This window comes from Leptosomus discolor, chromosome 16, assembly GCF_034619465.1.
Source record: "Leptosomus discolor isolate bLepDis1 chromosome 16, bLepDis1.hap2, whole genome shotgun sequence".
Classification (NCBI taxonomy): domain Eukaryota; kingdom Metazoa; phylum Chordata; class Aves; order Leptosomiformes; family Leptosomidae; genus Leptosomus; species Leptosomus discolor.
The window spans coordinates 5,713,815-5,998,242 of record NC_141406.1 but is presented as its reverse complement, the minus strand read 5'-3'; the positions used below and the strand labels follow the sequence as shown (position 1 = coordinate 5,998,242).

The following is a 284,428-nucleotide window of genomic DNA, read 5'->3' as shown; positions in this document are numbered from 1 at the left end:
AAAACAGGACCTGGGAAACCAGGGAAGAATAGGCATTTTGAGGAAGACAGAGAAAATAGTGGCAATGAAAAAGACAAAACAGAAAAAATCCTCCCACTCTACTGCCCTGCACTCTAAAGAATACTTGAGGATACTCATCTGTTTAGAGTGTGACCTGACTAAATGCCTGAAAACGTATGTGCTCGTGAAGAGTGCTCTAAAATCCAGCGTACATCATGGAAACACAGCATTTCAAATAGGAGTCATTCAAGTAGGGACTCTAAAAATGCAGTTTCCTATCGAGATAATAAAGTCTCTGAGGAGGCAAAGTTGAAGGAAAAAAGGGATTCAAGAAAGCTGTAGCTTCTTACTAGTACAAAACCAAACACAAACTATCTGAACAAGGCTTTTATGATTACTTTTTTTTTATTTCTGTGGCTAGCATAAATAACAGAGTTAAAGATTGCATCTTTTCAGCCTGCTAATGACCAGGAGAGGAACATAAAGGAATGTGCAGATTTGCAACTTAACAATTTCCCAGCAATTTTGCTTGATTATTGAAAAATTTGAAATGAGTTTCTGTGTTTTAAAGGCTTCTTAATCAGAGAAATGTGAAGATAGATAGAAGATATATAGTCTGAAAGCCATGCTGGTATCAGGAATTTAGGATGTGTTTCATCATCTTTGGCAGGTTCAATACCGGAAGCTATTGCTGATGATTGTGGTGCTAGGAATTGGTGGGACCCACCTATCTGGTTTTCAAATGTCTGTGATCAATTATACTTCTCCGGTAAGCAAAGCCTTCATAAAAATCACATCTGTAACTGCTCTTCACAGGACTAGGCCTTGCATTTTGAAGATGTTCTAAAAAATCTGATAGGTCTTGCTATGTGAGTTTATTCCCAACCCTTTCCAATGCCATACTGTCCACTGTCAAAGGACAAAATGAGTTCGCATGGTTGTTAGGAGCTTCACACAACTTCCCACAGAACTGTAGGAAGACAACATATTGAAGCATTAATCCTTAAAGATTATGCCATGGAGAAAAAAAGATTAAAAACTAGCTGACTGAGTTTCAACCTTCAGTTCAGGTCTTTTCTCTTTATACCCACGACTTGCAACAAGAACACTTGCACTTCACTAGAATCAATAAAGGGTCCCAATATTTTGGTGTAGGAGAGGCAGGATTCAACAGACTAAAGAATAGAATTAATTTTTGAAAGATTCTCTTACATTAGTAGGGTGTATGAGAGAAAATAGCAATACTAATTTGCAAACAAGTGTCCCATAGCTGTGCTTTTAGTAATGACTATTAGTCTAATTTTTCTAAGTTGTAAACATTATGAAGAACTATTGTGATTAGTGCCTCAGTGGAATGAAAATCTTTTTTTCTGTCCCAGTACATTCAGAATTTTATCAACGAAACTTGGCTGGAGCGATACGGTTCTGTGCTGCATCAGAAGACGCTCATGTTATTGTGGTCCTTCGTCGTGTCTGTGTACTGTGTAGGTGGAATGATAGGGTGTCTGTGTAGTGGATATCTGACTGCAAAATATGGAAAGTAAGTATATTTCCCAACAGCTTGCTAATCAAGGCTGCAACAAGGGAAGCAATTAAATACTACTCACCTAATATAACGGATGTCAGAATTCTCACTGCCCCCTCTTCATGCAGAATTTGCTCAGCATCTATAACTACACCTAGGTACATTAGAGAGACAAGAATATGCAACTGTTTCTGATGTCCTTGTCACAGTTTTTGGTGCCATACAGTTCCTGTATTTTCGCTTCTTTTTTTGGGCAATAATGCCCTAGGGATCCCAACAACACTGCAGCAGTGCAGAAGGGGATAGATACTCTGTAGGCAAAAGCTTTTTTTTTAATTGATCACAGCCTTTAAAAAAATTGTGCATGTTCATTCTTCCGTAGGAATAATCAGAGTTTCAGGAAAGATAAGCAGAAGTACCTTAGGCCACAATCAGAACCCTCCTTCTGAGGGTGGCCATAAAGGACAAAGCCAGAACATTCTCGCTTAGGGTGGTCAGTGAAGCAAGTTCTGAGTGAAGCTGGATTTCCCTTGTTCTGGGGAGACGTGCAGTGTTTGAGATGGGAGCCTTGCCCACAGGAAAGAAGTGAAAAAGACTGTTCCTTATCAGTATTTATCCTGCAGAAATTTCCTTCAGCCTCATGGTGTGCTTACATAGCATTAGCGTAGAAAAGAGGAATCTAGCTTCTCCCTTTCCACTCCCCTGCAAAGACATCAAGCCTTTTCATAATCAGATATGGTTGTTCTATAAGCAATGATTTAAACATGGCCACAGCTTGGTCTGTAAATCCAGAGAACAGGCAGACATTAGTCAAAGACGAAAAAGTAAAACATGGATCATACCCACACGTTGTTTGCTGTTGCAGGAAGAAATGTCTGCTGTTCAACGACATGGTCCTAATAATAGCCACACTGCATACTGGCTTCAGTAGAAGAGCCAAGTCTTTTGAGATGATCCTGATTGGGCGCTTCCTCGAGGGCATCGGTGCTGGTAGGAGTCCCCACTACTCCATGTTAATGTGACTTCTTTGGGGTGGATACAGAAATCTTCCTGCTGGGAGTACCCAGGCATGCACTGTAACCCCAGGGGAACAAGGAACAGACCAGGAAGAGGTAAGATGAGGTGTCCCTTGCCTTCAAGAGGTCTTGTTGAGAGAGATCTGATGGATTAGTTAAACATCTTGCTTAAAGTAAAAGGCACATGTTCAGCCTATTATTGTGGAGGATATACACCAAACAGTTCAGAAGAGAGGAGAGATAGCTACCTTTATCTGAAGGTGAAATGATGCTTTTTATAACTTTTTATAACTTTAGCTCTCGTGTTTTCTTCACTTTAGGGATAAATATGAATGCCCATGTTCAGTATGTTGGAGAGATCTCACCTAAGAAGTTGCGTGGATTTGTAAATGTGACCTCCTCTCTGTTTCTTGCACTAGGAAAAACTGTAGCAAGAATTCTTGGATTACGGTACTTGTGCTACTCTTCTCATCCTATTCTCTATTTATTTGTCTTCTGTATGGCAGGGAAATGTTGTTCTCCCAGCCCTAGAAACACCCATACTCTAAGGGTGGGGTTTTACTTTGCTTAACTACAGCTGTCAAAAAGGATGCATCTGCCCCACACCAGTCACTGAGGTTTCCATGTCATTCACTAGGGAGAGAAAGGCCTTTCTCTGGAGGTGCGGTCTCTCTGCTGAAGTTAATAAGAAAAGATTATATGTAAACACTCTTAATAAATCTCTGCTAATTTTTTGATAACCTCATGCAGAATTGCAGTTTTGGTTCAGAGGGCTGTTGTGGGAATATTCAAAATTCACTGACCTTTAGAAAATACTCAAATTGTAACAAAAATCTCAGTCTTGCAGTAGAAATACAGTATTAGTCTATTTTCCTTTCCCTAGCCTAAACACCTTCTATTTCAATTTGTCTTTTCAAGGTCTGTATGTATATGGTGTTTCTTAAGGTAGTCTAGGATCCAGAAAATACCAACCTAGCTATAGACTGTAATTGTACTGGACTATAAACACACTCTAACGTGCTTTCATAGAGATCTCTTAGGAACTGACGACATGTGGAATGTGCTATTGTCCTTCTCTGGGTTGGTGGCATTGATTCAACTGCTCTTTTTGCCGTTCTTTCCTGAGTCTCCTCCCTATCTCTTGCTGCAAAAAGGAGACAAGGCTGGTTGCTTGAAAGGTAAATAAACTTTAGATCCTTAACTTGTTAAACTATAACTCTTGGGAAAGTGAAGCTAATGGAGGGAATCGGCTTTTCTATTAGCCAACCACAGTTTTCTTGATAATTACGTGATTAAAGTCCTCCAGACTAACTGGAGTCATCAGAAATATTTAAGGCCTACCCTTAAACACTACAGCAAGTTGAAAGCTATTTTCCAGGGAAGTCTCAGCATGTTCCAGTAAGCTATATCCTAGTTCTTTGCTCAATTACTGATGAATCAAAGCATGAACTGAACTGCAAGTGTTTAATGTCATTAAAAGTTGAAAAACACAGAATCCTGAGTAGATCAGATGACGAAGGAGTACACCTCATTCTGTCTCTTCTGTAGCCATGAAGCAACTCTGGGGAGAAGGGAATTGTCACACAGAATTTGATGACATGATGAAGGAAAAGGCTGTAACAAAAGGCACCAAAATCATGAATGTCCTAGAGGTGCTGAAAGAACCATCCGTGTATCCGCAGCTGAGTATCATGCTCCTCCTTTTACTGAGTCTACAGCTCTGTGGCCTGAGTGCAGTTGAGTATACCCTATTTCCATGCTTAGATCTACTATTAAGTACCACAGTTCCACCTTGTCGCTTTCCTCTGGATCTACATTGTTCCTCCTCACACAGAACCCACTGCCTGTAAAGATCTGTAGTATCATTACTAGTATTCTTCATACCTTTAAGGGAGCTTCTCAGGTGGGAATAGAAGAGATCCAACTCAGCATAAGTTCCTGCAAGGGTACTGTTGTGCTCATTCCCCTGGCTGTATTACCAAAGACTCTGCAGGAGAAAGGATTATAAATACCCTAAGGCTTGGTACAATCCAGAGATCTGTTTATCTAGACTTCCAGTTCCATCTTCTTTGACTTTTGCAATAGCAGACGGCCAGATATTGCCACCCAATTTTCATTCCATTCGATAAAGGAGATCTATCCATTAAATAATTTCCTTTCAGTTGTTTCCTCATTCAGGTGGCTGAGCCTAATACAGCCCAAGGTAATAGTCATTCCCCTGGATGTCATTTTTATCACTTGCCTATAGGTCTCTCTCTGTGAGCCTTGCTTAAGCGTGTGCACTCTGCTGGACCTTGTTTACTACAGTTGCCAGCAATGTGGGCAGAGGAGGCACCTCCGTGCTCTGCTGACAGGGAAACGGTGCCTGGTCCATTGGGGACTTTGCAGATGACCAGCTTCTGCTTAGCAACTGGAAAAGGGTGACAGAGTCAACTGTTTGTATGACAATGTATGGTCTGCTAAGACTGAGATCTGCTTTTCTTTGTCTTCACTCCCTGTCTTGTCCCTTTCCTTTTCCTCTTTGCCAAAAACTACATCTTTTTCCCATGTCTTACAGGCAGTATGATCCTTTCAGCTCCTTTTTTTCCTGGACTTTCAAATCCCTTTTCTTCATCTCCATTAACCTGTTGATTTTTCACATCTCAAGTAGGTATGTCACCTCCACTAAGTAGCAATAATGTACTGCTGCTTTTGCAGTGATGACAAATCTAGTTCTAAGTGATGGTGGATAAGCACATATCACATCTATTGGCTATGCTTAATTTTGAAAATGTTTCTTATTTCCCAGATCACCTTTTACACCTCAGAAATTTTTCAGACAGCCAACCTGCAGGAAAGCATAATCCCATACGTATCTCTAGGAGTTGCAATTTCTGAGCTCATCTCTATCATCTTCTGTGTAAGTCAGACGTTTCTGGGGCTTTCAGAGATAAAGTACATGTGAGTTGAGTCTAATATCTCCCTTAAAGAAAATTAATCTTCTCCTTACGAACTAAAGAATTTTTCTGTGATACTGCATAAATCTGTAAAGTTGTTGTTACCATCTGCTCCAAATTTTGTCCCACCTTTTACATTTTTCTTCCCATATTCTCCATAGTTTCTTATAAGAATCCATCTCTTATTCATACATATACAAATGAAATGTCATCCAAACATAAATACGTATATTTATTTCCATATATTTGTGTATATCTGTATATTCAAATGGGGTCATAACATCCTTTCCCTGATTAGAGTGTTTATGAAAAAGTAGCTGCAATGCTGGGCAGCGATGGTAATTCATAGTGTTAGACAGGCAAGAAGGAATTCAATAAAATAACAAACTTGGTACCATAAGATTTGTGTTCTCTAAAGTAAAAAGAACTCAAGAAGAATGCTTGATTTGTTGGACAGCTGACAGCTGGATTTTGCCATGCTTCCAGTGATACACATTTTTTTTCTACTCTTCAGAGCTCCATTATCGATCGTTTTGGACGCCGGATTCTCCTGTGGGGTGGTTATTTGCTGATGGCACTCATACTGGCATTGCTTGAAACAAGCCTTCTACTGAGCGTAAGCGAATGTCTCTCTCAGAACATCTTCTGAATACAAACTCGTAGCACCTCTGCAAGGCTTTTTTTTTTCCTGCCTTGTAGCTCTATTTTATTCAGGCTTTCAAACAGTCAGTGAAAAGCATTTTGTAAAACCATTGTCCTGGCATAGCTTTCCTCCAGCTCTCTGCCTGCCTGACTTCTCCAAACCTCACCTATGTCTTGTTCTGCTGTCCTTTAAATCCCTAGATGAGCATCCTTGCTGTCACCTTTCCCATTTGCTATCCCATGCCTCCTGCAGCAGAAGCAGTGTGTACTGACCCTTCCAACAGCCACCAGTTTCCACCCTTGGTACAAGTGATCCAGCTACACAGTGCAGCTCTCTAGCTACTTCCAGTCGGTGTGGTGGAAAGTAGTGAGGAACCCTGTGTCATGGTTTCAGTAGCACCAGTGTTTTGCACTGCATGGCAATCTTGGTCTCAGCCCATAAACTTTCAGCTCTTTTCTGTTTCACAGGTATTTTCTTGTTCACAAGACATTTAGACATTCCTCTGAAGTTGTCTAATTCAATAAGATAATTAAGTTAAATCAGTAACAGTTTTCCCAATGCTATAATCAGCTTGGAATTTGTTACTTGTTTTTCAGACCAGGGTGCAGTTCAGCTCATCTCTGTCGATATGACCCTACAGGCTACTTTTGGCCTTCCACTCTATTCAGTACGGAAAGAGAAGTAACTCTAGTGAGCATCTGCTACAGAGATCAGCGTCATGGGCTTTTTCATAAATATTGCTTCTCCTATATGTTTGGATCAGCCATGCTACAGCTATAAAATTAATTTTCATTCTCTTCTCTCCTTTTGCCTTTGTCTAGCATCAGTTCTTCTGGATGCGTTACTGCAGTGTTACTCTTGTCTTTTTATTCATCATTGCCTATGGAATAGGACCAGGTGAGTACAATGGTAAAAGCAACAACAGGAGACCTTGGACCGCATGGATAAGCACAGGCCATGAATGTATGGAAGTAGAACTAGACTGTGGGAATAGATCTTTGAAAATCAACAGCTTAGTTTGGACTGAAATTGGGGGAGTCCCAATTTTTAATTAATTAATGACCCAAGAAACAATTCCTTTAACAAATTATTTGAAGTTATTCAGACCCTGATGAAACAGGACCCTGTTTCCTCTCACTGGATTACAGGTTCAAGCCAAAAAAACACTTGGTAATCAATTCACTAAGACTTGTTTTGGAGGGTGTGAATGCTGTTCAGTGCACACAGGCTCAATTGGCCCATTTCTGTCTTTGCCTAAGGGCAGAGGTAGCCTCTTCTAAAAGATCAGAGTTTTCTCAACTCACTCGTGAAAGCCTACTCTGTTAAAGAATGGTACCTGATAGCACGCATGGTCCTGTCTCTTAGCATTGGTCTGTCCTTTCTCATCCTCTCATAACGTCACTCTGAATCATCTACATCAGAACCAAACTTACAGCTCTCTATTAGGACCTCGCTCACCTAAGACCAATATTTACTCTGAAAGTTCCCTGACTAAACACTACTTTTAGTTATTACAGTTTCCAAATTCAAATGGCAGTTTTATTATTGTAAGGGCTGTATATGAGGATCATGAATGTCTTGAAAACCTAACAGAATTCCCACCATGGTGTCTCCTATGGGCAATGAAGAGTGATATCCACCTATCTCAAGTGGATAGAAACTGCACTTCAGGGGTGTCCATCTCTCTCCATGGACCATAAGAGAAGTCTGTGAGGGAATTCAGATAGAGATGGTTGTGCTGCTCAAGTTTAGATAATCTCACAGAAACCTGACTTAGTGGCGCTATGTTTGACCAGTGACATCAGTTCACTCACTTTAAGGAAAATGGTTAACTACAACAACGTTTCCATTGCTTTTTATGTTTTTTCCTCAGCTGGAGCCGTTGCATCTGTCATGAATGAAATCTTCACCCTCTCAACAAGGTCCTCCGCTTTTGTAATTGGTGGAATCATCGTTTGGCTGGGCCTCGCTTTCACTGGAATGATTTTCCCCTTTGCTGTCGTATGTAATTTGATTCAAATCTTCTCTGACTCTACCAATTTAAACTGGTTTTCTAGGCTGGTCTGGCCAGCGAGTAGGATGAAATGCCTCGGAGATGACCAAAGCTGTGAATCCCTTATTGCTACTGGCACATGGAGGCCATTTATGTAAAACACTTCCCTAGACTTCAGACATCATCTGCTGCCTCAAGAACAGATTGAAAAGACAAATAAATACTCCTGTAAAATCAACTTATTCCTCATTCCACAGGGACAAATTAACAATTTTCAAGAATCTATAGGGGCAAGTGTTATCAGGGAAATCACTCATCTTATTCTATTTTTGTCTCCAGATGCTTCTTGGTCCTTTTTGCTTCCTCATCTTTATTGCTGTCCTGATCATTTCAGCGGTTCTCATCTACCTGTTCCTCCCAGAAACAAAAGGGAAGTCAACTTCCGAAATCACAGAAGAATTCAAAACACGGCAATTTAAGAAGAAACACCATCAGGCCGTGGAGAAGAATGCTACCGAAGAAAAGACATTCTGCACCAAGCTCTGATAGGCCGCCATAAGCAACTTCCACTGACAAAAAGCCCTGTCTCAAAAACAAACCGAAAGCTAAACCTTAACATGGACTTTTCTCAATAAAATATAACCCAAAAAGTAATCAACAGAGAGCTTGTCATTAATCCAAGTAGTCCTATTTTATATTCATCTTTGCTTTTCATGGTGAGAGACAATGGCTCCTTCCTAGAACAGCTCTGCAGCAGGAAGATATTAGTAACTACAGACACCTCTCAGAACTGGCACATGAAAACCACTTTCAGGCATAACACATCAATTTTATTTCAAATCATTCTCCTTTGCTATCATTTTAAAGAAGCCGGATTCGTTTCTATGTTTGTTACTTTGTAAGCTCAGGATTAAGAGCAGGATGAAGAGAGGGTGAAACATAAACATCTTGCAAACAATTTTCATGTCATCTCTTTACAATATCACACTGTAAAGGACCTAGTATTGATCATGAACGCTGCACATGAACAAATACCTGGTAGAATAACAGAGAGGACTCGATTTTGTTCTATTTTATTGAGCTGAAATCAAGTAACTGTATATCCTGATTGCCTGTATAATGACTGTCAGGGATTAGCCCGAGTCCTTGGACATTTTATACAGAGGAACTCTCGCCTGCATCTTGGAGCAAACTGACTGCACCTTCCGTGCATATCAGTTGTAGCAAAATCTGGAGCAAGATTTGTAGTGTAAGCGGTGCTCTCAGCCTTATTCTGGGTACCTCATGGATGGCACAAGGGTTAACAAATATACAGGCAGTGCAGAGAGCTAGAGGTCCAGAGCCCTGGACTGAGACAGGGGTTAAGGCTATTTGAGAGAGTATTGAGAGAGTAGACACCTGGAAAATTCACCCCATTTTATAAATGATTAACTGCTCAAAAAAAAAAAAAAAAAAAGCAGAAGCTGTGCTAGCCAACGTCTGCCATCCGCGTACAGGTCTAGGACACGTTGCACTCTACCAGTGCACATCAGGATACAATACTACACCTTAGCGCTCCTATGCTCCACAGCACACATGTACTGCTGCTGTTCAAGAGCTGTTAATACTGCTGGCCACTGCAGCATTTAATTACTTCCCTCCCCAAACTCTTCTGCCTTCATACAGGACAATCAATTATTCTTCCATTTTCTGTCACAGCTACAAATGGTGTATCATGCCTCCTTTTTAGTAGGACCATAAGTCCTATCTTTCTGCAGTTTAACCATTCATATTGATTATCATTGTGCTGGAGCACTGAATCAGTGTTGAGGTTTAGGGAGTTTTCTATTTAAAAATTTCAAATAATGTGCTTACTACTTCTAAAGGAATAGCCACAGAAGAAGCTCTGATATTAAAGCACTTGTGTCTGTCCCAACAACTGAAACCTGGGTTAGATTTTATATTCCATCTGGTTTCACTCACTCTACAAAAATAGGGAGCACCCGTGCTGCAAAATGTTCTCATTCAGAAGGACCTCTCCAGTCAAGTCACTGAAATATTTAATCCACCCATTCTAAGCACTGTCCAATTGCTGCAAAAACATCAGTCAATAGAAATCATACAAAACAAACATTAACCTCAGTCTCAGAGTCAGATGATTACTTAAGCAGAAGGTGCAGAAAAGGCATGACAGAAAACACTTCCTTCGTCTAACGGAGTTCTGTCTGCCTGGGACCAGTTACCCTTTCGATATAAGATGGAAAATCTCCTTTCAGAAGTGGTGAGTCCTACAGCTGGCAGTACCAGCTGTTAATATTAAGCGTTCAGAAGAATTGAGAGGTTGTCTGATGCAATTGCCATTCCTAAAGAAAATAAAATACATATGTACCAAACTATTTTCAAAACAGGGTGGACAGTGGATAATTCTTCCAATTTTGTTACTGTAAAAATTAAAGCTAACATTTAAAATAAAAAATCAACAGACACAAAATTAACTTTCTGGATTAAATCATCACAGAAACTTTGAAGTAAGTTCCAGCTGGGTAGAGAAACTGATTTAAGAAAAAACTTTAAAAGTCCTCGAGTACCTAAATGGTGAGGCATTTTCCATACTGTTTTCACCTGCTCCTACACCTTCCCATGTACAACTGTGATACTACTAAGCTTTCCTAGCTGGTAGCCTGATAGTGATACAAAATTGTGCATTTGAAAATAAAGTTTTTGTGGCCCGGTTAATTAATTAACGTGAAGAAGAATAACAAAACTCTAATCCAGAACCTTTATCTAGCTGATCTTTTTTTGCATTGATGCTTTGTGTGTTCTGCTAAGTTTATTTGAGCATCATCAAACAAGATGGTATCCTGGAAATTCAGGGACTATGATATCACCAGTTTCTTTTGTGATGGTCTTGTACTATTCATTGCAGGTTCAGTACCAGTGGTTGTTTGTAATGCTCTTTGTGTTGTGAGCTGGTGGATCCCTCAGAATCAGCTTCAAATCTCTATGAAAAACTCCCCAGCCATGGTAAGAAAATTTTAAGCAGATGCAGCATCTTCAGGAGTCATTGATAGTGGGGTCAAAATGAAAGGCTGCTTCCCAAAGAAAGCTGCAAATTGTTTCCTTTGACTTTCCATTCCCAGCTCTTTCTACTCCCCCTTCTCTGCAGAAGAAAAAAACAAGAGCTGGACTACAGCGGCCTCTGAGTGGGCACGCCCATGTAACAAACATCAGTTTCTCCACTTAACAGACATTAACATGGGCAGTAAAAATTTTCAAAAGATATGACGTAAGGTAATTTTAAATGAGGTATTTTGGGTACCACAACCACTAACTGAAATAGCAGATAGCCTACTGGGCTATCTCATCTTGTCAGTAAACTGCATAAATTACCTCATCAATTTACTACAAATTCTTTACAACAAATCTGTCCAGATACAGCATGTCTTTGTAATTCTACCTGAAAACACACATGCACACAAACACAAAGCCCTTTAATTAATGAATATGCTACGTTGTCATTGCAAAGAGCTGACCACAATCACTCTGTTCAGGTTCAAGGCAGGCATTTCCAAGGCACTTTAGCCAGAGCCATGTGATCAGACAGGGAGAGAGATCAGAGACTATATTCAGGTTTTGACAACTGTATAGTGTTAATTAAGGTTTATATACTAACAACTGTAAGACAGGATCTCATTTTCTGCAAGGCTGTGAACACGGGATATAAACATATGTCACTGGTGTTCTCATACCATGCTTGTTAATATCATGATGTCTGAAACCTTAGGGGAATAACTAATAAATAATCTAAATAAATCTGCATGTACAAATATTATGGTGCATGATTTGTACAGTTGTATCAAGCTTTCCTCTTTGTTCTGCACAGCTCTGAAGAAACGGGGGTGAGGGAGAGCACCAGGCAGAAGTGGACTATATGCAAAAAAAATAAAGGCAGCAACGGAAAACAGCAAAATCCTGAGGGTGCTGGAAGTGATTGAAGACCAAGCTCAGCACTGGCAGCTGTACATTTTGATTATTGTGATCATAATTCTGCAATTCTCTGGCATTAATGCAGTTTGTATCTTCCCCTCTCCACACACTAAAACAACTCTTAGGTGTCCATAAGAAAATTCTGCAGTTCAAGCTTGCAGACACTATAAAAGAAGTTGTAGCTGGGTGGGAGTCAATAGTCATGAGATTTACTCCTGGCCATCAACTGGCTGCTGATTTGGCTTTGGATGTTTTTGCCCATCCATCTACCACTCTTTATATGGAAAACTGGCATTCACTATCTATCTATCTAATGGAAAAGGAGAGAAAGCGTCACTGAGCTGGCAAAGGGCTATATAAATGCACCATGTTATTTAAGAAGAGATGTTTTGAATTATTTATTCTGCAATAACACTGGGGGAAGACTGGCTTGTGTATCTTAACTTGCCCACAACAGCTCCTGTGCCCTCATACCTCCAAAAAGACTAACAAGGTGGTACGGGCATCCAGGATGAAATCTTATCCTTCTTTTTGCCACCATGCCTTCTTCCCTCATCCCCTCTTGTGGCAGTGCTTCTATACAGCTTGCAACTTCCCTAACGATGTTGTAAAGGGAAATTTCTAATGCCTGAGTTGCCTGTTTGAAAATAAGAACAGCATGAGACCAAACGGAACACAAATATGACATTTATCTTCTTCCATGCTATTCTTTTCCCAGTTTGCACAGATTTCACAATGTGGTGCAATTGCAAGTGGTAGTGCTTCTCAATTGCACTGAACCACGGAGTAGCTAACTAAATAAACATGGAAAAATACATGTTAGGATCCGTGTTCACTATTGGCACTGTACCAGATCCATAGTGTATTCTGCTGTGGTAACTTCCACTTTCATTTGTCAGTTCCTTCTCTCTGATTTCACTTGTCTCTTTCTCTTTTTCCTATCTTCTTTTCAGGACCCCAGCCTTTCTGCACACACAGAAGAGAGAATTTTCTGTCATAATCTTGGTCAGTGTTACTTTGTCTTTGCTGGTCCTTTGGCAGGAACTGGTCTCAGCAGAAGCACAGCTGGAACATTGCAGAGGGACTGTTCATCCCTATCACATAGCACCATGTCAGGTCTAAAAGCATGAGCCTTGGATCCCGCTGACCCTCTCTTATGAAGTCCAGCCATGCTGACTCTGATATAGCTCCAGTGCCTCCTGCAAGAAGTCAGTCCTTCATGGGGTAGGCTTGCTGGGCACCTTCACTACTTTATGCCTTAAGGAACCTTTCCATCTCAAGCATTCATCCTCCCAGGCTGCACAAATCCAATATGCCGAACTTCTGGAGGCCCAAATGCTTACTATTGCTGCATCTCTCGCAGTTACTGATAAACCAGGCAGTATACGATTAACTGCCAATATTAATGTTTGTGTGTTGGTTTAATCCCACACCAAGGCCTCTCTTTCTCATACTTCTGAAGGCAACATCTCACATTATTTCGACTATTCAACCTGCCTATCTTTTACTCAAAAGGAGGGATAAAACAAGTAAACTAGGCTTTTTTCTTTTAGCTTACTCATCTTTGTACTACTGTTTCAGTGTCATTGCTGTGACTGATACGTTCAAGAAGTCAGAAATTTAGGTGTCATCCAGCCCTACTTATTTCAGTACAAGTCCATGCATCAGGGCCAAAATCACTGTTATGAGGCTGCAACTGACATCCAACAGAACTTAATACAAGCAGTGGCGTCACAGTTAGCATGTCAGGGTTATGTTTGCATCTGTTCAAAGGAGGTTATGTTCTGTAAATATTATGGCTTTGGTAGCTGTTGCTGGTGTTGTCAGGAGAGCTAATAAAACTGGCTAGAAGGCAGAGCACAGCCTCCTTGAGCTACTGCCTGCTACAGCCTTCTCATCCCATATTTTTGTCTCTCTTCTTGGGCCTTCCTGGATGCAGTGGGGCTAGAATAGTTGTACCAATAGTGAAAAGAGAAAGGAAAAATCTTGACGTCAATTCCCTCATCTTCCTCAGGAAATTCACCCATCATCAGCATCTCTATTTTCACTTCTGTAGGTCCAAACTAAATGATGATGATGGCTGTATCTCTTGTTTTTCTGGACCACAGCTGACTTGCATCAGATAATGACTAGGACTGAAACTAAAATGATATCAGTTTCTTTCAGTTAAAATCATGTCAAACGCTTTTAAAAAGACACTTTCTACTTCTAACCCCTTCTTGTAAAGAAGTATCAGCAAAAAGGACAGGTCATGGTTGGAAATGTAGCCCATTTGCTTGCTTACCACTCCTGACTTTAGAGGTGATATCACACATGCAATCCACTGTTTCCGGTGCAAGTTTTTTCTTCCTTTGTGTTTTCTAGGTCTATTTCTGCACTTTTGAGGTGCTGTGCACAGCTGGGTTTGAAGAAGGCCTTACTCTGTATGTATCACTAGGGCTTGGTCCCTGTGTGCTCCTTCCCACTCTGCTGTGTGTAAGGGGCACTGTATCAGGGGTTACACAGGCTTTAGCTGTGCTTGCAGTGAATTGAGTGCTTTTCCTGCCCTTCCGGACCTTTACCATTGAGCAGTTTGGCAGGAAGACACTGCTGTGCAAGGGCTATGCTGTCATGGCCTTGGCACTGTCTGTCCTCACAGTTACTCTCTCCCTTCAGGTAAGAAGAAATTTTAAGCTATTTTATTCCCATTGCTGTTTCACACCTGAAGACTGGCATGTTTCATGTCACAGCGACAAACTGGATGTAAACAGCTGTAAAGTGAAACTTTGCCACCATTGTCATCATTTTGTCATGATGTTCAAAGTGCTGTAAAAGGAGAAGCAAGAAAAAAAATTATCTTTCTCTGGTTGATTTCCAGGAAAACCTCATCTCTTTCTTCTTCCTTATCTTTACTGGGATCCTCATCAGCTCAGGCATCTTCATCTACCTTTTCCTTACAGAGACAAAGGGGAACTTGGTTATGGAAATAACCAAAGAACTTGGTGCCTTACATTTTAGGAAGAGACCTCATTCCTTTACAGGAAATGCTTCTCTTGAGGAACATATCACCTACACTACCTTCTAGATGGTCAGCAGAAGGACCATATATTAAGGTCATAAAGGACCTTGATGCTTGCAGACTGCAAAACAAAACAAAAACATATTATTTGTTTTCCATTATTGGAAAATATATGAATATTCCTTCATAGACATAAGTGGAATCTTCATGAATGAAAGTCAATCTCATATCGCCTTAAAAACCTCACAGCAGTCAATAATCAATAAATCATCATAACATAAAATATGTGTAAAGCTAAACTTACAGAATTCACTTAGGAAATGTTTTGTGCCTAAATGTCTTCTTTAGTTCCAGTCTCTGTGATTTTGCTATTCAGAATCTAATTTGGAGTTTTGGATTATAACAAACCCAAAGTCTCAAATCAAACCTAGAAGAAACAACTGAATTCCTCTCAGTGTGAAATTAAACTGCAGATGGATTCAGTCATCCACAATGTGCAATACTCTGTAATATTACTCTGTAATAATTCCTTAAACATGAAACTATGAACAACTTTCATAGTGTAACAGAGCTTTTTCTAGAATATAGGTGAAATTTTTAACACAAATGGTCAATTCCATTGACTTGACAAAAGATGAGAGGTAAACTCCTAGGATAAAATCCTCCTAAAATTGCTGATAAGGTGAAACAGAACCATGCTATGCAGTCACGTGCATCTCAAAATCACCAGAAATCCCCAAAAATGTAAGAGAAATTTTGCTGTGAGCTGGTAGAATTTTCTGCTCTTTGAGATTCTCAGTAATTATTTTCAAGGAGTGTAAGAATCCTTATGACATAACCCTACACTTTGATACAATTTGAGAAAAAATATGTAATAAAAAGGAAATATTAACATTTTGAAACAACAAATAGTCAATAGCTATGCAACTTGAATGTACAATCAAAATGTTACAACTGTTGGTGTTAAAGATAAAATACTTGCAAAAATGCCAAATCCTTCTAAACGCTATTGCAATCCAGAATAAACAGCATTTGCTATGCAGTTGTATGGACAATAGTTGGAATTACACAAGTAACCGAGGTTTTATTATTAACAGATATTTTTTCTCATTTCTTTAGACTCACAGTATTCGCAGTAAACCCCTCTGTAAATAATTGCATACTGTGTTTTATGAACTGAAAGTACAAGTCCCGAGGGTGAGCTTGGGCAGTTACTGAGGGCTTCAGTACAACTCCATTGCCCCATCTGCCCCCAACCCAGGCCTCCGGGGCTGCAGAAAGTCCCCTGGCATGAGTAAGCACAAACAGAAGACTCTGAGAGCAGGAACAGCACAGGGCATCAACCACACATGAAAGCCCCAGGCAAACCTCTTTCTTCCAAGTGCTGTCTCTAGCAGAAGCCACTTAGAGCTACAGTTCAAGCTTCACCTCACAAGAGAGGAGCCTCCGGGAACCAAAGGTGACTTTTCAATGGCTGCAACACTGTTTTTGGAGTTCTTCTGTGTCAAAGCTGAAACCTGAGCGATTAAGATCCCAGTTGTCCCCTCCAAACTCATTGGGGAATATTTACCTTCTTTGATTACACTCATGAGTAAGTGGGTCTTAGCTACTGGCTATTTCAAGCGGAGCCTTCAGGACCAGATGCTCTATTCCAAAAGCCTCTGCCAGGGCACAATATTTCTTACTGCCTTTCCACCACCCCTGACCAACAAATGTCCCCATAAACACCAGACAAGGATTACCCTTCCTCAATACAGTCTAACTGATACATAAAGCCAGAGCAGCAGAATTAGGCTTGAAATTTGCCTATTTTTCATCTAATAAACAATATTTACTATACCAATGAATCTGAAACAGAACACCACATACTTTACTTAATAACAAATAACAGTACCTAAACCTTGTACCAGCTGCTTTTTGCTTTGTGCAGATTATGGCAGACATACTCATCGGTCTGCATCGTAGAAGTAAAGTATTTTACTGCTCCTGGAAAACTGGTTAGATTTTTTTGCCTGAACTCTTCTCCTTTCTCTTTCCAAAGCCCTTGCTACCCCGCAGGTGCAAACTTCCTCTGCTTTGAAACTTTCCCCCTGTGGACTCGACTAGATGCAATTATTTCCTAAAATATTTAATCCAGCAGTGTTAACCTTAGCCAGCTGAAGTAAATATAAGTGAGTGAAGAGGAAATAGTAAAAGTTTAACTCTGGTCTCTGAAGCCAAATGCCCACTGCCATACCAGCAGGCAGGAGACAGAGACACAGAAGCCTGTGATGACAAAGACACACCACACACTGGACAACCAGCCCCTACCCAGAGATGACTGGCTTCCTATCAGACCTGGTAAGTGCTTGGTGGGGTATTTACATCTGTGGCATTTTTGTACACTATAGTGTTTCAGAGAAAACAAAATCAGTATCTCAGTGAAAACAACAAGGCTGTTATTCACGAAAAGCATCTCAGAAGTGGTTCTGCTCACCATTTTGAGATATTACAGATGTTTGCACTTCATATGCTCTGCCACCCATCTTCGTCATCTTTTTATCAATACATTAACATTTCTTAAATGTTTTAATTTACTGGAAAATATTTGATTACCCTTAAACATAATTTGCTTTGCTTACCTGCTGAAAAAAGAGTTTTGTTAAATATATCACTAATTATTTAGCACAAGAGAGGTCAGGCAGTGGTTTTGAAAGGCAAGAAACAGGACTGGATGTTGTCAGCTGTGGCATCTTGACAGGGATGTTTGTGGGAGCCTGCAGCATTTATATCCTGGCTATGGCTAAGTCTTCAGCCCTCACACATCATTGAGGCACTTCCAATCAGGACAGTGTCTCTGAGAAAAAGCTCCTGGCTCCTGCTGGGCACACTTAACCTCCCACCCAGGAAAGAGGAATATGGCAGGGCATCTCTGAAAGGCTGGCAAATTTTCATTCATTCAAGGCATCTTCACTATGTCCTGCTGCAAAGGCTGCTGTAGCGTAAACCTAAGTGCCGTGCTGGTTGTGTATTTTTGGATCTGTAACCAACTAGAAAAAAATCAAAGTGGGATGCCTGTTTGCAAACCTCCCAAGAGATTAAGATGACCATGCTCCTTGAGACAGGCAGGAGGGACAAGAGTTCAGAACTGAGGATGGCAATAAGAGCTAGAAAAGACACTTTCCTCCTACAGAACAGCTTGTTCAGAAGCAGTGCAGAAGGGAAATTCTGTCCCAAGACTTTCTTTGCTGTTGACCAGTCTCTATCTAGGAAAAAAACATGGATTTCCAAAGGCTGCCACACTGACAGAAACCTAGTGGAAAAACATGCTACAAGCAACATCAGTCTTTTCTTTTGCCCATTTCAGACTTCTTTTTTAATTTTTAGCTGCTGTGGGCAATTTCAGGAGGCTTTGCCATAAAACTTGAGTTGAAGGATCGCTGCCCGCTATTCAAGCGCCTGAAGGGTAGCTAGCACAGCAGCTGCTTTCTCACATAAGATAGGAAAGGTCTGGCTACAGAGGGCCTGGTCACTACTGTGGGCACAGGTTTGAGCTGCAGATATCCTGGCCACTGTCCAGAGAGCAGAGAGGAGAGTAAGACCTCCCTCCTCAAAACCACTCTTGCATGTGTTACCCCTTGAGTGTGGGATGACCCTCACCTTGCTACTCTGTTGACTAATTATCAAGGAGGGCAGGGAAACTGAGTGGTTTTCATAGACAAAGGCTGCATCTCCTTGAGTTGGATGTAGGGAAATCACAGGAGGATGTACACTTCACACCAGGGCAATCAAAGGGATCAAGCCTATCTGCAAATCCCTTGAACAAATGAGATGTTTCTGGAGAAAGAAAGACACATTCCAAGAACAGCCTGATGTGCCTACAAGCTTAAGAAGATTTTGTTCTACCTCTGCAGGTACAGTACCGTGGGCTCTTTCAAATGACCATTGTCCTGGGGATTGGTGGAACATTCCAAATTGGCTTTCAAATTTCTAGCATCACCTACATGTCTCAGGTAGGCAAAGATGCACACAGCACACTGGTTAACGGTGGCACAGAGTCTGCATTCCTTCCATCCTTCAGCAAGGGTTTAATCACAGTATTCTCCTCTCATGATTCTTTCCCATTACCATGCTGTCATGTAAAGCAGAAAATGTCAGTGTTGAAAATAGAAGAAAAGAGAGAGACCTGCAAGTTGCTGTTTATAGAACTGTTCCTCAGGAGACACACACACTGACTGGGGTGGCATCTGTCTCCCTGATAAACCTACAGCACATGTGTCTACTTCAGTGGTCTCATTTGACGCTATTCTTCACTACATGTCTGTGACTCAGTTCCTCAGATTTCAAGGACAAAAAACCCCAAAGAATAAACTCCTTTTAATGGTAAAATGAACATACCATACCCTATTACACTATTACATACTCTATTAATGTCTATTAGCTAATGCACACTTTTAGAGTCTATATGAAATAGTGACTTTTGCTGAAGCAACAAAACTATGTTCTAAATACAATAAAATGCCTGCACTTGAGTCACGGTTATTGTTAATGAAAATTATTTTTTTCTGTCTCAGCATGTTAAGGCTTTCTTTAATGAAACTTGGCTGGAGCGGTATGGCTACCCCATCCATCAAGATAACCTCTTGTTCCTATGGTCTATCACTGTCTCCATCTTTGGTATAGGAGGTCTCTTGGGTTCCTCAGGAAGTAGATACCTGACTGTCAAGTATGGCAAGTATGTATGTTTAAAGACAATTTGTCAATCGCATCTTAGCTTAAGGAACTGACAGTTGAGGTTTTACATGTGAGACAGACTTTGAGGCTTACTCATGGCTGTAATATAGCCAGCCTTGCAGTGGTGTCAACAGATTTTGCTGCTTCTTGCCCTTGTCCTGTAGCACAGACTAATCATCTGTGCTGCCAGCCTGTCATGCTAGACTCAGTTACTCAAGTTGGGTTAGTCTCAGCAAGGAGGAGAGGCAGCCCCCCCGATGAAGACAGAATGGGTTTCTTGGAGGTGCTACTCAAAATACAGCAGCATTGAGATGCTCCTAAGTGCTATATCAATGGGTTTCATTATGGTTTTTCAAGTGCAAAAAAGCTTTAAGACTTTTGTTCACTACAAAACCCAGAAATGTTCCCAAACTCCCAGGTCTAGCCATGTGCCAAGGCACACTGTGAGTCTGGAATATCCAGTGCCAACAGTGTGGAAGGGCTTATTTGTCCTGGACCACATATATATGATTTCACAAAACTAGCAAGACAAATTCACCCAAGACATTCTACATGCCAGGAGCTTAAGTGCCATTTCCCTTCTGATTTACAAAAATTCTTTTTACTTTCTTGCACTTACAGGAAGAAATGTCTCCTGTGCAACAATCTGCTCATGATAGTGGCAGCGTCCATGATGGGCTGCAGTAAAATAACCCAGTCCTTTGAGATGATTCTAATTGGACGCTTCATGTGTGGAGTAAGTGCAGGTAAGTCATTTCTTCCACAGGTCAGCAAACTCTCCCAAAATTTTACATCTTTATTCAAAGTAAATAAGAACCCTCCACTAAGAAAAGAAAATGCTAAAGTCAGTGATCCCTTGCCAGAAGATCTTCTATAACAACCAGCAATAAAGAGCATAATTACTACTAATTTCACTGATAACAAACAAAATTCAGTTTTCCCGAGTGCATAAATATTCAAAGCTGTCAGGAGTGTTTTGATACAATATGAAACAAAGTTTTTTTCTGACAGAAAAATATTATCTTCATTTTGGTTAACACTGTTGGAAATTGTATGGTATATGGTTTAAAGCTGGTCTTCTCATAAGGCTCCAGAGAGCCATGCTGTTCAAGGCCATGGCCATTTAATTTTGACACTGAACATATTTCAGGTATGTTCTACAGGAGTATTCAACCTGTTTCAAAGTAGTAAGTCCTTGAGGTTAGTACAAAGAGCTGAACATAATCAAACAAAATCACTCCTGGCAGGTAGACCAACCACATGCAGCAAAACCATCCTGTGCTGATATCACTACACCTTGTATTTGTCTCCTACACAAGAAGCTGCTGTTCCATTCAGTTTGGATATTCACAGGGATGCCCATTTTAACTTACTTCATTAGAAATTAACATCTATTTTTCAAATAACCATATTCTGTATATTGTTTCTCTGACATGCAGTTGTATTGAACAACAGTTGTATTTTGAGAACCACCCAAGCACTTAACCCGCTATGATCTAAAACCTGTATCATGCCTCATGCAAAGACCTGATTTTTGTTAAAAAGTATTGGATGTCCCCATTGCTTTGCCATCACATAAAGCCAGGAGAACATGTTGCTTTCAAAACAGATAAAAGGGGCTGTGACCACCGTATCAGGAAAAAGCTCTTGTTCCCGGACTAGTTTTCAGAATATCCAAGTTATTAAGTACTTCACTAACATCTGGAAACATCAATTCTGCCTGAAATCATCAAAATTATTGCTGGACAGTTGAAAATAAATACTTGTGTCTGCCCCAAATCACGTACAAATCAACACTGAATATAGCACTGTATATTTTAATCTGCTATGGACATACCATACAGCTCTTCTATAGCATCGTGTCACAAAAGGTTGAGATTATTTGGGTTAACTACAAGCAAATTAAATATTACTACAGGGTGTTTAGTTATTCAGCAGTTGCATACTCTGTCTCGTTTAAAATATGCTAAGAGATACTTCAAGGAGGCTACACCTACAGCCCAAAGCAAAACCTGTACATTTCTTAAGATCAGGAAACAGCATTGTGCAAAAAGGACAGGAACCAAATACTCTTGTAGAAAGGGTTAGAAAATCTAGTACTGAAAAATTTCATACATGAGTTGAGGAATGAGAAACAATTTGGCGCACGAGGCAGCTATATTCTGTAATGCTTAATTATTTACATGCAATTTTATTTCCAATGGTTATGAATGTCTTCTTTTTTCTCTCCCATAATTCTCTCCTTACCTCAAGGTCTTTGTGTTCCTCTACATCATCAATACGTTGGGGAAATTTCCCCTAGGAGGCTCCGTGGATTTGCAAACTCTACTTCCTCTTTCTTTTGGTCACTGGGAAAAGCCGTAGGGCAAATTTCAGGACAAAGGTACAATACAATTGATTTCCCACCCAATTCATTTCTGGATCCTCTCTATCTTTCGCTTCTTCCTCTGCTTTTCCATCCATTCCTTTCTCTCCTCAAAACCAACACAATGAACTTTTTTTCTACACACGTGTTTTATCCCTGCCAGGGAGCTGCTGGGCAGCCAGTCCCTGTGGCCTGTGCTGATGGCCTCCTGTGGACTTCCAGCTCTGGTCCAGCTGGTCACTCTACCGTTCTTCCCAGAGTCCCCACCATATCTCTTCATGCATAAAGGAGACCAGGAAGGCTGCAAAAAAGGTAACCAAGGGCTCCAGGTTCCTGTTCCTCACCTGGCTTTCAATTGGTTTGTGATGTTTGTGCTCCCCATACAAAAAAAAATAAACAGGACAAAGTTTCTCCTTGCTTATTTCTAAGATGACTCTGTGAATACCTACTAAGTGTATTTTTGTTGTAGTTCTCACACAGAATATGAAACTACTTCTCTCTACAGTTCTGTATTACAAAACCTTTCGCATTCAGCTGACATCACCTGAGCAGTCAGTCTGGTGATGAATGACAAATGACAAATGATAAATGTCAAATGATAAATGATAAATGGCTCTTTGCACTGCAGGACTCCACAGGGCACTCCTCATCTCTGGTGTACCCTGGTTGTATATCTTGCTCATACCCTGAGAGAAGGAGGGAGAAAAGTGAATCCATGGGCAGGGAGGGAGTCATGCACCTCACTAAGCCCCTTTGTCAGAACAGGTCCCTCTGAGCAGCAGGGGACCAGGGCTCTGGAACACCCTATAGGACATCTTTGCCTCACGCCACAGCCCATGCACGCTGTGCTGCCAGACTCTTGCATCACCTACTCAACAAACTCCTTAAGCAACAAACAACACAGACGAATTAACATGGCAGGTCTTGCTCTCCTTCTCCTCCACAGCCATAAGGCAGCTTTGGGGTGAAGGCCATCACCAAGCAGAGATTGATGACATCAAGAAAGAGAAGGCAACAATGAAAAACACCAAGATCTTAAGTGTCCTGGAGCTGATGAAAGAACCAGCTTTCCGTTGGCAGCTGTATATGATAGTTATTCTGACCGCCACAGTTCAGCTATGTGGCAACAATGCAGTTGAGTGTATTTCCCCCTTAAAGTCTCAAAACACTTAGTGACAACCTTAAAGGAGACATCATGGCTCCCAGGAGCTCCATCCATTTTTCTCAGGCTTCTCGGGCCACAACTTGCTGTCTGCCAGCCCTTCTACAGAAGCAGCAGCAGCAGTCTGCAAAGCTTGGCCAGGCTCTTCATGGGACATGCCTTTGCCCAGCTCTTGGTCCTTGCTGGAGTTACCTTCCTCAGTAGTTAGGCTTATTTAACAGCCACTTTTGGAAGCCATTACAAGGCCTCAGAACTCTTACAAATGAGTCCACCCTATATTCACAAAATCCACAATGTAGTTTTACATTACTGCTCTCTGCAACTGCTGCTGTTTGGCCCCTGGCTGTTATCATCACAAATGTTGGGATGGCAGTACACTCACTCTACCATTAAAGCTAATCAATGAGCATTCATACCGTTCTGGCAGCTTCTGCAGTTCTCCGCCTCTTCCTCAAGCAGCGCTTTTCTGGGACCGTTTTGAAGCCACAGCTTTGCAATTGCTTGCATGATTTTTCTACCTGCATCACGATGCGGCAACATCTGTAAAGGAAATACACAGCTGAGCCTAAGACAGCTTAAACTGGAATCTTTATCATTTCAGCATATTTCCATATAGTAGCAGAGATACTTGAAAAGAAAAGATGCTTGTTTTACCCTCTCAAGACTCTGTAACTCATGCTCTTCTTTCTTGAGAAAGAAGAGTGTATCCTACAATGATGCTTTTGGATGGGCTCCGAAGTGATGATATACCTGGTTGTTTCTGAAAGCACCTAAATCAGGACTCTGGAAAACTAATTACATTGCAGCAGCTGGAAGTCCTTTTATCCCAGCATTTTATCTTTTATCAAATTAATTAATAAATTACATTTTACAATGTTTTTGTCTGCCACTAAAGTGAATACTAGCAAAAAGAATGCAGAATTCTAGCTCACTCCAAAGCTAAGCTGCATGCTCCTTTGTTAGCAGCTCCTATCCAGGGCAGTGTCACACAGGTACGGGTAAGAAATCAGTTATTTTCTTCTCTTACTCTTTTATGGGGTTTTTTTCCAGATTTATTTTTATACTTTTGAAGTCCTTCAGGCAGCCGGCTTTGACGAAAGAATGATCTCCTATATGACTCTTTCTCTTGGGCTCTCTGAACTTGCAGCTGCCATAGTCTGTGTAAGTCACATTACTATGGGAATGGGTCACAATTTGCTCTTCTGGCACTGATACCAATGTGATTTCTGTCCTTCAGAGCTCCATCATTGAGAGACTGGGCAGGAAAGTGCTCCTAAGAGGAGGCTATTGGATCATGGGTTCACTGCTAGTTGGTATCACTGTGACTCTCACCCTACAGGTAAGGAAACTATTCTCACGGCAGAATTCTGCATCTGTTCTGTTGATAACCTCTGCTCACAGGCAGGAGCATGATGCTGAGAATGGAAAGTGAGGCTTAGAAGTGACAAAACAACTTCTCTGCTAACAGCTTACCCTCTGGGAGGGGAACATCCTAAAGATCCAACTTGTCTAGACATAGGATTAAATCCTCTCTCAGCAAGTACTCTCTTACACTCTTAGCTTCCTTTCAATGTGATCCCATGAGCTCACCTAGGAGCACATAAAACTCTGGGAGACTAGCACTGATTCCTGATTTCACTGGACTGCAAGCACCAAGCACTGACTAGCATAGATCAAAAGACAGTCCTAGATAACTTGTCCTTCCTACTAGTGCAGTTTTTAACAAAACCCCAGACTCTATGCATTAGTTATTTTGAAATTTAACCTTGCTGCAGAAGACACTGGGAATGCACATATCTGTTCGCAGACTGGAGACCAGTTCACCTCTATGTCATTGCTGTAGCTTCTTCAGAAGCAAGTCTCCTGGGTTACCATCATTAATCCAAGACCTCTATAGACACTACTGTAAAATTCGCCTTGAAGCAAGGTGGCAGCAGACTTCCATTTTTGTTTCATTCACGAAGGATCTCAAACATAGGAGGGAAAAAATCTTTTTTCAAGCATCGAGTCTTGTATCTTCTTGACTAAGATCTAGGAAAGTTCCTTTTCAGTACCAGTTATTGAACCTATCACTTAATAAAAGTGAAGAAAGATTTGATTTGGCCTTCCCATATGTCTAAGGGCCAAGGGAAGCACCATGGGGTCAAGAAGAAAGGAGGACATGGTGGAAAAGTACTGTTCAAACTTCCTTTAATTGAAGGCTTCCAAGCTTGACAGCTGCTCTGCACTAGAAAACATGCTTCTCTGCTCACCTAACAAAAACCTCACTGCTGCATCCACAGGAAAAAGCACTCGCATTTCTCTGCCAGTTCCCACACATGGTATATTTTTTCTTGAGGTGACAGTGTCAGAAAACAAGCAGCATTTCTCACCTATGGTTATCAGCAGATTTCAACTAGAAGTTCATTATGTTTTTTTTCCCAGGACTGGTATTTCTGGATGCCATACTGCAGCCTTTGTCTGATTATCTTGTTTGTAGTTGTCTTTGGAGTGGGGCCAGGTGAGTGCTTCATTCAAAAGAAATAAAGGAATCAAGTCATGTGAGTTTATTAATATGGCTAGGAAAATACTGCATAATTTTGCATAGCATTTAGCATAAGTAAATTCATTTAACCTAATCTTGTAGTGATTTAAATATTGTGGGTCCAATCATTGGCTAGAAACTTCAATGCCATCAGGTTTGGGTTTTGCTAACAAGAGGAAAGGAAGAGAGCAAAAAGTACTCACTGGAAAAATACAGCAAAAATAGAGCAAAAGCAGATGGGTAAAAGAATTTTTTAAAAATACTAAGAAAAAAGGAAAGAAAAAGAAAGAAGAATTCTTCTAAGTTCAGTGTTATATAATATTACATCTTATCCCACACAGACACCAGTGCAGACCACCTACTTTGGAGTAATTCTTTTCCTAGCATACACTACTGCTTGTTTTCAAATTTGTTTTTTAAAGCCTATTCATTTTTAAAATATTTGCCTTCCCATGTGGCAGGGCTGAATTATTTTCCTAACTCAAAGCTGTTGAAGTCCTGTGACCTCAAAACATAACTGAAGTGCCCAGGAAGTGAATCCAGGAAGATCACTCACTGGTGATCTAGCAGTATCATGCTGGGAATTCTTGTTAGTAATAGTAATTGTTACTCCATCCTTACACAGCCTCTTTCATGAGATGTCAGACTTTCTCAAGCATTAACTACTTAATTCTTGAATCTCTCAAATAAATGCATTTGAATAATTTGCCATTTTAATTGGCTGATGTCTAGAAGTTTATAAGATGCCATGAACATTTTCTTTTCTAAACAGCAGTGACATACTCAAGACTTTTGAATGCCAGTCCATGATAGTAGCATCTGTTTGTTGACTGTGTAACGGTAACGCTCAAGCCAAATATTCAAACCAAACACATCAACAAGTAATAATTCTTATTCTTCTTTCCTTTCAGCTGGTGCTACAGTTGCCATTAGGGCTGAAATTTTCAAGCTCTCCTGCAGACCACCCGCCTTTGTGATCAGCGCAATTGTCAACTGGCTGGGCGTCTTTGTGATTGGAACAACCTTCCCGTTCATTGTGGTGAGTGACTCTCCCTGGGACACTCCCCAGAGGCCCTAAGCTCCAGTCGGCCATGGGAGCAGGAAGGAGAGCAGCAGGAGATGACAATGCCATGTCAGTCTAGAGTGGCCTTGGCACCTGTTGTCCCCAGTCTACTTTTGCAACTGAAGGGCCCTGATTTGCCCAAGATGCTTATTCAGACTGAAATATTTGTCAAAGGTCAAAATGCAAAGAACTCTTTATCAAATTCAAATTACTTTTGAACCCAAATACAAAAACTGTGCCAAGGAAGTGACAAGAGGAAAGATATGCTCATCTTGCTCTCTTTCTCATTTTGCTTTTCCCTGCAGGAAAGACTCAAGCACTTCTGCTTCCTCATCTTTATGGGAGTACTTTTCACTTCAGGGATAATTATCCACCTGTTCCTTCCAGAAACAAAAGGGAAATCAATTGTGGAAATCACAGAAGAATTCAATAAACTGAACTTTAAAAAGAAGCATACTCCAACCACTCCAAATTATGTCACAGAGGATTACACCTTCTGCACCAGGCTTTGACCAGCCGTTAGGGGGAGCCAGGCTTTCTTTAAAAGGAGGGAAAAAAAGACTGTTGTTTTCTGACTAGCAGCTCGGTCCAAATGGATTGTCAGCTTTCATATCTGTCACTTGCAAGGTTCCCATTTTGCCAAACCAGCACCTTTCTCAGGCACTCCACTCTGGGAAGCTTAGAAAAGGGATGATGGCTGATGTTAACAAGACAGACTTGTGTGAATCATGAGCATTTTGGCTTAACTTGCTGATGTGTAAATCTCTTCTTAACAGAGCAACTAATACACACTGAAACTACATGTAGAATTTATAAACACTCTGCTGACCACAGAGAAAGGGAAGACCTGTGATCCCCTCTCTCTATGACTTCTGAGTGTGTTTTTACAACCCTGAAATGGGAATAGTGAAGTTCTTGGCTTGCTATCTCTGGCTAGGGTTCAATCCATAACAGATTAAAGAAAAAATTTAGTGGAATAGGAGAGTAATTCTTTGTTTCTCTAGACTCAACCGAATAATCAAACCTTGCCAGGTTCCCATGCATAATGCCATGTTGTCCTTGTGTTGCATCTAGTTCGACAGACTTCAATCCTTTTGGATTTAAGTTTTCCATGTCAGCAGCCATACTTTCTTTGACTTAAATTTATTATTTTGATAAAAAATTCAGCCATTTGATTCTAAGATCAGACTTGTTCATGAAAAAGTAAGGGGGAAAAGTTCCTATACATCTCTTCTCAAGAAACAGCATTGATTACTTTGTTAAAATGCTAGACTTGCACAGTAAAATATGTGGTTTTCTCTCTGATACTGCTTTGACTGGTATATTTACTTCAACTCAAATAAGGTTATTCAAAATACTAATTCAATTGTTCATCTTAACCGCTGCTTATTTTTAATTGGAAATGTTAAATGTAACAAAATTGGCAAATTGCCTTGTAATAAAACTTCTGGCCTCCACAAATATTTCTGTCCCAACATCAGGATCTCCCTTAGCGACAGCTGACTAGGAAAACAGTTATTGGTGTGCATACCCTTCCATGACTGAGGTTTTTCATTACTCCTGTCTTTAGTACCGAGGAACACTTAAGACTTCCCACTAAAAGATAACCTACGAAACATGAAGTGTCCTTAAAGTCAGAAAAGCTCAATAATTTTGTAGCGTTCCATATACATAAAACATGATTAAAAACTACCAGTCATTTGGAGAGAACTACCAATATAGAAAGGAAATCTCAGAAACAGAATTCTCTTTTCCTAACCAATCATTCTGAAAACATCCTTCATTCCATTACAACAATACCTGAAGTCTTTGGAAATGCAAGCAGAGTGGAATCACGTAGCATTGCTGGAGAGACTCTCTAGTGAGCCACTTCTCTGATCTCAGTTATTCATTAGATGTTATTAGGAACCTTCCCCATAAGATCTTCACCAGGAAGCAGCAGATGCCCTATGGAACATTAATGTGACAACAATGCGGAACAGCTATTTGGAACACAGGTCAACCTTTGCCTGTGCTCAGTGGAGCAAGAGCTGTATTCTGGTACATCCCATCAAGGGATGAAACAGCAAAAAGGTATGGTTCAGATATACATGGGAGGTGACACAGACAAAGAGAACAGTCATTCAGAAGTTTTAGGAACACTACATGTACATTTTCTTCCAGAGACATCAGCTGACAGGTAAGGTATGTCTCAAATACCGACTCTAACTGAGGCAGATATAAACACTTAAAAACTGAATCAGTGAACTGCTGTCAGCCAGACACAAAAAACATAGATCTGGTCCAGCTGACCTGTATTAAGGAAGGCTCAGCACAGCTTTGCATATGTGCATCACGTGTGACTGTAAAATTGCAAGATAAATGACTAAATGACCTCATGATGGGAGATTCACTGTCATAATCACAACTATGACTAAAGGATATCTGTAAGGTATCTGCTAACTACTTGTTAGCACTAATTATTAAACTACACATCTAATAAAGGGGGCTTCAGCACAGTGTAATAAGAGCACAGAAGCGGTACAGTAACTAACCAAAATAAACACGAAAGACATTATGCATTATGGGCATTATGGGAGGAAGACCGTCCCAAAAAGTTTCATTTCCAAATGTAGGAATCCTAAATGGAAGTACAAGAGCAAAGACTAAAAGTTAAAACATGTGATAAGCATACTAAGTAGAAGCAGGTGAAGCAGAACCTAAGAAAATATGTGCAATGGGCTGCATTTGGGAAGGAATTGCCCCACGCTGGTAGCTACATATTATTACCTTCCCCCAATATTATCTTCCCCCAATATCACCTAAGCAAGCCAGATACTAGGAGCTAACATGGCTTTTCTTTCCTTTGTCAGATGCACATTAGGTTGCTTCAGCTTTGTATGACTTTACAGAAAGGGAAATCCTTGGCATCAAAGGGACAGCCTCATTTGTGCTCTAACAACAGCTTATCTGCTGGAGGACTTAATTTGGAAAAAATCTCCCATGAACTCTCAGCACACATCAACAACAACATCAGTTTCATGATGAGGGCTGCATAATGATGGGAGAAATGGCCGAGTCGTGCTACATGCTACATTTCAGACACTACCTAGAACAGCTAGTGAATATTCTTTGCATGTGATGTATTTTCTAGCAAATATGAGTCCTTGCATCCCATAAGCTCTTTATGATTTCTTCATCCTCTTTTTCTTTAACTCAAGAATAAATGGCAAATGATAGCTAAGCCATTTACCAACTTAATACATACAAAGCAGAGGGTTTTGTGAAATAAATTAAATTAAAGCCTGCGAATTCGCTATCTGAAGGAAGAGACATCAATCCAGCTATGGAGTTTACGTGACAGTTTCAAAGCAATCCTTTTTTCATCACAGACACATAAATAAATATACTGACTAATAGAAATGCCAGACAAAACTGTGTATGACATTGAATCTTTCTTTCCTAGCAAAGGAAAATCAGCTACTACTAAATGTTTAGCTGGTCAGCCCTGGTGCACCACTGTAGAATCGTTAAGTTTGCACCCCATTCTAAAATGGTGGCGCATTTCAGTCCCTTTAAGTAATGATTAAGTTATGATGTGCTCCAGTTGCCATCACATGAAGAGAGAATAGCTCTTCCTTAATATATGTCAAAGTCCTGTAGTTCACTGTCCAAGCTCTGTCTAAAATTCCCAATGGATAACTTTGTCTTTATGTTTCTCAGCTTACACTGAAAACTAAGCTAGTTATGATTATTGGAATCCTGTTTAAAACTGGTCTTAGTTCCCTATTCCCCTAGAACAAGACAGAGGTCATGAAGTATACAGCTTCCCCGCAAGGGAGACCATCCTGTTACTTGGGCTAGATAGAACCATCGGTTGAAATATTTAATCCAACAATTCTAAACTTTGTACAACAGCTGAAATATGTATAATTAACTCAAAAACCTTTGAAGTAAAATTTAACTTCAATAACATGGGACTAGTTCACTGACAGTACTATTGCATAACATGAGCATTTGGTTCTTTTGGCAGGTACTAGCCAGTAAGCAACAGGAATCGTCTCTTTCATAGGAGATGGCTACCTTCTTCTCTGATCTGGTGAGTATCTGATCACTTTTTCTCAGGGCTCTGACTTATAAAAAACAAAGCTAACATGATACTAAAGATCCGGATTCCCTGAAGATTTTAAGTTATTTTGGTACAGAGACCATTTTTCTCTTCTGTGTTTAAACATCACCAAGACCAATGGGGCTTGGGGCCGTGAAAATCATATTGCATAGTCTTTTCCATGCAACAAGATAGAATAAAATAGAATAAAATAGAATAAAATAAAATAAAATAAAATAAATCAAATCTAACAAAAGTCCTGGCAGTTCCACCACAGACAATGCTACTTTACTTTTGTCTTCTGAATTACTGAAAATGCTACTAATTATTAAGCACTCTGATTACTTCCCCAGGTAATGAATAGATTAACTGTACTGCAAAAGTCTAATAAATAAGCTTTAAAATAAATTACTTTCCTTATTTCACCCAAAGATAATTAATATTATCCATCAAGAGTTTCCATAGCCTTAAACAGGGAAAAAGTGGTATTTCTTGCTCTATTTTTCAGCTGCCAGCAAGAAGCTATTTTGCTTTCCTTTTTAAGTATTAAAAATGTTAATTTGTAAGTCTATTGCAAAAAAAAAAAAAAAAAAAAAAAAAAAAAAAGGAATAGAGGGTGAGTTCTTAATTTGATTGAGTGCTTTTGCCAGTTAGCAAATCCACTGAATTTGAGACGGGATTTTTAAGGAAATTTAGTCTTCTCGTCCATAGCTTCTTGCTTCTTGTCATGTGACAACTTGGGAAATCCAGCTGTGGACCAATTAAGCAACAAGCTCTTGAAAGATGGACTTAAGAACCGCAAAGAGGAGTGTTCTAAGTATCTCCCAGCACTACTCACATTTGCATTACTTTGTTCCTGCCTGATTGCATTTTCTATCAGCTTCTCTTCCTCCAGTACTGATCTCCAAAAAGCTGTGAGCTCACAAAGTTCATATGAGACACGAAAAGAACACAGACCACAGTGTCCTCTAGGCAGAGATGATGTTACTGTCCTGGTCTGTGATGTGTTGAATAAAAAGGGAGAGGTAGTTAAACCCCAAAGGACCCCGCACAGGTCCTGATGGGGCTAAAATCACAATTGTCCTAGGTTTGGTTTGCTAGGTACAGCCTAAGATGTTTGAAGTGCCTTCCAGACACATGGAAACAGGATGGATGACCAGTGGTATAACACACCTCAAAAAGATCTAAGCAGTTACATGTTATGTTTCTCCCTTATTTACAGTTAAAATTATTTCATTCATCAAAGCAGCCAGTTTATCTCAGTCCCTAATCCTTGGCCAAGGAAATCATAGACGGACAGTATTTCCCTAGCCTGGAAGATGCCAAGCCCTTCAATATGCAAGCACATACTTTCATGGTTAAACAAGTAGAAATAATAAAATATTGAGAAAGGAGAAATGAAATCCCAAATTGAAAGAAGACTTTAATCTGAACGGAATTACAGGGGCTATTCCAAATTATTATTTTATCTTCGTAATCCGTGCCTTTCTGAAAAAGCTGAATATTAAAAGCATCTTTTCTTTATTATGTTTAAAGTTGCAACACAGGCAGAAATGAAAGCAGAGAGTGCACTAAAATGTTGATTTTTAATGCTGTACTTTTGTGGCATAACATTACAGTCTGATGTACATAGGTTATTGCAGACTGCAGACAAGGAAGATGACTCCCTCTTCCCTGCACCCAGGACTAACACCTTCATGCAGCCAACCTGTCAGACATGGCAGGCACCCAGTGAGATCTTTACTGTCGGGATCATCTTTTAAATCTCCTTTTCGTTCTTGCAGGCAACTGGTGGATTATCATTCTTACACTAGCATGTAGCCTTGCTATGGCACTGTGGCTGATGAATGCACTTTGGGAGTAGGTTAGAGAGATTTTGGAAAAATGTTTAGATTCAGGAGGATTTGAAGTGCACAAAGGGGAAGGACAAGGGTAGCTACAAAGACTCCAGCCCCGCACAAATCTAGACTAATGAGAAGCTGATGGAGCATTTTATTTTTGCTTTGCAGGTTCAGTTCCGGGGACTATTTCAAATGATCTTAGTACTGGGAATTGGTGGTAGTTTCCCATATGGATTTCACATTTCTGTCATCAACTACCCTTCTGTGGTAAGTAGCTGTCTCCCTGAGGTTGACAACACAAAACTGAGAGCCTGAGCTCTCCATTCTCCCAAAAATCTCAAATTTAATGAGCATTCAGACGATACATCTACGGCTTTGCTTTGGCTAACAGTAACATTACATGTGTAGAGAACCTTTTCTCCTTTAAAGAACAGGATGACATTTTCTGTTTTAAAAAAGTTCTTACCACGTCATATACAAGCCTCCAAAGGAAGGCAGAAAACATTCTTTTAGCATGCTTCCCAGGAAGCTTACCTACTGATACAAACGAAGATTTTGCAATGTGATCTCAGCTAACTTGTTTTACTAATAAAGTTAGTCTCAAAATAAGTCTAATATCAGAACCACAGGCTAGATCTGAAGTACAACAGCCAAATAATCTGAAGGGATTTTACACCCATTATCCAGTCAAATCTCATTTTATTTTCCAGCACATCAGGAAGTTTATTAATGAAACCTGGATAGAGCGACATGGCTCTCCCCTCCATCCTGAGACAATCATGCTGTTGTGGTCCTTCATTGTGTCTGTGTATGGGATAGGAGGATTCCTGGGGAGCCTCTGCTGTGGCTACCTGACTACAAAATACAGGAAGTAAGTGTTTCTTGTAACAGCTCAACAGTCAGAAAGTACAGGGAAATACCAAGGTGAACAAATAAACCTCTTCTTTTTGGTTGAAGCACTATGATTGAAGACAACTGATCTGGTTTGCTAGCACATCCACCTGTTTCAAGTAGCAAGCAATCTTCTATTTTGTTTATCTGCCCTTCCCGGTGAACTGTGTTTCTGTAAAATCTGCATTCATCATCACATCACTGAATCAGTGCCTCTGGGGGTAGCAGGATAGCGTACCTGCCCCATGTTCTCTTCAAGATCCCCTATGACTCCCATAAAGATCTCCCAGGCTTGTGTGGAAGATATCCTTAAGTGTCAAAAAAGAGCCAGATTTCCATTTAAATACAATCATTTTAAGGTGATGACATTTTATTAAATATTCAGATCTAATCTAATGAAAATGTGAAGTTAATAGAAAAAAATAAATTGCCTGTAACCACACTGTAAAGATACAATCAGCACCAAAACAAATTCTCCAACAGACACCTCTGTTCTTGGCAATCCATTTCACTGAAAGTCAGTTCCAAACTATCTTTCCTACTGGATGGAGAAAAGATTCCTCACCAGTCTGGTCTGTTCTCAGTGCCTTGTGTAACACCACTAATTTCATTTGCAGAGAAATTGGCAAACATATCTACTTGGTGTGACCCACTTAAAGATCTGCTCCACAACCCACTGATCCAGAGGCCCCTCATATGGGTCTCAACAAACCATCTTAGCCTGCCTGCAATTGTGTTCTTTCCTATCAGGTAAGTGCCCCCAAGAAATTTCTTGTGGGACACTGCCTCATCCCACACTCAGAGGGTCTCCCAAGAGTGGAAACAAGATCATGCACTTCTCCCATGGGTTATTTAACACGTGACAACCTAATTGCTGAACCACGGTCTTCTAAACACAGGACCTCTGTGAATCCTCAATGTGTGCAAGAGGACTCTTGTCTAGCAAGCGTCACAGCAAAACAACTGAGTGCAAAAGACTTTGATTTGAGCCTGAGACATTAGGGTTGTGAACGTACCAGCCCACGATTCACACTGAGTGTTTTTTGAAATATGCCTCTAAAAACTCTTTCTGCCGTCTCAGATCATGTCCATTTAGCCAAGAGTGTCTTTAAAATGAACAATTCTAGAATGGGAGCGATGGACTCAGACTTTTTCGGGGGAGCAACCTGACATTTTATGAGGAGTTCCACCCATTTAAAGATCTTGGTGACAAGCTGGGCCAGTTCTTTGATCCCTTTCCCCACTTATATTGTGGAAATGCTGATGAAGTGTTCCAACTATTTAAATTCTAAGCTAAAAAATATTAATGAACTCAAATCTAAAGGATCCTGAAATTTTAGATAATCACTTTGACCACTCCAAAGTCAAATTCCAGCCATTTCTCAAATCAGCAGGAATGGCTGTACCATGCTTCCTGTCACAGCAAGATTACTCAAAAGAGTACAAGACGTTCTCATTTCACAGTAAATTCTCATGAGCTTTTTTTTTCTTTTCAGAAAAAAGTGCCAAATGTGCACCAACCTGATCATGCTGGTAGCGGCACTTTTCATGGCCTTCAGTAAAACAGCCAAATCCTTCGAGATGATTCTGGTCGGACGTTTTCTCTACGGCATTGGTACAGGTACGTGCTCACACCACTGTGGAGTGCAAGCATCCTTGCTGTCCCAGGATTGTCTCTACAAGGTACTGCCGTTCTTGGAGAATGGTTTTTAAAGTACATGTATCAGGCACTTAATAAAAGTGAAAGTCATCATCCCTTTTGCAAGAAATTGTAATCCAAATACCAGAGTGAATGGAAACAAAGTAAGAGAGAATGGACTCAGAAAATGAAGCTTTTCTAAATATTTTAACAGTCATTTATCCTCTTCTATGTTAAAGGTTTTTCTCTCAATATACATCCTCAATATGTAGGAGAGATTTCACCCAAGAAGCTGCGTGGATTTACAAACTCCACAGTTGCTGTTTTTCTGACACTGGGAAAACTCACAGGACAGGTCATTGGCCTACGGTAAATAATTTTTCTAACAGGTTACACTAAAAGTAGAAGAAATCTTTCTACAACCTGACCCTCCCACCTAGTCAGCGACAGAGAAACCCTCTCATCTTCCCCAAGACAGGCCTTAGCTTATGCCAGAAGAATGTCTTTATCATATTTGAGGCAAACATAAAGTTTTAAATATAGGAGACAGAAAACTAATTACTGATAATCTGATTTCTTCCTATTTCCATAACCTTTCTACTAGGGGACTTCCTCTTAAAAATTTACTATACTTACATGAAAAGTCTTAAGAAAGATGTTTTGATCCTGTGGTCAAATGAGTCTCATCAGCTCTCTAGACATTTTATTGGATCCTAATGATATTTAGTAGGTTTTTTCAAAATGCCAAATAATTCCTTTAAAATTGTCAGAAATAAAAATACACAAGTTTGTGAAATTTAGCAAATTATCAATTCAGGTTTTTGCTCCACTGCACCCTTGAATGGAATCTGAGCAATCTTCATCACTCAGAAACACTTCCTGAACATTCATTTCATTATTTCAGCATAATTTTGTTTCACATACACTTTCCAGGGAGATTTTAGGAAGCGAAGCTTTGTGGCCATGGTTGTTAGCATCTAGTGGACTTTCAGCATTGGTTCAACTGGTTACCCTCCCATTTTTACCTGATTCACCATCCTACCTCCTGATACAGAAGGGTAATGAGGAAGCCTGCAGGAAAGGTAGAGTGTCGACTTTCCTCACTTACTTCACTTCATTTGATATGTTAGAGTGACAGCCCCTGTGGAAGACAAGAAAGCGGGGCAGAGCTGTGCAGCACGGTGCAGTGCCATGGAGTAATAGCACAGGCAGATCTAAAGAAAACAGCTGAGGTACCTACAGCAATACATCTGTATTAACATGGGGCCTCACTCAGTCTAATTTAATCAGTTAAGAAAGATAGATGTTAACATTTCCCACTTTAGTGAGCACTACTTCATTTCTTTAAAGCAAACGGTCCAGGCAGTTCGTTTTTTATTAAGTAAAATATACTTAAATGTTTACTTTGTTTACAATTAAGTCGACTCAACATTAGGAAGTTATGCTATACCAACAATCAGAGAGACAAAATTCTTCCATTTGCGTACTGCCCCAGGCCCAACCAGACGGCAGAATCATACAGCACCAACACCAACACCAACAGACAGGTGGACTAAAGGGTTTAAAGTAGCCACTCGTGATGGAGCTATACTGGTAGAATAATCCCCTCCCTTCTTTCTCACCAACAGCCATCAGGAAGCTCTGGGGGGAAGGAGACCATCAAGCAGAAATTGATGACATTATGAAGGAGAAGGTTGCAATGACGAGCACAAAAACTTTACGTGTCCTCGAAGTAATAAAAGAGCGATCTTTGCGCTGGCAACTTTACATTTTGATGACTGTCATGACCACCCTGCAGCTCTGTGGAATCAATGCAGTTGAGTGCTCTCTTTATCCCCAGAACAAGAGACAACTCTAGGCAGCATTACAAACCTCTCTAAGTTAATGTTATTACACCAACTTAGAACTGCATCACAATCACAACGCTCTTTTCACAGGTGCATTTCCTCTCTGCGTTTTTCAGATATACTTCTATTCTTTTGAAGTATTCCACACAGCCAAGTTTGAAGAATACCTTATCCCATACATGTCCCTAGGAGTTGGGCTGTGTGAATGCTTATCCTCTATACTGTGTGTAAGTGTCTTCAGACTTGAGTTTGAAGGAAAAATTTTAAGTGGTCAACAATTGTACTTTTCCTTACTTAGAACTGAGCACAGGGAAAATTTGCATAACTTCAGACACATGTTCCTGATTCTGCCAAATGATATGCAGGATAAAAGGCAGCTCTTTTCCAAATTACTTGTATGACTGTATGTCTTTAGACTAATTTTTATTCTGTAAAATAATTTTCTGATGTTCTGGATTAGATGTGTGTATGTATGTGTGCACAATTCCGTATATGCCAGCATGCAAGAAAGGGAACTGTCTAACAACAGCCTAGGGTTGACTGATAAACACAGCTTAATTAATAATGAATTAGCTTTGAAGAAGATAATCAAATTCATTAGGAATTAAGAGACTCTCAAATGACATTGATTTCCAGCTATTATTCAGATAAGTCTTCTGTAAAGAACTCATGGAGAGGGCAGGAGTTATTTCATTTGAGAACTAGGATTTATGACCTGTGTTTTCTGCTTTTCAGAGCACCCTTATAGACCGATTTGGGAGGAAGGTGCTGCTGTGGGGAGGATACACACTGATGTGTTCTGTGCTAGCACTGCTTACCATGACCCTGTCACTGCAGGTAAAGAGGCAGCAGCCTTCTGGCTGCTTGCACACCATCGGCCCGGTCTTGCCTCACAGGATATGTACAAAAACTTGAGTTGGGGGCAGAAAATACAGAGCTCTGCTATTCTGTCATGTATCTAACAGTTTGATATCACTGGTTTCTCTCTTTTAGCATCAGTTTTTCTGGATGCACTACTTCAGTGTTATCTTGATCTTCCTATTTGTTATCTTCTATGGAATTGGACCATGTGAGTACATCAGTGGCAATGTTGGGAGGAAATTTTGTATATTGGTTTGTGACACAACTGGCAAAGGAAGAACAGTCTAGTCCCACGGTAAAAATTTCTGGAAATCAAGGAGGGAAGGGCAGACACATACAAGTAGGAGAGGAAAAGGATATGAACGCCTCAAATTTTATTGCTGATCACAGTATCTAAATAATTTAAAACACAGTATCATCTTCTCCAGAGGGTTTGAGACAGAGATTTCAGAACAATTTTTAAAATACTCAGCTAAAACCAGGATTCTAGGCATTGCCAGGTACAGCATAGTAATCATACCCTTCATGAACTTAGCAAGCTAAGCTTTGTGCCTACCAACATGCTTCAGGTGGAACTGACCACAGGAGTCAAAAGGGGAGTCAGCTTCATAAGTTACTGAGCTAGTAATGGCTACCAGTGCACGGAACTGCGCAGATCCACTGGCACCATAAAAAAGATTCCAGTATGTAAGAGAAAAAACATAAATTAACAGCTGAAATCCAAAATTAACAGCTGTAGTCCCTTTCTGGAATCAAGGTCTTTCACCCACATAGCACAGGCCACCTATTCTGCCTGTCTGCTGTATTCTAGCACTGCCGTTGTAAGGATCTTCAGCAGAAGGAAGGTGTACTGAGGAACTAAGGAAACATGTATACCTCACTTGTGTTCTGCTTTTCTTTTTCAGCTGGAGCCACTATATCTATCATGGTTGAAATCTTCAGCCAGTCATTCAGACCATCGGCCTTTCTGATTGTTGGCTGCATCAACTGGATGGGACTGTTTGTACTTGGGATGATTTTTCCACTGATTGTTGTAAGTGACTCTAACTGGATCCCTCCCTCCAGGTTAACCCACATCTGAATGCTACAGAGAGCAAAATAATAGTAGTGAATTGCAATGACATGCAAAGCTTAGAGCTCTGTCCAAATACCAAACCTGCTCAGGAATCCCCCAGGCCTGTCAGAGGAGCAGCAATTGGACTCAGGTCAAACATGGCCAGGTTTTATACCCATCCTGGTTTGTGTATGGAGCACATTTTTGAATTTTAATTACCAAGATACAGGCTTGTACCCAAGGGCAGGGAAATAGAAATGAGATTCTTATTTTCCTTACAGTGTCTCCCATTTCTGCTTGCAGGATAACCTTGGACCCTTCTGCTTCCTTATCTTTTTGGGGATCCTTGCTTTATCAGCCATTTTCATCTACCTGTATCTCCCTGAGACCAAGGGAAAGTCAATCATGGAAATAAAAGCAGAGTTCAACAAGCTGAATTTTGGAAAAAAAGAAACCTCCGTCACTGAAACTAACTTTCCCAAGGAACAGTTGTTCTGCACCAAACTCTGAATGTCCAGAGGAGAAATGTGCATCTCTTAGAAAAGACAGGAAACAGTGTTGCAATAGAACTAAACAGGAAACATTAAAAACAGACTGCAAGCTCTTATGTCTCTTACTCCTTTTTTCTCTTTAAATACAGACACAAAATTCATCATGCTAGAGTTTTATTTCTTGCTGTTATCCAAATATTTTCACAGGAAATTTCATCACTCAGTTTTAAGATCTACTGGCTATAATGAGAATTTTTTCTAAAACAAGCAAACAAACAAAACCTCAAAAAAAACCTGCAGTTTTATGCTAGTCTATCTTATGAAGTTTTAAAACATTTTGTTAGCTGTCCATAGAGCCCAAATTCTGCTACAAGAACTTACATACAGGCTCTGCTCACAGCCCTGGACCCACAACCGTGGGCCTCAGTTGATCTCTCTTGTTCCCAGGAGTCCTACCCAATGCCACAGATACCTGACACGTCTGTTATTGAGCTTTCCTAAATGAAACCTCACTAGCTGTAAGCACTTCAGAATCAGGAAACTGCTGACAAATAGTTCAGAGAAAAGTATCAGAAATATGAAGCAACACGTGAAATAATTTAAGAAGGGAAACCAAGGGAAGGAAGAATTACCAAGGCTAAATGACCATCAGTCATGAGGCTGGGGAAACACAGAAGTCTAAAATATTTGAATAGCTGGCTGATAGAGGAAAAGCTAGATATACGGTTTAGGGTGAGCCAAGCAGATACGGATTCAAAACTTGGCACAGTAAATTAGGTAAAAATGTTCCAACCAAGGTAACAGAAAAAAATTTTGAAAGTGAAATTGTACTGTGCAACAATTCTTCTGGAGATGTAACGGAAATCTCAGTGGGGAACATCCTAGGAACTGCAGGCAGGGAGAAGAACCTACCAAACAGAGATATTACTGTATGCAAAAGAAGTAAAATGGTCCCTATAAGATAAAACACATTCCCAAGAGCATCTGTGGTGTCTAAGGTTCTGGTTTCCAACCTGGTACATCAGCTTCTGGGAATTACATCAGATGTTTTCAGAGAAGAGTTTGTTTTGGAAATGTTTTTCTTGTTATGTAAGCAAGCTGCGAATAACGAGTGATTATTGTACCCAGCAGAAAAAATAGGTTGTGAAGTTCATTGGAAACACAGTCTAAGTTTTTCCAAGTGACCACTAAACTATAGTATGATTTGTGACTAAATGCTTTCGATCATGCCACCTGCTTTCAACTAATCACTGAAGAAAAAACTAAATATTACGAACAGTAGTTCCTCTCCTTACAGATGCAGCTGTCACTTGTGTTTGGTTTTAATGTTTTGACATAGGAAACATGAGCTGAAAATTCTGTTTGTACAAACAGACTTTATTTCTGGATTTTTTTTCAGGATTTTCATTATTTTCAGGAAACACAGTCCACTAACATGGGCTGTAGACAAACACTTGCACATAGTAATTCATCTCCTGATTTTTATTTGCTGGCTTTTTACAGCAAGGGTGCCACAGGGAAGGAACTGACTTAACATCAACATACACCACACAATCAACTTAAGCATGTTCATATCGAGGTTATCACCATTTTAAAAGTTTTTGTTTAAATTACACTGTTGCAGTACAAGCATTTAGCGCAAGCTGCAGACAGCTCTCCTCCTTTTCTGCAGGCTGGGGAATGGAGTTTGTAGAAAAGCCCATAAATCACAGAAATTACCAGGCATAAACACACCCATCACCTTTACCATGGAGAGATTACAAACCATTTATTTTATCCCATAAGCATTTTCAGCCTGCTTTCCCCGCACATATCTCACCGCAAACACACCCTACCAAATGCCGTATGACCCCTCCAAATCATTTCTCTCACATAAGACTCTACTAGGCAGCAAAGAGAACTGATTCCAGCTCTGCCACATACTCCACTCTGGATAAAACCTTCTTATTTTAGAAAGCCTGTGGGCTTGCTGTCTCTCAGGAGATCCTGTTGACTGTTACGGGACTACTTGCACAACAAAGCAGCAAGTTGAAAATAAGCCTCCTCTGTGTATGTAGAATCCAGTGCTCACCACAGTGGAAAACCACGACCCTGATTTTAAGGCATCTTTGTCATGACTTAGTTCAAGGAAGGTCTCCACAACATGTGCTACTGGGGTTCTTCTGTTATGGGCTACTCCACAGAAAGAGTCCCAGACCTCACAATTGATGCGTCCATCTAAATTTTTTAGATAATTATGAAACTTGCATAAAGAGGCATATTATAACTCTCTCACTCTCAAACAGTCCCCGAAACACATGCTTTTCCACTGGGTTTCACGGTCAGGCTGATTCCAAATATGATGTGCCATTTTGGATGCTTTGATTTCCAGAGCTCAGAAAGCCGGCGTTCCCCGCTGGAAAGCTGTACGTTGACGGTCTGCACTAGCAGGCAGCAGCCTGCAGATGGCACACTCAGCCTCGGCTCTCCCGGGGCGCTCCCACCCTCCAGGTGCACCTGAGGAAGGGACCACTGACTATTTAAAGGTTCCCGAGGTGCTTACTAGTACAGTGGGGTAAGTCATCTTGCAGGTGAGTTGGAAGCAAAGCTGTAAACAAGGTGAGCTGAAAGAAAACCCTCTCGTGATCTAAAGATGCTTAAGTTCATTGTTAACACAAATATAAGCAAGGATAAAGTTCCAGAGTCTTTCACGGGGGAGCTCACCCAGCAGTTATCAAAAGCAATGGGCAAACCAGCACAGGTAAGTCCAGATGCTCAAATGTTTTCCTTATTTAGGCAGCTGTGCCTATGCAATGAGCTATTTCTCAGTGATAGCCTCTATAAACTAATATACCTACTGACTCAACTGTATTTAGAGTCTTCACTCTGTACAAATACTAACTAGCAGGTTGAGGGAGGTGATTCTCCCACTCTGCTCTGGTGAGACCCCACCTGCAGTACTGCATCCAGCTCTGGGGCCCCCAGCATAGGGGGACGTAGACCTGCTTGAGCAGGTAAAGAGGAGGATCACAAAGATGATCGGGGGCTGGAGCACCTCCCCTGTGAGCACAGGCTGAGAGAGTTGGGGTTGTTCATCCTAGAGAAGAGAAGCTCCAGGGAGACCTTATAGAGGCCTTCCAGTACTCAAAGGGGGCCTGCAGGAAAGGTGGGGCTTTCACAAGGGCATGTAGTGACAGGACAAGGGCTGATGGCTTTAAACTGAAAGAGGGAAGATTTAGATTAGATATAAGGAAGAAGCTCTTCACTGTGAGGCACTGGCACAGGTTGCCCAGAGAAGCTGTGGCTGCCCTCTCCCTGGCAGTGTTCAAGGCCAGGTTGGATGGGGCTTGGAGCAACCCGGTCTAGTGGAAGGTGTCCCTGCCCATGGCAGGAGGTTGGAACTAGATGATCTTTAAGGTCCCTTCCAACCCAAACCATTCTATGATACTTGTTTGCTGTAACTTAGCTCTGTTTTGGTCTCAAAACACTTAAAGTTTTTAAACTAGCTTTGTGTATGACGGCACTCCATGTATAGAATATAGGTCAAGACACTGGATGTGCGTGGGTAAGTACACACGGGTATCTCCATCAATACTTCTCAAGAATCTAGCTGACTCAAAGCAGCCTCATTCTCTAACTTCCTTGCTGCATCCTGCTGAATACATGTTTATCTGTCACCAAATTGCCTGTAGCCTAGTGGTTACAGCTGAAAAAAAAACAGTAAGGTGTTCAGCTTGCTTGGACATCTAGCAAAAATGCCCATGTGACATCCTGCTGCTTGTAGTCAAAGCACCAGAGGAAAATCTGTCTGCTGGTTTCACTACCAAACTGAGGGATTTATACCTGCCAAAACCCATGACAATATGCTACTGAGGTGAAGTACTGAAATGCTGTCATTGAGGGCCTTATAAGGTTTTACAAGGCTTTTATTTTCTTAATTAATCCTAAACGGTCACTAGTCACTGTATCAGTTATTTACAAAATTTTACTTAATTCTTGGAGGAAAACTTTAAAAGCTTCTGTGACTTCCAGTCAGGTTCTGCATTGGACTTGCGCCATGGATTCCACCAGTGGTGAGATGGCTAACAGCACTGGCACTTCTTTGACCAATTAGAAATTCTCAGCTCAGCACTGATAATTAGCCTATTTCTACCTGTATGGCTGTAGATTTTAAGACAGTTGTATGTGGTTGGATGTTCTCATCAAATTGATCTGATGTCATGTTAAAAAAACTGCAGAAGGCTGGTTCTACTGTATCTCTTCCAGGCAGATTGTCTGATAAAGGGGCCCTTCTTTCTCTGGGGACAGTAATGGAGCTCTATGCGATCAACCAGTCTCAAACATGTAGGAAATCAATCTCTGCCAAATCTGACTAAAGCTAGTTATCTCAAGGAATAGTCAGAAGCATGTCTTAGGGTTGTATAAGCCTTGTCTCCACAGAAAGCAGACTTAACTGTAAATGGGAGTAAGATTATATTTTTTTCCCCAACACATGCAGTAATATAATGAAATTCTTATGTAAAACTGATGTATTCTAGCCCTTTTGGAAAAAAAAACACATTTTTTTATCAGTCTAGCAAACAAGTACTTGCTGTTGGGGGGTGGGGGGTGTCAGCTGGTGGTTCTTGCATAACAGCTCCTGAATATAAAGCTAGAGGCCAGGGCTGGGATGCAGCTGGAACAGGTTTGTGCAGCCGTGTGGAAGGGATATGTAATGGAACTTAGAAATATACAGGGAACAACAAAGAGATTTTTTGAAGAGGACATGCAAGCTCTTCGTGACAAAGGAGGCAATAGGAAAGGGAAAGTCTCCCAGTTATAACAGAAAGAAGGAAAGGATTAGGGTGAGCTGGAATGCAGAGCTTTCCTCTCACAGGAAATGGTACCATTTGAAAAAAATACTGACTTTTATTTTTAATCAAATAGGGTTTTTTTTTTCTACTGGAAAAACTGTTTCAAACATTTTCAAACTGCTCTAAGAAGAAAATAATGCTGATGAACACTTCAACTTGATTTCTTTTTTTAAAAAAAATCTGCTTCTGCAGTAGATGTTAAAGGCATATATGTACCCACATTTGGCATGAAGTTGAGAGCACAGGGTGTCCAGCCAGGGAAGAACAGGGCCAAGCAAGTGGTACCTCAGCAGGATCCCCTTGGCTTATCTTGTACTGCTGTGGTCTGATACCCCCTGCACCCAAACAAGCTGTAAATGACAGGCAGGGCTAACTACCCAGACAACTCCTGGTACCCTGGCTAGCTTGTTTTACCAAGAGGGTTAATTGCTGCTGAGTTCTAATGATGCGCTGATAATAAACGTGGGTAAGAACAGAAGCCAGATGAATGCCAAAACAACTGATCCCTAGATTCCCCCATGTGTGGATCTGACACTGTGTATTAGCAGCAGGGAAAATTGCAGGCTGGTCATTAATATTAACATAGATACTTTCTTCTATTTTTCCTGCTATCAAGAACAAAAATAGGATTAGGCTGTATTTTGTTTCATGCGGGGGATGTTGATTTAGGCTTCTGCTGTGTCAGTTCACATTTACCTCAGCAGGGAAGACTGCAGCAGGAACCACTGAGGTGCAAAATCTCTCTGGAACGCGGGGCAGCAGCAATGCAATTGCACACCCCCACCCGTACCCGGCCTTCCCACAGAGACAGGGAGAGCCCAGGGGCTCCAAGGAGGTTCTGGAGGTATTGCAGGTCACTGAGCTCTTGGAGCATCTGAACCCTCTACTCATTCAAAGTCAGTAAAGGTGTTACTGCAGGGTCCTCCTTCCAACAGTGTACCTGGGCCGAGCATCCAGGACCTATCTTTCAGTAGGCAACTGGGCACACTGGGGTTGGTGGTTGCAAGACAGCAGGCAGGGAATGATCTTTGCCCCAGGATAACTTGAGAACAAGAGTGAAACTATTTGCATTTTAGTAAGTGGTGAAAAGCATCTCTGAGTGCCAGGCACTGTTGGGTTTTTTTTTTTTTAATTTTATGTGCTGCTAGTACCTTTAGTTAAGAACACAGCCATTCTGCAATAGATGAAAGAATTATGATGGCAGTGTCTTTTCCCAAATGGTATGTCATGGGAATGTGGTTCTACCTCATACTTTCTGATCTTTGTGACTTGCAGAAAAATACTTAGGAAGTCTGGAAGTGCAATGAAGGCCATGCAGGAGAACTTCAAAAGCGTAACTGATAGGCGTGTATCTACTTTCACTGTGGTTTAGGTATACAAATACCTGCCTGGATTTTCAAAACTTTTCCTAATATAGCAAAAGAAAATAATATTCCTTTCTTCTTCTTCCAACAGTATCTAGCAATACAGATCTCTCCTGACCAGGTGATGTCCTTTGGTGGCTCTGCAGACCCCTGTGCTATGTGCTTTCTCTACAGCATTGGCAAGATAGGGGAGCAGGAGAACAAGGTCTACTCCACATTGCTTTGCGACCTGATGAACAAACAGCTGAAAATACCATCTGACAGGTGAGCCCATATAGCAACTTGTCTGACATGACTCTCCACAGATTGTTAAAACCATTAGTCCCAGACTTGTCCTTTGCTGTTCTTCTGTTAACATTCTGCTTGAAGAGGCTAAATGCCAAGTCAATAGAGCAACTCTCCAATTAAAAACAGGAAAGGAGCAATTGCATGAGCTGCCATGCCAATGCCCAGAAGCTGTAAAATATCTCTTAGTTAAAATGATGGAGGTTCAGGCACTGCACATACCCACAGGTCTCACATGTGCAAAAGCCCAGCTACAGACAGAGTAACCCAATGTTATTAAATTGATAACTTGAGTAACATGGACCAACACTCTTCTACTGCCTGTGGGGTACAAGCGGAGGTTTATCACAAAAGCTTCCACTTACATGAAAGTATTTATAGTCCTTTTCCTGAAGATACACCAACCTGCTCCAGAAATGACTATAAATAGAAGACAGCATCCTGAGATCTCCTTCAAACAAGAAGTAGAAAATCGCTAGGAACTCTGGAATGCACATAGACAAGGCTTTACAAGGGGGGGAGGGAGGGTGTGGAATACACAGCACTCGAACATGCCTGCCAGCATTTGCAAAAAGAAATGTGTAACTTGCTGAGTTCAGGCCTGAGATGTGTAAAGCCCTGGGGGACCATCTGCAGCATGGCTGTGTGTGTCCCGCTGCAGGAACACCCTGGCCAGCCTGCAGCACTCTGCTCTCAGCAGCTAATAGTGTCTGTCTTCCCTTTCAGAATCTATATCAGCTTCTTTGAGATCAGTGCTGGCAATCTAGGCTGGAACAACACCACCTTTGCTTGAGGTGCCCTCGGGTGGCAACAGCTTACTCCTTGAACCCTCACCGTGGGTTTTGAGCACTTCAGCTCTAGCCTTGTTACCAGTATGTGGCACAGACGCAAAAGGCAGTGGTTCTTAGTCACTGCTACCCAATGCTGTTTAACATCTTGTCTGCTGCTTAAATAAAAAGTAAAAATCCAGCAGGAGCCTTATGATTGAGACTGTCTTGTTATTCTGGAAAGGCCTGTGGTTAAGATGGAAAGTGCTTTCTCAAAATACTCTTAACAGATGCTTTTCTGTCTTAAAAACAACTTAGTCTTTTGTGTGAAGATGAACACTGCATTTGGGTATACCTTTGCCCTGTTCATGCTGGACAGCCTGGCCGAATTTAAATATAGCTATCTTGACCTGACTTCAAATTACACTTATATTTAAGTCAGTAGATGTGGCTGTCAATGTGGCATATGGCCCTCCTTTCAAAAGGAGGAAAGACATGATTGCCTCTTAATTAAAAGGGATGGATTGCAGACCAGGGCCTCCTTAGATCTTAACACTGCATGGACCTCTAGCTGTTTAGCAGAAAACTTGTGCTGTGAGAGTCTCCCAGGGCTCAGGACAGGCAGAGGGAGTAAGTGGAAAAACCCACGGTTCGCTGTTGTGCCCTCCCCTTTTCATCCATCGAACAATTTGCAGTGACAGTGAAGATTAGAGCACAGCCCAAAATGAGGCAGAGGCACAGTAAGCCATTCCCAGAGGCCAAAGTAATGAATTACTTACAAAAGCAAGATTTCCATATAAATATTTATTATTCAAGCCCTGGGTCAAATAAGACCATTTGCTTCCAAAGTAAAATAGAACGACTGAGTACAGATCTATTTCCTGAATCTCTAAAATTAGGTGTATTGTGACTTTTTTTTTCTTCTAGAAGAACAAACCCACCTCACCCCTGTTCTGAGCTGTATTGTCAATATCCCATTTTGTCCCTATCACAGCTTTGCTTTGCAGACACACTCTTTAAATACAAGCCTGCACCTCAACCTGAGAAAATGCTTTGTTGAGATAACAAATGAAAGCTGCTTTGAGGAATGAAAGCAGCACAGCCAATGAAGTAACATGTGACTTAGCATCTAAGTATGGTAGATCTTATTAAATGGTTTTCATTCCACTTAATGCCTTGCAGAGCTGCTCAAGGAAGGAAGACATGGCATGAGGTAGGTAGTCTTTTGGCAGAATTGCATGTGGAGAATGGCTACGAAGCCCCTAAACACAGCAGGACTTTCCATGGGGAGGCAGCTCCCTTTTCCAGAAACCAGTCTGCCTTCTTCATAGAGCCACCTGCTCGAAGAACGCTGCCTCTGCCTGTTCTTGGAGCCACAGCACCAGCATTCTCTGATGTGCTCCTGGCTCCTCCTCCCTGGTGCAGCTCCTCCATGCTCAGGTTTTGACTGCGATGCAGCTGGGTATGTACAACCGCAACCCGTGAATGCCCCAGCCCTGCTGTTTGCAATCAGCCTACAGGAAAGGCTTCAACCTGCCCCACATACCTTCTGAAGCCTTTCTACGCTAGATGCCTTCAGAGTTATTCTCAGACCATCCAAATCCTGACATGTGTGTCCCTAAGGTACCTCATGCAACAAGTACAATTAAGACCACCTCTACTTTCTAACAATCCTTATACTCTATAATAGGGAGTGTAAAAGCCTTCTTTGCCTCTCTCTGGCACATCGTCAGAATGCTCCTTGGTATATTTCTGTAAAACATTTTACCTTTCATTTTTTTGCTCTTAGACACATTTATTCATTGTTCATACTGTAATTACAGGCAACTGTGTTTTAAAATGGGTGCTGTTCATCCAGAAAATGTATTATGAATGCATGAGCGTGGAACAATCATTTGAGGGAGGGGTGTGCACCAGACCATTAGTATTCGGTTAACTTCTAAAAATGCGTCTTGAGAAGCTATGAAAATGCACACACTGCTGCTTCCTTAGTCAATGATGCGAAGGACAATGAAATTGTGGATGTCTCTCCCTGTGGCAGCATGGCCAGGGTCGGCCACGTTGGGCCTGGCAGGCCACAGAGCAAGCTCTCCTGTGATGCCAGAATTCCCACCCCACCTTCATGCAACAACTCTGGGAGGCAGAAAAGTGGGAGGAATAAGTGTCACTACACAACGGCAGAGAGCTGACGATATTAGTTCTTAATAGCACTGTTAATCACTAAAAAAATAAATGCTCCAATCCTGCCAGTTCTCAGCCTGTGCCACTCCATAGTGTTCCCATGAAACACCATCTCTTACTGTTCTTCGTTCAGGGCTACGTGTGTTCCCATGTGTAACATGGATGTATGGTCAAGCTGCCTAGCAGCAGCAGTGCTGGGGCTTTGTTGGAAATTAACACATGCTGGATTCCCATGTGGAAAATGTGCGTGGAACAGCTCTGAGCCTGATCATCTTTGGTCTTCCCGTGAGTCATTTCAGCGACAGCAGTGCAAGAGGCAGGGTGGGGACTGTGCCCTCTGCAGCCTACGTGCATCCCATCACACAGCCCAGCATAAGGCTCATCTCTCAGGCTGCCTCTCACCTCCGAATAGACACGCACCATTTCATTGCTAAGTAAAGAAAGATCACTTCTGCCTTTTTCCAGCAGAAAAATACGGTATGCAAATGAGGATGCTGAGGAGTAATAGATCACTTTTAATTTGACTGAAAAGCGTTAGAGAATAATTACCATGCCGACAAGTCAGACGTTTCTGCTTACATCGTGTTAAAGTATGCACACAGTTAAAACAAAAAAACATACAAATATGCCTTTATTTTGCAAAAGCAAAAAACCCCTTGGAGCAGGGCTAGCATCCCTTTTTGCAACTGCCGAGCTAGGGCCTTTAGCCCGTTTTGGCCCCGATCCTGCAAAAGCCCGTGGGAGTGCTACAGCGGTAGCACCACATGCGCTGATACCGGGTTACGTACGAACTGCCCAGCGCGGCAGGACCCAGTTCCAGGGAGGAACCGACACTGTGCCCTCACAAGCTGCTCGGCGGCAGTAACAAAGCAAACGAATATCGGCAGAAAAGGGGGAGAGCTCTGGGCGGCAGCTGCCGCGGGAGAGAAGCCGTACGCCGCTGCAAGGGCAGCAGATTGCGGAGGCAGCCTCCCCCCGCTCCCTCCCCCTCCCCGCCGGGCGCGGCCCCTTTAAGGCCGGCGCGGCCCCGCGCACACTAAAAGCGCCGCTGCCGCCACCCCGCTCCACTCTGCCGCCGCCGCCGGCCTCGCTGCACCGCTCCGCTCCCGCCGTCGGCCCCGCCGCCCCCCACCAACGCCACCATGCCCATGTTCGCCATCCAGACCAACGTCTGCAAGGACGCCGTGCCCGACAGCCTGCTGGGCGACCTCACCCAGCAGCTGGCCAAGGCCACCGGCAAGCCCGCGCAGGTGAGGGCGGGCGGCGAGGCCGGTGCTGCCGCAGGCGGAGGGCCGCGGCTGGGCTGCGAGCGGGGCGAGCACCTGCGCGGCGCCCGGTGGAGGGGCGGCGGGACTGGCGCCCAGGGGAGGCCCCGGCGAGTTTGCGCCCGCTCTCCCGCCCACCCGGGACGGAGGGGCCGCGGCTGCCGAGGGAGCGTCAGCGGGCTCAACGTGACTGCGGGCCCCGCCGCTCTAGGGGAAAGGGCTTGTGCCCGTTCCCCCCGCCCCGGCAGCCCTCCACAGGGCCGAGGGAGAGGGGGCGCGGCGGCAGGCCTCCCGCCGCCTCCGGCGGCGCGGCTGCCCATCCCTAGGCCGTGCGGCTGCCGGCGGCCATCGGCCTGGCCGCCCGGAGCAGCAGCCTGACCTGACCTGCAGGAAATTCGGTGCTTCAGTAGTTGCGGCGCCAGAGATCTGTCTGCGCGGCTGCCCGGCAGCCGTGATTTCAGCCGCGGAGCTGTGCCAGCGGCACGCTGTGGGGAAAGGGCTGGTGTCTGCCAGGCCAGCGAGTCTTTGCCAAAGCGAAGTAACAGATACCGAGCTCTCCTCCGGCCGCCCCCCCCCACCCCCCCGAGCTGCTCTCGGTTACCGCGGGATGGGTTACGGGCCCTCTCTGGCCAGACCTCAGCAGCCTGAGAAGTCAAAGCACGATAAGGCTGAGCTGCAGAGAGGCTCTTACACAGGCCCGGTGGCTCAGCCAGTGATTTGGGGGTGTGAATCCTGGCATGCATATACAGTTTTAAGGCCTTTATCTCCCGCCACGTGCTCTGCGCCCCATGCAGCGGCAGCGCGGTGGCGGGCAGGAGCACCCGCCTCGCCTGGGGCTCTGCACAAACCCAGCCTTGGCTCATAAAGCTGAGGGCCAGGCTGAGGGCATCCCTGCAGCATGTGCTGCTATGCCACCCATGTGGGCTGTAGCGACGGAGCTGCCAGGGCTTCCCCAGAGCCTGGGAAGGGTGCAGAGGGCAGTGCTGGCCCTGGGCCACAACACAGCACACAACTGTGCTGCTTCAGGTTGGTACCCGAAGCACTTTTGCATCAGGCGAGGGAAGGTGAGATACGCTGTAACTGTTTTCTTTTTGCAGTACATCGCTGTGCACATCATACCTGATCAGATGATGTCCTTCGGGGGCTCCACTGATCCCTGCGCGCTCTGCAGCCTTTACAGCATCGGCAAAATAGGAGGGCAGCAGAACAAGAGTTACACCAAGCTCCTGTGTGATCTGATCTCCAAGCACTTGCATGTATCTGCAGACAGGTAAGGCTGGGACATGATTTTAACGTTATTTAGCTGGCTTTCTGAAGCTGCTTTGAAAAGTTTATTTAAAAATACAAAAAGCCAGGAATAAATCCACGTGTTTGAGAAGGTACCAAGTGATCATTTGCAGTGTTTTCATGTCCAGTTAAGAGCTGCTTTCTCTTGAGAGGCCTCTGTTAAATGTCTTCCTGCCCTCAGAGTAGGGAAAGATACCAGAGCTCTGAGAAGTCGTACAGTGTGTTGTGAGGTGTGATGTCTTGTCTTCTGGTGATGGGAGGCTGAAAGCACAGGATGCAGGATTAACAGGCTGGAGCTGAAAGACAGAGTAGAAACCAGCAGGCTGTGAATGGCTCCCTCGCACGCTGTGGAGCCTCGGGAGAGTGTCTGCGCACAGCAGTGAAGGATGGGAGGAACCTGCTGCTGCTGATGATGTGCTGGGGTTGGAAGGGAGAAGCACAGAGCTGGCCTCGAGGGCCTGCTTGGCTTTCGTAAGGCTGACTGTCTGTTTGAAACGTGTGAAGGACTGCAGCACTCAGAAACAAAAGGTTTTGATCTCCAGAAATTCTTGACAGGCTGCTAACAAAAAGCTGTCTGGTGTCCGGACAGTCCCTGCCTGAAGAAGAGTTTGTATTTTAAAACAAACAAAAAAAAAGTACAATGCCAAGGCCTCTGAGGAACATTGGCTGTTTGGAGGCTCTACGGGAGAAGTTACCTAGATTTCAGTAAAAATGAAGCTTGAGAATTTCTTCTGAGGAATGGGAAGCACTGTTCCCTGTCCTGTTGTCCTGTTTCACTCATTACTTGTATAAATGAGTTAATGAGGTCATTGTTTGTGTCTTCCTGTGCTTCTTCTGCAGGGTGTACATCAACTACTTTGACATGAACGCTGCCAATGTGGGCTGGAATGGCTCCACCTTTGCGTAGAGCTCTCCCGTCTGTCTGAAGAGGCTGCTCCTGGACCTACCCTCCTCCTGCCCCTTAGCAGAGACCACCGCACAAATGGCCTTGTGTTGCATTTTGTGCACTCTTCACAGATTGATGGCTCCTTGCTAGTGTGTTTAAATATTGCTGCTTCAACATTCCTCTGTTTTCTCTGTGTAGAAAACAAATAAAAGATTTAGAAGTAAGCTGTCTGGTGTTGGCTTTGGGCAACTGGCAACACATCCGTTTCACTCTGATTGCTAAAGCAAACAAAAGGAACACTTTGGGTTTGGTTCCATTTCTCAGATTTGGTATTTCACAGTACAGTTAGACTGAGTGCCTGAGAGCACTCCAGAGTGATTTTTACCTTGCTGAGCTCCAGAGGCTTTAGGTGCCTTCAGGGCTTCTTGTTGCTCCTAGGTTTTTGTGGGCTTTTTTTGGCTGTGTCCTCTATTGCCACAGTGGAAGCAGTCCTTAAGCCAGCCCTGCGTCTGCTTCTTCAGGGAAGCTTCCCTCTAACAACGTGCCAGTCCTGTGGGGCCAAGCAAGCATGGAAGGAGTGTTTTCGCTCACTGAGTCGAACTGCTGTGCGTTGCTTATGCTAGCTCCCTTGGGGCAGGCAGGGGTGTCAGTGCTGCGGGAGCTGCGCAGAGGCCTGTGGTGCTGCGATAAGCCTCTGGGCTGGCTGCCGGCCTGTCCCCGCAGTGATGCTGCGCTCTCCTGGGCCGCGGGGTCGGGTTCCCTCCATGCGGGGCTTGGGGGGGGGGGGGCACAGCTGCGGTACCCCTCTCCCCTCAGCCGTCCTTCCCGCCTCAGCGCCTCCCCGCTCCCCTCAGCCGCCCTTCCCGCCTCCGCCGCCCTCCCCTCAGGCCGCACGCGGCACCGCCCCTCCCCAGCCGGCAGGCGGCGCGCGCCCGCCCCCGCGCCTTCTGGAGGCTTCCGCCGCGGCCTCGCGCCACGCGGGCTTCGCTGACGTCATCTCCGTGCGCCCCGGCGGCGCGGCGCGGCCCGGCCATGGCGCTCTTCTGCATCAACAGGTACCCTCTGCCCCGGGCTCTGCCGGGCCCCGGCCCCGGGAGCTGCGCCCCGGCGTCCCCCCGCGGCGCGGAGTCGAACGGGGGGTGCCTGGCCGGCCGGGCCTGCGGCGGGCGGGCGCCTTGTGCCTGAGGAGGTTTTGTCCGGGCTGTTGCAGGTACGGCGGGGAGGAGGAGGAGGAGGAGGAGGAGGGGGCGGCGGCGGCGGCTGAGGCGGAGGAGCGGGCTCGGGTCCTGCTGGAGCGGCTGCGCCAGCAGGCGAAGGCCCGGCAGCTGAAGAAGCAGCGGGAGGCGCAGCCCGCGGGAGGGGAAGGCGAGCTGTCCGGGGGTGAGCCCGGGGAAGGAGAGAGAAAGAGGAAGGGGGAGAGCGAAGAGCGGTCCTGTGCGCAAGGACAGAAGAAGCTAAAGAAGAAACAGCAGCCCCGCAGCTCTCCCGAAGAAAGGGCGGATGCTGAGGAGGCAGCAGATGGCAGCACTCCATCGAAGAAGAAAGGAAATAAAAGAAAATCGAAAGTGCCTCAGGAGAGGACCGAAGCAGGTGACGATAAACTGAGGTCGTTTTGGTCCACAGTTCTCAACAGAGAAATAGACACAAGCTGCCCTTCGAGTAATTTGCCGAATTTACCTGATCGTAAATTTTGTTTTTCTCTGCTTAATATGTTCCCAAAGTAATTCCTTTTCTAGGGGAAAGCCCCATATTGCAACCTTTGAGGATCAGTTTAGTGTAAGGGAAGGAGAGAAGCATGTCATCTCAGTCTTCAGTTGCATTCATACCAGCAAATAAATGTTTGGCTCTTGCACTTGGATTTAGGAAGAAAGAGGAGCTTGCAAGTTGTTGCTTAAGTCCGTCGTCATGAAATGTCCCCTGCATCCCTTTTCTGTAGCACATTCTGACCTGTAGCTTTGTATTCCTGTTACCAAAATTCCAGATTCTGAAGAAGACATCAAACAACAGGAAAACAGCAGCAACCTTAGAAGTAAGTCTTCTAAAAGGAAGAAGAGGGATGAGGAAACAGAGGGAGCTGAAACAAGGAAGAAAGAGAACAGCAAAAGAGCTGAAGGAAATCAGAGCACAAAGGAGGAGCTGTCCTTAGCAGCCTCGGAGGAAGAGGCAGATCCTCCAGCCTCCAGTTTGGTGGTTCTTGGAGACTACGAAAGAAAGCCAGTGCAGAAGGTAATGAGCTTGACTGAATTTTGATGATGGTCAGGAAGGAACATGCATCTTACCAGCTTATTTTACTTATGGTATTGTCTGTCTGATGGCAGAAACGCTTTGTTCTCCTTTTCCCCACCTCAGGTTCAGCCCTTCTTACCACAGTGGCTTGCTCAACCCAAAGTAGTGCAAAAACGTATCAAAGATAATCTAGTTCCAATCAGAGATGTCCCAGGAATTCATCCACGGCTGTTGAAGAAGCTGCAAATGAATGGGATAGAGTCCTTTTTTCCAGGTACCTTGATAGTGCTTGTGTTTCTAAACTGACTTATGTAGTTCCTGCAGTCTATTGCTGTGTATTTGATGTAGTCATAAATATATATATAATATAGAACAAAAGAAAGTTCAATGCATTGAAGTGATCATACCAGTTTTAACCCTTCATTTTCAAAGCTTTACCTAGGCTGAGTAGTTGAAATGGGTTATCTAGTCATAATTGTAGCTCCACAAATTGTGATGGCTTGAAGTAATAGCTCACAGCTGCCAAAAAAGGGAGGTCTTGTGTCCTCCCATTTTCCCCCCTTATGCCAGCCTTGTGCTTTAGTTCCTTACCTTCAACTGTCTCTGCTGCTAATCACACCTCTCTGGGAACCCGTTCAACTCATTAAAGCAGCAGAAAACCATTCAAGCAAAAAAAAAGCTGTTGGGTTTCCATTATTTTACCAGTTTTGCAAACAAGTACAATAAGTACCAGCTTCTAGATAAATAGAAAGCACGACCGTAAGCAGGGATAAGGAGGGGAGGCGATGGGAGAGGAGGGAAGAAGGTAGGATCTCTGACCTTCAGTTACTTGGTCCAGCTGAGCCTGGAGGCTTAGACTCTATCAGAGACTTGTCAAGGTTACACTGGAAAGCCAGCACGTCTCGTCTCTTTCTTGAGTATGCTGTTACATAATGTTTTAATGGGAATGCTCTGGCTTATTTTGTCCTGGGAGATCTTAACAGGTTGCTATCAGCAACCTGTTGTGTGTTCTCATAAATCAAGTCCAGCTTATGGCACGTGGTAGTAGATGAATCAAGCAGTGTCGTGCTCTGTCTGGTGGAGATGGTGTCCACTCAACTCATAGGTCATATGTGTCACTGAGTATGGTCTTGTCACGGAGCTAGATCTGGCTGATCTGAGCTTCACAGATAAACCAAAGTTGGCCAGTTTGTGGCATGTCACGGCGCAGGGAAAGGAGAGGGTTCGTGCATGACAGCCAAAGCTGTTGTCTGTACAGGACTGTTCGCTTCAGTCCTTGTATTCTCTCCTGCAGTGAGCTTGAATGACTCCAAAGCCTACAGGAGTTGTGCATTTTGCTCCTTGGCAGGTAAGGCTGCGTTGCAGTGTTGCATATTCTGTGTTTATGTAAGAGCAGTTTGTACTTCAAAGAAAGGATGCTTACAGACAAGTATTTGTAGGTTTTAAATCTGCCCAGTGCCATCCTAACATGAGAACAAGAAGACACATATGAGTTGAAAACAATATTTAAACACAGTAACACCCTACGAGCTGAGCACTACAAATAGCTGAATCCTTGGAGAGGGAAATGGTTCTATTCAGTGTGAAGCTCCCGTGAGTGAACAAGAGCCAGGAGACATCTCTGTTAACAACTGGTTTTGATTTCTTCCTCTCTTACGTCTATAGCAACAACAGCACAGATGTGGAAACAGATTCATCGTAGATAACTGCTTTTCTGGATACACTGGTTTTAGTCCAGTTAACTCCGTAGTTAACGTTCCTTCCCGTTTTTGTTCAGTTCAGGCAGAGGTGATTCCCGCTATTCTGCAGAGCGCGTCCCATGGGTATTTGATGGGGCAGGGAGGATACCGCCCCAAAGACATCTGCGTCTCGGCACCTACTGGCAGTGGTAAAACCCTGTCTTTTGTCATACCCATAGTACAGGTGAGTTAACCCCCAGGGAAATATCTGTAGGGAAAATGCTGGGAGTTGCTTTTGTTCAAGCAAAAGTAGGTCAGAAAGCCAAGGAATTTGTGGATGCAAAGCAGCAGATTTTTAGCTCGGAGCTGTGTGAGCCCCCTCATCTCAGCATCCCACTCCTTTTCTCAGACAACAGGCATAGCATGGAGTTGGGAGGGTGGAGGGGAGCAACATGGAAACATAAAACTCCATAAGGATGTGTCAAGCCCGCCTCTTATCACTGGTTTAGACACAAGAACCCCATTCTCTCCCCACTTGTCACAGAGGAGTGATTTCAATCCCTTGTCGTGGAATCCTGATTTCGGATCCTGCTGACTAGGCCGGTTTGTGGCAGAGATGCGATTTAGGGCTCTGCTCGCTGCGGAATGCATGGAATGCACCTCGTTCAGAATAGGAAAGCAGCAATATGTTTTAGTGAGAGAGAATTTACAGAATTTGATGGAATATAACAAAGTTTAACAGACATGTCAAGGTTCAATTTGATGGCAAGGTTCACCTTGCTGTAATTACTGTATGGAAGAAGTATACAAGGGAGAATTGAATTACACTCAAGTTAGGCTGATTTAGAGAGACTGGAGATGAAGAGGGTAAGGGAGACCTTCCTGCTGAGTCATGAAGTTCAGAATGGACCGCCTTGCTTTCTAAAGTCCTCGAGAGGAGTCTCGGTATGGCTGAATCCAGACATAGCCTCACACTTTCAGCAGTTTATGTCTAAGGGTAGGGGTGCAGGGAATAAGGGGATCCTACACAACAGTAATTGAGGATTTGTTAATATTGTTATGGTAAGTCACAGGATTAAATTGTATGATTTTTAACAACGTTTAACTATTAGTCAGTTATCAGGGTGATTTAACAAAATTTACTGTAAACATAGCAACTTGGTTAAAGATTGGAGAATGGCAAGATTCACACAAGATATATGGTAAAGTTTCCTAAATCAGATTGTACACACAAATACACACAGAGATAGAAATGGAGCTTAAATGATGTACACAAATGTACATATACACACAAATACAAAGGTTAAATCACACACACAGACACAAGACTTTTCTCTGACCGTGCTTGCTGTAGATCGTAGTGAGTTGCTCACTTTTCTCCAGCACTTGCCAGTGGACAATTGTTGGTACCTCCAGACAATTACCCAGAGAAGTGTCCCAGCTCCAGGGGAGATACCAGGCCACAGCCTGCTGCAATCCTGGGGAGCTCAAAAGATCTCCCTTAGGATCAGTACATGTAGGGTTGCAAGATGATTTACTTTGGTCAGTACTTTTCCGTTGTGGCCGTTGTTCTTCTCGGGCAATCTTGGCTCCCTTCAGAATGGCCTGCGATCCAGGCAGGAGGAGTTTCAGGTGCAGTTAGTGAGACCCTTATCATCCTAACCCACTGTACTGTACCTGAGATGAGAAGGTACCAGGTTATCTGAGCTCACTGCTCCGGTATGCAAGATCAGAAGGTACCAGATTGTCCCAGCTCACTGCACTTGTAATCAAACCAAGAACACCGTGTTGACTGGGGCTGACGTTGCAAGGCGGCCGGGGGGTGGTCTGCACCACCACGCCCCTGCTTTCAGGGTCTCATTTGGCCTTCGTTTCGGCAGGTTCTGCTGGACCGAGTAGTTTGCCAAGTACGAGCTCTGGTTGTTCTGCCCACCAAAGAACTGGCGCAACAGGTATGTGGCCCTTCACCTTCTCTCTGAGGGGCACTGGGCCGAGGGAAAGGCTGGTGCAGTCCGTACTTTGCTTGGCCATTCTGTGAAGCAGGTTGAAGACCTGTCAGTGGGTTTGATGTTGTTAGTGTAATGGAAAGTGTTACCTTAACTGGTTTCGTTGTGGCTAACAAAGCCCATCTCTTTGCAGGTGAGTAAAGTGTTCAACATTTACACTGATGGGACAGGGCTGAAGGTCGTTTTGGTTACTGGCCAGAAATCTTTTGCAAAGGAGCAGGAGATGCTTATCCAGAAAAAGTAGGTTAAAAGGTCTTTTGATAAGGTTTATAGAGATTGTAAACTATTTAATCTCAGTAAGCAGAGGTCAAAATGCAGGCTATTGCATCACACCATCGTGCAATAATGATTTTGGATAGTGGGTTTATATGCTAAACAATGGTTCTTCTGTCTTTGTCAAAGTGCCTGCTACTTTTTTATGATTGTTATGTTTTACTAGATTTTGGGGGCTTGTCACCAGCTGAGTAAATGCAAACATTTACCTTATACCCACAGGTACAAATGATTATTACGAGATTTTGCTGCAACTAAGCTTTTTTGAAGAGCAAGAATGGCATTTTTTTGTTTAAAATGAGGGTTTAGTGTCCAGCAGTGCCTTTGCATGCTTTCCAAAGTGCATATCTGAATTTGACTGTTTCTCAGTTAAGTGAATAGTAGAAAAATCTTAAGCTCTGCTGCCCAAGGATCTCTGTTACGTGCTTTATGGTGTAGGAGAAACTTACTGATGGGCTGTCTGTTCTTTCAGAGTCACAGGCTACTGCAGCCTGGCAGATATTGTTGTGGCTACACCAGGGCGGCTCACAGATCACATTAGCCAGACCCCGGGGTTCAACCTGACACAGCTTCGCTTTCTGGTGAGTCAGCTCCCCAGGTCTCCCATCTTAGTGCAAGTCCATCACAGCTGTAATTCCCGACTTGTTCTTGCACGGTACATAAATAAATAAGCTCTATTGGAACTGTTGTATGGGCCTGGTCTGCACTCCAGCTTGGTGAGGCAGCAGTCTCAAGATGAGACCTACCCACCTCCCCCTCCCTCTTAGCCTCTTGCAAACACAAACTCGGAGTAAAGCCTTATTGGTCAAGGTCGGGGTAAATTATTAGACTGTAGTGGCTTGCACCACGTGGGAGTCTGTGCACAGACACAGTTGCAATCTTACTTAGGGTATGGAGATTTCTATCTCTTATTCAGAGGCGTGGATTGGATTTATGGGCAGATGAACATGTATGTAGTTTGAATGTCAGGCTGGCTACCGAGACACTGAAATAAAAGCAAAATTCAGTTTTGGGGTAGAAACTTCTGCGTTCGTTTGATAATGATAATATTACAAAAGGAAAATAAAAGCTGCCTAATGCTAGGCAGTATTTAATGAGTAGTGGGTTTTGTCCTTGTGAATTCAGGTCGTAGATGAAGCTGACCGTATGATCGATGACATGCACCAGAACTGTCTGAACCAAATTGTGAAAGCTGCATTCCAAGTAGAAAATGACTCCGGCTCCAACACACTTTTTCAGAGGACCAAACCAGGGCCTGTAACAGCAGCCGGGTGAGTTGCAGAATGCACCTCTTTAAACTGGTAGCACGGACACCAGCATGAAGATGTCACTGCCCTGCTTCACAGTACTCTCTCACAGGCACTCCCAAAGCTTGCTTACTCTGAGAAATGTCTGCCAAAGTAAGGCAGCCGCTTCCAAGCTTTGAAAAGCAAGGCAGTGAACAGCTGATACTAGAGGATGTCTTTTAGACTGAAGCCCAAGTATTGTTTTCTCCAAGCTTTCCTTAACTAGACTAAAAGCATCAAAAGAACGCACAAAAGTTGCAAGTCTGTGGCTGATTTGCACGGTAACTATAGTAATGCCCTCTGGCAAGCTGAGTGGAAAAGAACCTACAGGAAAGGCCCAGGGCAGGAAAAGAGCATCGAAAGTTAATTGCTTCCCTCATATCATCGCCTGAAGGCACTTGTGGAGGAACTCCTTTGCCCCACGCTCAAAGATCAGTTTCTGTGTGCTATTTATTTCAGCTCCTGCTGTCCTCAGATACCCTTACAGAAACTGCTGTTTTCAGCCACGCTGACCCAGGACCCAGAGAAACTGCAGCAGCTGGACTTATTCCAGCCTCGCCTCTTCACGTCTGTCTATTCTGAGAAAAAAACCCTCGGAGAAGGGACAGAAACTGAACAAGATGCTAAGAAATACATCCTCCCTGAGGGGCTATCGGTATGACCTTAATTCTCTTGAATAAGTTAGACTTGAAGATTTGTTTAACTCTGGAGTATCTGGTTATGATTTTACCCTATGAACAAATACGTCTTCCCTGCGGTTCCTCACGTTACAGAGGTGCTGGGCGAAGGTGGCTTTGGGAGTATTTATGACCCAGAGAGCTCTACCTTTGCACGTTTGTTTTCTCATTACTTTGTGTTCATTTGGTTAAGACTGGATTATTTCTTTTTAATTAAACTCCCTTCATGCAGAATGAAGTTTACCAGCAATGAGGAGTGGAGATACGAAGTAATAGTAATGTAGCAGCACTTATTAACTGTCCGTATGTATAACATGCATTTCAGGGCGTGTAGATACAGGTCACCTCTGACAAGGCAGTGCATGTTGTCACTTGCCAAGGAAAAGTGAGAACATTAGAACAACACAGATCTCCTCTCTCCACCTTATGTTGTATCCTTCCAGCCTGTGTCTGTGACTCACTCTGAAGGGGGTGGCGTTGTGGGGTCTGGTTTTGGTGCTATAGTCAGTTGTAAAACATCCAAGCCCGTGTAGGTCGTGGACAGGTAGTGGGTACCAGAGAAGATAGCCTTGGCAAGAAGTGATTTTTCTCTCTGAACTTCTTCCCTGTCGACTGCAGCAATGTTACGTGCCTTGTGACCTGAATTCCAAGCCTTTGCTCCTCTTGCATTTCATGCTGACAATGAAATTTAGCCGCGTGTTGTGCTTTACCAACTCCAGGGAAGCTTCTCACAGGTGAATATATTAACGAGATCACTGTAGTGGGTATCTGCCAAATAATGTGAGATTCAAATTATGCATTCAAATAATGAAGTGACTGTTTCTATCCCATTTACCTATAGATTGTTCCTGCTGGTTCAAGCCTTTGGTGGAGTCACTGTGGCTGAATTTTCTTCTCGGTTACCTCCAAATGAGAGACAGAGAACCATGAAGGAATTTGAACAAGGAAAGATACAACTGTGAGCATCTTAAACGAGTTTCCTGCATGTCTTCCAACGTAGGCTATTGCCAGTGTGAAAAGCTAGGTAGAACCAAGAACACAGTTAAATGGGGTCCTCTGTGAAACAGAGTGTGCGGGAGCCAGCTTGCAGAATGGGCGTGAGACTTGGCCTTGTGACTTGTTTACCCTGCCTGTAACTTGGCCTGTTCTAATTTAGCTGTAATCTAAATTCCTGTGTGTTATAACAAGCAGTAACTGTAACTGCTTGTTCATACAGTTGCCCAAAACATATACAGTTCTGAGAGAAAAAAAAAAAAAAAAAGTTTAGTGTGTGTGCTTGACATCTGGTGCTTACTGGAAGAAAATGCATGTTGGTATTAGTGTTAGTGCTTCCTACCAAAGAAGTCCCTGATTAGGCTGGCATACAGATTTACTTCTCTCCATGTGTTTGATTTGCTTTGTGATTTCGGTAGCTATATGGGGTTGCATCTGTTGAATGTCTCTGAGAAGAAGGTAAATATTTATTTTCTTTTTATCCAGACTCAGTGTTTAAATTCCTCTTTGACTACTGGAATTTTGCACCTTGCTGTCTGCAGTCAGTACCTTTATGGGGTGTTCAGGTAGCTTACAGCTTTGTACCCTCCAGTGCGGTGGGAGCTGTCTGGCTTAGCGTCGCATGCTTGGACAGCCTGGAAACACCCAGTAGCTTCTCATGCACAGCAGTAGGTGACAAGCCTGTAGTGATTCTTGGAGGTCTGCAGGCAGCTAATAATGCCAGTGACAATAAGGAGTGACTTACAGTGCTGCTGTCGTGCTCAGAGGTCAGAGGCTGGCTGCCCCCTTCGAACAGAGATTAGCAAGAGTTGTGCTGTGTTCACTTGTTTGTGTAGCGTGAGAAACGTTACCTGAAAATGACTATACATACATTTAAAACCAGGTTAATCAGCACAGATGCCACTGCACGAGGGATTGACATTAAAGGAGTGAATTACGTGATAAACTATGATGCGCCGCAGTTCATCAGGACATATATTCACCGGTAAGAAAACCGGGGACGAAAGGAAGATGCCTGAGCTTGGTTTGCTTTGAAATATGTAGCAAAGGTGACATGCCCTTAAAAGGGTTTTTAGCTTTGGATTTTTTTTACTTTAATAGGTAAATAGCTTTCTAATCAAAATTAAGCCCATAGCATCACCAGAGTAATGCAGTACTGAAACAGAGAACTAGCACCCTATTTGGAAACACTGTCCTGGACAGCATCGAGTACTGGGTTTCTCAATCTTCAGAAAACTGCAGCAGCTCAGCAGCTGTGAACAAGCCCTGGTAATGCTCATCCTTTGTAACATATGGCTAGTCCTGCTGTGCTAACCTAAAAAACCTCTGAATCAGACTTTATTAAACCTGGAGAATTTCAGAATCAGACTCTTGGAGCTGATAATGGCAGTGACTGTGGCTAAACTGACTTGACGCTGCTTTTTCCGTTTTCAGAGTTGGAAGAACGGCTCGTGCAGGAGAAGTGGGCATCGCTTTCAGCTTGGTCCTTAGAATTCAGGTATGTTGTTAGTGTGGGATTCATTTGGTAGGGAGGCATGCAGGGGCGTAAGGAAGGTGCAGTTCATACCACTTCCCACCTTCTCCAGTCAGCTGAGCTTTGTGCTTGGAAACTTTGGCTATTTCCTGACTAGGCAGCACGTTCCAAAATGTGCTCCCTTCCTAGCTGGTAGGTGGCGGGGTGTCTCATCTCCTGTGTCTGCTTTGGTACGCAGGAACGCAGGTTTCTGCGGATGTTGAAGGATGCCGGCATCCAAGACATAAAGAAGCACCCAGTGAAGGGCAACTCGTTGAAGCCCTTGGTGCAGCAATACGAGGAAGCTCTGTGTAAGCTTGAGAAGACAGTGAAGGTAATTGAAACAGAAGGAAAAAAAAAATCAAACTACAACTTGCACAGTTTATTGCAGCTCCTGACTAGCACAAGTATTAGTGTCCAGGATCCTTTCCTTTAACTGAGACACTTCCATTTCAGTGTGAAGGCAGCATTTGTGGGTGCATCATTGTGAAATACTCAGAAATGGTGGGATGGGGAGAAAGAGGTTTTCTGTAAAACGAAAGGTAGGCAGCATCCCTGGAGGTACTTAAGACATGTAGACATGGCACTTAAGGACCCGGTTTAGTGGTGGACTTGGCGGTGTTGGGTTTACAGGTGGACTCAATGATCTTAAGGGTCTTTTCCAACCTAAATGATTCTGCGATTCTATTCTATGATTTGTGGTGTTTACTTTTCTATTTTGCCTTTACCTCTGGAGCTTGGATTTTGGCAACTACCCAGAGGAAGGCAAACAAAATGCAGAGATTAAACCTTTTATCATTACAGAGTTTTGAGACTGATTGACAGCTATTCTGACTAGAAGTTGTGTATTCCAAGCCAGGAAAGCATTTTCTGCAGGCCCTCCATTTATACAGCAGTGGGAAAGGTTGAGAGCTTTCAGACAAGAGCGGGGTAGCATTTGACTTGCCAGATGGGTAGACTAGGGATCCATAACAGACTTTGTGCTGTATGATCTGGGCAAGTGTTCTCCTCTCCACTTTGAGGACTCCTCATAAACATCTGTCCTTTAAAAATTATGATTTTGAGTTGTAGACTAGGAATGTTTGAGAACTAGGGCAGAAAGGATTCTTGAATTGTCCTATTGCTCCCTGAAGTCCATTCTGTGCGACTCTGAGACAGAGGGATCTTCAGTCACCTTCTCAACTTTAATTTTGAACAGAACGAGCGAGCACAGAAACGAGCCTGAACGAATGGAAGCAGAGACGGTTGTGTTTTGTGGCACTGAAGCTGCTGAGCAGGATGGGTCATGGACTGCTACCCAGCATGGTAACAATGAGACATGGCCCCTGAATGGACCTGAATGTTGGCTGCTCAGCCTTGTCATGTCTGAAGTCAGCTCTTACAGGCCTCGTCCCCCTTTCAAGGACACTGCAAACAAAGATCAGTTTCTTGCTTAAAAAAAAAAAAAAGGGATACAGTTGTCTGGAAGAGGACTTTGCATCGTATCCTACTGGCCTGTGTAAAACTACCACCAGTGAAGAGCCACTACACAGCCCTTGACCATGGGCGGATGGAAGTGCTGTGCCCTTCTTGCCTTTGACTGGGCCAGCTGCTGGTCTGTCTTGGTGCACAAGCAGCTCTGTCTGCAAATGCTACAGTGCCTATAGCAGAAGTGTGTTTGGAGAGCTGCTCTAGGCTGAGGTGACTGCAACTTTTAAATAAATACTATATATATTTTTAAAACAGCGTCTAATAAAGATTTCTGGGTACAGGGATGGGGAGATAGTTTTGAAGGAATTTTTCATGTCGTTTTCTTGCCTATGTTGTTTCCTTCCACCATTCAGTACTAGTAACAGCAGGTATTATTGGGTTAGTGTTAATGCAGACCAAAACGATGTCTCATATGAGTATACTGCAGTCAGCTAGTATCGCTGCAAGCCATAAATCTGTGTTTGACACATGCCACTGGTATTTTTAGCTGCCCCTGACGGAAGCCTTAGAGCTACCATGTAGCTGCAGCCTGTGACTACCCTCCAAGACCTTTAGCAGGAAGCTCCTCCACTCTGGCTTATTATTTTGTAGCACAAAATAAATGTACACCAGCATTAGCAATACGTTACCGGAGCAAAATTAAGGGCTGGGAATCTCTGAGGGAGAGGTGTCAGGAGGGGTGGTTGCATCTTTTAAAAGACAGGAGCAACGTGGGGTTTTACAGCCGTGAAGCAGCATGTGTTTTTCTACTGTGTGGCTACTTTCTCAAGCCGGTTTTGGTGTCAGTGTAGCAGAAACGGAAAGTCCTGTTATGCAAGAGCTGGGAGCTCCTATGAGCAAAGCAAAGATCTACCTCGGGTGCACCTACATCCCGGCAGCCTGGCTCGCCTCCTTACCGTTGAGCAGCGCAGGGCGGTTACTACGACAAGCCCGAGTTCAAATACGAGGTGGCAGAGCCCGGTTGGAACTTTGCCCTGAAAAACCACCACCCGCCTCTCCTCTGGAGCTCTGCCCGCCCCTGGCCTCCGGGGCCCGAGCCCTGTGGTCATCCCCCCCGGCTGCAGACCCGCTGCCGGGTGGAAGCCGGAGCCCCGGGACCTCCCCGGCCCGGGGCGGTGGCTCCGGCGGGGGCTGCTGCGCTCCGCCCCCCGCGGGAGGGCCCGGCGCTGCCCCGCCCGGCCCGGGGAGCGCGGGGCTGGCGGGCCGGGACCGGGACAGGGCGGCAGCGGTGGCAGGATGGGGCTGGAGCTGTACCTGGACCTGCTCTCGCAGCCCTGCCGCTCCATCTACATCTTCGCCCGGAGCAACAACATCCCCTTCGAGTTCAAGCACGTGGAGCTGATGAAGGGTGAGCGGGGCCGGGGGTCGCCGCGGGGGCTTGTGGTGGGGCTGGGGGGGCTCCTCGCCCGCCGCGGCGTTCCCCAGCCCCTGGGCCGGCGGGGGGCTCCGCTGCCGCCCCCCCCCCCCCCCCTCCCCGCCCCGCGGTGCGCAGAGCCGCGCCGGGACCGCGGGGTGCGGGCGGAGCGCTCGGTGCCAGCCCGGCGCCCCGCAGGGCCGGGTGACTCGGTCAGCCCCGTCGGGGCGGGATGCTGCAGGAGGGTGGGGTGGTCCTGCAGCTGCAGCGGGCTCCTGAGGCCAAGACGCAAGCGGGACCTAATTTGCTAAAGAAATGCTAATCTGTAAGCGGCAGCCTCGCTGCCTGCGCTCCTCTGCAACGAGTGCGGCTCTGCGAAGGTGCGTGATCCCTCTGCAGCCGGCCCTACCCCGGCAGAAAATGGGTCTCTGACAAAAGGACTGCTTTTCTGAGAAGAAACGCTCAGGATGTGCTAGGTCTGAGTCCGTTCCCCAGTTAGATGAGAAACAAAAAGCAACAGAGGTGGGACAGGCACGTATGGGCGAGGACGGCGGAGGTGTGCGGTTCTTGTTCTCTAATTCAACTTCCTTAGAAAACTTTGTGCTCCGGTAAGCAGCAGCAGTTGCTGCAGAGCAGCTTTTCTCCTCCTCTTAGCAGGGCTTAACAGCCCCTTGGGAAGGGTCCTCATGCCCAGAGCTTGCTGATGTCTCCCGTGGGCAGGCGGGGCAGCCCGGCCAGCCCCCGCTTTGGGTGTGCCATCGGGCCAAGCTGTTTGTGGACGGGTTGTTTTGAGAGGGTTGAGGACAGGCTTGCAAAGACAGTGAAGGCAGTGGAGCAAGACAGCGCAGCCACCAGGGATCTGAATGCTGAGAAGACGGGAAGGTGGTTTACTTTGTGGTGAAACCAACTGAAATGGTAGGAGCCTGCCCAAGAGGTATTGTGTATTTTCACCAAAGGATCCTCAAAGATCTGTATCTTTTTTCTTTGTAACTAAAGCTGGTAAAAGCTATCCTTCAGTTTTTCCAGAGCTCTGCTGGATTCGAAATTAAAGTAATGTATTGGGCATTAAAAAGCAATGCTTAAAAACAATGAAAGATGAGAAGGCTCCTGGGGCTGAAATTGATAAAAGAACAAAAGAGGCTCCAGCTTGTGACAAAGAAACCTCAGGCGTGTTGTGGTTTAGTCTCTGGGTGTTCCCGTGCGTACCTTTGCTGTGCATTGATTGCCCTTACTGTGGCTTTCCTCCTATCTGTCTCCTAACAAAAAATTTTGCTGCTATTTGTAGCCTGGGGCTACATCTAGTGTCCTTCCCCTTCTTTCCCAATGACTGGGTGTTGTGAGGCGCTGGTGCAAAGGAAGGGAGACTGGCAGGCAAGCAAGGAGAGCATCAAGGAGAATGGAACAACTGAAATACAGTTTCCTTCCTGAGAGGAAGGGAAAGTGAATTAAATGATAGTTTCCCGGTGATCTGTGGCATCAGCATTTGGTTTTGGTCAGTGGATTTAAGATGGGAAGTTTGGCTTATGGGAATTCTAGAGGTGCGTCCCATTCCTGCAGTGTGTGCACCTCCCACGCACACCCTGGGAAAGCACTCCTGGTACGTGCAGCTGGGTTAGCTCAGGTGTGGGCACACCAGCCCCCGAATGAGCACTTGCTCCGGGATGCCGTGCAGGCGGCCTTGCTGCACTAGTACCCATCACTGCACAGGAACATATATTCAGATTTGAGCTGGTGGATTAAATGTGTCCCCCCAGAAAAGCTCGTGGACCCCTGGTAGGGTAGGTCTCAAGGAAATGGGTAGAAAGAGTGAGAACAGATAGAAATTAGGCAACACTCCAGGGACATCTGAGCACCTGGAATCTCCACACCACGTGTAGGAAATCCCAGTGTCTTTTTGAAAGGGAGTGGGGGAGGCAGGCTGTGAGCCAAGTGACATGGGAATAGTCACAAATCAGGTTTGCCAAGTACTGGGAAAACTAAAACCATTTCCAGAGCATCTCCTCTGGCACAGAGACTCTCAGATGACTCACGTAGCAGGACATGGTGTGGGCTTAGACATTAGAGAAGCCTGAATACAGAGGTACACACCTGTGCCTGAAACCAGGGGCTGGAGAAGGCTGGCACAAACGAGTGACATAAAACAGGGCTTCTGGGACTTGGTTCAAATGTTATGGAGCGTGCTGAGACCTCAGATGAACAGAGCATCTTCTGCCAGGTTCATTCTGCCTACCTTTTGGGGGGGACCTACAAGATAGCTTAAAAGCAAATTCAAATCTGTATTTGCTCTGATAAAAGATATGCAAAACCCACAAAGAGAGACGACTGATAGACCTGTAATAAAGTACCCATGGCTTTATGTGGAATCATAGAAATTTATTTTAATTTGAGGACTAAAAAGAGAGTTGAATATAAATTACATTCTTTTCCAGAAAAAAAAAAAAAAAAAAATGTCAGCTTTCTCACTGTCCTTGTGGTTCCTGTTTCTGATATCGAGATCCTTGGTGTTCACTCTGGGTTTGTACATGACAGGTACCTCCAGGCACAAACCTAGAGCTCACAGAGCCTTGAGTTGACAAGTGCCGTTGGTATGAAAGGACTGCTAATCATTCTGACCTTTGTCGGGAGGTGGTTCTGGTATGCAGGCAATAAGCAAGTAAGCTGACATCATAGGGCAACCCCCCTGTTCATGCTATGGCACTTTTTGATTGCTTGTAAAGTTAAACAAGACTGTATTTGAACAATCAAAACCAGGAACTTGAGGCCAGATGGTCCCCACAGACTCCCCAGGTGTTTGCAGACAGGTCCTGAGCATCACTGCCAAGTAAAACTTCTCATGTCCCTCCTCAGGGCAGCACAGGACGGAGGAGTTCCGGAAGGTGAACCTCCTGATGAAGGTGCCTGCGCTAAGGGATGGCTCTTTCACCTTAGCAGAGAGGTGAGGCTCCAATAAGCTCAACCCCTGCTGCAGTACTGTCTGTCCTAATGCTTGGATTCTACCAGTGCGCTGTTCGGTCTCTAGTGGGACTCCAGCCAGGTAGTTGTTTACCTCCTTCCTATCTGTTCCACTTGTACATAACACAAACCTGCATTTCAAGAGAAGCTTTCTCATGTAAGCAACTCGAACAGCATTGATCGTGGAAAAATCTGTGAGCTGCTGCTCGGAGCTAGCTTGCACGTAGGCAGTGTTTCTGAGCTTAACACCTGTCTGTGTCCTCCTGCTCTCTGCCTTCAGCTGGAGGCTGTAGGTCAATGCAGTAAATCTGACATAAGGCACCTGCTGCTGGATGTCCAGGCGATACAAAGCTCTGATTTGGGATAAACTCATTCTGTGGCTCACATTTGCTCAAAAATGTTGATGGGTAACTGTACCAGCAGGCCATGTCTGTCTCGCTGGGCTGATATATCAGATAATTGCTGTCCACAAGCAGCTGCTCAGGCCAGCATGAACTCTCGCTGGTAATTGTGTGTCCCGCACTTCTGCCTGACTCCGATCAGGTGTGTACAGCTGCTGGTCCAGCAGTGCAGAATTTAGGGGAAGAAGAAAGGATGAGATGCTTTACTCTCAGATGACCAGCTCACCAGTCTGCCTTGCTCTCTGGGCAGCATTGCAATCCTCCTGTACCTGACGCGGAAATTCAAGACTCCTGATCACTGGTACCCATCTGACCTGCAGAAAAGGGCTAGGGTTGATGAGTACCTGTCATGGCAGCACGTCAACATTCGTGGGAAGGGGAGCAAGCTATTCTTAACCAAGGTAAGACCGTTATAGACCACAAATAAAGTGCTAAGAGCTGTGAGTGCAATGACCTCCTGCGTGCAGGGCCTTTCTAATCAATTGTATAAGCCAGGTGACAGATAGGAACAAAACTAGATCTGGAATTGACCTGGCTGCTCGGCCGAGCCTAACTGAAGTGGCCCTTCAGGCTGCAGCCACAGCTCTGTGCATGCACTGAGATCCAGAGCGAATTCGTCCTGAGGGAGCAGCTAACACCAGACACAGCTCACTGCCTTCTGCCCAGCTTCATGGAAAGAATGAACCTCCCATTGGAAAACAAAACGCAGTTGCTTGCCGATGATGCAGCCTTCCCTTGAGAGTAGACTCTTGTGGTTGAAATTTCAGACTTTCTAGGGAGGAGACAAGGACAGGCAGGAATTAATGACTGACATTAACGTTAATTTGCCAGAGGAGGTTAGCAGAACCATTTGTTCTCATGCATGGCTGATGAGGGATCCTCAGAAGGCGGCAGTGGGAGGTTGTGGACTAAGTTTGAAGGGAAATAGGTAAAAAGCAACTTGTTTCTTCTTCCTGCCAGGTGCTGCTGCCTCTCCTCACAGGCCAGCCACTTCCTCCAGAGAAACTGGAAGGTGTTACTGAAGAGCTGAATGTTGTCCTGAAGCAGTTTGAGGAGAAGTTCCTGCAGGACAAGCCCTTCATCGCAGGCAGCGAGATCTCTCTGGCAGACCTTGTAGCACTGGTGGAGCTCATGCAGGTGAACATCAACCCAACACTGTTGGATATGCAGGCTGGGTTGTGGGCAGGCCAGGCCAAGGTGTGGCTGCAGCACCACCCCTCTTTAATGGCAGATCTTTCTCCCTGTAGTTAACTGCTTAGCGGAGTTAAATCTTGTTCCTTTTTGACTTTGACTGTAACTGAGTTTGCCAGGGAACACCTACTTTGAGACAGTTCTCTCTATAGTAGTATGGACAAAATTCCTCAGAAAAAAAAGATAAATTACAAACTAGGCAGAGAAAGTACAGATATTTGGGAGAGATATCTTGGTGTGCATGGACCTCTGATTTCTGCATTAGACAGTTTTTGGGTTAGGCAGCAGCGCTCTTTCACTGCACGTCCCAGGGGACAGCAGCTGCCAAGGATGACAACACTTGCTTCCCACTAGCTAAGAACCAGAGACGAGCTCCACCTAATGTGACAAGACTCTGCTGCCTAGAGCCAAAAGCATATCTGTTCTGGTCCCATCCCTGGTAAACACGTTGTTTGACTCACTCCCGGGTTTTCTTGCTCTCTCTCTGCAGCCTGTAGGCGCTGGCTACGACCTCTTTGAGGAGAGGCCGAAGTTGGCAGAGTGGCGCAGGCGCGTGGAAGAAGCGGTGGGGAAGCAGCTCTTCCAGGAAGCTCACGAAGGGATCTTGAATGCCAAGAACTTGACTGCTGATAAGATTGCGCCCGAACTGCTGGAGCATTTCAAGCACCAGCTCCTAAAGCAGGCCAGCCAGAATTAGGGGGTTGTACTCTAAGTAAAACAGTTTATGTTGTGCAGGCTTATTGTGTATTTCAACATTTCTTCTAAAAATCATACAGAAACACCATTCCACAAAGTGCACTTCAGTCACAGCCTTTCTGCAACGTAGAAGGGAAGAAAACTACATCTTAGACTGCAATGAGGTGCTTTCCCCTCTTGTCCACTACAGGCATGTGAGCTGTAGCCCTATAGGCTTTTCTTTCATGCTCCAGCACCACTGGATCTGCTTGAGGACAGAGGCAATTCTGTCCACGTGGGAACTGGTACCAGTTAGAACTGCCTTCTCCATCCTTGTTCTGAGTTTTCCAGGTCACAGCACTATAGAAGGGGCAAAGGTTTCCTAAGGGTAATAGCAGAGCGAGTCTGGCTGAAACAAGGAAAAATAATTGAAAATGGCTTTCATTTTGCAACACAGTCAGTTGGACGATTTTTGCTCTTTAGTAGAGAGACAGGTCAGGACCCAGCCCTTGGTGGGGACCCTGCCAGGGCTCTCCTGGAGCACCTGGCCACTAGAGGCTGCTGCGTCACCTGTGAGAGCAAAGGGACACAGCGCCTCAGAGCAGGGGGCTGTGCAGTTGCCCAAGCGAGGCCTCCGGCTCCTGGGAAGGACCAGGTTAGTCCTGTGAGTTACCATCCCCAACCACAGACTCAGGCCATGCTTTACAGAGACCAGCCCGCACGGCTGAGAAAAGCTGCTTGTCCAGGTGAAGCTGCTGCCAACCCCAGCGGCGCTCGGTCCTTTCCCCCCGCTCCGTGGAAGCCGTTTGAGCCAGGCTCTCGCCACTGCCGAGTGCTGCCCTGGCTGGGCCGGCGCTGGTGGCAGAGGGAGCGGTGCTGGGCGGCCCGGGGCGAGCAGAGTGCACGGTGTGGGAGCTGAGTAACGCCTCAGATACAGTTAATGTTCCACTGCTCTTCTGTCAGTCAGATTCTCCAGTAAAGTTAATGGTTCCACTTGTCACGTGTTGTAGCTCTGTTTGGATTTGTAATTGGGGTTTGGAAAGAAGCGGCCACTGAGTCATCCTCCACACCTGTGCTTCACCCTTCACAGCCTCTCACCTGTGTCCCTTTGTGCCCCTCCTGTCCCTCTGACCTTCCATTTCCAGGTACAAGCCATGAGGAGGATTCCAGTTTGCAGAACTGTGTTTTCCCCTCCTTGTTAACCTCTGGTTGTATCTGGAAGTCCGTTTGTCCCTGCTGGCTGGTTACACCATCCACAGAGATGGCTGCACAGTACGCTGGGGGTGAGATGTCAGTGATATTAATGCAAGATAAGTTATTACAGTGCTCAGAAAAGGTGAAAGTGGCTGCTCAGACCAGGCTCACATATCCTTTCAGCTGGACCTGTTGGTTTTGGGGAATGAGCCAGCTGTCTCTTCTGTGTTTGTTTCCTGAGTAAACCTGCCCTTTAGTTCAAAAGGGCACCACGAACCACAGCTTGCAACACGCGTCCCTGCAGGCTGAGCTAAAGCAGCCAAGCAGGCCGGTCCCCTTTACGTTCCGTTCTTCCAACCTGCAGGAAATCCTAAATGTCAGCGGTGAAAAAGCAGATTTGCCCCAAAACTTTCGGTTTCAGTGCTGACACAGGTGGGGATATTTGTCTTCTTACTTCTTTTTTTATGGGTAAGTTTGTTGGGCAGAGCCTAATGCACTCCAGTCGGCCAAGTCAGTGACAGCAGCTTGCTTCTCGCCCTGAGAGTGCTTGCAGGGTTGGCGCATGAGCAGCAGCCCCTGTAGGCGCTGCAATGCTGCTCTGCTGCAGCAGCTTGCTGCAGTGCTAAGCTCAAAGAAAAGGGCCTGTTTACATTGTACGCTAACCACTTCCTTTCCTCTAAAAGAGGAATAAAAGAGGGCCTTCTTTACTACCTCACCATAGCTGCCCAACCTTGCTGCAGTCTCTCCTGTTAGCACGTTTGTATTTTGCCTGACTTTCAAATTCCTGAGCCCCAACTCTTCCCTTTCTTGTAGAGAGCAGGCTTCCTACCAGCACAATAAATGCCTCGCACAGCTTCTGTTCAAGTAGAAGCAGAGCAGAGAAACAATCAAAACCAAGAGCCTAATCTACAGTGCTAATCTTGACAAACCTCAAACTGGGCTTGGTAGCAGAGCCTTTCTTGATACACATCTCCCTGCAGAATCTCGAGATAGGGCTGCTGTGCATGCAAACCCATTGCATAAGCCAAAGCAAATAAAGTGTCTTTTTTTTTTTTTCTTATTTACGATACTTGCAGCACAAGAGCTCCATGCAAGAGAGTCTTGAGCCAATTTTCTGCTTGTTTGAACAAGGCACAAGTTCCTTGAACGTCACCTGTTGCGTGCTCTTGCAAGGACAGCTGCCTTCAAAAACAAGTTGGAACTACGTTCAGAGCTCGTTGTCTGCTGCCCCTCCACTGTCAGTGTCAGAAAGGATAAATACACAGATCGGCTACTGCCTCGATCCAGCACGGTCGTGGTGACAGGAGGAGTTTTAAAATTCTTTTCCTGATGCTCTTCTCTGTCTGCTCTAAGCCCCTCGGAACTGTAGGCTCACTCTCCCGATGCAGCCGTGCGCAGTGACCAGTGCCATTTGGGGCCCTTCTGTGCATGCAGCACAAAGCACCTCCCACAGTAACTCCTTGGATGGCGACAGAGCTGTACAACAGATGAATCTGCCTTGCTTGTTTGTGTCGTGGAGATGAGGCATCTCGTCCTCGTACTTTGCCTTTTGCTGTCCCTCCACCTCCCCCATTTGGTTCATTTGTGTCATTTGATCTTGGCTGGTTCCAGCTCCGACATCGAAAGCCCCAAGTAGCTGCCTGCCAAAACCCAACAGGTTGTGCAAGGCTTTTGCCTACCTCAGTGCAAGGTCTGGTCAGTGTCCACTCCGCTTTCACCTGAATATGGAGAGGGGTTACATCTCAGTGACAGTTTAATGTGCTGTTCTGATTCAATTTCCTCAATTCTTGCCAGGGCTATCTGGAAATAGGTGAGAGCCTGTGATTTTTAGAATAAAATGAAGCTGGGATATACAAAAAGGGGAGGAATGTTTAAAAACCAGATACATATCCTGAGACCTTTTCTAAATTATTAAGAAATAAACTGCAAAACTTATTGCATTTTTTAGTATGTTGTTCCTGTTTCCAAAAAGCTGATAGAGAAAGTACAGCAGGAAAAATGGCCTTTGAGGTGATGGAGCCAAATGAAAATAGAGTGCTAGAAGCACTAGCCTAGAGCCAGGAATAATGCAACCAAATGCCACATAACACCACCAGGTAAAAATATATTTTTACTTGTGTGGGCTGTGCAGTGCAGTCAGCAAACTGAAAAAAACTTAAGGAAGGAACGTTTCCAGGAGGCACATGAAAAGATCTTTGAAGTCCAGGTAGGACTAATGGATCAATTGAACCCTAAATCAAGGAGCAAAGCAAATCCACGCTGCTCATCTTGCTACCCACTGCTGAGATCAACAAACTCTTCTCAGTGATATGTCAGAGTAGGGATAGGCAACCATTTCGAAGACTTCTCGGACTGTTACCTGTGTGGAGCCACATTCACACTCCTTTTCCCCACTCCCATAACATTTAAGATTTCTTTGTGCTGAAGGAGTCTGATGTGAACTCAAGCACCTGCCACAATACGAGCCTTCATCGGAGCGTGTTGCTGCTGTGTGCCGGTGCTCTAGAGGGTAAACTGTGCTGCAGGGGAACTGTACACCCCCCCTCTCCCTGTTGTGGCCAAGAAACTGAAAAAACTCCTGTCCTGCAGTTCTACATCTCAACGATGACTCTGAAAATAGTTGTGTGGTGCAGCAGAATCAATACATCATGTGGAGACACAGCTTGTTCACCAGACGCTGGCAGGCTGAACAGTGTAACAGTAAGCCCCGTTCCTAAGCAGTTCTCAGAGCCGAAGTCTTGGCAAAGTGGTATAAAGGGAAACACCTGAAAGTGTTCCAGTTTGTAATATCTCCAGTTAATGAGCTCCCGGCTCAGTATCCGAGCTTTTTCACCACCCTTTGTAATGATCCTTTACATGAGTAAAAGAGCAATGGATCCTCCAGTTCCCTCTCCCTGAGGTTCCTGTGGCTCTTTCCAAGGACTTGTGCGTGATGTTCAAACTCTCTGGCACAGCACTGATAAAAAGGTGTCAGCTGAGCCGAGGCGGGTTTGACTGGGGGTGACTTTGCCCTGAGAGGTTCAGCTGCTCTATCCTCCAGAGTCCCAGAAATCCTTGTACTCAACCAGCATGTCACCTTCCCCAAATCACACAGCTGTGAAACGCTGCGGGCTCCCTGCAAGGGCTTGAATTCAGCCTGAGCTTTTTTTAGTTTTCCTCCGCTTGTGTGGAGATCTGAAGTGACAAACACCAGGGAGAGAGGAAAGTCACTTCGCTGTGAATATGCAGAAGTAATGCCCGCAGAGAAGTCTCCACGTGTCACTGCCATTCAGGCGTCAACTCGCAGTGCTGGGCAGAGACTACGTGACCAAAGAATTACCTTCTGAACTGAAAACCACACTGAGATCTAGCGGTGCGAGATTAATGCCGGTTTAGAGGACGTCGTGCAAGGGCCCTGTCTGCAGCACAACACATCCCTGCAGGACCGCGTTATGAGAACAAGCATTTGCCTTGCGAGAGCCGCGGTGGGATGCTGGGGGTGAGAGCGGGCTCCCGAGCCCCCGTGGCATCAGCCGAGGCTGGGGAGGGCAAGGACAGCCCCTGCCCCCTCAGCGCTTAGTGCCAACCTCTCATTTGGTAATTTACCACTCCTCGTAAGCTACCGTTACGGTGTGTTACCTTCTTCTCCTCAAGCCGGCCTATAGGCACAGTGTGGCCAGGGCTGCCTAACCTGCGGGATGGGGAACCCTGTCCCCCCTCCCCGGCTCCGGCCGTGCCTCCCTGCCGGCGAGAATCTCCCGGGCGCCCTCCGGCATTCTCCCGTCCTCGCCCCGCAGGAGACCCCCCCACCCACCCCGAGGCGCGGCCCCCGCCTGCCCCGCGCACCGGGGGGGGCCGCAGTCCCGCTCCGCGCAGCCGGCGGCCGCCGCCGCTTCCCCTCAGCAGCGCCGCCGCCCGCCGGGAGCGCGCCCCCCGCCCGGCGCAGCCCGGGGGAGGGCTCCTCCCGCCCGCGCACGGCTCGGCCCCCGCCTGCCCACGCGGGGCGGCTCCGGGCGGCCGGCGGCAGAGCCGCGGCAGCCTCCCCGCGGGCGGGGTCGGGCCGGGCGGTGGCAGGATGGGGCTGGAGCTGTACCTGGACCTGCTCTCGCAGCCCTGCCGCTCCATCTACATCTTCGCCCGGAGCAACAACATCCCCTTCGAGTTCAAGCACGTGGAACTCTTCAAAGGTGGGACGGGCACGGCCGCCCGCCCGCCGCCGCCACCGAGCTGCCCCGGAGGCGGTGGTGGGCGGCGGGCGGCGGGGCCGGGGCGGGCCGCACCCCGCCGGGGGCCGCGGGCTCAGCGCCCCTCTCTTCGCTCTTGGCAGACTCGGTGCTGGGGAAGAAGCCGGCGGCGGGGAGCGGCGCGGAGCAGCCCCGCGCAGGTGAGGGTCCCCCCGCGGCGGGCACCGGGTCCCCCGCGGGCCTCTGCCCTGTCGGGCCGGGCCCGTTCCCGGCGGCGGCCCCGCGGGAGGGGAGGGGACAGGCCGCGCTGCGGGGCGCTGGCAGCACCCGGCGCTGTAACGGAATCCCCGGGCAGGGGCTGCGGGGGCCGGGCTGAGCCACCGGGCGCTGGCCGGGCCCCGGCCGCGACCTTCGGGCAGGAGGGCCCGTCGCTCCGGTGCTGGGTGTCGCAGCCCGCAGCGGGGGTTTGCTCTCGCGGGCCCCGGAGGAGCCCCTTCGCCTCCCGACAGCGGAGCGGACGCCCGTCCTTCTGCCTGGCAGCTCCCGCTCCGGCTCGGCTCTCCGCGCGGCTCCCGCCGCCGCTTTTCCCTCTCCCGCCCCGGGCTGCGGCCTCTCTGGGAACGGGCGAGCTGTTGAACCGGCTCAGACTGTGCCCATAGGGAGGCGCGGGCCAGTTCGGTCCGTTCCCATCAGTGGCGATGCCGGGGACCTCTCCACGTTTGGGGAGGCTCAGCCGGAGGAGGAAGCGCCCGAGCCCTGGGAGGCAGCAAAACGCCGGAGGCAGTGGAAGCGGGAGGTCACCCGCTTACGAGAGGGATGCGGAGGCCCCGAGCTCGGAGGACGCTTGTCCGGTGTCCTTCCGCGACAGGGGCCCGTCCTGCCCGGGGGAGGGTGATCAGGTCAGGCCCGGCCGGCCTGGCCCGTCAGAGCTGAGCGGGCTCCCAGCCGCTGGGAGCTCGGCTTGGCCCGTTGGGAGGGGAGGACTCGCTCCTCCGGTGACCCGGGGGGTTTTCAGTGCATGCTTTGCCGAGGGGCCTGAACACAGTGGGTTTGACCATGCAGCTCTCCTTCCCAGAGCGGTCTCGTAGCTGTGCTGCATCTATTTTCGTGGATCCCCAAGGAATGTTCCTCCAGCCATTTCTAGCAAATTAGTCACAGTGACAGCCGAGGAGTGCTCTGGGAACAGCGTGCTTAGTAGAAACACTCAGCTGTTCAGACTTGTCCAACTGTATTAAGATGACTATTGCCTATTTACATATTGCATTTTCCTAGTAAATTGTTATTTTTTTTTTTCCTAAGGCAAAGCAGAGTACTTGGAAATCCTTGGCTGAGGAGATGGTTAGGCAGGGACGTGATTGGCAAATAGACTGATTTTTTTTCTCCTTTCTACTTCTGTGAAAACTTGTCCACTGCTTTTTTTACCCACCAGTAAATCTCCTTCCTTGCACTACAACTTATGCTTAACAATTCCTCCTGTGTGAAGCCTGCCGTGCTTTTTGACGGTGTACACTCCGCTTATTAAAGTTACACCTCAAAGCCCAGCAATACGTATATTGCTTGAGTATTTTTGGTATATCCTTGAGGGACATCATGAACTAATTACACTAAATGCAGCGGGTGTTAAACAGCATGATAAGTCAAGTCAACATCATGGGAATGATAAAGATGGGCCGCTTGATACCACTAAACAAAAAGGCTGGCTCTGCTTGCTGGAAGAGAGCGTAGGCTCTGCTAAACGGCAAATACAAATATTGGTCTCTATTTTAGTACAATAGGCAATCGGTCTCAATGAAGCAGCCTGGAGTTAGTGTTCATACCAAGGCTTTTGTCAGTTTGCAGCTCAGTGGCAGTCTCAGCACAGGTCTTTTATGTCTGTCCGCAAAGACCCTGTAGGAGCCAAAGCAAATAAGGTGCTATCTCTGGGCCACGGTGCAGTCTGTGTAACGGACACTGACCTCCTGTCCAGCCTGCTGTGATGACATGTTGGTTCCATCAGGGGACTAATATGTTCAGTATTCCTGCTAGGACTGCTGCGCCTTGAAAGCAGGCTGAAATCTGATTCAGGCTGCCCTCACCCACTGCTTACTTCTCATATTGTTGTTTCTCAGTCGCCCGTTACCTTGGATAATGAACACAGGCAGCAGAACAACCAAACAGCTAGGTCTTAGAACTGACGGCTCATGAGTTGTAAGCATTATTGACTTGCAACTTTCTGCTGCATTTTTCCGAGGGACCACCTGAACTCTACAGATCTCACCAGAGCTGGGTGTGTGATGACCACTGGCCTTTGGAGCCCTTCTGAAAGCACAGGACCAAGCACCTTCCCAGGGCAGTTTCTTGCATGACAGTAGATTTACACAAATTTGCCTCACTGTTTTTATGGTCTAAATCATGGGCGTAAGGCACCTTGCCCTTGTACTTTGCCTGCTGCCTTGATTTTCAGGGATATATTTTTTTATATTAAAATTTCTCAATTGTTAGGCTCAACTTGAACTTTCTGTCTGGCTCTTATTCTTAAGTCCTTTCTTCCTGCCTCCCCTGACAGTGCTGCCTGGTTCTGCTGTGCACGTGGAACCTCTCGCCCAGCTAAGCTGGAGGCCACCATCACAGCAGGTAGCCAGAGACATTTCTCAGTGATAGGGAAAACATGGGTTTGAATCCCTTCAGGCAGCAGACAGATGTGAACCTTAGTCTCTGATGAACCTGCTTACACTGGAATTTAAAAAAGCACTTCTCAAAGAAGAGACAAAGTAGAGGCTAGTCAGCTAGAAAGGAGAAGATGGTAATGTTTGCCCTGCTCGAGTTGTCTCATCAATACTGGGGAAGTAGTCTGTAATTTGTAATGCAGCAGCTTTCCTTTCTCCCACCCCTTTCCAAAGCCAACTGCAAACTTGATAGTCCAAAGGCTGGTTTTATTTCTTGGAGACTATGTCCTGTTGCACATTTGTCCAATTAAGCAGACACTGCTACTGCCTCCTGAGTGGGAGCAAATAGTTCTTGGGGGTGTTGATCACTGTCTGTTAGTTAATGGCCCTTTTTTTTTTTGAACAAAGGGATTTTTGTACAAGACCTCCTGCTGGTCATGCTGATTCAATCAGGATTTGCACCCTAAATGCCATATCCTGTTCTAGAGAGCACTTAAAACAAGCAAAACAAACTCCTCACACCTTTTCTTACGTAGGTGTTCCTGGACTTTTGTACAATTCCCTGGTGTTTAACTGCTGACTGTTAAGTCCAGTGCCTGCATTAGGAAACTGAAACCTGATTAGATAGTCAGCTGTTAATGCATCCAAACTCCAGGGGACTGTGGAGTTTAAACTCTTATGGGATGATGTCTTCCTCCTGCATTTCCCTGATGGAGGTGTGTTGACATGCAGAGCCAGGAGTAACACAGAGCCGGCTATGTGTAATATATAAATTACACAGAGTAATGCAGGGTAGAGGTGTTTGAGCTTCCCTAGCGAATGTCCACTGTGGCAGAGTGAATTGTGTCAGGAGCTACTGTTGTATTGCTGGCATTCATGTTTTTCCCATCCCACCAAAAACTCTGGAAACATCCTCAGCTGCGTGCCTGCCGAGAAATCAGTTCTATTGACAGCGTTCGCTTTCTTTGTAAATGCTCAATTCCCTCTGCTCTTCAGAGACAAACGAACAGGAGAGTTTTGCTCTGTGTGTGTATAAGCCAGCCGGGTTCTCTTTGATTAAGTAGCCACTGACAGTGATCTCTGTGGGCACAAGGCTTTTCAGTTGCTTTCCATCTTGACTCCGTCCTAGCGAGTCGGCCACATTTACAAACTGCAGGAAAATTAATTTGTTTTGGTGTTGCCTGTGGGAACAGGAGCAGCAGTAGCAACCATCTGCCCACGTTAGGATGCTCTGCATGCAAACTCAACTTTTCCAGACCCTGCTTCTTTGGCAAATATTAAGTATTTTTTAGGTACTCAGTTGTCTTCATCCTAACTCGTGTCTTTTCTGCTCCTATCTCTAAAGCCATAGGGCATGCTGTTCTCAAGTCAAGTCAGCTGTTCCTGGTTATCTGCAATAGTGTTTTCTGTACCAGTCCCCTCATTGTGGTATCCAAATGCCTCTCAGGGAGTGATTTTTGTCAGTAAGTTTTGCAAGTATTACTGGTGCCTGACTCAAGCAACAGAATTCACATACAGAAATGTGAACTGCTTCTGTGCCTGGCCTGAGCCGACTGCCCTCTGCAGATAGCTTTTACACTGACTCTTCAATTTCATTACCTTTTAATTGTGAAGTAGGGAAATTGTGAAATAGGGAAAACCTAACACAGTTCACTGGTTGTCCAGTTGGCTACAGGTATTTAATTTATCATTCAATGGCAGGTACACTTCTAACCTCTGACTTGTCTGTTCGTGTTCTTAGGGCCATCAAATAGTGAAGGAGCTGGCAAAGTCAGCCTCTTGAAGAAAGTACCAGCACTAAAGGACGGAGACTTCACCCTAGCAGAATGGTAAGAACTCATCCTTAGACTTCCTTGGGTACTAGTAATCTGTGCAGCATTTAGGAGATGTCACTCCCACTGAATGATTAAGGATCACAGAATTTATGAAGATGTTGGTTATTTTTAATAGTATAACCTCATTTGCTCTGTTTCTGTTTGAATTATCTTTCGGAATGTAAACAAATCAGCTGACTTAACTTCTTGATCTTACCCTGAATGCCCTTACCTCAAAATGGGTTTGTAAACATTTCTGGGAAATGTTTAAAGCTTGTAAAAATCCCTTTTACCCTAGGAAAAAATTCTGTTTATCCGAACTAGTCCTACAGGCCAAGTGAACACCTACAGAGATAAAATTTAGGTTTTACATTATAAGATTAATATGGAGATTGGTTAATGGTGTCATTATACTGAAATAATTGGACTATAGTAGTATCAGCATAGTAGGAGCGTCTGCGTTTTCTTCCATTTTGCCAGCACAGGATTTTCTGTGTGCCATCTATTTTTGTAGTAACAGCCTACATATTGTTGCAGATGACTAAGATATTTTTCCATCTAGCTTCTCCTGCCAATTAGTGAAAGTATAAACATCAGGACAAACACAAAAAGATTCTGTGGGCTTTCCTTGCTGGGACTTCCACTGACTTCAGTGGAAGCTGCAGGCTAGAGACCGATCTGATGGAAAGGCAACACAACCCATTAGGGAGTTTCATTTAGCACACAAGTGCAGAAACATGCACAGGTCTCAGAGAGACGGGTCAGAACAGTCAGGAACAAGTGGGGTTAACATTGCTGATCGATGACTGTGGAGGTTTATTGTTTGTTTACTCCAGTACTGCCCAGCAGTACTCTGCATCAGAGAACAGTGCTCTGATTTTCCAGCTGGTTAAAGTTCTCGAGGGAGCTAAGGTGATTAAGTGCCATCTCTGATGTCAACATGAATTAGATGCCTATATATGGTCCCTGGACTCCATCAGAAATCCTCATCTGAATGCTTTTTAGTGGAAGCAGCAAGTTCAGAAGGGGTAGGAGAGGGAGCTTAGGCGAAAGCATTCTGCATCATCACTCCCTGACCCCTTTCTTGTCTCGTTAATGCCTGAGCAGCACTGCCATTCTGCTGTATCTGAGTCGAAAGTACAACACTCCCGACCACTGGTACCCATCAGACATACAAAAACGGGCCCAAGTAGATGAATACCTCTCATGGCATCACGCTAACATCCGAGCTAATGCTCCCAAGACCATGTGGATCAAGGTAAGGAGACTGAATATTGAAATGCAAGTGAAGTGATGATTTCCTGGCAGAATACTGAGCAATTGAACAGCTCCAATTCAGAGATCGCTCGTCATGCTGAAGTAACAAACCGTTCCTAGCTGGGAGGAGCTGTCGGAGAGGGAGCTGTTTCTAATTGCTCAATGTCAGGACCTGGCAAAAGCAGCTTTGTTCACTTTGGTTTTTTCCTTTAACTAGGTCTGGTACAGAAAGTCTCAAAGCCCAACAGACTTCAGTTGCCTGGATTTGTGAACGAGTATAGAACAGATTGGATATTGCCTCCAAGGGCCTCCCCCTCACTGCACAGCTGTGCAGGGTGTGCACACAGGCAGAAGTTTTGCTTCATTGATGAGCATGTGCTTTGTTGCTGGAAGCAGAAAGGCTTGCGTTCTTCTTACGAGTCCCTGCAGCCCCATCAGGGTGGAAATCCAGAAGGAGCCTTCTGCTTCCAGCACACTTAGGTACTTCTCTGAAGTGGGCTCAGGGATAGACAGAATAGACACACAGAGAGAATGGCAGAATTTCTTTATTCAGTGTGGTCAGATCAATTTACATTTAGGCAAAATTAACAGAATCACCCTGAGGCAGAAAATCATTTAGTATGAGATGGTTTTGCTGGACACCTATTTCCAGCCAACTCACCAGACAGTTAATGCAACTCTCCTTGGAGAGACCCAGCTGCAAATATAGCCCTGCAAGTATGGCTATGGTATGGAATTTCAGATGAAATCAGGGTTGCCGGTAAACAGGTAAGAACTTCACTGTTCCTCTGTAAAGTTTGCCCTTGTTTGTGCCTAACAAAGCATATCAAGACTCATTTAGCTTTTTGATTTATTGACATTTGAATTTTTGGCTAGGGAGCACAGAGAAGCAATTCAAATATGAGTCAGATCCGCACAAGAAGCAGTTTCTTCCAGTCTCTGCAGGCTGTTATTGCAGTGCTCCAAGGGAAAGAAATCCAACTAATTGCTGCTGATGACTAGATAATGCAGATACAGAAAACATTCTCAGAATAATTGAAAATAGGGAAATGTATAAAGCCACCATGTAACAGAAGGCATGTTAGCAGGACATGGGAGAGGATAGACTGCTCTGAGACACAGAAAAGGAAGAAGGTGCTGTTTCAAGTGATTATACCCAGAGATCCCATCATGCATAATTGGAACCACTGAGGAAGAGAACTGGCCATGAATTTTCTGATTAAATAGATTCCACATGTATTTGGCAAAAACTCCTGGCTCGGATTAAGCAATCCCAACTTGAATTGTTCAATATACTAGCAGTGAGTGGAAATTCAGTCCACTCCCACCGATGGAAATTTGTATCTTTAATTTTGCTTCTCTAAATAAACTGTATTTCTTTAGCTGTGGTAGGTGGAGGCAGCGTAGTTGTGAAACACTGTGGGCTCTGATGGTGCATGCACCTCTGAATGGTCAAAAATCTCATGGAAAGGCAACTACCCCCTGTGCCAGCGAGTTCACGGAGACAAGGACCACAGTTATACGATTGCTCTGGAAAAATTCCTAGTGGTTTTAAGAATGATGTTTAGGAGGCCACAGAAAGGCTGGTGTAAAAATGATGCTTACCCACTCCCAGCCTCACTGGCTGCTGTCATGAAGAGGAAGCTATTTCCTGCCTCTCCAGCCAGTGTTGATGCATTCCAGTCCCTCCTACGCTCCTTGCCACAGCCACCACCATGCCCTCCTTTCCATCACCCTGCAGGACAGGCAGCTGCCTGCCTGCCTCCAGCACCCGGTTATACAACAGGGTGGGTAGCAGGGGTGCCTGGTGGGCAGGCAGCCTGCTCACCCATCTTGGCAGGCTGTTGAAACAGAGGACATAACATGGGTGACGATGGCAGAGATTTGCCTTCCTTGGAGCTGTTGCCTGTTTTTTCTTTTGTCAACCACCAAGGTGGGTTACGAGCTGAGTCCTTGACTGCATTCTGTGCATTGCTGCCCATTAGCGGGAGGTTACTGTCACGGCAGATCAGCCGCTTAGAACTGCTTGTGTGCTCCCTGGCCATGAGCTACTTGGAACTGCAGCAGTCGGTGAAGCTCTAGCGTCATCCCCTGCTGCAGCTTTGCAGCTTTGCTGCAGGATCACTGGTGATCATAAGTAGTTCATGAAGTGTGACTTAAATGACAACCACCAGATCCATGAGGGTATGGACAATCGTACTCTTGTGCCTTCTCTCCTCAGGTGCTGATTCCCCTCTTCACAGGGCAGCCGCTGCCCTCCGAGAAGCTCCAGGAGGTTATGGAGGGGCTGTCCACTTCACTGAAGCAATTTGAGGAGAGGTTTCTGCAAGACAAGGCTTTTATCATCGGGAGTGAGATCTCTCTGGCAGATCTTGTGGCCATTGTGGAGCTGATGCAAGTGAGTGCTGGAGTGTGGTAAGGAAGTCTCATCACAAGGGGAAACAGATGCTGCTGGGCAGGGAGTGGTGCAGCATGTGGTAACACTTCACTAGAAAGAGGAGTGAGGGCATATCAACAGAACTGGCCTAAGACCATGAGGAGAATATGGGAGTAGGTTCAGAAAATCAGTTGAAAAAAAGCTGGCTGGAACAGATCTCTTGTTTCTCTTCTCTAACAATTCATCTTCTCCTTCATTCTTTATCCTCCAGAGAAGGAGGTTAAAACTGAGAGGCAATAGCAGACAGGTCTGATGAAATCATATAGGAATATTTTTATCATACAAGAATATTCATCTTCAAATGGTAGTTGCCCATGCCATGTCTGGAAGATGCAAGACCAAATCTCAGACAGAAGCAATTAAATTGAGTCTGTTACAAACTGGTTGTTCTCTGCCAGACTATCAGGGCCTGGATCCTGCAGCCCAGAAGTCATTCTTTCTCACAGTTCTGTATCCCAGAGACTGAAAAATGGCAGTTCTGCTTCTCTACAGCATTGTGTTCCAGAGAGTGGTACAGGCAGAAAGTACAAGGGGGATAGATTATGTCAACTAAGACATCAGTTCAATTAAACACTCAGTGTTTTGTGCTGTGGTTTTGCTCTGTAATATAGCACTGCGTACTGCGGGCTGTGCAGCTGTCCCTTGAACTGTCAGCCCACCACGTCTTCAATGCTGTAGCTGAAAATCACTCACAATAAGTGGTAGTCATCTCTGCTGCTCGTAACGGCTGTTCCAGCACTCAGGAATTGACTTATAAGTGCCCTTTAAAATACAGGCTAGCTTCTGTGTCCCCCAGATAGATACACCCGACCAGAGGAGATTTCCTTTCCTTGGAAGTCTCCTCTGTGAGCTCTGCTTCATTTTTTTTCCTCTATCAGTACCTGCAGGTACGCTGTCGGTGCCTGTTGTCTTGGTGAAAAAGCGACTGCCCAACGCCTTACTGTTGCTTTCTCCCCCTTTCTGCAGCCTGTTGGAGTTGGTTGTGACATCTTTGAAGACAGACCTAGGCTGATGGAGTGGCGCAGGCGGGTGGAGGATGCTGTGGGGAAAGAGCTTTTCTTCCAAGCCCATGAGATGATCCTTAATATCAAAGAACTGAGCAACATTCAAATTGATCCACAGCTGAAAGAGCATCTGGCACCTCTGTTGATGAAGATGTTGAAATGAATTAACCTATCTTACCATTTTTGCTGCCCTTTTTTTTTAACTTTTTCTTTTAACTCCAGTTCTACATGTAACTGGAAGAGCACTGTAATTCTAACACAGAAATTGCAGAGCGTTTCCCCCCCCAGCCAAGCGGTTCCTGTATCTTTGGGGGTGGAAGATGGGGAAAGTTTAAGACCTGAAACATTAAATTTATACAAAAGGCTGAGGCCCTACAGGTCACTTAACATGTGCATCTGGGTTTTATTTCAGTGTCAGTCTTCTCGGAGATGGTAGAGACACGAATGGTATTTCCTGACAAAATTTGAGCCAGCCTGCAAACTGGGAACGTTAGAGAACTGTATCGGATAAGTGTTGTTTTCATGTGTTTTTAACATTTGCAGCTCCTTCTCAAGCGGCACGCACTGCAAAGCATGCCTGATCCTCACCTTCCCAGCACGAATCTGCACAGACAAGTACAGCACAAAACTACAGGCAGTCACAACAGTGAAAAAAGACATCGATTTTTTTGTTACTATTATTTTAAAGTTTCTTATTGCTGAGGCATCTTGCTTGGCTGTCCATGTACATTCCACACTTCTTCTATTTGCCTTTAGGTTCCTGTGAGAAGTTTCTTCATATTCATCTACAACTGTGAATCTTCGTAATCCTTCGATTTAACCACTACTCTCAGTTTCTGAAAGTGGGGGTTTCGTTGGTGCTCAGTCTGCCACTACCCGTGTGGCAGGGGCTGTTCTTGGACATCTGTGCAGTCAAGACCAAGCACCTTAAAAAGGCTGAGGGTGGCCAGAGCCTTTGAGTAACTGCCTACCTAAGTACTTTATATAGGGAATACACTGAAAGAATGCATTCACAGTCATTTCTTGAAATGTGACAGCAATCAAAACAGGTTTTTTTTCTGCAGTAATACTGTAATAGCAATCCACATTTCTCCTAGAAAATGCAAAGGGGGAATAAATTTAGACGTGCTCTTCTGAGACTGTTTTGGATGGAAGGTCACCAAGTCACCCTGTGCAGCTGAAGTAATAAGAGAGATTTTGTGGCATTGAGCAATGTACGCATCACAATAAAAGGGCAGAGAGTTGTTGGCGCTTTGGGGCTCTTTTTCTCGGCTGTGTTTATTTCTGGTTAGCTGTAGCTCAAATACAAAACCCTTTTGTACTGCAGCACAATTTATGAGGTAAAACTGAGAGAATCCAACCATTTCTAGTTTCTTCAGTTGAAAATAGCAAATTGTGAAGGTTGCAGAAACTGGTGGAATACATATCTCTGCGTATTTCCGTTCATAAGTAGTTGTTGGCCTTGAACCTTACCCTGAAATCCTTGCCCAAGAACACTTCCTGTAAGGACTAAGACAAAATGAGTAAATAATTCAGGAATGGCTTCTCTCACTAATCAAATAGCTTCTTTTCTTTCCATTGCTACCATGTCTTGGCTAGTGACGTTTCTGCTGGCAAGTTCTGTAAAATCTGATGTGTTCTGGTGATGTTTTTCGCTAAGGTTTCAGTTCTAGATACTACTGATTTAGTAGCCTAGGGAGATCTTTAAATTCCCTGTCTGGAAAGAGATTTCCACTGTGTACTTCAGCTTGTATTAGCAGGAAATTTTGTTTTGTGATGATGATCTTTATAAAGAGACGAGACCTGACTGAAGGCCCTTTCTTTTCATGAACCAAAAATATTAGAAAGAGGCACACATTTATTCCCACCCTTCCTTTTCTTCCCAAACAGTAGCTGAATAATAGTTTTTATTGATGTTTTATTCAAGAAATAATGTCCACAACTGAGTTAAATTTTAAATGGGAAGTGGTTGATTTTTTTTTTATAATTTTGAGAGCAGAATTGCTAAGTGGATGATGACATGTGGAAATGTCTGCAGGAGGGAAAAAAAACCTACCATGATTTTCCAAAGGCTGAGCATGTTTGAGAGTACTTGCTGCTGTGCTGTCCTCTCATGGTTGTATGTTCATCCCCCTACAAGCATTTTAATTGCCAGCTCCAAGACAGAAACAATAAAACCTTTAGTTTAAAACCTCTGGGAGGCTGTGAACAATCTGCCATTCACATGGTGAACCATCAAGAGCGAAGGACAACGCCCGTCATTAAAAATGATTGTGACAGCCCCATGTCCTGTTGTAATTGCTGACATCTGATTCTTGAACGTTCTCTTTTCCTCTTGGAGGCCTTCTGATATGCTGGTTTCTTGTCACGTGGGGTTTTTTGGCCTTGGAATTGGAAAAGAGTTTTAGTATTTGAAGGAATAAGAGAGAAATAGGAAAATGGATCCTAAATGGCATCTTACCTGGAGGTGATGACTCCCAGCAATTGGGCAGTGGTGGGCTTGCACCCAGGGTTTGCAAGGTGGCTGAATACCCCCATTGTGTTCGTTTCAGTGACGAACTTGGGATCATGTCTTCTATTCACAAGACTATATCTTTCTGTAAATTTACCCTGGAATCTTAACGATTTTCCTGGGTTATTCTGCTGCTTTCCTGGATTTGAGGATAGCGTCTGTATTACTGCTTACCACCACAAGCAGCCACCCCTGCCAGCCTGCCATGCCCCACCACCTCTCCAGTTGGGTCTCTCCACAATCTCTCCCCTAGAAATCTTTCCAGCCTTATTTCTGGCTGGTTTATACACACTGCTCCTTGTGCCAGTATTGTCTTCATTAGCAGCAGCGAAGGCCAAGCAATTCCCCCAGCAAAAAAATGAGCAATTCCATCAGTTTTCATTAGGACTGTCTAGAATGTAGAAAACCCAAGTGCCGTGTTATATAGGGCCAATTTTCACAACAGTGCTGTGCCTTAAACTAGATGACCTTTTCATCTAGCTGGTTCATAACCTTTTGCTGTAAAGGAGCACATGTAACCCTCACTGGACAGTAGCTCAGCTTCTGAGAAACCTCTAATCTGTAAATTAGACGCTTCTGATCTCTGTATCAGACACCTCTGATCTGTAGATTAGACTGTCCCTGTGAGCCAGCCTGCCGGGGTCACTTTCATCACCTTGGGAACTCAAAGTCCTGATTGCAAAAGCTAGTTTGGTAATTGTATGTATTGGATAAAACAATAAACCTCTCTGCTTGCCTTTTAATTTCTTGTAGTGCTGGTTGTTCTGAGAAATCACTGCTCTTCCATTCTTAACCCTCCCTGCACAGACAGGCGTGGAGGTGTCTGTTGCAGTGACCAGAAACGTCTTCCCACCGGCACTAAGGACCACCACAAAACTCATTTTACCCAGCCGTCAGTGAGATGTGATTTTTTTGCTCTCACGGTCTCTAATACCTATCCCGGCAGTGCACATCTTAAAAAGTAGAAGGCCCGAAAGCCAGGCGGTGCCATTGGGGTAGAACAGAGAAAAGCCAAAGCCAAAGCCCTGCCTGGGGCTGGTGCGAGGCGAGGGGCGGCTGGAAGGGCACGATCTCGCCGCGTTGCTGCAGGCAGCCCCGGGAGCTGCGGGGTTGGTGCCAGGCCCCAGCCGCTGGCTCCCGCCCTCGCCGAGTCTCCGCTGCCCGGGCCGCTGCGGGGGCGGAGCGGGAGCCGGGCCGGGGTGAGGCCGTGCGGGGCCGCGCTGCGCTGGGCCGCGGGGCCATGCCGTTCCTGGAGCTGGACACCAGCCTGCCGGCCGGCCGGCTGCCGCCGGGGCTGGCCCAGGAGCTGTGCGCCGCCGCCGCCGACATCTTGGGCAAGCCGGCGGATGTGAGCGCGGGCCGGGGCGGCGGGGCCGGGGCGGCGGGGCCGGGGCGGCGGGGCCGGGGCGGCGGGGCCGGGGCGGCGGGGCCGGGGCGGCGGGGCCGGGGCGGCGGGGCCGGGGCGGCGGGGCCTGACGGTGCCTCTGCCGGCAGCGGGTGAACGTGACGGTGCGGAGCGGGCTGCCCATGGTGCTGGCGGGCTCGGCCGAGCCCTGCGCCCAGCTGCTCGTCTCCTCCATCGGCGTGGTGGGCTCGGCGGAGCAGAACCAGCGGCACAGCGCCCGCTTCTTCGACGTCCTGACGGCGCAGCTGGGCCTCGGCCCCGAGCGGTGAGTGCGGGCCCGGCCCGGGGGTCTCTGCCGCGGCAGCTCCTCGGCCTGAGGGGCGAGGACAGCGTGCCCAGCCCCGCGGCCGGGAGAGGGAGAAGGAGAGGGAGAAGGAGAGGGAGAAGGAGAGGGAGAAGGAGAGGGAGAAGGAGAGGGAGAAGGAGAGGGAGAAGGAGAGGGAGAAGGAGGGTGCCTTTTCTGCCTGGTCTGCAGTGTGTGAGTGTACCAAACACAGCAAGCAGAGGTGCAGGAAGATGCTCAGAGTGATGACGATGATGGTGTAGGTTCCCATGTCCTCCGTGAGATTAAGGTGTAATATAGAGCCAAGACTGGATTGCAAACATTAAGTGCTCTTGGATACCAAATCCTAGAGATGCAGTTTAAGTCCAGATAAAGCCATGGACTGGTTTGCACTCGTTGAACAATCTGGGAAATACTGTTCTCTAAAGATGAGTAGTTCCAGTTGGTGTAACTGGTGCAAAACCCCCTGGGAATTGGTGGAGCTTTGCAGTGGGGTCGCCACGCCAAATGCCGGAACAAGGCTGTTCCTGAAGGTAAGCCATGTCCCTCTCTGCCCCTCTTCCCCATCATTCCCTGAGGAGAGTAATAGCATTTCCCTGCCTCTTGGGTGCTGTCAGGGTAAATACCGGACAAGATTATGAGCTGCTTGTGTCCTTCTGAAATGGAGAAGTATCTCGTATAAACAGTGTTGAAAGTCAGTCTGCTTATCAGTTTGTGTGGATGAAGTCTGGCACCTGTTTGTACCCTGCCCATACACAGCTTATTTTTGCTTCTATTAAATTAACACCATGAAGTGTGAGCCAGCAAGAGCTTAGTGCAGATTTTCTACCTTGTTGCAAGCCAGGCAGGGATAATATTTAATCATAAAATAACATTTCCTATCCACTTCATTTTTGCTCTTATACGCAAAAAGGATTGTCATCCGCTTTTACCCACTGGAGCCTTGGCAGATTGGCAAGAACAGAACAGTCATGACGTTCCTGTGATCCCTTGAGTGGCCGACTGGAACAAAGCAGTGATGAAGACAACCCGGAGATGACCAGCTCTATCTACTTGTTTCTTCTTATGATCAAATCTGTGTAGCTCTGCACCTTCACCTGTATGATTCACTTTTGTCTTTGCATCCTCTGCACTCAAAGCTCAAGAGTGGGGCAAACATCTGTACTGATTTTACTAAAATAGTTCAAGGTCTTGGTCTCAAGCCTGTCTCACGGCCCAAAGGCTCTCCCAGTGCCTATGGCTAAGCCATTGCAGTCTCATGATGGCCATATATGGGCCTAGACAAAGCTGTCTTGTGGCAGCAAAAAGTTTTAATTCCAGAACGCGTTTAGTTTTATTGAGAACCAGAGAGGTTCTTGGGTTCATCCAGATTTCCTCGTACTTTACAAGGCAAAAAGATCCTTCGTTCTGTTTCTCTGTGGCAGCAGAAGGGTCCCAGGCTGGCTAAGTCAAATTCTCTTTCCAAGCTCCCCAAAAGCCCTTTCTGGAAAGGGATGTGATTATTGGAAGGGAAGTTTATGCATTTATATCACAGCTTATTTAAGGCTCATGTCAGATCTTCTGCTCTGTGCTCTACCGTTGCCACCCCCGGTGGCTGCTCCTACAAGGTGTTATTTGTCCACAAGATTTTCATGGCTGAATGTTTGTGTGCTGATGGCAGCATGTAGAGGAGGGAGTCACTTGTGAAGAATTGTGCTGTGCCACAGGAAAATACTTTGAAGGTTCTGCTACTGCCAGCTTTAATTCCTGTTATTCACCCAGTTGTTCAAAATACTTTTCCTCACTCCGCTGTTACAGGGAGTTTTAGGACGATGCAGCATCTCAGTATGTTCTGTGGCTGGTGTTCTCAGCTCACTGTCCCTGCGGGGAAGTGTTTTGGGTTTTTAGGACCCATATGCTCCCTCACATTGTAACTGGAATACACATGGCATTTTATTAAAACCAAAGCACGGTACTTTTTATGTATAGAGTTTTCTCTGCCTTCCGCTGATAACTAAAGCATTTATCAGTTTCCACTTTGTGACTTGGTCAGGTCCCAGGCGGAGCTCGGAGGAACTGAGAGCACGCCCTTGGGACACGGGGGTCCATGGGAACGCAAGGCTGAAGGTTGCCTCTGCGCTCCTTTGCCATTCTGATTGGAGCTTCGTTTGTTTATGACTTGAGGTCTCAAGATAGTAAAAAGTATTCCTTCTAATTACTGTTTGAAGTTGGTTGTTCCCTATGCAGCATAAACATCTATGTTTGAAAAATCTGTCAGGAATATAATACCAAACACAAATTTATGTACCAGGCAGGCAAGAGTGGGGCTTACACCTTATCTGGTTAATAAAACTTATCAAAGCCTTTTTTGATAAGTGTCAGTTTTTTGGCTTACAACGTTGGGGTTTTGTAGGTCTTAGTGCTTGGAGACAGGTATCATGGCTACCCAGGTCCCTGCACTTTCTCGAGAGGTCTTGTCAACTAAAAGTTTTTGAAACTCAAGTTTCACAACCCGCTCAAGCAGGTCCGTGTCTTTCTTATGTTGGGGGCCCCAGAGCTGGACACAGCTGAAGCAGCATTGCATAGCTCAGGAGGAAGAGGGAAGGAAGGAGAGGGAAAGCTTGGAAAAGAGTATGCCATGGAAAGATGCCTGAATAAAATGAGTCCTCAGTATGACTTTCCCACCCATTTCCATGTTGTGTCTGTGTTCTGGTGTATCTGACAAAATGTCCTAGAATAATGCAAAATCACGGCAAAAGCCTAGGTCAAGGACCATCTTGAGAACTTTATGGTTCATGGACTTTGAGCTTTCTTTTATAAGAGCAGTTAAAATAGTAATCAAAGGATTGATCATTTGGTTATGAGTTGTTTGTGCCTTGGTCTGAGCCAATTGATACTTTTTTAGTGCTGGGGATTGTCAGCACAGAATGAGATTCTGAGGATCCTAGGAGACTGCGGCTGGCTGTTTTCCTTCATAAACTGCTGGTGCTGAATATACTTTTTATGTTCATGTTGATCTGAAGAGATGGCCTGTTTTTCCTCCATGGAGCTAATGTTAGAGTAGGTCCATACAATGTGTTGGTGCTCGAGAAGGATACCCTGCAAAGGCGTTATACAGCCCCCTGAAACCCACCCTAGAGCACACACAGAGAAGCCAACAGAAGCAGGAAACATTTTCTCATACTTGTGTTTCCTAGTTGGAGAAAATCAGGTATACCACCCTTATGTAGGGCTCAGCAATAATGTTATAAAATCCCTTTGACTGGAATGCTATGTGCAGATTGTCCCTCTTCCATGGTAAGAAGCCTGTCTGATACCTGCATTTAGTATCTTCCAGCTACAGTAGGTCTTTTTACCAGCCTCCTAAGATTGATTAGTATTTCTGCTCCCAGGAATGGCCTCTGTTGGTTTGTTTGAGAACTCTGTGTGGGCATGTTTGCAAATTCAAAGGTAATGACCCGATTTGAACACTGTGTAACCATTTCCTAGCTTCAAGCATTTGAAGTGGGGACAATCTGTCTGTGTATTTACACAAGAGAGGAGCAGTGAGGCCCTGAGCACGCTGAAGGGCACTGCTGACAGAAAAATGTTACAGAATCACGATAGGCTTGGCAGATATTCACCAAGCGCAACAGTGAGATGCTGCTGTTAACAGCAAGCCTGTTCTTGGTGTGTCATGATGGAAAGGTGGGCATTATTTCCTCCTGGAAACGGGACCCTTGAGTTCATACATTTGGGACGAAGAGGACTCTTCCTTACAGTGCTAAGTGCCCGTTCAGGGAAACACTTGAGCACAACCTTAACTTCATCCGTGTGACGTGGCCCGCTGTAACAAGAGGTGGCTTTAAACACGTGGTTACATCGCACAGATGGAGCAAGGCCCGAGCACGCCCTTGTCGGTGTCCTCGCAGAGGTGTCCCGACACGGCGCCTGCTCCGGGAGAGCGTGCGTAGGGCTGGGATGGCACAGCTCCTCTTCAAGACTCGCTCAATATGATCCCCTGACATTCAAACATTACTTCCCCCAGGAGCGGCGGCAGTGACCGTTGGCCTCACGCCGTGCTGCCGCCATCGCACAGACCCACCTCCCCCGGGCAGGACAGCGCGTTCCCCCTCCAGCGAGCACCGCCGCAAGCGCTGGGGAAAACCAGCGACTCCGGGGTGACTCCCCATCGCGCTGGAAGGGGCACCCGCGGTTTAGTGAAGCTTTTGCGCGCACACACCCCGCACAGCCAGAGGCCTCGGCCTCCCCCAGCCTCGGCCTCCCCCAGCCTCGGCCTCCCCCAGCCTCGGCCCCGCCCGCCCCTTCCCGCCTCCCTGTGCCCAGCGCTCCCATTGGCTGTCTGAGGAACAACGGCTCGGCCAATGAGCAACCTCCTTATTGGCGCGCGGGGCGCCGGGGGTCCGGAGGAGGTTGCCGTGGAGACTGCCGGTGAGGCCGCGTCCCCGGGGAGTCGCCGCTCGCCCGAGGGAGCTGCGCCGGGAGCCCCGCGGCGGCCGCGCCCCGCCCCGCCCCGCCCCGCCGGCCGGGAGCAGCGCCGGCATCCCGGGGGCGGCCCTGCGAGGTGAGTGTCCCGGCCGCCCCGGCCCTGCGGGGCCTGAGGGGCTGCGGGGCCCGGGCCCTGCCCCTGCCGTGCGCGGCCCGCCGGGGAGCGCTGCGAGAGTCCGGCCCGAGGCGGCGGGGCCTCGCCTGCTCCCCTCCACGGAGCGGCTGGCAGAGGTAGACGTGGGCTCCCTCCCTCCCTCGCCCCCTCCCGGCCCTTTGTGCCGCCCTCGGGGAAGTGGAGCCTGGCGAGCAGCGGGAGAGGTGGCCCCGCTCCTCTTTGCGGAAAGTGACCGTATTTCGGTAAAACCGGCTTTTGCTAAAATATGGCGGAGGTGATCTTTGCAATGTGAAAAAAACAAAAACCCAAACCAAAACCAAAAATCAAGTGGTTTTGTTTTTAAATAAACGTGTATTTGCAGTGTATGGATCCCGAGTGCAGCACTAACAGCAAAAGCCAGGAAAGCCCAAGTCACTCCCTTTGTTTCTTATTTTGAAGTCGAGAATCACAACCTCTGAGAACAAAAGCTGACATTTGAAATTTTTACTGAACTACTACGGTGGAAGGAGGCAAGATTTTGAAGGGAAAAGGCTTTAAAGAAATGTTGTTGCCTGTTGAGGATGTGCTCACCTGTCATAGCCACAGATTTATAGCTAAGGCACATTTGTAACTGAAAAAAAAACAAACTGGTTTGTAATACTTTATATTAAAGACTAATTCTTTTTTTTTTCCTACCTGATTGATATAGCTATAGTCCTCTGAAAGTGCTTGTGGTGACATACCGAATTCCTGGCTGTTATGACACTGTTGTAACTCAGTCCACGGTTAGGTTTGCAGGCACGTACAGTGTCTGGTTTTAAGAAAAATGAAAGAACCCCCCCCACCTGCCTGACAGACCAGTGTAAAAGCTGTGTAGAGGCAGTAGCCTTGTCCTGTTGTTCAACAGAACACTGTTCTGTTCGGTTATGCTCACTCACCTTGTGAACACCAGAGAGGAGAGGTGCTAAATACTTGTTGCAAACTTACTCTATAAATAAAAAGTAGAATGAAAATTGTTTCCCCACCTTTTCTGTGGTTGCAGTTGCACTGGCAGTCTAACCATGGAAGTAAACTATTGACTGGAGCCTCTCTCCTGTTGACGTCCTCTGCCGCCTTGGGCAAGATTGTGTAGATTCAGCAAAAGACTCGAGCATATTTCCGAATATAGGCATATTTGTAAGTGAACTTAAAAACACTCCATTTAAATACTTAATAGATTTGGGATCATACAGTCTTATTTGTTTAGGTGTCATAAACATCTGCATTTTCTGTCAAAACCTGGGGCGTTCAATAGTTCTGTAAGAGATAACCATTAATCTCTATGCAATATATTTTCACTGTATGCAAAGTAGACAAGGAATCCTTGTCTTGAAAGGGATTTGAGGTTTTATTAATATTTGTTTAGTGACTTAAAAATGTTTTATTGCTGTGCAGCTGTCAGTCTGATTTAGCTGCAAGCGAGGAAAGTAAGCGGTGCATGGGCAAGCAAAATGTCATTGCTGAATGGATGAAATTCCTGTCAAAGCATTATTTTCTCTACATGCAGAACTAATCATGATGATGTATGAGTTAATTCAGCTTATAGTTCAAAACTCCCACTGCTTCCTGCTGTGGTTAATTCTGGACTTACTCTTCTATTAATGTGATCTCCAGTATTAAAGACTGTTTTTAGCTTGTCTTGCATGTGTCATCTTTTTGTTTGAATTGGTGGGAAGGTTTTGTCACGTAGCAGTGAAACTTTTCTAGAAAAGCAGCACAGAACTTTTTCATATTTTTTGCCTTTACTAACATAATGTTTCAAGTAGTTAATAGAATATAAATTACGGGTTTAGTTATGAGGAAAAATGCCTTACAGATTATAAATGTGTATTTTCCCCTTTAAACCTTATCAGTGGTAAAAAGACTGGCAATATTTGTATCCTTCCTTCAGAATGAAGAAATGCTACTTAGTAAAAGTTTGGTTTCTTTTGTTTGCCTACATCTAGTAGATCTAAGGGCACATGCAGTAGCTATAACTTGCTTTTGCATTAGAGATGGTCTGTAGAAGTTGGTCAAAATGCTCAGAAAAGGTAACTGTGTTATAAACACTGGTTCTGTTCTATCTACTGTGATAGCAGTAATGAAAACATTTTCAATCAGAGGAACTTCCAGGCACAGACAGTATTTTGAGCAATGGATGGACTAGCCGCTAAGGCCTGCTGCAAAGTCAGTCTGACACAGATAACCTGCCATTTTATTTCCTTTCCTGTTCCATAAATATCCATAAGTGCTGTGATTTCTAGACGTGAGAGAGCACTCTGGTTCGTGCTATAGATAAAAGGTGCAGGAAAACTTTAGAAAAAAATTATGGAACTGAAGATAAACTCATAAGCTATAATGATTCATGCTCGTAAAATGTATGAGTATTCAAGAAGCCTTTTCTGGTTTTAGCTTTTGTCACTAGAGGGATTCTTGTTAATATAATGTATGTTCATTAAATATTATACAGTGACTGACTGACCTTATAGCTGTGATTACATTGCCAGTACTTCCAATCCACCCTCACCACCAGGAATAGAGTCTTGAAAGCCATCCTGAAGTAATGAACCTGCTTAATTGCATATTTTATGCTCTGTCTCTGGTTAAAATTAGCTTTAATGTTATTGTTCCTATGTGGTAGGGCATGGGGTGATTGTGACATGGGACAGTTAATTGGTTATTGATTAAAGTATTCCCAGCCTGTCTTACTTCTGAATACATTCTTTATGGACTAAATACTCTAATCCTGTTTGCTTTCCAGACCTGTTTGTGTTGGGCTCTTCCTCCTAATCCTGGAGAAAGACAGTGTGAAGAGCTGTGAACATGGTAAGGGCATATTGGGATGGTTTTTGAGATGTTTTGGTATAAATAAAACTGAAAATTTTCTGTTTTCCCAGGACTAAGAATAAATTGATATAATGTGAACGTTGGTTTTGGAGCGATTGTGGTTATTTGTAAATTTAAGAATTTGAAAAAACTCAACTTACAGTGAGGAGCTGTTGCTTGCAAGAACACATGTCTGTTCTAGGGAAGGTGTTGCTTGCAAGGCACTTGAAATTTTGGGTTTTTTCAGCTGATTTCAGGGGGAAATTGTTTTGTTATTTTATTATTTACAATTAGTGATGAGTAAATTCATTACAGTACTGTAACTTTATGTAGGGATCGCTCAGAATTTTCCATTTACCAAGTAAAGTAAAAAATGAGAAAAAATTGGTTTGCAGGGGAAACTGGGACACCTGCAGATGTAACATTTCTTGTCGCCATCTCGACTGTCATTCTAGATTCGAATTGCAGCACTGAATGCGAGCTCCACAATCGAGGATGACTACGAAGGTACCTTCAAAAGTCATAAGACACAGACAAAGGAAGCTCAAGTAAGTAAACGCAGTTTTCTTAATGAGGTTTTGTCTTGATGGGTGTTTGTCCTCTCTTGTTGCAGGGATTGTTCAACCACACTTTTTTGTTTTTAAGAGAGTTGTGTTGCTCTTATATCTTGAACCCTCCTTCAGCAAGCTAAAACTTCACTCAAATGAGTTATATGAGGTCAGTAAGGCTGATGTTCTGCTCTACAGTCTGGATGTGGACTGCTGTATAGCAGAAAGTATTAAAAGTGTGAAACCAGCGATATTCATGATAAACATAAATGTACTGTAATAAGCATATTTAATAAAGTTGCCCTACAGAATAGGTTCTGATTTTTAAACCACAGGAAGCAGAAGCTTTTGCTTTGTACCACAAAGCTTTGGATCTTCAGAAACATGACCGATTTGAAGAGTCTGCTAAAGCTTATCATGAGCTGCTTGAGATTCGTCTTCTGCGAGAGGTCAGTGATCTCTAGAGAATGAAACTCTAGAAACTATTTTTATTATATTTTGTATTATTTAATTTCTTATTGGCTAATTTGAAATGTCAGTGTTATCAATTGGCAAGTTTGCTATTCTTTTTACTTGTCTAATTCCTAATGCCCATGTTGCATTTGTTTTATCACTTATAGGCAGTTCTTTCTGGTGATGAGAAAGAAGGGCTGAAACATCCAGGCTTAATGTTAAAATATTCCACCTATAAAAACCTAGCACAACTGGCAGCACAACGGGATGACTTAGAGACAGCCATGGAGTTTTATTTGGAGGTACAGTACAGCTGAAATAAAACACTGAAGCCTTGTTGTTGGCAGTGTTGGCAAAAATTTGCCAAAATATAGACACGTAGACCTTTCAGCATACATCATTTGAATGTATGTCTGAAGTCTGGGTACGTTCTGACATTATGTGTGATATAACTGGTCCGCTGTTCAGTCCCCAAATCAGTAGTGACCCTGCTGAAAACTAAAGCAGTGCAAATCCACGTAGACAAGGGGATATGCATGTCTAAAATGTGAATAATGTTTTTTGTTATGCTTTCTAGGCTGTAATGCTAGACTCTACTGATGTCAACCTATGGTATAAAATTGGTCATGTGGCAATAAAACTAATCCGCCTACCTTTGGCTCGTCATGCTTTTGAAGAAGGTCTCAGGTGTAATCCAGATCACTGGCCGTGTTTAGATAACCTTATCACAATCTTGTACACACTCAGTGACTACACAAGTAAGTACAGTACACCCAAAAAAAAAAATCTCAAGATGTGTAATTTTACACATCAATAAAAAATTGTAATGATGCAGTTGTGTAGGAGAAAAGTGTATCTTGCATAAGCAGTATGTTAGGGTATGACAGAGACTTTCACTTCACGATAGAGGTTTTTTTATTTCACAATAAACTATGATGGTTTGTGTCAGTTCTGGTTGCCCCAAAAATAAATGCTGTCGGTCTTACTTAGATCAGGGCCTCTGCAAGAAGTTTCTCTGTAGACTGTTCTCTTGCCTTTCAATGTGTGCTGGTTTTGTCTTTCTAGTAATTTCCAGCTACATAGTTCCAGGATTTGGGTATAAAACTACAGTCTGGTTCATGGCCTAGGATGGTTCATTGTAGTTACAGCAGTTGATACAACTGACCCTAAGATTGTAAACTTGAGTAATATCCAGTGGTGAAGTGGATGAACCAATTCAAAGGAAGTTTAGGAGAGAAGCTGCAAGACGGCAGAAGTGTTGAATCTGATCTCTTAGGTTTGTCCCACTGGAATGGTCCTAATTATCTTTGCGTTATTGCCCACACAAGCAAAAAGCTGGTGGGATACATTGGTTGTTACACGAGTGGAATCTGCAGTTAAGACGTTGGATAAAATGAAAATGGTAAATGATTGTGATTCTGCTTTATGAATCTCATTTCTTTTGTGCAGGAATGGAGTCTTGAAAGTAAATAAAAGATGTAATACAAACATTGTTTAAACAAAATTAATGATATGCTTTTCCTGGATATAATATTTGGGAAGACGTAATAGGTTGCTTTAACTGTATGCATGTAATTATTTGTCATGTTTCAAAGGTACTGGTCTAATTTATGTAAATGTCATATTTAGTTGGAATTCAGTGGTGTATATGAAGCCCAGAAATGGGAGCTTTTGCATGAAGCGAAGTAGCGATTGACCATTCAATTTCTATTTCTCTGTCAGCGTGTTTGTACTTTATCTGTAAAGCTCTGGAAAAAGACTGTCTGTATAGCAAAGGATTGGTTCTGAAGGAGAAGATCTTTGAGGAGCAGCCTTGCCTCCGGAAGGATTCCTTAAGGATGTTCCTCAAATGGTGAATGTCATCTTGTAGTATATACTGCGTTTGGAGTGTAAATTTTGGGGTCGGGGTAGTTCAGAAAAGCTGGTGAGATACAGTGCTTTAAGCTATAACAGTATCTTGCAGACCTGCCTTCTAAACAACGAATCAACGTTACGTGTTGGTGCAGCTGGCAGAATGTTCTTCAGTAATTGATAGATAGAAATTGAGATAGAAAGAGGCAAAAACCCATTTGCTGCTGCTCACTTATTTTCATTCCTAGATCTCTTGTAGTCCTCTTCCTTTATTTTATTTGTAGCTGTTATCTGCAGCATTCAGTTTAGTTTTCTTTTCCTAATTAACAAAACAAAACAAAACACGCCATCACCACCCCATCCCACCCCCCCAAACCAAACACCCTCCACACATGCATTAGTGCTTTTCCAAGCAGTTACAAATTTGGGACTTGATATAATTTTCCCATATTGGTACATTTTAGGTAGTCTTACTGATTTTTATTGACAAATGAATAGTCAGAAGACTTTGTGTGTTTCATTAGTACCCAAGATACAGAGATTCTTAGTTTATTAAGCTTCTAGACAACTGCAACTCTGAAAATACCATGTTTGAGATTTTAGTCCTTTATTATTACTTCTTTTTTATTGCAGTATGTAAGGCTTTTACTGAAAGTTTGGTGTCATGTAGCTCTGTAAAGTAGACTGTCTCTTCCTGTGTGGATTTTACAGTATGAGTGGGTAGGAGGAAAGTGGGGAAAGAAAGTAAGGGCCTGTAAAATTTACAGGTTCTAAGTTAACTGACCATTCAGTGTCAGAGCTCCTTCTGGTACTGTAATATGTTGCTGTGATGGTCAGCAGAATTCAAGAAAGAAGTTAAGTTTTTAGTTTAATTATAGTTCACTCTCATGGAATACAGTAATTGCTGCATGTGCAGATAACACCAGTACCCTATACAAGCTATATGTGGTAAATGGAAGTGGAACATGCATCCTAGTGTGCATCCTTAAGTTATGCAATAAATCAGTCAAAAATGTGTTTAATGTTTTAGACTACTCTAACATCTAAAGTGTGAAAATATAGAGTACTTAGAAGATGTAGAAGAGAAAGGATAACTTAAATTTTAAGGCTCTGGGATTCTATGTATAGCAGTAGACCTTTAACAGAAAGTCCTGTTCAGTCATAGAGACTCTTGATTTATTAATCTACCATGTCTGGCTCTTAAAATGAGTTACATGCTGAATTAAGCCAGGGCTTTTAGCCACTTGTTTTTTGTTTCTGGATTGTGACATCTCTGAAAAAGTGGATTATTTTTCACTTTCGAAGATTCATTTGTAGACTCAGACTAAGCAAGACAATTTTCAACTGCAAATTTTAATTGTGATGACATGAATTCCTCAAAATAGCACTGTGGAATGAAAGGAATTTCTCAGCCATACAATTTTTTTCTGAATCATAAACTTCTGAACCAGAAAGAAAACAAAACCTCCCGCTTTCCTTTTACTTCTTGGTGTTTGGAAAATAGAACTATCTTCCTTTATCTGTTAATTTTTAAGGCAGAACAAAGATTTTGGATGGTGAACACTTCTATATGCATGCTATAAAGTTTGTAAAATAATGTTATGTGAATGCTTGTTTTAACTTTATTTTTGTTACATTATAGGAAGAGATCAAATGAATCTCCCTAGGTTTTTTTTTAAAAAAAAAAAGCAAAAACCAAAACAAAACCAACCAACAAATGCTTTAACTTGTCTTCATTTCTTACTATTTCTTAGTGACATGTCTATCCATAATGTAAATGTGAGTGCAGCTGAAACAGGAAGAATCATAGATGAGGCAATGGAATTACGTAGGAAAAGACAAGCTTTGCTAGTGCGTGACAGAGAACCAGACCTCAAACTGATCCAGCCAATTCCCTTTTTCACGTACGTCTGTATTTTCTCTTTTAAAAGGTTCCTCTGAAGCCGCTTATACTGACACTCTGTTGCACTTCCAGTTTCTTCAGAACACTTTTTTTACTTGTAGAGACAAACAAAAAACCCCCCAGTGTTTTCATATTTTGTGAGTTTATAGGCTGGTTTGGGGTGCTTATGATTTTTAGCATAAACCTCATATCTATCAGTTTTCAACCTTTGAATTAAAACCAGTGATGTAAAAAAAATAAGTATCTTAACTAAGAATGATTTGGCAGCCATTCCAACTGTGTTATTGGATTTTTCACATAGGACTAGTTTGTATATGATCTTCAAAGTAAGTTTAGCTTTTTAAAAACTGTTTTTACTGTTGGGATAATGGAAACTCAGAAACAAATTACAGTTCTTCATCTGCAGCAAGATATAAGCGTACTAATAAGTTGTTACTAAGCATACTAGTAAGTTGTTACGTATGTCTCTATTAAGGCACAAAGGATTCAGTTTTGGTTTGTTGTTTTAATTGCACATATTTTTCTGGCATAGTAAGGGACTCTGCACATAGATCCTATTGCAGAGAAGTTGCTTGTACTTGTGGATAAGGGTGAGGGGTTTTTTTATTGTTGATTGAATGCAAAACCTGAAAATGGTTCCTTTGACACTATTTTCTTTAGGGCTCAGTGTAGAATAATTTCCTCAGCAACTACTGCCTAGGCCTTTTTTTGTTAGAGACATTTTTTTGAGGTTAGGCACATTATTGACTCCCATTTCCTTCCTACTGCAACCAACTCACCGGTTTCCTCTGAAAACTTATGCCTGCTGCCGCATTTTATTCTTGTTTTTCTAAAAGTGGTGTATTCTAGAAGGAAAGCTCCTAAGGACCTCTGTTCCAGTCCTGAAATTGTCAATGGTCCGTATGACAGGAAATAAGAGATTCTTCAGCTTTTCTAGTTGTGGGACACATTTTGACACTCCAATGTGTATCCCTCTCCCACTGAAAAGCTGCTGCTGTTACCTCTAGGCTACTGGAGAAAAACAATGTTAGGTCTGTAAATATAATTTAGAAAATAATGTGACAAGAATTGATGAAGTTGTGATGCCGTTGTGTTTCCGCATGCAGGTGGAAGTGTTTAGGAGAAGCTTTACTTGCCATGTATCACCACCTCACAACGTGTGATCCTCCTCGACCCAGTCTGGGAAAGAGAATTGATCTCTCGGAATACCGAGACCCAGTTCAGCATTTGGTTCTTTCTCCTACCTCTACTCCTGTCAGTGTTATTCAGCCAACTCCTGTCACCACTAATCCCGTGGTGACAATGCCAGATCCTGTATTACCTTATACTCCAACGACACCCAACTTTCCCAGTCACAGTCAGAATTCCTTGGAACCAGGAGCTGCTGTAGGTGAGCAAGGTACTTCAGTCTAAGATTCAAGATATCTTTCCCTGCTTACCTGGGTGTTAAAAGCAGTACAGAATTCTTTGGGAAATGCTGTCTTTAAACTGTGTGTTGGTGGGTTCAGAACCTTTTCAGCGTATGTATAACATCTGGTAGAAAAAGTGAAGTTGAGCTCTGTGAAATTAAGTTCTATTAGCTCTTCACATCGGAAAAGGAAGGCCACGTAAACTGTTGGAAAATCAATGATTCCTGACTAAGACATAGGACCAGTGGACTTACTTTCCTATCTAACAGAAGTGAGAGTCAGGTCGATTTGTTGTTGATTGTTACTCCAGTGCAGGAGTATCTAACCTCTTCTGGTTTTGTGCTGTTGACTCATACTTCAGTTTTTCAGTCTTTGAGATTGGAAGCCTCATGACTCGGTTCCAGCAGTGATGCTTATCAAGCTTTTAATGTTGTGAAGAGTCTTGAGCTCCTTAGAATGAATGAGCTGTTACAGACAAAGATGACTGGATTATTCTTCTGCTCATGTGTAACTTTAAGAACCTGAGAGAACCAAGTTGTCAGCTATATTTATTTGAAATCTGTAGCAAGAAGTTGAATATTTTATACTGTAGCTGTATTTGCATATCTAAAACTATCAAGGAGTTATCAGTATTTTGTTCATATTCGTGGGAGTTTACAGGTGTTTCTGGAGTTAAAGGCAGACTCTTCTAATTCCCATTTTGGAAACTTATTGAAGACTAAAATAATGAATTCTAATGAATAATGAAATGCAGAGTTTTCAGTAAGTCTGCTTCTTGCCTCAGACCAGTGTTTTCATGCAAAATGCCATAGCCAGTTTATATTAAAGTGATGTTTTTTAAAAATGATTTTTAAATTTTTGGCTTTGCCTTCAGAAGGAAACCAATGAATCTCAAGTGTTGCTGTAGAATAAAAGTGTTAGCCACAAAAAACTTTTTTTTGGTAATTTGTTTGACAATTTAGCCTGACAGTATCTTTTGTTTGTTTGTTTTAAATTCTGTTTCTAGGTGACATATCTGCAGGTGATAAATCTAAGAAAGGTGTGAAGCGAAGAAGAATTACAGAAGATAGTGGTGAAACGGCAAAAAGGAGATCTGCTAGAGTCCGGAACACCAAGTGTAAAAAAGAGGAGAAGGTTGACTTTCAAGAGCTGTTGGTGAAATTTCTTCCTTCCAGGTACTGTACAGCAATAACTTTCAGTATAAGAATATCAAGAGCTAAGTAGAGGAAGTCTTGTTTGATTGATATGTCCCGATCTTAAAACCACTAGACACATCTTATTTTTTGAAGCAGATATGATGCATTGTCTTCTCATAACTCTAATAAAACTGTTCTTAGTGAAAATTACTAAAATCTAATTGAAAAATAAGAAAGCTTTTATTAATGTGAAACTGAATTAGAGGACAATACAGATGTCAAAATGGGTAAAATAAACATGGTAGTCTTGGTTTGGACAAAGTGTGGGAACTGGATGTAAATCTCTGAATTTGCTTCGGTTGATGTACTTTCAGTGTTAAAATATGCACAACATGCCATGTTTGGGTTTCACTTACTAGTGAAAGAATGAATGAGGATTTTGTTGATATCGTGGTTTTTGCCCCCCTTTCACACAGATTAAGGAAATTGGATCCAGAGGAGGAGGAGGACCCTTTCAATAACTATGAGGTGCAGTCAGAGATCAAAGAGGAGAATTTCCAGCATGTTGGACCACATAGAATGTCATTTGATTCTACAACATTTATGGAATCTGGTAAAGATCTCATTATAACCCCTACTCTTTCTCTGTTGTTTCTTCTATTTATAGGCTTTATTTTCTGTGTTTTGTCCTATCTAGAAGATAAGCAGTAGATGTTATTTTTAAAAGTATAATTTATGGCATAGAATATCTCAGTTGGTAACAGGTGTGATTTTTTTTTTTTTTTTTAAAGTCTTGGAACTGCTTAATTACTGTGTGCAAGAGCTCTGTTATGTGGAGTTTTGCATTTAAGCAGATTGGAATACAGTAGCTTAATTCTGTATGTATGCAGCACAGGAGAACTGCTGCAAGATTAGTGCATAAACACTGTTGAAACTTATTTGTTTCAAGTTATGGTCTGCCTTGACCTTAAACACTTATGGCTTGTGTTTATCTGCTTTCTAGAAAAACAGGATGTTCATGAATTTCTGCTGGATAACCTGAACAATGGTGGGATCTTGGAGCTGATGATGAGATACCTGAAAGTCATCAGTCAAAAGTTCCTAGTGAAGTGGCCTCCTGGCTTGTGTGAGGTGGTCCTTAGTATCTATAACAGCTGGAGAAAGCACAGTAGTAGTCTTCCCAATCCATTACTGAGGGACTCAAGTAATCAGCATATCAAGGTAATGAAACGCTTTTCCTTAACCTTCTGTTTGCTGCCGTGTCGCGCTCTGTGTACCAGAAGTAGCCAGCTGGAATCCAGCGGTTAGACGCAGGTTTTGCTTAGCTCTGTCTGGGGAGCCCCTCGTCCTGGCGGCTGCACCTTCCCTAAACTGTGGTGTCCTGCAGCTTGCGGGGCTGTTTGCTCCGGGGCTCCTGAAGACGCTGTCTGCAGGTGCACCTTGTACGTGGTACGTGTGGGTATAGATGCACATGTGCATATAGATGTAATACAAATACTGTAGGCGTAAGTATATTTTACTCCTTTACTCTGTTGTTGCTTTTTCTTCCCTCCCTTTGCTTCTGACGTGACACAAAGTTTTATTTTGTCATCAGGTGAGTAGAGAAGCTTCCTTGTTCACATGGGCTGATTGAGGGTCAGCATTTCTGCTCTAAATAGGGTAAATACAGTTTAGTTAAAATAACCTGCAATTCACAGTTAAAAAAACCCAAGACCAAAAACAACCCCACCCCCCGCAGTGGCACCATTTTATTACCTGTAGATTTCACAAATGCAAATAGAAAAAATGCTAAGTTCATTAAATTAACGATAAACCAGCTTAGTGACACAAGGTGGTACTTCTTGAATTAAAAAACCCAGTACTGATACTTCTTGTCCACTGAGCCTGCCTATGTTATCTTTTCAATGTTAGCAGTGTGCATTCATTTGGAAAGTTATTTGTCTTTATTTTTTTTGGATCAACAGTGTTTCTACTTTTTTGCAAATGAAAAATGAATTCTGAAAACTATGTTCCATTGACTTAGTTTACAAAACAAACAAACACATTGCCATGTAGCAGATTTTTTTATACATCCTGTGACTTCTGTATTTATGTATATTTTTCATGTATGCATATCCTTTTTAAACAAAGGTAAATATATTTATAAATGTATTCCCTTGGTTCTCATTATGACTGCATAACTGCTTGCTTGTATGTAAAATTTAGAAAGTCAAGACTTTGTAGCTATATGATTAAAAGACACTGTCCTTGTGCTTGTCAATTCTTTTTCATCCTTGAATTTATTTTAAACTTGTTCTGCAAGCTGTCCTGAGTGTAACAGATTTTGGTTTTTAAGATTGTAAAGGGCTACTGTGGTGATGTGTATGGAACTTTTGAATCTTTTCACAAGCACTTGTTTTTTACAGCTGGACCTGTAGCCCTTATTCCTATGAGTTTAATTAGAGAATAGTATATTCTTCACTGAACAAAACTACCTGGCAGAGATCCACGGTGATGTGATTTTTTGATATACTCCTGAACTTTATCCAGGAGGCATTAATAAGCTGATAAGGCTAAAGTACATACTCAGTCCCGTGGAGATAAATACTAAAAAAATGATAGGATATAGATAAGACTTTTTATTTCTCAAATATCAGTACTTTACTATATTCTGGAAACATGCTTTTAGCATGATTATGGCAATTAATATAGTTTTATTTCAGCCAGATGAAAAAATAAGGATGTCACTTTTTTCTGACACGAGGCAATGCTGTTCTGGCTACCTTCTTTTATGACATGAGGCAATCTGTAAAGACCTACCTTCTTTTATGAGCTGGGATTTTTATTTCTTTTTAATGCTCCTTCTGAGTATTGTTTTGTTTTATACCTGTTGATTTGTAAATGCTATTACATACCTTTAGACAGAGGAAGGACTAGTTATAGCTTGGGAATAGAAATACCAAGTTGAAGGTTTTCTTTGAAGTAAATTACAAATTTAGTGGTGTTATATTTTATTCTTATTTTAATGTATTTCTTCCTTTATACTCTTTTTTGATATCTCCATACTTTTTCTGAAGGATATGATGTTGATGAGCCTTTCTTGCATGGAACTGCAATTAGATCAGTGGCTACTGACAAAAGGGAAGAGCTCTACAGGTGAGACCTGCATGTTACTTTCTTCAGACTCTAGAAACACTCAAGGTATATGAAGAAATGTTTCCAGGAATTCATTGGATTTTGGAGCTATTTTTTCTTAATGAATATTTTTCAGATCTGTATTTTGTTGGTCTATCATTGTTTGCCTTAAAGTAGATCAGTACTTTTGAAATACTAGTATGTGGGACTCTTTTCATGGGATGCTAGTAACTTTACGATAAAATGTAATTAACTGATTTGCAGTTTCTCCACGAAATTGCCCTGCTGCCTCTGTGAACGGAAAGTTTGGCCCTGACTTCCCAGGAACTCATTTTTTGGGAGACCTGTTGCAGCTCTCATTTGCATCCTCACAGCGAGATTTATTTGAGGAAGGCTGGATGGAGTTTGTCACTCGGGTGTATTGGCTGAAAGCTCGCTTTCTAGCGCTGCAGGTTTGTTTTACTTTTGATTTAGCAAATAAAACTTTTCTGAAATTAAAACCGGTGTTGTTCAGAGACGCTACAGCTGACTTGTGAATCCCAGCTCATTTAAGCGTGTGGATAAAATCAACTCAAAACGTAGTGATTTCATTTTACTTTTTAGTATAATTAACTCTACCTGAGGGTAGAGGTGGAAATGAAGCAGGAGGTCTCACATGCTAAGCTAATATTCAGATATATTTAATATGTAAGTGTTTGTTTAAATCACCTTGTCTTCAGCTTAAAAAAATTAATTTGGACCAAAGTTATTTGGAGTAGTATTGTGGAGCTGCAGAACACGGATTTTTTGGGACCTGGACTAATGGTTACTGTCGAAGTCCCAGACAGTCCAAAATGCGGCTTTCAATTGAAGCAGAGTGTATGTTTAGTTACTCTCCTCTCTGCTTTTTCAAGGTAGCATGGTTCTTCTTTTGGAGATGTTTAATTTAATACGCAGATTTTGAAACACAGGGTTTTAAACCTATCACTGAGGTCACAAAGGGAATAATTTGAAAGAAATGTTATTTGATCCCAGACTCTTCCCTCCCCCCGCCAAGTGTGGCTTCCTAAGGACATGCAGGAGTTTGTTTGTGCATCAGTTATGTTTAAGTGAATTGTCAACTGGTAATGTGAGTCAGTTTCGTAAATGTGAACTAACAGTTCCTTCCATTTTTATTTTTTGCACCTAAGAATTCCTTTCTAATAAACCTGAGGAAAAATTAGAGTTCCTAAAGGGCGATTGCCATTTTTCCTTTGGATATACAGTTATATTTTGCCTGTGCAGCTTGCATTCCTCTTCAGACCACTGAACTTGAGTGTCTACTTCAGTTGAACAGAGAGAGTAGAGTGTTTCTTGACTCAATGGGTTTATTTGCACAAATGGAAGAGTTATTTCTACTGTTTTACTCTTCCGTGTTTTTAAAGGAAAGGGATTTTAGCAATCCAAATTAATCTTTCAGATTTACGCAAGCTGAATTCTATTTCTCTGATTTGTTTTACCTGTTATTAAAGTCACTGGTTATATAGCAGTGTCTGCATTGAATGTAAACATTTTTCTACATGCTTTAGAAACCCTTGCTGCAGAGAGAACTCTAGGTTTTTGTTTGTTTTCTTTGGTTTCTGTAGGGAGACATGGAACAGGCACTTGAGAACTATGACATCTGCACTGAAATGCTACAGAGTTCCACTACGATGCAAGCTAAAGCTGGCAATGAACACAGCATTGTGATACGGTTACCTAATCTACATGTTGATTCTGTTGTTTCTTTAGAAGAGGTAAGAATTCGCTTGCAGGTGTATTCTTCCCATTCTCTTTCTCCCAGTTTCAAAGGTCATCTATGAATTAGCTCTTCTGTGACGGAAGTTTACGATACCTGTCCTAGAATTTTTCTAAGTGTGAAAGAACAGGTTCGTAGTTTAATGATGATATCAAGGCCACCATCCCCTTTACAAAAAGACACCTTTGGATCTGTTGGTCCTGTATAACTTAAGAGCAGCTGCATGTAGAACAGTAGATTATTAGATTAGTGTTTTATTTTCTGTTCTTAAAGATAAATTTCACCTTTGCTTAAATGAGCTCTTTACTTCAGCAGTCTATTTTCCACATAACAATTTGCATACACTTTTGAACAAAGAGATGTCCATCTCGTATTCTTTTTATTGTTGTTTTGGGGGGATGAACTCCGACACAGGAGATGCCGTCTTCACTTTGAAGTCCATCTGATGGATGTATTCTTGCAGTGTAGAAATGTGTGATTTTGGAATTTGAGGCAAAAAAAGTTTAAAATCATTATAGTCATATACTATATAATAATTAAATCTGTGGAATAGCTAAAGTGTTACATAGCAGGTGTTTTCTTCCTAGTTTATATTCTGGATGTATCTGTAGAGTTGACCTAGCTTTACAGCTAAACTGCTAGGAGAAATGTCAGTAGTCAAGTGTGTGTGAAGACAAAATGAAAGTTGGATTGTGCCATCTGTGATGTTTGCAGATTGAAAAGAACCTAAAATCTCTGGAGAGATGCCAGTCTTTGGAAGAGATCCAGCGGCTGTATGAAGCAGGGGATTATAATGCAGTGGTGCATCTGCTTCGTCCAACATTATGCTTTAATGGTTATGGCAGAGCAAAACATCTGGAATTTGTAACATCCATACCAGAGAGACCAGCACAGCTGCTTCTCCTACAGGTTTGTTTTGTTTCTTAAAAAATCTTTAGTAAAGGATTAAGACTTATTCCTGAAAACAGGATGAAAGAATTTCTAGAGTGGGTGTTAGTGGGTAACAAGCCTTATTTACAAAGCAAAACATGGCACCAAATCTGTAAATGGTCTGAACAGCATAGCTTTATCGACATCATTAGCAATATGCCAACTTTTGCTAACTGAGAATGTGGCTAAAGATAGAAGATGTCTGCGACCTACATGAAATGGCCAGAAAAACTGTAAGTTCAAACTTGAATTGTTTGCAGAGACATCTTACGGATAGATTCATGCTATGTGCCTCTGCTGTGAATACTTCCTGCTTTTGCTGATGTTGACTATATGGTGGTTTACAACCATTCTGAAATGTAAAAGTTATCTAGCATATGAATGGTTTTTATGATGTGGTGTATCTGTCCTGTATGAATGACAAACGTTGATAGATACATCTAGTATAATTGCTATAGATTTAGTCCATTTGGCACTCTGAAAATACACGTACAAATTTGCTCAGCTATAGGAACAATTTGAGACTGTCAGGTTCTTTGGTGGGTGGGTGGGGAAGGTTGCACAAAAAACCTGAATGCTGTTTTAACTGGACTGAACCAAATCCTACAGCCTTCATGCAGTCTTGTGAGCCAAACTTGGCAGAGTAGAAAGAAGCAGGAGGGTGTTGCTATAATGCTAGCCTTATAGTTGCTGTTTTGTTATTTATGAAGTAATAAAATGGTAGCACAAGATCATAAAGATCCAGTCCCTGTTTCTGTAGGGCCTCTGTTCAACTGCGTATCAGAATTTTAGACCTACAGCCATCCCTTTCCTGAATATTCTTTTTCATACATTGCTTATTAAAGCAGAAGGGTTCAGTGATGATTTTCTTGAAATTTAGATCCTACTTGCATGTTTGTCATCCAGGGTCCCTGCAACCTCCTATTGTCTTTTTTTAGTGTCCTATTTGAAGGTGTTCTGTTACCATTTCATTAAAGGAACCACATTAACCGTATCTAGTGTATGGCTTTGCCCTGCTGTGTGTTCATGGTTTAAAATAAACCATTCATCCTTATAATAGATCTTTTTCATATTTACATTCCCTAGGACTCCCTGCTCAAACTGAAAGATTACAAGCAATGCTTTGAACACTCGGAAGTTGCCTTGAATGAAGCAATTCAGCAGATGATGAATGTTACATCAGCCTCTGCTAAAGAAGAGTGGGTTGCTACGGTAACACAACTGCTTGTAGGAATAGATACTGCATTATCATCAGTCAACAACATCCTGAACGACCCTTCTGTAACACCAAGCCTCGTTCGATTAACAAACAACCTGATTCAGGTAACCAGTTCACTGGCAGTGGGAAAGACACGGTGTGTGCTACAGACCTTCAGACATGGTACAGCTGCTGTCTGAATTGCCACCCACTCGCAGTGATGCTTTGGGTTACGTTTTTGCTGGGGGAAGGTCGGGGGAAGATGCGCAGTGCCTTCATAGTCTTCATTTTCATTTCAGTATGTTAGAGATGCGCTGAACACACCTGTGCTTGAATCAGTAACAGCAGGTTCCTTCAGACACTAAGCTGCCTAAAATAATTGAAGAATGGTAGTAAGATAACCCAAGGAACAACACTGTTTTCTTATGCTATTTGAAATGGTGGTAATGCGACGACTGACTGAGCTGGTGGGTGCGGTTTGGAAGTTATGGCACTGATCTGGGCTGTATGTGCTTTGGGCTAGAAGACAAGATCCCATAAGCCTTACAAACGTGGTAGAGTTGCTTGCAAGTGCTGGCCAAGCTAACGGTTTTTCCAGTAAAAACAGAGAGAGAGAGAGGTTAGAAGAGGGCAGGAAAAAAGTGATGGGTTAACTGTTTCTAGCATAACAAATACAGCTAATTTTAGCCTTTTGAAGAAGGTACTTTCAAACCTTAAAACTACTGAATGAATATTTTTCAGTCCAGGTAACAAATGGCAGACTCTTAGTTCTGTTAAGAAGCTAGTCTAGTTAATGTCAAAATTCAATGTGCTTGCAACTCTGAAATCTTCATTTCCTTCAGTAAAAGCCAAGGACCTCCAGTACTCACAAAATCATACTCTCATTGTGTACAGTTGTATGTGTGTCACTATGTTACGGAATGTAATGGAATTGTGGGGAACAGAGTATTCATTGTAATATCCTAAATGGTTTCTGTAGTGATAACAAATACAGTTCTCTATCTACATAAATACCAATAGAAAAACTGTTGTTTTGAGAAAGAATGTGAGAAAAGTGTAGGACTTCAGAAATTTGTGGCACCGGGGCAATAAAATGGGCAGTTGTCTATGAGAAATGCTAGGACAATGGTTCCATCACACAGCATTGTGTTGCTCAGAATTTATTCAGTTACATCATTTATATAGCATCTGTTACGATTCTAGTTGGTCTTTAACAGTTATTGAAAGACCTGGCAAAGAATTCGGGAATTCTTTTAACTAAGTTCCTCTTCCTTGCTGGGTTGTAGATAAATTTCTTGTGCAGTAATGAGGCCTACTAACACTAAGAATTTATGCTGTGTATTTGCTTACTTTGGATTGTTTGTATATGATATTAACAGATAAATAACTAGTTGGAAAATGATGATGCAAGAGGAATGTCATGGTAGGGGAAATGGTGTTCTACCCTTCCCCATTACCAGTTCATCTTATTTGTAGGATTTTTACCACCACTCGTTGTGAGAAGCTGAAACTCAACTTTAGATTATTTCCTTAGGATAAAATGTGTTACCAGCCTTGGGTTGTTTGGAAAGGATTCATACCTGACATTTATTTCCTATCGCTTTGTCTGTATAATGTCTGTTTCTTTATTAGATCATAGACTGCAGCATGGCAGTCCAGGAAGAACAAAAAGAACCATACGTTTCTTCAGTGCTTCCCTGGATTATCATGCACAGGATCATCCAGCATGAGGAAGATGCTTTTCGATCCCTTTGCTGCCAACAGCAGCAGCAGCAGAACCAAGGAGAAGAAGGTGGGTTAATGATTCACTTTTACATATTGGAGCTGAGCTCCTTGCCGTCTAGCACTGGAATATAAATAAGAAAATACTTGCTTGTCATCTTCTCTTGCTGGTTGAAGATATTAGAAGGGTATGCAAACGTCACTTTATTATCACAGAAGAAACTTCTTTTTTGCCAGGTGAAGCATTGGCTAGTTGGATTTAAGTCAGTTCTGTGCTACTTAAATATTTACGAACTTTTTTCTTCCAGTGAGTCCCGATACCCCGATGTTGCCTTCTTCGCTCATGCTGCTGAACACTGCTCATGAGTATTTGGGAAGAAGATCCTGGTGTTGCAATTCAGATGGCGCTCTTCTCAAATTCTATGTAAGTGTTAGTATCACAGAATAATTTAGGGTGGAAGGGACCTCTGAAAGTCATCTGGCCAACCACCATCTCAAAGTGGGGAACAACTTGCAAGTTGTATTAGATTGTTTATTGCCTTCTTTGTGTTAAAAATACACTTTTAATTCCACTTTTCTTCTTCTCCCAGACAAAAGAATGAATGTTATTGTTATTGTTATTCTAGACTCCTGTCCGTTGGTATGCTTTCTAAAGAGGACTTTTTGTCAGACAGGAGATGCCTTCGGAATACCTGCTGTGTACTATAAAAACATCTTAAATGGGAATTAGTAAATGATCTATCTTGGCCTGAAACTGAAAGCAGTGGAGTTTATTCTGAGTACTTAAGATAAATGTGGGCCTGTATCAGCCGCTGCTCATGATAAAACTTCAGTTGAATGATGTTATTTTTGTCGCGCTTAGCTATGTGGGGGTGGAGCATGCTTCTTGCTCCAATGTGCCAGCAGTGACGATGGCTTTTGTCCCCCAACCAGGAGGTAAGTTGGGCAGGATAGAAATGGCAAACTTTGGGCAAGAGGTGTGTGCCATCTCAGCACGGTGGGTGCTCAGAGGGTGTGCACTTCAGCCTTTCAGACAGGAAAAAAAGTAGGTGGGCTTAGCAGAGTTTATTGTAGGAGCAGATGACCCTGGTTCCCCACAAGGAGTGTGATGCCAGAAAGTAACCAAATGGTAGCATGGAGAATGAGCCACTTAATTCCCCAGAAATGAGTACCAAATATCTTGAGTGGAAAGATGCTGTTAAAGTGATTGCCGGTAACGTTGCATAGCTTTTCTTCCTGAGAGACCAGTTTTCTTGTATACTATGCCTTTATGTCCTCAGAGTTCAGATATGTGGTAAGGATTTTGCAGTTAAGTAGATTGAACACTCACAAGTGATGGTGTTAGAATTCTACTCATTTATGCATAGGTGAGACAGACATGACATGATGATGCACACTTTTCTCCGTGCTGTTCATCAGCCTCAATTATATTCAGATCTACTTTTCTTTTTTTCTCCCAATCCAATAGCACAAGGATAAAAGGGATTTAAAATAATGGACTGAAGGAGGAAAAGGGAAAGGGAACTACTTAGCATTTTATGTAGCCACTTCAGATGTTTTCTGTTGAACAATGCTGAGTTCATAATAAATTTATTACAATGTATAGTACCTCTGAAGATATGCGAAATTTAGATACTGCTAAAGATAACCATCTTGTGCTGTGAAGGATAATCTAATCATTCAGATGAAGTAAAAATGCAGGAAGCTTTCAAAGCTTTTGTAAAGCGTTGCATAACTTATTTTGTTCATTGTAGGGTTTTTCCTAGGTTTTGATTTTTGTTTTGCTCTTCTCCAGAACAGAAGTGTTGCTAGTTTAAGATATAGAAAGAACTTGGGTGGAAGTCTTATTTGTGCTGAAAGGGGTGGAGTGGTTATCCTTGACATACCTTATCATGTTGTCAAAGATGTAATGCACATAAAAATGGATGCAGCAGAGATGTGAATAGTTGGTAGTAGGGGTGTGGATAGCTGGCAGCAAAGCTGAGCAACTCAATACCTGGACTATTGTTTATTTGTTGGAGGTTTTTTAAATCAAAAATACTGTAACTGTTGCTTTCAGATGAAGCTTGAAGTGTTTTAAATTCATATAAAGCAAAATTAAAATTTTAAGGACATTTTTATGTCATCGCAGAGTGTGAGACCAAGGTTCAAGTACTAGTGACCGTTGTGGAAGAATGGGGATATACATTGAAGGGTGATTTCTTCTCAGAAAGACAAGAAGTCAAGAAACATGCTCATTTATGTTCAATAATCAAAATTATATTCAAAAGTCTTAATTGTGAGAACTCTTACGTTGAAGAAAAATTAAGAGCAGTGAATGTAAGAATGACAGCTTACCTAAGTATTAGAATAAAAAAATGGTGTTCTCTATTTGGAAGTCAGTTTTCTAAAATCTGGCAAATAATAGAAATAGAAATAGAACTCCTGGGTGTTGATGTAAAATTGAAAATAAACCCAAGAACAGTTTACTTGCATTGTTCTGTGGACTTACCTTGCTGAGAAAAATAATTGTTTTCTTCTGATTTTTCTCCTCTGTATTCCTTCTTGCACTAGTATTTTATTTTTTTCTAGAATTTGAAAGAGAAGTAGGAGTCACTAAGCGGTCTGATAGTATGTACAGCATTCACAAGCTGAGAAAAACTGTGGTGTTACTACCTTAAAATTGCTGCTAAAATAACCCAGTGGGATTCCATATTCATCTTGTCTCAGTGATTCTAAATAAGTTGCTCACTTCACAGAACTGAATTTGTCGTGTTATATAAAGTTTGCACATTTTCAATATAGGTAAATACTATCTAACGTGTAAAAACCAGCAAATTTAACTGCCAGCCGGGAAAATTCAGTTTTGAGTTTTGCGGTTAAACTTGGTTATTTGTTTCTTCCAAACCGGAAGAGTAAAGATTTGCAGGCCATCATCTGTCCTCAGTTGTGCATCTGGAATGCTGTTGATCACTCACAGGCTGTGTGGTGTTACCCAGATTTGATCCTGGACCTGTGATGTATTTGTACTGTTCTGCTGTTGATAAATTTGACTTGTTTAGCTGTACCTGCCTTGATTTTTATACCACATACTGAAAAAAACAGTAATTCTGTTGTTTTCGTGTTAATAACTAGATGTAACTTCAGATACACATCTAGAGCCCGTCTATTGCACAACGATTACGAGAATGAAGAATTAGATTAGTCCTTCGCTTCCCTGTGTCTGAAGGCTGTTCTCTGCTCCGTTGTTCAGTTGCTTGTGTTAGAAGGTTTAATATGCTCCAGAAATGTGTGTCTGGGCAGTAATGCTGTAGGATTATTAGGTGAAAGGAGTTGCCCATTCTTGGTTGACCTTTTTAAGATTATTCCTTGACATCTAGTTGTTACACCAGAGGAGAAATTTCCCATGGTTGAAGGAGAATATTTCTATGTGTATTGCTGTTTCCTCACTTTATCCTCAGCCTTTCACTGTGCAGAGTACTGGCAGTCTGGGATAGCCTGGCAGTTGGCAAAACCCAGATGATACAGTACCGTGACAGTCACTGGGCAGTGCTCTACAGGGATATTTCAGTGGCACTTTACAGATTCAGCTTGACTTCATTGAGGTTTATTACCTTCAGCCAAGAGAAAATTGTGTTTAGTTCTGCATAGAGCTGCTCAGGAATCTCTTAATTTCCCTTCCCAGTACTCCCTGGAGCTTATTAGGCACAGCTCAGTGCCAGACCCCATCTACCTCTGCATTTGAGCAGCAGTGTGTCTAGGACAGTAATTTAGACAGCTAGGAAGGATGTCACGGAGAGCCTGAGGGGTTCTGTAGGAGTCTGCTCACACTGGGAGGGCTGGAGCTAATGAACAGTGTTTGAACTGAGGCTGATTCAGTTTAGGACTATTGGATTATCTCTGCATCCTACTTTTCTCATTCTCCTTGGTATTAGGAGCATAATGCTGTTACACCTGAGTGCATGGATCTGCCTCGGATGCAGAGGGCTTATTAGCTCAGGTACTGTGCTTCATGAGAATAGAGAGCCTGTTTCCAGCCTCGAGCTTGCCCTCAGATGCAGTGCTGCTGTGATGAATCTAAATTGTGTCTGTGTAGTGTGCCTGGATCTGCAGCCTGGGGAGTCTGATAGCATGCCCTGTGACCCTGGGTAACGTACAGGTAGTTGAGAGCTGTGAATGTATTTACAGCTACATCTTTGCAAATGTCTTCAGGTACTTCGAACAAAATCTTCAATTTTCAGTCGCAGAATTGCCTACTTCTTGTACTAAAAATCTAGTATGGTAGTATTGAGCACAAGAATTTAGTTTTCAGCGACAAGAGGGTGTTGGAAGGGTAAGGAAAGACCAAGATAAAATGGGAAGAAATATTTGAAGAGATGGCAGCTTCAAGAATATTAAACAAAGGTATGTTTTGTAGACTAGTAGTAAATGATCAACTCTGTAGGTGAACTGTCGGTGTGCTCAAGTATGTTGTATCACTTGTGGCTGAAGCTGGTGTGCCAGAGATGTTAACAGGTAAAGTCCTTTAGCAATAGTCAAAGTCTGAATTGGTAACAACAATTGTTGGTTACTGCCAAGAATTTAAGAGGTGAATGAGAACACAGGAGATTATTTTGAACACTGTTCAAGTAAGAATTCTGCTACTAGTCTTAGATGTGATTTTGTTTACAGCAGTAGGAATATCATGCTTTTGTTGCGGTGTTCTGTGATGCTTACATCTTCCTTTTGACTTATCTGCGCTATCTGTAAATTTTAAATGTTGTTCACAAATTCTTACAGGAAAAGTAGTGAAAATAAGGTGTCTGTGGTGACTCAAAGATCATTGCTGTGTCTCAAAATTTCATTGAAATGCTTCCTAAGAGTGGTCTTTAACTCTTTATTTTTAAGGCTTTTGGCTTAATAAATGATACCTTGTTCTTAGCACAGATCTCTTAAGCAGAAGAGAATGAACATTTTATAGTTAATCCCAGCACTTACAGACAAGCTTCTTACGTGTAGAATGACAGAATCTTGCCTTGTGATGATGTGCAGTGTTTGTAGTGTCAGGAAAGCCAGTCATGATGAGAAGCTTTTTGTAGCATGCGTTGTATTCATAAGTAATTGAGTTTACAGTTCTAGATGTTGAAAAATCATCAATGGCAATTAACAGGCAGCTGAAGTTCTGTAAAAGTAATATAATCAGCTTTTATACGAATTGCAAATACATGAATGTTTCAATTTCAATTTATGACTGCAAAATTTCAGTTGAGGAAACTCCGGTGTGTTGAGGAATGGATGTGGCTGGTTTGGAGAAGTCAGGCCTTACTAAAGTGAATAAATGAAAGTTGATGCTTTTTATCAGTGAAAGAATGTTGAAGAAAATTGTTAAAGGAATTATGTACCAGTTAATAGAACTCTCCTGGTAGAATACAGCTTCGTAAAACTTTAGAGGCAAATCACAGTGGAGAACTTGGTATTTTTCTATACCCTTCGGTCTTCCAAGTGATAATTACAGTAGAAACATTTCTCTTCTACCACCTCAAATGAGTTTTCTTTAGACAGTGATACTGGGGACACACACACATGACACATGTTGGATGTGTAAGATATTATGAATGTAATTTCTCCTTACACATTTCAGTTTTTAATTTGAATTTCATAGTGGAACATGTTGGAATTGATTCTTAAACCTCAATAATTAAGTGTGGGTTTTGTTTTGGTTTTGAAATAAAGATCCAAAATCCCACTACACAGATTATTGTTGTTGAACCTGTTTTTATTGACTTTGAAATATCTTCCTGGAATGTATTCTTTTTTGGTTTGTTTTTTAAGGAAGCTTAGTGAAAATTTTCGAAGAATTACCTTTTGCCTTTTGGCATGCAGTTGCAGTTTCCTTTAGTGAATGTTTTAGAGTAATAGCATCTTCCAAAAAATACTGCTGATGGTACTTTTTCTTGTAATGTTGAAGATAGATAGCAGCTTGCTACAGTGTTTAGTCATTTGGGATCAATCCAGCCACTTTCCTTGGTGTGTAGCCATCTGTATAATACTATTTATACTGTGCAATTCTATATCCCTTTTAGCCAGATTTTCATTAGTTGTCCCTTCTCTTTCTGCAAAGTCCTCTTCATCTCCCTTTTTGCATGCAGAGGAAACTGATGTTTGTGAATTAGGGCAGAAATTCTTCTGTCCCTTTTTCATATTCACAGGGTTGACAAACTGTAGAGTTTATATTCACAGAAGCAACTTGGTGTGTAGTGGAAAACTTTGAATGATCTTAAGTCTGAAACATTAAGCTGATGTCTAATCTCATTGATTGAAGACAAGAGTTAATGAATTAACATAGGAAAAAAAATAAAAGCACTTTTATTGCAGTTACAGTGCCATTGAAATTACGTGTGTGAGGCTAGTTTACAGAAATTGGGTAGTACTTGGTTGTAATTGGGAAAAAGTAGGTATAGTTCATGAATGTAGTTCTCATCACCTGCATTCGGCTAACTAGGTAACTGAATACATTTTTCAGCTTGCAGATGACTTTTTCATTGATATTTGTAGGTTCAGGTACTACAAAAAGAACTTGCAGCTTCCACTTCTGAAGATACTCATCCATACAAAGAAGAGCTGGAAACAGCCTTGGAACAGTGTTTTTATTGTTTGTATGGTTTCCCTAGCAAAAAGAGCAAAGCAAGGTACCTAGAAGAACATTCAGTACAGCAGGTAAGATACGTATTATTTAGTGTTAGTGGAATATGCTGAAGTAGTGAAAGACACACCTTTGTTTGGTTTTAATGCACCTTAATATATGTTGGAGAAAGGTTGTTTTTATTTCCTTGTAAAATTTATGTATTTTGCATGTTGTAGAATATAAACTAATTTTAAAAAATTTGGAAGCCTTTATGAATATAGAGGGTCAGATATTTGAAATCAGATGCTAGTATAGTCTTATTCACAGTAGTCGCCATTTTGAAACTATTGAAAAATTGATTTTGTTGAGCCATGACTTTCTGTTTTCAACAGAGAAGAAGTTCGAGTTGAGGAAAATTAGAGAGGAAAAAAAGTCAGCTTGAGAGAAGAAAACCTTAGCAGCCAACCTTGCAGTTTATGAAAGTGAAAAATGTCACTGTTAAAAATTATGCAAGTAAATTGTATTATAGCTTATTTTGAAATCTATGTTGGTAAATATCTGGTAGCTGTTTATGGGAAATGTGTGAAATGCGGTTGAGTTTGGGAGTAGGACACCTACAGAGTGCCTTGGGAAGAGGGTTGTAGCATTAAGGAAGGGACAGAACAGGCACATCAGCAGTCCTCTGCCTTGAAACGTCACTAATTTGATTCAAAAACCTCAGATGATTTTTGCATTTACCAAATGCATATGATCGTTGAATTATAAATTAAAACCATTTTCATACAAGCAAAACAGTTGTCTGGCTTCTTTGTACAGACCTTTTTAAATACACAAATACTGTTACATTATTACTCATTGGATATTTGTGAATTCTGTCTCTTAAACTTACCTGTTAGAAAATTAAGATTAAGAGAAAATGGGTATAGCTAAGCAGAAGGGAAGTATAAGGAGATTACACCACCCCCCCGCCCCCCCAATCTGTTATATTTGGGCAATTCTGGATGAAAAAGTTCTTATTCAAATCATTGACAAATTGATTTTTAGTAAAGCAACTTTCCTGTTTTCAGTACAGAGCCTAAATTTACTGTAAGATGAGCAATAAAAGGAGAAAAACTTAGTCCAGCAGAAGATAACTAATTTTTTTTTTTTTTTTACTATTTTCAAGAAAGAAAAGTGATGGGAAAATGAGGAATAAATTCTGAAAGTACCTTTCTGTAGAGAATTTGAGGACTTTTGAATCTCAGAATTTTGTCTGATTGCTATTTCATTTATTCTTCTTACCTGAGTTTGAAATTGAAGGTGTAGAGCTTTTCTTCTTCATATCTTGCCCATGATCTCAGTATCACTCAGGATGCTTGCAGTTGAGTCCAGCTTATAAACAATTTTTCTGAGCAATTCTTTCAAGCAAGTAGAATGACTTTATTTTTCAGTGACATACACTAAGTTACAGCCCAATACTTTAATCTTTTAAATCAGTGGGCAGTATGCTATATTTGTGAGCAGCATAAATTAATGGTGCCTTTAGTTGTTGTGTTACTGGGAGGTTTAATTTGTTTCCTGCTGGAGTAATTTGTATATTCTTATGAACTAGACCAGCCATAGAAACTCATCATTCGTAGACTTTTGAATCTTGGAATTTGAGATAATCTTTTTCCTCCCCTCTCATCTACCTCCCTCTAAAGGTTGATCTAACATGGGAAGATGCTTTGTTCATGTTTGAATATTTTAAGCCTAAAACTCTTCCAGAATTTGATAGCTACAAAACCAGTACTGTGTCTGCTGATTTGGCCAACCTTTTGAAGAAGACGGCTACAATTGTTCCTCGGACAGACAAGCCTATGCTGAGCCTAGACACTGTATCTGCCTATATTGAAGGAACGTGCAGCAAGGTATAATTAATTGCTTTAAAAAAAAAAAAAATTGAAAGGACTAAAAATTGTTGGTTTTATGTTGTCTTTGAGGTAGTTATGGGAAGGTTTATTCCATGATGCTGGATTTCCTCAGGTAATTGCATTTAAATGAAGTAAGAATGACACCACCAAAGCTTTTAGTTTTGGAATGGCAAGATGTAATATTGATTAATATGGAGTCAGTACGAGGTGTTCGTTAGCGTTTGTAAGTGCTCTGTGTATCTGTGGAATGCTTTCACTGTTCATATTCAATACCTTCCTATTCCGTGATGAAAAGGCTACTTTCACTGCAAGGAAGAAGCAAGCGTGCAGCTCTTGAACATGAACATTTTATTTAATATGAACGTTTGCTCTTTTTTGTTTTCAGGCACCATCTCTCCCAGATGGTGCAGACTATTCTCCGCCGGTGGTGACTGAGTTGTACTATCTTCTGGCAGACTATCATTTCAAGAATAAAGAACAGTCTAAGGCCATTAAATTTTACATGCACGACATCTGTATTTGTCCAAACAGGTCAGTATTATTGCACATCATTCGTTCTTCTCACTTCTTTCAGTACTGGAAAGCAGATAACAAAAGATATTTATTTTGGTTTCAGGAGTTAAAAAAAAAAAAAAGTACAAAAACCCCCACAAAAAAAAAACCCAAAACCCAAAAAACAGCGATGGAAAAAAAAACAAACCAAAAAAACCTAAACCAAACTAAAACCCCTGCCTCCAGTCCGTTATCGTAGGTTGATTGTGTAATTAAGGACATCTCTAAAACAGCCCAACAAACAAAACAAAAACCAAACCCTAGTGTTAAATATTTACTTGTTTTGAAATTAAAACCAAAAAATGAACGGGGCAGGGGGAAGCTAACTTAAACCCAGCAATAACTGGGAAGGGCAAGCAAGGACCGAATCACTATTTCTCTTTTGCACCTTTTGTTCTTTGCTTTGGCGTGTTCATATGTGACAAGGAATGAAAAATGTCACTGTTTAACAGCATAGCTATAGCACAAGTGGCATTCTTTAGTGGATTAACTGTTTAGGCTGATCACTTTCTGAAAGTGTTGATCTTGCTGCTAGAGAATTACCTAGAGAATACAAGCTCAAGTAAAGTATTTAAGTGATATTTAAACTAAAACATGTTGTTTCTTGATAACTTACAACTTACTGAAACACCACCAAGATTAAGCTCTCTCATCTTAAAAATAAAGCATGTTTTGAATGAGTCTTCTGAAATGAAATTAAATGATCTTTACGTTTACTGATTAAATATAGGGTTTGCCTACTAGATGTTATCTATCATTTTAATTCTCCTTGAAGTTGATAGATCAAGGTCAGTGACAAAAACTCTAGTTTGATAGATTTGAGACATTAAAACTATTTTCTCCATAAAACTATTTCTAAATCCAGTCGCATAGGAGACAAAAGGGAAGGTGAAGGCACAGAGCAATTTTACATATGAAATCTACAGAGGAAATAGCTGTAGTTTAATATTATTAAATCTTCTAATCTGGGAACTGTGATTAGCAGATTGCTAAAACTTTTCATTGAAGCCTGATAAATTACCAACACACACACCCCACCTCCATTTTTCTGTAGTTTTGATACTTTAAAACCAAAATTCATAAATAAATGAGTGGAATGTATATTTACTTTAACGTGCGACATTTTGTTGCTCAGAAGATGCTTTATGTGGTAGCGTAGTATTTTTACTACAGTCATATGAGATGTTACTTCAACTGTATTACAGTTCCCCTTCCATTCCTCTCAGGTATCTGACTGTTGAGGTCACTTAACCCGGAAATGGGTTTTCAGTTGAAGTCAGCAAGAAATTACAGGGAAAAATGTGAGAACATTATGATTATTCCTTTGGTGTTAGAATCGTGGCAAAATTGAGAAATTCCAGACCCGTTGACCCTAGATGTTAATGTGAGATTATGGAATATGGAAACTACTCTTCAGGCTGTATTGTCAATGTACTAATAAACAGAGGCCTAGATCATGAGCAGTCCCTTCAATAAGAAATCTTTATTGTTCACCAGAATTTTCCTACATGAATGCATTTTGGGGTTTGTGATTTTTATGTTGGAAAATTATGATGATGATGATGATAAAGTTCATTTGATGATGATGGTATTAATTCAATATGAATGAATTGAAACGATGACGATGATAAAGACTGTTCACAGTTCAGTCCAACCATACAAAATGTCGTAATGGCTGTGTGCTGGCCTGCAGAAATAAAGGGTGACAACGTTTGGACAGGACAGTGTGGTTACTGAGAAAAGAAATGCTGCCATTAGAAGTATAGATATGCTGTTTTGCATGGCAAATAAACCTTGTTGTTTCGTCTGTTTTTCATGTGTGACAATTACTGGGAACAGTGCTTTATTAGGAAGCAATTTTTAATAAAATCAGTATGATTTAGGCTGTGCAGCTTCTGTTCTGCTATGAGGGGAGGAGGGAATGCAGAAATCTGTTTTGAGAGAGTCTATGATGAAAGGAAGAGAAGGTTGTGGACATAACAAAATGAATCTTGTCTGTGCCTTTCAGTGTAATGTTTAGGGGGGAAATTGTTCATGTGTTATGTTCTTGTTTGCATAGGTTTGATTCATGGGCTGGCATGGCTCTGGCTCGAGCAAGCCGTATTCAGGACAAGTTGAATTCTAATGAACTGAAAAGTGATGGCCCAATCTGGAAGCACTCTACTCCTGTCTTGAATTGCTTCAAGCGAGCCCTAGAGATTGACAGCTCTAATCTCTCCTTGTGGATAGAATACGGCACCATTTCCTATGCCCTGCATTCTTTTGCATCCCGACAGCTTAAGCAGTGGAAATCAGAACTGCCTCCTGAAGTTGTGCAGCAGGTGGGATCTAACTGAGAGCAGTATGAGATTTAGAATATTTTAAATAATCTTTTCTAACACAGTAACTTTTAAAATTAAATATTTACATGCCATATACCACGTATGAGACTGTATGTTTACTTAGTAAAATTGGAAACTCTAATATTCATTCATATAAGCTGCTGGTGTCAAGCAGTATTTAAAGGGTTTTTTACTTTTTTTCCTGTGTAAAATTAGTTTGAGCCCTGATCTTTGAATTATCTTTTGAAAGTGACGCAAAATTATTGTAACTGTCTGGAAAGGGGCATTATATTTACCTTACCTCTCTGTAAATGTCATACAGTGTTTCCAGGAAAAGGTGAAATGTATATGTATTTAAATGGTGAAACGATCAGGAATTACTCTGATATCTGTGTCCATGTGTCATCTCTTGTATCTAAAGACATCCTCCTGCTTTTCTATGTTGCTGTGTTTTGAGGTTATATACTTGAACAAAAGATCAAAATGAGGAGACTGATAGAATTTTCATAGAAAAAGGTTCATAGATTCGTCAGGTCTTTATGCGTGATGGTGATGAAAAAGTTAGTTATTATTAAGTTTATTGCAAAGCCAAAATGAATAATTTTAAATACTTTCTGACAGTGATAAGAGTGGCTAGGTGAAATGTGTTGTCTGTCTTTTTGGACCAGTAAACTCTTATTTCTGATTTAATCATTCTGACTTACAGATATTTAGTCGTCCACAACTGGAAGCAGAATGAAAAAAAGAAATGCTGCTTCTGAGCATCTGCTGTGATTTGTAAAAACTTCTAGTGTTTGAACTATAGAGAACGGTATTGGGAACATTGTTTCCAGGGGAACTTATTAACAGCAAGGTGATGGGTCTTGCATCTGAGCTACCTATATGACTGTATTAACACTGCACTTCCCATGGACCCTTACACAGCATTTGACCCTCTAAGAGGAAAGACGATGTAAACATGCATATTAAAGTAGAACAAATGGTTTCTTAAATAGTATGTTTGAAATGACAGCTATCAACAGAGTTTACTTCCTGAGGGTTATTACCTCCAAGACCTTCAAAACTAACTACTCAGAAAATGAGATTATTATATTTTATGCCTTTGATCTGTCAAAAGTGTGGTCGTACTGTCTTGTAGCCTCTTGAGTATGAGTGACTTGGTGAAGAATTCCAGGGATAATGCTGGGGTTATTTTGTGTTATCAGATAAGAGGTACAAGATTGGGAAGCCATCTTAAGTTGTGAATTAAATCAGAATGTCTGTTTAGGACTAGTTGAATCTTTCTGTTTTCAAGTGAATATATTAAAAATGCATAATTTACTAAGAAAAGCTCTATTATAATAAAAGATAAATGGGGACAATATAATCTCCTTTCTAGAGATGTATCTTTTCAGGAGTGTGTTTCTCATATACATAAAAAACTTATTATTCTCTTCTCACAAAATATTTAGGAAAGGAAAGGCTATGTTACAGTTCTTGAAGTGAAACAAGTGCTTAGGATACTGTTATAGCACAAAAATTTAAGTTCATAAACTTTTTCAAAGAGAGAAAATTATATTAGTATATCTTTTGACCTAGTTTTTTATGTGACTTCCTTGGCAGTTAACTTTAATTTATGCTGCTGGTTTTAATTCTTTGGAGGTGGGTGCGGGGAAGAGTATTCTTGCCATATTCAGCTCAAAATAAGATGCATTGCAAGCAAGATCAAATACATTTCTTCATAAGTGATGGTAGTCCATAGTGGCTCTAGCTGACTTTAGTTGCAGAACAAAACAAATAATGTGTTGTTTGTTTGTGTTTTTTTACTTTGAAGAGTTAAGATAATTACAGCTCTGAAAAAGTGGTAATATTTGTGTAGACATGTATATTGGTTTGTTATTTTTCAGACTTACATTTATATGCATGTTCTTACACTTCTGTCTTACTGTTTCGTTCTGGTTATTTGTGTCAGCAGTTACTGGAATGAACAAAAACCTATCCATAGGCACATTTTGTGGGTCATTGGGATGTATTTGATCACTTGGATGTGTTCTATGTCTTTTAGGTGGAAAGTGTTTTAAATTATGTACCTTGTTTATGCACTTCTCTATGCAGGAGTGTATTTTTAGAATTTTTCATCCCAGCCACAGTGAATTCATGTGTTCTCAATGCTTCGTTCGTTAACAGATGGAAGAGCGTCGAGACAGTATGTTGGAGACAGCCAAGTTGTGTTTTACGTCAGCATCTCGCTGTGAGGGAGATGGCGACGAAGAGGAGTGGCTTATTCACTACATGCTGGGGAAGATTGCAGAGAAGCAGAAACAGCCTCCTGTTGTCTATCTGCTGCATTACAAACAGGCAGGTCATTACTTGCATGAGGAGGCTGCCCGATACCCAAAGAAGATTCACTACCATAATCCACCAGAACTTGCCATGGAAGCATTGGAGGTAAAAGAAAGTTAAAACATGTAGGCTTGAAAACTTTGTTCTCAGCAGATGATGGAATACCAGTTATTATTAGTTCATATTATTAGGCCTATGTACATGGTGCTCTGCATCTGGGAACGTTTACAAGACTAACTTGGGGAATAAAATGGAGCCTGTTAGTCAGGCTGATTTTGTTTTAAAGACAGCTTATGTACAGTCTCCGTATCGGACAGATGGGCAGAAATTCCACTTGGATTTTGCTGCACACGGTTCATTAGTCAGTTTTGATCAAAACCAAATGTGGATAGGTTTCACAAGCATCTCGTACCTGTGAAAGCATAAGTTCATGCATGAGTTGGAATAGTAGTCATAACACCTTTGATTTCACTGTGTTGTCTGGTAAAAACAGAGGATCTAGAATATACCCAGTGGTGACTTGCTTCTGAGGAGACCAGGTCTGCTTTCGTTGTTGTATTCCATGGGTTGCAGTTATAAAATTTTTACAGTGTTTAGATCATGTCATTTACAAGCAGCTTTCAAAGGCAGAAAATGTCCTATTCAGGCAAGTTTAGTATCAGATGACTGTCTTTACTATCTCCTGCAGTTTTTACAGAGAAGAGACTATTGGTCATAGGTTGCAGAGCTATGAATTGTCTGCTGACCAAATGTACTCCTGTGTTTTGTAGGTATACTTTCGACTTCATGCTTCTATTTTGAAACTTGTGGGGAAACCAGATTCTGGAGTAGATGCAGAGATACTAGTTAGTTTCATGAAAGAAGCTTCTGAGGGACCATTTGCCAGGGGTGAGGAGAAGAACACCCCAAAAGTTGCAGAAAAGTGAGTGCTAATTTCCAGGAGTATCCTCTGAAAGCATACTTATAAACTACTGTATAATAAACTATTAAAATGAAGTTGAATGAAACATAAACAACAAAGTGATTAGAAGTAATTCTAATGTTTGCAGTTTTCAAGTGTCATGAGCAGTAAGATTATAAAGTTACTCTGAGATCTTCTCAATATTGGCACAGCGAAGATGGGAAGGGAACAAAATAGAAGAATTTTGATCTTGTCATCTGCTTTGAAGCCACTGTTTTTATTTATTAATAAAATTATTTTTTAAATAAACTACTAACAAATGCAAGAGCAAATGGCCTTTATTTTAAAGGAAAAAGAGATCTTAGTCTTCATAATTTGTCTTATTAACAATTACAAAATAAAGAATGTTTTACTATTGACTAGTGACAAGGGAGGAATATAACCTGTACTAAAAATCCATCATTTAAAATTTGTTAATAAGACTAGATTACTGTATTGGAAATGTCGTAGAAACATGTAGTCACCTTTTGTTCTTTGTATTTGTCCCTAGTGTGTTAACATTTGGTTTTTTTCTTGTCCCTCCTAGGGAAAAAGCTTGCATGATTGATGAAGACTCTCACTCTTCAGCTGGAACAGTGCCAGGCCCTGGGACTTCCCTCCCCTCATCCTCCGGTCCAGGTCTGACATCCCCACCTTACACAGCCACTCCAGTTGACCACGATTACGTCAAATGTAAAAAACCCCGTCAGCAGGCAACGCCGGACGGTACAGTCCCTGTTCTCAATACTGGCAGCACAGGGAGGTGCTCTAATCATGGGGGGTTTGACCAGGAATGATCAAACTGCTCATTTCAAGGAGGGTGATGGGTCTGTGGTAACACGGGCAATATTGAAGCTCATTACCTTTATAAATTCAGTGCTTTAAATAGAATCAATGTACAGTCAGAGCTTTAAATACAAAATTCAAAGTTGTCACCTGCCACCATTGGCACTTGTCACTTAGTCAAAATGGGAATGTTGATAGGAGGAGTAGGTAGCTGACTGAATTTCCAGTGACTTATTTATTTATTTATTTATTTCCACCTCCAGAGCTAAATGTCTGTCTGACCTTATTAGGAAAGATGTGGGTTCAGTCTTCAGAAGACTGGACACTGCTTCACTGCCTGTGTGAAATGACCAGGTAAAAGTTTGAACTGTGGCTTAAACAAGACAATTTGTTAAAAAGGCAAAACAAAACAGTATTATCATTTTTTGAAGGAGGCAGGTGGCAACTGTTTTGAATATATTGTGTATCAGCACGAAGTGATTTGCATGACAGTCCAGTAGACTTCATCTTTTAATTTTTCTTTATCATTTACAGTGACTGGTTAGCAGCTCATCTCTATATAATACACAGTAATAGAATAAATAATTGGCTTATAAATGCAGAAGTTAGGGTGATATCGCAGTGTTACTTAAGATTTTGCAATATACGTATATAGTAGGAATTAAGTTACTAGTTAAGTAACCTGACATCGTTATTTGGCTAGGAATTTTATTCTGATTCTACTCTTTTAGCCATTTGTTTATCCAACTGGATCTGTGAGTATCAGGACTCAAGAAGAAGTAAAATATCTGCAATGAATAGCTTGTTGGTAGAATGTAGCAGGCCCCACAGAAATGCTTTGCTTGATGTGAGTTTATTTCTGGAGGGTGGGCTGCTTCCTGTTGTAATTTTCTTTGTAAATAACTTTGTTGACATAGTTTTGAAACAAGTGTTCATATGCCTGGAAACTCTGCAAGATGAATTTATTCCTTTTCCCCAACAAATAATTCTTGGTGAAACTGACAGAAGATCCTTCATCTCTTTCACTAAACTGAATAGCGAAATATTAATTTTATTCATGTTTACATTTCAATCAGGAGTAATTCATTGAACTGTTTTCTGTTTTCATAACATATGTAGTGTGTTACTATGAATGGGTTATGTAGTGATCAGGCTCTTATATTAGCGTTTTGATGTCTTTTGACACAGCAAACGCAGAAACGAGCAAATATTTAAATATTTCCTAAATAATATTCCTTGTGAGAAGCAGTTCTGCCTAAGACTACATCTGCTTAGGTCCTGAAGACTGTTGAAATGTTCCCAGGAGATACATAAGTGAGATAAATATTCCAATATGTGTTGTTAGTACAGTCACTCAAAGTAAGATATTATGGACTATGGTATGTTAATTGCCCAATGGGAGCAAAGTTGGCTGCTTAGCAAAGCCTGAAGGTGCAAGCTAAGGAACGTCTACCTCTGCCAGGGCTGGAGTGGCAGTGCTTGGATCTGTAGCCTCGCTAGGACTAAGCTTTGCTGCTGTCAAAGCAATTAGAAATGTCAGCCGCTGACAGAAGCAGAGTTAGGGTGATCTTTCAGAAGGCTATGTGCAACCCTGACAAGGAGAATGCAAAGTACTGCATCATTCATAATGTTTTGTAAGTTGCTGGCACAACTGCAGTCTGGATACAGCATATTGAAGATCCCCAGGAAACTGAAATATTTGCCTTGGGGCTGTTACAGATGGAAGGAGAGCTAACAGGCTGAGCAACGCTCGGAAGTCTTCCACTTTTATATTATTGCATATACTGTGCTCCTCTGCGTGCATTTGCATTTTACTTGTATTAAAATATATACATTTGAAGTAAAATGCTCTTGACACCTTACACATAATCACATCACTGAAGAAAACTGGTGCTTGCATTTCCATTATACCATTCCTAAAAATAGCAAGAAAATACCCATCATTTGAGTACTCTTTAGATTATTTTTTTTACCATTCTGACAGCAAACGAAACTGTCTATATTGTTGTTCACAGAACAAATAATTTGGCCTAAATTCAGCCTAGATATTTATTCTTTCTGAGGCCTGACAATACTTTTATTTACTCGTACTCTTGTATCGATATTTTTTATCATGTATGACATAAACAAAATAAGAGCATTATAACAGAGTCTTACCTACAAAGTTCTCTTCATATGTTACCACAAGCAAACATGCTAGTTGGGATCCCTGTCATTGCTGACCTGTGAGACCTCTTTTGACCATTTTTTGTGCTACACTTCAAGAAAATATGACCCATGAGGGAAGAGAGAAGGAATTGGGATGGTTGTGTAGGAAGGAGAAGACTGAGGGGAAACATGACAGCAGTGTAACCTGAAGAGTGTCAAAGGCTGTACAAAGAGTTGGAGACAAAACCCCAGGATTTTCATGTCTGTGGGAGACAGAATAGACAATATTAGACCTAAATTACATTTTAAATCTGGTCATTAGAAAATATTGTTAGAGTAGTATTAGGAAATACTATTTAAAAAACAAAAAAAAGTGAAACAATCTAAGTTCCTGGGGATGGTACAACACTGCAGCACTGGAAGTCTTGAAAAAGTGGTGATACAGCCATCTGCCAGGAATGATGGAGATATAATTTATTCTGATGGAAAAAGGAATGGACTAGATGAACTCTTGCGGTTTCCTTCTGAGCCCTATTTTTTCTATTAATTTTATGTTGTTTGTGGGGTTTTTGGTTTGTTGTGGGTTGTTGGTTTTTATTTGTTTGGTTGGTTTTTTTAGCAAGATATCCAACAATGTGGCTTCTAGTGCAGCAATTGTCTCATTACAAGCAGGAAAGAATTAATGTACAGCCAAACGTCTTTTCTTGAAAATACTGAGACTCTGATCTTCAAGCATTCATCTGAAGATAAGTAAAGTTGTGAGGGCAGACTGACTTCAGATGCATTACATTTAAGTGTGTCATTATACCTCTCCAGCCCATTTTGCTGGTGGAAAAAGAAGACCAGGGTATGCAGAAATCACTGTTAAAGTTGAGAGCATTTGAAAAGCTTTATATCCAGTGATTGCTGGTGATATTAGTTTTTACCCATGTATTTAATGGGAATGGGAGAAAGGAACCAGTAAGTACAGCTTGTAAAGTAACTAAACTTCTTTTATCGTGGCAGCTGCTAGCATATATCTCCTTCAACGAGACAGTATTGCTGAGTGGCAGCTGTTACTTGCTGGCTGACTAGCTGCTGTCATGTGTGTAGAACAGGCAACTTCCTTTCTCTTTTCTTGCCCTTCCATTCAGCAACATTTTTCCTTCCTTCTGTTAATCCTGTCTTTCCTGTCATCACCCCTGCCTGTTGCTGTTTTATAACCCTCCAAAATGAAAACTTGCATCTGATAGTAGAAGCCTGAGGTTTAGACTTTTTTTAGTTTCCAAGAGCAAAGCAGGAAACAAGAAAAAGCAGGGACTCTGCAGGGACCAAGACTATCGTTACCTGAGATGTCACCATATTTCCACTGCTAAATGGCCAGACATGCTCACTATCCTCCTTTATACAGGCTGAATGTATGTAGTCAGACCAGTTGCATTACAGACTTCAAGCAGCTTAAATTTACCTAAATTCTGTGCTAAGCATTGAAGTTAGTTCAGAAAGCAGTAGAAGTGTTAACATTTAAAAAAAATCAGTCTGAATGAGAAATCTGTTTCCTAAAAAGTAGACTTGAAGATTGTTGTGAGGTCTTTTTTGCTGTAATATGCCTTTGTTGTCAACACAACAATAGTCAATCCTATATTATTGTGGTGGTATGCAGATGATGTATTCAGTATCCATTGCTATTGCTATATGCATTGTTTAAAATGTCATAGTGTTTAAGTCTTCATTCATGTCATGTAGTATGTTGTGTGTAGTTAGACATAATTGTCCTGTTTTGTGTTTGTCTTTGCCTGATTGCTTTTGCAACCAATATTGCCCGTGCTGCCTCTAACCTTTATACAAATCTCTGTTCCCCAGGCATTCTCTTCCTGCTTTTACCTGTCACGGCTTGCTTTTAATAATTGGCAGAACCTGCATGATAAACTCACTGGGAAAGGCTACTTGCTTCATGCTGTGGGAGAAGTCTCACTTCAGTTTGTTGGTCTGTAATTCTACAAATGTTATGAAGGTGCACAGTTTCTTTGTAAACAGGGGTTCTCAACATCCTGATGAGACAAAGGTGATCTCTGAGAAACTTTTTGCACCAGGTTGTCACTCATGCCAAACTAAATAAGCTTCTAAGATGGAATGGATATTTCTGTGCCTAAAAAGAACATCCACATTGCATTTTGGAACATTCAAATCCTACCCTTCAAAATTCTCTGTGTCCCGCACTGTAGAATGAGATTTGTCGGTCTGCAGTACGTATTCTTTTGTGGCACATGGTACTGGATGCTCATGGGGACTGCTTACTGGACTATGAGAGTAACGAGTCAGATCCAGTTTATTGCAGTATGCCCCACTTTTACCTTTCCCCAATTTAACCTCTCTCTGATTAGTAAAAGTATCACACTGACATTTAGTGTGAGATGATGTGAACAGGATTTGACTGAATAAATGGAACATTGATGAGGTGATACTCTGTTGCTCTGCACTTGAAGACAGAAGAACAGCAATATAGGGCTGCAAGTTACCGAAAAACATTCAGTGTTTGGTGCAGCCAAACAAAACATAGACTCTCATCTTTGACTCATGTTATGAGAGAACTCCCTTTAAACATTCAGAGGACTTGCTGTCCTCAAGAAATTAATCTGCTCCCATGCAAATCTCTGCAGTTCTTTTGTTTTTAATAACGTGCAAGTGCCTTTTGATACAGAGCTGAATGTTGTCTTCTGTTATGGGTGGAATCTGTTTCGAGAATGAGAATTGTCTGATACATCATGTTTCTGACTACAGACCAGTAAAGAAAAATGCTCATATGTACAGGTAAAGAGAAGAGAGGAGATATGGTGCCAGGCAGGCAGGACAAAGAGAGGGAGTCTGTACATCTACAGCCTGTGAACAACCCACCTTTATTGCATGAGACAAGATTATTTTTTTAAATAATATATAGTTAGTTATTCATAAGCTCTGAACTGTGCAGTAGGATTTTTCTTTACTGTAAATTCATTTAGCATATGTATATAGCTCTCTAGAAAAACTTTCTATGACACTTGTTTCTGATTTTTGACTTGTAGCTGATTGTTTATCACATTTCAGATACCTTCTTGTAATAACTGGGCATACATTTTCCTTCAGCTATTTAAGACAGAAAAAGATATTTTTCAGAAAAAGTGAGTTGTACCCTGTTGGCTTTCCGAGCTTGTTACCTACCCCCACGTACAGGTGTTTCAGAGGTCTCCTCCTCCTCTTCTTTTAATTTCCAAAAAGTTTCAGAGGATGCAGAGCATGATTACTGAGCTGCATAGTAAATAATTGACAAAGGTGGAATCCCTCATTGATGTTGGCACCATGAAGCTGTACTTCAGCCCCCCTGAGAATAAATTATGTAAGCTTGTACCATGAGAGATGTTAACCTGGTCAGCGTGCTTAGCAGTAAGAGCTCTGTTGTTAGGATTGTCTGTCTGCTAGTTCAGGTCACTTACACTTTAACACATCACTGTCTCCTCTTTTCCCTCCTTCAGCCCTGTGAGTGGACACCGTTTAGGTAACGAGGCTTATGGCATATGGGAGAATGCTGGCACAGGGTAATGGCTAGTGAAGCACTGAGGCTTTTTTTTTTTTTTTCCCCGGTTGCATTTTAAAGTAAAATAGTCATTTAGAATCCCCGAAGTTTAACACAGCTTTTTACTGTTAATTGGTAGGCGTGCCGGTGTTGTGCCTGAATGTTAATGGAGCAGTGACAGTGACATGCTAATGGCTTTTTCCGGTATGGAGGAATAGCATGGAATAGGGATTTTTGAAGTCAATCCGGTAAACCTGTTTCATTCAGAATAAGATTAATCTTAAAATGCTCTTAAGCATAGAATTAAGTCAAATGCACTAAAGATCTCTTTCTAATATTCAAGACAGATGTGTTTCAGTAATGGTAGCTACTTAATTATCCAAGTGACTGACAGGATCTCACTGTGATACAATAAAGGTCTTGGCAGTACAGATGAACATAGAAGTTCTTTCTTCCCAATGACATCTTTCCAATAATAATTAATATTTTTTTACTAATATCTTGGAAAATTAACAAGATTCTTCCTTTAGACCTTTTTACATTTGCTGTCCAGAGCTGCTCTTTTTCACCTGTTGACAGAGTAGGTGATATAATCTGACATAGAAATCCCTGAAATGTCACAAGTTCAGTACATTATGAGGAATGAGATAAAAAATTTGCTCTCAAGTGCCGTATCCATAATCTTTAGAAATAAACATGAAATATTTAACTTTACATCAAATAGAGAGTTCAGCTTGTCAGGTTGTTTATAATCTTCCTAAAACTTAGGAGTGATACAGCAAAGTAATGAAACAAAACATAATAATACCAAAGAGAGAACCTGGTATCAGGACATATTTTTAATAGAAATTTTGTTGCAGTTGCTTATGCACAGTTTAGTAGGTGTTTTTCCCTGTTCTCTTCGTTTCCACTACAGATAATAATTTTGGGACATTAATGCCCAGTTGTATTTTTGTCTTAGCTTTTGAAATAATAGGAAACTTTACAGGAAGGGATCTCAGAAGAATATTTAGTCCTTGATTTATCATTTCCTTATAACTGGGGGATCACTTTAGCTTTTTGGAAATTACTATTACTTATTGCTATTGCCAATGGGGCAACTAAGAAAATAGCTTAGGTAAACAAAATATTAAAATCAGTAATTTTTAAACTCTTAAATTACACTGAGTTGCATTAAATTGTCTTTAATTATAGCAGAGATTATTAAAACCACTGATGTTCTCCTTGGATTTGCATCTTTCAAAAGGACAAGTATCAGCAGCAGTTGGGAATTTGGAATTAATTCTCATGTCTCGGACTGCAGTGGTCTTTGGCATGGAGGCTGAGTAACACTAATGACTGCCTCAACTGCAGCCAACTTATCAGATGAAGTAAATGCTTTATAACACAGTGAGTGTAAAAATATATGCTGTGTGTCTGTCTAGTGTATATATATATGATATATTTGTGAGTTAGGCTAGAAGGGCATACTACTTTCATCTATGAAAAATAGGTAGATTTTTAATTTTTTTTTAAATAGCAGAGTTCAGATGTGACTTGGTGCAGTTGCTATGAGTTCTGCATTACATACTGCAGCATTTAGGTATTGACAAAGCTTTTTTGTTATATTAAGATACATCTTGGGTAACTTAACAAATGTTAGCTATTTGTCTACCTGTCATTGAAAACCTCCGGCGATTCTGTAGGTTCTCTATGCAATTTTTTAACGGTATGTAACAGTTAAGCTAGAGATTAGGAAAAAAAAAGGCAATTTTCTTGCTGCAATTAAAATCTATTTGCTCTTGCTCTGTACTTACTGAATATGAAGAGCAATTACTGTATTTTTATTTTGGTTAATTGTATGTATTTGGAAATTCTCCCTCATCTTTTTGAAGATAAATAAGTCCAATTCTCCCCATGTTTTTCTTATATGCCATCTCATTAATCTCTCATCACTTTTTCTCCTCTTCGATGAATTCATTCTGGTTATTCAGTGTATTTTTTAAAATGTGGGTCTCAAATACAGATACCATAATTAGCTTAATTTTCATTAGTGCTCAGTAGAACAGGAAGACTCTTACGTGTTTTTTCTGTGAAGTTACTGATTATACATTCAAGTGTGCTAGTTTGCTGAATTGCTTTTACAATAGCATGACATTTTGTCCGTTTCTGGTTTGATAATCATTAATTCTTTACAGGCATATGTGAATATATGCGCTGGGATACACACACATTTTCTACTACTGATCTTTTTTTAGGTGCTTATAGATGGATTTATTTATTTATGCTCAAATAATTCTGTGGAAGATGAAGGCTGGCTGGCTAATAGTTTTGACCTTGTACCCTTTGTGAAGATAGGTACTACAATTTGTTTTCCATTCCCAGGAACTTTACCCATCATCTGTGACTTCTGAGAAATTAATACTAATAATGATGGCTGCTGCTAATTTCTGAAATACTCCAGTGTTTTTCATCAGGCCCACTTAGTTTGAAAGCATCTACTGCATTCAAGCAGTATCTAAAATAATAGGAAGTTGTCTCAATAGTAGTATTCCTCTGTTTTTCAGTGTTTAAGGAGCCCAATGTTAATATCATTAAGATTTTTTTTTAATGTAGTTAAAGTATTGAAAGAAAAGGAGAATGAACATACATACCTAGACCTACGCTCATTTTAGTAGAAATTACAAGACAAAATAACTAACTAATTCTAAGGAAATACTTACATTTGTTCCTCATAGGAAAAAGCTTCCATGTCATGCATACATTTGAAATTTAACATGCTAAGGCATTGTCTGTCTTTGCGTGCTGAGAAGTTACCATAATTTCCTAGGGATCGGGGATCAGTCTTGCATATTGGTCTAGCAGTTATTGATTTACATTCTAATGCTTCATCTGTCATAACCCACACATCAGAACTGACCCCCAGGGTTATGGCAACATTTGGAAATTTGCAATTTTTTTTTTCTTCCCTAGATGAGTAATTCAGCCTCTTTGCCACAGATGCAGAAACTTCCTTTAAAAAAAATACCAAGGGAGCTACTGTAAATGTTTTTCCTGATGCCAACTGGGAGTTCAATAGTGTCCATTTGTACCACAGAAGATTATTAAAGCTTTATGAGTCATTTAAAGCTTGACTGACCTCTCTTCAGAATCCTTCTCTTCCCATTCTTTACAATTATATTCTTTCTGTATAAAATTTGTCATCATTAACCAACTATAGAACTTCCAATTAGGAAGCAAATGCAGTTCCCTGTTCTTTTACAAGATACAGTTTTATTAAGATCTATTCACTGAAAGGGAAGGTTTTCTTTGTGTGGTAGTGAAAAGCCTACGGACTGTATCAAATTTGGTTTAAATTTGTTGGAATCCTAACAAGCAGAACCTGATCTGCAAGCTGGAGGTTTGCAGAGGGATTTATCTTGATAAAATAAATTCATAGGAGGCCCTTAGCTGTCTCCTGAACAAGTGCAATTCAGATGGAACAGAAGAAATCTCATTAAATTATCAGCTCATCTCAAAGGAAGGGCTTTCGCTTTTTTAATTTTCTTTCTTGATCTTACCAAGAAAATTAATGAATAAGAATGCAGTGGAACTACCCAGACAATGGATGTAACATGCCTCTTGGTTAAGCTATTCCTGTATCTTAAGCAGAAACTGGAAATTAATCTTCTGGGCTACAGATTTAGTGAGAATTGCCTGTATTGGAATTTTGTGTTGGACACTGAATTATGTTGGCACAAAATTAGAGAAAAATGCCAATTTCCCATCTCAGTGGGGATAGGCATGCATCTTTCTGTGGGAGATACTAAGCTCTGTTTTTTAGTCATGCAGGGTTGCCTCTGATAACCCTTGATGTAGAAGAACTTGGGTTATATCAGGCAGGTTTCAGACATGGGTGGAATGTTTTTCACTTGCCTGTCTGTTCTGAGGTGTGAGTTTTATCCCCCATGATAAAATCACGATCCGTACAACTTTTCCTGTGCTGTTACAGCTATCAGCAGATTAACAACTCTGTTGTGACTGTAATGTAGTCAGCAGCCAATGTACATTACTCCATGCTATCGAGGCGAAGTCACTTCTGCTATTCTTCTGTCTGCTGCCTTGAAGTGTAAGAGATTTCCCGTCTATCTTAGACCTAGTTCTTTGATGGATTGTTTGTTTGCTGTATCAAATCACCTTTCAGAACATTTGGTGAACAGCATCTAACACCTGCAGGATAGATGGCATCAGTGATCACTCCTGTAAGTCTTTGCCCCTAATGGTACTGATTTTTCTGTCCTTCATGAGGTAATTTTTACCAGTATTGTTGTTCATGGTTTTCTCTTGTCAATTGAGTTTTGCTTGTGTCAAATTCAAAATTATATTGGATGCGTTTCAAGGTAAATGGCACCGTAAACCCAGGAAATTTTACAGGACCTTACTAGCTGAACTATTGCGTCCTCAGCCTAACTGCTTTTGAAAGTTGAGCATCTGCTTTTGAATCAAATTCCAGGATTATATTCTAGGAGGAAATATGGTGGGACAGGGAGCTCTCTATTACGTTAGTGTTAAATAACACCTAGTGGAAGAAGACTAGGGTGTTAATTCCTTAGCACAAAGAGGTGAGATGAAAATGGTAAGTTGAAGTAGACAACGTGAAGGAAAGTAAGTACCTTTTAGACAACAGCATTGGTGGTTGTTAAGGATCCTGTGTTGCACTTGTAAGAGGTTTGCAGAGTGCTGCAGTTTTATGTTGCTGTTACGAAGATGCAAGTAACAGCTTGATGAGTGTGAAACGATGCATTCCTTCTTTATCTCTTTGCAGAGAGGAGTCAGGATAGCACTGGGGCGGTGCTGTCTGACTCCAGTTCCACACAGGATATGTTTAATGAGCCTGCCAGTTCTCAAGACAGCCTGAAGAAGACGTACACAGAGAAGAGGGTTTCTACTACTTGTGCTGATACACTGATGCCCAGCAAAGAGACCCTGGGAACTACAGAGGAAAAGAGTATGCCTGATTTAATAGATAATGTCAGCTGGTGTATTCTCATTAAAATCTTTTTTCTGGCATGCAGAAGCACTGAAATATGCTGCACTGTGAATGAGAATTTTAACTAGGCTTTATTGCTCCATGTATGTGTGTGGCTTAAAATTGGAACTGTGCTTTGCTTATGTGGCCATCATCGCAATTTGTACTACCTGTTAAACCTTACAAAGAAAAGAATAACGATAAACTGATGTCTGTGGTGGCCCTTTGACTGACTTGCCTTTTTTGAGGTTATTAGTTACTCTTTCTTCAGTGTTTCAAATCTCTAAATGATTTAAGTAGGAGTTACTTGAAGATAATCTCAAAGAAACCATTTTTTCTTTTCCCCAGGTATAGATGCCCTCCTTTTTGTTCTGGCCCACTAGCAGCTTGATATTCAGTGCATGGAAAAGCACAAGTAGTGGAATTAGATGTTTTATTCCATTGCATACTTTATTTCAATGGAGAAGTGGAATTGCTCTTTTTCCATATATAATACTACTAAGTGTTCTGTATTCCACTGGAAAAATTGTTTCAAAATCCATTAGCTGGGGTTTCCCTTTGATGTTTGTACAGTTGGATGTGGTGTAGAGAGGCTGGACTTCAGCTGGGAAAGACAAACATGACCAATGTATGAATTTTGCCTGCCTTTCTGGGTTGTGGCCCTTTGTGGGATGTTAAGTGGTTTTTGCCAGGTCACATTATACTTTAGTCTCTTCCAGTGTCATAGATCCAGAAATGATGGTATGTGGATAGCCCTGATTCACTTCACTGATCTCACCAGGAATAACTGATGCTAGTCACCTTTTTGTTCACAGACTTGGATTAGCTTGGTTTCTTCTTTTTAAGAATATTTTACTTCAGCCTTGCCTAAGTGAGGGAAGTCTGTGATGATGTTTGCATCAATAGAGTGAAATAGATGCCAGTTCCTAGTTTTGTAAAATAATACTCACCTAATTACTAAATCCTGTACTATTTTGGGTACTAGACTAAAACCATGGCTCTTTTGGGCCTGCAGTGAGTTGTGTTATTGTCATCAGTTGTCTGTCAGAAAAACTGTATGGATTGCATTATCACATTACTGACACTTATTAGAACAAAAGTTGTATTCTTCCATACAGCTATCTCTAGAGTAAAATTATAACGGATACATAGAGTGTGCAAGTAAAATTTGAAAAATTTCTGTTCTGGAGAACACGTTTGACTCAAAGTTCGGCCTTATGGGAGAAAAAGTTAAGGAGCAGCTTCGTACTTGAGGATGAAGTATACTGTAGTATATCCCTAGCCTGCTAGGAGATAAGAGGCTCCTTATCTTAGACAAAGACACAGTAAATTTCCATGACTGAAAATCAAAGTTAAAAAACTGAATCTGTGTGTAGCATGAATGTTTTCAGCAATAATGACTAGGTAACAGGAAACATGGAAGCTCCCACTGTCACAGATGCTTTCTGAAGCAAGATTTTGTATCCTTCAAGAAAAGATGGGTCAATTGAACTATGAGTTACTAAGTTAATCGCAAAAATAATTGAATGGAACTGTAGGTCCTACATTATCTAGAAGGCCAGGTTAGTTGCTGCTAATCGTTCTGTCCGAGCTTATTCTGGAATTGTGATGTTATAGGTAGATCGTTAAGAGTAATACATTTCACTTGGCAGGATGGCTTTAGTTTTCTGTTCCTTCTTCCTTTCTTTGCAGTAGAATTTTACTGAATTTACACTTTCATTTTGTTGTTGCCCCCCCTCTTCCCTATCTTCCAACAGTATATAAAATCCTGCATTGTGTAAGGTGTGCTGAGTTCTTACTATTGCTCAGGGAAAAACCCAAATAAAGACAATGGGGAGATAAGTGTGTGGCTCTGTTAATGAGCTGAAGTTTACTTCTTCATTAAACATTAGGAATAGTCATAATTTTTTCAGGAACCACTCAATAATTCTGTCTATGCTTTAATGAAGAAAAGGATTACCATTTGTTATATTTAATTTTTGTCATTTTGTATATTTAATTTGCCATTTTGTAATTTTCATTGTCACTGTTGTCCTCTCTTAATATTCTAGTTGCAGGAAAGTCAGAAGAGCTGCTGGAGAGCTCAGAATCTTACCACCCTGCTGAGCCTACTGGCCAAAAAATTCTGATGGATCCTCAGTCTGCTTCTGGCAATCCCATCAAAGCTGCAATCCCCCCACCCTCACAGTGGGACTGCAAAAAGAAAGCCGAACCTTGTGGAGATGCCTCTGAATTTCCTCATGGTCTTCCGGCAGACCTTGAGGAGCAGCGGAAGTTCCTGACAGAGCAGTGCATTGCCTCCTTCTGCCTGTGTCTCAGCCGCTTTCCCCAGCACTACAAGAGCCTCTACAGATTGGCGTATCTGTACACATACAGCAAAACACACAAGGTGAGCAGACCGCTGATACAAGAGCTGACTAGCTGTGTTTATTGCCTGAGTAAACAAACTGTCTTGTCGCCTGTATTCATTCAGAAGTCTCAGCGGTAAAGTACAGCAGGTATGTTTGTTTAAAGCAGTTTGGATCGGAACTATGCTTTGGTAAGTTTTGAGCTCCTAGATTGTGTGATTCATGTGCGTGAAGCCAGCTGAGTAGAAAATGTCTTTTTTTTTAATTTTTTTTTTTTTTATTACCGAACTAAGTAATTTGTTGTCATTCAGCGGAGAATTACCTTTTAGATATGTCACGTAAATTAAGATGTTCTTGTAAAAATGACAGCAATTATTTGTTTTACTGAATAAGTGGACTGAAAAGTGACTTGGAAGCAGAAATTCATCAGTATTGGTGGAAACGCATCATGTGACACAGACTTTCTGGGTATCTTGGGTCTTTGACTTTAGACTCCTTTGTGAAAGTTTTCCTGCTGTCAGAGCATAAGGGTCATCTTGAGTGAGAGAAAATTATTTGCTGTTCAGAAATCACTGCGTGAAAGTCAGATCCTACTGGTTGTGAGCCAGTGATTTTTGGATTAAACAGGAATAACAATGTCTTGGTAACTAATAGTACCAGATCCTATTTGAGGTGAGGGCAAAATAACTTGCTTCCTCCAGCATGACCTTGCATATTCATAATAAGATTAATTTCAAAAGCCTTCTGCTATGAATTATCATTGTTTTGGTTTTATATATGTCATATATTTTACTTCTCTATACTTCTGTTGTTATAATCCTTTGTCTTTCTGAAGTATCAGTTAGTAAAGTGTGTTATGACTAGTACATTGAAATTATCAGAGTTATTTCACTAATTGTCGTAATCAAGGTTTGAACTCACAGGTTTTGTGTTATGAAGTCTTGTGTTATGTCATGTGCTGCACTGCATGGCTTCCGGAATTCTCTTCCCCACCAGTACCGAAGCTTGTTAGAATAATAGGGAAGGGAAGGCAATGGAAACAAATCATACCCCTTGCCTCATAGTAGAAAACAGATCCAACTGTACCGCTGTGAATTGAGCAGTAGCATGTCTTACCAATCTACTGGTAAAAGGTGATGAATATTCCACTTGACTGTATGGTTATTATCCAGAAAAATATTACCATTTTTTTAAAGATGGCTTGTTTTGAAAACATTCTTATGCTGTTTGTATGTGACAGTTGTTAATTTTTCCATGGAGCTAATCATTAATAGGAGCTGTAGATTCCTGCAATCTGTCATTACTGTTGCTGATAAATGATTTTGTATCAACATTCAACATAAAAGGCTGACTGTTTTCGATTTATTGGTTCAAATAGCATGGCCTTGCCTGAGGAGCTACTTGCAAAATATTTCCTGCTTTTTTTTTTTTCCTGATGAAGCCTTCTCTTTCTGTATCTCTCCCTTTATAAATATCAACTCAGTGATTTGTAATGTTTTTAGGTATGAAATACACAGATTGCTGTCTAAATCTGTCTCTTCCTGGAACTCAGCAAGACTGAATCCTGCCTGTCTGATCCTAGTAGTTACCAGGTTGGCTTCAGCTAGTATTGTTGGGGGTTTACTGTCCTTTTTTATTACTTCTCTGCATAACAAACAACTACTTAACACTGCAAAAAAAAAAAAAAATATTCCTACTGATCTATGCATACTACATACTTGGAACATGAGGTTGTAATTTTCTTTCTTTGATGATTCATTCAGGCTCCTTTGTAGAGCAATGTCAAATGTCTGTGTTTTAATGATACACTGATACGTCTTTAGTGGAAGTTACACTCCTGAACAAACTTAAACCACAAAATGCATCCATGCATTTTCAGAAGTAACTGGAGTAGGAGGTATGGTTAGATATACTGATGATAAGCCTGATTTAAAAAATGAGATAAATTACATCAGGTTGAGTTGATGTGGGGGCAGAGTGGATTACTGGTAAATTTTAGAAAGCTGAAATGAATTTCTAAATGCATATAACCATCTTGGAAAATTCAGCATTTATGTACCAGTGCCAGGAATTTGTATGAAGAATTTAGACTGATGGCCAAACTTCATGGCTGGCTGGGAAAGGAGAGGATTGGCAGGTCTCCACAGTGCATAGAAAAACAAGTTTTCCATATGCAATCTGTTTTCTCCCATTTTACAGTATTACCGGTTTTGCTGTTGCAAGATTAGTAAAAATAGTTGTTGAGTGCTTTTTTTAACATCCTTTTCAAAAATCTTTCAACATTTTGTTTGGCGACATGTTCTGGGTTTTTTTTTTCCCCTGCAAAACCCTGCTTACTATTTGGAGGCTGTTTCTCTTTGTTTTATTCTGTTATCAGAGCAAATTTGTAGATAGCTGGGTTTTCTTGGAACAAATGTGCAGGAAAGTAAGGGTGAATATTAAGAGGTTACTCCATTGCCAGTTTGGGCAGTAGTTTTAGTTTCCCATTCACGTTGCCCTGTCTTGAAGTAAAGTCTTCATCCTTTGTGATTTTTACCTCCGAAGTAAGTGTTGGCACAGTTTGGAAGGAGAAGATAGGACTTGGAAAGATGCTGTTCGTCAGTATAACTAAAAAGTTCTGTGAAAAGTATTTGCCTTGTGGTCCTTATGATCAGTGTGTAGAACTGGTCTGATGCTCTGCAGCCAGCAGATTGTCAGAAAATAGAAATATTTACTTAGGTGCTTTTTGTCTCAAAGTAAAAAATTCTCTGTAAATCCTAGGAGAATCTGCTCACAGATATTGTTTGTATGACTTAGGTTTTTAAGGCTTTTATCTTCTATTATGTCCATTATTAACAGAGCCTTTAATGGGGAAATTAATGTCAGCAGCATGATAATTTAGTCAAACTAGGCATAATACATACATGTAAAAATTACAAGATTAGATATATGTAGGTTTAATGCGTACTTAGAGACAGGCATAATCTGTAAGCGTAACAGATGTAAGCATTTCAAGTAGCAACAGTTTGGCAATAAGTTCATTCAACAAGGCTATCCTTCAAGATCAGTAGTCTTTTTATTTTGCTTTTATTTGATGCAGTAGCACTATGTGCATTTTTGAGAAAAGCCTTCTAAAAGACTATAAAATAAACTGGAGGGAAGGATTAAGGTATAGTAGGATGTTTTGTACACCTCTCAGTAGCACTTTATGGAGTTTCCAAGTTAGGTAAAGGTGGTTTCTGACACGATTAAGGGGGTATCCATCTCATGTGACTCAGATTTCCGCTTGGTTGATCATAAGAGATTTTCCTGTTCTACTTTAACAATGCTGGTCGACTTTTTGGCAAATTATTGTACCCTGTCAGTCATCTTGTCTTTGAATTTTGGGGTGATGAAGATGTGGGAGGCAACAGCTGAACTGGAAAGAGTACTTCATAATTGCCCTGAGTCAGACAGCCAAATCCAGCATTTCAGACTGGCAAGCAGCGCCAAGAAGAATAAATCCTTTTTGCTAGGTCCTGGATCCCTTCACCAACTCCTAATAACTTCATCAGCTAAAAACTAAGCAGAGCAGACTGTTAAATCTAATGAGTTGAGACTTCTCCAGCGTATTTACTGGGAAAAACTGATCATGCTGATTTAAGGAGAAGGCTAGTGGAAAATCTGTAACTACATCTTTTATTCCTATTAGTTTTGATTGTGTGAAGTTACCGTGTAATTGCCCTATTTGTCTGAATGATCTTTTTTCCTCCTAGTTAGGTTACTTTCGTCATCTTCAATAAAAGCCTATGAATTATATGTCCCAAATGTATGCCTATGGATGGTCAGTATAATGTGCACAGCAGATCACCAGAGCATGACACTAACTTTATGAGCTCTTAACATTTTAATCGTAAAACTTAGCTTCAGGAATATATCCATAGCTACAATTTGTGTAGACTGGGATTTATATTTAAGTTTTGTGGTGGTAGCTTTCTTAAGGGTTTTGTTTTCCTTTAATTTTTATGTGATAGTTTTAACTGTAAAATTCAGATTGCCACACATGAAGCAATTTTACTTTGCTTTCACACTTGGATTTTACTTATGCCAATCATAGTCATGAGAAACATAAAATAAAGCATTTATGTGCCTGGATCTTGGACGTTATGATAGGCTTATTTTTGCTGGATTCTGATTTTATTCAAAACAGGATAACTTTAATGGAAGACCAGATTTTTGTAGGTTCTTTTCTGTGTTGTATTTTTTTCTGTATGTATTTCCAAGTATTTTACAGTCTTAGGTTAATAGGATTACAGAAATACATATTACAAAAGAAGTACCATAGGAAAAAGTTAGTATACAGTTAAGTTTACATACTTTGCTTTTTTCAGTCTTAATTAAATTTGACACTCAGTGATAATAAGTAAAATTACTGGTTCCCCTGACTAGCCAGAAAGTACCTTGTGATGTTTGCGAGTGAACATTTATTTGTTCCATACTAAAAGAAAGCTCTCCAAATCCCCTCGACTGTCGTACACTATAATCATGAAGGTTATGTATAAGTACCTATATCAGCGCTCTGAATGAAGGACTTCTGACATGCGTAAATATCTGGTTAGTATTTCCAACGTTCAGCTCTCTTGCACATGGATCCGTAATCAGCCTTTTGCTAGAGGGGATGCTCCAGTTCTGGTAAGACGTTGGAGATTTCTTCGTGATTACTGTCATTAGGACAAAAGCACTTATGACTGAGCAGGGCTTTTACTGTTTCACCAGAATCTTGTAAAAAGAAAACAATCTGGAAGACAGGATAAGAACTTTGGTAATAACACCCCACCCCACTCCCCCTCTAAAAAAAAAAAATTACAACTGGAATATACTTCTTGGATGGACATGATTCAGTCAAATTTGTGATTCACAGAAGTGTATTTCCAGCCCACAGAACACAAATCAGGAACCAAACATCATCTTCGTTCTTTTATCTGCTCTGTAGTTGTCTCTAAAATAGCCAGTCTAATGTGACTCAAATGCTCCTTTTCTAATACTGAAATAAAAAATGAAGTAAAGCAAAAACTTCTGAGAGTGAAACCTAACAATTAATAATTGTCCCATCTGTTGGTAATGTTTTGCCTGGAGCCAACAGCTGTCCCTCGTTCTCAGCTACACAGGAGGTGTTCATGTATTGAACTCTTAGAGGGCTAGTGCTTTTATGAATTTTCGATTGTTTTCTGTTATTTAGTCTCCTACTGATACTTTCTCGTTAACCCACTGAGCACCATTAACCAAGTTTGATGACTGGCATGGAATTTTCCAGAGAGGTTAAGTGAGATTACATGGAGGGCAGTGGCTGGGTAGAGATAAAAGGCCTGAATTCACCCCCCACAAAAAGAAGGCTGCGGTTTAAGCTTGAAGGTTGCTTCTTCTGTTTGGGCTGGCACTGGCAGGTGTGCCTGGCAGGTAGCTAGCCCCAGGGAGGAGCTGAGGGGTGGCTTGCAGAGCGGGGGTGTGGGGAAACTGGAGGGGCTGAGGGACAGAGAGGGCCAGGGACACTGAGGGGCCTGGTGTGTGGAGGAAGGCTGCAGGATACCCAGGACAGTGAGTTCCACTGTTTGCTGAGAAACTTTGTATTTTAATATATAAACTATTCTGTATTGAGCATTAAAAGTCAGCTTTTTTTTTTTTTTAAAAAAAAAAAGTCTTTTAAATATACCTATAGTTCAGGTTTCTGTAGGTGATAGGAGATGGAGGGTGGATCTCCCTGAAATGAAGACAGGTTAAAGACAAGAAAGCAAAACTTGATGACATGAGGCTAGATTCAGGAGCTGCAGGGGACTCACTGGTCTGCTGGGGCTGCTCAGTCTGGATGCTTGCTCTGAGAAGCAAGCTGGCTTCTCTCTCCTGAGGGATGTCTTCTCCAAATCACATGCTGCTACAAATACCGTCGGAACAGCAGCTACATGGAAAATGAGAAGTGACAATGCAGGTTAATAAATAAAAGCAAGTGAGCGCTTCCTACTTCTACCTGGGGTGGCGTTTCTGTCCCCTGCCTGCAACTCACCTGCCCCGTTTCCTCCACAGAACCTGCAGTGGGCCCGCGACGTGCTGCTGGGCAGCGGGGTCCCCTGGCAGCAGCTGAAGCACATGCCTGCACAGGGCCTCTTCTGCGAGAGGAACAAGACGAATTTCTTCAATGTAAGTTTATACAGCTGATAAACACACCCACACTTTCTCAGCCATCATTTTAACACCTGTTTCTCATTTGAAAGGTTTGCGAAGGGATGGTAATGTGAAATTCAGCAATGGTGCATTAAACAAGCCATGAGTGGCTAAAGGAAAGACAGAATTATATTCTAGAGATATTTACTGGGGTTTTCCTCTCTTGAAGGGAACCACATTAGAAGGATTACTTGTGATGAGCTGAAAACATGGGGAGAGAAGCACCGACGTTTCTCAGTTACTCATCATTTACCATATTCTTTATGGTTGAGACCTCTATAAAAATTCTCTTCATCTTAATTATCCTCTTGTTGACAGTTTCTCAACTAGACTTGCACTTCTATGACAAAAAAAATAGTGCTAGTTGCTCTAAAAAATCTCCAGAGTTGGAAGCAGCTTTCTTATATTCAGCTTTTGTAGCATGGCTCAGCAGAAAGAGTATTTCTAAGTCCAACAGTATAGTAGTAACACTATTGTGTAGACTGTCCCTGTGTCTGCGATGTCTTCTAGCCCACAGGGGTGACATGGGACACAATACTTATGAAACTTACATGAGCATTTATGTATCAGATTCCCTGCTGTGACTGAGACTTAACACGTTGCTGTTGTCTTCAGTATCTCTGGCTTTTCTGTGGTATGTTAATGGTTGCCTGTGATTGCAGCGACAGAAATTTTGTGTTTCTGCTTTCCCATCCAGTGCTTCTGTTTTAATATTGTAATTGTGAAATTTATTTCAATTTATATCTTTTAACATCTATCTTCATTTTCACTGTATGTTGTGTTAATTAGCACCTCTGTGCAAACTTCTGTTAAGTACAAGGTAAGTGCTCTTCTCTGATTGTAATCCCTCAGACGAGTTAAACAACTAAGGAATACTGACAGTGGTTGAAAATTGTTTCGTGGATCAGTTTGCAAATAGAGCTTCTGTGTCATTCCGTCTTTCTGGATAGAAGTTTTGATTAACAAATACTGTCAGCCTGATGGGGTATAGACCAAACAGTTGTGACCGGATTGATGACTACATGGCTTTGTTCTGGTTATTTCCCTGCAATGTCTGCCTGCTTTCCCTACAAGAATCCTGCAGTGTGATTAATTCTTCAGCGTGCTGAATACTTTGGCTCAGATCCAGATAACACAAGTATTCTTGTAGAAGTTAATGAAATTACACAACATGCTTCAAGTCAAGTGTGAACTTTGCATGATCAAGGCTGACTTGTTCATCATTGCAGGGTTAAGTGTCAAGAGTATCCTATGTTTTCATATATGAGGAAGATGAGCAGTAGGGAGCTGAGCAATGTGTATAAGGGACTGTTTCTACTTGTGAATTACCACCTTTAGAGAGATAAGTGATTGACCTAAATCATGTCTAGTTTTTGAATGCTAATGCTAGATAATTTTAAAATAGATTCCATTGTATCCCTAGGTGGCTGTTTCCAGCGTTACTTCAAAAAAACCAATCATTCCTTATTCCGCACATTGATAGTTTTATACTCTGAAGGATGAAAAGTGCTAGTATAGATACTAGACAGCTGTATAATAATTCTATTTTGTAAATAACCCCCCCCTTAATTCCCATAATTTAATATCATTCATTTTCTTTAATAAGAAATTAAATACAATTTGAAGTAAAAGATAACCTTCAACAAAAGGTATATGCTAGCTCAGTGCAATATATTTGCAGTACTGTTAGAAAAGAGAGAAGATGTGTGAAAAATGATGTTCTCAGCTTGAACTTGGGTCTGCCAACAGACGAAGGCAGAGTCCTCCATGTAGACCCCTGCCGCCAGGCTTGAGAAATTCCAGTTTGTGGACTGAACTCCAATGTGTCTCAGCTATGGTGGTAGTATAACTAGCACATGGAGTGCCTCAGACAGCAAAACAACTTGTTGAGGTTTTTGTGACTCAGTGCTAACATCTTGACTTATTCCTGCACGCATGTAGGTTAGTCTTCCTGTTAACAGGTAGTGTACGTTATGAGTTTAGCATGGTAAAATGTCTTGGTGGTCTCATTTTCTACTCAGCTCTATTTTCAAGTTACACTCCTTGTGGAACATGTGGCAGTAATCCAGTACTGATGACACAGACATAGCACAGTGAGAAAATCCAGATCCGAGAGAGAGAAAGGGCTACAAGTGCCCACGAAAAAAAGCTGTTAGTGTCATCTGACATTCCAGAGTTGGACAAACCTAAATTTGTGTACAACTTGGAAAAAAAAAAACTCTCAACACTGCATTGACCTTGTCTGGGTTAAACCTCAACTAGTTTGTTCTCATGCAAAGCTCCTAGCCAGGCAGTGGGTGCACCATCTGGGTCAGAGCTCAGAATACAGACTTGTGTGTCATCCGTTGCATACAGATGGTGTTACAGCCCACTGTCCCAGCTAGTGTCTTCACATACAGAGTTGGGTGATAAAACAGAAATCTGCAAAAGTAAGTAGTTGCATCTAACCTTAGAAATTAAATGGCCAACCGTAAGATTTTCTAAGCTTATTAGTGTCCTCCAGGGTTATTTTCAACAGAAACTTTTTGCCTAAAGTGTTTATTTGCTTCCGTGAAATGCATTTGGGTTTATTTTTGAGAACTCTTTGGCCTTCATGATACAAAAGAGTTAAAATGAATGTCTAAGTGGCTTTCTGTAGATACTTTACTATTGAAATACCTTTTTCTTCTGGAGCAAGTAGCACTAGTATTTTTAATCTCTTATACAGAAGATTCAGGGTTGTTGAAATTATAGTTGACTCAATTTTACAAGTACAAACAACAGTGTGCAAGAGAGAAAGCTAGCAGCTCAGGGACAAGTAGGGACTGTGCCAGCTTGCTCCTCCCAGACATTTTATAAATCATGCATACTCTTAGTAGAATTATTTATGAAATGTTTATGACAGCACTGTATGAAAAGAAATAAACCTGGGTAAAGCTGTCTCCTGTTAAATTTTACTGCAGAACTGCTGGTCTGAATCTGTGTGTCATGGTCTGTTGTCTCATTTGTTAGCTGTCACTCAGCTGCAACTGAAATCTTTGAATTAATTTTCTTCCTCTCTCCAGAATGAGCAAAAAAGGCACATTCGTTTAGCCCTGATTTCTTCTCATTTGACATATTAGAGTAATGTCAGGATGCACAGAACTTCCCTTTTTCAGCTCTAAGAAAAAAAAAATTGCTCACTGCATTATTGTACCTGTTTGTTTCCCAAACAGGAAAGAATGGCCCTGTTTTTCTAGGACCAGAGGTTTTTGCACATTTACGGCCCTGCTAGTGATGGCAATCGTTGTGTGCATGAGTATTGCAGTTAGACTTAACAGGAGTTTTAGCTGTGTTCCTGTAAATGAATGCCAAGTCTTTTTGTTTGGCCAGTTACACATGTCTCTATAACCTGCATGTACAGGTACACTCCAGCTTTTCTCCTCTTCTTTATCTCTGTGTGTGTGTAAATATATAGAGAGACTTTTTTTTTAAAGAGGGCTCTGGGTCGGTTTCTATAGTAACTAAATTAGAAATTAATTCTCCAGGAGAAAAAAAAATCCCCAAACATTGCTTTATATAGCAAGGCGCTTTTTTTTATGTATTCAGATTTCATGCCACTATTAATAAAACAAAGTTAAACTTTGTGCACAGATGATGGGTATTCATCAGTCTGTGGGTGGGTGGTGATTGTGGAAGAAGCGTTTTGAAGGTTGAGCTCAGTGTACCAGTAACTTTTCCATATGTTTTAATATACAGTATTTGTAGTTTCCTGGCACATCTTCTGTGATAATAATAATAATCTGTTGTAATAAAGATCTTGATGTCCATCTTTGGTAACTGTTCTGCACATATGAAAGCTGTGCATGCACACAATATACTATAATGCAGACACTCATGTGCATGAAGTCATGCTGCAAACAAGGCTAATTGCTCTATTTTTACTTCCAAAAGAAACGCAGCATGTTTATTCTCTGCAGTATCCCTGATGCTCTTTATTCTGTGATCTGGGTAAGCAGGGTCAAATTAAGGTAGCAGCATCCACTAGGAGCCAGAGGCTGAGAGGTAGCAGTGATTTCACTTTAATTTTCCATTGTTAATACCAGGTGTGGCTGGGCACTGGCAGGAGACTGCTGCTGTGCAGAACTGCAAGTTCTGGACACTGAGCAGTTCAAGAATAAAGTCCAAGTTTGGTGCTGCAAGTTTCTAGAGGTAGCTCTTATTTTAGCATGGTGATAACCAGTGGGTGCCGTCTCTGTTACTCTCCCTGTGTAGCAGATTCTTTCCCTACTTCATGTTTCAGGTTGAGGGTTATGTGTCTCTGTCTTACCAGAGGAAAGTTGATTCTGAAGAGGAGAGCAAGGTGCAAGGGCTGACTCTGTTTTGGGATTCTGTATGAGTGGAGCCATACAGGTGAATATGAGATGTAGGGCAAACAAGGCTGTTACAAAGTCCCTAATATAGGGGACTATCAAGGAGCGGAGGGAAAAGGCAACATGCCTCAGCTCTTCTGGAAGCTGTGCAGTTATATCAAGGAAGTTTCATTATGTGCCTCAATTGTTTTTATACCTTCCCTTAGACATACATTACTTGTCACTGTCAAAAATACGGCACTGAGTGAGTATATGGTATTTTCTTTAGATCTGATACAGCCTCCTTTTGTTTCTCGCCCAGCTTGTGAAGCGTAACCTCAGCATTGATGATTCCCATGACACAAATTAAAATGAAACACTCCTTACAGAATTTAATGCCTCTGTTAGAGAGAACTGGCTGTATACTATCTAAGGGAAGAGGGAAATCCATTAAGGTAGTCTGAACCTATTCTTGACATTTGTTCTGCCCAGTCTGAAGTTGCTACTAATGTTGACCTGAAGAACCCTCAAATACCACGCAGGGTCAAGGGCAGCTCTTCAAGGCTGATTGTGGCAACTTGGCTGAAGCCTCAGGTTCACTGTTTCCTCATGTGTACTGGAAAAGCCTGAAACTGGAGGCAGCAGACTAAAATCACTTTCCTAGAACTTTTACTGCTCTGCTTGCCTTCCTGTCCTTGTCTGGTGATAGATCTGAGTTAACTCTCCTCCTGCTCAGAGTTGGAGTGCATCTTTTCAGTTGGCAAGTGTACTTCCAGCTCCTAGACATCTGCTATGTGGAACATGAATCTTCTGAGAAAAATAGTGCCATTTGAATCAGATTGGGGGAAAAGGGAAAGAACTTGAAGAAACTTACTGTGCATGTATGTGAGCTGAGATTGTGTCTCAGCGTGGTGAGAGTTTGAGATTAATCGTGTATGGGGGCTCTAAGGTGATTAATGGTTATGTTTTAGCTTGATCATGACTAGTTGCAACTTTTCAAAAAGAAGTTGATCTTTTTAGTGCTTCTAACACTTTATGTGAAAGTGAGTGTGAGAGGTTGCCAACTCAAGTTTAAAAATAATAATAATAATAACAAATCACAAGTGATATCGCAGAAATCACAAGGGTTTAGTTATTCACTTTTGCCTTTCTTGCTTCTGAGTGTTTGGGATGCCGTTTTTGTGCAACCACAAGGGAACAGAAACTATAAAGGAATAACTTTTTTAAAAAAAACAAACCTTTTTGATTCCAGCAACTAGATAACGCTTGGAACAAGTTATTAGACTTAGTACCATTTAATAGGTGGTAGACAAAAAAAGTGTCTAGAAAAGGTGACCTCCACGATTAACACTGACCTTCTGTGTAGTTGCATAAAACAAAATAATAATGATACCATAGTGACAACACATTTTAATAGTCTAATATATTTATGCTTCTTTTTTTCTTTGTTATGCTTATGGTAGGCAGATAGGGCATCTGGTTAGAGGACGGTTAAATGCCTACCTACTTTAAAAGATAGAATTGTCTTTAACCTTTTCAGGAGATGGCCGTATTGTAGCCATGAAATACCTTTGTTTTCACTGTGCAAGAAATAGGCCCTGAAAGAGTGAGCTTTCTGCTTTGTAAAAGTGCTATTCAGTAAATGCAGATTTTTACTGCCAGCTTTGTACTGACTGTGAAGGATTCAGATGTTAAGTAAAAGACATCTCCCTGCTAGGTATTTTCTTCTTGTGCTAGGAAAAGCAAGCTACTTTATGAAATGATTTGACAATTTAGAAACTAGGACTGTCAGCAGTGTGCTGGTGTGCTGTTAGGAGGCACTAGGCTGCAGAGGATCTTGGCTGCAGAGGTGCTCGTGTGAGCTGAGGCTGTATGGGTCATCCAGTACCTCTTCTTAAGAAGAGATAATGAAGACCGTGCTGTACTGCATTGGAGAGGTGCTTGAGCTAACATGCTGCCGTCCTGGCCTGCTTCCTCAGTAATTGTAACAAGCATTTCATTGCTTTTCCTGCATTCCTGAATAATGTCATTATAAAGCTATTGTTCTTCATCTGTGTGAGGAAACCATTTCTCGTGTGGTGAAGAGATACTTGTATGGAAAGCTGCTGAGGAATAAATAAAAAACCCTCCAGGAGTCCATTCTGAGCCAAATGATTGGTAATCTTATGCCTTAATTTGTAAATACAGGCAGCTGTATAAATGGCAGTTATTTTATGGTTACAATATAACCTAAAGTTTGGAAGATTGAAGAGTGAAACAAAAATCAGTGTCTTCCCATTCTCTGTTCCTTGTTTTTCTTCCTTTCGGTCTTTCTTAATTTTTTCAATTTCCCGTCACTATATCATCTGTGGAGCCACACTGTGTCACAGGTGAGGTGCTCCTAGCACCCATCATTGAATGTCCATTGAGCCACAGGATAGAGGAACTCGTACTGAAAAAATCATTGTCTCACCTGCCTGCAGATTCAGGAAGGCATATTTGCATTGATTAAATATAATTCATATATACAAGGTTATTTTTGCATCAAGTCTAGAAACTTTACTTTTTTAATGAACACTTAAATTTGGGGTAAGTTGGTTCATTAAAATGCATAATGAGGTGGTAGCCTGGCCCTTCTTTCAAACCATGGCTGAAAGTAAATTTTGTAAAAGTGAATGTATGGAAGAGAATTAGTGTTTTCTCTGACTCAATTAAATTTACTGATATTAATGTCTATGTTTGAAACAAGCAGACATTTTCTATGTGGAAACTGCATATTTTAGTTAAGTAAGTATATTAATCTCCATTGTTTTTCTTGTCTAGCATGGCAAATGGCTTCCATTGGGGGAAGAGGAAGTGAGAAATTTTAATACAAGTTGCCCTTACAAGAAGAGTTAAAATTTCATTATTTCTTTTCTGACTTTACCCTTCGTAGTTGTTCTTTTGGCAGCAGCAAGCCATTTTCCTTCTTTGCCCCCCCCTCCTTTTTTTTTTTTACTTGTGAAGTTAATGTAATTCTACTGCCCAGATTTTCTAACATTTTAGTTGGAAGAATGCTTTCAGTAGGTACAAAGAAGTTTGTTCTCTCATTCTCTCTTGCTTGCTCTGCAGTGTCCTCACTCTTACGCAGTCTTAGTACCAAGTCTGAAAACAAAGGCAAGCAAGGAGTTAACTGTGCAAGTGAAACTTTCATAGAGATTGGATTAAGACCAGAAACCCAGTAAGCAATGAAGTCTTAAAGTTGCCTATAAAAAGCTAGATAACTTTTTCAACCTCTGCCCAACATGTTATTTACAGTTCTTCACTCCATCCTCTTGGAAAAACAGAACTCATCAGTGAAAAATGTCCATCGTTCACAGAGTTTTCTGTCTCAATATATACACGCTGTTCTTTCTGGCTAACTTTGCAGGCTTCCAAGACCCAGCTAGTAAAGATGCCAATAAATCTAAATCCCTGGAGATACAAGCATGGGGTTTTGAACTGTCGTTTGTGCCAGTGGATATTAAACAGCTATTTTTTTCCATTCTGTTTCCCTAGGAAAAGTTTCTTCGTTTGTAGAGTAGATGAGTCTCTAGACAAAGGTAAGCTAGGGAACAGATTACCCTGAAGTAAAAGAAGATATGGCTTTGTAGAAGAGATTGTCATGGAGGTTGTGGTGTGTTACAAGACATAAAGCAGATAGTTTTAAAGCTGGATCTTAGAGGTTGAACAGCAACCATTTCACACAGTCTAAACAGTATTTGAAAGGTGCAGGCTGGCTGGAATACTGGGTGATGAGTGTCCTTTTATAAATGTGTAATGGATAAAGCCATCATTTGATTTTTCCATCTGCCAGCTGTGTATCAGATATGGATGGGAGAGACACCTTTAGACCCTTAATGGGGTTAGTTTTAAACTTAGGTTAAGTTCTCTCCTTTTGAAAAAATGTAAATAGGATTTTTTTTTTAAACTAAATAGACTTTTAATACAGTAGGAGAGCAGAGTTTTAAAGGTGATGATCCATGAAAGCTCTTTAAAGTACATGTTTTTATATTATATGTCTGCTATCCAGTTAGACTAGTTTTTGCAGCTTCTTACTATGAGTTGTTTGTCTTGGTTTTATCATAGCAGTAAATGGCAAGAACGGTTACGTCCATGTAGACTGCTGGATAAACAAACCAGAAAAGAGTAAATTTGGAATCTTGGAAAAAAAAAAATCTAACACATGAACTTGAATCTTTTTAATTAGCTGTCATTAGCATTTTCCTTTACCCTGCAAATTCCTGTAGCCACTGACTGAAAGCTTTGACATGACTCCTTTTAATGTCAGTGTGTAGAGCTCACAGAGTGTTGAACAGGCAAGTAGCGTGTACGTGTCTGAAGTCATACCTTGTTGTCTTTAAATACCCTCTCCTTTTGTTCTAAAACTGATAGAATTACTCTGAGGAACATAAATGTAATGGATGTATAGCCAGAATCAAGACATACTTAGAGTAATTGTCTTCAAATTCTTTCTTAGGTGAAACTATGTGTGATATAACCAAGATGAAGAATGGTTGGTTTTTTTTTTTTCTTGATGAGCTGGTTATACCAGTTGTATGTTAAGAGGATTCTGTGACATTAGTGAAGGCAGTTTCCTCTTCCATATATTTAATTTTGTAGATATTTCCAGGACTGCTTTTGAAGTAGGTATCAGCCTGTATCTGTAGCTGATCTTGCTCTGTACAGCACTTATCTGTTCCATATTCCAGGTATGACAGATGTTTTTCATTCCTGTATCTTGTCTGTGTAAAAATGCCAATCTCACTCTGAAGGTTAAAGGACCCAAATGGCAGTAAGTGAATACAAAATCAGCCACCATCAGATGAACAGCTCATACTACCTTTCTTGAAACCCTGTGACAATTTCACTCTGCACCTGTGATGGTGCAGAATTTACCTGTCATTATGGTGATTTATTACAACTTTCATCCTTATAGAAAGAAAAATAATTAATACTGCAATTAACTTTATGTTATTAAAGCAGCATATTTAATGAGAAATATTCCTGGAACTACAGTTCCCAGCAGAAGGATTGAAGTATTTTTCCTGGATATATATTGCCTTAGTGTAAAAGTGAAAACAGAAGAATGTGGGATGAGAGCAGCATGATACAAGCCTGTGCAAGTGGATAGTGTTTATAGATAAATATTTTTAATTTAATGGCTACAGCAGGATATAATTGGCCAAATTGAAAAGGTTAAGATGCAGAATATAAGATAGCAGATGATGATAGGTAAGAACTTATTTTGTCATTGTGCAGTAGCTAGTGATGATGAACAGTTTGCTAGTTTGACTGCAGTATCACTGTGCGGAGCTTAGGTGAAGATACTGAAGCAGGAGTACTCTGAGTAATAGTACTGCATCTTTGGCAAAATTCCTAAAGTTAGAGCAGTAAAAATGTTGAATATTGTATAGTGTATTGTTGTTCCAGACTGTTTGTCTCCTGTGGAGGAGGTAGGATTTCCTGGCATAATATGAACACTTTTGGAGTTTGTGCGATAGCTACTATGTGAAACAGCAAGGGGTGACCACTTAAACAAGGTGACTTTCTCAGTCTCCTGAAAGGAATTAAAATAAAATATGGTTGAGTGGGTGAGCAAAAGTAATTAAGTCCATAGTGGTCAGTATTTTAGCTTGCTCCTCTGAACACACAAATGTATTACTGTGATCCAACAAGGGAAGTTCCTAATAAGAGCTTGAGTGAAAAATGGCTTTATTTCCAGGAGCTTTAGGACCTTTGTTTATTTCAGTTGGCTACACTTCATCCCCGCCACTTTGCTTACTCACCTCCTACCAATAAACAGTTTCACAAATTTGGCTTTTATGAAGTTGTTTAATTTTTCTATAGATTACAGGTAGCAAAATCAGAAAAAACACAGAATTTTTTCTGTGCTTCTTTCACTTGAAGCACTTCCTAACAGTTACTCAGAATGAATTATGAATTTTGCTGGCTATTTGGTGTGCTGACACAGTGTAAAAATCTGAAATGAAAACTCCTGCCAGGTCATTTTCTATTTAAATCTTTTATCTCTTCAGCTGCTCCCTGTGTGTATATTTAAAGTCTATCAACACTTATACTATGATCTCCTGCTTAGCAGACTGGAACTAGTGTGAGTCATTAATATAATGGCATTTTCTTAAGTATTCAGATGTTTGAGATAATTTAATGAGCTTAGTGTAACAGCTAAAATGATTTCTGTTTACACATACTTTGTTCCTCCTGACAGATTGCACTATGGGTTTAAGAGTATGTGTTGGGGTTTGTTGCTTGTTTTTTCTTAATTAATGCTATAACTATCAATTACAGTGTTTCAGAGTCACTGAGTTCCACTTACTCTGGTGATGCTCTTTCTGAAGTAACTAAAGTATTTCCAGTGGGAAAAATTTGGACAAACCTGAAGATAGGCCAGGCTTTTATGTCTCTGGAGCTTATTCATGGAGAAGGGTGTAGCCATTTCAAACTCTTGTGACACTTCAACACTGTCTTATCTCATGGCTGATCTGCCTAATATAAAGTACATATTTTGTGTTTATAATCCACGTGTGTATCACAGCTAGTGGCAGATTCAGTGTTAAACTTTAATAGAATCATAAATCAGATTTTAAAAAGAAGTAGGGCTTACAGGCCAGTAGAGTTGTGTAATGAAGGTGGGGCTTCTGATGTGAATGCAGTGCAATGAGTTCAAAAGCGTTTTCTTTGTAGCTTAAGAGAAAATACTCATAATACTCGTAATACTCATAAGGAATTTAAGTGTTGAATAAAATGCACATTCCAATCACTTTGTAAGCTGAAATACTGATAATGGGATAAACTTAATCTTTAAAAATTGTGTTTGGTGACACATAAAGGTGAGGTTTTCATGGCTTTAATGAAGTAGTTGTTCCAGCAGGATCAAAAGAAAAACATCTGGCTTTGTTTGTTTGCCCCTTCAGTCTGACAGCTCTGTACTAAAGGTCTGGCTGAAAATTGCTTCCCAACAGGCTTTAGGTCAGGATATTTTCATTGTCATTTTCTTTCCAATAAACAAGAAAGCAAAAGTATTTTTCTGAATTAATTATACTGAAGTGAATGTTGCTTTTGGGACCAAAAAAAACCCCTTTAATTTTTTTAGCATTTCAAGTAAAACGTGCAACTATGTATGCAGGCTAATTATTTGAAAGTTAAGCTAATTCAAAACAAAGACTGAGGTTTTGGGAGCTGAAGCTTTTGCCAAATGTTTTTTAAAAAAACATTTTTTTAATATGTAAATTGCAAAGCAAATAAGCAATAGTCCATATAGTTTGAAAATAAACCACTAAGGTATAAAAGTATTAGAAACTGATGAAAATTGAACAACAGCTAGTCTTGGTTTTTCTATCAGAGATGATGAGAATGGAAAACTAAACAATTAGTGTTTGATTGGCACATTTATTCCTTGTTCTTGCTTTGCCGAAATCTTGAAGTAAACATACTGCATCTCCTCTGTATCTTTTATAATGAGACGTTCTTGCTGCTTTGCAAGAAAGCAAAGCAAGAAAAAGTATTTGTGAATAATTTTTTTACTTTAAGTAAATGAGAATTCACCAGTTAGTGCCATATACAGGGGGAGTTACTCTTCAGTCTTTGCCCCACTTAGTTCCTGTGGCCATTGTTGTATGGTTTTGGGGTTTTTTCATCTTAACCTTGCAACAGTAACACCCCCAAACAGTAGTATAGAAAGAAGAAAGTTTTCACCATTTCATAACTGGTTTTCAGTCCTTGCAGCACAACGGATCCATAAATCTATCCCAGGTTTTCTCCATTGGGTGGCATGGGGGGGAACAAGTAGGAAAACACATCCTGAATGCTTTGTCGTCAGTAAACCAGGTTCTTCAGGCAGCAAACTCTTGTCTTGCAAGGATTAAACATGAGCAACAGCAAAAGGACTTTTTGAATTTTACTCTGTGTGTGTGCACGTGTGTGTGTTTATGTGTGTTTTAGAAGAAAGAATGGGACTTTTTAAGGCAGGATAAAAATGAAGGAACTATTGTTTCAAAATATGTTAGGCAATAAAACTAATCTTAATAGGAAAGAAATGTTATCTTTAACAGTGGCTAACTGGCTAGAGGACTTAGTCCTGCTTCTGCAACTGACTGAATTCCAAAACTAAGATTTTGGTGAGAAGACAGAATCACAATGACATACCAATGCACTTTCTTCATGTGTGTTGTTAGTTTATTCAAATGTCTTTTAGAAGGATGAAAGCAAAAAAGAATGAAATAATACTTTTGAGTCCAGTTGCAGCTATTTCTAACCACAAAGAAAAGAGTGGAAATTAGGTTCAAGATGCATTTGCTGTACTTGACTGACGAGGGCCTGCCCGGTGAGTGTGTTCAAACTGGAGAAAGTCTAGTAGCTCTGGATCAGGAAACATGCTTGGGTTCTCAGCGTTGCTGGGTTGCGTTACAGAATTTTAAGGGAAGAAATTTACAAAAACCAGTCTTGACTGCTTTGGAGATCATCAGTATCTGGATGAGAAATTTTGGAAAGTCAGTTCCCATGCTGAAATTCAGCGATATCAACTACCATGTCGTAAAAGTTACGATTTCAGCTTGTGCCACCTGGCACCCAGGCACTTAGGAAGCAAAAAGATTGGAATTAGGGAAGAAGAGAGGAAACAGACAGACAGACAGGACTTAACTGCCTTAGGCATTTCGTGCTCAGAGAGGTCTCAGCCTAGGATTTAGACAATCTGTCGATGTGACCCAGCTGACAAAGTGTGGGAGAAGGGAAGAATAATTTTAAGCAGAAGGGTGAGTTTCTTCTTTGTAAATTAGTAATCGGTGAGTATCGCTCTCTTTCTGAAATCTTTGCTAGAATTCATAGACAGTGTATTCTGGGCACAGCATTACTGTGACAATGTAGGCAGGTAAACCATTCACATGTAGGCCTATTTTCTGGGTTATTTTGTCACTGTCTTTTCAATATGTCACTTTTCTTCCTTCAAAATCTGACAAGTCTCTGCTTGCTTTTTATGAATAATTGAGCCAGAATAAAATTTCCTGCCTCTGTATGTTCTCAAATCGATAAGGTGAAGCAAAGCAAAGTGTCTTTCTTTCTGAAAACTTCCACCTGAGAGCTGTCTCCAGTGGCAGACTGAAGCTGACAAAATGAAAGGCCCACCAGGAGATGAGTCTGACTCTGAAGTCTTTTAAGTATGTGGGCAGCAAGGTGAAGGCAGCAAGATGGATACCACAGATTTCTGTTCCAAATCTCCTTTCAGTTTCTTTTACTCCTGTTGCTACCTTTTGACATATTCCTCTCCTATTTTTCCATTTGCATTTATTCTTTCTTCTTCCATTTGCCCTTTTAAGAACAGCAGTTAAATGTAGTGTGTGGACAGATAATTAGGTATTATTTTACATTTGTTTGTCTCTAGACATGACAGCATATGGTCAGTATGAAATTCCCAGAATATTAGCTTTATCCATAGAAATTCCTGTTCTTAAGTGGAGTAAATTTGTCAGGCATAAAATTATATGGAATTGGTTAAAATGTTCTTTTACAATCAAAGTTGTGGTTTTCAAGGAAAATAGTAATTGTCAGAAAGGACTGAATTACCCTTACTTGTTCAATATTGAAGAGAGACAGATTTTGAAAATGTAGATGTCCTCAGAAGGTCCAGATTTAACACTTGCTGGTTTATGTTTCTCTTTGAAATTCAAAGGGAATAAAATTACCTCTTCATAAAAAAGAAATAGAAACCTGTATATAAACAGGATAGCATCTTTGGGCAACAAAATTGGTGAATATATGAAATGTGAAATATATTTTTCTCCCATCCCTCCTCTTCACTCTCCTTAACCTCTGTCTGTCTGTTACCTACTGACCACTGTGTGGGTTTACATTAGTGCAGGTGTGTTGTTGGTTTTGGTGGCGGCAAATTCTGCTGCTCAGCATTAGTGCTCTCCTTAAAGTACTTCCAGCACTGATGGAAAAGAGAAATTTGCCTGGAAAATACTTGTGTAAGACCACAACATTTGCTACTGTGGATTAGGCTGGGTTTTCTAGGCAAATATTCCGATCTGGTAGCTATTGTTACCTGACTTAGTAAGAAGACCAAAAATATCTGAGTTAAAGGAAGCAAATACTGCTGTTGAAGGAAGAACACTTTCTAGTTCCTGTAGGACTTCCATAGCACTGGAAACTTGAGATTACTCTTATCTCTACAAGGGGGGAAAAAAAAGCCATCTATAAGTGAAAACGATGTCCTACTTCCTTAAAAACAAAAGATGAAATCTACTCTTCCAAAGAGGAGAGTTCATGCTAGGATTTGCAATCTATGAACTCTGATCGGAAGAAAATCATTTGAAAGTGGAACAGAATTTCAAATATATTGACCTTAACAAACCCGTATGCTGTGTTTGCAAGGAAAGCTAGCACCCTTATCTCGACAGTACAGAGAGGTCTGGAATCTTTATGAACATTCGTTATTCACCCCAGAACATTTCATCGAGAAATCCCAGCGTGCAAAAGTTAAAAATGCTTAGAAGTGTAAAATCACTTCCATCTGGCTCCTAGTGTTGTGGCACTGGAGAGCATGTGCTAGAGCTCACATCCCGTAGGTGATTCTGGCTAAGATGTTCCTCAAAGTTTCTCTGGCTGTTACTGATTTAAGATACAGAAGATTTAAATTAAAAATAATAATTAAAAAAAAAAAGGTGGGGGGCAGCATTTGATGAGATGAGACTCTTAAAGAAGAAAACATGGAGTTAGATATAAACTTGCCACTTTTTAGTGGTCTGGAATAGTGCTTTGCCCTCCTCCTTTCCCTTCACAAATAACTGAAAGACAAGTATAGGGCAAGGGCTTTAAGGATTAGCAGTTGCACCTAGGATAATTGTTCTTTTTCAGAGATGGTTTGCTGAACTGAAAGTGTTCATTATGAGTATTTTTAAAAAGACAAATGTTAGGTCATCTTGTTGACTCTGGGCATGTTTCAAGTTCCCTGTAATTGCTCTGTCAGTCTTTTTCCCATCCATCCTTCCTTGCCAAAATGCATAAAGTTGCATTGTTTTGTTCCTATATCACCTAAATTAAGCTTAAAAACCAGTAGATGTTAGCTGTTTCTACAGCCCTTGTTTGCACACTGTCTCCAAGTAATTAAACAGGAAAATACTGTATCATCTTTTACCCCTAATCAGCCAGAAGACCTCAATAGTGTCCCCCAAATACTGCTCTGTGTAAAAATAATTAATGAAAAGGCCTTTGATATGACATAGCGTTATGTCTGAACCAAGAATGTGGGTGTAGTGGTGCCAGCCATCTTCTGCGGCAGCCATTTCACCAGGGAGCCTGGAGCAGGCGGCAGTGGGAGTAGGACTGCCGGAGCCAGAGGTGTAGCTCAGAGGTGTGCTTATGGGTGCGTGTGAGTAACTCGAGGTTTTTTTCTGACGTGAGCAACGAACATTTACTCCCTTTTTGTGACCCCCAAGTAAATAGTTTTATCCACTTTTTGTCACAACCCTACGGAATTTAGGGCATCTCTGTAACGTATCTCCCATATTCAGAATATGGATGTCCTGTGATATGTTGCTGGTTCCCACAGGTACAGGGGATGCTACTTACACTTGACTCGGTGTCCGTATTTTTTACTTTAGGTAACTAAATTGGAATTCTTTTGCTCAGTAGCACCATAAGTTAATGAACACCTGCATGTGCAAAATTCATTCTGCTCGTGGTGGTTCAGACAACTGAATAACGTGTGCTGGAGGAATCCGCTTGCAAACCTGGGAAATTGCAGGGTGATTAATAAAAATGCTGATCGAGAGATAAGAATTGATAAGAAACCTTTGGAATTGGACAGAATCAAAGATAATCTGTGGTGAAAAACATCCTTTTAAACTCTGAAGAGACAAATTTGTTTCCTTAAATTAAGTTAGTGATGGACCTTTACCAAATAATGTTTCCATACAAAAGCAATAATGAATTAGACAGAGTAAATATTCTAACTAGTGATATTTTTTAAATTTGCTTGTTTGTAAAGCAGTTTGAAATCGAGTAACTAGAATTCTTTTTTACCTCTTATTGTAATTTAAAGACGTCTGTGTTCTTGCTGCTTTTTATGGTACCATGACTGTTCACTGCAGCAGGTAAGAGGTATTAATTAGAAAACAAAATCGTTACATTGCCATGCTTATGGCTTAAAGGTGTTTAGCTGTGCTTCTGTATGACATAATTTCCAATCTAGTGAACACCCAGTCCTTAGGCTATTAACTTTAAACTATTTACAATGTATTTAATTCCAGGTACAACAACTACTTAATTTGCATAAATAAATGACAATAGGTAGGAGAAAAACTCCAGTGCAGTGGAGGCGATAAGAGCTCTGCTGTTAACAGTGACTAAATGAGCAGATGAAAAAGGGCAGGTCAAAAAGAAGCCTATTTGCATGAATACACAGAAAGTAAGTATTCATTTCAGTTCTGTATTGAAAACATAAATCCGGGTTACGCAGTCGAAAGAGTAAAGGTTAATGGATTTTTGAAGTGGTAGTGCCAAAACCACATTGCTCATCAGTATAGAATGGGTTCTTGCCTTTGGTAGCAAGATGTAAGAGACGATGAAGACGAGTTATTTTAGAGTGGTGTTGTCCATAGTGAAATCTTAGCTTTACAACGCAAAAGCTGACTCGGTGGAGAGATAGACACAGGGTATTGTTGATTAATGTGATTTTATAAAAGATAAATAGGATAGCTAAATTATTCTGTAGCTTTTTTTCCAAGATGCTGTTAAAGCGTAAATGCATCAAGTCTGCAAATAAGTAGGAAGGGGCAATTATATGGGGCTTTCAGCGCGAGAAGCCTGGAACTGATGTGTTAAGAAAAGAGCAACATGAAGAAATGAAAAGATGGGTAAAAAGTAGCTAAAATGATGGGAAAGATAATTTTAGCAATGGACTTCTACATAGCATGTAGGGACTGTTGCAGTTGTTGAGCAGGCTATTAAACCTGAGGTGTTAGGGTAGGTTTTGTGCACTTCAGAATAACCCTAGCAATCAGGAGGGGAAAAAACGTGAAACAATACAAACCCCTGCAATGCTTAGAGAGGCAAGGAGGGAGTCAAAGCAATTGCCTCACTTGCAAAGTGAGAGAAAGGAACAAGTAAAGATAAAATGTTTAAACTTCTGTGATGAAGGTAATCGTGAGCAGAGCCTGGATGAGTGGCTGGGAAAAGAAGTAAGTTTAGCTGTGCTACGCTCAGCTTGAGAAAGGTAAATTGGATAGTTCATGAGGCAGGTTTAGATGGACTGAGGTTGGCAGTGGGCTGGCACAGGTTTTGGGTCTCTTAATATGGGATTGACTGAAATAATCGAACGTATGGAGAGGGAAGCATGGGGGGGGGGGAGGATGAGGGTAGACCTCTGCTTTCCCCTTCAAACAGCCTGAGAAAGGGAGAAGGATGTAATGGAAGAGGTGGCAAAGGACTGGTATTGCAGAAGCTGGAGACGAGTGAACAAACCCTAGGACTGGGGGAGGGGGGCGAGATGACAGTATAAATACAAGGAAACGGTGTAAGAGGATTGTCCTGCCCTTTGGGGAAAGGTGTTGCAGTGCCGTGAAGGGGAGCTGTCGCGTAGCGCGCTGCGGGGGCGAATACGCGCCTGTAGCGGCTGCGTGCGGCGGCGGCCCCGCAGCCCCCGGGCGGCCGCGGCTGCAGCTGCGGGCGGGGGGGGGGCCGCCTGCGGGGGCGGCGGGCGGGGGCAGGAGGCCGCTGCCTCTCCCCGCCGCTCCGGGCATCCAGGCGGGCTGGGCGGTGCGGGGAGAGCGGCGACCCGGCCACGCGTGAGAAAAATAGGTCACGAACGGGCCTTCGGTGACGGCGAGGTGAAGGGCGGTGAAGCGGCACCAGCGGGGTTAAACTGGGTTAGGGAATATTTTGGGAAGGTTTGGCGGACAGGTGGGAGCAGATCGCTGGTTTTTATTAATGCTTGCAAACCGACGGGAGCAGCTGTTTACTCTCTTGCCCTAAGCGGGATGGCTCCGAGCCAGGCTCGGCGGTAACTGGGACCGATATCCTATGTCAAACGGGACCGTCCTCCGGCGGGAGAGCGAGCGAACAGCCCCGGCCCGGCCCGGCCCGGCCCGCCGCCCCCGGCCCCCGGCTGCAAAGAAAGAAGGAAAAAAAAAAAAAAAACCCAACCAACCCAACAAAAAAAAACCCCGCGGTGGCAGGAAATCTAAGGTACGCGGTTTCCAGAGGTCGGGCGAACTCCGGTGCGAGAGGAAGTGCGAGCCGAGCCGTACCGAGCTGTGCCGAGCCGAGCCGGGGGCGCAGCCAGCGGCGCGGCGGGGCCCGGCCCGCGCGGTCAGGTGAGGGCGCGGGGGCGGCGCGGAGCGGGGGCCGGGCGGGGGCGGGAGCGCTCCGGCTCCGCGGGCCGCCGGGGAACTCCGGCGGAGGCAGCCCGCCGCCTCGGTAATGGTGAGTGCGGGGGGCGGCCCCGCGGCCCTGGGAAGCGGCCGCCCCGCGCGGGGCGGGCGGGAGAGGCCGGAGGGGAACTTCCCCCCCAACCCCCGCCCCGAGGGGAGGCCGGGGCCGGCGGGCAGGAGCGAAACGCGCCTCTCGCTCGGCGGAGGAAACGCGCCGGTGCTGCTGGCTGCAGCCGGCGCTGCGGGGGGATGCCCCGGGGGGAGCCGGGCGCCGTGGCGGGGGCAGGCAGGGGGGCGGCGCGGGGCCCTCCCTGGCGCTCCGGCGGGGACAGGGGCGGTGTTGTAGTAAGTTTGCGTTCTCTGCCGCCAGAAGCATAAATAGCTGCCGGCTTCCCTAGACTGTAGGGCGTTTCTCGGAGTGGCGTGCCTTTGTCCGTTCCCGTTCGGCTTGCCCGCGGGCGTTAAAGCCCTTCCCCGAGCAGCTGGTCGGTACCCGCGGCCTCCGCGGGGAATCCCTTCCCCGGGGCTGGGCCGGGCTGGCGGGGGGCTGGGCGGGCCCCGGGCGCCCGCAGGGTTCACCCACAGCGCCGAGCAGGCAGCCCGCGGCGCAGGCGGGCGGGAGATGGGCTCTGATGACATTTAACGTCGTGGTTGGGAAATACTTGGTTAGTTCGGTTCGCCTTCGGTTAGAGGCTGTAACAGATCTGCTTTGCTGCACAGAGGAAAATCCTGAGAGCAATGGGAAACGGAGGAGTCGAGAGAAGTTTGGAAGGGGGGACGAAAGGGTGAGGGATTTTTGTTTTATTCTCTCTGCATTGTTTGGGATTTCGCGGTGTCCTTCCCCCCCCCCCCCCCCCCCCCCATAGTGGGATGAATTATTTAGCACCTTCGTTTTCAATCCACCCCTAAAGCTTGCAAGGGGAGGCTTTAATGTCTAGAAGGAAAAAAAGAGATGGTAGGTCTGTAAAAATCATGTCTGGCACAGAGCAACCCAGCTGTGATCTCTGGCGTGCGCTCTGCTGTTCTGCCTACGACAGCCAGGCTCACACTGGAGATTCCCCTTCTTAACGGTGACCTAACAGAAAAGCCTGTTGTTCAGTATCTATTTTGCATGAGCTACTATGCTGTAGCAGTCGCTGCTTCATTCAGCTAAAGAGAGAGAGAGGATAAGAGGATTCCAGTTTAATTAGCAGTTTGTTAAAACCAGTCAGCTTTGTCTGGTCACATGTTTATAATTTTAGAACGTTATGTCTTAATTGCAGTAAATTCTGGTGGTATGCATAAAGCAAATGCCACATGCTGTTTGCGGCATTGGCTGTGGCATCTTCATGTTTCTATTTTTTTTTTAATTTACTGCAGCATGTGTTTATTTGTGCAAGGGCAGATTTTTGTGGGTATTTTGCATGAAGCAGATAGAGGAGATCTAGGAATTGAAACATATGCTGTGGAGGTTTTTATTACCCGGGGAGCTGCAAGATGTGTCTTTCTTATTGGAGCATATTCAGGTTGACATCTTGAATACCCAGATATTGTTCTGGTTGTTTTCAATAATAGGACTTTTGTGTGTTTTCAGCATTTTTACTGGAGTCTGAAATACTATAAATGTTGAGGCCTTCCTCACTCCTCCTCCCTGTCGACAGTTACTCTGGTTGTTCTCAAACAATTAATTCCTATCTTGCAATATCCCTAAAATCAAACACCAGCAGACTGTACCCTGTCTTCTGCCTAGCTGACTGAGTCACTGCTATGCCTTGTGCTAGATTAAGCCGTTGTAGTATTGCTGCTGGTTGAGTATTGAAGATCCCCTGCGTATACTGTGATTTACGTTACTGTAAATAGGGTAATTGAATTATAGCTTCTCTGCAATGTCTCATTCCTCTGGTGTTATCAAAGATCAGTAAACTTTAGTTGGGGTGCTAGGCAGGCTGCTGCCTAAATGTTTACTTGAATTAGACATTTCCACTAACTCTTATAATTGGATAAAGAACTACTTTTGGTTGGTTGGTTTTAAACCCTGTATTGCTGAGGAAGCCCTGGGAGCCTCTGAAGGCAAGACAATATGAGGTGTTAACACAGATCCTGCACAGACACCCCCCACCCCCAAAAGAAAAAAGGTAAAATACTTGAATAACAGAGTTAATGCAATTCTTTTTTGGTGCATGAATTCCTGTATCAGAGGAGAAAAGATATTCTGAGGTTAGCTATGGGGTGCATAACAGTAAGATTTTTTTGCCTTTTATAGCAGTCAGGGCTCATTCAGGGCCTCCCCTTGCTGGACAGAGAAGGGAAGCGTTCTATGGACGCTGCTGTAGTGGGGGGAGAAGAGATAATGAAATGAGTTATCTGTCAGCTCCTAATAACTTAATTTGAAGATCCTAATTGGTGGGGGTGAAATGTGCCAACTCACGCAGAGCTTTGGTTGTTTGAGAGGAGTATGTTTTCTCCAAGGCTTGACTCCTGTTTACCACTGCTTATGCCTTTTTCTGGTACGTAATCGCTAATATGGGATATTGTTTCTTACTACCTGTTTTAAATAAGCTGCTTCCTGCCCTCTACTTCAGCTGACAAACAGTTTGAAATCCAGGATGTGTACTTCTGTCATTCCTAAGCCAGTATGAAACCTCAAACAGAACTCTGACCTTCAGGTATGAACTAAGCCATGTATTTGCAACCACATGGCTTTATAAAACTGGCATTAAAAAACCAAAGGAATAGGTTGCCGTAGTCAGATCTTACAGGATTCTGATTTGAGATTTTCCACTAGCTCCTGCTGTCATTTTACCTCTGTCAGAACAGTAGAGGAGTTTAAATTTTTGTTCCATTCAGCTCTCTGTTGCTTTTGTTCTTCTTAACATTGACGAAAGGTGCAAGATTTCTCTGTGCTTCCAGATTGTGCGCACATACCGAAATACCAGCTGGTGATGGAACGTGCCATTCTTGTTGCTTTCCCAAAGGCTTTTAGAATTTGGTGGCTAATAGTGAACAGTTGAGTGTAATTTTTTTAGAACCATTCTTGGTGTGTATGGCATTTTATATGTTCTTCTGTTTGGTCGTACTTGTTTATATTCCTGCTATTAAAATATTGACAGTTCTTCATTACATTCCGCTATGAAGCTCTCTTTAATTTTTGTAAATACCTTCACAATCTATTCAGTGAAATTATTAGCTTTTTCTGTAATCTTGATTTGTTTCTACATAAGCTGCAAAAACTCCTACCTATGTATATTTTGAAGGCTGTGGCTTGTTAGCTACAAAACATGAGTCTGAGGTCATAACTAATGAAAATTTGATGAAACATTGCCAGTACCCAACCAGAGGTAGTCATTGCAACTACATATTGATATGTCATCTCCTAATGATGACATGGCTCTTTTCTGACCAAGCTGCAGTATGTACAGTACACAAATCTGTTTGGTTTTGTGTTGCGTTACCGCGAACCTACATACTTTTTTGTACTTCTCAGGTCAGTTGAGAGAAGCTGTGCCCAACAGGTAGCTGAGGAAAAATGGACTCTCTTGCAAAGTCCTTATGTGGGCCCCCAAAGTTAGATGACGTGGCTGCATGATCGCTCATAGTGCTTCGAGATACGAGAAACTCACGTGTCTGAAGGATGCATCTTAGCTGAAAGGTATTCTAAGGAGAATGTTTCTAGGTAATTTTATATGAAGATGAGATTTTATGTCACGATGAAATGAAGCTGAAGGCTCTTCTCTAGTAGTTTTAAAGATTATCACTTGATCGTATTTTATGAGCTGAATGTGGTACTGCTTTAAAGATTTTTCTCTTCTCAAAAACTGTAATGGAAACTAGCAGCAAGGTTCTCTGGACCTTTTGATTTATGTTCCTTCAGGCTCAAAGATTACTTTCAGCAGGACCTCCTAATGCCATGGATTCTAGTGATTTGGTGCTGACAAGAAAGAACATTGAGTGCTTGATCAGTGTTGTTTTCTGAAATGATAGCATTTTCCTCCGCACTACTGATCTAACTGGAGACCCTCTAGCTTTTGGTATTTTCTGAGATTTTGAGTCTAACTTGGTGATATATTTGTAAAACACTGAGGTGGATGATGTTACTTTCTGTAAGCATTGTATGCTGAAGTATTTTGCAAACACTGGGTGTTTATAACTTCTCATCTTGATATTCTAGAGTGTGTGTCATTATGTGGAAGAGGGTCTAAAAGCTGAAAGACGTTCCATGCTGTTAGTGCAGGGTTGCTGGACATCAGCTGTGGGGCCGGAGTGGGCAGTTAAGCATTTTGTTTGATGAAAAATAAGTGATGTAGGATTGAAGAGCTGGTTTTGTTGGCATCAAAATCTGAATATTTTGGTAAAAGAACTTTAGTGCTCTGACAGCCTAATTCAAAGTACTCAAAATGAGTTGTGTCTTGTCATGGAGACTGTCTAGTCATTAAAAGGATAATCACTTGCATTTTACGTGCTGGGTAATCAGTAATTTACATCTAGAACTTGAATATTTAAGTAGGTGAAAATGTGTTTCTTCAAATCCTGTGAAATCCTTCAAGCCTACTGAAATAGTAAAAGGTGGCATCCTGTACTAGGAGGAGATGCTTACGGCAGTGTTTCGGCAAGAAGAATCTTGGAACAACTCACGATTCTACACGTGCTGAATCTCAACAATGAGCATACCTCTTAATGTTACAAAGTTCTTGTCCTCCCCTTCTTTCTAGTGTTGTGTGTACTGCATTAGATGATGGAGGGGAATCAGTGTGAGCTGTTTGGAGATAGACAACTTTAGGTACCCATAAAGCGGGTAGGTAAGATTAGCATTTTTCCTTTACTGCACTCATCCACCCAACTTGAAACTTAGCTGATGTTCTTGTGAAAAATCTGTTGTCTTTCGCTTGTAGCAGCGGCCTTGCCCTTGGCCCGTTTGGATGTTCCACAGGTTGTATCATTCTCCACATCTCTTTGAACACCTGTCTTATGTTTAACTTCTCCATTTAAGTGTTGTCCTGTTATTCCCAGAGGAGTGGAAATGCTGCCTTTTGGAGAGTGAGACATTTGAGACTTATCTCCAGACTTTTAACTCTTCTGCCCCTGCATTAGATTGCTAGGTGTTTCTACTCTCTCTTCTTCATACCTAGGCTTTGTTACGCTGTACTCCTCTTGTATTCTTTTAAGGCAGGAGTGTTGTTGGTGTAACATCAGTAATACACCGTGCCAGGTTCACTGTTTTTGGGTGTTACCAGATGTAGGCAATGATGATAGCTGATAGTTCTGTGTTCTGAAGCTATTTTCGATTTCCTTAAAATTAGGCAGAGGTAACCTTCCCTCCACCAGATAGAAGCTGGTACTGGTTGAAGTGTGTGTATGCTACTAGTTGCTAACTTTAACCTCTGGGGAGATGGGGACAGTCACTCTCACGACAGAAGGATAGGGATCTAGGTAAAAAACCTCATGATCCTGAAACTTAACCTTCGCTGGGAACCAGCAGCTTCTCCCAGCTTTGTGTTAGCCCCAGTTCTCTTTCTGCTTCTGCAGCACCTCCTTTAGGAATAAGACTGACTAGTGGGGCTCGACCTCAGCAAGCCACTGACAGAGACCAGAACCAGCTTGCAGACTTGCCAGCTGGCATTCTCCCCTACCGTTTGTCTGTCATCTATGACTTAGTCATCATCCTTTGCATTCAGGCGAGATTGTGGTTTTTGGCATGTGCCTCATCTCATCTTAAGGTGGAGCCTGTAATGGCTCAGGTGAACCGCATCCCCTCGATGCCTTTTTCTCTCTGTAAAAAGTTTCTAGGTGATACCATTAAATGAGTGTGTCTGTATCATAGACATGGGGAGTGAGATTAAATAAATCCCACATGTTGTCAAAAAACGAGAGTTTGCTGATGTCTGCAGGGGGCAAATGTGGGAGCCTGCCCACTTCCAGGCAGGTGGATGGGCTGTACTAAGCTTGTTTCATTAGCTTCGAGTACCATTTGCATCTGATGCCAGGCAGTCTGGTTGTAGCAGATATGCAGGAAAGATGTAAACAGAAAAATGCTTTTAAAACAGTGGAAGGCTGTCTGTTAGGCAAAACCAGAACCCCTGTCGCTCTAGATGTGCCCTGCTAATAAATTATTTTGGTGGTAAAGAAAACATGCTGTGTCTGGCCCCTGAGCATGCCTAAAAAAATGCAAAATCCTGATAGAGAGTTTTCCTGTTGAGGGTTTCATATTCTTCCATTAGGTTTCTGCATCAAGTTACTTGGTTATTAGAAGATCTAGAGGCATTCTGTATTCTTTGGATTTCTGTGCCTTGTATGCTCCCAAAGAAAGAATTCCAGGCTCTTTCAGACAGGGGCAGGACATACCCAAAACGTACCCCGAAAAAAGATACTGAAGTAACAAAGAATCAGAAATTCCAGCATGGGTTAGCAGACAGGTTTCTCGGTGTCATCTTTTGAGCAGATAGAAGTGCCTGACTAAATCTGTAGATGACTTCTGCTCTTCTGCATCCCTTTGGCAAGCTTCTTACCTTTTAAAACCATGGATTGGCTGCAAAATGCAGTGAGTGAAACTTACTGCTGGTAGTTTTAATTCCTTTCCTAACCAAGCCCCTTTTCTCTCTTTCCTAAAAGCTGGTGAAAGAGCAACTTCTGGAGGAAAGACAATAAATATACATAATAATTTGTCCAAATGTCTTTTTATTGATGTCTGGCCTTCCAGCTTGAGAAGTTGTCCAGCTGTCCAAAGAGGAACCCTTTTCAACGTTGGCAACAGAGGCGGGGGGGGGGGGGGGGATAAAAAAATCATCAGTGTTCCACAGCTATATTTGCAGAGTAGAGAAATGAGGGGCTAGACAAGAGGGATTCCAAGGATTGTTTAGAGTGCTTTGGGGAAGCAAATGCCACCAGCACTGTTGGCGTTAACCTGGAAAAGTAGTGCAGGGGATGATGCGTTATGCACACGCCTCCTGTGTTGCCTGGATTTTCAAGTGAGTGATGTCTGCCTGAGGCACACTGTTGCAGAGCTCAAGAGGGACCGCAGCTGTGCCGTTGCTTGAAGAGGACTGCACCTTCAAAACAGGTTTTAAGAGAATGGCCTGTCCTCCTTCTCGCTTTCTTCTCTCTTTCCATTGTAGGCATGGAGTAGAATGGATTCTTTATTTCCTTTTTTTATAGTCTAGATAGTAATTTCCCTTTAAAAAGAGACAATGTGACTTTCTGTTGACATAGTTGTGAAATCACATGGTACATGGGAACCACCTGAGTAAAAAATCCTCAAGCCTCCTGACTGAGTGAACAAAACCCTCTAGATTCTGTGTGGCAAACAGCCAAACCCAGTGTTTTGCAAAGGCTGTCTGTAGACCTCAGTTTCTGTTTCGCTAACTCCACCTGAACTTGTAACTCATCATCTTAACAAGGCATTTCAGGCTTTATATAATTGCTTATGCAGCAAGGAAATGACTCCCTTTCCCTGCCTCGTGTGTGTATGCCCCTGACTCACGCTCACACATAATAGTCTCTCCAAGTGGGTATGGCTTGGGTGTTCTTTTCCTGGGGTTAAAACCAATTTAATGTCAAGTCAACTGTAAAATGATTGTTCTAGAACTGGAAAAATCTGAAATTTAAGACTCTGAGAATACGTTGTGTTTTGAAGAGAGAAGTAAGATGTGAAGATTGTGCATTATGTTTCTTTATCAACAGATGATGATTGGAGCATGTGGAGCATTTGCATTTGTCTGTGTTTTTCATGCCACTGTCTTGCTAAAATAGTGCTGTAGAATTCCACAGTTCTTCCAGAAAGCATACATGCTGTTTATTCACTTCCAAATGTGTGTGTATTTAAAAAAGAAGTAGACAGTATTTACCTTGTAGACCAGGAATTGTAATCCCACTTGGTTCTGATTTATTGAAAGGAAGTTGCTGCAGTTTTGCCTTATTTCTGTTTCCTTTTCCAGGCTGATAAAATGTCATTTATTTATTATCATACTATTTTCTATATTCTGTTACTGCACTATGTGAACAAGACAAACAGTAGACAAGAGGAGTGCTGCTTAAATACTCTGAAAAAGTTTGTAAGATTTTTCTGAAATTGGCTGTTACTCACAGAAAGCAGGGGCTGCTTTTTTTTCCCTTGATGACACAAGTCCCTGCAGCTAATAATTTTAATATTCTGGATATAGCCGCTTTCATCTCCTAATACTGTTGTACCTGCGTGCATTCCTGTTCAGAGGTGGAATTGTTCCACTACATACTGAATAGCGGTGTGGATGAAGTGAGGAACCGAGAAAGAAAAATAATAGAATTGTCTATAGAAAAGAAGAAAAGCCGTCGGGTGACAGAGTAAAATAATAAGAGCTCTGGGAGCATGTTAAGATTGGATGAGAAAAGGTGGTTTAGTAATTTGCTAATGGGGGAGGGGGCAGTGGTTTTACTGCCTCAGAACTAGCAGGAAGTAGTGAGTCAAGTAAACATACGCGCACCGACTTGAACACTAAATAGGGCGATGCTTTCAGAGGGGAGCAGGGATGTTCAAGGGTTTGTGCTGTACTTTCTTAGCTGAAAAGTGAGGTTTCAGATCCTATGTTGAAACTGTCCAGCTTGAACCATATTTCTTTCCTTTTCAGGCCCCCAGTGCAAGATGTTATGTTGACCTAAGTAACTGTGAAGAGACGATACGAGTAAAGCTAGTAGTACTGTAGTATGTTGTGCTTAACGCTGTATTAAAACAGACTTTAAAAAAAAATAAAGTTGTTTAGGAAAGTGTGAGCTTTACAGGGATTATGCAGTTGTGCTTCTGATTTTAAAATATTGTGTAGGTTGTTGCATTATTAGTCGTTGGCTTCCCTGCATCACTTTATTAGTTGGTTTGTTAGTTTTGTCATATATTCTAACAATCTTAAAATAATACTTAAATTAGATTTGTTTTTACCAAAGGCTTTTCTTAGTAGGACATTACTGGGACTGACAAATTAAGAAGTGGGGTTTTTTTGCTTTGGTCACTTGAAGGCAGCAGTGGAATTGCGTTTATTTTATGTGGTGCAACTTGCATTTCTGAGATCCCTTGGGAAAAAAAAGAAAAGAAAAAAAAGAGAGAAAATGGAGTCACAAGTAATTGGAGGTCTTTATTTGTAGTAGTAGGGTTTTTTATTTGTTTGCTTGTTATATGTGAATCCGATCATCTGAAGCATTTCTCCATTTCGTTAAGAAGAGAAACCATGGAGCATTGAGAGAGTAAAGTTTGATCTCTGCTTAGAAAATGGCTTACTCTGAAGCTCTGCAGTGTCAGCAGCAGCCATCCCCAGAGAAGTTTGGGGTTTGGTGAGAACTGTCAGCCTTTCCTCCTCAGAGAGGCATTCCTAAACCCTAGGGAATCCTCTCCCGTAAAAATCTGGAGTAAGCAGTGTGGAGGAATAATAAGCACTTCCTTCCTTTCTATTTTCAGTGTCTGAACTAGAAAGTATCCACTATTGCTGTAGCTCGTACTCACAAAACCTTGCGCAGCGTGGTCCTCTTCTCCTCACCCTCCTCCCTGAATCCTCAATTCTTCTGCGAGGGGAGGTTGTGCAGCAGGTTTCAAGTTGAAAAAAAAATTGAAATGTCACCAGGAATATGGCATACTGACTTCATTATTCAGTTTCATATTTAATGTAAAATTCAGTATTAACGTATCCACAGAATTTTTAAGTATTCCAGATCAGGCTCGCCTATCACGCTTCCTTCTCCTGCCCCCAGCTCTTACGGAGTGTTTGTTTAGCCAGGAAGGCATGGAGAGCAGCTTGATGTTTTGGAACTTGAGAGGCATTTTGGAGTTGCTGGAAGCATCTCACTCCTTCCTCTAGTTTCATGTAAACAGCTCCGCTGGCTGTTGCAGAAGGGTGGACGTTTCAGCTGCAGAAATGGTGGCCAGCAAACAGGAACAGTGCGTTGGACCTAAAATCCTTTTGATGGCCAGAGCCAGAGACATTTTGTCAAGTGGCCTGAGTGGTGATAATCACAAAACAAAAATTACAAACCCTTTTGAAGAATGGTGAATGTTTGTCACAAGGATCTGCACTCCTCTGTGTATTTTCAAAAGAGGTACTTTGCTAACAAATCTGAATTTTTAGATGATGATATGAAAACTCAGTTTTAGTCAAACTGAGTAAGTTTTTCCAGTCTCCTCCCCAGTTATCTTATTACAAGCTTTGCATTTGTATCTTTTTTTAAGTTTTGTTAAAATAGCCTCGCATTCAGCTTTTTAAAAGTTTCACTATATGATCTGAATTCAGAAATATTCTTTCTGAAGGTTATTGATACTTAGGAAGGAAAAATTCACGCCTGATGGTCTCAGTTAAACTTCTCTTTGGGAGAGGTTTGAATGAGACCATTTCTTTAGTTGCTGACACAAATTACAGTCTTAAAGAGAATTCAGTATCACTCTTGAAATAATTCTGATAAACTCACTTTAACATCAGTGTTTTGCATATTGCTTAAATAAAGTCACAGTGGGTGGAGTGAAGATTGTTCTGACTCCTGATGGCAGGTTTCCTCGCTTTTGGCTTGAGGCTGCCTGTGAAACAGGCAGGTGTGTAACACAGGCCAGCAATCTTATTTATTGCTGTTTTGCGCTTGTGAAACTGCAAGTCAACACATGAAAAGTTAGTGACTTCGCTTTTAAAAGTAGACCTTCTTTTGTAATTGCAATGGTAAAGTAAACTTATACACCCCTAATGCAAGTTTTAATTTAAGCTCTTCCAATGTGCCCTTTTGTAGAAAGAAGAGCAGCATTTCCCAAAATATGCAACTTTATTTCTATTGGATGGACTGTGTCATTTTCACAGCTCTCTAGCTGCAATTAGCATATTCTGACATTGCAAATGATTTTACTGCGTTGTTGTAATTTCCAGGGTAGCATTAAAGTGTGTATACATGGGACGTGAGAAGGAGCTGCAAAATTGTTTTCAACTGATTCCGGATAGCTTCCTCCAAGTGATCTGCTTAATTCAGATGAAGGATGAAATAATGCTGAAAAGACCAGGAACCTACACATTGGCTGGCTTCCATTCCTACAGTGTCATTTAAGTTGGCCATAAATTGTTTTGTATCATTAAATTGGCTAAGTAAGTTGTTTCGATGTGGTGCCATTATGAGGCATTCAGTTGGTTTAGGATTTGGCAGAAACCCAGTTTACATACGTGCAGAGAAGCAAAAAATGTCAGCTCCAGAATGTGTGTTTTCATCTGTAGCCTGAAAGGAGAGTCATTGTATAGTTTGGGGGAAGAAAAAGCTTTTCTAAAGTATGGGCCGTTTTACGGAACTGTTAACTACAAGGTCTCTGTGTTCTTGAGAGCTACTGAGCTGCACCAGCAGATAAGATCTTTGCCACCAAGCCGCAGAAGGTACTTGTGGATGTTTGTAGTTGGGGATAGGAAGAAGTGACGGTTGTGCCTCGGTGGTCAATTGTGGTACGGTTTTAGGTACTTTCTGGAAAAGGGAAGCTACAAAAAAAGTTTGAAAGCAAGCTTCAGGAGCAAAGAGGAAAACAGGCTTTCTCTCTGATCGCTGGGGAGTTAAGAGTAGAGAGCACGAGGAAAAGCAAGAGTAAGAAAATTTGGCAGAACAGTCTGTGCATTATATCTTGTTGAAGTCATTGTTTCCTATTTAAAAACACTGATATTTGTGTGGGTTTTTTTCCAAAGTTCCTATATATCCTGTGGAGTAGAACTGCAGATTGTCTGAAGACATGCAGGGGGAGGGTCCGTTGTAGACAGGCCAGTTACATAGCTGCTTCTTTTGTGGCCACATGTCATTTATGATTGCAGTAATCATTTTCTTTGCTTCCACCTTGCATTAAGTTCTGAAGAATTTTGCTCACACTTTACTGAAAGTAAAGCTAAAATACCAAAGCAAGACCTTCAAACAAGGATAAAAGAGTAAATATTTGTATATCCTGCTCTCTGAACAGATTTGGAAGGCAAAATTAATTTTCATCAGGTACTCCTATCAGTGAGACTATTCTTTCCTGCATTGTCACAAAGTGGTATACATGACCAGAGGTTTTTCATCTTAAAGAGGTGCTACAGGAAGAGTTTCAGGACTGAGTAAAGCACAAGAGAAGGGTTTGCGCTGATGTAACAGCGGGTTTTTGTAAATGGTCATAATAGAAGTTACATACTCACATGCAAGCATAGTATTTTTTGCATTGTTTCAAATATGGATGACTAGTCTGTTGACAGCATCCATGTTAGACACCTGGAAAAAATCTTAGACATTGCAAAATCTGAGCTGACTAACCATAATTAAATTATATTTTCTATCAGTCTCCAGCCTTGCTCCCCAAAGAGTCCCTTGTCCCAGAAATTTAATTAGAAGGCTCAGGATGTATGCACAAGTATTTGAACCTGCCACTGGGACATGGGTACTGCTGAGGAATCGGATTCTTCCTACCAGACTGGTTAGTGCCATGGTGAACACTGATGAAGACATTTAGTATTGGATTATTTGAAGATAGAAATTTGCTGTGGCTGCACAAGAGTAGCAGCTTTCAGGCCAGGAAAACTAAGTTACTCCTTGTTTTTCATGGTAGTTGAGCTTTGGCTTAGGAAGCCATGTTCACAGACATTTAAGAAAAATGCACACTATAATTTAGGCTTTGCTTACTTTTTTTCTGGGAATAGTTCAGAAGCGTATTTAGAAGGTGTGCTGTAGCTTCTTCAGGCCTCCCTCTTTTGCTGCTGACGGGAATCAGTTGACTTTAAATCCAGATCGCCCTGTCTGAAGGGCCACAGCATTTGTCTGTCTGTTATTGCCCTGACCCTCAGTGAAATTCAGAAATACGTGGAATCCAACCCATATTCTAAGATTTCTGTCCTTTTCAGTTGGAATCCCTCTTTAGAGCTTTCCTCTTTTCTTTTCTCTCCAGGGAATCTGGCGCATCCCCGTGGATGAGATCGACCGCCCAGGCAGTTTTGCATCTCATATGAACCGCTCTATCGTCTTGCTGCTAAACGTGCTGTCACAACTCAAGGATTACAACACCTTGCTGAAAGTCTCATCTATGCTACAGAGGACCCCTGATCAGGGAAAGTATGATATATTTATTTTAATCCCTTACTTTGTATAACTTTGAATATATATTGTTCACTGTGTAACTATCTTACTTAAAGATGTTCTTAGTTTAAGAAAAAAGTCTTAGACGATTTCCTCGGGATTGTAGTGGAATGGTGGTTAATTTTTCTCAGGATTACGATTCCATAATAGAGTCTAGAATTCCTCTGCCTTTCTCTTGAAACTCAGAGCAGCTGTACAGCTGCCTTGCAGACTTGCAGTGGTTTTCTGTCATGTGGAGGGATTCACGGGTGGAACAGAGCATTGTGACTTCTGCACCCCTCTGCTGGCCTCTTGCATAACAGCTGTGTCCAGCGAGGGAGGTCACGGCCCAGGCATCCTGCCTTCCTGTGATCCTTGACGGACCGAACAATGGTTATGTGCCTGTTGGCAGATGATGCTATTTAAAAAGCTTATCCTGTTCAGGGGTGATCTAATTTTAATTGCATTAACCTTATTTAAGAAAAAAGAAGTCATTTAATGTGAGCTATATACAGATTTGTGTCAATGGGAAGACCAAAATAAACATCTAAGGAAAACATTGAAGCAATTGAGGTAAAATTCTAGTAACTTCCCAAATGGGAAATGTTGAAATTAGTCTCTGGCAAACGCTTAAGAAATTGAACTGAATGATTGATGGCAGTAAGTTGGAGGCATTGAAGGTTTCTTCATGTGTTTTTGAGTGTGAGTGCATGTGAATTTGCATAGATTGTAATGTGTCTGGGAATATGTCACCACATGTTCAGCAAACTTGAAGCCAAAAATACTTTGAATTTTAGCATATCAACAAGTACTGGACCATAGAAGGTTTTAATTCTGTCCGAAGAAAGCCCACAGTTGCACTAAAAATATTATGTTATTTATATGTCTAGACTGAATTTAAAAAACAAGTAATTTGACATGTTGGATCAGCCAGTGCCAGCTGATCTGGTGAACTGCAATCATTATAGGAGCTTATAAATGCAAATATTCTGGGTGTGTCTGGTATATGCCTGTAACAACCCTATTTTAAAAAGTAGGGCGTTTTTAGCTGAACTTTAGTTATTACTGAACTAATGAGGAGTCAAGCTTTTGTATCTTGTCTGAAAAGCAAACCGTGAAATTACCAATTTAATGTAATACTGTAGGGAGAAAGTATGTGTATTAAAAATATTGGGTTTTTTGACTGAAATAGTGCACTTCAATTGTTTACTTGATTTTTAGCCCTCATTAAAACTAGCCAATTCTGAAATAGAAATCCATTTTTTTCCATCAAACTCAATTAAGTGGGATGATGGCTGGAAATGTTTTTATTGAAAGTGGACTAAAGCATTGTGTCAGAATACAGTGAAGTTACAGTGCTCTAGTAAGTTAAATGAAGCTGTAGAATGAATAAGTTTACACATACAATATTATTTTTTTATGATGCTAAACAGGAAAAAAGGTGTTCGCACACCACTGTTTTAGGTTTAAAAACCCTAGATTTGAAGGCAGCTGATACAACCAAAGAGACAGGATTTGCTGATGTCCTTAATCTGGCGTGCACGGTTTATGCAGAACACGGAAAGTTCAAGATAGGTTTGTGTGACTAATACTCTTTTTGAACAAAAAGCTGGTATTTGAGGGGCACAGAAGGCTTGATGTAAGAAAACTGTAGTTCTGGTTGTCTGTTTTGCTTTGGGTTTGGTTTTGGTTGGTTGTTTTTTCTTCATTTCTCCACTCTGGTTGTAGATAGGGCTGTCTTTTGCTTCATGCTTGTCCTCTTTGATGATTGTGGGGAGGGGAGAAGTGGAGGGAAACAGAGCTAAAGTGTTACATGTCAGTATGCAGCTGTATATGTTTTGTTTGCTTTCTTCTCATTTGTTTTAAAATTGTTGTGTTGGGGGTGGGTTGGTTGGTTGGTTCTTGCTTTTAAAGTCCTATAACCTTTTGGCAGTTAACTTAATTTCTGTTACCTTACTGTGGCACAGGAAGTACTTGCGTGATGCAGATCGCCAGGTTCTGGCCCAACAAGCATTTGTGCTTACAGTGAAAGTGTTGGAGGACACTCTCAGCGATCTGACGCAGGTAAGGCAGCAGTGTGTTTAGTGGTCGGTGATTTAGTAACTAGATTTTTCTAGGTTCAGTTTACTCATTCCTTAGATTTCCTGAGGCTGAAGGGCTACATGATTATCACTTCTAGTGCCTTTTGTTTATATACAACTACACAGAAAACTTTCTCCAGCATTGCTGGTTTTCGTTTTTGAAATCCAGTAACAAATACGGTTGTTGAGAATGGATTGCAGTAAGTTTTTGGTCTGACTGTCCTCTAAATTTCAAATGATGGTAGTTACATGTAACTACCATCATTTGAATTTTCTAGGTGAGGTCTCTTGGAAGTTTCCTTTTAAAATTAACTAAGATTCCTCTTGTAAAACAAAACCAGACAACTAGATATTACATGCCTGGCTATTTTTACGGCTAGTCTTTAACAGTAGCACACCTGTTATTACATTTAATTGTAATTTAGATTTAATTTTTGTAAAGTTATATAGAGACTAATTAGTTTCCAGGTTAAGATAACTGGAAATTGGAAGTTCATTTGGTAAACACATTCAAGGAAGAACTTGTGCCTGCGGGTTTTCCAAGTTAACAGAGTAGGTTTAACAAATTAAATGAAAATGTCCTTAAGAACACCGGAACTCTGTGTATGAAATAGTCTGTTCATAAATCTGGATGGAAGAATTGTATCATTAGCAATTTTTGAAAGCAGAGATGATCTACTGAGGTTTTCTACCTTTGGACCATCACCAAAGTAAAGCTACAAAAATTAAAATACTACAGCAGAGTTTAGCATACTTGATCTACTAACAAGAATAAATTTATGTAAGAGCAACCAAAGGAAAGTTTCTTCAATTTGAGGTTGATTTGCAGCTGCCAAAAGAAACCGGTTCAGTTTTGATTTCAATACATAGAAGAAAATTTTGTGTTATTAAAACCTTGGATTTCATTTAGTTGGATCCCATAGTATAGACTGAAGGGGGGGGGAACATTGCCACTTTGGTTCAACCTGTGCTGTTCATTTCTCTGTGGTGTTTTCACTTAGAGTACTTTAATTGTAAGACATGTGGCTTGGATTAATTCAGGAACAAACAAGAATGAACATAGGATAAATGCATTTTCTTCAGCAGAGGCAGTAATGTAAAGGTAGTCATTGTCAGTATTCATGGTAGTCACGTGCTCAAACGCTTTCCGATTTCAATAGTAACAGAGAAGAATGACTTTTTTTTTATTAAGGTTTCAGAAGATCAGAGTTCCAAGTCTTCTAGCCTTGCTTCAGGAAGGATGACAACAGACGTCTCTAATAAAGCTGGTGCTGAAGAGGGGAAGGATGTCCTTCCCAAAAAGCCAATTTTATCAGATGGAGTAGTACATAGTACTGAAAATGGAGTAAAGGAAGTGACCCAGGGACAAATTCCCAATGCTATGGACATATTGGAACAAGAGGACAAGAATGACAAGGAGATTAGAGAGCTCCCTGGGCCTGGTTCAGTTGAGCCTATGGATCTTGATGGATATTCCAATGACCCTGAAAAAATTGATTCTTTGTGTAAACGCAGTGAGCCAGACAGTCTTCAGTCTGGCAGGAACTCAAAGGAGAGAGCTCCAGAGAGCCGGACTCCAGAACTTTCTTTGGAAGAGCTAAGTATCAGCTCAAAACATCAGCAGCAGGCAGCTAAAGGAATAGTACCTGCAGAAGAACCTGTCCAGAGATCAAGCAGGAAGAGGAAATTACTTGACGATGTGGAGTCTGGGAAAACACTTCTGCTTGATGCTTATAGAGTGTGGCAGCAAGGTCAGAAAGTTATGGCCTACGACCTGGGTAAAATTGAGAAGATCATGTCTGAAACGTACATGCTGATTAAACAGGTAAAGTATTTTATCATTAATCTTAATTTCTCTATGTGACCTCAGACATGATTATAGAATAACAATGATTGCCAAAACAAGCAGTATAAAATTGGCCCAGTATCTGTTCAAAAGTTGGGGAGATGAATATCTCCTGAAGAACCACTCACTTGACAAGACCACTACTGGGCAGGGGGCGGGGGGGGGGAGTGGAACCTTCCATCTTTTGGAACTAAATTTCTGAAATCAGTTAAGAGCTATAATACCAATTACGTGGGGTTTGTTCATGCTAAATGTTAGTTTGGATTAAGAGACAGTTGTATATCTGTGAATATATATACTCCTGAATAACTGAAGATCACTGTTCTACTATAGAAGTGCTGCTTCTCACCCTTACTCCCATGCTCTACATCCCGATTGCATCTGAATTTAATTAGATTTGTAGATGAGCTAAGTAATTACTACTTCATTAGTTGTGATTGTTTGTTCAGGTGGATGAAGAAGTAGCACTTGAACAGGCAGTCAAGTTTTGCCAGGTGCATATGGGAGCATCAGCACAGAAACAGGTAAGCTCTGTGAAGTCCCTGGCTGCTTCTAACAAGCTTTTAGTGTTTAGTCTGTACAATCAAGTCTGTTGCTGAGTGTTTGCAGCAATTAGAAATAGCTAATTCCTTTGTATTGTTGTTACTATCTAAGGTAAGTTGGACCACGAGCTCATCTCTCTTGTTAGGGTCATTGCTACTGTTTGTCAGGCTTGAAGGACACTTTGCATGCTCAAAAGCTTTTGGGGAAACCCCAAACAGTCTTCAGATTGAAGTTATTTATGGCACACTACAGTTTTCTTAATGTCCACATAATTCCCCAGCATTTCATGGATGGTAATTACTTCACTCTCATCCCTAAGGGCTAACGACCTCACCAGCTTTTCCCTTGCTAACATCTCTGCTCCAGAGATAGCAAATATCTTTTTTCTCTCAACTTGCATGGTTGAAAGCCTGATTTTAACTGTGTTATATTACTCAGTTTGTTTTTGAGCTTGTAGTTTCTGGGTTTATCCAGCAAACAATTATAGAGCTTTAAGGGGATGGTCATTTATTAGTCCTTAATGTGAAATCAAAGCCAAGAAGAAAACTGGATGAATGACATGTTTAGTGGTCATTCATTTTGCCAGCAAACCGTCAGTTGAAAGCTCAAAAGTACTTTCCAGTTTTGTACTCTGTGTTATTTTTGCCACCAGCACACAACGAAGCAGTTATTCCACAGATTTTGACTAGAAGATAAAATATGCTTTGAAGAAAAAGATCTGTGTTTCTATTTAATAGTCTGTTTTAATGCTGCTTGGGGCTTTTTGCGTGTTTTATACTATGAAAACGTAGTCTGTGTGACTGATTGCTACTCTCAAAAAGTAATTAAATTAGTTTTTGTCTAAAAATAGTTGGCATGCAACTTTGAAATCTTATGTTTGTTGTCTTTGAGTGTTTCAGAAGTGGTGGTCCGTGTCATGCTTAAGTGTGTAAAACAGGAGGCACCTCTGAGGTTTTCTGTACAAGAAAGGTAGATAGCTATATGAATGTGTTGAATCGCGTACTGATTTGAAGTAGAGCTCTTTCAGAAGTGTCTTAAACTTGTTTTATGAGCTGCAGAAATTTATTCTGGTTTTCTGCAGTTTGTCTCTTCTGTCCCTCAAGTATCTCTTCCCCTCTTACTTCGTCTTCCTGTCATGTGTCTTACCCAGTAGAAGTGTACAAGAAGTGCATGCTATGACTAGTCTAGAGATACCCACACACTGCATTCCAACTTGCCAGTTACCAGGGGGAAAAAAACCAGTATTATTGTTGTAGGGAGGGGGAGAATTGCCTGGTTCTCCATCACTTGATTCTTTCCCTTTGCATAGGCACTACTTTTCATAAAAATGGAAGGACAGTAAAAGTCTTTTGGAATTTCCCTTCATCCTCCAAATTTGGATGAGGCTTTTCTTCTGTAAAATACATAGGTCTGTGCTTTGCAAAAACGGAAGCTTTTGAGGAGGTACGTCTCTGATGTTAGCAAGTATAGGTATTCAAATCCTTTTCACATTAAGACAATAGTTATCTCACCTGTTTTTCAAAATAAATGCATTTCTTAAACCTCCAGATATTTCTTCTGGTTTCTGAAGCAAATCCAGTATCTACTACCAGAACGCTGCCTCTGTTCTTTAGATCTTTTCAGCCTAACCTCAAATAATGCACGTTGCCTGGTCCTCCCCTCAATGTGTCAAGGTACATGACAAATGCTTCTCAGAACTAAAGCGCAACTGTGTTAGAGATGCTGGTTAATAAGTGGAAGAACTTACAAGGGGAACTTCTTTATCATATGGAGTTAAGAGGTCTTCCTTTTAGTTTTTTCTGCATAGTGCAGCTGAAGAAAATTCATACTGTAGGTCACTCTTGTAACAAGGCTTAGTGCTGTCTACTCTGCAACTTCAGGAAAAGCAGGAAAAGTGTTTCTGTGTCTTGTGAAAAGTTTCAGACTTCTTTTTGGTTCCATTTAAGATACGTGCCTTCCAGTGGAGCTTGAACCTTGTGTTTTCATGCATTATTCTCTTGAATCTGTGGGTACTTGTTCTCCTCATCTCATTTTGATGAATGTTGTTTTACTGGTGATTATTGCCCTGTCCAGGAGGGTAGAAGAGATTCAAACCCTCAGGGCAGATTCTGTTACACAGTGTTTTTTCTAGACAAAACAAGCCTTCACACTAAATTTCTTCCTGAAATGGTGTACCTTTTAGTTGTCAGGAGGCATGCCAACCTGTGTTTTTCCCTGTGCTGTGTAGAAGGTCTGAGTCTTGAGTATCCGTAAAGTTTTCCAGTTGTTCATACTGAGAGAAAAAATTATCTAACAGTGCATTTAGTTAAAATGTGCTTTTGTACAGTGCATCTCCTAGCAGAGTAACAGGAGAGGATGTAAGAGTAAAGAGGGTTTTTTTTCGTTGACTAGATTTTCATGGAAGTGACTCTTTCCAAGTGCCCCTTGGGAAGTGAGTAACATTTTTTTTCATTGAACTATAGAAATGAACAGAAATGTTGAGAGGTATTCTAGTAGAAGTGTTTCTGTGCTCATAGTCCGGTATTTTAATTTTTTTTTTTTTTTTTTAAAATAAAGAAATCCTGGCTCAGCACGTTAAGACTCTTTTAGTTTATCTTGGGGGAAAAATAGGCATCATCGCACTGTGATTTTTATGACTTCAAAATGAAAAGATGCTAATAAGCTTCTTTAAAAACTAATGTTACTTGTTGGATATATTCACCTTTTTTAAAAACCACTCGAGAAACTCACACGTATCAGCCAAGTACCTTGCTGGGCTTTCTTGAAGATATGGGTATGTGATTGCTACGCCAGCTCTCCCGGCAAAATCAGCAGTTACTCAGGCATGTGGCAAAATGTTGAGAGTGATGAAAAACCTACACACAAACCAGTCTTGAAAGTAGATACGATAGGTGAGCTAGTGTTTAACTGCACTGGAAGTGATGAGATTTCCTGTTAAATGACTTGAAATAAAACATACCTCTTAACATGATGCACTCTGAAGCTTGTAAGCATTCCCTTTTAGGAAGCAGTCCCAGCTAATGAGATTATTACATACTGAAGTCTCATTTTCATCTGTTTCTAGCAGGATCTTGTACGCTGCGTGAAGCTGCCCTACTGCTAGTGTAACACTATGAATTAGTGTGGAGACACAGGAATAGCCACTCATGGAGACATCTGTCTGTTTTCAACAGACTGAATCCTGTTTTATTTAAAATTGGCAAATATTTGCCTTCTGTAAACAAATGATGTCATGTATAGAGCTGCTGCAGCCCAGAGAAGTGCTTTGTTATTGGATAGTTTGAGTAGGTTTACAGGGCCTGTGGTTCTTCAGTCACTTATACCAAGAAATTGACAGTCCAAAAAAAGAAAGTGAACACAGAATCCACCTTGATATATGTCTTTCTCTGCTAGCTGTTATATTTTACAGTTCCAGGTAGTACATGGTTTCTTCATGAAAGTTTTTGCTTGCTACTAAAATTAGGAATTATTTGAATTACGGCTCTTCAGCTTTCTTCCAGACCAGTCAGAGTTTTAAACTAAATATTTAACAACTCTGTTGAAATCCTTTTATATGCCTCTTCAGACATAAGCAGGAAATGATAGAGCAATCAGTAAATGGAATTTGACAAAGTGGGTTATTACACTTTTGTGATGAGATCTCCTTTTTTTTAATAGCTTGGCAATACTGTGACCCTTTTCACTTGACTTCAGGAATCCTCTGTAGTCCTCATGAGTGATGCAATGTTAACATGTGTTGAGCCAATGACACTCCAGCATGTTCTTCTACAAAGTCAGTTAAATACATGGAGGAGTGGGTTAGAAAGGTTGCTCCCAGCTTTGAAGAAGGCAGAAAAAGATGGTGGTACAAAACCTTGCCATGATAAGTTCCTGTGTTCCTGGAGAACTGTTGAAACTGAAGTATGCTCTATGGAAATATGGCACATCAACGAAGAAATTAATGTAGATATTCTGTCATGTGATCTTGCATAGGGTGGTCACATACCCTGCTCATGCCAGGGACAGAAGATCCTGGTTCCTTTATACATGTGGCTGCTGGTCATAGTTCAGGTGTTGCTTAACATCTTTACAGGATGCTTAACAGTATGTTTGTGCTGAGCCTGTAATACCTTTAACAGAAAGGTGTACCTATGTGTACTTGGTACAGACTTGGATAAAGTGTTATAGCATTAGAGCTGTAGTGTGGTGAGGAACCTTACCAGTTAAACAAAATCAGTTGAGCATCATCTTATCAATTAAACATCTTCTCAAACTTAATTGGATCCCAGTCTTACTTCCAGGAGTAATTGATGTTTTTCCATAGCAAACACAATTTTGCTTTACCAAATCCTCATGATGGGGGCTTTGAGTTTTTAATGTGTAATGCAGAAGCAGCTGAAGACCTGAAACAGTCATTCAAGAGGTAACCAAAGAGAAACTTGTGAGTTTGAAAAAATCTGTGAGTAAATACAACAGAAACTAATCCACGTATATTACCATATTGGGGAGGAGGAGATTTTAACTTTATTAATAATTTGTGCTGTACTAGGCTAGGATCAGTGTTACTGTAATAAGTATTTACTGTTAAACCGTAATGGTGAAGTAAATCTGAGCTTGTAACACTACCTAATGTGAAAGTGAAATGGGAGGAAGGCTAAAATGTGTGCAGTTTTTTTTGTTTTTCATAAAAAGGAAAATCCTTTATGGTGTGTGGGAACAGAGTAGCATAAACAGATGAGATTCCAGTAATTGAGATAAAAATGTTGTCAGTGTTAGTTGTATTGACCGTTCAGCCTTATTGCACTATTTTTTAGAATAAGAGACTGAAGTTCCAGAGACTACTTTAAATTTAGTTCAGACGATGGCAGCTTCCAAAGAAGTGTGTATGACCACCAATAATGACTGATCAGGAGTGGGGTGGACACTCCAAAGACACTTAATTGCTTATGATAGTCTTTAAAGTCATGAAGTGAGTAGTCGTGCAGCTGAGAAAGGTGGAAGAGCAGTAGCCCATCTCATCTGATGGGCTTTTTGTAACTGAGGGAAGAAAGTAGGTAGTTCTGATTGAACTTACAAGTTGTGATGGTGTTGGAGATTTCTGAATTTTTTTTATTGTTTAAAGTAACATCATCTAGAAGACATGATAGTGAGTCATAGCATAAGAACATAGCATAGTTAAATCAGCACTTTAAAGTGAGAACTGCTGCTGGAAAAAGTAAGCCTGCTTCCTTGGTGGCTGCTCCTTCCTGTGCCATGGTATAGGTTCCTCTCTGCTGGCACAGCCATTTGTCTGGCTGTGCAGCATCCCAGACTGGAGACCAAGTGTGGCTGAAAGTCATTCCTCCTCTTTTTGTCCTATTCTGTTTAAGTTCTTAAGTGTGAGCAAGATTTTTGATACACACATATCAAATGGACTGGAATTACTATCCAGTAGTGGTCACTGTGTCATCAGTAGTTAAGTTACTAAAGTTAGACGAGAGATTAATTCACTTTGTGGTCAAGCAGAATTTTGAACTATGCTTCTTCTTTTCTTTGATTTTTTTTTTTTTTCAGTCAGAGAATGTTATCAAAAAGATTTGCAGAGATCCTGAAAGCAGTCAGCTATTGCTCTGAGTTATAAGATGTATTTTTAGTCTTGCCAACTATGATTTTTCATATGAAATTAATGGTCCCTGGAAATAGAATACCAAGGAGGCCTTGTTGAGGGGGAATGAAAGATTGAGGCAGACTAGTCTGACCTTGACATAGCATTATACTTAAATGTGTGGTCCTAAGGACCAAGGAAGGATTTGCTGACAGAAAGTAGTTGTGAGGCTTCTAGATAATTAGAGAATTTCTAATAAACCTTTCCACTGTCTGCCTATAATTGGTCATATTAAATTCTTTATTTTATATATAATGATGATGTCTATGATACTGTTAAGGACGTGTCGGCGTGGGAGTTATTGCAGCATGAGCTAGGACGAAGCCTCGTAGTGCACAGAATATTCTATTAATGCATGTGGAGATACTTCAGTCTAAGAACACATCTGTCTTCTTTTTTTTTCTTGACTTGCAATTTGAAAAGGTATTTTTGTTACTGTGGGCTTAATATTGAATGCCTTAATACTAAAATTACAACTTTCACCAGTGTTGAAACTGTCATGACAGGTAGCCTAAAGAGGACAGGTAAAACTTGGTCGTTGTGTGTTAGGGTATACTGTGTATCGCCGATCCTGAGAACTGATTTTATATAAAACAAATAGCTTAAACCATTGCAGACATCAACATTGCGCACAGGGCTGGATTTAACGTTTCTAAAAATACAAGAGTGTTCAAAGGCAAAGTTCCAAAATGCCACTAAGTCTCTAGTCCTGTGTTGTGACCCTTGAGAATATGGGACTGCGTGTAGAAAGTCCTAGTAATGGGTAGTGTTGTAGCAGCTGAAATTTCTGTTGGCTCCTCACAGTACAGTATATCATCTAAATGTCATGAGAAGGGACTCTTTCAACATTGCTGAGTTATTCAAGACACACTGCTGCCTTAGCCAAAAAATACTTGCTCTGGGACCAACTCCGTCCCTAAAGAGTGAGGGAGAGAAAAGAAAATTTCAAGCACCCTTTCCTGCTCCAGCTGCCAAACCTCGAGCTCTCCCTGAACCATTGACTGCTCAAATCCTCCCTGTCACCCTTAGCTTGACTTGCCTCTTCCAAAGAAGCACATCTGTGCCCCCCTTCTCCCACTGGCTCGTGCCAAGCTCTGTGTTCTCCTCGTTTCCCTTTCCAAACCTGCAGTCAATACTCTTCAGCAGCTTTCAGTGTCAGATCTAATTAAACATGATGCTTCATAAAGAAGCTGCCACCAGAATCAAAACAAGTAAATTTTATTATAAACACAAAGGCACAATCAGGTTATACAAATCAACTGTGCCTTTCAGGCTCCTGGCGGGCTGCCAGCATGATCCCTGATTTTACGAAGTTATGCTGCTTCTGTAATGTGAAAGCAGTATTTGTTGAGGAAAGGCATTGCTTTAGTGCTGCTGTTACTGCCCTTCCCTAGTTCCAAAGCAGGTAATTGAGGTCTCGTTCTCTCCTTTCACCAGTGTTCGGCTCTTCCCAGTGCTGGTGATGAGTAGTCTTAAACGGCAGCCACATACTGAAGAATTTTAGGGGACCATAGGTGATGGGCTTGCTGTATGGAATCTGCAGCTGGGACCTCAGAAGTGCTCAGATTGATTCTGGAGCATCAGTCTAGTGATGTTACAGTGCCTGTGTTGGACCTTACAGTGAATGTGACGTTTTATTTGAAACAGGAAAAATTGTCTTTTATGAGTGAAGCTAGGGGCACTTCAGTGGATTTTTCCCCTTCTGCTGTGGAATGCAGTCAGCACCTCAGTGTCATGGTCTTTTAGGCTTTTGTCTTCAAGGAGGAAACTTGTGAGTGGCTTGTTTGAACTGTATTGAATGTCTAGAGCATTTTCTTCTCAAATTCTCACCTTAAATAAAAACCCACAAAACAAGAAACCACCGAGCTGTTCTCTTCAAGAAACAGCTAAAAGCCTTCTGTGAAGGTGCTTTGCTGGGATGGGAGGAGGTAAGTAAAATACTAAATAATTAGAAAATAATCATCTTTAGTTCTACCTCATGTGTTTTCTCCCCCTTTTTGTTCCACCCACATGCTGCTAATTTTCATCTTTTCTTCCTGCACATCAAGACGTCAGAGACTGCTTACAGAAAAAGTTGTTTTTTCCTGAGTTGTCTGTATGCTTTATTAATGCAGCAAAAATTACAAGAAAGGGGGGGGAAGGAGGAGGTGGGAATAGGGGGGACAAAAGGACAAACTCTTTCATGGTCTCACTCCTACCAAAGGGTGACCGTTTTGTTCACTGTTGCATTTGCCAGTTGCCATGGCATCCCCCTCTCACTCTATCCTGGAGGTGTATTCTTGATATAATTAACAGCTCTCCTCCTTCTGTCTCCTGCAGAAAGCAATCATTAAGTGAACATGAAGGAAAGAAAAGTCACTTTTTATCTTTTACTTTGTCTGTCAATGTCTTTCATCCTACTGCCTTATCTCTCTTGGTCCAATAATGATGTTTTTGTGTATGGAAGCACTGCTGGAATATGGCTGCCTGGGTAGAGCAGGACATTAAGCCCCTGCGTGCATTTGTGTAAATGGAGGATTTTGTTAGGCTAGAGTGCAGTTCAATTGTATGTGTATAGACCTTCGTCAAACTAATCTTAGGAAATACAAAGTTCTTCAGAACCTGGATCATGGATATTGTTGCTAGTTCTAATGTACCTTGAAGAAAACTTCCAAATGAGATTTCTTTCAAATACTGCTGCAGAGAGATTGAGGAAAAAAATATGAATAGGCAGCATTTAATTAAAACATAATATTGAAGAGAAGCTGGAGTGGTAATATTGTGGATTGTGGCCAGCGTATTGTTCGGCCACTCTGTGTGACAGCTTCCAGGCTTTATGGTGATGCACTGGTACTCTTTTAAATAGGCACACCTTTTTGTTACGTGGATTCTGACTTCAGTCCCACTAGGAAGTACACTCCGACATGGGAATAATTTAAAAACAAACCAAAAAAAAAAAAAAAACCAACCAGCAAACCAACAACCCAAGAAAATGTTATGTAACAGTTGCAGTGCCAGCATCTTTCATAGGAAAATTCTGTTGGGAAGACCGTCACTCCCCCTTCTATGGAACATTTGATTCTTACTTTTTCCCACAGCCCCAGATCAGTGAGCCTTTCCAGAAGTAGTATCAGAAGAAGTAGTAAGGTTCCTGTAGGATTTATTCATTTTTCAAAATGTGTTTTGAAATCAACAATAAGTATGGCAAAAATGAACCCTTGGTCAGGTTGTTTGGTTTATGACTTTGCAGGTAGTCTATGATGTAAAATTTGTCTCATGTTTTATCTTAATGCTCAGTTTCTTTTGTTGCTGCTGTTTCACTGCTGAAGTGCCTCACTGGGAAACTACAGGGAGCTATTTTTTCCACTAAGATCTGTGAAAAAATTCTGTGCTTCACTGCCACTTTTCAGGGTGGAAGGCTGCCCCAGTGCTGGCTTTCCTGCATTTTCTTTTTTTTTTTTTTTTTTTTTTACATCAGCTTTCGACAAGGGAAGGGTTTGTCCATAGCTTCCATGAAGCTGAATGAACTCTTTGAGGAGCATGCTGAAACAGTCCAGATTTTAACAAATAAGAAGACTGATTTTGTCATCTACACGAGCTGGAAGTAGTCACAGTTCACACAAACGTGCATGCTAATTATTCATTTAAATTTCAGTTGTATACAGACTTCATTACAAAGCTTTTGCTAAGTATTTTAAAGACCAAATAGTACGGTGGATATTTATGGAATTAACGGACTATTTTTCTCACCATCTGTGATATGCCGTTTGGCTATTAATAAGCCTTAAATGTTTCTTCCATCCACCTTGATAGAATAGCAGTCAAGACAAAAATAGTACTGCATACTCTTCTCTTCGGTATCTCATCTTGTTTTTAGAAATCCAGAAGGAAGTCCAGTCTTGACTGCATGAACCCGTAGTTACGATGAAAGATAGGAAGAAGGCAGATAAAAGAACTTTCATCTTATTTCAGTTATATACACTTGTTCTGTAAGTAGCATCCTCATCAATGTAAGAAAAGATTCCTTTCCTTTTGGTGACTAAAGCCACTTGGTAATAAAGCTACCATATTTCAAATTCAGTGGTGGTGACAGAGATGCTCAGCACAGTGAGGTTGATTGGAGAGGGGGAAGAAGAATTTCTGTAGTTTTGACTCAGTGCCACAACAAAGTAAAAACTAAAAAAAAAAAAAAAAATCTCCTAATGAGAAACCACATAAAACAGTGGTAAAGGATTGTCACCGCTTCTCAGTTTTCTACTGTATGTTTTCGGAAAATAATCTTTATTATGTCTTACTGCTGGTACAGCAGTAGAAGTAGAAGAACATGAAGTTCTTCTGGCAAATCCAGGACTTCCTCTAATGAGTTTTTCTGGGTTTGTTTCTCAGATACACTGTTACAAAGTCTTGTGTTTTCCTGGAGGTAGTCACCTGCAGGATGATGAAATATGGCCCCATAAGTTTTGAGTAGTACTGTTAGTGACATTGCCCTGACCTGTGTTTTGTGAGTAGCATCGCTTACTGATCAGAGGTGCTGGAATCTTGCCCCTACAGTTAACCCAAAATCTCTTAAAGAAAAGAGCATGTGCTTCACTGTGGTGCTCATTTTAGCCTTCTGCTTACACCATTTGGGTGGTCTTCAGTTTCAGGGTCCAGTAAAACATATGAAGCAGGTTTAGATCCCTTTTCTTAGGGCCTCCTGAGTTGCAGAATACACAGTAGCCAAAGTGTGGGTTTTTTAATGCTTTCTCTTATTTTAAAGATAGTTTTCTTCTCTTTTTTTTTTTCTTCCACCCTCACCCCCTCTTTTGAGAAAAGAAAGTCATTGAGAGGGGCTTTTTTATTTTTTTACCCTTTCAAGGTCTCTGTTTCATTGGGTTGAAAAGAACCTGTCTATTTACAGAAGCCTTAGCTCTTCACCAGGTCACGTCTGGAAGGTTCCCTTTAAAGCCATAAATACGAAAACCTTCTTTGGTTGACATTCTTTGGTATAAGGCTGCATTTTGTGATCACGCAATAGTGTATTTAGTCTTGATTTTACTGAGACAGAAACATCATGTTAATTTTAGCTTTATTCTTTTGTGCAAATAAAATGTTAATCTCTCCATGAGGCAGGTTGATTCTCTGGGGAAAAAAAAAAAAAATTGCCCAAATGACAAATTCATGTGGAAGAACCAATTCAGAATAAAAATTGATGGATTTTTCTTGTCCCTGATGCAGCATCTTCGTTTTGAGAGAAACTGAATATGAATTTGGTTCCATCTATGTATACCATAAGGGTTATTTCAGTCTCAACCTTTTCTCTCTGTGTGCTTCATCATCTACAACTTACAAGATGGCCTTCCTCTTTTCCATGTCTGTTCCTGCCTCCATTGCCTAGTTAAATGTGTGTTGGCCAGCCACTGGGATTCTACCTGGCAGCCAGTTCCCAGTGGTATTCCTCAGACTTGTACTGAGGCATCCTCCTCTCTGATGCCTTGGACGATGGGATGGAGTGAACCCTTAGCGAGTTTGAGTGACAGCAGCTTGAACGGCATGGTCAATATGAGAGCAGGGCTACCTACAGAAGAACTTCAGTAGACTGGAGGATTGCATTGACAGGAACTACCTGAAGGCTCAGCAAAGAGAAATTTGAAGTCCTGCACCTGGGGCGGAATGACCCCTGTGCAACATAACTAGCTGGGGAAGAGCTCTGCCAAAAAAAGACTTGTAGCCATGGACAAGAGGCTGAACACAGGTCAATGGTGTGCCCTTATGGCAAAGAAGGCAGAGAGAGCTGGGTTACTTCGTCATGAAGAGGAGAAGGCTGATGGAGGGTGGGTGTATGGAATTGGTATCTTCAGCAGAGAGGAAGGAACCAGATGAGAGGCACCATTTAGAGTTGCAGCAAGAGCAATTTGAATGAAGTGATAGGAAAAAAATGTTCACTGTGAAGGTAGTAAAGCGCTAGAACAAGGGCCCAGAAAGGTTGTGGAATCTCTGTCCATGATGATATTTGGAACCGGGCTGGACACGGGCCCTCAGTAAGCTGATCTAACTGTGAAGTCAGCTCTGCTTTGAGCAGGAAGTTGGACTAGAGACCTCCATAAGTCCCTTCCAGCAGAAATTACTCCATGATGATGTGTCTCCTCCTCTCACTAATCATTTTTCTTCTGAGTACCATCCAAATGTTGCTGAGTTACTTTGCAAATGTCCTCTTTCTGCCTCTGGAAATAGCTGTGCATTTTTATAGAAATACAGTTTGAGATGCAGATATATTTTTAACAAATATGTACCTAACTAGTAGTACCTTCATGTATTTCTGCTGAAAAAATTTTATATACAATACAAGCACAGAAATGTCAGGTCCTACATAACGTATTATGTAAGTTAATGAAGTGCATGGGTGTGAAGGGTTTTCCCCTCTAAATCACAGCTGAAAAAATTTCCTCTAGTGATCTCACTTCTGGCTTAAGGCTTTCTTCTGCAGTTTAATTTCCCTCAGATTTGTGTGGTCTGATTTGTGCATCTTGAGACCTTTAGTTCTGGAACTGATGCTTTAAACATCAGAAACTTGCTGCTTTCAGGGGCAGAACAGACCTTTTTTTTTATCCGGTAAGGTAATTGTTGTGAACATAGCTGCTGTATTTTATTTTTGTGTGCGCATAGAATCTGGCAGGTTTTAATTGTAAGCTTTTTAGAGATTGTTTAATCAAGTTCAGGAACTTCAAAAATACATTCTGCCAATTATTTTTTTTAAAGAAACATACTTGTGTGCTTTCCGCCTTTGAATTTTAAATATGTATTTTCTCCAGCTGAAATTTACTCTGTTCTCTTAGTGAAATTCTGCTGACTCCTCTGGCATTGTAATAAATCTTTGGTCATCTAGGACATTAGAGCCCAATTTGATTTTACATTTGACAGCAGAACTCTCTATTTCTATTTCAGCTCATGCTCTATCACCATGGTTAAAACGAGTTTTTCTTCATGGTAGTGATATGAGAGGTAGAGGTATGACACAGTTAAACCGTATCTTTTACGATCCAATAAGTCTCCGTTAAATGAAGACTGTAAAGAGCATGAAATAAATGCCTTCTGTGGCCTCACAGGCAAGAATACTTTATTTGATTGCTGATAAAAGTGAAAGGGAAGATACTTGTTTTATGGGTACTTTTGTTCCCTCCTTTGATGAATTTATGTCACCCTTCTATCTTCTGTCTATATAATCAGTGACCCTGCATTAAATTCTTAGCTTTGGTTTTGGAGAAGAGCGTCACTCTTGGTGCCACTGTTACTTCTGCAAAGGCAACAGATCTTCCAGAGCATTATTCAAAGTTGGACACCCAGTGTTACTCAGTTCTGCAGTTATTGAGAATTTATGATTTGGGGTTAGGCCGATCGCTTATTTTGCAAGCAAATACATTTTTCTGCTTTCTCCATGGCTTCTCCCATCATTCACTAAGAATAATTTCTTTTAATAATTTACAAATTCTCTTAAAGCACTGCAGATCTGTTTGTTCAGATCAAGGGTTTGTCAACATATTTTTAAATGAAAGAAATGTGTTTCGGTTCATAGGAGTTCGTAATTCATGCTTAATAACAAGAGTTCAGGAAAGTTTGTTATGTTGTGAGGGATTTGTTAAATAAAGCATTGTAAATGTGAGTATGAATAAATGTTAAAGTGTTAGTTTGATAACTAGACCATAAAGAACAGAAAAATAATCTCTAAAGGAGAAAGATTTCTTTATAACAGTGATTGAATTAATATTCACTTTAGAGAGAGTGTTATCTGTCTACAAAAAGTTGTACTGCTTGCAGTTGTCATTGAAGCAGGTAGCATCTGCAGAATTACTGCTCACATTTTCTCACTGTCTCTGCCTGCCCTTTTTTGTTTTCTGTAGTCTACAGTAGAAACACCCACAACCCCAAAGCACACGAAGGACAACAGAGAGAGCTTCTTCCCAGTAATGCCAGCCACACTGCATCCTACCCCAGTGAATCCAGACACTGTCACTCCTGAAAATCTCCTGAGACTCAATGATCTTCATTCCAAACCCAAGCCAGCCTCTTCCTCTTCATCCTCCTCCTCCTCAGCATCGTCAGTACCTCCATCCCAGGAGTCACACAAGGACACTGAACATCTTCGGAGTCAAAATGCAGAGACTGCTCCCAGCATGAGTGATCTTGCACGTGGTAAGCCTCAGGGAGACAGAATGTTTTGGCCCCTTCTAATCAGTTTGCCAAGGCCACGTGGTGAGTCAGTGCTTGAGTTCTGATTCTGTCCCATTTTCTGATCACTAGCCCACATTCAAAAAGCTACACAAACAGAGATTTTTGTCTTGGTGCTGAATTGAGCGCGTCTACCTAATTAATACATAATTCAGTGACTAGGATATATTAAGAGTGACCATTGTCTATGTATCTTGCACATGAAATCATGGAGTATCAGTCTAAAAATAGTCATATGTTTTAAACAGAGAATTTGAGTCTCTAGTAGCATTAAAAAAACCCCAAACCTCTGCTTTATTTTCTTCAAAGAGGTGAGGATGTAGTTCTTTAAAATATGTTAAATCTTTTAAAAGGTTAGAAGTGATTGCAATTGAAATAAACTGGTAGACAGCCTGCATCTGACTTACAAGTGCCTGATTAACATAATAAGATGCATAGCTATCACTGCCCTGTATATGTGTGTGGAGGTACGTAACACTGAAAATTCCAAGCTTCTACATGGTTGATAAAGTTAGTGTATCCTCACTATTTCTTTTCACATTTGAGAAAAGAATCATCTGGTGGGACTGCAATGTTTGGAATATAGTATCTATAGCCCTAGTATGGTTATGTGCAAGGTTAGTGTACAGAAAAGGATTGAAGAAACAGAACAAGCGTTATTTATTCTGTAGCACAATTGTGTGATTTGTTTAGGACTGTGTTGTGTACTTGATCCTAGAGTTTGTCTAGATGAGGAAAGAATTAAATGAGAACACTGTCTTTTTCTTTACTGTGGTCCTGGCAGGCCAGCTCGTTAGCAGTAGTCAAAATCATTGTACAAGGCAGTACTGATCCACTTTAGGGAATGAAGTAAGATTAGACCCAATTTCAGACTTGCCTTGGGTGCCTGAAAGAAGATGGTTGTGCTTATTTGTGGGACACTGTGCATGTTAAGGTGGCAGAGCACCTGCCATAGCCTGTACTTTCTTGCATCCCTAGCAGGAACACTGTCTGAAAAAGCATCTGCTGCTGCTTGTGCTCACTCCATCTGTTCACAAGCTTGGGCCCTAACACTACTCACAAAATGCCATAGACAAATTCATAGGAGCCTAGATAAAGTTATGAATGAACCATATATTTAACAGGTATTGTGGAAAGTGACAGATGAACATACAGTGGAAATAATGTCCAGATTTGAGACTGGTGCATAATTTCAGTTAATAATGAATGAAGTCTGGCCTACTCTGGATGTTTTGTTAATCTGGTATTGTGACTTTCTGAAATTTTTATCTGTATACTTCTGGTATTTAATTTCTTTCCTTATGTAATCAGCCTTGGCATCTGCATGCACATAATCTTCTGAATTCATCAGCCACTTAGAGCAAATCAGGGAGAAATCAGTTTTCCCAATTTGCTAATCTTTGAGTACAGGACAAAATTGAAATTTAACATCCAGTGTTAGCAGTTGTTATAATCATCTAATTTTCCTTTTTCACAAATCCAGGGAGAGATTGTCTTGGGAGGGGAAGAAAGAAAAGGGGAACGATGAGGAAGGAATGGCTTAGTCAATGTGTAAACCACCTTTGTTATTGTCCTTGGGAAGCTAAAGAATCAAGTTGCGTGGTGTCGTGAGATCTCTTGGCAGGCTTGTCCAACAGGGAGTAATTGAGGTTTGTGCCTAGACAACAGGGGAGAAAAAAAAAAATGAGTCCTCTGTGAAGTTGCTGTACGCTTAATGAGGAGACTGGTAGAAATGACAATGCAGATAAGAACTCGCGCATTCTTTCGGTTTTCAAACAAAACTCATGAGCATTTCTGACATGCTTTCCTCTCTGCGATTTCCCAGGCCACATTGCAGTGACTGGAATGTTTATTTTAAGCTTTTGACTTCCTAGGCTTTGTTAGGGTTGTAACGTTACATATTGTTCTTTCTTCTTTCATGCTTTCTATACATCATCTTGGTGGAGGGAGGTGGAAGGGCTAGCTGCCAGAATTACACCCCTGAAACTGTGTCTGAAGATCAAGAGACTCCCTCTGCAGAGCTCTCATTCCAGTGCTGAACGCGTGTGCTGTACCTGGCTTTCTGGCTCTCAGACCTACCTGACAGGTCATTTCTCTAACTGAGAGAGACACCAATTACTGCTGTGTCCTTTCTTTTTCTTTTCTTTTTAATACTCCTACCTCTGCATCCACCTGCTCTAAAAAGAATTATTTATAATCCTGTTACAATCCATTTTCATCTGCCTCCCATTAGCTCTGCTTTGTAAAAACTCCTCCCATTTTTAGCGTAACCTGTTTTCATCTTTTTTGTTGCTTGTCACCTCTTCCTGTATCTATTTGTTCATGTGAAAGTACTCCACATCAGAGAGTATGAGCTGCCATAATTTTCTGTGACTTCACCCAGAAAAGGGAATGGCTTTCCAAGCAGTGTTGATGCTATGCCACTCATGTACATATTTTAGTGAGATTTCCTCTTGTACATGACTAACTGGTACAGAGTACAGCATGAAGTCCAGCAGCAAAGTGATGACCGTGGTAGTTTCAGCACGAGAGCTTCCTACGTTTAGGCATAAAGGTACATGGGACTGTTAGCCTTTGTGCCTTAGCCTAAAATTTTCTCTGGGGAAACTAAAATAGGACAATTAAGATAAACCTCTCCAGGCTGTCATGCTGTTCCAGTATTACACTGTTCTAAATTGCTGAAAAACCTTGACATTTTCTTCTTCTTTGCTGTCCTTATTCTAGTAATGATTCTTTTAAGGAATGAACAGGAAAGCATTCACATCTGAGCTTTGATACCCAGAGAATGTTTTAATACTTGGAATTATTTAAAGTTCTGTGTTTTGTTTAAAGCCAGCTGTTTACCAAATTTGAATATAAAATCAGAGTAAAAGAGTAACACTTCTCCCCCCATTAAATTTTTGTCCATTTAAGGCCTAAGCATTTCAATGTAAAAACAAGGTCTTGATATAGCTGTCCAAACTTAGAAATTCAGAGCTAAGGAATACAATTCTTTCTGTATTGTGCAGGGAAGTTGCACTCCATAAGCCATGTGAATATCCTGCTATAATTTCAGATGTTTGTTGTCTAGGCACAGCAGAGCAAGTAGAGCGTAAATGTATTTCAACCTGTAGAACTTTCAGATTTTCAGAAGCACAAGAAATAAATGCAAGTGAGGACAATTGAGTGGAAAGGTAAGTAGCGCCATTGGAGTAGTGAGCAATGAAGTTAACTTGTTTAAGTGTGTGTAGGTGGCAGCAGACTCCCTAAAAGACAGATGTTTGAAATAAAGAGGATTTTGAAGTGGTAAGGCCTGAGACTTCAGTAATGATGTTGTAATTTGGCAGTTCATCCTGTAGGCTTTTAACTGGGCATCAGAGTACTTTTGTCTAAAGAGTATCTTCTCCCAGAATCTGCAGCTTAGTTTAACAACTGATACGTGACCTTAGGTTGGTACTGAATTCTCAGAAGACTGAGGCAGTTTATGTAAGGGAGGGAGAAGTACTGCCAAGAATGTCAACGCTAAAATTTTGCATTGACAGCATCTGTCTTCGTATTAAAATGGTGCATGGCACAAGGGTTCACCTTGATTCCTCACAGTTTCTAGGTATCCAGGTGTCAGTGGATGTCCACAATCCCTGTTTCGATCTGAGTGAAATAATGGAGATTTTAGGTTGCCATCTTTAGTTGAGTTTAGCCATGTACTGATCTCGGTGCCTTCTGAGTTTGCTTGTCATAAATTTCTAAAGACAAAACACGAATTTTAAGAGCCGGTAATTCAGTGTACTAAAAACTTTCTGCTTACACAAAATGCCGAAAGTATTTGGCCCTGTTGGCCATGCCTTATTGTGTTAAATTATGGATTTAAATTCAGACTTTCAGGTACTTTTTAAACAGCTGGAAATGGTAACATTCAACCCTCTTAATTGCACTCAGTGTCTTACCTTATTTTTTCTGCTGAATTCAAAGTCGTGCTTCAGAGCACAGAGTTGTTCTCAACAGGTGGCACAGAAAAAGCTGAAACACAGAAAGGGCCAGGCTGGCCAAGGAGCTGTGGCCTCATGTGAGCCGCCTTTATATTGCTGTTACCTGGCATGAGGTTTCTCTCTTAAAGGCACATTTGTCTACTCCGTTTTCTTGTGTCACCTGTATTCAACCTACTTTCATTACTTTCTCCTTCATTTCCCATGTCCACTTGGTTTTCAGCAGCTGTCTTCCTCAGTTCCCAAGGCTGAATTCCTCCAAGGCTTTAAAACCTCTTCTTTAATAGTTGCAACCCCACGCTTTCTGTACCATCCTGGGGTAAAGCTCCTGTCCACCTGTTCGTGACTGCAAAGTCACTAACAGAAGTCAACCAGGCTGCCTTCAGCTAGCTCTGCATTTGCTCTCTGATCTCTTGCTGCTTCAGCCTCCTTGGCACTGGTATTCTCACTTCCCCTTGTCTGATCCTTGCTTTTCATGAAGCTTTTTATTTTTCACAATGGCTGCACTCTGAAAACAACTTCACTGCTGAATGTCAGCGGGGGGGATATGTTCCTGTTTGTGAACGACTTAATTCCTTTTTGCCTAGTGCTCAGACAGTAACAGTCAGTGGTGTCTTTTCCTCTTCCCTTTGGAAGTACTCTGATTTACTTTGCTATCCCAACAAATTCATTCCAGAAAAGTTTTTGACTTCACTTAATGTCTATTTCTGATCTTTACCCTTGAAATCTCTGAAGTTTTATTTATTCAATCCAACACTTTGCAGAAAATCCTTTGAAATTAAAACTGTTGTTGTTTTTATGTACCCATGTTAGATCAGTAAGAACAAGTAGAACAGGAGTGACAGCTTCCCAGCTGTGGCCTGTGAGGTGATGGTACGTAGCCAGGGGTTTAGTGCAGACTGGGCAGGTTTATGGTCCAAGCAGTGCTCTAGCCCCATGAACCCTTAAATCCACTGAAAATCCCAGGGAGTCACTGGCCTATGGGTATCTTACACTAATGGAACACGTTTCTGGAGACCTTTTGTAAAAGAACATGGTAATGATGCTATATTGTTACAAGGTGTTTCAGTTTCACTAGTTTTAGATTACTGCCAGCAGCATAAAATTTACATATATTCCTGCACAATGAAGACTGGAGAGAGATCTAGCTGTAAGCCTACTGCACGGGTATTACGTTACTTACAAAGTTCTTATAAAATTGTGGGGTGTCATCATGTTCTTCTAAGAGATTTTTTCTAACAGCTGCTTTTGCTGATTTGCATTGTGCTTAGCTGGCTGTCAGGCCAGAGAAGGATGAAATACTGACAGAGAAGGAAAGGTCTTACGGCTTTCATTAGGTAACTAGTACATACAATTCAGAAGCAGTAGACCACAAATTATTTACTGTTATTATCCACAGGTGCTACCATGTGATGCTCTCCGAATGACGTGTGCTTGCTGAGTCAGATATTAAAACACAGATATCAGTTAGCTGTATTTTTATAATGCCATTTGAACGTTTATGTAGTTGAATATCAGACTGTTGCCTTTTTGATCTAGACCCATACTTTTTTTAATTTAAGTTTTGTTTTGTTTTAAAAAAAGAGGAAGCTAGTATTCCACTTCAAAAGGGCTTTTCTTTACCAACATGCATGCCAGCTTTCTGCAGCTCCTAGGAAACTTGGTAGTGGTAGGAAATGTTTTTGTACATGGGAACTCCACTATCTCTGCTGTTAGACTGGCCCCAGCGTGGCTGTTACAGGGACCTGGTAGCTTGGGAATTAGTATGGGTGAGGGACTATTTCCAGGAAGCACTTTCAGAGCAGCTGCCTGTTTAAGTTTTAATCGGATTAATGTGGTTCTGTGACAGCTGACCTCGGCATTAGGAAGCATTTTGGGGTATATCCCATAATTGTACAGTACATGTACCATATCCTGTGATGACCTAAGTAGTCTCACTGCCTGCTGTGGTGTAGATACAGTTTGAGGGCTGATGCCTCCATTATTTCTGTAGGTCAGCATCCTTAACCAAACTATGTTTAGCTGAACCAGCCTGTGTTCCAGTGCAGTCTTTCCGTTGCCTTAGAAGAACAGAGTATGAGGAAACTCTGAGCTCCTTCCAATTCAAGCTTTCCATGGCCTTTGCAACTGCTGTATGGGGAAAAAAGCTGTATTAATTCCCAGCACACTGGAGAGCAAAGCAGATGGAATACAGAAAATTGTTTTCACATTAGCACTATTCTTTGAAAATGTGGTAAGATATTTACTCCACTGTGTCAGGGAGCAAAGTATCGGACCCACTTCCATCACTATGAAAAAAATAATATCTACCTTGTATCGTAAATGAGTAACAGTCAGTTCTGTGAACAATTGCATGTGCTGTGGGTGGCCATTAAATAAAAAGTAAACCAGTTGTTACTGGGACTAGTAAAATAAGTATTTCCTAGTGTCTGTAGGCACGCAGAACCACTCTTTTGAAGTGCTTGGAAGGCAAGGTAGTACAGATTTGCGAAATCATAGTAATGTATTCTCAGGCTTTTTGTCTTGACACACAGAACTGCTGGGGAACTTGTTTTCAGAGGGATGAAGGCAAGTGGTGCCTTTATTTAAGCACTTGAAGCTGTTGTCTTTTCCTTTCCCCAAGCATTTGCTTTTGAAATCATGTTCGTATTCTGTCCTGGAGTTTAAAGCTCAGCTCCTTCCTTTTTCATATAATGAAATGATGTTCTGTGTATGCACTGTAAGCTGCTTGTATCCTTTAACATATCTGTGGTATGATTCTTCCAACTGCTTCCGTCAGAAACTGGAAAACATTTTTTTCCAGGTGCTAGTCACATTTTCTGGGCTTGTCTTTCAGTTGTCATGTAATAGGTTTCGTGCATGACTAAAGGATTTTTTTGAAATTCCACATAAAATGTTTTATAACATTTATAACACTGTAGTGTTAATATCTCTTATACCTAACAGCATGACTAAATGAAATGATTAAGCATACAGTGCAGTGCAGAGAGACGGGAGCAGCTATTTGCTGGTTGTAGTACTACTGCTTTTAAACTTTCTCCACATCTGCAAATTGCCAAGTGAAAAATTTCGATGGTGTTACTTTTCATTTTATACACATCAGAATAGCGAAGTAAATTGTTTCAGTGTAAAAACAGTTGCAGGAGTTGGGTAATCTATATGTTTATAGTGTGTGGATATATGTATATAGTGTATTCTCTGTATAAAGAGAGTCTGAGACAGAGAATATTAACTGTGATGAAGTCATGAACCCAGGCGCCCGCTATAGGCATCTGCAAACACTGGTTACCCTGGCAACAAGTGGAAAGAGGTTGGAGAGGAAAGCTGGAGTAGGTTGTTGCATTGAATTGTTTTCAGCTTGTTTCTTCCTCACTAAAGCAGGGAGATGTTGAAAGGTATGATGTCCTTCTTTCTATGTCTATACTGTTTTGTGTGCATTTAGAGAGTTGTTGGGAAAGGGAAAGCTGAAAAAGATTACTGGTAATTCAGCTTGATTGGAGATGAACTTTTCAATATAAATAGTAATATGCATTGCAAACCTGTTTTTTTTTCTGTCTTTAGTTTTTGTGTGTTGTCTTGTGAGAGTGCTAAATGGTTCTCTAGAGTAGAGTACCTGTCCTGTGTTCAGGCTGGGGACAAGTGACTGTTGCATATTACGTCCTCATAAACTGATTTTATTTTAAACTGGATTTGTAGAGCTAATGTTTGAAAACTTGCCAGGACAGTACAAGTACTGGGTATTACCGAAAGATTTGTTAACTGATGCTAAATCTGAGCTTCTGAACACCTTCAGAATGTGCTGTACTTACGTTCTTGTGCTCTTCACTTGTGCAGAATGTTGTGGCTCATGAGTTAGTGGAGTCTTTACCTCCCTGGGGAAAGTTTTTATTAGAAAAACTAGGACACTATGTTCAGGGCTATAACAGCATCTTCCACAAGACAAATAGCAAGATATTCTCTTCAGAAATCTGGTTTAGACAAAGAATAGGAGATCCAGCTGTGTGTTTCTTCTTGCTTATCCTTCTCTTTTGCCCTACTCGTCTGTAATGATAAAAGATATTAAAAAATCTGTGCACTATATTAAAGTATAAATACTATAAATTATGATACATACACCTGAAACAACCAATTCTTCTCATTTTCAAGAATTTAAAAAAATATTTTCTTCATTTTTTTAACTTCGAAATAATGCCACCCAATGAGTATTAAAAAAAAATTAAAAATTAAAAATTGCACAGTCCTGAAAGAAGAAATTGTATGACCCAGTCAGGGGATAGAATTCAGTTACTGTGTGTTTAACACCTCTGACAGCAAGGGCTTGATTAACAGGCAGTGGTTCTTGATTTCTCATGTACTGAAAGATGCAGCCTAATATTAGCAAGTGTTGTTTCCAGAAGTGCAGTGATAGAAATACACACTTAGTGTGCCAGATTCCTGCCCTTTCATTTCCATTCACTTCTACATGAAAAAGAGCTGACACATAATTTTATTCAAATTAAATCTAATTTTACTACACTATAAAACTGAATCTTCAAAACTTAACAAAAACAAATATGACATGGAAGATGGAGATGCATATGAGTATGCTGATTGCTCATAAAAGAACATAAAAGACTGATATCTGTCTTGTAGCATCTTCCTAGAAATAGGCTGCTCAAAAGAGCTTTTGTCAGTGGGGCATAATTTAGTTAAAATAAAGCACAGCAAATCAGCTTAAGCAATGATATAACTAAACAAAGATTATATCAGCATAAGAGGTAGAGTTTTGTCATTAAACAGTAATGCAAATCAGAGCTCTTACTCTGAATGGGGAACTAATAAGTCCCTAATGTAATTTAGCAGTTGAGAACATACAAAACTGTTCTCAGTTAGCAGTATAGTTGAGGCTGTAGGATTTGCAGTTTATTTGTATATAGTATTGTATCTGCTAAATTAATTACTGGTTTGTATTCTTGGTTCATAAGTGGATAAGAAAGATTCTGTTAGTACTTACCCTAGACTCTTAAGAATGTGATTCTGGAGTGTTGGAGTAAGTTAGAAACGAGTTGACTTCTTAGCTGTCTTGTAGGATAATCTTCTGAAATCATCGTTTTCATCTTGCTTTTCTTCAAATGTTCTTATAATGCTTCTTCCTATCTTGTGATCAAGTGTCTTGTAGCCATTTCAGTGAGGGATTCTTCTGGGTTTAGACTACAGCTTATTGTTAGACACTAGTAGTGTATTGGGATATGTGTATATTGCCTTCAGGCCACATTAGGGCTGATCTTTCTTCGTACAGTCTCTTGTACTTCGTCAGCATGCGGTTAAATCGTACGTGTACCTGGTATACACAAATACACAAAATGATCCTTCAGCTATCCTCTGCTTCTTCAACAGGGAAACAATTACGATTTTTCTAGTTAAGATTCTTGTAGTTAAGTTCTTCCTTCTGTGTTGGTTTTAAGCTGATTTGTTCTATTAATACAATACATGTATAGATGCAGCTATTATTTTCCTACTTCCAATGCTGTATTTTGAAGTATCCATAGAGAAATGTTCAAGAGACTGCTGAGGATGAGAACTGCATTCTTCTGCATTAGACCTTTCCATTTTGTGCTCCATAGTCAGTGAAACGTCACGGAACAGAAGCTGCCTGTGATTTGTGCTGTAGTGTGTGACCTTTCCTTTTTGGGAACTATTGGAGAATTCTCTACCAGCAAATTCATTTATCCGAAGGCTTGTATTGGCTGTCAGCTACAAGTTGAGGTGATGGGTTCTTTCCTTTACCAATGAAAATTAGTGGATGAAAGAACTTAACAGCCTGCTTTGCTAAGCCTTTTTTTGTACAAATTATTCAGGAACCCTAAAAAAAAATAACTCATTTAGAAAGTTGCATCTTTCAGACTGCATTGATCTGACTTTTACCAAGCTCTTAATCTATAATGTTGTCTTAAGCATCTTTTGTAAGGGGAACTCTCATACAGGAGAATATTACCATGGTAAATTCCAAGTTCTTATCTGTATCGATGAAGACAGAAAAGTGTTTTCAACACTTGAGGGGGTGGGAGTATTTTTCCAATGAAGAAAAGTTGAAATATATTCCTTTTTAAGACATCACACTGTCAAAATCCTAAATTAGTTTAGAGCATGGACATGTAAAGAATTTTAGAGCAAGTTACACTGTGAATCTACATTGCATCTGCTGGTCTGTGATAGCTGCCTGTGCACACCTTAGCCTGTGTAAATATGAGGCGATTCGAATTAGACTAGGCAGCTTTTTGTTTTTGAAGGATATCTTCATTGTTACCAGAGAGTAAGAGCTTGTTTGTGTGTCCATAGCCTTGAAAGGCTTGCTGTTGTTTCAGTTTGCCCTTCCCAGAAAGGGAACCGGTAGCTCTCAGTTCAGTGAAAATTACTCCCATTATGTACAATACACAGCTCAGTGTGTAAGAAAAGGGCATTAATTTAAAAGCAGATACAGCTCGTACATAATAGAGTACGTAAAAAATCCACACACATGGATTCTGCGTTCTAAGCATCACAAGTTCTGGAATAGCAGAAGGTGGGAATTTTAGACTAATGTGTTTATAGAGGTACAGTGGACATCTCAGTGAAAAGTGGGCATTTAGTATAACTTGATATAGGTTTCATAAAAACCAGATTTGGCCCTGTTACTGGATGTTCACAGTAATTAATCTTACTTACCAGTGAGCTGCACGTCAGTGTAGCGCATACATGTGGTTGCAGATCAGACAGCCCATCGATCGCAGCTGGCTCATCGTTAAGGGTGATGGATTTTGCTCTGCATGTGTGGTGCGTGTTTCAACCCTCACATCTCCAAAGGAGAATGGTCAGTTGCACGTGTTTTTCTTGCAGATGTACAGGGATAACAATGTCATACACAAGAATTTTTTCCTTTCACTTTTTAAGTGACATTTACTTTTTTTAAGAGTTTGAACTGATGGCACCAAGTGTGAAAAGGTTGGTATTGCCATCTTACCTTGCCAATATTTGATTTCACTCAGTCATGTTATGGTTTAGAAATAGAGCAAGGGTTAAAAAAAAAAAATTCTACCGGTTGTTTAGACAGCAAAAGGATTGGGCTTAGGAGAGAGATCAGGATGTCTCTTAATCTGTGAATTATATTTCATTACTAAAGAGGAGGAAGAGCTTGAAGTGCCTTTGGAGGGGCTTGGATTTCAGCAACAGGAATCACGGCTTTGTCAGCAGATGAAAATGGCTACTGTTGCGCCATCGCCAGAGCCTGTTTGCTGGCAAGTGGAATCGGTGACCAGCACAAATTCAGGACATGTTTGTACCCAAGGTAGGAGCTTTCTGTGCTTCAAAGAGTTCTGAAAACAGTTGGTTAGCTGCAGATTGATCTGTGGGGATTGATTGATTGGATAGTTGTGATTCATATTGCTCAGTTTCTCTGCTTGCCTTCCAGTCAAGTATTCCAGAGTTTAGAGGCATTCCTGGCAATGTCCCAGCTTCCTGGGAAACTGTCTTGTCGTCCGTTACTGGTTATTCTTTTTGGTGCATGACTCGCATGCTAAATACCACAGCAGCAAAGCCAAATAAAAAACCTCCCAGTACCAGGCTATCATGCTATGTTGTTTGTGCATCCTTTAAAGTAGAATTTTTCTTTTAATTGAAATCTTATATGGAGCAATATGACAACACTGTGGATTACACTATTGGAATATTTAGCAGAAGGAAATTATTTTTCACAAAACCTGACTCAGTCTGAATAAACATAAAAAACAGCATTACAGCAGTTAATGCTTTCTATCCCTCCTCTGCCCCCTTCCCAAGGGAAGTAGGAGTTGGTGTTTTAATTGAAAAAACGCAAAACATGGTATTTCAGGCAGACATAATCTAGATATTCATGTTTGGGGTGTCTCGTGTTTTCCTTATTTGTGAGAGGCAGATTATCCTGTGTCTGATTACTGCAATGTTTCTGCTACTCTACTCTGAAATGATTGGCTGCCCATGGAGATGGGTCACTGTCCTTGATGGAAAGTCACGCCTCATCTGTTGTGGCAGTTCTTACATTCTGGGGTACAGCTGGGAACGTACAATTCAGTTTTACATCCCTCAGTAGTTAGTTCTAGTGCTGGTTGTTTTGCAGGATAGCATCAGGAAGCTGGCATTTTATTTTGCGGTGTTTAAGTGTCCGTGTCAGTTCCAGAAATGTGCAAGAGATGGATTTGACAAGACCGAATCTGAAAAAAATGTGTATGAACACCTATCATTGTTACCAGTTTGACTCTGTTGTTTTCATTCATATAACTTAACGAAGTTTTGACTCCGTACGAAGCAGCATTATTAGTAAGAAATATCTTTTAACACATTCTCAGTTTTTAATGTGGAAGCATTGTCAACTGCTTATCGATGTGTTATATATTATTTTGTAACGTGATAGTGCCTAGGGACGGGCTGGATTCCTCTTTACTTCATGAGATAAGCCCTGTCTGAGCAAGTTTACATTGTAAAGACCACAAGCTGAGGCACTTGGGAAGTATGTGAAAATAATGCTAACTAGTGTGGGAGACAGTGGTGTGAGGACACCAAGGAGGTTTTTGCGGCAGGATTTGAAGAGGGTAATGGGGAAATTGTGACGAGTCTGTTAGTATATATTTTTCTTAAATCATTGAGGAGTTGCTATCTCAACAATTAAAAAGGCAATGCTATAGTGGAAGAAATTAAGACTCATAAGTAAAGCAAAGTGGCTTTATTCATTGCATTACAGAATGGAGAGGCAGTTAGAGAATGCAAAGATAAGGTGATTGCATCTGAAACAACTGGGAAAATGGTGTTTGTAGTAGCCTTCTAACTAGATGTCAGTGGGTCAGTGATACACTGCCACTTGTCATGCTTGGTCAGGTTGAGTTTCTGCTGTCCAGTAAGTTGGGCTTTTTTTTTAATTATGTTTAAATTTCATTTCCAGTTGTCCTTATAGAATCTCGAGGCACTTCTTCCTCCTGTTTCTGAGCCTTAATTAAAGCAAGGCTTGAAGAAAGGCCTTTTGAGCCAACCATATGTCTAACAATGAACTGTACCCTCTTCTTTGACATCTGAAATTCTAGATAGGTCTCTAACATGTTTTTTCATACTGTTTTCTGTTTAGCCTCCAGTTCCAAGCCTGAACTCAGCTCCAGTTCACAGACTTTGGGAAGTCAGCAGAACAAGACAGATGGCACCCGAGTAAAAACTCGCATTCTGCCCAACATGCCAAAGCTTTTCATACCTTCATCTGTCACCAAATTTCCACCTGAGATCACTGTCACTCCACCCACTCCCACCCTCCTTTCTCCAAAGGGCAGCATTTCAGAAGAGACCAAGCAAAAATTAAAGGTAATAAAAGGGAAACAGTAATTTTTTAGATTATTGGTTTTGTCTTAATTGTCCTCTCAATAAAATATGTGTATGAAAGGATCAACAGTTCCTGTCCTCAGTTCATAACCAGAGGTAGCATAAGTAGTGGAAGAAGATGCTAGGCTATTATCAGCAGGAGCCAGTTCTTAAGGACTGGTGAAATATTGGCCATGGGTGAAATCGTAGCTCTCCTAACTCTTACTCCTTTTCTGAGGCAATTAGAAAGAATTACAAAAATGGGTGAGGGAGCTAGTGCAGCCATTGCAGTTCTTAGGTTAGTGGAAGCTACCAGAATATTAACTGTGGGGAAGCCTACTGGTCAATGTTATGTTGTTTCATGTTAGGATGCCATATTTTTTATAGAAGTAGGAGAACTATTGAATGTGAAGGAATAGAAAACAGTTGGCTTTTACCCCTGTGATCATGGGTTTATCCTGACTATTTAGCAATATATTCTCTCTCTCTCTTTTTGGGATCAGTCTGCTATTTTGTCTGCTCAGTCTGCAGCGAATGTAAAGAAGGAGAGCCTTTGTCAGCCAGCTTTGGAAATCTTAGAGACCTCAAGCCAGGAGTCCTCACTGGAAAGTGATACTGATGAAGATGATGACTACATGGACATATGAATGAATTCTGGCCATCATCAACACCAGCCATATAACCATTCTTCTTGTTGCCAGCCGCTCTGGCAGTTAAAACATCTTCGTTGGCATTACTCTCCATTTAATTGGCATCTTGTGTTCTTCACTTTCATTACCTTTGTTATCACCACTACCACTTGTATTGCCTTCAAAATCTTCGCCATTCTCCCCATCATGGTGCTTGACAGAAAGAATGGTTGTTTACCAGGCAGTTAATTAATTTGGACCATGCTGTCATCTTTAACTTCAGTAAACACAAGGATGTTTTGAGCTGCAATTCATATCTTTATGCTGTTCCTGCTTCTTCAAACCAGAGCCTTGGGAGTCACTCCAGTCGTTCTTTTCTATAGCATTTTCTTCCTTTTAGTTGTCTTTTTGCACTTTCCCCGCTAGTTAAGTTTTTTTCTCCCAGTAATTCAGCAACGATGTCTGTCTAGCCATGCCATGATTAGTCCAACAGCTCCTTTTAAGGTGAATGGAGTAGGAAAAACTTGCTGACCTGGTAGAGGTTTTAATTGCATCCGGAAAGCCTATGGCTTTGTTGTGGGGCGAGAAGGGTGAGCTGAGAGTCTGTCGGCTCCTTGGCACTGCTGGGTGCTTTGTTGGAATTTGACTCAGTGACAACAGGCAAAGCATCAGCCTTTCCAGGCAGAGAGGTTGGCCTCCTGTTTGTGCTCATTTCACACCCAATGTATGAGGTCCAGCAAAAATTATCTACCTGAATGTTGGCTTAAAGAACTGATCTTTCCAGAATTGTCTTACAGTCCTTTCTCTTCTAATGCCTTGGACAAGCATTTTGAATTGGGGGCTAGATGATATTTTTATGGTGGTATTGAAAAAACTTGAAAGATTTCAATACCATTTCAGTAATGTCTGTTTTTTACAGAGTGACACGAAAAGGTGTTTTTTATCTATCTGCAGAGGGACTGCTCGCAGTTATTTATATGAGAAAATAATGGTAACAAAGATCCTTTTTGTTTTTCTACTGAATGTTAACTTTGTAAAATAATGAATGCAAACCATGCAAAAAAATGTCACACTATATATACACACGCGTGCACCCACACACATATATATATATGTGTATGTACATATATATGTATGTATATGACAAAAAAGAAAATGCATACAGCTTGCAATGTCGGATTTCTTTGTGTTTGGGGGAGGTGGTTTTCTGTAAAATGCAGAGCTTTGTATAAACTTTTGGGTTTTTTTTTTCTAATAAAGTTGAAATGTACTGTTGTCTCTTCATCTGAGAGGGCAAGGTACCATGGTTCTGGAAAACATACTACTCCTCCCTTCCTTTTATTTCTTGGATGAGAAAGCAGTGGAGGAAGCGGGGTGGGGGGAAGCCTCTTCCTTTTCTGAGGACTGCCAGAGCTCTTCAGATGGGTTTGGTCTTGTGTGACCCAGAACCGGGGTCAGCCGGTGTTGCCAAGATTGCCTGCAGCGGCCTTGCTTCCCCATTGAGACGTGATCAGAATTCTTTTTCACCTATCTGAGGATCTTTGAATGCTGATGAACATGAGGGGGAAGACAACGCATGGTGAACAGGATCACCTAGAGTATTTGGCTGTACAAATTAGCATTTAATTCACAGTTACAGTGATTGCTCTCGTTCGCTGTAAGAATGGTAAATGGACTGTGGATAAAAAGAAGCAGCATCAAACTTTGTATCACAAGTTTATTCTTGTATTCGGGGTTGTTTATTTTGGACAAAATGTAATTTATAAGCAAGTGAGCATGTCCATCTTGGATGTATTAGTAAGTGTTCGTGTAACTTGTTCACTTGCTACAAGTGATAGGTGAGCTGGATGCAACTGAAGTGGAAAAGATCAGGTAACTGGTAAAAGCAAATGGGTATTTTCAACAGTAATATGTTTTCAGTGTTTGCTCTTTAATTTGGTGTTATTATAAATGCAGTGTATAGCATACTGTATAGTCATTGACTGGCAATAAGCTAAGGTAGCGTTAGATAATCAGGCATGATCTTCATTTTTTTAGAAGATAGCACAGGAAAAAAATCAGCTTCCTACGAAATATGGAACACAACTCAGAGGATGCAGTTCTGCACAGGGCTCTTTCACCCAAACAGAAAAGACTACATAGGCTTTTTGGCTAAGGTATGTTCTTAAATATATGGCTAACTAAGATCACACTTAAATTCTTAGGTCCGCACTTCTAGCATGAGTTTGATATGTGAAGACAGAGCATTTGATTTTCTTAATTGAATCTGGTCACTGAAAATTACTGCTTTCTTTTATTATTCTTAAGGTTTCTTGGGCATGAGGCATTTTGTTTTGGTTAGGGTTTTTTGTGGAATTTTTTTTTTTTTTCCTCCAGAGCTTGCTAAAATGCCTGGTCTTGAGCTTTCTTTTGACTTCTAGTCCTGCTTTTTGAGAAGGGTTTCATTTTTTGCTGGTTAACAAAAGCTAGAACAGTAAGTGAAACTGTTCCTGTCAGCAAAGAGAGCTGAACTTTGCTGATCTGCTCTAAACTCATTTTAACCTTCGAACTACGCAGCTGCGCAACTTGTTTTATGCTCTATTCAAAACTTTTGCCTGTTTTTCCTTTTTTTTGGTGTGTTTTTTTTTTTTTTTAAGTCTATGATCTTTTATTCCCCATTATGCTCTCGATAGCTCAGGGACTCTTTTCTCAAGCTGAAGTTACTGAGACTGAATACACAGGCCGCCTCCTTCAAATCCTGCCCTTCTGCTAACGACTAGACAGTGTGTCGCTCAGCTGTGGTCCATCTTCCGCAATGGGTATTACTGCTGATGCATGCTGAAGGAGCTACTCTTCCCCTACATGTGTGAAATCATCTCTCTGTAAGTCCAGTTTCTATAGGCCTTCAGTTCAAGGAGCCGTATTCTGGAGCGAAAATGCTGAGACCACTGGATGCATCAACATATGTTTGTCTGAATCATCATCCCTAAAGGTACTGGGAGCAAGAACTTCATTACAAACGGAAGTATATTCACTTCGTATGGCATCTTCTGAAGTCTGGCGATAGAATTCTGTAGAATTTCCAAGAAAAAAAGCATTATGGTAAAACTGCAGTTAGCTATGACTTTACTTGAAGTAATTTATTTTATTTTAGTCTAATCCTAGTTGTAATAGCTTGATAGCCAAGTATAGGCAAGGTACGGCTTACCAGGTTGCATATAAAATGGAAACATGTGTCTTCAGGATTTACTGGGTGGCCGTTGCTTCTGAAGTCTGTGTTCTCAGGTGTGTCTCTAATGTGCCAGGTGAGTGCAGCTACTGAAGTATATCGCTTTTGTATTGGTTTGGTTTGGTTTTTCCCTGTGAAGCTATAGGGACGGGTATGTCGGATACCTAAAGTAAACTTCAAGGTAAGGTCTGTGACTAGGTGAGCTGGGGGGAAGGCTTTTACTTGTTTGTTGTTTTTTGGTTTGGCTTGGGTTTTTTCCCCTCCCTGCCAGTAATTGATTAAAAAGCAAGTCCTTTTTGGCTACTGAAAAGCCAAACTATTAGGGCTTCCAGGCAAATAGCAAAAACATTTTTGTTCCAAAGCAAATGGAAAAAGAAATTATTTCGAATCAGATGTTGAGAGTAGTTTGTGGATAGTTGATCTACTTTCTGTGCTGTTACTGGGCATTTTTTTTTACGCACAATAAGGTATCTTTCACTAATGACCATTGTGAAGGTATATGGTACTGGGATTTGGCTGTGTTTAATGCCATTTCATTTCCTGGCACAAGGATTATATAATGTATGTATAGTTAAGACCACTGAGAATTTATCTCTCTGAGGCAAGGACTAGTGTTTTATTAAGAATTAATTTTGTTAGGCACAGCCGTCATTAGTGGCTTCTGCCTACTGCCTGAAAAATGCTGTTCTTCACAAACAAGTAATTTTGTTTCATTCCGCTACCAAAATAGTGAATCAAGGCAGATACTGAGGATCTTCCTTAATTCTATCATGTACTAGGGTTTGTCAGTTGTTGTCTCTCGGTGGTGTTTTTTTTAATTAGAATGAGATTTCCTCATGAATAATGAAATTAATGTCTTCTGCAGCCAAAATAAACACCATATGTTAAGGGAGAAAGAGGCCAGGAAAAGATGAGGAAGGCATGGCAGCTGAAGCTGGTTAGGAGACAAAATGGACTGAATGGAAACAGAGGGGCCAGGTGAGAATAGACTTTCATGATCCAGGGTGGGATCACACCATTGTTAAATTCAATGCTCTGGTTTCAACAGTGGTGGTGATATTTCAATGAAGGTGAAAAATCTGTAGTGTGCGTAGCTTGTGTGTACAGTGTACACACCGAGCATATCCCATTTCTGTTCCTGCAGATGCGTGTCATATTTTTTTTTTAAGGAAAAAGGTGGCAGAAGAAAAAGCAGCGGACATAAATTTTGGGATCTCTTACTTAGTCCTATAAAGCTGGGATGAAGAAGCTTTGTTCTTGCATTTGAAGATGATGGCAAGAACTTCAACGTTGGTGTTGAGTGTTAATTGCCGTCTTTCCCTTTCTTCTAGCTGATGACTAGGAATCAGCTAATGCTAAGCTTTGAAGCATGCATCAGGATTTTGGGGGTAACCTTAGGGTACTGTACCATAGGCTGTATGAGCCCAAGTTACACCTTTTTGAGAACTTCCCTGTGGAACTCAGCTATTGTTGCAGGGCACAATGCAACAGGTAGCATGTGGAGGGTAACAGACCAGTATCTGAGGCTTGTTGGCTTCTGGAGGATGACTTAACTTCACTTGAATGGCTCTTTCACATTCATACTTAAGAGACTCCAGGCAAATCTCACCAGAGATTTAAACGCACATCTCTCCTTGGAATGACGTTTTTGTTCCTGCTGCTATTGATCTAATGCATGTACAAGGATGATGCCCCATCAGAAAGCGCTTGTTAGCCAACTCCAGAGTCCCTGTTCCACAGTCTTCAAAGCTGTCTTGGAGCTCGCTGGCCTCTGTGAACCTCTGTTCATGTAATGCAGGTATCTTGCTGGCTATGGATTTCTTTTGGCCACAGCTGGCCCTTAAAAAAAAAGAGTTGGGGCCTTAGAGCCTGTGTATGGAAAATGCCTGTTTGTTTGATTCCTCCCCGCCCCCCAGTACCTACCCACAAGGCATCTATGCCAAGCACAGGAGCTGCTTGCCATGTCTTGAGGAGTACAGTGCTTGCAGAGGCTCCGATGCAGGCGCAGATTGCAGCCTCGCAGTGCTCGCGTGCACCAGCACAGTAGCTATGGATGGCAAGGAGCTTTTCTGTATATTATCTCAAAAATATTTTCTGCCCTATGGATGGATTTATCCCTAATAAAGTGTTCTCATGTATGAATGAGAACAAGGCATATGGCAGATCTGGCTGAAGTGCAATCTCAAGGCTGTGAGTGCATCTCCATATAGCTGTGTGCCCAAAGTTGATCCCCTGTCATTTAGGAGCTACACTGTCTGCTCTGGGAGCGCTAGAGGGGGCCCTAGGACAGAGAAGAAAAAAGAAAAAAAAAAAAGAGGGAGGGAGAAGGGAAGAAACCAACCCACATCCCACACCAAACCCTAAATGGATGGTATGGGTCTATCTTTAAACTTCTGAAAGACAAAATGACATTGCTGGTTTTGACCTCACTTAACTTCTAAGGGCCTTCTGCTATTGTACTATGTGTCCTTTTCATAAGATACAGTCTGATTCAAAGCAGAGGGAATGAAAATTCTCACAGTCTGTTTACAGGATTCTCTCCCATGTTCCTGGCCGTAGCAGGGAAAAAAAAAACCACCACGAAACAAAACCCACACCCACCTCACTATTAATTACCATTAATATTGCAGCTTACCATGAAAACAGATCCACTATATACTTGCTTTTCTCACAAAATCTCTTTGCCCTGTAACTATTTTTTTTTCTTTCCCTTTTTTTTTCCTACAATTCCCCTATAAAAAGCCTACTGTGTGTTTTCTGTTTCCTTAATGTGCAGCATATTATAATGGGGAGGAGAAAGAGTATCTAGTGACAGTTAAACCATGTGTAAAAGGACTCAAGTAATGCTTTCAGCTTCGTCAGTGTAAATCCTGATTAATTCAGTCCTAGTTTATTGCAGTGGCACGGGGTTTGTACCAGTATAATGGAGTCCAAGAGTATGTGATAAACATGAAGCTCATGGATCTGTAAAGCGTTTTGAGATAGTTTCATTAAAGTAAAATTCTAATTGGGGACAAAAATGTGTATGAAAATGATGGAAGAAATACGTAGCTTTCAAGCTTGGAAAAAATCTTGTGTAACAGTCTCTGTTATCTAAAGTATCCAGGAGGTAAGATCAAGTACTGCAGTAATCTTGCAGAAATGCGCATGAAATGGGATAGTGAGATGGAGCTGAGGCCATGAACTGGCTGCAGAATCAGAAAAACAAAGTAACTTCTCCAAGGAAAAAAGTAAAATCGCACTTCTGCCCGTATTTAAGATTTATCTGTGCAATTAAATGCTTGTATATATAGCTTGCTACAAAAGCATTCAATTATATAATCCCAGTGGGAGGAACACTTCACAATGTCTCTCTAAGTACAGTCTTATTGAAGGAAACTGCCTATCTAAAACCAAGGCAACATATGTGGTAAAAAGGAGTTTTTGCTCTCAGATTAGACATGGTTATCCCTATCTCTCAATTTTTTTCTCAGCCTATTTTTTTTCTCTCCCTTCTCTTTCAGAGCCCCTGCAAACAACAGTGAATTCCAATATAAATGGAATATAAACAAAGCTCATATATGGTATAAGCATATGAGAACTACATTGGAATGGTATTCATTTAATTTTAGCTATACTGATATTCTAACTACAAGTGAAAGGCCATGTAGCAGCCGAAGGTATTTTAGACATAGTGCTTCCTGCTTAATTCTTATGTGTAACTACAGTTAGCTTAAGAACCCATTTACATATTCACATCCTTTTGTTTTTACTTCTCTGAGGTGTTTGACAGATATGGAGAGCTGTTCACAAGAAATAATATGCAACTGAGTTTTATTTGCAAATATGCATTGCATGAACTGTTATCTAATATAGTACTGAACACATATACTGTTCAGTAATAATTAGTAAATGATGTTGTGTGAACATAAGACTTCATACTTTAGAAGTGTTCTTTGTTTCCTTGTAATGTAGGTCACACCAGAGATTTAATTTTCTGAAGTTACGCACTAAATTGTATGAAGAGTCACGTTTTCTCTTCTAAATGCATGGGTATGTATAAAATGTAGCTCCTTCAATAAGATTGAAATGATCACTTTCTTTTCCCCTTAAGAGATGGCACTAGATGTATTCTCGAAGAATAGCTTAACTTGTTAATTGAGCCAACATATAAAGCCTCCATACTATATGAGTGTCAGAAAGCAGTAGTTTGAATATGGAAATTTGTCACTTAGGAATGTCTAGACTCGGTATTAGATTTCCATTAAGTTAGAGAGGGTTAGAAAAGAAAAGGTTTAGAAATTCATAGTGGAAGTTACTGAGCTTACCGCATCAACTTGCAACGCTACGCTCTCAAGTAATCAATGCAAGTTCAAATAGCAGCGCTGCTATGGCTTTCCCAAGAGACAGCCCTGCTAGAAATGCTTCCTGTACTTACAAAGTAAATGGGCTTTCCTGAGAGCAAACCGAAGAGCCTGTCTTGTTGTCTCACAGTGGTACAAGATGGTTTTTCAGTTTGGCTTTCTTGAACATAACAACAGCTTGGGATTGCACATTGTAAAGTATTGCTGCAAAAAGAAGTGCAGGAGCTTCTTGTTGATAACCTGGGTCCAGTGATCCCCTTGCTTTGCCAGCATAAAGAGGCCTTTAAATTCTGCCAGTGCAGTGAGAACTAGCCATTGGCACCTAGGCAGTGCTGTCAGTTCACCTTGTAATTGTGAGAAGACAGAGACGTGGGTCTTTCTATAGAAGCCAAACAAGCTGAGTGCATTTACTGGTACACTCTTGGATGCACTGTGATGCTTTTCATTGTCTCTAAAATTAGTCTTCCAATTTACTGAGCAGATTCTCCTACAATGTCAAGACTTACCAGGCTTGTACTTTTCTTTGGAAGTTGTTAATATAGCAGGTTTTCTTAATGTAAGAAGAAAAGTGAGTGCAGGATTGCTAGAAAGCCTGCAGCCACCGAGTCATTTTAATCCCTCGATGTCTTCCACTGCCTCCCCCTCGGCCACAGCTATGTCCCTCTTCAGCTGGGATGGCAGGTGCTCTGCCTGGTCTGAGCGCTGAGCCCTCCTGCAGGAGCAGAGCAGCTCCCCAGGCTGAGCTCCTGGACATGTGTATTGGCAGCTGTTAAGAGGCAGACACAAGGTCCTATAACAACTGCACATAATTGAGATGGCTGCTCTGGAGATGTTACCGTCTCAGTTAATGAGTTCACTTTTAGACAATTGATAATTCAATTAAAATGTAAGAAAGAGTAAATAGTATGTGCTTATGTTCATTCCTGCTGCATCTGCTTTTTTAGTAAGATGAACTTCCTGCAATTTCAGTGAAACTCAGAAATATTTACATTACTATTATAATGCCTGGTTTGTGTGTATAGTCACATTTCAGTAGTGACAACTCAGATACAATGACAGCACAGTGTAGCAACTGTCCTGTTATCTGGTACTATGAAAACAAATGGAAAAGAATATGAAAATATGGAAATGTTATTTCCAAGTGCAGAGTCTGGTGGGGAAGAAGGAGAGAGCAGGAGGACAGTGTTTCTTCTAAAATATGTGCCTGGTTTCAACAAGATACCTAAATATAAATGACTGCTGTTGATTTCGGTGAAGATGGCGAAGGGCATCATCAGCTTCTATTTCACCATAGGCTTACGTTGTATACAATTTCTTCAGTGACCTGAAGTATTTCTACAACTAAAATTTCCGTCAAAAACAGGTGCTTTAAAATAAAAAGTCTTAACTTCCTTAGTAGCTGCAAACTCGAAAGTCCACAGTTAAACACTAAAAAAATGCAGAAGGCCAATGAAAGGTGGAAGTATCTCTGCTGGTAAAAACTTTCATCCCAAATGAAATTTGTGGGAAACTGAGTGACTATAAAGAATAGGCTTGGGTATGGTAGGGTGTGCAAATAAAATGACAATGTAACATGAGGTTTTGATAACAGATCAATCAGAGTAAACAGGAACAAACTGTGGTTTTTAAATTGTGCTGCATTAATTTGAGAGCAGTACTAAGGAAGTAAAAATTCCCCAATTGATTCTCCCTGAAATTATGATGGCTATGGCATATAAATGAAGTTTGCAGAGCAACTGGTGTTATCTACATCAGTTCCAGGAAGAGAGAGATCATAAAATGAAGTTCCATGTAATGATACCTGTCTCTGTGTGATCCCCAGGGGCAGGGTGTTTATTAGGAATGTAATTTTCTCTAACAGCTTTTGTTCACATCCTCAGTGGTTGATACTGTTCCAGCAAGGAAATCTTGGTGGCTTTTAGAAGAGCAGTGGCAGAACTGGTGATATTTACTGAATGTGATGGACTAGAAGCTGGCTCATTCTTGGTGAGTTCTGTATCTGTGCTTGTCAATATTCACTTTCCACACCTATTTCATAATAACACCATTGATTTATTGGTTAAATCGTAAGGGTCAAAAGAACTGAATTATGCATCAGAGCTTTCCCACTAGCTGGTGCATTTTTCAGTCAACCGTTTATTTTCCAATTTCTATCTCCATAAGATGGAAACTACTTGTCCAAACCTCCCCCACACCCCCCAAATGGCCATTGAATTTGAAGCTAGGACAACTTTATGTATCTTAAATTGTTTATCACTTTATCTTCTAACCTATTTTAGTTAAAACTATGGGTTTTTTTTCATTTTGAGTGAATGAATTTTAATATCTACTAGGAACTGCTCCCGTGGTTGAGTTAAACAAGAGCACTGTAGAAAGTCATCAGAGCTTTTGTCATGGTGAATAAGACAGAGCTTCACGTGCACAGAATTCTGGAGAAGACTAAGAAATGTCTGCTCATGTAAGTATGGAACATGCTTAGTTTTTTCAAGGGTCCTTAGCTCTGATTGCTGAGAAATTGGGATAATTCAGTGCAGCAAAACCACATCTTTTTTCTAATCAAGACTTACTTGGGTTTTTCAGTTTTTCCCATTCACAAGCTGAAATTTCCTGTGTCTTGTAACCATTTAACAGTATGTTACTAACCATCCATTATGTCCTGCCTTATTCTCTTTTAGATGAAAGAGCCATGTAAAAAAAGAATTCACCAACCCCTGTGACTGAATTTGAGCGATAATGTCAATGGAATTAACACATTGCCATTGTTGAATGGTCTCCTGTGGCTATATAAACATCAAGGTAACACATTTCCAAAGCAGAAGACGTTACTGCTGCAATACTGTTGTTTTGAGAATATTTCCTTACTGCCAAGATACTGATGTAGTGTTTTGCCTGGTGGAGGATGATGTTGGGGGAGGGAGGGGGGGGAAGAGTTGATTTTGCTGCTTTTGCTTTTGCTGAATTCTGGTTTATTTGCTGAAGAAAAGCTATTACCTTGTTTGGCCAAAGATGGAATGAGAGCACAAATGTGTGGAGGTTTATTTAAGATGACCTCATATTGGCAAATACATTTAAATGACAGCTCTCTTAAGGGCCTAATTCCATTTCTGAAGAACACCTTCTGGAAAAGCTGGGATAGGACTGCCTTCAGGAAACTAGGATTTTTCAGCCTGGGGAGAGTTTGCTTGAGAATAATTGTTTCCCGCACTAGCTTCAGCCATTAGCATAACTTTCATCTCGGTGAACAGAAATAGACTGAGGCTTAAATACCTCTGGTATATTGCTGAGTAAAACGTTAGCAAGATGCACGTTTCAGTTTTAACTTTGAGGACAGCAAACAAATCGTGAGGCTAGTCAGAAAACTTTTTAACTATGATAATCCCACTGTAGGCTCATTGTCATTGTCTCACCTAATGCAAGACAGAAATAACTAATGTGGATGTTGCATAGAAACTGTTTGTAATTCCTTGTGTCACAAAACCATCAGTAATGGCTGCACTACAGAAGCCAGAGCTGGGTGGTGAGGACATGCAGGTTAACAGTAATGATTTCCTTTATTATGAATTTCCTGATCCTGCTTGCAAATGTGAAAAGAACCTGTATTTCTGCAAGTATATTTTCATTTGTCTTCAGGCAAGTTAAGTGCTAAACCAGAACCTAACAAGGTTTTTTTCCTAAATACCTCTTTTTATGTTTTACTTCTCTGCAGTCGCCTTTCAACAATGAGTCAATGGGTTTGCTGCATTTCTACTAATCAGAGACCATAACCTAGCTGTCAAAAGGTGGGAAGTCAATCTCAAGGTTGACCTCACCAGGCAAAACCAGACATATCCCTCTTCAGAACCTGTGAGACATGCGCACTGCCTCAGCCAGAGCTAAATCACTTCTGGAAAAAAGGACTAAAGTTTGCAAAGCTCCTTCTGGCACTTTCATGAGCATTAGGGCTGAAACAGAAAAGAGGGAAGTATAGTCCATCCTGGTTGTTTGTTGCACGAACAGCCCTGAGTTGGATTCCTCAAAGGAGAAGACTTTTCAGCATAGGGAATGTTCTGTTTCTGAGCTGCTCTTGGGTAACAAGGGGTAGCAAAGTAAGTTGTGATGGAAGGAGGGAGGAGCTGCTCGTGGCAGGAGTTTGTGAGGACATGGAAAATGACTTGGTGAATCATGAACACTGCTCATGAGTTAAACTAAGTGGACATGGTTCATGTAAACTGAAGTCCTTTTTTCTCCCTTGAGGGCTGTTTGAAGCTCTCTGAAAGCAGAGAAGAGGATAGCTAGTAAACTTTGTGTTTCAGAATTGCAGAGAAATTGCTTCTTTCATCCCTGGATCAATCTTTTGTCAGCCCTAACTCGATGGTTGACGGCTTTAGCCTATCTCCACTGTCACCCAAAGGCACTTCTTGGGAAATGAAACCCAGTGGCTCAATAACTTGACACCTTTCCCATCACTTGGGCCTAGGCCTGTAAGTGGGGAAGAGGAGTACCCTACAAGGCTCAGCAACATTTGGCTGCAGTCATGCCTCCCTTGGGACTCAATAGTCGGTCTTTGTGAATTTCGATGTGTGGAAATAGAGGAAGTTTTTTTTGTAAATCCTCAGATGGGTACAAAAGCTGATGGCAGGACCCCTGAGCCCAGCAAGAGAACACCAATGGTAGAAGCATGCACAGCCCATTATTTTTTTTTTCACTGTATCTTACCTTTCATTTTTTCCCTTCTTTCTTTCTACCCTCATTTTTCTAAACATTTTTCACACTTTTTTTTTTTTTTTTTCTTAGCAAGTACACAGGATCCTCTGAATAAGAGACAGCTCTTTGGAAGAACAGGAGTTATGCATCCCTTCTTGCACTTCTTCTTTGGAGTTCTTCAGGAAACCTGTCTGCAGATGGCTCACAGCACCAGTGCCAAAACAGGCACCAGCCTTGCACCAGCTGCTGCTTTTGCCAGTGGCAAATAACACCGGTGACAATGCCAGGTAGGAGAAAGTGGTCCATCATCTGAGTCACCGAATATGCTTCTTGTGGGGAAAATTTAGCATGATTGCCATAGTTTATTTCCTTAATTGACAATAGGTCTCCATTGTGAAGATTCTGAACAAAAGACAGGCCTAACCACTGCTCAGGCTTGTTGTTGAGGTTCAAACCTGAGTTTGAAATTCAGCTGATTTGTGCTCCAACTCCCTCCTGGATGATTAGTGTTTCAGATCTGGAGTCCTCTTAAAAACCTGGGCAGCTTTGAAAACCTATCAGTGTATGGTGTGAGCAGATTATCTCAGAGGAGAGGCAGAGCTACTGTCCCAAGAGACAAATGAGGACGAAGTGAGTGAGTGAAGAGGAAGGCTTTGTGTGTTGTGTCTGGCATGTTGGTAGTTGCACTTTTTGCATGTGGTGGAGCACTAGGAAAGTTCCAGTATCAACCCTGAAGTGACAGCACTCAGTCCTGCTCTATCCTGCTGTGCAGACACATGTTCCCTCCTTGCAACTACTAGCTTCAGACCTGGACCCTCCCTCTGTCTCCCTGGTGCTGATGAACATCATACCTTTGGACATTGCCCACTACAAGTGGGAAGACTTGAGAAGGCTGATCCCCCTTTCCCCAGACACTGCGTTCAGATTCTCCAGCTCTTAGGAGTCACTGGAAGAAAGAACCAGTCTCCTTCCAGAGAATTAAGATCACCAGTAAAGCTCTGACGCAGCGTGATCGTGTAAGAGAGGCCTGAACATTTCCCTCTGCTGAATCAGTGTCAAATGTGTAGTGCTGTAATCCACGGTCCATGACTAAGCCCCGGTTACATTGCACTGGGAAGCAGTCTGTTCATGGTCCCAGAATCCATTTAGTATTCGTTCCAGGAATCATCGGAATAAGGGAGATGCAGGTATCTCAGAGCCTTCTTTGCTGCTCGTGTGCCGGCTGCTTCTCTGCAATACCACTGGTTTGTGCAAAAATCGTTTAAAAGTGTAGAGCCTTGCCTGTTACGCTGTGAACAGGCTGCCCTTGAACAGCCGATACTTTTTTTTTTCCTGGATACTCAGATTGCTTCTTTTTCATTTTCATCCCTATTAATGAAGAGAATTATGTCCCTTTGTAGCATATTAATTCCTCTGTCATCTGTATGTTTGCGCCCTGCAGACATGTTCATTTCTTCTTTGTGCACAGAGCCATCGGTCAGTGACGCTTTACTTACCAACTCTTTAAATCTTTTCTGATGTTCAGTTCATCCAGTCTCCCTTCAGTTCCCCAGTATCTTTGATAATGAGGTGAAAAGAATTACATGTGGTTTTACCGGTTTGTTTTACAGCAGGCTAACAGAAAGAAGCCCTGCCACTTCCCTGCTCAGCTATACGCTGTTTTCACATGTGCATCCTGTGGTTATATTTGTCTGCTTTTCTTCCCTTGTTAGAAACAAAAGCATCACACTCACTGCAGAAAACCATACGAGCTGTCTCTATATTGTAGCCTCCTTATACATTACCATGGTTTTTGTAGGTGGATATGGCTGAACGTCACTGTGTTCAAAAGAAAAATTTAAGTGATACTAAGCAACTTTTAGGGGGAAATGGGGGAGGGATGGACGGACATGACATGATGACACTGCAGAAGCCAGCAATTCCTCTCTTGAACAGTTCCTTGACAATATGATGTGATGGAGGAGAAGGAGTAATTCCATCCTGGAGAGGAAATACAAGACAAAGAGGTCAGAAAGGTATAATGGGGGACCACAAATGGTCTTAAATTTCAAATTTTTGCCTCAGGTTTCTGATAATCTAAACCAGTCCTCCCAAGCTGCTGTCATAACTTCTCCACTCTGTTCTGTAGAGCAGAGCGCTCTTTAAATCTGGTAGGCTCCCTCTGGTCCAGGAGCAGTTATTTGGTAATGAAGTAGAGTAGTAGAATATTAGCAACTTCTCCAAAACCATAGCTGACTGCAGGGATGCAAGCAGGTTTGACACCATTGTCCAGTCCTCCTGATTGCTTATGTTGTCTTTGGCTCCAGATCATTATGCACTTGGTGCACAAATACCAGCCCAGGTTCCATACGGTGCTGACCAGCATGGATGCCTGCACCTTACCCTGGACATGATAGCTGCCTTTACATTCCTAGAAGTGATTTTTATGGCTGTGACAGCCCATCACAATTCCAAGGTGACTTTTTTAATCTCTTTTTTTCCACTCCATCCGTCTTTGATTTTGCATGCGACAGAGGAACATCTCTCAATGCAAAATGTGCATAAGCAGGGGGAGGGAGATAGGCAGAAGTTTGGACTCTTTAACACTGTTAAGTTAGAGTATATACAATTTAAGTTAAGTTAGAGTATATATACAATTAGTATAATTGATCATATTTCCTACTTTAGACATAATAAAAAAATCCCTAGAATTCTGCAGTGGAATTTTGCCACAGCTTTGTCCAGTAGAAGCCTTTGAAACCTCATACCATTGCAATGGGGTATTTCGCAGAGTGCAGTAGTATTCTCAACATTTCCTCTTCTGAGATTGCTTTGGGCTAGCTCTCGATCACCCAAAATTCATGTGGAAGGAACGTCATGGAGAGGCAGGAAAATTAAACACTGAATTGTCCTGTCATAACCAGTCTTTAACAAGTGTATGTGAAACGTATCTAAAGATTTGCTTGATCTTGCTGCCTGTTTTTCCCTCCTAATAATTTTCTTTAACCCAGTCTCCTGGTTTCAGCCTAACTTGGCAGAAGTGTAGAAGTTACACAGATGAGTTGGGTCCTGTGGGTTTCTTGAAAATGCTCTGATGGAATTGCTGCAATGTGAGTTAACATAATAGCAGACAACAGATAATCCAAACAGGAAAGCTCCTTTTCAAATGCCTCAGTCATGAGAAAAGCATCAGTCGAAGCTCAGGACAGGCTGCAAGATGCACGTGGTAGTAAATGCACAAGCGTGAGCGTTCCTTGCACCCTGCGATAGTCTGCGGGGTTTGGTTTTTACTTTGTATTGAGAGGAAGAAACTGAGCAGCACCAAGCAGTAAAGGAAGCTAGCAGCGAGGAGGAGCAGTGCGATGAGCTCCTCGGTGGTGAGTCCACGCCTGTGTTGCAGGCAGACTTAACTCTCACCGAATCTGGTGACCCTGGCAGTAGCTCCCTGCAGAAGCTTAAACCAGTAACTGCAGTATTAGGGGGTGGCAAAACCAGTGACCTCGTTACTGATAACCATCTAATCTGTGTTCACAAGGAATGGTTGCTCTCAAAGATGACTTTGATTTCCTCCTGCACACTCCCCGGCACTCTTCTTAGTAGAATTTAAATATTTCTGTTGAATTTACATTATATTGTTGTTAGTATCTGCATTTAGCTGTCAGGCATAGATTAGGTTGTAAAATGCCAGTCATTTAAAACCAGTTTTCCCATCACAAAAGCAAAGATTGTGTTTTTAAGAATGGTACCCATTATGTGTGTATTAGTGATGACTAGGTTAGAGGGGAGAAGAAATCTAAGTCGTTTATGCTAAAGGAGTTGAAATCCAGTATTTTTGGTATAATGCAGTCATTGCAGACCTCTGTTGTCCTCAGTCCAAGTGGAACTTGTCTGTATAACTGTTTGGATAGCTCAAAGCCATGCGTCATCCCTTCCAATGTATTTAAATCATTCAAGTGCCTGATGTTCTTAACAATTTAGAAGCATTTGTCCGCTATAGTAGGGCTAATTTTTAATTTATTTTTCTAAACACATCTATCCAAAATGATGGCTAGGCTTTTATATTCACAGCAGGGAGTGCTGTGAGGTTTAAATATCCCTTTAATCACTAAGGATGTAATAAAAACAAGAAGGGTTCTTTGAGCTGCAGAGTGTTACCCAGGGAAAAATCTACTCTGGAGCTTACAAATGTGAGCTGAAGAGACAAACTGGGCAATAAAATCCACAACTACGGACCAAACCGGCTAAAAGTTGGTCTGTAGCTGCCCATCAGGAGCTGAGACTTGGAGGGGGTAAAAGGCCGTTCGGCACCTCTGTAGCCATAAGAGCCAGGTCATAAACATTTCACAATCTGCTGGGTAGGGGGAGGGAGCCGTGGCTCTGTGATTCTGCCTGGAGTTTGTACCCTGGCCCATGACTGCGACAACGAACGGTCATGAGGAATTTGCCAATACGAGAAGAATGGAAGAAAAAAATCTAGACAGATTAGGGATTGCAGGAAAAAGTGGTAGCTGTGATTCTGTCCATTCACGTGCGTTTATGACAGCCTCATCCCGCTGCAGAGTTGAGGAATACATGAAATCTGGCAGGTGCCTTTTTCTGTTATCGGTGATGTTGAAGGATTCTTACCTGAATATTGTTACTGTGGACACCAGTATCATTTTGCTACCAGGTGATGAACGTGATGGGTGAGAAAAAGTATGGCTCAGAGTTTATCCAAGGACTTTCTGCTTAAAATGAATACGTATTTCCAGCTCTTTGTTTCCTACAGATTATATATGTCCCATCATAATGCTCTATATCACCTTTCAAAAACTGTCTTGCAGGATGTGCTGCACGAATATGTCTTGGCATTCAGTTTGGCTTTATGGGAGATCCTATAAATAGCTCAGCTCAGACTCTTACAGGTTCATTAGACACATCCTGTGGGTTCGGGGTTCCCTTCTTCCTGTGAGATGTATGCAGAGTTGTATGTATCCTATGACTATACAACTTTTTATAGTTCTTTTTTAGAGAAATAATAAATAGAAAAGGAAAAAAAGCAGTAATAAAATCTTTGTAAAATGAAACGTGACTTATTGTAAAATGTTCTGAATCCAGATCTGCTACATATGATTTAATTGGTCTGTTCTCTCATTCTTTCTGGTAATGTTAATTATCTTCCTGAAGAAATTCTTTAGAGTCAATAGTGATGTTGGAGGAGCTGAGCTCTACTCAGCTCTGTAGTGCTTACAACAGTGTTTATTTTTAAATTCCAAGACCTTTATATCTTAACAATTTTCATTTGCTCTTTGAAGATAGTTCCTTTGATCAGGAGTTACGTTGTTTATTGATTTCCTGTTTTGATTACAACCTTACTATGATGAAGGGTATATGGAAACTTCTTTATGAAACTGATAAAATAAATTTCTGTTGGCAAAACAAAGTAACTTGCAAACTGACTTGGGTAATTGAAGTCTGGCTTTTTATCTATTGGTTTCATGGCTTTACAAATGATTGCACGCCAACACGAATCATCTTTTGCAGAAACCAAAGTAGCGTGACAGTGTCTCTGCCATCTCAAAGTCCAGAAAGTTTAGATCCAAGCTTCTCGGTTTGAGCTGCTGCTTTTTCCTGAAAAGATCACCTTTCTGACGGAGATTGCTGAAGCATTGTCAGCTGCGCTTCTCTTCAGCAAAATCCATTCTGCTCGGGACTTTTTTTTCTGGGCTCAGTTCACAGTTAAGTAAACTGCCAGCAATTTTTAAGCTCTGCGTGATGCTTTTTTTTGCATATGAGTGTGTGTGCATGTGTGTAAATATAAAAGTACTTATGTATGGATGTTAAGCCAGAGCTGCTTGCTGCCCGTTTTCTAAGGCCGATCCTTTATGGCTCCTGATGGAGGCCAGTGGTTCTGGCAGGGTTGCTGTGCCCCAGGTGCGGGGAGGAAAAGAGCCTTCCCTGATGCAGGAGAGGAAAGGCAGTGCTTGCACCCTGCTGCTTGGTGGCTCTTTCCTCTGCTGTGTTGCAAAGCTGTTCTTGCTCCGGTGAAGTCCTTTCAGTATGTATTTTTTGTGGATTTGAGTGGGACAGAGTGCTGAGCTGTGTCTGGGAAACACAATGGGTTGACAGGAAAACACTGCACCTAACATCAGGAGTCTGTGAAAACTTGAAAGAGCTCTAGACAGAAATATTTTGCATTTGACTCTGGACTGTAGCCTTTGAGGCCAAACACAGCCTTCAGTGTTAAGTGGCTGCTAAGTATTTCCCTTCTTGTCTCAGTGCTAACTAACTGCTGGGAGAAGGCTGCATATTCCAGGAGGGCTGGGGAGGGCGGATATGATAAAGGGGAGACAGAGCATCCTTTTTCTTTAGTTCAGGAGCACAGCTTTGTGGCCAGGTACCTCAATCCACAAACCTGCAAGAGGAAAAGCCTTGCATTAAACTTATTATTTACAACTTATCATTTACACGAGCCGCTTTCACGCGTTCCCTTCCAAAGCAGATCCTGTCACCGCTGAGATACAGTCTCCTTCAGGGTGGGCGTGGGCATGTGGCCGGTCCCCGCAGCACACTGCGCCTGGTCCAGGGGTCCTGTTGTGAATTAGCATTGAGCTGTTACCAACAGGCCCTCTCCAACCAACTGTTTTGTTTTGCCAAATGTGATTTTTGGGGAAGATTTAGGGGTGGTACAATTTGGGGCTCAGCATGGGGTTTTCAGCCCTACAGAGGTCTGCCTTCTGCGGGGCCCCTTGCATGGGTCCCAGGGTAGGAATGTCTCCATGGCAATGCACATGTAAGTGCCTGAAGACAGCAGACAACTTTTCCCAGGAAAAAGCAATCAAACCCAACTGTAAAAAGTGGAGGAGAAGGTGCCATTTCCCACCATCAGAAGAAAATGCTGTGTTACGTGAGCTGCCATTAAGGTAGTGGGTAGGAGCTGTTCCTTATGCTGCCACATGATAGGAAATGGTATGTACTGCTTCTTCAGAGGATCTCAAAACACTTTGCAGGCTTTTACCATTCCTGTAGCCACCCACAGAGACTTGCTCATAAAGCTGCCCAAATTCAGGCTCTGCCTATGCTACCAGAGCTCGGCTGCCCTGTCCTGACCGACCCTGCACCCAGTCAGCTCAGCGCTGAGGAGTTGCGATTGTGTTTCCTTTTTTCTTTATGAGATGTTGGTTGCTAACGAGGACAAGGAGTCACATGCTTTGAGGCTGGCACAGCCATAGGAGCAGTAGTTGCATCCAGCTTTTTCTTTAGAAAAACACGGCTTTTCCCCATGGCCCTGTGTGCATGATCAGCATGCAGCGAGCTGAGCCTGTATTGAAGGGGCAGGTTCATGGATTCCAAAGCCATCTGGAGAGTCTAAGGATACCTTCATGTTTTTAATTAAAAAGTATGAAAATAAGTAGCTATCAGTTTAGGGCTATCTGTTTATTTTATTTTGGGTCCTGTTAATGACATGTTGTGTTTTCACATTTTCAGTATTCGTCCCATGCAGATGGCAGAGTATCCTCCAGAAAGAGTTGCCAAGATGCTCTGGGACTGTGGCCTATGTGTGTGCCAGGTGGGAACCTGCAAAATGAGGCACATTTAGATGGCAGTAAGGCTATCCTCATGCTTCAGAGGGCAGTATCTCTTAAATTTAAGCTTCTCCACGTTATTTTTTTCCTCACTTTTGCAAGCTCAGGCAGACAACGCTGCTTCACTTAAGCTAAGTTTTATTAAAGCTGATGTGCTAAGGCTTTCTCACAACCATGTGCACAGAGGAAAGCCTGCAGGGGCTGGATTACTGGCTACTGCACCGGAGTGCTGATACACATGAGCAATAATCCAAGACTGGTTCTTTCAAAAGAAAAGCATTTCAGCAGTCTGCAAGGCAGTAGCTTTATGCCTCACACTTTAGCTTGCTCTCAGGGCAGGATGCTGGAAGTCCTGGAAGCTGTGCCGGGATAGAGGTGGTAGTGCATCCTGCGCAGCCACTTGCAGACTCAGATCCTGCTAGCCAAAGCCTCCCGCTAGCTGACACACGTTAGCTGTTCTCCCGCAGTCTGAGAGCTCCGGACACCAGCCAGAGATGGCAAGATGATCACTCTGTCTCGGAGGGCTCCCAGTTCAGAATGTAGGAATGGGGAAGAGTATGTGTGCAGACCAGTTCCCTACAGGGTCCTGTTGAGTGTTAAGGGTTAAAGCTTCACTTGAGGCGGGGAAAAGTGCCAGAAAACATTTGCCTTACTACAAAACCCAGAGGGGAATGTTTCTTTCTAATCACCTCCTCAAAGAGATGCAAAGCAAAAGCTCTTGGTCTTTGCTTTTGTCATCACACATCCCCTCCCTTCTATGCTGCCCTACCTCATCCCCTTCAGCATAGCAGGAGAGCCTATGGTTAGAGCTAGGCACAGCAGGATTTTTAGCTGCTGCTGTAAATGAGCTTGGCGCAGAGCTGTATATGTCACTGACTTCCACATGTCAGATCCACTATCTCTCCCATCCCTGTCCACACCCGCAGCCTCCAATTTGCCAGTGAATTGTTAGACACCAGCACAGTCACCTCTGACTTCCCAGCAAACTGCCCGAGGGTGCTCCATGGACAGACAGACAAGAGGGTAATGTGCTGAATTCCTCCTTTACCAGTGATGAATTTCCTGGGGATTGCTCCTGTTAGCCACACTTTCCAGCAATAGTAACAAATTCACTTTTCTTTTTTTTTCCACCTTTCCAGTGCAACTAGCGTGGCTGGGAGAAAACTAGTTGTTAACTAGTCATGGGTAATTAATGACTCCACCTTCCCCATCAATCATCTGGGGAAAGCCAAAAGGATTTGAGTACTTGTAGCAAATGTGTTTTCTCTAGACATGCTGATTTGCAGTGTGCAAATGAAGTGGCAGCAGGAGACCATCTCATACCGTTTCCTGGAAGAAGCAGTAAGTCATGATACGCATCCCACGCTCTTGTCAGGTGAAGAGTCTGAAATTCCCAGTGCTGCTGCTGCTGTTGTGCAGTTTCTGTGTGGGATGTTGATCCATCTCACTGCTAGCTTGAATCTGACCCAATTTGTGTTCTATTTTTTCTTTTCAGATTCTGATTATGGTTGTCTTTTCCACTTTCTACAATTAAAATACTAGCATTAGAAGAGCAGGACATGGCGGGGGGGAGAGGGGGCAGATTTGACGCTGGCTTTCCTTTTGTAGCAGAGCAGAAAAGCATTTCTGCATCCTGTTTTGTTTGTGTCTGGTAGTGGCTGTGCAAGTACAAGCAGAAGAGATTTGACCTTGATACCATTTTCAGCTGATCTTTTCCCTTCTGATCCAGATACCTAATAAATAATCTCCAGTTGAGATTGCTCTACCACATGATAGTCCTCTCCTCAGTGGCACTGAGACTCCCCAGCTCTGGATGTCCTCAGGTTAGCTGAAACAGAAGAGCTTGTGGTCTTCCGTATTACCCAGTTTTAAAGGGTTGTCAGGAAGGCTGGATGTTGTCCTTGAAAGGTGCCAGGAGCCAATGGACCATCTCCTGCTATGAAGTCCTCCTCAGGACTTCTCGAACTCTCCAACCCCTTTCTTTTTAAACCCCTTTCTTTTAAACATTCTTTCTTGCCACACTAAACATTGGCTTTTCTCTCCCTGCCTAGTACTGGGATGCCTAAAATTCAATATACTATGGAAAGAGAGCCAGTCTCTCCTCTGATTAAACTCCTTTGTTCTCTTTGCGTGTCCTTGCATTGCCTGCTCCAAAAGGCAGTAAAAACAGAATTAAAGGGATGTTTTTCAGTTACAGGAACTGACTAAATAAATTCAGAATATGTTTTGCCTGTCAAACTAAAAATCAGATGTCCTAATAACATCACTGACAAAATAAGTGTTTATTTTATTGGGAGCAAAACTGAATCAGCTGCAGCCTTATAGCAAGCTCTTTGGAATGAACAGAGCTCCTAAACTTGCTGTGCAGGATCCAACACTGGCCCATTGAGACCGATATCCTGGGTTTGACCTCCACTTTTTTAAACGTCTTCGACCTGTAAATGTTAGTATAGCCATTTCTGTATGTGAATGCAATGCGTAGAACTCCCTTATTCAGCGAAGTGTGGTGGCTGTTTTGTGCCCTGAAGTGAGAGACTTGATTGCTGTCTCTTAGCACTTGTAAGTACTTATAAGTACAAAAGCTAATGGTCACACTTGCAGAATAAACTAATTAAGGGAAAATGCTCAAGTCCTTCAGTTTCTGCTCAGCCTTCCTTCAGTAAGAGCAGCGCCTCGAACAAGGCCTAAACCCAGTGCCTGATCCACCATGAGCCTCTTGGATCGCTTGCACCAGCCCTGGAAGGTGCCAGCCGAAGGAGTTTGGTGCCAGTAAAATGCTAGCGTGGTTGTGTCATTAAAGAATGGCAACTTTCACCCGTGAAGCTCAGCTGAAAAGATGCTGCATGTAGAGCAGCCTCAGTGCTGAGGGTCAGCACAGATGTGGTGCGGCGGTGAGGACCCTGCTGTGGAAAAACAGCGCAGCAGGAAAATCAACCGCAGTTGAGGGCTGTGAATGCAGACACTGGGTAGGTAAGTAACGTTGTGTCATCAAATGCGTAGTGGAGGAGACGTTTGTTGGTGAATGAATGCGTTGCTGCAGCATCCCAGTTGTGAGAGCAAACTTTACCACACACTGTTAATCACCCACTTGGGAAGGAACAAGCTCAATACAGTCCTGATTCTGATGCCAGAAATCAAGAGTAAAATAATTCTGTGCTCTGGAGATGAAAATTATATCCTGTCCGTGGAATAGCCAGAAGGAAATTTTTCCTGCTTGCTGTTTAAGGGATTTTTTTATTTTGTAGGTAAGTCTTCAACTGATGTTTTTGGTCTTGTCTCTATTTGTTTAAAAGTGCGTTAGCAGTAAATCAAGGTGCATTTCCCCTGTAGGGTTTCCTGTATGTCAAAGCCATGTTAATTCTCTTTGATTTTCTTCCCTTAGCCCCAGCCATTGCTGCAGATCCTTCCTCTCTTTGTCCCTTTGGACATCAAAGGATCGCAAGGGGACAGCCCTGGCGAGAAGCTCCTCCCTGCTCGTTAGCCTCCATAAAACAGGAACTCACCTTGGCTCGCTGTGCTTGGCGTCCCATCCTCATCCCGGTCACTCTTGACACTGGATCTCAGAAGGAAGGGCTTTTGCTTGCTTCAGGAAATCAGACCTGCTTTTGAACTGGACTATTTTGCCTCCCCTTATAAAAACTCTGGTGGCTGTATTGGCTGTGCAAGCTCCTAGACTCCACAGTACATGGAAAAATGCAAGCTTTACCAGGTAAGTAAAGGACTCCCTCCTTTTCCTTATTGCGCGGGAAGATCCTAGACTTACGCCAAGAGCGTACAACCATTTTGGAAAGAGAACAAGTGCTTCTTGAAGGGTTACCAGCATTTATAGTAGTGTGTGTGTGGCTGGAGAGGATTTCTAAAACGGAGGGGTTTTGGTAGGAATAGATGAGAAATTGTGGGTTTGAGTGTTCTTTGTGAGCCTTGGAAGATCTTTGTAAGGAAGCAAAAGTTTACTCACAATTGTGCCCAAAACTTCCTTATCTGTATCACGTTGTGCTATGTGATCCTTCACTGAAGGGTAGAGGTGTTGTTTGCATATTGTCTGCAAAATACCCTGAGTTCTTTCGGGTTGAAGGCCACAGAAGTTTTGGAAATATTTGTTATGTTGCTAATAATAGTTTTTATATAAGCTATCTGTCTTTTGTTTTTTCTCTGCCCTTTGAAAGTATGAACCCCAAGCAGGCATACCTCACCCCTACCAGGTTCATGCTCAAACACAGGATTTTTGTGACTTCTTTAGGGTTTTATGTCTGTTTTTCGTGATCAGTCCATCTCATAACAGGCTGTTAACCTCTTCTGCACGGGGCATGATCAGATTGGGCACAATGAGATGTGCGTTGGGAAACTAAGGGCCAGTCCAGAGGCACTGCATTTCTCAGTATAACTGAAACCCAAATTTAGTCTTGGGTTTTACTCTACATCAGATGGAAACAACTATTTACCTAGTTTAGGTATGCAGTTCATATGTACATGTTAGAGGTGGCTGCGTATTCTCAGCTTCCTTTCTCTGCCTCCGCAAGGTGCTGTTTCATTCATAGGCAAAATACACGTGCAATGACTCCGTTTCCACCTTCGCTGTTGTTTTGGGTTTTTATAAAGCAATCTGTACTGTGTTGGTCTGATTCATACTGATTCCTGCCACTTCAAGAGAATTTTGAGTTGAAAAGCAAAAGAGCAACAACGATAAAACATAGACTGTATTGTGGTATTTCATTGTGTTAAAGATTCTAAGTAGTGCAGAAGTCACCTCATTTTCTTACTGAGTTGTTTCTGGTGTATGACCCTATACAGCAGAAATATTCCAGGGGATGGCTGGGTACACTTGAGAGTTGAAGCTGTTGCAGGTGTAGAAACACCACACTTTCGCCATTGCCAAGAAGCTTTCTGGTTTTGGGAAATGAGGTTCCCTCCAGAGAGTCGGGATGTTTCTACTGAGATTTGTAAGATCAGAGTACGTGGGGGGGTTTCGGTTGTTGGCAAGATCAATTTCTCAGAGAGCTTTATATATTGACGTGCATTTCTTGCTTGTGGACACTGAATAGCTGTTAGCGTTGGACTTCTTCAGTCAAAAGATAGCAGCAACAAATGTAGTAAGAAGCATACCTTTTGCCTTGTTAGGGTTTGCAATACTTGGAAAATTCCATCTCATACATTTTGGCAAGCCCGCAACAAATTTTCTGACATCGTAACGTTGTCTCAGTAATTAACAGTTAATTGAGAGACCGCTTTAGGTGAGCGGATTATACTCCAGCATCTTCTATCCAAAGATCTTATCCCCCCTGCAAGCTTTACTGAATTGACCCTTGTTTCTCTTTCTCTGCTTTCCATCTCCAAGATGGGAAAAAGATAAGTACAGCCTGTTCTAGATACAGAAACTGAAGGACAAACTGCTTGTATTTGTACAAGGACTTTAAAATCAAGCATGGAATAAATTGAAGATCTCTCAATTTTCAGTGCCTTTATCATGGAGGTTATTTCCTTTTCAACCTCATCTTGGCATAAAGATTATGTTTTAAAATGTGCCACATGCAGTGTTACCACCACAATGATGATAATACTACTTCTAAAATAGCTTAGAACTAGAATTCTTGGAAAATGTTTAAATCGCTTTCAAATAATACTTAAAAACTAAGTTACATAGAAGAGCAAACAATAGAAGTACAGCTTTAACAAGTTCAGTTCGGTGCTTGGACACCCTGCCACCAGCCTTTTCGTGCTGTAGTTCCAATGTGCAGGGATCTTTGTGGGGGAGATGTGTGTGTTCGTCTTGGCATTCGTTGCGTAGGCACAAACTACAAGTGACTTTGAAGTGCCTTGCAAGTAGCCTTTATCCGCAAAGAAAATCCAGAGCGGATCCTGCAAACGCATCCACCGCTGCAGGATCCTGCTGAAGGCGATCGCACGTGACTGCGTGGTCAGCTGTGTGGGTCCGTTAGGAAGCTCACACCGTTGCTGGGATCCAAATCCCACTGCAAACTGTTAATGTCCTGTTTTTCAGCCTCGGACTGCGCATGCAAAACCTGCAGGGTGAAAGACATTAACCACATTTTAAAGTCTTTGCTGCAATGTTTATTGTGTGCGCAGCTCTTTTTCCCTGTCTCCTGTAGTGTCTCACTCACACAAGTGCGTTGTGGACTCATTTCAGTAAAGAACAGAGTATAACATCTGCCTTTCGTTTTTAATTCGTTATTGGACTCCTTTCACTTCAATTCCTCTTGATTTCACTGCAAGTCTCCCCGCAATAAAGACTCCTGAGGTCTGCCTTGTTTTTTCATGTAACGGCATTGGAATTTGCTTACAAAAATGTTAATTGTAAAATTCATTTGGGGAAGGAGTGAGCATCTGTCTAGCTAATCAAAATCTGTTTGCATGTATTTGTGACTGGATGACTCCTGTGGGAAATCAGCCCGATTTTATTGTAACTCCTTTTGATACGTGTGCCGCACTGAGCTACTGAATGCATCGTCTCATGGCAGCTTTCATGTCTTTGCAAGAGGATATGGGGGAAGCTTTAGTAAGAAGATGTTAACAGGCTAATCTTAGTGAGCAAACTAGGTGTCACTTCTTAGCCAGTTCATTAATGTTGGATCAAAGCAGAAAAAAGGGTAGAGGATATTTTTTTTTTTTTTAAATACCTGAAGACATTTACAAACTGACAAAATTAAGTTTAAATGTTTTTTACTTCCTAATACTGTGGAAAGAAGCCCTTAGACTCACATTGGGTTGTTTTTGTGGAAAGATGTCTCTCTCTGAAAAAAGCTAATTTCTCTGGAAATAGTTGTCTACTTTCATGCTTGGTCTTTTGAAGACACTACTCAGGAAAGCCGTAACAGGGTGAAAATTCCCATATTTCTGATATGCTCTGAATAAGATCTGATCAGGCTGAGAGGCAGAAAAATCTTCCTTTCCAACAAATACCCGTGCACGGCTGGTGATGCATCACCCAGGAGAAGTGGCCTGCCGGCACTGAACAGAGGACAGCAGTGCTGCTGTGCGTGCCCCCCGCACGGAGCAGGCTTAGCAGTACCTGGTTCAGACCACGGGGCAGCGTTCGTAAAGCCTTGCTGGGTGTGAAATCAGCAGTAGCTGTACCAGGTCATGTTTCAGCCTAAAAATGAAGCTGTTGGTTTGGGTTGGTTTTTTGCCTGGGTTTTTCAGTATGGCAGCAGGAATCCTGCATGTGTTACAGTACAGTTAGGAGCGCCTGGAGGAGGTTGTTAATCCAAACAGCTTTACACAAGTGGTGGGTACCATCAACACCAAAGACAGTTCCTCTAGAACAGTTTCCCTTTCCTCTTCCCCAGGACCATAGTTAGTCCTCTAACTGTAATAGTAAGTGCAGGCATATTGCAGGCAGCTCCTCTGATGTGCCATGGTGTGTTACTGGAGAAGCACCTTCCACCGCCATCGCAGGCTCCTCAGTCTCCATCACCAAGTCCGGTTCAGTCCAGATGTCTTTTTTTCAGAATATTCCATGGTCTGTCTCTGTCACCTCCCTTTCTTGTCTTCACTTACATTTGGGTCTCCTCTCTGTCCCTTCTTTGTCTTCTGAAGAGATTTTTCACCTCTGCTACCACCTATCTGTCGTTTTCTCCCATTACCCACTGGTGCATGTAAAATCTTTCCAGTCCTTTCAGCTTTCATTTAGTTCTCTTACTAAAGTGTTTTGTATAATCCTGATCGTACCAGAACAGGAATGAAAGTGGATTGTGGCTATCTGCCAGCATGAGTTTTGGAACAAAGGAAGTCAGGTTGAGTTTGTACAACACACAAATCTTTACAAAAGAATTTATCAGCTAAAACCAAACCTGCTGGAAAAGCCTTTATGCCTTCTGAGCCTACTAAGTAACAAAAAGCCTTTGAAGAAAAATAATGGATTGTCTTTGAGAGGTCTGTTGTGGCAAAGACTCCCTAGTTCTCGGCAGCACCTGGGACCTTTGTGGGTGAAATCACGGCGTTCGGCTCCCTGAGCTGAACCAGCGCTGTGCGCTGCGCCCACGGGAGGAGTGACAGCCAGATGTACGGACCCCGCCTGTCACAACAGAGTGTGAAATTCGGTAGCTCCCTGCACTGGAGGGTGCTGGGAGGGCCGATGGGAGTGCTGCGTCCCAGGGCCCTGTCCCTGAGCAGCACAGGCTCCTTCATGCCGCCTCCCCTCCTGCCCGTCTGAAGTTACTGTTTTCTCTCTCTCCCGGTAGACGTGAAAGCGCCGTGTGAGGCACTTCCTTCCCCCAGCCTGGAGCCCTACCCGCAGAGCTCCATTGTGGTCACCCTTGAGGACATGAGTCTCTGGATGAAGTTTCATCAGATAGGAACTGAGATGATCATCACCAAGTCTGGCAGGTGAGGGGAGCAGGACAGGTGCCCACAGCGCACCCCTCCGAGCTGTTGTCAGAATCTCCAAGTGCTCATTTTTTGAATGGTGGCCCTTAAACCAGCTTCGTAGCCAATTATGCACATCTCCCTGCCCCTGGTAGAAGAATTGCACTTCCAGGATGTCTGAGAGGGCCAAACTGTGAAGTGCAAAAGGTCGCTGTGGGGCTGATGCGCTGAGAAAACTTCTGTACTCTTATCTCGCCACTTAACGCTGGTGTTCTTCCTGTCAACTGCAAGGTTGCTCTGGAAAGTGCCCTGGGCTTCCTTTGCCTCAGTCACAGGCAGCAGCAGCTGAGCCGTAAATACCTGGGTTTGAGTCTGCATTTGCAGACAAGAACACGGCATAGAATAGTAATGGTCTGTGCGTGTAGACTACTCTAAATGAGTCATGCATTGGGGAGCTTGCAGTGAAAGAATATGAAACTGTGCAATTGTAACGTATTATGTCAAAGCTGCTGTGAGCGGAAATAATCCCTTTGGGTAGGGAGGTAGGTGTCAAAGCTTTTTTGCAGAGTCAGAAGATGAAAGTGGTGGCAGGGAGTACTGGAACGGAAAGCTGGAGTTGCTCTTAGATGACAGCACATTTTCTACCCGTGCTGGAAAATGCTGAAATGTGTCCTCCAGGTCTGTGGTAGCTGCAGAAGGCCAGGAACTATGTGTAAATTCCAAATATTCTAAGTTTCCCACTGTTGTGTTACAGGAATCAGAAGAATAATAGCAGTTACAATGTCAGGCCTTCAGTGACTGCTGCCCTGTTAGTGCCTGCTCCACCTAAACCCATAGGACTAGACAGCACATCAGTAAGACAGACGAATGTTCAATAGCTGGCCTGTAGAAACACCACTACCAAACTTTGCACAATAGTGCGTAAATATGACATGCTGCTTCATTATTAGACAACACCGACTTTATAGAGAAATCCTTACACTGTATATTTCATTTCTCCCTCAGACGAATGTTTCCACAATGCAAAATCAAAGTCTCTGGCTTAATCCCGTATGCCAAGTACCTCATGCTGGTAGATTTTGTGCCAATGGACAACTTCAGGTACAAGGTGAGTACTTTAAATAATAGAAGTTATGCTGTCCTTCCATCTTTGTTTGAAATAGATTAATCTTTATGCTTCACTGGCTAGGCTGATAAATAAATTGGTTATGGACAAAGTTCAGAAGTAACTGGTGGATTTTATGCCTCTCTGAAGTTATTTGTCAGTTTTGCTTGGGGAGCAGCTGGAAAGGTAACTAATATTCATTGTGAGTGGTACTCTCTTAGTCATGATTAATGTGAGACTTCTCTGACAGCCGTTGGGAGAAAGGGAGGAAAAATGAGGCCTAATCTTGGATCTCTTTCAGTAACATGATCATAGCTCATAAGAGAGAATCTGCTACTTGTGTTTCAAAGGAATTCACTAAATTAATAGTGAAGAAAAGTTGCTGGGACTTTCCTTTTTTTTTAAGCTCTAGATTTCTGTCTTTCCCTTCACAGTGGAATAAAGATCAGTGGGAAGTTGCTGGAAAAGCAGAGCCCCAGCTCCCTTGTCGCACCTACGTCCACCCAGATTCCCCAGCTCCTGGCAGCCACTGGATGAAAGAACCTGTCTCCTTCCAAAAACTGAAGCTCACCAACAACACTCTGGATCAACACGGGCATGTAGGTTGTAGCTGGCCTTTGTGCTGCGCTGTCTTGGAATTCATTGCAGATGAATGGTACGGGAAATAAGTGAGATTTGTGAGAAATCAGGTCACGTGGAAATTAAAGGCTTTAGTCTGTCGCTATAGAGGCGTGATGGAGACACCAGTCCTAGGCAGGCAACCCTGGTTTGAAATGGATGTCATGGGAGTCTCCACAGGAGACTTTGTGTTGCCAGTGGTTGTACATGGAAACTTTCTCCTTTGTCTGTGTCTGTGCCAGATCATCCTCCACTCCATGCACCGTTACAAGCCTCGCTTCCACATTGTGCAGGCAGATGACCTCTTCAGTGTCCGCTGGAGCATCTTCCAAGTCTTCAGCTTCCCTGAGACTGTCTTCACTTCTGTTACTGCCTACCAGAACGAGCAGGTACAGCGTGCCGGTACTGCTCCTGGACACATTGCTAAATACTGTCTGTAGAAATCTTGTAAAGGAAGGTGTCTCCTTCCAAGCTACTCACCCTGGGTGTCTGTGATGGGCAGTGGGAAAACTTCTGCTCTGGGATGAGATGAATCATGCACCTTAATTATGTTAAGTGCATTGTCAGTGACTAACAGAACCCTAAATGCAGTAAAAAGTATGAGCAGAAGTCCACATATAGATACTGACCCTGTATATTTCTCTAGTCAGATAAATCCCGCACAAATTCACACTGACCCTGGCAAAGTCGCTTCTCTCTGTATGTCAGTTCCTAATCAATAATGGGAGCTGCTGGGAGAGCTCAGATACTGTGGCAAGGGCATGCCCAAAACCCTCAGACAAGCTCTTGTGGTAAATACTGAGGTGAAGGTCTTGAAACAGTAAAGAACCCAACCAGTCACCGTGATACTGAATCTGTTTCCTTTTATTTTGAGATTACAAAGCTCAAGATTGACAACAATCCATTTGCTAAAGGTTTCCGTGAGCATGGGAAGAACACTCGAAGGTAAACTGTTTTTTCATCTTAATTTATTTATAACTGGAGTTCACTTGTAAATTTTACCCAAGGCCATTGAGCAAAACTATACCAGCTGCCTCTGCAGAGCCTGCTGCGCTGTGCACGCTGCGTTTGCCTGTATCTGGGAATGATGTCCCTCTGTGCAGCCTGCTCCCATGAGGCTTGGAGAGTGGGAGGAGATACAGGATTTCCTACAGAAATGTGGGAGATGTGACAAATTTGAGACCTGCATTCCCTTGTAAGTCGGAGTCTGACATGTGAGTAGCAGTGATAACAGGAGTCCACAGTAGATGATTGTGTCTCTTTGAGATCAACTTGATTCTGACATTTGGAGGCTCCCTCATCTCCTTTCCCTGTGTGTGGAAAAGCATCTCTTCCAACAGAAGATTTTCTGTGCAAGAGGGAAGATTGATACCAATACCAGCAAGATCTTCTGTCTGGTCTGAGGGCAGGCAGTGAATGAGATGGAAAAAAAAAACCCCAAGCTTAGATGCAACCATAGATTGGCAATAGAGAAGGAAAAAATGGGTTTTTTCCAAGTAGAAAATGTTATGAAAATATCGGAGATTTTGTTTTGTGTTGGTTTATGCCTGAAAAAAAATCTCACTTCCTGATGAAAAGAGACAAAGCTGACTCGTTCTTTACTTAAACTTTGAAAATGTCATGGATTTTCTTTCTCCTCCTAATAGGATCATTTCTGACTAAGCTTAGACTCGTTTTCCATTTAGGAAAAAGCTCTTTTCAAGTAAAAGGCCCATACTACTGTACACGTACCTGTGTGCATAGGGTGTATATTCAACATTGGACTACACTTACAAACTTGGTGCCAAAACCTCCAGTGCTGAGTTTCCGTGTTGATTGGGCCTTTTGTACAAACACAAAGCAGGCAACCCCCTTACCGCTCGACCCCCGGTACCCTGCGGGGCGAGGGCTCCCGCTGGAAGCGCACGCTGGTGGCAGGCGGCACGGCCGACCCTGCCGCCCGACTGTGGCTCTCCCCGAGAGCCTGCCAGGGTGCTTCGCTAGGAGGGGTGTAAGTCACAGAACGTCAGAGAGGTTCATCCCATCTTTTTATCTTGCGGGGCTTGTCCAGCCTCCCTTGCGTACTTACCTAGGCAAAAAGCTTACATACCAGCTACCCCCACGTCTTGTTTCTTTCCAGGGAAGGACGAGCCAAGTGCCAGAAGCCTAGTCCAGCCAAGGGCCAGAAGAGGAAGCTGCCTGAGGAAAAGGAGGCCGGTGCTGAGGAACGTGGTAATATTGATCACAACAAACCCAGAGAATTATTTCCAAACAGTGCCTGGGCCGGAGGAAGGAAAAGAAACAGCACCGTAGCCCCCTCTCTGGGGAGAGTGGCCTGGATGGAGTCCCAAAAGAGTGCAGTGTATGGCTTGGAGTCTCTGAGTCTCTTTCTGGGATTGATCCACGGGAGGCTGCTCACAAGTCACTTGTCATTACTGACTGCTCATCAGCTCTCGCCAGCCGCCCCGCCTGGCCGTGCCTTGTGACCCTGTACGATCGCAGGCTGTGCTTTCGTAACGTTTCTCTTCAACAGCGATATGAGCTTGCAGTATCGGCCGTTGCTTGCTTCTTGGTTCTCATCGGTGCAGTTGTGACAGCAGTGCTGCTTGTGCAGCTGGGTTTTGATGCAGATGTGGGAACTGATACCATTAAAAAAAAAAAAATCTTTACTCTTTCTGTTAGGTTGGTTTTTAAGCTTGATTATTCTTTGCTCCGGTTCACGGTACTGCTTGCAGTAGCACAGCTAAGGCAGGACTGAACACCACAGTTTAAGGGCAGAAAAGAGCTGGGAAGGGCTAGTCCCTCAAGACAGTATGACTGCAGAAGAGGTATCAGTGTGTTTCCTTCCACCATCCTGTGTTTAATGCAGCTGCCAATAGACCGTTGTGAGCTCTGGCTCTCTTCCCCTCTTCTCATTTTTTTTTTCCATTCTTTCTTTTCCCTGCCGTGAGTCAGATTTTGAGAAAGATGAGAATGTAGATGTGAAGGAAGAGAGTAACCCCGTCATGGTCAGCAGCGGATACCCCTTCTGGGTCTCGGAGCAGAATGGCAGCCATGCCTTTCCTGCAGCATCGCCGGTGCCAGCTGACCAGAGGGAGGGTCTGGCCAGAGAGCAGCAAGTGCCTACGCCGTCCTACCAGACTTATCGGTGAGTCCCACCTCCTGGTGCTCGTGTCCAAAGCCACCCTTTCATTGAAGGGATTCCACCTCTTCTACTGGTTATATCCTAAGAAAAACAGACCGTGAGAGTAAAGGAATGACGCCTTTCTGTTCAGCATACCTGGGTGATAGGTGCTCGATTAGCGTGGAGATAGCTCCACAAAGCCTCTCTGTGTTACTTCAAACCCACTGATTCTGGGCATGCTTACAACTTAGTATTGCTTTTTATTTCCCTGCCCTGAAATGCTCTCCCAGCCAGCTCTGTGTACCACAGAGCTTGCCTGTCTTGGAGTGGCAGGACTCCAGTGATTTTTTCCCTCCGTATCATTGCAGCTTCAGGCATGAGTTACAGTGAGCTCAGACTAGAACTGAGCCAGAACTAAGGTAGTCTGGGCTTACCTTCTCTGGCATCTAGTTTTTCTGTGTGAGTGACAGCAAGGCTTGGACTAAAGTCCACACTAACAGTAAGATGAAGCAGTAGGCAAGGGGAAGAGGGCATGCTAAGAGCTTGCCCTGCCTTTCCCCAGGGGATCTGTGTGGGTTTTCAGTGGTTTTCCGCTGCGGTAGGTTTGACTTGCTCTTCTCTCTGCCCTTGGGGCTCAGGTTCCACGAAGCTGGGGACAGCCAGCAGCTTCCCACACGCGATGCCACAACCTTGAACGATTTCCGGGCAAGGTGCCACCCCTTGGATCTCGCCACGGTGCCCGAGCACGACTCCAAACAGCTCCCAGAGGGCTTCACCAACCTGCCTCCACTCCCCCCGCCTCTGCCTCCTCCCCAGGACTACTCAGGAGTGGTGAACATGGCTCTAGACTCTGTTGGAAAACCCGGGGCCCGAGCACCCATGTACAGTCCCTACGGCACCGAGCAAGGCCTTGGCCAGTGGATGGTGCCTTCCCACAGCCAGTACAGGGCAATGAGCTACTCGGCCTTCTCCACAGAGTACAATACACAGGGGGCTCCAGGACACGCCCATGGGACCATGGCAGAGTGGAGCCAGTACCCTCTCTTCCCCTATGCCTGCTGGTGAACGGGAAAGACCCTTCCCAATGAAAAAACTGAAAGAAAACTGTAAATGAGATCGAATTTGCCCTGGGGTGTTGACCTTTAGAAGCTTTGCCTACACTAGGCAAAGAGGTATTGCTGCAAGCGGTAGCATGGGACACCTTCACTTCCTTGTCTCCTTGTACAACAAACCTCAACGTATTTCACAAGCAGTGGCTAAACTGGTGACTGCCCTGGCCTTGTCAGCGTGGGTCTGGCTGAATCAATGTGTTCTACAGTGGTTTTATTCCCAGCAGGAGTAGGAAACCACAGGAGCTGCGAGAGCAGTATTTAAAGAGCTGCTGAACTCTCAGTCCCAGGCTGTTTGCATCTCACATTTGGCAATTTCCAAAATCCCTTCTTCGCAGGACTTGTGTGCAAGGAGATAGGGGCTGAGGAGTTTCAGTGAGTTGTCCAGATGGCCAAGAAGCTGTAGAAGACGAGCAAAACAAGCAATCCCTGTGTCCCCTTGAGCAGTTTCCTCTCTTAGTATAGTCATACTAAAGCTAGAGTCTTGCTTTTCTTCCAGCAGCATACGAGAGTAAAATACACAGCAACGTGCGTGTGTGTGTCTGGAGCGCAACAGCGGGTCGTGCAGGCAGGGAAGAGTGTCCTGGGCAGGAGAAGCGGCAGCCAGGCTGTGTTGTGTCTGTGTGTCCCGTGGGCTCATCCCTCTTCTGTCACCCCTAGATTCGAGGTTAGTGAAACGCTTTTCTTTCCACCGGTGGTGGAGGGAGGTTGTTCGCAGAACGTGGGGGGCTGCGCTGGGGATTCCAAAGGCCTGTGGTTGTCAGAAACAGGGCCGCAAGCAGCAGCGCTGGCTGTGTCACTCTGACCTCTTCCTTTCGAGGGAAAGGAAATCTTTCACTGTGAACTTTTCCTCCCCCCCTGCCACCTGTGGAGAATATAATTTATAGTCGTGGTTACTGTGCTACCCTCCGAGCGAGCTTTGTCAATAGGCAGTTCTCACCAGCCTGGCATTGCTCATCGGCCACGTACGTTAATTAATACCCTGTAGGCAGGGAGCTGCCTGCTGCGTTGCTGGTGTGCTCAGCACCTCCCGGGCTGGTCGGTGAAGTCATCTGGCTGCTGTTGGGGAGTCTGTAGGGATCTGCTTCCATGTTTAGTTACCAGAGCAGTCTCACCTTCCTTACCTCTGTGGTCCCATCGTGGGGAGGAGCTGTTCAGCCAGTGAGCAGCCTGTGTGCTGCCTTGCAAAGAGGATTTCTTTTTTTACCTTCGTGTTGGAAGGGGGAAGCATCCCTGTTTGCCCAAGTGGCAGAATGGCCCTGGTAGTGGGGTCTTGTTTGAGACGGGCGCTTTGCTTCTCAGGGAGGATAGACATGTTCTTAGGTGTTAATTTAGGGAACGTTTTCTTGTAACACTTCAAATAAAGTGCTGTGTGGCCTGTAGCCATCAGTAGGCAGCGAGGTGTGTCATTTAGCGTGTATGCCAGATGGTTTTCCCTGTGTGTGTGTATCAAGGTGTTGTCTGTGAGCAGACCTGGGAGGGTTTGTGAGCACCGGCGCATCAGGACTGGTGTGCAGGTACACCAGGAAAGGCTGTGCGCTGGTCTGTTCGGGTACCAGGTTGGCACTGTGCATGTGCGTAGCGTAGAGGTGTTGAGCCATGTTTATTACTGTTAAAATGACTTTGAAAAGTAGCCCTACAAATTTGTGAAACAATGACTACTTCCTTATTTAAATAGTATATTGCTAACTGCTTTTGTACCACAATTACGGTACGTGCAGAGCAGCCAAGTACTTCTCCTCAGCTTCACAGGATGGGCGTGAGATGTGCAGTTTAAATAAAGGTCAGACTTCACCGCAGTATATGTACATAATACCTGATTAGCCTCTCTGATAGCACCCTGGCCAGTAGCAATTTGTACCTGCTGTGCGTGACATGCGTATGGATGGGGAAAAAATGTGGAGGAGGTTGTTTTTAACCCCAGAGTACTGTGATTTCCTGCTGTCCAAATGCCAGCTGCGTGAAGGCAGGTCAGCTGTAAAAGACTGTCCTCTGTGGATGAGAGAAATATTCTGTCTCTCACCATCAGTAGCTGATTTTGCCACCACCATTTTCCACATCTTGGAAATCAAATGAGAAGGCTGGCTAGGGAGTTTGGTGCCTTGAGCCCTGATGTGCGGGGACCCTGAGGGTGGTACCTTCTGCAAGGCAGTCCTCCTGGTACCCCTCCATGAATGCTGCCAGTGCAACAAGAAAAGAGAAAGTAATAGATCCCCCCACAGGCTACTTGGTTAGATCTGTTTCTTCGTCTTTGAAGTGGGGTTGTTTCCCTCTGTCAGAAGGTGCTAATGAGGATGAAAACCATGCTGTGGTGAGTATGAGTAACTGAGGAGAGCTGGGCAGCACAGGGAAACTCCTGTGCAAATATGGGTGTAAAGTTCTTTTTTTTTTCAAACCTTCAGAGTAGCGTTGCAAGTGCTGCTGTCCCACGGGCCTGGCGGTAGAGCTGGTTTGGCAGACAGCCCTGAACCGGGGTAAAAGACTCAGCCTTGTGCCTAGGACGAGCCATAAATTATTACTCATCAGCCTTCTGTCGCAACAGGACTCCTTGCCCTTCTTCAGTGAATCATCCAGCTTATTAGAAAAGTACCTTTACTTTCCTCACTTGCCTGTCTCTGGTTAGACACTGCGGCTTGGCTGGTTTGTGAAGCCTTTGGAAATTTTGCCCGTAGGTGTGTGCTCTGGACTCTGCTGCCGCCTCCTCCCTTTGCAGATCCCACTGTCTTGTTTTCTTCGGCTGTGGCATTTAAAAGTCTGTATGAGCTCGACTGAAACGCTGTTTTTGCACGCATGTGAGATAATGTAATGCCTCTCTGACAGCTTCAATAAAAAGAAATGAGACATGTGGAAGGCAGGCCACTAAGAGCAATAAAATAAACTAAAGTGTGGGTTTTGTGCATCTCTCTCAGGCACACCACTGGCTCCACTCTAGTTGTGTTACCTGGGGCCAGCTTGTACATGCATGACACACGCTGTTGATCTCAGTGTTCATTGTTCTCCCCAGCATATTCAGTGAGCCCCAGGTTATCTGCTTGCATTGCTAGATGTGACTCAGTCTCTTGCACTAATTCTTTGCAGCAAATTGTTTATTTTCTCTGCGTTTTCTGCTCCTCTTCTGCAGAGGAGTTACATAAGGATGAGGGCAAATGGACTATAAATGAGATCTAGGTAAATTTCCTATGGGAAATAAAGATCCTGATTTATTTTGGTTTCTCCTACTGGTTTTTGCAGCCTTAAGCCTTGTCTGACGCTGCTTCAATGCAGATGGGAATGGCAGAAGCATGCTTTCTTGCCAACACTGCAGTCCTTCCACAGACAGCCACATCCCAGTGAGCAGCCACAGGCTCAGGAGAGGCACCTGTGATGTTGCTTCTCTGCAGCACAGCACAGTACCCACCTCTGCCCACACCTCTGAAAAGATACAGAGAGTCCTCTTAGGGGTGCAGGGTGCTGGGCCTCTGCACTTGTCCCCACTCAGTCACCCTCTGGCTCTGCAGAAGAAGCTACCAGCTGGTTTCAGTAAGAGCTTGTTTGATTTCCAGGTGCTGGAGGGAGAGAGACGACAGACGTGCTCAGCTGGTGAAACCAAAGGCACTGTCTGGTGCCATCAGGTCGGTCTCCTTGGCCCGGCCGAGCCCGGGGGCAGCGCTGTTCACTGGCACCCTCTGCAGCACCACCCCCCCCCCCAAGTCCTCATGGGCATGGTGCAGGGCAGGGTCTGCCTGTTCCCTGGGCGGGGGGCTCACTGGGGGCCCAAGGAGGCTCCTTGCCTGGGGAGAAGCGTGAGGAGGATATCCTGAGGAGCAGCATTTCTGTGCCCAGGTGGGCTGGGGCACTTGAATCGCCTTGGAGCTGGACAGCCTGGCTGAGCCAGACTCAATTGCTTCCTTTGGGTTGACCTGGCTGCCCAGCATGGGGGTGGCTGTCATTTGGTCCTTGATGAGCCTCCCAGGAGCCTCCTGCAGTGCATTTCCTTGGTTAGCATATGCACTGCCTCACCTTAAGCAAATCCAAGCAAGCAGCACAACCCCCTTTCCAGGAATAATAACATTCTTCAAGTCAAATGGGGTTTTATTGCAGAGCTTAAAAGCCACTTAATTCGGGAGCCCCAGGTTGGGATCCCATACGGAGCCTGTTAGCAGGGGGGATGCAGCATTTGGCTGACAACAACAAACAGCAGCCATCGCCTGCCGTGTGTGCGGGGCTGCGCCGGCACAAAGCCAAGTACCTCCTGCCTGGGAGCTGCAGGCAGCTGCCAGCCCCTGCTCATCCATCAGCAGCCAAATGTGCAGCGTGCAGGTGTCTTCACTTACCTGCTTCCCCGCCCTCAGCCTAAACTTACTTTGTAATGGCCAAAAGCAAAGAGAAAGGGGGTAAAACTGTCCAGGGCCAGCTGGAGAAAGGAGGACAAAGGGGTTTCCCCCCAAGCATGGGGAGCGGGTGGTCCGTTGCGTTTTCCCCCACTGCCCTGAGCGATGCCTGCCCAGAGCCCACCCGGAGGCTGGCCGGGCTCCTGTGGTGCTCAGAGGCGCGACTTGGCTGCGGTTTTGTCGTGGCTGTTTGGGGTGCCCGTTCCTGCCTGTTTCTCCAGGGCTCAGCTCTCGGTTCCCCCGGCTGTGAGAAGCAGGCGTGCCGCTGGCCTGGCACCGGCGACTCCAGGTAAGCTGGTTTCACTGTTGTGCTTTGTAGTAAGGTTTAGATGTGGCTTCTAGACACTACAACGAATCTGAGCAGGGGAAACCCAGGGAGAGGTAAGGCAGCTGCTTGCAGGCTCACAGGACGGGGTGAAGTGAGTCGGGAAAGCGTTTCTCCTCCACAGCCCGTGCCCCCCGCAGCACACAGTGTGCTCTGCCCAGAGCAAACGCCGAAGCCTTCCCGAGACTTGTGCCTGAGCAACAGCGTCAGACAAAATTTTAACCAAGGGTGAAGGAATCCTTCAGTGCAGGGGTGAGGAGAGGCGCTGCAGCCGTGGTGAACAGTGTTGCTGCTCATCTTGATTTAGTGGTGTTCTTTTTTTGTTTTTCCAAGTCATGTGAGCTTGTTTCACGGCATGAAGTACTTTGCTGTAGGGTGTTGGATTGCCTCTGTAATACTCCATTTTTTTCTTTGAATGTGCAGGTGTATGACTACAGTGTGCCTGCCCAGACAGCGCCCTGCTTGGTGAGTGTAATGGATGGATTTAATTTCCATCTCCTACAGTTCTTTGGGGACATGCCGTGATTTTTGTTTCTTCCTCTCCTATTTTTACAGAAAAGGGAAAATTTTGTGCCTCCATAAAGGAGAGCGGGAGTGGGTAGCTACTCCATCCAGGCCAGGCACACCATCAGTCACGCAACCAGGCATGAAGCATTGCTCAGTTTTGGTATCTCTGCCTCTCATTGTAAAAATAAGACTTTACACGTAAAACACAGCAGCTGCTCACAGGAGAGACCTCCTGCGTGCTGGCACTGTCACTCCTCCAGCTCCCATCTGTGGGGTCGCAAAGCACCAGCGCCTGGGATCTCTGCATAACGTCCTCACTGGGAGGTGGTGCATTAAGAGCAGATCTGTGTGGAAATGGTGGTGCAGAGTCGAAGGGGATGAGTCAGGCCTGATTTCTGTCACACCGCGGGGTTCGTCCCCATGCTGGCTCTGTTCGTGCTGAGCAGCCAGCCCTCTGCTCGCCCACAATCTGGTTTTGGCTCTGTTTTACCATCTAGAAGGGGCTCTCTGGAGACAGAGCTGTCCAGAGCAGCTCAGGCACCACCCAGCAGCGTTCAGGCAAGGGGGAAATGAGAATTGCTGCAGACTTGCCAAGTGTAAGTCAGCCCTCCCGCATCCTTGAGGGCATCTCCAGTCATCGTTCTCCAGGGATAATAAGCTGTGAACAACTGAGCAGTGAAGGTGATGGGATCAAAACCACCCTGTTTACCAAAGGGATATGCCGAGCGTTGCAATAACGTAGGCTGAATGACACTAATGTGCTCCCTGTAGAGCCCCTGGGGACAGAACGGCATTTTGAAAATCACGGATGAGGAAGCTAGGCCAGGACAGCACGGCTTTCAGTTCATCAGGCTGGGCTGGCGGTCTCGCCTGGAGCCGTGCCGCATGTTTCTCATCCCTCGCTTCATCCTGCCCGTATGTCCGTTAATGGCCCTGTCCTGCCTCCCTCCTCGGGACTAATTGCCTCACACTTGAGCAAATGTGCTTGGTGTTTAAAAGGAGTCTATCGGATTTGTTCGTATTCCTGAAAGCCTCACAGGGCCCTGTTTCCTTTGAAGTGCAAAAGCATCTGTCTGTCTCTGCTTCTCCAGCAGTCTCCTGCTCCCTTTGCATCTCCTGTCCGGCTGGAAGGGGCAGCCGGGGGAATCCACCCCTGGCCCCATGCAGCGCCGATGTCGGCGGTTGAGAGGGCTCCCTGCCATGGGAAGATGGGACCTGAACACAAAGCTTCAGCCTCGGCAGGGTGTTGAGCTCAGCTTGCAGCTCGGGATGCTCAGGGTGGAGCTGTTTCTGAAGGGCAGTTTCCAGTACTCCAGACTCTGGGAATGCTCTCGCTGCGCATTTATCTGCGGTGGGTGCATTGATTGGAAAGGAGGGGAAATAGCCCCTGGCTTCTTCCCACTGTGGTACTTCGATTCTCATGCCAGACAGCACTGGTGGTCAGGAAATAAGGTCAGACCTGGGCTGCTCTGGATGATCCACCACCCAGGAGCTGAACTGCCCGGGGGTGACCAGAACCTGTGATGATTCTCTGATGTACACTTGAACAAATGCTGTTGAAAGGCAACCGAGTCCCTGCTCTGTGTGCGGACAATTTGGCCTGTGATCCTCCCCATCCCACCTCCCCTGGACAGTGGGACTGGCCCAGGACAGGCTGCTTGTTCCCACCAGGGTGTTTTCACATAGGCACAACCTTCCAGGAGTGACTGTATTTCTGGAGCTAGGACTAAAATCTCTGTCACTCCTTGGTTATCCCCAGGGTGGTGGCAAGAGGACAGTACAGATAAATCCAGGCCTGAATTGCAGGGGCTGCCTGTAGCCGCTGCCATCCAGCACCTCCCAGATGGTGCGTTGGGTTTCCTATTTCAATGGGGCCTCGGCGGAGCAGCCGTGGCACCTCGCTGTTGGAGGCAGTAAATGGGCTCCCATCTGCTTTTAATGATCAGTAGCACTTCGGTGCTTGTTTATTCCCATGTTTTATGCTTCAGCAATAAAATACCGCTTCAGTTTGTTCAATCCATCGTGGTGCTGGATGGAGAGGAGTTCACAGCCTCTGACAAAGGGGTCCCAGCAGTACACAGGATGTTGGTTTTTTTTAGACAGCTGGGCAGGATCAGATGATCTAGTGGCAATTAGTTTGAAATACAAATGTCAGCGGACAGCATAGAAGGTAGGGAGGGCAGCTCATCGTGTGCATAGCAAAGAAATCTTGTCCTTGGATTAAAGGAGGAGACTTGGTTATGGAGCTGGAGCTGTCCTCCCTTCTGTCCTCCACAAGTCAGCACAGAGCTCTGATGTGGAGTCCAAATGAAGTTAGGCCCAACTTTAAAACCAGGGACTTGAGAAAATTTTAGTCCCCAAGTGCTGCCCGTGGTGGTCACTCAGCTGCAGCGTTGTGTTTTAACCCTGCCATCCTGTTACAACGCTGAAATGGTGGTGGACATAGCAGAAGCGCTGCCAGGGCTGCGTCTCACTGTGGGCATGGACCAGCTCTGCTGCAGGTAACCAGTGCTGCAGTGCTTGGGACAGCTACGGCGGGAGTGGGAGTTGTTTTACAGTTGTTGGAGTGAATACAGTCTAATATTAAATTAATGTTAAGGAGGAAAGTGTTTTTAAGGGGCTGTGGGGATTTCTGATGTTGCTCCCTCTGCCTAGCATGCTCATGTTAGCTGCCCAGTGCGTGCGGGAGCAGAGAGCTTGTCTGCCAGCAGCTCTGGTGCTGAGGAGACCGTCCTCTGAAGGGACATGCAGTAACACCTTGCGTGTCTCTGGCAGTCGGTATCTGGGGATCTTGAATCATTTTTGTAAATGCTAGTTAAGGTTTTCAGCACGTCTAAACGTGACTCTGTCCCGCGGGGTAGGTGGGGACACTAAGGCAAAGAGAGATTAAAGACAATAAACCACAGAAGGGAGAAACGGACTTATGGAGACCTGGAAACCTTTTGCTTTCCCATCTCCCATTTGTCTTCTACCCTAATGGTATAGGAACAGTCTCCTCCTCTTTATTTCCCAACAGTATCCTCACTCCTTGGAGGGTCTTTAGCTCTTACCTCTAAAGAGCATTGATTTTCAGCAAAGAGGTTCTTTTTGCCAACTGTTTGTCATGGCTTGGAGCTATAGGTGGCAACCAAAGAGAGAAGGATTTCAACAAACTGATTAACCCCCTTCCGAGTCGTTCAGGGTCCGCCCCCTTGGTGCCAATGATGTTGCATTTGTGCTAATTTCCCCTGGAAGGTCTAATGCAGGGGAAGCGATTAAAGGAAGGTTTTCTCGGGATGCTTTTACACATCAGGAAGAAGGAAGGTAGGCAGCTGCTGCTCCATTTGGTTATCGCTTTCCCCAAGGTCATCCACGCAGCCACTGCTGGAGCCGGGGCTGGGCTCCCTGGTGTAGGTTTCGGGCTGATGTACGTTTGGAGCGTGCCACTGAGATCTGTCAGGTCCCAGCAATGTGCAAAGCAAAAACAGTCCCTCAAAGTCTGCCGGGTACCCTCCGAAACACGTCTCCAAGGTACACCAACTGTGACACCTTCAGCTTCCCAAACAAACATGGGTGTCAATGTGGAGGGAAGGGACTTTTACGGAGCTGAATGCATTTTGCCATCATCATGTGAAGAAGGGCTGTCTGCTCCTCCTGAGGGTGAGCCTGGCCTCCGGCTTTCGGCTTTCGATTGCAAATCGTTTGCAAACAAACCTCCCTGGCCCCTGCCCTGGCCCGCAGCTGGGTCTGGCATCTTGGCCCCTGACTCACCCTGATGGTGTAAAAGCTCCTGGAATCAGGGCAGAGATGTGTCACGGTGCCCTGGAAAGAAGAAATCCTGATCCCTGTGGATGCTCCTAGCAGCCTTGTGCCACTGGAGCAGAGTGGGGCTCCAGGTGGTGGGAGATAAGCGAAGGCGGGCAGGCATCGGGGCACCATGCTCATCCTCATGCTGCTCCCAGCCCAGAAGGGGGGACAGTGGGGAGAAATAACGCTGCAGTTCCTGGGGTTTGGGGTTGGGACAGCCTCTGAGCTGCAGCACGAACTCCTCGAGTCCAGACTATAAAGTACTTCACAGGGTTGTCCCAATTGCCCAGCCTATTAGTTTTATAGAGGGGGATATTGTAAAGATGCAGTTGATCTCCTTTTACCATGGTAATGAAAATGTAACCATAGTGGGGGAACAGAGCCTGGGGAGCTCGTGTTTGGGTGCCGGGGGTCACCTCCCTGCGGGCTCCCAGGGTCCCTGGGCATCTCTCTGCTTCCACCATGGCTGAGCAGGGCTGGCTGCCATGCACCGGTGCACTTTGGCGAGGAGAGCCTTCACCCCTTGTCCCAGCTGGAGGAACCCCGAGTTCTTCCGGGGCACCCCGAGTAGAGGAGGAGGATGGAGCTGGGCGGCTGCACAGGCAGGGGCACAGTGCCACCCAGTGACTGCGTGTGACCTGCGAGGGGACAGCCGGGGCAGAGCTGTGGCAGCCTGCAGTGGGTTTGCTGCAAAGGTTTTGAGGCCTGGAAGCTTCAGCCAGGGTGTCCAAGGCGATGGAGAATATGGGAAAACCCAAGAAACCAGCCACGTCGCTGCTCTGTGGTTAAAGCGCACGAGGGGCGAAGCTCCCGCGCTGTCACGGCGTGCCCGGAGCGAGGGTTTCGCGTGACTGGTCTCGTTCGGGTGCTGACGGAGGCTGAGTCCAGGGCAAGTTGGGGCTGAAGCAGCTTACGTGTCGGGAGGGACACTGGCAGCAAAACAAGCGAAGGAGGAGGTGGTTACCCAGGACGAGCTGCTCCCTGTGGGGAGGATGTGTCTTGTCTCTCTGTGCTTCCCAATGCAGAGGCTGTTGTAGGGGCTGCCTTGGGGCCGCTCAGCCTCTGCCTGGCTGGGACTGGACTGGAAGGGACCCCTTGGGTCAAGGTGTCTTGGGCAGTAGATGACAGCCGTGTGCAGTGGCTTTTTGACTTGCACCCTAAGGTTCATGCAGGACTTTTCCTCCTTGCTACCCAAACCCTGCCTACATTCCTCGCTGGGTCGAGCCCTGTGTCAGGTTCCCAGGCTATAGCAAGCATCAACAGGCAGCTTGAATGGTGGGGGAAAGGGAAAGGAGCCAGTGCAGTGGGGTGCGGTGTCAGCAGCTCCGGAGGTGGCTCCCTGCACCATAAATTGCTGCCCCAGCAACGCCCTGACGTGTTTCCAGCAGGGACTGTCTCTTGGAGGAGTCACAGACGATGGCTCTATTTTGGATGATGACTATAGAGCCCACGAAGCGTTTGGCAGCAGGGAGGGGTGCTTAAATCAGCCTGTCCTTCTCCAGGTACATCATCTCCTCCCTCCATTTTCCATAGCTGTTTCAGTGCCGGGCTGCGGGACTGCAGCGTGTGGCTGAAATCAGGGCGCTGCAGCGAGGGAGGCATGAGCCCTGCATGCTTGACAGATGGAAGTCCTACATCTTTAGTGCCCTGACAAGGACTGCGCGCACTTTCTGTTCCCAGGCTGCTCTCCAACGTGTCTTTATTTTGGTCTATTTAAATTTAGGGCAGCGTTGATACCACAAACATTGCTGTGGAGGTCTGTGGGCTACCATTGCTGTACAGCACAGACCCTTGCTAGAAGCCCTTGTCCCACTGGTTGCAGAGCTGTTTCCATCCCATCATCTACCTCTGCCTCAATCAAATGGTCACTGGTGACAGGGAAGATTGGTCACTCGGCCTCGTACAGGCAGGAGCTGCTACTGAGCACTCAAAGTAACCTTTGTGTTGCTGCTGGGATGTGTCCTGCAGTTCAGGATGATTTTGGCCAGAGGTTTCCAATAGTGCTGGTATCCTGTGTGCGTTGGTCAGACCATTCAGCAGAATCCCAGACTGGAGCCAATTTTAGCCTTTTTGTTTCAGACTCCCCGCCCCCGATGTGCCCCATGTCCAGGCCAAGGTGCTATTTCTTGCAGGGAAATTATCTTTGTTTATTTATTTTAGATCTAGTTCTCCAGAGTGCTGAGTAGCCACAGTTACTCCAGGTAGTCAGGGGCAGCAGGAGGTATTCGATCTTTGAGGGATACGGCTGTTTCTTACATTAAGACGAAGTCTGGTGAGTTACATTTCCTCTGTGCCATGCAGTGCGTTAGGCTGGATGCTCAGCAGGAAACCAGCCCAGTGCTGTGTGTGTGTTGGTTGTTGCTGCAGACTCAGAGCCAGATCACCAGCTGCGATACCTGGAAAGAGACCTTCAAGGTCAGTGGATTAATGATATCACTGGTCACAAGATGAGGGCAAAAAAGAGACAGTCCAAGATTACAGAAATGGATTCACCGTGTAGAAGTCCCAGTGAGAGTCCCCTGAACTACCTCATAATCCAGATCAAATTGGTAAAGTAACGTAAAATACATTAAAAAGCCATGGGCTTAGAGTCCAGAAGTAGACAGGGCCATTACTTCACAGTAATGAAAAATGGGCAAATTTGATTTTTATGTTTTTAATTACAAGTTAAGGATAGTGACAGTGCGCTCTAAGACCTGGCTGGGTTTGTCACTACTTCTGTCAGGAGCATCCCTGGGGGTCTCGTTGCCCAGCTTGGCTGCCAAGGGGTGGTGGGCTGAGCAGGAGCCGAGTGCCAAGAGCTTCAAACCGGCTCCTGTTGTTTACTTATGTCAGTCCCTTCTGTCTTTTCAAAATAGCATCCTCTCCTCTGACTCTCTGCTCCTCCCAAGTCAGTCGAATCTTGGGTGCGGGGCCAGCTGGGGAAAGGCAAAGCAGCACGTCCAGCACCCTCTGACTTGCCCCAGCGTCTGGAGAGGATTCATTAGATAGTGCAGCTTGGGAAACACAGCACAGGGGAGGGGTGTTAACAGTCCCCGGGATCCACGCTTTCTCTTGTGCTTTAGTGCTTAGTTTCTAGACTAAATGCAAGATTGCAAGTGAAGGATTTTTCAGGGCTGACTTTCAGCTGCCCTTGTTGGACCAGCCAGGACGCACAAAGCAGGAGCCGGTTCCCTGCGGATACCCCAGATTTAGCTCTGATCCCGATTGTCTGGTGCGCCAGCGGCGGGTTAGATTAATAACTCACGCAGGGAGGGTTCTGGTTACAAAATGCCTGGAACGAAGCGAGCAGGTGCTGGGAAGGTTATCTGAGGAAAGCACTGCGTTAATTCCCTGTCGTCTCTCGCTCCCCCTGCCTGCCTCAGAAGCAGCATGGACGGCATCTTCTGCAGGTGAGGCTGTGTCTAGCACAGGGGGCTGCAGGGTTCCCTGGTGAGCAGCCATCGCCGCGCTGAGCAGGGGCAGTAGCGCAGCTTTTGGCTCCCAGGGGTTGCGCCAGTCTGGGGCTGCGCAGCGGAGATGGGTCTGAGTCACAGTGGCGGGTTCCCAGGCTGCTCCCTCGGAGGGTGGTCAGCACCTTGATAACCTGACGCCAGGTGGGCACCCAACAGTCTGTGTTAATGAGTTACAATAATTGGTGCAGCTTTGGCTGTGGGCAACTCTTGGGGCTCAAATTTCGGAGCAGGAGGCTCACTTTGGGACAGCTGTGACAGTTTCTTTCCCTGCAGCCTGCCTGTCCCTCTTGGACTCGCAGTCCTGCTGCAGGAGGGCTCAGCTGTTTGCACAGTGACTGCCACAGTTTGCAGCTCGGGGTATCAAGGTAACCTGCCATCGGAACTGCTTTACCTTACTGCACTGAGTTGTACTTGTGGTTCAGCAGCTGCTACGAGAGCAGCTGATCTGCCCTCTAAAAAAAGGCAGAGGGGACAGTTTAAGGGACAGAAATCTCTCCAGCTGCTCCAAGGTGAGCCGTCCCTGCTGGTGAATACAAACCTGAGGAGCTTTCCTACGCACATAATCCACCCCATTGTAAACCATGTGAAACATTACAAGGAAAGGTGTTCTTTTGCTGTGGTAATGTTTTGAGTGTATTTAGGCCTATTTCCTAAGGGTATCAGCTCAGTCATACCTCTGGTTCAGGCTGAAGGGTGTTTGTTATTGGACTGGTTTAGGACTAAAACCTTTTAATTAAATGAGAGCGACAAACTGGTAAATGCAGCTCATCCCAGCCACCTTGCACCTAAAAAGTAAGGCTTACGCAGCCTGTTGTTGGACTGACCTAACTAAACTGGTTCAAATTTAAATTAGTGAAAGCCTGTGTGCAGGTAAGCCAGAAATAAACCCAGCTCGAGTTACTGCTTGTTTCTCATTATCTTTGACTTTTTGCTGAGTAAACCTGGCCGTTGCTTGGAGCTTTAGGTAGCTGCTGTGCTGGGCACTCCTGGGACAAAACCCGAGTCCTGACTGTAGCGAGGGCAGAGCTGTGCCAGCCCATGGAGAAGCCGAGGGTGAAGAGCAGCAGTGCCCGGCTGGAAAAGTATCCGGGAGGTCAGCGTCGGGGGGGTGGGAAGCCAGGCAGAGGGAGGACAGAATCAGGTGCAGGTGGGCAGTGTGCTGCTGGGGCGGGCGGGAGGGCAGGAGGCAGCCTGCGGCTGGAAGCGCAGACACCGGGCAGCCCCTCGCAGCCCACGCGGACAACAGGCTCTGTCCCGTCTGATCGCTGAAGTGTGCCGCGGTGAAGCGACCCGCTCCCGGGCCCAGGGGTGGGTCGGAGTGATTTCTGAGCCGTAATGAGAGGGAATGGAGCTGCTTGTGGCCTCGCAGCAATGCACGTGGCGCAGATTTACACTTGGTGACACCTGATGCATTTTGAGGCACCAATAAAGTTCTTCTGTACAGAGCCCAAGTATTTTAAACTTCCCCTGGCTCTGGAATCGGTTCATCTCCCCCTGCCTAACAAAAGTGTGTGTAGGTGCTGCAGTTTGGGGTCAGAGAAGCCTGGGCGTTGCCAGAACACAGCCAAGCCCGGGCAGCTGCTGGTGGTGGCCTGCCCTTGCATCAGAAAGGGCGCGCAGCACCCACCTCCCTTCGCACTGTCCCCAGCTCGCCAGGACGGTGGGACCCGTGGTTGCAGTTCAGCTTGTGGGGAGCAGTCGGCTGGTGCAGCGGGGGACACTGGGATTCGCTAGGTCAACCGTACAGCAAGAGCTGCTGCAGATGTCCCCAGGGGCAGCTGCTGCACGGGGCTGGCGCCGCCAGCTTCTGCGAGAAAGCTGAAGGCAGGTAAAGTAGTTTGAAAGGGGACTCTCCAGCCTCCTGCCCGCACCTTACCTGTTCTCGCTCGCGCGTCTGAAATCTTACTGGCTTTCTCTGACATGTGACTTGCCCAGTGTGAGTATTTGATGATGAGACACCATGCAGAGTTGGCTATGAATGTTTATTGACATCGCATGGAAAGCCGTACTCCAGAGAAGACAGACGCGAGGCCATGGTCACGCCCACAGAGTCCGAGGAAACCACAGGCCTTTTAGAGTTCTCCTTCGAGCAGCCGAGTGTCTGACGTTCCTCTTACGTAGGAGAAAAACTTAAGATCATCTCAAGTTTCAACACATTGTTAATGAATTAACGGAACCATCCAAAATACTAAAACAACTTAAGCTTAGTTAGTGCTATTCTTGATCGGGAGTGACTGTAAAGAGGCCAAAGACGACCTCCTGGTTTTGACCGAAAGCAGATCTTTATGACGTAGCACGCTGACACCTTCCAGCAGTGGCTAGAACGCCAGCCCTTCCCCACTCCAGCACCTGCGCAGGTTATGCCTTATTTACTCCAACACCAATAAGCTAAATTCAAACCGTATGCACAGACCAGTCATTCGTACAAGCACAGTCAAGGGTATCACAGTAAGAGGAGGTCACGGTCGCTACAGAGACCTTTAAAAAGCCTCAGCAAAAGAGCAGCATCAAATACAGCGACAGGAAGAGCACGGAAGTGTCTGCCAGGTGCGAGGGTGGAGACGACAGCGATCACCTGGATAACCAGAGATGCATCTTTTCCAGGTGAACCTCCAGAGCGCAGCAGTGTGGTCTGAGAAGAGGCACGAGGATGGAAGAGGAGACTAGCGCTCAGCCCGGCAGCAGCATTTTCTCCTGCTTAATTCTTCCTTTGGTTCTGGAAAACTTCTGTTGGCACGCTCACTCACCCACCGAACAGGGCACCAGGCTGACAGAGTAAGGACTTAAATACCCTGCTACTATTGTCAAGGTTTTAAAACTAAAGACAAGAAGTAATACTGTAAGTTGAGGCAAGTTTTATTTAGACTGTACAAACAGGGCACTGGGAAAAAAAAAACCAAAACAGTGGCTTGATGTTGGGACCAGTTCTATGAAGTAAGTGGAGTAAGAAAACAAAAAGGCACTAATCTTAAGAAAAGACACTCCATATATTCTAAGAATATAATTCATTTAATACTGTTAATCTTATAGCACAAAAAATAAAACCAGCTATGATCCCCAAAATAAACTTTAAAAGCTTACACTTAATATTATTGCCTGAAGATCATGGTCTTTAAATTACATATTGTGGTTTAAAGTTTACACAGTGAAGACTGTCTCAAATGCAAGGCCACCTTTCCCACTGCAGTAATTGTATCCTTGTCCCAAAACACACGTTCACTGAACACAAGTAAACAGAAAAGGACAGCTATACAAGAATGCTTCACTGGTCCCACAAGGCAGTCTTTTAGGCAGGTCTCACTTTCAAATGCAGGTATTGAGGAAAATGCTTGAAAACTTGACTAGAAAACAAAGGCAGCCCACTCGTTCCCAGGATGTTAATACAATATAAAAAAATTACTTTACAGGCACATGAAATGGCACAAAGAATGCTGTTTTTCCCTTTACAAAAATAATGCTCAGGCTCTTCAGAGCCCCAACCCAAACAGGATATTCCCTTTTGTTTATTCTTTCCCAATTTGTAAACAATCATGAATTAAATTAGCGCTTATCCAGTGATGGACACTGATTAAAACAGTTTTCATTTAAACTCTCAGACCGGTCAGAGGCTTCACCGTCTATACACGCAGGTACACGACAGGAGGAAGTCGAACAGTAAGCCTTTTGCAACAGTTAACTGTTGTGGCACCAGGTCGTTGCACCAGCTCCTAGTTCAAAAGCAAGAACAACTTCAGTGGTGCTCGGGCTGAAGCCATCACTTGCAGGCTCTCATGCCTCATGTGAAGTGTACCCTACACACCCGAGGAACGTTTACACTGATAGGTTATCACTCGAATTTGAGAGGCTTCAGAAAGCAACAGACAGCACACGTGTAAGCAAGCAACAAGCGATTGAGAATCCAGAGTCCTTCAAAGAGAAACACAAACTGATCGAGTGCAGTCTTTATATGAAAATACTTGTCTTATAGTAAAATAGCAAAGACACATTTTGAAGCAAGATTACAATCAGCTTAGGCTGGTCAGTACGCTACATTTAAACCACATTTAACATACCTGAACCACACTGCTGCTACTCAGAGAAACGCTGCTCATCTGTGGCCTAAAACCAGGTTCACAGAAATTTACAAATTCTTGTCTCAGCATCAGATGCCACTACCCACATATTTTGCATAGTTTTGAAGGTAAAATACTTTGCTTTTCTGCAGTATCAGAACATAATTAAACCTAAAACAATGCTTGTGTTCCATGTGTATACCTTGTTCAGTAAGGGGATGAGTCAAGACGTTTATTTCAGTGAAAAAAAAAATCCAGGTTAAAAGCTGTGTTTGAGATCTCAAATATCACAGTATTTATTTACCACGCAAAGGAAGAATTCTATGATCAGTCTTCTGAAGAGCTGCCTGTAACTAGGTCAGGTCTGAAATAAGATTTCTCTGCAGCAGATTGAGTTTAGTGCAGTTTCTGTATTCAAAAGATGACTTTCAGTAGTACAATCTATGTAGTAAACTTACAGGTATAGTTGGGGCACAGAAAAAGCATGACCTCCTTTAGTTAAGAGAGCTGCATAGCTTTTCTTTGCAAGACAGAATGTCAATGCCTATTGTCAAGAATTACTCTTACAGCACCAAACACTTCAGTCAATGCTACTCTACTTCACAGTTAATTTGGTTCTAAAAATGCTCTACAAGAACTTCTAGACAGTCAGCCACTTGATCAACACTACAGCAAATAGCTAACAGATGAACGGAGAGAATTCCTTAAACCCGGCATTTTGAATGTCTTGTTGCAAATGCCACGTTTGCATTTCTTCAGTGCCGCTCAATTAAGGATCTCGCGGCACTTTCACGTGAGCTAGGAACAACATGCTTTTATTGGGATTGAGCGACACAAATCAACAAGAAAACGTGCTGGAACTTAAGACAACAACTTGATGTAATTTGACATTTGTAAGAGATTCTGCGGGCGTCTGAAGTGTCTCATTTCGCTACAACTGACAGCCTTCAAAACTCGAAAAGTGGGGGCTGCTCTTCTCCTGTCAGCTTCCAACAACAGACACTTTTCTTTAAGCAGGCTGGCTGGAAAGGGAGGTTGTGTAGTTGCAGTCTTTGCAGACGCGCATTCTGTTAATTCAGTGTTCCATTATTTTTAAGAGAGCATTCCAGTTCACCTACAAACACATTTCAGGAAGGTGGCCCAGGATACCTCTGCACCTAAGCTTTCATGTCCTGTACACAGGCTAAGGACCTGCATGGCACAAACTGTACTTACTTGGCTGCAGCCATACAGCTCCCTACTGAAGTACAATTACAGCAGTGTAGCTTATGTACAGAAAAAGAAAGAAGCTCCACTGGTAACAGACACCTTTGTGGCCTCCTCCAGCCTGAGCATTAATTTATCCCATGGGGGAACCCAGGCAGCTGACTCCAATTAACCATTTTCTGGAGGATGCTGGGAGGGATCTGGGGCATATATAAACCAGAGCCAACTCACTTGGAAGGGTAAAGAAAACAAAGATGGCAGCATGCAGAAGACTTGGGAGGCAAGCAAGGAAAAAGAAGGAGGAAAAAAAAATATGATGAAAGGAGCTCTGGAAGAAAAGTACAGCAACATGGAGACAGCCGAGAGAAAAAGGTACTGTGTTTGAAAAGGAGCTTTCAATAAGCTGGGGCTGGCGTAGCTAGGAAACTTTGGAGAGAGAACGGGGCCTGCAGAGAAATGGGTATAAAAGGTGTATGTTTAAATAAGAGGGTTTTAACAGTATTAACCAAGCTCTTCTGTCCCACTCCTCTCCTACTTCTCCACACCATGGCAGTCTGATGAATCTGTCTACCAAGTAACAGCTTGGTGACAAGCACTCCCATACTAGTAAAACTACACTTTCAACACAGCAGAAGAGCTGTATGTAGACCAGGCCAAAGTGTTTCCCTTTAAAGCTCGCTTTCTACAGTTAGTCCTTGCAAAAATCAACAGAAATGCATTAAGTATGTCAAAAACAGGTTACAAGTATCAACCCCTCCTAAAGTTTCCTTATAAATAAATGCCTCAGCTTCAATGCAGCTCAATCAATGGTTATTTGCATTTAACACACACTGTTTCAGGAAGGTCAACAAGCTTAAGAGTTAACAGAAAAGAGCAGCTTCTAATACAACTGCTTAGAATACATAAGCTTCAATTATTGTCCTTTAAAGAGACCATAATTTTAAATGTACTACCTTAGGACAGGTTCTCTTAAAACTAAGTCTTCTTCAGTCCTAAAATTGCATTTTTGTTGTTGCTTTTTCTTGGACAGTAATGCACAAGTTGCATGTTTGATCTAAGATTAGGGCTCTTCCTACTGAGCAAGCCAGAAAAAGTCCATGGAAGTCTCAAGAGGAAAGGTTTTCTTCCCGTACTTCTCTGCTATATACTGGTTCAGTCTTCTCCAGCTTAAGGCCCAATAGTTTTAAATGTGAAACTAAATTCTGGATGACAGAACTATGGTATGAAGGTCAGGCAGTGACTTCAGTCACATGTATTCCAAATGTACATTAAAAGAACCATCAAACTGCAGCAAGCTGGAAAATGGGCAATGCTAGCAATGTGCCATTAAGTCATCATTCCACCTCAAACAATCCTAATGATAGCCAGGAAAATGAAGCAGCAGTGTAAATCGGGCAGAGGGAATCATTCGTTCTCATCTGGGTTTTGAGGGTCAAATATTTTGACATGTGTGAATGGGAAGAGCCCTTTTCGACCATTGACTTCTCCTTCCCACTGACCGTTTATATTCATCCTTGTAACCTTCACAATATCTCCAACCTGCATAATTAAAAACAAAACAAAAGAAAAAGGTTATCGCACATGGGAATCTCACTCTGATACAAATACAAATCAAATGAAGAGGAACAACAAATACAAGTCCATCATAAGGAAAAAAAACCCCACCCTCTTGGCATAAAATTCAATTGGAAAGAAGTTACTTTTTACTTCACAGTCATACCAGCATTTTGCTGCTAAACATGATAATGTTGTCTGCACTCTTTTTCAGACTCTTCACTAAATGTACACTTATGTATTCAGAAAAATTGCTGAACTCCACCTTTTCCTACATGAAAACTTCAACTTCATGCAACAGTATGTGTAGCTTAGATATAAATTCACATCGCTAATGCATTGTCCATTCAAAAGAGCACAGTACTCATACTGGTTTTAGCATCAGCTGGCTTACTCCAGAGGAAATTTAGTTTTTCAAAGAGATTCCTACAGCAAAGAAACCATTACTTGAAGTTCTATTTCTGGTTATCACAGTTTAAGAAGCTTCTGTAGTTTCTAAAATAATAGTACACTTCTGAAGCAGGCAAAAGCAATCTTAAACTTTTTTTTTAAAAAAAGTATTAGATGTACAGCTTCTAGCTTTATTTGTTGTTTTCACCTCTACTTCCTGCCAAAGCATTTGAAACAGGAACGATGACATGTCAGGCCTTTCCTACCATAACTGTGTCTCTTCCTATTTGGCAGTGAAAGGTGAGAAAAAGCTAAACTACGATCAAGCAACAAACATCAGCCCAAACGATGATAAGTTATAGTCTTATCCTTGTTCAATGCTTGCACTTGATTTGGATTAGGTTAATTTACAAAGCAAAATATCCAATGTGACAAGCAGCATTTAAAACGAGCTAAACAGTCATTTCTCCCTTAAATGCTTCAGAATAGCTGAACATGTGGTCTGTTGCAGCAGCTCTCTAACTTTACACCTCCCTTCCTGTTTACTTCATTTACTCTTATGTGGTAACTATAGTAAATATTAGAAAAGTGACATTAGCAGCTAATAACTAATTTCACAAAAAGCAGAACCAGCCTCTGACCAATGGCAAACAGTTGGCAAGTTTCTTCCCTAGACTAGGTCCAAGTTCTTTGTAGCTGAGTCTCAGCTTACCAGACTACTTCTGTGAAATCCAAAGGTAACTAGCTTTGACCTTCTTATTTAAGGAAAAACTAGATTTTAGTCCTTATGCAGTATGTATAAGGATTTGTCTGCATTCTCTAAATAGTATTAAAATTCAGAACTGATGCAAATAGTTTAAGGCCTTTGGCCAAGGGCCTTAGCTTAAAACTTTTCAGGTAAGACCTATATACTTTCTGTTAAAGAAAACCCCCTGAGTTTACAAAATAGCGTGCATGTCACTAGATGATCCGAAGCCTGTTTAAACCATTAGCATTACTCCAATAGGTATATTTTTAAGATCACTCAGAAGCAAGAACCCTTAAGTGAAAGTTTAAAATACTGTAATAAACTCCTTGGCAGTCACTCAGTGTTGTAGCTCTTAAAATAAGATTTCTCAAACTGTGAAACTCTTTAGAGATTTAAGCTTTATGTTGCACATTAGAATGAAATTAGACATTTAAGCAAAACATGTTGTTCCACTCCCCCTACTTTTTCTCCACTACTTGGGTTGCCTGTGTCACATCTGCCACCCCCCCACCCCCAAAAAAATTTGAGACTGTCACATTTGGAACAATTGTACTCTTGTGCTTTTAGGAGAGGAGAAAACCCTCTGAACTCCTGTAAGTTCTTGGGATAGAACTGAGACCATGTTACTTTCTTAAATGGACAGCTTTACTTGTGCTCCTCCTGAACTCAAACACAAAGACAGCATATACTTAATAATTAAGTAGCTATACACTGCCTATGACAGCTAGCACATACATATAGCATTTATTTGACTGGTTCTCCTCTCTTAATGGACTACTGCCACATGCTTTAATTGTGTATTTGCTAAAAAGCACAATTTGTCAGACTTTTCGCTGTGTAGAAAGGCTACAGAAAGCTTTAAATAGTAACAAGATGACCTAAACAGGAACCTAACAAATGTCTCTTTAGGAAAAGGCTGATAACATCTATAAATACTCAGTGTTACATTGCTAGATTTAAATAACCCTTGAAGACAGATCCAAGTTCCAAGTTTTAGACCTAAATGCAGGAAGATGCAGCCAACATCATAACAGCTAAAACCTAGTAAGAAACTGCATTTGCAGCACACCATAAAACCAATCCACTCTAAAACACTTCAATTGTATTCATGGAAGAAAGAAAAAAAAAGTCTGTAGCACACTGAGCAAAAGCATGGACCTGCATTTTCTGGGAGTGACAACTTAATTCTGTAGAGATCAACCTCTTATTCATTTTGAAGCTCTAGAAAAAGATATACTTCAATTTGACTCTGAATTATTTCTACAACATGAATAGATTTGGAAGTCTTGCTTCAGCTGAGTGGAAAAAAATATTTAAAATTAACTCTATTGCATCACAACACACTGTCATGTAGATTAACAATGCAAACTGTTCTTTAGCTTGCTAGGTGGGCAAAGTTGCTACAAATTAAGATTAAATGAAACAGCATGTTGACACAAGGATTTTGAAGAAGGAACCTTGATGTCATGATAGAATAATTCATGGATCTTATGTTAAAGACCTCTGTTTTGATAATGTCTAGAAGAATCTGGTCAAGTAGTCCCTCTGTGTAATTTTGCCCCAAAGTACTAACTAGAAGCAGTATTTGTAAATGCTTTTTAAAGCATCTATAATATGGTCAGCTGAGGTGTAATCTCCCACTAAAATTATTTAGCACACTATTTTTTTCAGAGAACGTTCTAAGCCAGTCAGAAGGATTGTCTTATGATTAGGCACAGGACAGAGTCAGGAGACCTGGTTCTATTCTCATCTCTGCCACAAACTTCCTGTATGGCTCTGGACAGCTCACGGCCCTTATCTATAAATTAGGATAATACTTCCTTAGTCTCAGCATCTCTCCGATAAGGTAATTCACTTGTAAAGCATGCCAGCATTGCCGGATGGAAGTATCAACTGCTGAAATGAGTAATGCTTCTGAAATGCAGCCATTTGGTTCCACCCAAATGATAAAAATCAAAACGTATTTCAGATAGCATCCTTTCATTTTGTCCCTGTTACAGCATGAATTCAAAGCCCTGGGGAAACACAAGCTGTGGAACATGCCAGTCACAAAGGTTACTTCATTCACTCTAGACTCTTCCATACCTGTCTTCCATTTGAAGCTGATTCATACACTGCAAAAGGTTTCCTGCATGCCATTTTAGTCACACAGTCAACCAATTCAATGTGTTTTACGGATATTCCAAGTTATATGTTAACAGTTCTATGGCTGATAGAGTTCTGTAATCTAAGTTTAAGGAGATAAAAATGCATTAAAACTCTAAATCATCATTTGAGCCCACTGGGTCAATAGCTACAGAAAACATACCACTCTGGAATGTAAAGGGTACTGAATCTCAGTCACTATCCTAAGTAGTGTCACAACTCACCTGCTCTGGTAACACTAGCGATCGTACCAAAACTGAAGTTGTTCGGACCAGCTGCCTGTTCTGGAGAAGACTAAACAAGGCTCAACACTAAGAAATTACTTAAAATCTCACTGTCCCCAAAAGGTATAAAGCTGAGCTACACAAGGGTCAGAGTTCAGTCCCACTGTGAACAGGACAAAGTGACTCTGAAGTAGCTGGTGCTTTATGTACTGGAAGATTCAAAAAACCAACAGGCTGAAAGCACACCTTAATTGTCCTTCACTTCTGATGCTGTGTGCCAGAAGAATAGCTGGTGCCCAAACCACAGAATCAAGTAGTTCAGAAGAAAGACCTTCAACCATTCTTCAGACATAAATGCAGGTCAAAGGGCAGCACAGAATGTTGGAGTCCTAGATGCAATTAATCCAGCCTCATCTAGGAACAGAGTAGAACAACAGAAGTTTGCAGTTCAGGCATAGCTAGGACGATTGCCAGAGTTGGGGCTCCAGCACCAGATAAAGTGATGCTTTTCATTAAATGATGGTAGCCTGTCTCCATCTGATTCAGCCAGCTGTCATGCTCGTATAGAATTTGGAGAGCTCAAACCTCCCATAGATCATCATTCTCGAGCCACAGTGAGTCTCACTGTAGCACAGGATCCTCTCCAGTGTATCCACGTCGCTTTCAGTTTCATCTGAAAACAAACTGCAAAGGGTTCTGAGGTGAATGTGTATTAAATTGTGAGGCACTCAGCACTATGATGATGGAAACCATCAATAACTCTGACTGGAAAAGTTACAAAGATTAAGGTTGCCCACAATCTCTGAAGTAATTGTCAGTTCTGTTTTCAAAGGTAGCATACTGAAAAGTTGGTGCATGTCAGCACAGACACAGGAATCCTGCTGCCAGTGTCACTTTCAATTCAATAGTTATCAGAACTAAAGCTCGCCAATCAACACTTCACACTACACCAATATGGGCTCAACACTTCACTTAAAATCTAGAGCTTGTGGATTAGATGCGTTTTAATGTTTAACACAGCAATGCTAAGTTTCCTTGGCTTAAGCAAAGCACAATGCTTGTTGTCTAGTGAAAGAATAGCCTAATTTCCTAATTAAGAAAGTTCTACTACTAGCACATTTTGGCCTACTTATTTCAACTTTCCTTTGAAAAGGAAAAAAGTTAACTGTAACCTAATTGTAACAAGCTCAAGAGAAATACTGTAAGTCAGTTATATAATTATGGTGAATGGATATTTATTTTGCCTAAACATTTCAGTGACAGGTTAACTCTGTACTAGCAAACATGAACAGATAAACTACTTAGTACTGTAATGCTGGCACAGGTCTAGAAAAAGCCATCATTAGTATTAAAACTTTGCTATAAAAATAGTGAAGCTCTTGTTTAAAAAAAATCCAACAACAAAACATCAACCTTCCATTCCATTACGCTGCCACATTAAGTCTGGAGATGAACTCTAGGACTCCTGCTGCCTTCAAAAATGTCTATGCTATGACACTTATTACTTTGTTTGCAATATATTTAAGAACCATTTTTTAAACACATGGCAGACATAAATCTAGTGGCTGCTGCTGGTCTCCCATTTTTGTTCCTTGTGCCATTTCATTCCATTTTATAAGCGAATTTGGAATTTGTTGTTCACGCCCTGAATCAACCTTCAAACGGTTCACTAATTTTTAAGGGAATTATCCACCATTAGTTTATCTACTGACTATGCTGGACATAAAAGAACTTTGTTGTGTAAAGTCAGTGATCGATCGACTACTTGGATCCAAACAGGAGGAACCCAACTACTAAGAGATAAGCTCCTTTAAGCTAAAACATACCAGGTCTTAATCTACTGGGCACTGCATACACCTCATGTGCTGGTTAGAGCAGGCCAATTTAAAACAAGGTTTCATTAGCATATTATTGTTAACAGGCTGGCTGTAGAACTGCAGGTTATTAAATGCTGGGAAACTTTAAAGTAGACTTCGCTGCCCTGTGTCATAGTAACAGTGTCAAAGAATCTCTGCTGTTACAAAATTCACCACCTTCTTAAAGTGCTGTCCTGTATAACCTTTGAACACAGGACTGCCCTCCTAGTTTTCCCAAAGAAAAGCAGCATTGAAGCACAGCAGTGCATGACCCTGTCATGTAGAGTTCTAGTCCCAATAAATACAGGACACTGTATCCCTGTCCTTCATATTGCTTCCTCTAGAACACCAGAAAGGAAGGAAACTGCTTCTTAGCTAAAAGCACGCAAGTAAAGAAACAGATCTGGGTTGCTGGTTGGGTGTTTTTGTGGTGTTTGTGGTGGTTTTTTTAGTGCAGTATCCATGAAAATACTACGCACTTGAGTAGTAAAGTTAGTTAGTTGTAGTGAGAACTTAAGATTTAATGTTTAATTAAATGACTGAACTGGCAAGGTAACTAACTCAACTGACCACAGTATATGTAAATCTTAGAAACAGGTACAATTTATCATAGGCTTTACTGACTGTCTGCTAGTACAGCGAGATACCCAAAGTTACACATACACCAACTGTACACTTTGAGATAGTAGCTATACTTAAAACTTTTATTTTAGCCTATAAACAGATTACTTTTTTTATTTTTTAGACTAAAAGTAGAGTACATAATGCAGTAAGACCAAGTCAACCTTTAGACATTAGTCACTTCAATAATATCAATATGAATGCTACACAATTTCAGCCCAACAAGGTCCAAATTGTAATAAATGTCAGATTAACTAGTATCCTTCCAGGAACAACACTGTAGTTGCCCTTAAACTGTCACACTTTAAATACTACTTAAAAGTTAAACACTCCATCATTATCCAACCAAACAGATCTTGCTTCAGATTTTCAGCAGAATATTAATTTTTTACAAGTTACATTTTTCATGTGATAAATTAAAAAAAAAAACACAACAACAACAAAAAAACCTTCCTTACAGAACAAACTTCTCTGTAACAGGCTATGAATTGCTATCTTTTCTTGAAGAAAACTTCTGATTTATGTACACTTACATAAACAATAGTGTACAATAGAAAAACTAGACTTGCAAGCGGAGAGTTTGTCCCATTTTCAAGCTGAACCCAGAAGAATGACATCCCTCCACTTAAAAGGAAGTCGAGCAGATTACTACGCAATAGCTTTATTTACTCCAGATGGTATTCTCTTCCTTTTTAAGTACTGTCTGTGTGCTGACCACACAAAGCTAGAGCCAGCAAACAGATATTTTGCTCTCATATTGTTTTATCAGTTTAAATGAGATTACACAATCAGGCACTGTGTAACTATACTAACAAGGTGTTCTACTTGTACAAGCTGAACTACAATTTAGAGTACACCTATACTAAGGTGGAGTACTGTCGAATACTATCATTCTTAAAGAACACCATTAACTTCCTTTCCCCAAACATTACCATAACCTGTTCTTTCTCTACCACTAGCTTTCAGTGCTCTTACAAAATAGAAGCTCCAAATGGTCCAGATTATTTAGTGACAAGATTGGGATTAAATACATCCTCAGGACCCAGCAGGTGTTAGGCAAGCTGAAGGAAGATCATGAAAAGAGATTGGATTTTTTTCTTTAATAGTACATGTGACAAAAAAATATCGCTACAATGAGGTTGCTAAAGTTCCCTATGCATGGATAGATACGGAGAAGCTACAATCACTGAATTTAATGAAAACGTAGATCAGTTCCCAGAATTCTGCTTCTGAAGCCTCTTGAGAAGCCACAGTGTGGCTAAGGTGCACTTGCAAACAAGACACAGGATGACAAAATATGCCAGTGGTGGGAGACCCAAAGACATGAGGCAGTAAGTGATCAGAATTCAGTGGAAGAGAAGAATACCTCAAACAAACTTCAGCAATTTGAAGGTTCAGAATAAGTCAAACCTACATGTTGGTCAGAGAACTAATCCTACTGGTATACAAGAGTAGCTAAAATGACAGGATTAACTAGGCCACTAAAGAGCAAGTCAGGAAAACCTATTTGTGAGGGCCATCCTTCCCAGCGGTTCTGCTACAGTGCAGCAAAGTTAGTTCCCTGAAGTAATTCCATGACACACTGACAACATAACGATCACCTGCATTGCTTTGTTTTCAGAAGCATGAGTAGTTTTGGCAGGAATCTTCTGTATGGTGCAGCTGGCAGTGAATTCACACTTTGCTCTATGATTATTTTCACACACTGTTCACAAATAACAAGCTACTAGACTTCATAAGACTCAAGGAAAATCCAGTGATACATATTTAACTTTTAACCCTATAATCACCTGTAGAGGTTTTACAAATACAAGAGGAAAAACACTCAGGGCAACCATTATGAATAACTGGAATTCACAAATACAACCCTTCAAATTTCAGTCAAAAGTATCAGCTATAGGTAACAGCTTTAACTTGCAAAGTAATGAAGCAAAAGCAACAGGAAAAGTTCAAAAATATTTTTAAAACCACTATTATTTTACTTGCTAAAATGCTGTTGCTTCCTTTGCTTGTTTCCTTGCATTTGCTCCTTGAAGTATTGTAGCACACTGAGATTCCATCTTTAAGACTAGCACTTTTTCCAGGTGAGACATTTTTGAGCTATGGGTTAACTAGCCTTCAGTATAATCTAACTGTTACAGTCTCAATGTTCTGGATATAGCTTTAAAAACTTCTCCCAATCCCTCATTTATGCCAGTTAAACTAGAACTGTAACATGAATTCTTTACCATTTAAAGAATGAAGCTTTAAAGTCCTAAAGACATCCCTAATAGAAATAAAATAAAAAATGCTTTGGCAAGCATAGGAACTTATTAAAGGCTCCACATAAGTTTAGAGGCTACACTACAACCTTTCATCTAACCCCTGCACCTCCCAAGGTCTTAAGGTTTCTCAAAATCTGCTTTTGAAAACCGAAGTAAATGGGACTAAACTACTTCTGACATCTGTCTGCCCAGATTCCAGCTCCCAGCACCAGATACTCAAGTGCATCTCATACCACAGTTGAGAATCAGGAACACTATGTTTATCAGCAACCCTTACCTTTCTCTGAAGGATGCTACTGCCAGGTCTCAACCTGGAATACTGCAATGATTAATGAAACATCTCTTTCCTTCCCCAAGACTAGATGAAGAAGCAAAGTCATCCTCTCACTAGCACTCACTTCCACAGCAGGACGTACACACTCCACTACCCTTGTAACATATTTGCACTGTTGAACAGGCAAGAAGGGAGGGTAAATACAGGTCCTGAAGTAACTTGGTCACTTTTCTCAAAGGAAGTGGTATAGATGAAGCAATTTTTGTAGATCTTTCTTCAGAATGTAACCGAACTTCTTCTCAGTCCCTTGATATAGATAACCAGACTCCATATGAAATCATCCACACCAACTTTGCCACCAAACAATTTTTAGTCTTATTTTACAAAACAATTGAAAACCCTAAGACTCGAGAGGAAAAACTTACCTCCAATGCCAGCGCAGTCTTGTCATAAGCACAGGGTACTCTCTTTTGGATAGCTTTGGCATAGACTGGTCCATTCTGTGTTGATGGCAGAGGATTGATCACTGCTCCAGGTGTACTGGATACTGAGGGAAGGGGACTTGCGGTTTGAGGCTGAGCATAAGCATGGGCAGGTTCTGGAATACCGTAACTGTTGGAATTCCTGTTTCCATGCTTCCCATGAGAAGATCTGACTAGCTTTTCTACATAAGGAACAGGAATCATCCCAATCCGACCATCCTTGTTTCTGGCGCTCCACCACTGTTCTTCTGGCTTCTCTACAATTACCAGTATCTCGCCCTTTTTAAATGGAAGATCCTCAGCATCATTGCCAGGGAAGTCATAGAGAGTCCGAACATACTCCACATTTTCTTCTGCAGTGGACATAGCAGGGGCAGATCCAGATCCCATTGGTGGACTTGGATACCTAAGTTTAAAAAAGATTTGGTATAAGCAATAGCTATTGGTTTTTGTTTCCAGCAACAAAGCCATGTACCAGTTTTACAGTAAGAACACCGATTAGAAGGTAATTATTTATTCAGCTTTGTCACAAAAGTATTGGCTTGGTAGCACTGTAAGGCATTTAATGAGTAACTAATGCTCTCAAGTAATTACTTAAATACCCAAATTAGCTTCCCCAGAAACCAAATAAAAATCTATCATGGATGCAGAAAATTAGGAGACATAATGCAAATTCTTCATCCACCTGTTCTGGATTGTTGTGAGGATCTTGGGGTAGAATAAAACTCATTCTATAGCTTAAGTTACAAGAGTCACAATACATAAAACCAGAAGAAAATTATTTGGGTGACTTGGGGTGAAGGGGCTCTTGGAGAGCTAAATAATCCTCTTCAGTTCATCACATCCACATTTTTAACTTAGGCATCTGCTTCTAAAAAATTCAGTAACTCTAAATGCTAGGCTTGAGGAAGCGTAGTGGAAAAAGGAAACAAAAGTAACAGGAGGGTATGATAATAATCACTTATAGGTTTGGTTTTGTTTTGTTTTGTTTTTTCCCTAACTCAAAGCTAGAAATGTAATGTTGTCTTTCTGATTGGCAGTGCAGCATCTTTCTAAACAAATCCTACTACTTATATGCAGAATTTTGGAGACAGACAGTCGCATTGACACTGAAAACTTTCTTTAAGAAAAGAGATAGGCAGATCCTATGTTTTTAAGAGACAACACTTTCCCCCTCTTTTCTGGAAAGTAACATGGAATTAATCTTCCTAATCATATTTTTACAACTTCAACTCTCCAAGGGTTGTTACAATACAACAGAAAAATTACTAGTTTCAAAGTACTTATCTTTACTGCATATTTAAATACCTAATAACCTGAAAGTGATATCTTATAAAAGACAATATGAAATACTTGCATCCACTGGTAAGAATGGAGTAAGAAATTAAAGGGCTAACAATCTAGAAACATTCCTTTGCCTTAAGTGTAGTATTACCTTTACTTTATTCACATCATTGTTTATTACTATGCCCATCATCTGTCCAATAGTCACTTCAGCGTCTTTGCTAATATACGATTGTTCATCAAATGAGACTATTTTTACTGCAATCTATTTTCAACATAAATTTTATACGTTTTATTCAAAGCAGTTGTCAGAAATCTTAACGTATATAGGTCATAGCAGATACTTATTATCCAAGCTACGACAGCAAGAATGCATGTCATTAGCCTACTTCAATTCTCTTTTGCTATTTGCAAAAGAAGATGGAAGTCAAATCCCTCTGATTTTTTGCAAGATATGCCAGAAGCCCTAGACAGAAAGATATGTGCTTCTTCAAGACAGCCTGCTGCAGCTAAAGCCCAGGAGAGATGGAGCCCTTTAGAGAGCAGCCACTCTGCATAAGAGCTCAGGAACATCTGTGATGATGGTCAGAGCTCACTATCGACACAAAACAAATAGAAAGCTTAAACCAGTCAGTTTTCAAGTGTTTTACAAGTTTAAAATGTCATCTCTGAGAGCTAATGTTGTATGGCTATATACAACAAACTACTTAATCCTACCACAAAAACCACCTCTTCATACTGTACTTTCTGAAATTAAAAGAATCAACAGCCATCAAAAGCACAAGCACCTGAGTGTGATGTTCCCCGGAAAATGCCAGAGAAATAAGAACTAGCAATAACAGTTCTGAAGCCCATACCTGTCCACCCCTATTGTAAAACTAGTCCATTAACTAAAAATAAATTAAAAAAAAAAAAAAAATCCGGAAATGCTACCTCTCATCATCCCTCTTGCAAGCAGGAAGCCTCCTTCAAACAGAATTTCAAACTATCAACCATGTAATTGATTTTTCTAAAAGAGTTTACAACAAAAATCATGCTAAGGAAAACCACCTGGTTGATCCAATTTGTTGCTTTATAAAAAAGCTTGTCAGTTCACAGTAGGCTACGTCCCATCTGTGGCTGTATGCTGAGAGAACATGCAATCAAAACTTTGAAAATAAGGTGGCACTTAAATGTTCATAAACATTTCACATGAGACTCCTAACAAATACCAAGTGAGCAAGTTGAATCAGCTAAGTTTTCAAGTGTTTTAAGAGAGCCAAGTCAGTCATTGCCATAAATGATTAAGAACAAGTTTTTACATCCAGAAGGCACAACAGTAGCAAGGTTAAGGACAATAGAGATAAACATAAAGCTTGCTTCAGTGTAGAGGTTTTTTTCCTCCCAACTGTCCGCAAGTGTAAGCAGGTACATAACACTGGGCAGCTCCATTTAAGCATTCCTGCAATGGTGAAAGTTTTTTTTTTTTTTTTTACCTATCCATCTCTCTAGCCACAGCACAATTGCTACCCAGAAGGCTTCTCAGCAACTTTAAGAGTTCTTGAAGCTAGTGTTTTCTGTCAGATCCCTCCCATCACCTGACAGCTTTACAGAAAAACTTGGTTTGACCACTTGAGTTTTTCAACTTGACAAGCTATTGTCAACCTTTGACAAGGTACTGATTGTCATTAAGAACTGGCCTATGCCAAGGTTAAATTGCAACTATAAGCTTAGAAGTTATTCTTCCCCGTAAGAACTTGCTAATCTGCAACATACAGCAGAATTTAGAAGCAAACCAATTTGAATTTCTTTTTTTAACATGTCGCTACTTTTCTAGCTTTTATTTCACTTCATTCTAATCAGGAAGCCCAAAAGCTTTGAAGTAAGATACTGGGAAAGGCTTCATTAATTAAAAAAGGAGTATGTTCGAGAGTTGATAAGCAGTTTACTGATGCAAGTTGCAGGTAAGTCCTATGTTGGGAACTGGACAAAGAATGAGCTCATAGCCAAGTCACATTTTCCCATCCTCCTAGGATGGTATTTTTCAGTGCAGTGCATGCAGTATGCAGATATAGATGAACAGTGCCATAACCAACTGTGAGAAATAAATGTTTTACATTTTTTTGGGGGGTGGAAATGCCACTCTAGCAGTCTGGGAAATGCTGTTCTAGAATGCATTAAAGCTGACTTAACAGTGTGAAGCATTCTAATCACATAAAGGCCTGTTCTATTGTAATCTGGTGTGGATGCAGGGGCAGACGGCAACTTAAGCTCAGAGGCTGTACTCCAGTCACTGAGAAGACTTGTGAACTCGCTTCTCAACCATCCTAGGAACAGAAGGACAATACCAGAATAGGTTGACACAAAGCACGACCACACCCTCTTGCAAGGCAATTACAGCCAGTGGTAGAGACATACACAGTACCTTTACATATGCCTACATGCACTGTAAGGACAGGCCCTGTGCATTATATGGATGATTTGACTGAAAGAGCAACCTGTAATGGTCACTGAGATTCAGAGTGCTAAGAAGGCCCACTGTTAGAAACAGCTTCAAACGAGGGCCATAAACAAACGATTCCTTAGTATATGTACCATGGCCCTACATCCAATGCTAAGATCCTGGAGCTACTAGGCTGGACTAAGACACCCCCCCTCCTTGCGCCACCTCGAGCAAAGATGGCAGTGGGTGGGGCGACGGGAGGGTGGCACTCACCTGGGCGCAGGCTCGATGAGGGTGGTGGTGTCCAGGTAGTGGATCTTGTAGAACTCCAGCAGGGCGGGCAGGTGCTCAAACTCCTGGTCGCCGATCTTAAAGCGGCGGTTGGGCAAGGAGTTAATGATGTAGTGGGAAACCCGGGAGTTCTCGGACACCGAGAGCACGTAGTCCCCCGGGCAGGTGGACGAGTCCCGCACCAGGAACATGCCGTGCCGCTGCCCTTGCAACCGCGTCTGCGCCTCTGCCCGAGACACCGGGCCCACGTACCAGCTGGAGCGGTCCGACGAATCGAAACGAGCGGCGGAGGACATGGCTCCAGTCGGGGAAGGGGAAGGGAGGGGGGGAAGGAAGGTGAAGAGCCCGAAGGCCCAGGCGGAGGAAGAGACCCGGAGAAGGGAAGGCCTGGGCAAGGAGGCCTGGGAGTGGAGCGGGCTGGGGGCTAGGAGGAAGCGGCTAGTGCCCAGCCCAGAAGATAGGAAGCCCAGGGAAAGGGGGATAAGGGAGAAGGAAGCTCCGTGCCTCTGGAGGCGAAGGACCGAGAAGCGGCTGGGGTGGGGCTGGCCAGACGCGGCGGTCAGGGCCCCTGAGTCTCCCTCAGCGGCGGGGTGTGCAGGGCATCCTTCCCGCCTCTCTCTCAGGCCTGCGGCGGGCCCGGCTGGGCGGGTGGCGAAGAGGAGCGGCGGCTGACAAGGACAGACGGCCCGGGAAGGTGGCGAGGGTAGCCGGCGAGGGTAGCCTGCTACGGTGCCTCAGCGCCGGAGCCAGACACGGGGTGGGGGGGCGGGGGAGGCAGAAGCGCCGGGCTCCCGCTTTCTCCTATCGGTTCCCTCCCCTCTCAGAGCCGAGCACCAAAATGGCGGCGGCGCCGGGCTGGAGGAGTTCTCCGGAGACACCGCCCCGCGCAGGCGCGCTGCGGCTGGCGCCGGGGTGGGGGGGGGGGGGGGAACGACGCGGGGCTGCCGCGCGCCGCGGGGGGAGGGGCGGCCGAGGGGAGCCCGGGGCCGTGCCCGCCTCAGGGAGCGGGCGGCCGCGCTGAGGGAGGCCGCGGGCGGGAGGGGCTCGGCGGCTCGGTGGCCCATCCTCGCCTCCAGGGCGGAGGGAGGGAGGGAGGCTGGGCTTTCCTTCGCCGTTCTCGCCGGGCTGGCATCGTTCAGACCTTCCCCAGGGCAGCCGGCGCACGGGGGCACCCCCAACTGGGGCATGAATGACCGTGAACGGCCTCGCTGGTGTGTTGAGTTGGGCGGGGTGTGAGACCCCCGCGTCTTGCCCAGCCTCTCGGAGAGCAGGGCCGTCCTCCCCACGCACCGCTTCCCTGGCGTGGTGCTGGCACGCTTTACCTCAGGTCACCCCCAAAAAAACCTCTGCCCAGGCCTTGGGCTGAAGACATAGGGGGGCGACCTGCCAACGTACCTCCTCCATCTTCTCCCCATGCCTCTCTCAGCACATCTTCCCTCCTCGGTGCTGCCCAGCCCCTGCCTTTCACGGCTTTGCCATGGCACCCGAGGCAGCTCGCTTCGCTTCCCTCCAGGGTCCCTCCTGCCTGCCTCGGGCTGCCGTCGGCCTCCCTCCCCTCTCCACCCCTCCTCCAGGCACCCTGTCCACAGGTGGTTTGGAGACAGAGATCACCTTCCCTGAGGTTTTGTTGGGTTTATTAGTTGATTATTTTTTTAAGGAACAAAATGGACCAGTGTGATAATCTCCTCTGATCTTGAGGTAGCCTCCTATGTGCTCTGACAGAGTTTCCTGTCTCTTTATAGCCTTGTTCCCAGATAGCGGAGTCAAAGCCCTGTCTGTCTCGGGGCGCAGGCGGGAGGGAAGATGGTGCTGCAGCCGCTGAAGAGGAAGGAAACCCCGGAAAGGACTCAGCAGGCCTCACGGGCTGGGCAGGCAAGCACTTGGCACGTGGTGCAGCATGAGCTGTTTGAATTTTAGAGGGAGGTTGGCGTGCGGTGACCTCAGAGAAGCAGTGTGGGCCTTTGCAGGGTCTGACTCACGTTTGGGAGGGCCGGCTGTGGCAATCAGCGTGTCCAGCAGCAAGTGACAAAATAACTGCACTAATTACCCAGACGTGCTAGAAACCTTTACAAATAGTGTGATTTTAGCTCAGTTTCAGGACTTTGTTTAATTTGTGCTTTTGATTTTGTTTTTTCATTTTGCTTTGGGGCTGGCAATGTGAAATGAAGCAGCTTTTGAAATAAAAAAACATTTAAAATGGAGAAATAGATTTCAGATGACTGTCTTGAAGTCCCTAACTGGATTGTTGTGCAGTCTTATTCCAGCTTTGCCATCCTTCTTTCATGCTCTGCCTTTTCTGAAAGCTGTCACAACATGGTCATTTTTTTTTCCTTTCTTCTTCTTCCTACATTGGCAACTAGCGCCAACTGAGGTGTTTGGATTGGAGCATATGGGCTGTGTCTCTGTAGACATTTAGCAGCATTCAAGTCATCTAAAATGGAAGACTCATCCCGTGTCATTTTTAGGTTTTAGACAAAATCATCCAGGAAAGTCTTATAACATCACTAACATGAAAGGACCTTAAAGTAGGCTCTGAATCAGGTATCACTTTACCAGCCGCTGAAATACAGCCATCTCCTGGGTGGAAAACAACAGCTGTTTAGTCACGTACAACAATACTAGCAGAACAGTAGACCCAGAGATGAATAATACCAACTGAAAACTCACATCTATGCAAGAATATTTCATCCATTGCTAGGGAAGCTTACTTTGTAGGTATACCAGCACTTCCTACTATTTTAAGCGCTTGTATCTGCCAATGAGAGTCACTTTTAAACACAGGTAGCTAGCCTACAATAGATGATGAAGGTTATTATATTTTTTCTGTCACTTGAACAGGTTTGGATCGTTTTCTGTTTGGCTATGGCCAAAATATAGATTAAAAGATAGTAGTTGGACTTGCAGTAACATGCTAAGTAATGTTTAAAAATAACTACAAAAGCTACAAGTTAGCAGCAGAATTAGTAACACATAGCATATAAAAAGGAAATAAAAATTCCTATTGCTGTATTTTATTCAATTATAATTTTTGTTATAATAAAAATCAAACGTAGTAGTTCAAATACATAGTGGGTTTGCCTCCATTTCGTACAGATAATACTAAAGTTTCAAAAGAGTTGAAACATGTCAGGAATAAATATTATTTAATTATAAATCTCGTTTCGTGCAGTACAGCATGGGGTTGGACTGATGCTGGAGAACCAGCACACCCACCTTCCCATCCAGAGAGGATTCTAAGGCACGGAGAGGTTTTCAGTTTGGAAGGAACTGCCACAATTAGCTGTTCTGAACTTGTATTCATGCAGGCTGCGTGCATCCTTCAAGTAATTCCCCCCTCAGTTTCAGTAACTGTGGCTGAACTAGGCCAGATCTTCTAGGTAAAAGATCCCCTGTTCTACTTACCTACAAGAAAAAGGTGTCTAGACTGCAGGCAATCATCTCGGGTGTATTACATCCCTACAACTGCATTTGGTTTAGGAAGAATGGGTAAATATATGGTACCACTTCACCTTTTTACTACATATAAATACATTTATGTTCTTTGTCTTACCTGTTGGCAGTTTTCACCCTCAGAGCATGGCCAAATAGTTGTAGTGCAACTGAGGAGGTGGGGAGCTCTTAAAGTGCATCAGCTGCTGATGAAATAAAAGCTCAGTTGGTAGAATATTCCCTTGAGAAGGTCCCATCCCTCTTTCCCTGTGCCCAGCTGCTCCTCCTTCTTTTCACCAGAAGCTTCTGACCCCATCAGTTGGGCTGAATGCCAAATAGATTGTACATGTGGCTGGTCTCTAAGTAAGGAGAAGTAAATTTCTGTCAAGGGTATAAAATGAGAATCCTTATTTGTTTCAAATCAAGTACTGGGTACGCTTCCAATGCAAAATTAATGACCCTAATTTAAACCAGGAGGAAACAGGAAAGGATATGTTGGATTTGGCGGTAGACAGCTGGAGAAGAAATACAGCAGTGAAAGCAGTTATGAAAAAAAAACCTGCAGCAATCACAATCACTTCTCCGAATATGGAAGCCTGAAATACTTCAGGATACAAGTCCACTAATTACAAATCTAGCAAATATGCCTATACAGCTTTACCTCTGTGCTGTCAGGAAATAGGAAAATAGATCATCAAGAAACCTATTCATTATTCTTCTGGACTTCCTAATGTATCAGCCGTTTAAGTGTTGGTATTTTGCTCTCCCAGTTCTGGAAGAGTTGTTTGGCTGCTCTCTTACAGACCAGAAATAACTTAGAGCTTTCTTAGTTCATTGTCATCTGTCCACAGTGCCTTGTGCTATACTGTCTCTGAGGACTTGCTGTAAAAAATTTTACTGTAAGATACAAGCCTGGTGTATATCTTATAAATAAAAAAATATAGAATCAGCCTAAAATCCCTATATGTTTTTCTTAAGGTAACACAAAGTTTAAGTGGGCTCTTGAAGGCTAAGTTCCTGAATCGTCATTCTTGACAGGAAAACCGATCAATAATAATTATAGCTCTGCATATCAACCTGTAATCTCTCCTGAAATAAATTTCTTTATGTAGGTAACTTTAGTAAACAAGAAGAACAAAGTGCTTTCTATCTGCCAATAAAATTGCCAGTTTTAAAGCAAAGCAATTTTATTATTGCTTAGCCTATGTGTTAGTTTGAAAAGGTACATGCTGGATTAAAACAAGCTATTGCTAAATGGTTAGGATGGTTTGAGCTAAGCTAAACTCCATGTTTTTTTTTACCTAAATGAAATGCGTGCAGGTAAGATAGTGCATACCATAACTTTCAACAGTCACACTGTGCTCAGATGAAAAGAAATTTTGGGGGTGAAAGCTGCCCAAAGGTTTAGTTCATCTAACTCAGGGGTATTACACCAGTAACTAAAAAAAAAAAAAACTAAAAAAAAAAGAAATAATGGAAATAATGCAGCATTTCTCTCTAAGGTAGATGATCTGTGTTAAGGAAGAGTAATGTCCTTGTAACTGCATTCTAAGCCTTTTATTGATTTGCTTTGCATAGCATCCAACTGCAACATTTAAAAAATAATGCAATCACAAAATTGCATGTAGTGATAAATGGAAACACTGATCACCTGACTATCTAAAAAATCAGTATTCAAACACAGCAGTGATAGAGTAGAAGCTGGGAAAAAACTAAACATGAGATTTCTCAAGATACATCTTTAGCGTTGTAATTACTCATGCATGTCTTATATTCTCCTATGTAATCTAAGAATTAGCCGATCATCAGCTTGGTTATTTGCAATAGTAAGCAATACCCTCTAGCGGTATACATAGGAAAAGGAAAAGCAGCCAGACAGATTGCCTTTTTTTTTTTATCATGAAAAAGGCTAAATAACATTTTCATTTGTGTAACATAGGGTTTTACTGGTCTGTCAAGAAGTGCTAGTTAAAATGGAAAACACACTGCAAGCACTAGACTTGAGTGAGATGTCTGGGTTTAGTTAGAACAGCTGGGTCTAGAAAATGACCCGGACCACTAGAAGTCTTGAGTCAGTTGTGGATGGCAGACAAAACCAAATTGCCACTGCAACACTTGCAGTCTGGAAGGAGTGGTTCTAGTGATGTTCAGGTCAGAGAGATCTGTCCTTACATCTGAGGGCTACGTTTAGTTCCCACGCATTAAAAATAACTGTAGGCAAAATAGGAATACTCATCAGTCTCCAATATTGCAGTGTAATAAAGTCTATATTTCCAGACTCCATATGCAGTTCAGAGTTCATTATCAAAAAAAGATATTCTGAAGAAACTCATAATCAGGGTTTTCTGCAGTTACGAGGTCTTTTGTTTTATTTGCCAATTGGCAAAGGTTCAGAGATTGAGGTGAAAACTGACAGTGCTGGAGAAAAAAAATCAAATGAACACCTGTTTTACCAAGAAAAAGCTGTTAGGCTTATTAAAAGAAGTGTGCAAGTACTCTTGAATCTTTTCCAGAAGCCCAGTCTACTAATGTAGAGTCATCTAGGTCCATTTTGATATAATCTTTGTTTCCAAAATATCCGTAAGTAATGGTAATATCCAGGAACTTCTTCCCTTTCTCTAAAGTAGCATGTCAATGTGCAGTATTTGTCATGAGGGGATCATACTTGACTAGTATCCTATCATTCTGATTGTCACTTTGGGTTTGCCCTCCTCCTGCAACCCCATTATTGCTACAAGATTTAAAAGCTTTTGGTAGTTTGTCATGATTTTGTGGTGGCACTGATTACTTCCCACCCTCCAAGAGGAAGGTTCCCATACTATTCAGGTATCACAATGGTTCAGACTTTAAATCAGCTTCTAAACTAATGTTAAGCAAGATGGTAGTTAGAA

At 42.4% G+C, this 284,428-nt stretch overlaps 12 protein-coding genes across 13 annotated transcripts in view; 11 read left to right on the top strand and 1 right to left on the bottom strand.

Annotated features, from left to right (window-relative positions):
• LOC104344347 (solute carrier family 2, facilitated glucose transporter member 11) overlaps positions 1-8,659 on the top strand; it is an 8,887-nt gene extending 228 nt beyond the window's left edge. Inside the window, exons 2-12 of the mRNA XM_009948461.2 lie at positions 671-769; positions 1,380-1,540; positions 2,391-2,515; positions 2,862-2,991; positions 3,571-3,719; positions 4,090-4,277; positions 5,330-5,440; positions 5,992-6,093; positions 6,942-7,017; positions 7,994-8,121; positions 8,453-8,659. Of these exons, the coding sequence (XP_009946763.1) occupies positions 671-769; positions 1,380-1,540; positions 2,391-2,515; positions 2,862-2,991; positions 3,571-3,719; positions 4,090-4,277; positions 5,330-5,440; positions 5,992-6,093; positions 6,942-7,017; positions 7,994-8,121; positions 8,453-8,659 (1,476 nt within the window). The remainder of the gene's footprint in view (positions 1-670; positions 770-1,379; positions 1,541-2,390; positions 2,516-2,861; positions 2,992-3,570; positions 3,720-4,089; positions 4,278-5,329; positions 5,441-5,991; positions 6,094-6,941; positions 7,018-7,993; positions 8,122-8,452) is intronic.
• An 8,734-nt stretch (positions 8,660-17,393) lies between these two features.
• Positions 17,394-27,416, top strand: LOC104344346 (solute carrier family 2, facilitated glucose transporter member 11). The gene is made up of 12 exons (XM_009948460.1): positions 17,394-17,417; positions 18,971-19,069; positions 19,631-19,791; positions 20,412-20,536; positions 22,044-22,173; positions 22,319-22,467; positions 23,102-23,289; positions 24,368-24,478; positions 24,555-24,656; positions 25,742-25,817; positions 26,753-26,880; positions 27,210-27,416. Exons 1-12 carry the CDS (start codon positions 17,394-17,396, stop codon positions 27,414-27,416), a joined length of 1,500 nt encoding a protein of 499 aa, XP_009946762.1.
• A 4,727-nt stretch (positions 27,417-32,143) lies between these two features.
• LOC104353894 (solute carrier family 2, facilitated glucose transporter member 11) lies at positions 32,144-39,634 on the top strand. Its single transcript, XM_086474211.1, has 12 exons — positions 32,144-32,182; positions 32,959-33,099; positions 33,543-33,703; positions 35,220-35,344; positions 35,602-35,731; positions 36,296-36,444; positions 36,991-37,178; positions 37,326-37,436; positions 37,945-38,046; positions 38,203-38,278; positions 38,976-39,103; positions 39,428-39,634. Exons 2-12 carry the CDS (start codon positions 32,974-32,976, stop codon positions 39,632-39,634), a joined length of 1,503 nt encoding a protein of 500 aa, XP_086330337.1. The 5' UTR covers positions 32,144-32,182; positions 32,959-32,973.
• A 2,613-nt stretch (positions 39,635-42,247) lies between these two features.
• On the top strand, positions 42,248-46,889 carry LOC104353893 (macrophage migration inhibitory factor). Its single transcript, XM_009960631.2, has 3 exons — positions 42,248-42,355; positions 45,903-46,075; positions 46,823-46,889. The coding sequence occupies exons 1-3, from the start codon at positions 42,248-42,250 to the stop codon at positions 46,887-46,889; spliced, it is 348 nt and encodes a 115-aa protein (XP_009958933.1).
• A 3,297-nt stretch (positions 46,890-50,186) lies between these two features.
• LOC147414303 (macrophage migration inhibitory factor) lies at positions 50,187-52,633 on the top strand. The gene is made up of 3 exons (XM_086474341.1): positions 50,187-50,294; positions 51,407-51,579; positions 52,437-52,633. Exons 1-3 carry the CDS (start codon positions 50,187-50,189, stop codon positions 52,501-52,503), a joined length of 348 nt encoding a protein of 115 aa, XP_086330467.1. The 3' UTR covers positions 52,504-52,633.
• An 881-nt stretch (positions 52,634-53,514) lies between these two features.
• Positions 53,515-64,577, top strand: DDX51 (DEAD-box helicase 51). The gene is made up of 16 exons (XM_086474291.1): positions 53,515-53,537; positions 53,693-54,072; positions 54,464-54,708; positions 54,832-54,982; positions 56,486-56,631; positions 58,268-58,339; positions 58,527-58,633; positions 59,139-59,247; positions 59,792-59,937; positions 60,412-60,607; positions 61,248-61,363; positions 61,471-61,587; positions 62,506-62,607; positions 63,057-63,120; positions 63,335-63,469; positions 64,334-64,577. Exons 1-16 carry the CDS (start codon positions 53,515-53,517, stop codon positions 64,358-64,360), a joined length of 2,136 nt encoding a protein of 711 aa, XP_086330417.1. The 3' UTR covers positions 64,361-64,577.
• Positions 64,578-65,841: 1,264 nt separating this feature from the next.
• On the top strand, positions 65,842-71,200 carry LOC104340974 (glutathione S-transferase theta-1). Its single transcript, XM_086474179.1, has 5 exons — positions 65,842-65,953; positions 68,807-68,894; positions 69,563-69,713; positions 70,273-70,449; positions 70,994-71,200. Exons 1-5 carry the CDS (start codon positions 65,842-65,844, stop codon positions 71,198-71,200), a joined length of 735 nt encoding a protein of 244 aa, XP_086330305.1.
• Positions 71,201-76,426: 5,226 nt separating this feature from the next.
• LOC104341577 (glutathione S-transferase theta-1) lies at positions 76,427-85,855 on the top strand. Of its 2 annotated transcripts, XM_086474217.1 has the most exons (6): positions 76,427-76,538; positions 76,679-76,735; positions 80,922-81,009; positions 82,102-82,252; positions 84,473-84,649; positions 85,655-85,855. In XM_086474217.1, the coding sequence occupies exons 1-6, from the start codon at positions 76,427-76,429 to the stop codon at positions 85,853-85,855; spliced, it is 786 nt and encodes a 261-aa protein (XP_086330343.1). The 2 variants fall into 2 exon arrangements, with proteins under 2 accessions (XP_086330343.1, XP_086330344.1); XM_086474218.1 differs by lacking the exon at positions 76,679-76,735.
• A 3,589-nt stretch (positions 85,856-89,444) lies between these two features.
• Positions 89,445-91,194, top strand: LOC147414302 (D-dopachrome decarboxylase). The gene is made up of 3 exons (XM_086474294.1): positions 89,445-89,552; positions 89,699-89,874; positions 90,806-91,194. Exons 1-3 carry the CDS (start codon positions 89,445-89,447, stop codon positions 90,876-90,878), a joined length of 357 nt encoding a protein of 118 aa, XP_086330420.1. The 3' UTR covers positions 90,879-91,194.
• A 2,071-nt stretch (positions 91,195-93,265) lies between these two features.
• CABIN1 (calcineurin binding protein 1) lies at positions 93,266-213,088 on the top strand. Its single transcript, XM_086474445.1, has 37 exons — positions 93,266-93,321; positions 93,899-94,031; positions 97,753-97,845; positions 98,181-98,294; positions 98,466-98,600; positions 98,876-99,056; positions 100,021-100,150; positions 101,904-102,053; positions 103,159-103,451; positions 104,468-104,636; positions 105,074-105,210; positions 105,601-105,818; positions 107,654-107,732; positions 107,976-108,163; positions 109,316-109,465; positions 110,182-110,376; positions 111,484-111,720; positions 113,228-113,387; positions 113,626-113,741; positions 119,831-119,992; positions 121,583-121,789; positions 122,178-122,323; positions 124,404-124,665; positions 126,832-127,092; positions 127,758-127,909; positions 128,475-128,653; positions 139,174-139,356; positions 141,429-141,766; positions 147,762-147,875; positions 179,450-179,613; positions 181,584-181,680; positions 182,890-183,522; positions 183,993-184,067; positions 197,566-197,857; positions 208,994-209,158; positions 210,965-211,191; positions 211,692-213,088. Exons 1-37 carry the CDS (start codon positions 93,266-93,268, stop codon positions 211,833-211,835), a joined length of 6,735 nt encoding a protein of 2,244 aa, XP_086330571.1. The 3' UTR covers positions 211,836-213,088.
• A 22,200-nt stretch (positions 213,089-235,288) lies between these two features.
• LOC104353793 (T-box-containing protein TBX6L) lies at positions 235,289-245,808 on the top strand. Its single transcript, XM_009960498.2, has 9 exons — positions 235,289-235,304; positions 239,794-239,938; positions 240,923-241,025; positions 241,457-241,621; positions 241,883-242,029; positions 242,515-242,585; positions 243,760-243,851; positions 244,575-244,767; positions 245,382-245,808. The coding sequence occupies exons 1-9, from the start codon at positions 235,289-235,291 to the stop codon at positions 245,806-245,808; spliced, it is 1,359 nt and encodes a 452-aa protein (XP_009958800.1).
• A 15,327-nt stretch (positions 245,809-261,135) lies between these two features.
• Positions 261,136-278,404, bottom strand: CRKL (CRK like proto-oncogene, adaptor protein). The gene is made up of 3 exons (XM_009960497.2): positions 278,091-278,404; positions 274,055-274,517; positions 261,136-265,092 (listed from the first exon to the last, which is right to left on the bottom strand). The coding sequence occupies exons 1-3, from the start codon at positions 278,402-278,404 to the stop codon at positions 264,958-264,960; spliced, it is 912 nt and encodes a 303-aa protein (XP_009958799.1). The 3' UTR covers positions 261,136-264,957.
• Between the last annotated feature and the right edge of the window lie 6,024 nt (positions 278,405-284,428).

Excerpts from the sequence above, each read along its gene's own strand:
- LOC104344346 (XM_009948460.1), top strand. The coding sequence starts at position 17,394 with ATGACTGGCTTCCTATCAGACCTG. Across the intron at positions 24,479-24,554 it reads TTGCAGCTGCCATAGTCTGT|AGCTCCATCATTGAGAGACT; the intron begins GTAAGTCACATT and ends TCTGTCCTTCAG. Across the intron at positions 24,657-25,741 it reads CTGTGACTCTCACCCTACAG|GACTGGTATTTCTGGATGCC; the intron begins GTAAGGAAACTA and ends TTTTTTTCCCAG.
- LOC104353894 (XM_086474211.1), top strand. The coding sequence starts at position 32,974 with ATGGAGCATTTTATTTTTGCTTTGCAGGTTCAGTTCCGGGGACTATTT. Across the intron at positions 35,345-35,601 it reads TCTCTACGGCATTGGTACAG|GTTTTTCTCTCAATATACAT; the intron begins GTACGTGCTCAC and ends TCTATGTTAAAG. Across the intron at positions 35,732-36,295 it reads GGACAGGTCATTGGCCTACG|GGAGATTTTAGGAAGCGAAG; the intron begins GTAAATAATTTT and ends TACACTTTCCAG.
- LOC104353893 (XM_009960631.2), top strand. The coding sequence starts at position 42,248 with ATGCTTAAGTTCATTGTTAACACAAATATAAGCAAGGATAAAGTTCCA. Across the intron at positions 42,356-45,902 it reads CAATGGGCAAACCAGCACAG|TATCTAGCAATACAGATCTC; the intron begins GTAAGTCCAGAT and ends TTCTTCCAACAG. Across the intron at positions 46,076-46,822 it reads CTGAAAATACCATCTGACAG|AATCTATATCAGCTTCTTTG; the intron begins GTGAGCCCATAT and ends CTTCCCTTTCAG.
- LOC147414303 (XM_086474341.1), top strand. The coding sequence starts at position 50,187 with ATGCCCATGTTCGCCATCCAGACCAACGTCTGCAAGGACGCCGTGCCC. Across the intron at positions 50,295-51,406 it reads CCACCGGCAAGCCCGCGCAG|TACATCGCTGTGCACATCAT; the intron begins GTGAGGGCGGGC and ends TTCTTTTTGCAG. Across the intron at positions 51,580-52,436 it reads TTGCATGTATCTGCAGACAG|GGTGTACATCAACTACTTTG; the intron begins GTAAGGCTGGGA and ends CTTCTTCTGCAG.
- DDX51 (XM_086474291.1), top strand. The coding sequence starts at position 53,515 with ATGGCGCTCTTCTGCATCAACAG. Across the intron at positions 54,709-54,831 it reads AAAGAAAGCCAGTGCAGAAG|GTTCAGCCCTTCTTACCACA; the intron begins GTAATGAGCTTG and ends TCCCCACCTCAG. Across the intron at positions 56,632-58,267 it reads TTGTCATACCCATAGTACAG|GTTCTGCTGGACCGAGTAGT; the intron begins GTGAGTTAACCC and ends TCGTTTCGGCAG.
- LOC104340974 (XM_086474179.1), top strand. The coding sequence starts at position 65,842 with ATGGGGCTGGAGCTGTACCTGGACCTGCTCTCGCAGCCCTGCCGCTCC. Across the intron at positions 69,714-70,272 it reads GCAAGCTATTCTTAACCAAG|GTGCTGCTGCCTCTCCTCAC; the intron begins GTAAGACCGTTA and ends TCTTCCTGCCAG. Across the intron at positions 70,450-70,993 it reads CACTGGTGGAGCTCATGCAG|CCTGTAGGCGCTGGCTACGA; the intron begins GTGAACATCAAC and ends CTCTCTCTGCAG.
- LOC104341577 (XM_086474217.1), top strand. The coding sequence starts at position 76,427 with ATGGGGCTGGAGCTGTACCTGGACCTGCTCTCGCAGCCCTGCCGCTCC. Across the intron at positions 76,539-76,678 it reads GCACGTGGAACTCTTCAAAG|ACTCGGTGCTGGGGAAGAAG; the intron begins GTGGGACGGGCA and ends CGCTCTTGGCAG. Across the intron at positions 76,736-80,921 it reads CGCGGAGCAGCCCCGCGCAG|GGCCATCAAATAGTGAAGGA; the intron begins GTGAGGGTCCCC and ends TCGTGTTCTTAG.
- LOC147414302 (XM_086474294.1), top strand. The coding sequence starts at position 89,445 with ATGCCGTTCCTGGAGCTGGACACCAGCCTGCCGGCCGGCCGGCTGCCG. Across the intron at positions 89,553-89,698 it reads TCTTGGGCAAGCCGGCGGAT|CGGGTGAACGTGACGGTGCG; the intron begins GTGAGCGCGGGC and ends CTCTGCCGGCAG. Across the intron at positions 89,875-90,805 it reads CTGGGCCTCGGCCCCGAGCG|GATTGTCATCCGCTTTTACC; the intron begins GTGAGTGCGGGC and ends ATACGCAAAAAG.
- CABIN1 (XM_086474445.1), top strand. The coding sequence starts at position 93,266 with ATGGCCTCTGTTGGTTTGTTTGAGAACTCTGTGTGGGCATGTTTGCAA. Across the intron at positions 98,295-98,465 it reads AGATTCGTCTTCTGCGAGAG|GCAGTTCTTTCTGGTGATGA; the intron begins GTCAGTGATCTC and ends TATCACTTATAG. Across the intron at positions 181,681-182,889 it reads CTCTCAGCGATCTGACGCAG|GTTTCAGAAGATCAGAGTTC; the intron begins GTAAGGCAGCAG and ends TTTTTTATTAAG.
- LOC104353793 (XM_009960498.2), top strand. Across the intron at positions 242,030-242,514 it reads CTGCCTACCAGAACGAGCAG|ATTACAAAGCTCAAGATTGA; the intron begins GTACAGCGTGCC and ends TTTTATTTTGAG. Across the intron at positions 243,852-244,574 it reads GGCCGGTGCTGAGGAACGTG|ATTTTGAGAAAGATGAGAAT; the intron begins GTAATATTGATC and ends GCCGTGAGTCAG.
- CRKL (XM_009960497.2), bottom strand. The coding sequence starts at position 278,404 with ATGTCCTCCGCCGCTCGTTTCGATTCGTCGGACCGCTCCAGCTGGTAC. Across the intron at positions 274,518-278,090 it reads CTCATCGAGCCTGCGCCCAG|GTATCCAAGTCCACCAATGG; the intron begins GTGAGTGCCACC and ends TTTTAAACTTAG. Across the intron at positions 265,093-274,054 it reads AGACTGCGCTGGCATTGGAG|GTTGGAGATATTGTGAAGGT; the intron begins GTAAGTTTTTCC and ends TTAATTATGCAG.